At 38.7% G+C, this 274,013-nt stretch overlaps 3 protein-coding genes, 3 long non-coding RNA genes and 1 pseudogene across 8 annotated transcripts in view; 3 read left to right on the forward strand and 4 right to left on the reverse strand.

The window, feature by feature from the left end:
• Window positions 1-21,065: 21,065 nt before the first annotated feature.
• On the reverse strand, window positions 21,066-49,912 carry LOC128534665 (scavenger receptor cysteine-rich type 1 protein M130-like; annotated as a pseudogene).
• A 5,025-nt stretch (window positions 49,913-54,937) lies between these two features.
• Window positions 54,938-58,502, forward strand: LOC128533958 (uncharacterized). The gene is made up of 3 exons (XR_008361436.1): window positions 54,938-55,001; window positions 55,098-55,160; window positions 58,443-58,502. It is a non-coding gene; the product is annotated as an uncharacterized LOC128533958 (long non-coding RNA).
• Window positions 58,503-61,900: 3,398 nt separating this feature from the next.
• Window positions 61,901-64,688, reverse strand: LOC128533957 (uncharacterized). The gene is made up of 3 exons (XR_008361435.1): window positions 64,576-64,688; window positions 63,669-63,763; window positions 61,901-61,979 (listed from the first exon to the last, which is right to left on the reverse strand). It is a non-coding gene; the product is annotated as an uncharacterized LOC128533957 (long non-coding RNA).
• A 34,665-nt stretch (window positions 64,689-99,353) lies between these two features.
• On the forward strand, window positions 99,354-225,178 carry LOC128534666 (deleted in malignant brain tumors 1 protein-like). Its single transcript, XM_053509112.1, is given in 26 exon segments — window positions 99,354-99,446; window positions 104,177-104,482; window positions 119,345-119,653; window positions 120,671-120,987; window positions 133,474-133,747; window positions 133,873-134,190; window positions 134,724-135,030; window positions 135,982-136,271; window positions 207,909-208,220; window positions 209,427-209,741; window positions 209,857-210,165; window positions 210,250-210,570; window positions 210,681-211,010; window positions 211,088-211,402; window positions 211,570-211,635; window positions 211,990-212,295; window positions 212,485-212,523; window positions 212,643-212,765; window positions 212,851-212,949; window positions 219,527-219,589; window positions 219,891-219,956; window positions 220,067-220,144; window positions 220,345-220,407; window positions 220,507-220,569; window positions 223,835-223,894; window positions 224,589-225,178. Coding segments are annotated over 26 exon segments (5,223 nt in total). The 5' UTR covers window positions 99,354-99,388; the 3' UTR covers window positions 224,705-225,178.
• On the reverse strand, window positions 160,514-191,459 carry LOC128533924 (NACHT, LRR and PYD domains-containing protein 3-like). 3 transcript variants are annotated; one of them, XM_053508159.1, is made up of 11 exons: window positions 191,300-191,459; window positions 182,267-182,334; window positions 181,862-181,978; window positions 181,643-181,700; window positions 181,087-181,291; window positions 179,107-180,874; window positions 178,395-178,568; window positions 170,841-171,014; window positions 163,958-164,131; window positions 162,633-162,809; window positions 160,514-160,707 (listed from the first exon to the last, which is right to left on the reverse strand). In XM_053508159.1, the coding sequence occupies exons 2-11, from the start codon at window positions 182,305-182,307 to the stop codon at window positions 160,695-160,697; spliced, it is 2,901 nt and encodes a 966-aa protein (XP_053364134.1). In that variant the 5' UTR covers window positions 182,308-182,334; window positions 191,300-191,459; the 3' UTR covers window positions 160,514-160,694. The 3 variants fall into 3 exon arrangements, with proteins under 3 accessions (XP_053364134.1, XP_053364135.1, XP_053364136.1); XM_053508160.1 differs by lacking the exons at window positions 160,514-160,707; window positions 162,633-162,809 and adding an exon at window positions 169,617-169,746 and having other exon boundaries at window positions 164,057-164,131; XM_053508161.1 differs by lacking the exons at window positions 160,514-160,707; window positions 162,633-162,809; window positions 163,958-164,131 and adding exons at window positions 169,310-169,320; window positions 169,617-169,746.
• Window positions 225,179-253,589: 28,411 nt separating the features above from the next.
• LOC128533929 (scavenger receptor cysteine-rich type 1 protein M130-like) overlaps window positions 253,590-274,013 on the reverse strand; it is a 27,381-nt gene continuing 6,957 nt past the window's right edge. Inside the window, exons 2-18 of the mRNA XM_053508165.1 lie at window positions 270,011-270,331; window positions 269,608-269,919; window positions 269,203-269,523; window positions 268,366-268,680; window positions 267,978-268,283; window positions 266,124-266,189; window positions 265,459-265,773; window positions 265,226-265,288; window positions 265,017-265,139; window positions 264,836-264,934; window positions 257,219-257,281; window positions 256,853-256,918; window positions 256,665-256,742; window positions 256,490-256,552; window positions 256,328-256,390; window positions 254,608-254,667; window positions 253,590-254,025 (exon numbers count right to left, since the gene is read on the reverse strand). Coding sequence (XP_053364140.1) covers window positions 253,910-254,025; window positions 254,608-254,667; window positions 256,328-256,390; window positions 256,490-256,552; window positions 256,665-256,742; window positions 256,853-256,918; window positions 257,219-257,281; window positions 264,836-264,934; window positions 265,017-265,139; window positions 265,226-265,288; window positions 265,459-265,773; window positions 266,124-266,189; window positions 267,978-268,283; window positions 268,366-268,680; window positions 269,203-269,523; window positions 269,608-269,919; window positions 270,011-270,331 — 2,750 coding nt within the window. The 3' untranslated portion in view covers window positions 253,590-253,909. The remainder of the gene's footprint in view (window positions 254,026-254,607; window positions 254,668-256,327; window positions 256,391-256,489; window positions 256,553-256,664; window positions 256,743-256,852; window positions 256,919-257,218; window positions 257,282-264,835; window positions 264,935-265,016; window positions 265,140-265,225; window positions 265,289-265,458; window positions 265,774-266,123; window positions 266,190-267,977; window positions 268,284-268,365; window positions 268,681-269,202; window positions 269,524-269,607; window positions 269,920-270,010; window positions 270,332-274,013) is intronic.
• LOC128533956 (uncharacterized) lies at window positions 261,620-263,719 on the forward strand. The gene is made up of 3 exons (XR_008361434.1): window positions 261,620-262,606; window positions 262,938-262,984; window positions 263,168-263,719. It is a non-coding gene; the product is annotated as an uncharacterized LOC128533956 (long non-coding RNA).

A 274,013-nucleotide genomic window follows, 5' to 3' on the forward strand; every position in this document is an offset into this window, starting at 1 on the left:
AGAGATTCTTTCCTTTTTGTAAGACAGTATCCATGCCACATTTTACTCCAATCACTATTGTTCTTGTGCCTCCTCCTTGTTTTACTTTCACTTGCTTTAATTGTCCATTCTCACTGTGCAGCCACCCTATTTCAATTTTGCGATGAGTAGCTTTCCCTTTCTTTATTGGAGGACAATTGGGCAATTTTTAATTGCAAACAGCTGCAATTCATTACAGGTAACATCCACATGGTCAGGAATTTATGTTGAGTTTGTCAATAACTTTTGTTTATTTTTTATACATTTCAGGTAATAAATAAATATTAGCAAACATCCTCTTAATAAGATAGTTTGTCAAATGATTTTCTGTTAGCCTAGATAAATAGGTTTGATTATGAAATTGGATTTAATAGTTATATATTGCAGTTTAAATTGCAATTTTAATGTGTGTCAAATAATTGCAATGTGATTTTTCTTTTAATCATAGAGTCCTAAAACTGACAGTACGTTTCTGACATGCACTAACGTCTCTAAGCTACACTAATCTCAGAGTTAATCTTTGTAATGTTATTTATACTGCAAAGTGCTATATGATGAGTCCATCCTGATAAACCAAACATTTATTTCACATATCAGTACCTTTTCCTCCTCCAGACAGCTGATTACATCTTCAGTGACATTGTGTTAACGTAAATAATCAGAGACCGTGATGACTCTATACATTGGCAGTGCTGTGAAGAACAAATACAGTAATCAATATCCAACATCTGAAAGAGTTGCTTTTGTAAAGTTAGCACAATATAATATATGCCAATGATTAAATATGGCTTGGTTTGTTCTTATAAAATTATTCACTATTACTGGTCCTATGTAAACATTATCTGGCAGGATATGGAGAGCTACTAGAGGCCATGGCTTTTATTATTGAGAAGCTTTGCACTGCGTTACAGTGATGATGAATGTCCTTTTAGAAAAGAAAAAAAAGCTTGGAGTAAATTGTATAAAACTGATCTGCTTTCATCCTCTTGTATGAAGAAATCTTTACAAAGCCTTCATCATATCATAGGTTTAAATTAGTTTCATAAACCAGTTCTGCTTGCATTAAAATAACACAAATCTATAAATCTCCTTGATATTTAATACATGTACAGTTTGAAACGACATCCTCACTAGTACATATGAATATACATGATTATACAGTGAGATTCCTGATTTGGAAAATAACTTGAGGTGCACTTTTGGCATGTCACATTAAGTGCAAGAAAGATCCCAGAGCACAGAATGGGTGCTGATCAAGTGGGTCAGTCTGAGAGGAAAAAATTAGGGATCAAACAGTACCTGAAGCACGATGGACAATGTTTAAACAATGTAAGAAACAAAGATAATCAGACCAATCAAAATAATCGATTCATCACTCCAAATCAATAGAGAACACAAACAGGCCACATAAAACTTAAACAAGGGTTACAAACACACAAGCATGGCCACTACCAGGCAGAATACATGCACAACACATGCACAAATACACACTTTAGCTATGAAAGAAGTGAACCCAAAAGTCACCTGTTCTTTAGCCTGGGTTACAGAACCAATATACCACTGTATCAGTCATACTGACTGAGACTGAAAGCTACTGACAACCGAACAAGTTTACAGGGTTGTTAACATTCAGGCGTTTCACTAACTTTACCTTGCAGGTGATCAATATACTTTACCATGAGGTTATATATCTAACTAGTGCTGCACTTCCGAGGTTACCTACCAATTTCATTTATTTTACTGTGTAAACTTACCTGATGCAGCCATGGTTCCCCTGCACTCTGGTGTGTGTGTGTGTGTGTGTGTGTGTGTGAGGGGTATCCTTCAGATAGAAAAGGCTCCAGTTTAGTGTTTGTTTTTCTCACGAAATTCTTTTGTTATTTTTCTCAAAACTTTCAAAGTTTTAAACTCGGACATTCCCTGCTCCTCCCCTTCCAAGTCTATTATTATTATTATTATTATTATTGTTATTATTATTAATATTATTATTTTTATCCCATCTTGGCTCTAACACTCCGTCGTACCTCCCACTGTCTAGAACATTCTGTAGAGCTCCAGAACCCCGTACAGCGCGTGACATCTTACACACGCGCAGGACACTCACTGAATCTGTGTGTGTGTGTGTGTGTGATGGTCGTTCATGAACGATTCGTTTTTTTTTTTTATGAATCTTTAACGTGACTCAGATGAATGAATAGACTCGGAGAGTGATTCGTTCACTTTCTACTGGGCGCGCATGCGCAAATTAATTAATTATATTATAATTAAATGTAGACGTATTGGGAGTCTGTTTATTGAAAATGCAACATTTTAGTTTATTTCTGATCAAAAGAACGAAATGAACTAAATAAGCCAAAAAAAGATTCGTTCATTTTGATGAACGAGATTCAAAGAACCGAGTCACTAAAATGATTCATACTTCCCTTCACTAGTGTGTGTGTGTGTGTGTGTGTGTGTGTGTGTGTAGGGGGCGTGGCCTTGTATGTAGATGACCCAGACTGTTTGGACACAGAGTTAGTTTGAGATGTACAGAGTTAACATGTGCTCGATGCAACCTAACTCACATCTCTTGTAGACGCTTTGTTTTGTTTCTTAAACGCTCCGATTGGATGAAATGAAGATGAGTGACATCAATCCATCTAATGGTGTAAAAGGGGGCGGGACCCTAATATGTGTTGACAGTGAAGTCCGTCACGGAGAGACAGACGCTGTTGGAGTCTTAACGAAGCACAAGCTGAGGTTCATTGTTGAGTAACGCAGCCGCTTTACCACTGAAAGTCTTTAAAAGCTGCTTAAGGTCAATATGTTTCATCATCTGAGTGGATTTGTGGAATTAGTTACACATCTTTTGTTCAAGCTGAAGTTATAACTCGTTTCAGTTAGCATTTCTTAGCATTGTGCCACACAGTGATCACGTGGTGTCATGACTAGACATGTTCCAGTAATTAGAATAAATGTCCTGTGTCTTTATCTCTCAGCTGACCGAGTTGTACATGTGATTTAAAAGCGCTCGGACAGTAATGTTACAGTAGGTAGTCAATGAGAATGTCTATTACCGCCGGACTCACCGCCACGGCAAAACCACAGCGGACTAAAGAAATCAGTCGCATTTCAAAGTCATTCGTCAAATAACTGCCAGGTGGCACAAAGTGACATTTTAAAATAAAATGAAGTCATAAAAAAGTCATAACAATATGTTGTATTGAAGAAACACTACAGTGATGGTAATTTCCACATCTGAGTACTTTATACAACAAACAGGAAAAATCCAAACCAGAGCTGTTGATATTTACTGAACAATAATGAGTCAATAATAATAATAATAATAAACATTGGTTAAATGTTGTTTAGACAGACGATCAAGTTCACTAGCTGATAATTTTATTAGTCCAAAGAATGAACTGATATAGAGCCGATCTCTGTTTGTATCTGTTTATTTTTATTTAAAAATAAAATCATTCAAAGAAATCGAACTTAAAATATAGAAATAACTGGAAAAATAGACTTTCAGAATAAAACATTAGAAAAACTCAAAAAAGACTCTAAAAATGCTGTTGTTTCTGTGAACACATTGTTGTGTTGTTTATTCTGGTCAAAATTCTGGGTTATTTCGGGGACTTTAAACACATTGTTGTGTTGCTCATGTTGGGTCAACTGAGATGTAGTGAGTCATTTACAAATGAACACCTGGTTGGGTTATTTTGACCCAACAACTGGTTTATTCTTTATTCTCTGGTTTCTCCAAACGGCAGCCTGCAAAATGTTGGAAATATTACTGTTATTGTGTCACAAGTGTAGTTTTAAGAGTTGTTCAGGTGAGAATGTGTGTGTGTACAGCTCAAAACCTCCATCGGTTATTAAAGATAGCATTTATTCAGAAAAAATGATTTTAGAGATTTGAGCTTTAGGAAATCTCCCGGCGCTCTGCACATAACACCGGCCCAACGCAGCCTCGTCTCGGAAAGAGTTTATAAACGTTTTCTAAATGTGGGCTATTGTTGTTTACTTATAATATTTATTAATTTAATTTAAATAAAGTTTGAGATGTTGATCATCGTGATTCTCCTCTTTAATTTCCTACGTAGTCTAATCAGCGCTCAGCCGCACACATAAAGATCTCTCTCACATGTGTGTGTGAGAGAGACAGCGGGGGCTCAAATTATTAATACAGTGGGAGCCACGTCAAACAGCCGCTTGGAGCATGATAGGTCCATGACAGGACCGTGACAGGACCATGATCGATCCGTGCACGGAATGTGATCCCCCGCGATGACGTAGTTACCGATGCCCCGCCCCATAAACGCCCCCATGCGCTTTCTAAAAAGATGGTTGCAATGCTGTATAATTCCGCCAGATGGAGCATTGACTGCTTCAGTTAACTGCAGTGTCCAAGCAGCCGGTTACTATATTTGATATATATAACATAACTTACGTCAACATAGTTTCATAAATAGATGATGTGGTAAAAAAGAGGGATAAAAAACGATTCATAAAACAGATTTAAATCACGCAATACACAATCAATGATGCTTATGCTATTTTTAATTAATGATTAAATTAATTAATTAATTATTTAATAAAATACTTATTGCAATATTTTTCACGACATCCTTAATAATACTTAAAGACACGGTAACATCTGTAATTTATCTATACCAGTCGTTGTAGGTACGGAATACAATGCAGGCTATGTACAGTATTTTACATTACGGTGTATTTTATCTATTTCCGTTTAATACACTGGTAGATAATATTTTGCTGCAAAGTAAAGCTTAAAATTTAACTTCTGCTTGAGTTTGTTTTCGTTATATATTTTTTTATGTTTTCGCTGAAGTTTTTTTTTTGCTGATAGTCAAAAATTGGCAAAACAAATCGATTAATAACGCATAATATCTGGAACAAATATCTGTTCATACGGATCAGTATGTCTTGGGACATTATGACATTATGTGATGGAACATTAATCACTTATCACTACGGTGAATAGATGCGGCGGCAGGGACCGATTAAATCCCCATAAACATTCACACTTAAACACAATACTAACAAACTAAACAGTTCCAGAGGGTCAGCGCCTGTTATCGCAGGATCACCTACAGGATACTACTGTAATTTTTACTGCTTATATTTTTTGCCATTTTAACAACCCACCCCCGCCGAACTGACGCTGCCAAACTGCACTAGGGATGAAAATGGCGGCTTAATGGACTATTCGCGGTAAGTGGTGTTTTAATTTATAAAATTTGTTTGGGATTAGTTTACAGTTTATTTCCCAGTTTAGTTTTTTATCTGCTGTTTTGAAAATCACTGGCAGCACCAGCAGCGGTCAGATGTAACTTTAGATAACTTAATGATCTGTTTACCACGTCTGGAGGTAACATTACAGCTTACTGTCAGTGTCACAAACTCACAATGTCACTCCTTTAGCCGCATCTATTCACCGTAGTGATAAGTTTTATTTGGTTTTACGCGATTTCATGTTTTATTTGTTTGTGTGTGTACGTGTGTGTGTGTGTGAGTGTGTGTAAGAGAGAGAGAGAGAGAATGAGAGAGAGCGCGTGAGAGGGCTTATATTGTGATTTGTCCAAGGTTACTAAAGACTGGCTTACTACTACTAATAAAAATATTTTAATGTAACCCATGGGTCTCAATCACAAAATCAGCCAACGCTGTAAACAGATGACAAGACAAATTATATAGGCTACTCTGAAACGTTAATTTGAACATAAAAAAAACAATATATATATATATATATAGTGTATATATATAACATAAATATAAAAACAATCGACTATTATTGTCAGGGTCAAGTTTACGGGGCTTCTTAGTCTTTCGTTAATTTTACTTCTAACCCGAAACCAATGTGGCTTATTAAAGATGCACTGTTTTATTGGACATGGCTGTTTTGTAATGTTCTGCAAAATAAACACTGTCTACGGTTCGAATATACTGTGAACGTCTCTAGATACTTCTGCAGTAATGTTATCGTGGTGTCAATTATTAACGTATAGATGTATTTCACTTGCAGACAAAATAGTCTAGTAACGAAAGTAATGAATTTGTCACTACTCTTCTCTTACGCAGCACGGCTAAAAAGATAATAAATATGACACCAATCCTGCCATGATGCTACCCTGTCCATACACAACACTGGCTGGGGAGATGAACTCAGACTTTCCAAAACTTCCTATTATTTCATGAGATGAAATTAAGCTAGGATGAAGAGAACAGGAATTAACTGCCCTCTGTGCAATATCTAAGTAGAGTGTAACTGGAGCAGCCACAAAATGCCCCCCGTCTAACTCTGATTAGGAAAAGCTCACGGACACCAAACCTGCAGCACTTTGGTGTAATTTTTATTATCTTATTTTATTATTTTTTATTGTATTATGCCGTGCTGCATAAGAGAAGAGTAGTGACAAATTCTTTACTTTTAATAACGTGATGTTTGATCGGATGTTATATCATTTCCAAGTTGAATAGTGTCGATTTTAGAGTGCATTACGTGTGATACGAAAAGAAAGTAAATAAACACGTAGCAATGCAAAGAGGACAGAGCTGCGAAATATTTAAGCAATATAAATTCAACAAAGTGTGATCATAATGGTTGTTGTTGCTGCTGTTTAGGTAATTGGTTCCATCGTGTTATTAAACGCAACTGTGTTCACAAAACCGAGCAGAGGGAAAGAAAAACACTCGCTAACGCGTTCGGAAGAAAAGGGGCGGCGGCTTTTCTTTGAAGATAGCGATTGTGTAATGGGGAGCAATCCGTGGCAGGGGGGAGGGGGGGGCGCGTTTTGGGGCATAACACACCTTTGAAAGTCTTTTGTCTTGTAAATGATTTTCTTCGTTCACCTTCCAATCCCCCACAGCGCACACACTCTCTACACTGTTGCTATGTCTGTTGGGGCACTTGGTTATACACAACACTTTAATGTATGAAACACTTACTTCCTGGTTTGTTTTATTTTAAATATTGCTTATTACCTTTTCCCGCAAAATAAACATTAAACATAAACAACATGTTATCATTGTGTAAATTATTAACATATTGAGGTCTTTTAATTAAGGACAAAAACATACCCTGCGCTTGTGTTTAGGACTGATGCTGAACAGCTGTGTTCATAGGTTTAATCAACGATTTACAAGACAACAGTTAAAGCGTTTGTGGATGAGAGGTGTGTGTGCATTTCTCCGTTGGTTTAACACAAACTATTGAGCACAGACAAGTAAGTCTGAAGTACCCCTCCCCCCGCCAAAACACACACACACAGAGCAATTAGCACCATGTCATAGTCAGTATTCTCCACTGAGGTTTCTTACCTTCCACTCCTTCTAAGATTGTCTTTGCTCTTTTGATGGAGTTCTTAAAACCCCCCCAAAATTTTATACTGAGAAAAATGATTATGGGTTACATAATCACAAACACAAACTAGCACAGATACATATGATCAAGTGTTTAACTGTTGTTTTCGTTTTTTTAATATAACCAGTAATAATAATAATAATAATCATAATAATTATTATTATTATCATTATTATTAGCCCAACTCTTTGACTATTTAAAACGTCGGGTCACATTTTTTGCACATTGAAGTTGTTGGTTTAAGTAAATGTATTTTTAAATACACAAACAATCCCCCAACAATTAAAACACGCACACATGACTTTAAAAATAAAATTTATTCTTCCAAAACTAGTCAAAGGTAAAACAATAATTTGTATAAAACAGGTAAAAACATGTTTAATTTTTGCTTAAAAGTCATTAAAATATCCGGATAACACCAGCTGCTTATCAGTCTCTATCTGGTTCTTTTATATTAAAATATAATTTTTTAAAAATATTAAAGAGGGAACTGTTTAATTCTTTGTTTCCCCCCTAAAGTATGACGTTTTGCAATTCTATGTTCAGAACATACAGTAGACCTGACCAAACATCATTCTAAAGCTGTTGCACTGTGACGTCATCCCTCCTACAGCTCCCTTAACAGCTTGTTCAGGCTCCTCCAGTAGCTCCAAAAGACCAACCGTCATCCGTCTGACCCCCCAATCCTCCACAGCGGAGCTCTGATTAAAGACAACAGGAGAATTTAGTGAAGACAAAGATAAATAAACTTTACAGAATATCTAGTTGTAATAAATATAAAAGATATTAGTAAACCTACACCATAGAGTGTGTTAAATACTGTTTTGGGGAATTCTGGAATGTAAATAAACTGGGATAACTTTAACCAGTGAACTTTGTTAGTGTTAACCCCGGTCTGTCTGTATTATCGTCTGCATTAAATTAACCGAGAATTTACTTATTATATAATGCGCTTTTCATACAAATAAGTTAAGCGATATAACACTCGTATATATTAGTTCATCTCTGAAGCCAAACTATAACTTCCCGAGTACTGAAGCCCCCCACACCTCCCCCCACACACACACCTCCCCCTCCCCCTTAACTGATAAACACTTCAGGGTTTTTATCCAGCTCGGTAACTGAGCGCTCGCGCTACCGCGCAAAGTCACGGCCGAATTGAGAAAAATATAAACCCGGTTATGAGCGTTTAGCTCGCGAGCTCCTGTACATCTATCCTCAGCTTGTGTCCTTCATGAACTGCATCACATTATATTCACAGATATAACCTGCAGATTAACTCTTATCCAAAGAATAAATAAATGCTGAATTTATCCAGACAACACGCGGTCAGACTCTAAAGGCATTTTTATAAAACACAAACACTCTTCATCAGCTAGTGCAGCTTTTGTAATAGAGACATAAATAGTATTTTCGAAGCTTTAGTGTCTTTTTTAGTTAAAAAGGTGTGACATTGTGAGTTTGTGACACTGACAGTAAGCTGTAATGTTACCTCCAGACGTGGTAAACAGATCATTAAGTTATCTAAAGTTACATCTGACCGCTGCTGGTGCTGCCAGTGATTTTCAAAACGGCAGATAAAAAACTAAACTGGGAAATAAACTGTAAACTAATCCCAAACAAATTTTATAAATTAAAACACCACTTACCGCGAATAGTCCATTAAGCCGCCATTTTCATCCCTAGTGCAGTTTGGCAGCATCAGTTCGGCGGGGGTGGGTTGTTAAAATCACGTGATTGCAACTCAGCGCAGCTAAATTGCTGGCTTGTGTTAACGTGTCCTTGAGAACGAAGCGCCATCTAGTCGTGGAACCAGGTAAATGCATAAATAGGGCTTGAATGGGCGTGTTTACTGTAAAATCTTGACACGCCTTTCTCGAAGGAAAAGGAGGGGGGATTACGGCGTGCATAGGGCAGCCGTACGCCATTCGTACGCAATTCACACGGCCGCGGCTATTTGGCGTGGCTCCATCTGTAAGTAAGACATCATGTGCTATGTATTAATACAAAACATGTGACGTCACTAATTAGTTCGGAACTAACTGGGTGAAGAGTTGTGTTAATTAAAATCAGCTGCTTTATTTACTTGATGGAGCAAATATGTGGCAGAACTTTTACTTTTTTGAGACGTGGTGTCCACCTCTCCACAAAAAGGCCTAAAACTAGAGAATTCTCAAGTGAAATGTGAACTTCTGTGGCAAATTCCTGTAGATGATCTTCAGGAAGTAATCAGGCAGACATGGACTGAGAGAATGAGGACTGAGACTTGATTTAGAATCCAGATACAGCAGGTCTAGAAGAATAAAGGACTTTATCCCAAATACTGATTATCACTTTAATAAAATAACCAGTCATTCCTATTTTCTTTATCATTATTTAAAAGAGAATGTCAGGAAAACACTGAATTTCAGTTTTGTCTAAATACTTTTTGCCACCACTGTATATATTTATTATGAAGGTAGATAACCTCCCCGAGCTACTTAGATCAGATTCGACTTTATTGTCAGTGTACAGTACAGAGTACATGTACAGAGCCAATGAAATGCAGTTAGTATCTAACCAGAAGTGCATAAGTGGCCTATTTACAATAAATAAATACAATGTGTTATACAAACAGAAGATGAATTTGGTAATACAGTTATGGTATATATAGTGATATACGTAGTAATGTACAAGAGTGGGACATTGTGAAGTGAACAGGAGAAAACCTATTTTTCAGTCTGTTATTGCAGACTTTGATGCACCTGTAGTGCCGCCTGTTGTTAGCAGAGTGAACAGTCCTTGATTTGGGTGAGAGGATTCCTTGATAATGCCTCTCGTCCTTTTGAGACAGCGTCTCTTGTAAATGCTTTCCAGGTTGGGTAGCTGGGTGCCAATGATTTGTTGGACGGTTTTCGTCCCTCTGAAGAGCTTTACGGTCCTGAGCAGTGCAACTGCTGTACCACACTGAGATGCAGTTTGTAAGAATGCTCTCAATGGCACAGCGGTAAAAGTTCTCCAGTGTTTTGGATCACAGATGGGACTTTAAAGATGCTATTGTGTCTTGCTGATCAGGAAAGAAGAGTTCAGAGATCAGGTGAGGTCCTCAGAGGTATAGACTCCAAGGAACTTGAAGCTGGTTACACACTCGACAGCAGCTCCTTGATGTCAGTGGGAGCAGAATGTGATTGCCAGCTTTTTGGAAATCCACAATAATCTTTTTCGTCTTCTTAGTGTTTAGTTCCAGATTGTTGTCTTCACACCATGATACCAGATGCCTGATCTTCTCCCAGTAAGCCGTCTCGTCATTATCTCTGATCAGGCCCTCCACTGTGGAGTCATCTGTGAACTTGATAATGCTGTTGAACGCAGGGGCAGTCATAGGTGAAAAGGGAGTATAGGGAAGGGGACAATACACATCCCTGAGTGCTGAGGGTGAGACTGGAGGAGGTAAGGTTATTTAGACTGTGGTCTGTTTGTAATATCCAGTGGAGTGCTGATGCCAAGCTGTTTCAGCTTCAGGTCTAGCTTGGAAGGACTCACTCTCACTCACTCACTTACTCATCTTCTACATCGCTTTATCCTGTATTCAGGGTCGCGGGGACCTGAAGCCTATCCCAGGAGACTTAAGGTACGAGGCAGGATACACCCTGGACAGGGCACCAATCCATCACAGGGCACACACACATACACACACACACACACACACACTATGAGTGTGAGTCACATTCACAGACTAAAGATTGAAGCATATAATCTATATTGAAATAGAACAAATATGAATTTGTGAAATACAAGATCAATCATTTGATATAATTTTAGCTATTTATTTAAATTTTTTTACTTTTTTTCATCTTACATCGTACAATCAGAGCTGCTCCCAGTAAACCAGTCTTCATATATCACACTGTTGTATCCTGTTATATATTGTTACAATATCTACATTTTTAAAAATATAGTTACAGTATGTTAAGTATAGTAATAATATCTTACAATGTTTCTGTTCCTCCAGTCATCTTAGATTCCCCTTACTGAGCTACAGAGGCTAATTCAGTTAGAAAAAGAAAAAATCTGGAGTTTAAAACCCTGCAATGTGAGGTGTTATTAAGCAAAAGAGCCAGTTAGGGTTTGGTGTTCATCTTACCTATTCAGTACCTGGCCCGCGGTCATTGATCCACATAGACACCAATCATAAACTAATCCGGAAAGTTCTTCTGCTTCACTTCAGTCTTATGTTTTAAAATAAGACCAGCATCAAACCTTCAGGCGTCAATCACTTTGACCTTCTTTCAACAGTCTGTCGAAAGATTGGGTTTTCCACCCCAGTGTGTGTGTGTGTGTATCCTGTGTGTTGTGATAGCGGTCTTAAAGCTGGCACTCTATTACCTCATTTCCACTACACTGGTGCTGGTGCCAGGGGCCAGTTTTGGTGCTCGGCCGGTGCTGGACTGTGAACCACCCACATTTACACTAGACAGGAGCTCAGCGGGAGCTGCATGATAATACGTCACAGGCCACGCCCACGAAACAGAGACGAACATGGCTGAAGTCAGTTTACTGGCTATTCTCTAAATTATGAAAATGTATTTCAGTATCCAAAGGTAGCTAAATCTTTTGCACCTCCACCGCTGCCACTTTTACACAGCCCCTTCTTTTTGTCCCTGTAGTCTTTCTTCAGTTTTTTTAGCTTATTCACTATTTGGTCGGTTGTTCTGTCTCTCCGTGACAGACTTCACTGTCAACACATATTAGGGTCCCGCCCCCTTTTGCACCATTAGTTGGATTGATGTCACTCATCTTCATTTCATCCAATCGGAGCGTTTAAGAAACAAAACAAAGCGTCTACAAGAGATGTGAGTTAGGTTGCATCGAGCACATGTTAACTCTGTACATCTCAAACTAACTTTGTGTCCAAACAGTCTGGGTAATCTACATACAAGGCCACGCCCCTTACACACACACACACACACACACAGATTCAGTGAGTTTCCAGCGTGTGAGGAAGATGTCAAGTGCTGTACTGGTTTTTGAAACTCTACAGAATGTTCTGGACAGTGGGCGGAGTTTATCTGTGACCTTGGGGGACAGGAATGTTCTCACTGCTGGTCACAGTGTGTGTGTGTTCCACAGATCGCCAGACAGCTTCTTGTTCACAAAATCCATTCACCTCAGAAATAGGAGTCTTTCCAGGCGTTAACTGTAAGTGATTATACACACACACACTTATAAAAGTTACACATTGTGTACTACCGTTTATATTTACCAATCAGCCATAACATTACCACATTAACATTAATTATCAGTTATATACCAGTGAACTGCTAACAGGATCACACACACCCAAGACTCTCTCACACACACACACACACACACCGACCCAAAGAGGGAATCAATTACATTGCGGCATTTGGCCAACGCCATTATTCAGAGTGACTTACATTTTTATATTATTATACATCTGAGCAGGTGAGGGTTAAGGGCCTCGCTCAAGGGACCAACAGGGACGACTTCAGTCGTGGGATTTGAACCTGAGACCTTTTAAACCGTAGTCCAATAATTTAACCACTGAGCTTTATTTTAAATGAAAATTGTATTTTAATTTAATTGTACTTTCTAGTAATTTATTTTTCATTATTTAATTCAATTCAGTTTCAACAATTGGCATTGTCCCAAAGCAGCTTTACACAATCAAAAGAATTATTTACGTTTGTATGGAATTTGAATGTGTATGAATCAAAATGGTCAGATAGTCGCTGGTGAGCAAGTTATGACATCATAACTAAAAGGGAGGAGCCTGAAGGAAACACAGACATGAGGGGGAACTGAGATGTAAAGCAACCAATCACCTCACCGTCAACAAACCTGAGTGATCAATGAGAGTGGGGAGGACAGCATCTAAACATACCAGTTCACCATAATACTCTACGTCCATGATTTTTATAGTGAAATAATTTTATTTTCTGTCTCAGACAGTCGTATAATCCTTTCACTGCGTATCATACTGTGTATAGTTGTGTACATGACTAATAAAATAATAATTAGATTAGATTTGGAGCAGCAGGTTATAGAGGACGTGATGGACAGATAAACCTGTTGGACAGAACAGCTTTCTCCAGAGTCCTCACAAAGTACGGTGGATCAGCATTAGCTTAACATTAGTGTGACACCCATAAATGTGTGGTAACATTATGTGATGTAATGATGAATAATCTTTTATAGTGTGAATGTCTGTATTCTTCGTCTTATTATTATTATTCTCGTTTTTTATTGGCGGCTCGCTTTTTAGATAGAGCATTACCGCCATCTACTGTAAGCATTGAATCAGAGACTTGTAATTTCCCTCATCCCAGACTTTTCAGGACCCGGCCTTTCGATGTTGCTGCATGTTCAGCTCCTCCATCTACAGCCCAGGTCCTTTCCAGACTAGGGACGAGGGCTGATAATAATAATAATAATAATAATAATAATAGTACTATTACTACTCGAACTAATAATAACCCCCTTAATAATAATAATCTTTATATTCTATAAATTAACTGAGTCCTTTTTAGAAATATTACTAATAGATTATCACTTCCTACTGGATTTAAAAATTCTTTTAATGTTAAATGCTGCACACCCTTTTGCCGAAGTTCTTCAATTAATTTCCTTCTATCCTCAGCATATTTATTGCACTGAATGAGAACATATTCAATGTTGCATTAAGTCCCGTATGCCCCAGCCTTAGTCTTGAAAGAACCCAGTCTTCCTTTCTACTTCCTCTTGAATTCCTTCCTTTGCTTACCGATGATTGTATTGAGAACATATGCCTACCTTTTTGTTCATTATCCCAATAGGATTGCCATTTTTCTGTTATCTTTTTTTAAATTATTGACTTAAGTTAGGATTTACTATACAAAATTTGCATGTCTATACCTTCTTTTGCCGCTGCCTGTTTTGCTAGCTGATCTGCTTCCTCATTTCCCGCCACTCCTGTATGTGCTGGAACCAACAAGAACTGAAATACCTTTTTTTCCTGATGTATTATGTACAATAACTGAAGGAGAATGTGTGTATTGCTGTAGGAGAGCCTTATTCACTTAATGTATTTCACTGCATATCGTACTGTGTATGAATGTGTATGTGACAAATAAAATTTTAATTTTATTGTGTGTTTGCTCTGGGGACTGTATCCTCATTTCACCACAAGGGGGCATTGCCTCGTCTTCAGGATGATGGAAGCGCGGGAAGGAGATGCAACACATTTCCCCTCTCATCATTTCTCTGTTCTTTACAGGTTAGTAACTGGTAAAAAGTTCATCAAGTGAGGTGAAAAGCTTGTGGCTATGATGGAGATGTAAGTGGGATGTTGTTTTGATGGGAGCTTTTATGGAAGCTTCAGCTAGTTTAGCTCATTGTGCACGTGACATGTTTACTGAACCTACGATACGCTCATGTAGCCTCATATTTACAGCCTCTTCTATTGTGTTTACTTGGTGAGTCTCCTTGGGTCCATTCTTTGTACGTCGCTAACCCAGTTTTGCGAACCATTAACCTATGAATTTATGTTCTGGGTCAATATATAATTGTGGGAGATTTTGAGTTTGAATAATTCTGGGAAAAAATATATTTATTTACAAAATATTATTATCTTCCCTGATAAATCATCCCTGAAATATTTTGTTTTTAGTCATTGCCAAGCTCAGGCATAATTGATTTCAGATATTTAGTTTTAAAAACAAGAAGTTTACTCATTATTTGGTCAACTATGTTACGGACAAAACCTATAAGTTTTAACTTTAAGTAAATGTCAGACATTTAAAAAAATCATTACTCTTGGAACAATATGTGTCTATTTACCTACCTTTTCAATTAAAATACCCAATTAATTAAGAAAATACACATTTTGTTCAATTGAAACCCCAAATTTCAAGTACTGAAGTAACCGGTCTGTATATTTTGTTTCCAAACTGCTTGATTCATGACAATTCTCTTGATGAAATTATGCTGAGGTATATATTTGACAGCTACTCAGTTTCTAAATATTTACTTGGAGATTAGGGAACCATTGAAATACATATATTTTTTAAAAAACATAATGGTAACTTAATTGACAGCCCAGTATCATAGTTGACAAAAGTAACATAGTTGACTGGACATGACAAAGATGTATTTAACAAAAACAATCCTAAACTATATCAATTATTATATGTTAGCTAATCTTTTACTGCATTTAATCAAGACCTGTTGCATATTTCATGACATAAAGGAGAAATACAGACACACATCAGTTTACAAGGATCAATCACAACTTTATTAACAAGCACATATATCATAAGCAAGAGATCCTAACATAGAAAACAACAACAACAAAAGTATCAAAAACAGCACTTACACAAAAATTCCACCATGTAAACATTTTGAAAATCTTGTTTGTGGAATGAAATACAGTAGTGCATTGTATTGAACAAAAAATTATAGTGCACTGCAATAAGTAACAATAACCAATTAGTGTTTTATTCTGTTGGTTAACAGAATAAGTGTGCTGCATTGGATCAAAATTTTAATTGTGCAAACTGTTGTATCTCAAAAACATTCATATGTTAGAACCCAAGTAAAACATTGGCATACCCTCCAACTTCCAGGCACCCATGAAACCGGTGGAGACAGAACACACTCCCCATTTTCTAACCCAAGAACATGGCCAATTATGGTTTGTTTTTCAATGACTTTGTCAAGCTCAATCAAGTAATCTTTAAGTGTGTGTGTGTGTGTTTGTTTGTGTGCATGTGTGTGTGTGTGCGCGCGCATGTCCTTAGCCATGAAGATATGATTTGGCTTACGGTATTTGTCTGATGTTTTTGTTTGAGCTTTAAGCTTTTCCTTGAGTTTGTGATTCTCAATGTATATTTTCTGGTACCGTCTTCTTCTAGTCCTTCTTCCTTGTATTCTCTGTCTGAAATTACATGAAGACATTTTTAAATTATTTTTCAACATTGCAGGTGTCACTTAAAGCATTTGAAATTAATTGTCACCATGCCACCATGTAATTTTGCATTTTAATCTAACATAATAATCTAACAAGTACTTTTTCATGAGACATTGTTCTGTTTAAGGTACTTTCTACATAGCCTGCCTACATAGTACTGTTTGAGGTTCTTTCTACATAACCTTCTAACCTTCCTGGTTGTGGAACTGGTTGTTCCTCACTGTCAGGACTCAGTGGTGGGGTAACAATAGCAGAAGCCTGTTTCTTTCTGCGTCTGCTCTGTTCCGGAGCTCTTCTCCAGGCCTTTCTCTTTGCACGTTTTTCCCTCTCACTTTGTTCAGATATGGGCTTATAATATGCACCTTGCTCCCTCTTTTCTCTCCATTTCTGCCGGCCTTTTGCCAAGTATGCCTCCCTTTTTGCAGGATCAGCATCTCGCCGTGCACGGTAACGGCGCTGCTTTTCTGCAGCAGATAATCGTGGCATTTGCCTGAAAACAAGTTTACTTTTATAATATTTATTGCAAAGTATTTTATAGTTACTGTACAATTGGAATATTAAATGAACTCCTGAAAACTATAAGAACATGTAATGAATGTCAACTATGTTACTCTTAGTCAACTAAGTTACCTTTGCAGAGTAACATAGGTGACTGGTAACCTAGTTGACATTTTTGCTGTTTTTAGGGATAAAATCAAAATGGTTGCCTAGCACCAGACACCACATGGCATTTTACAGAGAGGTTCTTCTAAATATTATATGTACAACTGAGTAAAATTGAAATTCAAAGTTATTTATGAATTCATTGTAGTAACATTGTTGACATATGATAAGTACACATTTGCCCCAAGCACTACTTTAGGTGAAATAACTGAAAATGTGGAGGGAGAACATACCTTGGAGTCTTGCTAGTTTTCTCTTCAGGAGGAAATGACATCATGTGGAGCAGGTCATGTGATTTGGAAAACACACTCTTCCTTGAGGGGTGTATTTGCTATGGGTAACTTAGATGACAGCGACTTCTCGGACACATATTCAATTTGTCAATTTCTATTGAAAATGTGACATATTGCCCAAAAAGACACATTGTTCAAAATTACCTCAACTTAATGTAAATAATATAATTAAAACTGTTTTTGAAAAAGTTTTTAAAATGTTTTTTTAGGTAATGAGATTGTGGTTGCAATTCATTTCGGACGGTTATTTAGTTGACATTTTAGGGATATCTAGTAAATTTTTATAAATAAATGATTATTTCCATAATAATTAACTATGGAATTTGTAAAGACAAGATCATGAAGAACACTGAAGACTTTTAAAATTTTATTTTAATAAGCATGTTTGCGAGATAATTCTCATGGACATGAAATCTCCCTCAATTATATATTGACCCTTCTAATATAATATTTGATAGCGATTATGTAGGGGGGGGCAATCCATGGCAGGGGGGCATTTCAGCGCATAACACGTGTTACAAAAAACTATTTAGCTCGCTCTTTTTCTATTTCATCAACCAATCGAAGGGCTTGTGATCAGTGTTTCTACTGTCGATGCATATCGCCTTTTAAACCAACGCACGAGCGCAATAATCCTAGACAACTCAGTCCAGCTACACTAATCTTCAACAACAGGTGTGCCGAAGAACCGACTTAGCCAGATCGTAATTAGCACGATGATCTCATCTTAGATGTGTCAGTTCATCTCGGATGTGTCAAGCGACGTATGAAGAACGGACCCCTTGACCATCCAGTCAGTGTTTTGTTAGGAATATGTTGAGTAAAGTGCTTTAGTGTTTATAGAATGTTTAATGGAGTTTGTTATGTAATGCTAACTCTCGCTAGCTTCCTCATGTGTCTATGGGACTCTCCGTTATTAGCTGGAGCTCTGTGTTAGCACGGAATGCTAATCTGTAAAGCAGCAGATCTGCACATGGATTTGCTGCTACCAGTGGAGTTAAATGAGCTTTAAATAGCAGAACAAAAACAGTTTTGATAATACTGTAGGTTCTTTCATCTGTATGTTGGAATAAGAGAAGCACATGGACTGTGTAAAACTGCTCTTATTGTGAAACTGTCAATATGTGAACTGTAGAAGGTTATGGAGAGACACAATGTTGAGAATGTAGTCAGAGTTCATACTGTACACAATCTAAGTGGAATAGAGCGTGTGGAGTGACGTCACGCCGCACGTCATTTCCGTCTCTGCGCCATTGTTGGTGGATGAGGCGCCTGTATGTGTAGGGAAAGTTGTTGAGCAGCACGATTTCAGGAAACCAAAATGATTTTGAATGATAAATTCAACATTTACATTGTTATTTCATAATGTATTTACAATCTCACTTTGGCTGGAGCCTGGTCATTCTGGTTGCACACACACACACACACTATGTAACTGTTGATAATAATCATTTCTTAAAATAATGATGTGGATTTTAGTAGCATATTTCATCCACTAGATGGCAGGAAATTACCTCAGTTTAGGGAAACTTTTTGTTGCAGCTGATTAATAATAAGAAGCAGAATTATTGTTATTATTAATAATAAAATAGCAAATACTATAATGTTAGAGTTATCACTAATTATGAAAGAAAAAATGCCATGATATATGAACCCATGAATAATAGTGTTTATATCTGGAGTTATGATGTGTGTAATGTTGGTGTTAATGTAAGTCCTCATCATGTGTTTAATTCTGATTTATTTTAAAATAATGTAAATGTTTTTATTATGTGAGTTTGTGTATTTATCTGTGTGTTTCTGAGAATAGAATAGAATCTTTATTGTTATTGTACAAGAACAGTGACATTTGATTTGTAATTCCAAAAAAGTCCTAAAATAAACACAATAAAAACATAAACATGGTGCAGTAGAGCAGGGGTCCGTTCTTCGTACGTCGCTGACTCAGTTAGCTGGATTTGATTGTTGTGGATTTGTCCTGATCTTGGATTGTTTCGTTCTTCGATGCGCTTCTCGCATTTGTTGTCATAGCAACATATCCGTAAGCTTGAACCTGCTCGGGAGCAGCTTTATTTCATGTAAACAGGATTTAGCCTGCGCTCCTGGCGGGTTATGATTGGTTGAAATGGCGAGGTCACATCTGATTGGTTAAAGAGCACGACTGACTCACGTGGAAAAAGAAAAGTATATGCCCCCTGCCATGGACTCTCCGTTCTTCGTACAACGCTTGACACATTTGAGATGAACTGACACATCTAAGATGAGATCATCGTGCTAATTACGTTCTGGCTAAGTCGGTTCTTCGGCACACCTGTTGTTGATGATTAGTATATCTGGATTGAGTTGTCTAGGATTATTGCGCGCTCGTGCGTTGGTTTAAGAGGCGATATGCATCGACAGTAGAAGCACTGATCACAAGCCCTTCGATTGGTTGATGAAATAGAAAAAGAGCGAGCTAAATAGTTTTTTGTAACGTGTTATGCGCTGAAATGCCCCCCTGCCATGGATCCCCCCCCCCACAAAATCGCTATCAAATATGATATTAGAACATAAATTCATAGGTTAATGGTTTACAAATTACATGAGACAATAAAATAAAATGAGCAATATGAAAATAAATACGTTGTATATGAAAATAGAAATATTAATATTTTTTTCAAATACAACATGTATACTTTTATATTGTTTATTTTATAATAAAATTAGTTTCGTCCAATTTATCATTATAAAATATTTATTTTTAATATATTTAAATATTTATTTGCATATTTTTATGACAAACCCCTGAAAAATAAATGTGTTACAAAATAAACATTATACAAGAATTTCTATTAATGGTCTTGATGACTGTCTCGTGCCTAGGGTTTATTATAATAGTAATATCATATTTGATAATAATAAACCTATGAATTTATGGTCATATATAATATTTGATAGCGATTATGTGTGTGGGGCGGGGGGGTATGGGTAGTCCATAACAGGGGGGCATATACTTTTCTTTTCCCACAGTCCATGTCAGTCGTGGTCTTTAACCAATCAGATGTGATCTCGCCATTTCAACCAATCATAACCCGCCAGGAGCGCAGGCTAAATCCTGTTTACATGAAATAAACCTGCAGGTTCAAGCTTACGGACATGTTGCTATGACAACAAACGCGGGAAGCACATCGAAGAACGAAACAATCCAAGATCAGGACAAAATCCACAACAATCAAATCCAGCTAACTGAGTTAGCGACTTACGAAGAACGGACCCCAGTATACACTTGTGTGATATTAATTTTTCCCTGCATGTGATTTACTCAACTCAAACACAGATCATCACAATATACAAAAATAATAAACATTAAAACACTTTCATTTCATTAATTGTATAAAAACAGATGATTGTTACACAATAGGAGAAAAAGCGAATAAAACTCTGCATAATGCAAAATATTGAATTGTTCTCATTCTGCGAGGCTAAAAAGTCACCTTTACTTGTATATTGTTTATTAAGATTAACATTAAAATTAATGAGCTGTCACTCATTAAAAAGTGAGAATATAGAATAAAACCTGAGATCACAAAACAAACATCTGAGAATATTAAAGAAATATTAGATTATTAAACAAAATCCTGAGAATAAGGAAAGAAATTGGAGAGTTTGAAGGAAACCTGAGAATTTCACATGAAAATCTGAGAATCCGTAATGAAACTTCCAACATACACAGCTCCCTAATAGAGACTGCAACAAAACATTCATTTCAATGATATGTTTTATAGTAAAACACACAGCATGAAACCTAGACGTATATATTGCTTGCATATTGTTTACAAAGACAAGATATTCAGATGAATTGTCAGAAATGTGTTGTAAAAGGAAAGCTGGAAACATTTGGTTCAGTAATAATGGAGCTGATTTAACTCTCCCTAATCTATTTGCTAATAACAAGGTGAGAAAATGAACATGGTTCAGAATGCATGAAATTATTGGAAGTAGAATCAAATCATTGTTTGTGTTTATAAAAGTTGAAATGTAATTTCCTGAGAAAAGGCCTTTGGGGGCGTGTCTCAGTCACATGGTCCCTGTCTTTCTGAGATTTCTCCTCCACCTCATCATATTCTGTAAAATAAACACATTTACCTCTTTAATATCTCCTTTGTATTGGATTAATAGTCATTGTTTTGTAAAACCTTCAAATACAGTAAATGATGCACTATGTAGAATTTCTTTGATCTTTAAACAATAAATGAAGAGAATAGAGGACATTTATCAGATGAGTTTTCTTAATATTAACACAGGCCATGTGTATAAGATGTGATAGAGATGTCCATCAAATTTCACATCATTTTACAAACTGATTCAACTGTAGAAATGCTACAAAACAATAATACATTTTATATAGTATTACATTTCTATTTTCCTGTTAAATGTTTGGAATAAATAGTTTCCAGTCCTTACAAGATTGTGTTTATAAAAATGTGGAAGTAAAAGAGCCATAAATATACAGGTCTTATCTAAAGTGTGTAATAAATCTGGCTGCACTTGTTAAATGACAGAACAGAGATTTGTTCTAAAAACAGTCAGCTGATGTTTATATTATATATCACAGGTAATATTTACAGTAGGTCTTATCTAAACTCTTTAATAAATGCACTTGTTAAATGACAGAACAGAGAGAACATTTGTTCTAAAAACTCTTCTGAAAGTTGATATTTATTATATACCATATATAATCTAATCATATATAATCTAATCTTTGACTTTGCTGCCTGTGCACTTATGTACATTACAGAATAAACAAGAAGTCACTCACCTTCTGTCTCTCCTCCATCCTGTTCCTCAGTGATGACATCATCATAATCTTCTGGATTGTCTAATCAACAAATAAATGAAGAAGTAATAAACCAGTGTGTGTGTTGATCTTATAGTAAAATACTGAGTTACTGAGTAGAACACGACGTTTATATAAAAAATAAAAATAACAGAAATAACTTGAATATATAAACTATTACATATTAACTTGATTATACTGATTTTATATTAACACTAAGTTGTGAAATTAAAATAGGATTCCATGCAAGTGAGGAGCGAAAAGTAACTATTTAAATATATACACTATTAAATTATAAGAGTTTAATGATGTTTTATTGTCTACCAGCTGCTGTAGTGAGAAAAAGGATTAACCAATAGGAACGGTGCATTTTCCCATTAGTGTGTGAAAGCTACTAGCCAGAGACTCCACTATAACCACTGAGATATGGAGGTGAGAGCTGATGAAGTCGCCTGCTGGAGCTTTACTGCAGTAAGAGGAGAAGAAATTATATCACTCTTTATAAGATGGAATTTTAGCCCTTATCTACATGATTATTTATTAATTATTTAATTCATGTATGTATTTTTTTAGTACAAATATTATAATTAGTATAAATGCATTTTAAGGCAACATTCTTAATTTGTTTAGAAAAACAAATTAAAAACAGCCGAGATAAATGTATTGATTATTTAATGAAGTACATTTTACATAAAATTGTTTTATTATATTACACATTTTTAAATAACATTTATTTTTTCATATTTAAATACTTTTCACTTAATAATGAAAATATTTACTATTAATATTTTTATTACTATTAATACTTAATATTAATATTACATGAGTGTAAGTGCTATATGTACATATATGGAGCTCATGTGTATTTCCCTTCCTCTGTTGCAGTACCACTCTGGGCCAGTAGGTGGTACTGCCACGCTTTTCATGTCAATCTCATTTAAGGGCTTAAAATTATAACTTGTTGCTTCTTTTCATCAGCATTTTTAAATTTAGTTTGGATTTGCTCAAGTGATATTTTTGTAGAAATTAATAATTATATGTTACAGAGAATAGATTAAATAAAAAGCCATTAAATATTATTTAATTAATTATTGTTCAGTGATATTAATGTAGATTTTTAAGATTAAAAATATTGTTAAATTGCTTAATTCATTATGTAAAATACATTTTGCTGAATTGTTTTAGATGTGGGTGTGGCTTATATTAAATGCAGCTGTAACCCAGTGTTCATAATTAGCCATAAGAAAATTATAGACTGGTTACTAAAATGATGGAAAATAATAATGATATTAAAGTAATATTAAAGAATCCAAACTAATAAAGGTTTTGATTATGACAGTGAAAGATGGAAGTAGACAAATAGACAGACTCTGAAATCCCCCCGTGCAAGCATGTGGTTTGTCCTGAAATCAGTTGTTTCTAAAGATCCCCCCTGTGGTTATTTACTAAATGGTTTGTCCCAGCTGGTTGTCTGTCCCTATTGGGTGAAAGGTCAAAAGAACGCGCGCGCAGCGCTGGAACTTTCTAGACTTGAAGAAGCGAATGGATTTGTGTTTTTTCCCTCACGATTAGGAGCAAATCATAGCAAATTGTTCCTGGAGTTAAATGTGATGACATTTATCTGATGAGTGCAACAGTGAGGGTCTAACATGTTAACAGTCTACTGGTTTGTATTGCTCTAGCGTGGACAGCAGCCTGGAGACTTGCTAGTTGCTAAGCTAATTGTCCGATGCTAAGCCACGTGTTTAATGTCACCGGTGTTAATGATAACATGTGGCATCTATTTTTCTGAGTGATGTACATCTACGTCACATTGTATTACTGTTGTGAATGATTTATATTATTATTATTTAACCTAAGCTTTATGATATTTTATGTTTTTTTATTGCATTTTACTTTGTTGTCAGTAGTTCAACCAGTGCCATAAGCCATTGTAATATTTAATTGGTGAATTGATTTTGGGGATTCTGACCATATCTATAGGTCAGGTTTTTAGTCGAGACTGGACCCAGAACCTTTTCGAATTGATTCCTTGGATTACTTTTCCCTGTCATGGATGACGAGCCCATAAGATTCTATCAAGTTGATTGATCTTCAAGTGCGGTAGGAAGGATTGTGTCCACACACAATAACGAACCGAATGGAAATTCGTGTGATGATCCAAAGTGGAGCACTAAGACTCTAGTAGACCCGGGCCGGTTTTATTTTCTTTATGTGCGCACTCTTTTATTTATTTATTTATTTATTTTAGTTTCATATTGAATGCATCACTAGAGTTCTCTTTAAAAACATTGTGATGTAAATTGCATTCCCTTTGTGATGTTTGTTAACCATACACACCCTTAATTAGTAAATATAAATAGTTAAATTTTACTACTGTGTCCTGGGTTTCTGACTCAGTGCATCACTTAACTCTTGGCTCTTGCCAAACCTAGAACCTTCTGAAGCTGGTCTACTCTATAGAACGTGATGGTGCCACTTTTGGGCTACACAGCAGATGGGGCACTAATTCTAATAATTCATTAATGGAAAATGGTATTAAACTATTAGTATTTAAACAAATACATTTAAGGACTGTAAGATATAATGATAGACAGAAGTAATTTTATTAATTACAATTACATTATTTACTTCTGAATTGTTTTAGATGTGGGTGTGACTTGTATTACAGCAGCATTATGAAAACAAATAAATGTACATCTTTGTCTTTGGGCTGTTCCCTTTCAGAGGTCGCCACAGCGAATCATCTGCCTCCATCTAACCCTGTCCTCTGCATCCTTTTCTCTCACACCAACCAACTAAATGTTCTCTCTCACTGCATCCATAAATCTCATCTTTGGTCTTCCTCTAGACCTCCTGCCTGGCAGTTTCAACCTCAGCATCCTTCTACCAATATATTCACAATCTCTCCTCTGAACATGTCCAAACCACCTCAATCTGGCCTCTCTGACTTTATCTCCAAAACATCTAACGTGGGTTGTCCCTCTGATGAACTCATTCTTGATCCTATCCATTCTTGTCACTCCCAAAGAGAACCTCAACATCTTCAGCTCTGCTACCTCCAACTCTGCCTCCTGTCTTTTCTAAATAAATGTACATCATAAGAAAGTTAAAAAAAAAAAAAGATTAATTAAACATTACATTAAAAAGAAAGTTGTGTGTGATTATTTAAAATGAAATGCATGAATGAATTCCCCACATTATGAATTGTTGAGTTCTTTTAGATGTGAGTTTGATTTCTGTCAAATGCAGCAGACGAGATGTTGATGTTAATCAGCATTTAGCGTCTCAGCACTGTGAGGTCTTGGAGCTACACTTTACTACACTTATAGCAGACTTTTTTGTTGTTTGTTTTTCATCAGTTAATGTGGAGTGTCTGCTGTACACGTCCCTGTGGATGAGCTGTTACTATAGAAACCATAATGTAGTGGAACGAGTGCAATAATATAAACCTGTGATTTACAGCTGCAGTATGTCAGAGCTGCTGTTATAGAAAATTAATCAACATCAATCAGAATGCAGAATTCAGCAGCACATTGTTTAAAGTTTATTATAAAATTGTTTAAGGGGATTTTTTTAATAACAGAGAAACTCCCTGACCTGTGGTGATGTTTGTGTTTGTTTCAGCCGTAACTGCATCATCATAGTTCTCGGACACGTCCTCTGTCAGAATGTAGAGATAAAAGCTATTAAATCCACATGAATATCATTAATGATCATTTGGATGCTTGTGGATGCAACACTGTCACATTATTATCATACCTGTCAGTATAACTGACTTCTGATCAGCTGTAATGGCCTCATCATAATTCTCAGCTTCATCCTCTACACCAAAACACAGAGATTTAAAGTTTACTAAAGTGGCAGTTTGTACACTGTGGATTTGTGTGTGTGTGTGTGTGTGCTCTCTAAAACAAATCCCAAAACAGAAGCTCACCCTCCATGTTATCAGCGATGGGTCCAGCAGTGACGGCATCATCGTAGTCCTCTGGTGGCTCAACTCTTCCTGTATCACCTAAATGAAATAAAAGCAGAGGCTCTGTACAAACAGCTCCATCACATTCTGACCTCATGGTTTAATGTCAAGTCACTCAATTTATCTGATCAGTTAACAACTGCACCCACTTATGAAGTCACTGGTGTCGATGACATCATCATAATACTCAGTCTTTTCTCCAATCCCAGACTTTACTGGAAAAAGAAGAGTTTGTGTGTTTGGGCTTTTAAACACATTTATACTCAATAAAATCCTCATCCAAAGAAGCTTTGATAAATGTGATAAGAGGGATTTCAGAAGCTTAAAGTAAGATAAGGTTGATTGTGAGATCTCATGTGTCAGCATTAAAACACTGGAGTTACTGTAATTCTTCTATACAATACATCATAATCACGTCTCAGAAAGGACACTTTTAGTCATTTCTCATCTTTAATTGCAATTCGAATATCTTTCAGTTAATGGAGTCAGACAAACTCACACTCTGGCCTTTTTTACCTGAGAGAAGCTCATCATCCACATGCTCATACCCAGAATGCTGTTCTTCAGAGAGGAGACTTCCTGTTAGAGGAGAGCAGGACAGGCATCAGACACGCACACACACACACACACTCATGAACTCTGATTTATGAAAACACACATTATAAAGTGTTTGAACATATGTCAAATAAGGTACATGTTACACACACACACACACACACACACACACCGGGTGTAAGGCAGGGGGAGCGGGAGGGGGGGGGGGGGGGGGGGGTCGATGCACCTGCACAGGAAAGCTTGCACTCTTGCATGCACGCTCACACGCTCACACACACACACACACACACACACACACACACACAGAGGCCTTTTTCAGACGTATGATATTTAACATTTTGAGTTTTATCAGTTCATAACAGACAGTCTTTCTGTCCAGTGGCCACATTGGCAAATATTTATCTGTCTATTTATCTCTCTATTTATCTCTTTCTTTCTTTCTTTCTGGCGGTGCTGAAGGTGAGTTCCCCCAGGACACCATACACACTAGAACCTCCACTGTTTCTGTAATTCAGACACACCTCACCTTTATGTAAATGTTCCTCACGGTTTCATTCAGACATGCCTCGAGACCGCGCGGTAAAACACACAGTACCAGCGTGATCTTTGCCATTCTCGTGAGATTCTATTGTACAAGTGAGGTCTAACAAAATTCATCAAAAACTACCCATACAACCAGCCGGGGTCGGAAATATTCTAAAGCAAAAATCCAACAATCAAAACGGCACTATGGGGGAACTAGAGTGTGTTTCTCTGGGATTTTACATTTATACTGTAACTGGAGAGGGAGAGAGAGAGTTTGTGCGTGCGTGTGTGTGTAAAAGAGAGACTTTACAATGTCCTGAGTAAAAATTTGTAAATCAGTAAAAATTTCTCCCAAACTGCCACACTGCTGATCACATTTACACCCTACACACATTCACCCAAAAATATGATATTTAAAATAACTCTAAAATATTGGCCTGTTTTATTGATTTCCGAGTCTTTTGACTTCATTAGACACCGAGGCCTGTTCTATAGAGCGGTAGAGAGTGGTGTAGGGGGGAAATCATATGATCTCATTAAGTCCATGTCCACAGGAGACGAGTGTGGAATAAGAATTAGCAACAAACAAACACGTGTCATCTCTCAGGAGCGCGGAGTGCCACAGGGCTGCAGTTTAAGCCCAACATTATTTAATATATATATAAACAAATTGTCCTCTGTCCTAGAGCGGTCTGCGGCGCCTGGTCTCACTCTACACGACTCAGAAATTAAACTCCTGCTGTACACAGATGACCTGGTCCTGCTGTCGCCCGGCGCTCAGGGACCACACGACAACCTGGACCCTGACGCTCAACCTCAGCAAGACTGAAACTGTCATCTTCCAAAAAGATCCAGCTCTCAGGGAACAAAACACTCATTTAAACTACACACACGAGACTGAACTTTATAATAAATAAACATTTACATATAATTCTATAGCATTAAAAGACAAACATTTGTAGAAATTCCAATTAGAATTTGGCTCAAAATATTTGAATCAGTGATTGAACCCATCTCCCTGTGTGTCAGTGAAGTGTGGGTCTCGCTCACACACCAGCAAGTCCACACATGGGACAAAAACACAATCGAGACACTGCATGCAGAATGATTTTAATAGAAACACCAGGAATAACACGTGCAGGGCAGAATAAGGCCGAGATCAGTTACCGATAAAAATACACTACAGGGACATTAAATTCTGGAAACCTCTAAAAGAGAGAGAGCCACGCCCACTCCATTATAAAACTCTGCAGTACCAAGAGTCGAGCAAAGATACCATTATCAGTCCCCTCGTCCAACTGGACCACTGCACCACAACACAACACACACTAATACACATTAACACAAACGGAGTAAGGCAGAGACAAGGGGGATGCACCTGCACAGGAAAGCCTGCACTCTTGAATGCACTTACACACACACACACACACACACACACACACACACACACAGGGTGGATTAAGTGACAGCTACCCGGGGTGACATCCTGCCAGCGGCGGCACTGATCTGAATGCTCAGGATGGTGATAACATTTGCATGATCAGTTTTCTATCACTCTTTTGCGTGCCACATATTTTCATGTCACCGTGTGGGACATTAATCTCCAGCCCTGATTCTAGTTTGTGAACGAGGCAGGGGACTGACTGAAGCTCTCCCACTCAGTTGTACGAGATGGGGAGGGAGCGGATGAGATGGACATCACCTCAGGTCTCCTGCAGGAACCCCGGGGCACGTGCCCCAGTACTGATCTGCTGAGCCCCAGTAACATCTCACATTCAACTTTTAACAAGATCCTAGATTTGGATTCAGTGGATTCATTTAGACTGATAATAATGTGAAGGATCTTTTTATCCACAATGTCAAAGCAACACGGTTTAACTCACAATACAAGCTGAGACACACCATGTGATCAGGTTGTTACACCACAGTGTGTGTGTGTGTTTGTGTGTGTGTGTGTTTGTATGTGTGTGTGTGTGTGTGGGTCTTGACCATGTCCAAAAGAAAAATAAGGACTGTTGCATGTTACTATGATGGGACCAAACTATGTTTTATTAATAATAATACAGCTATGTCATCAGTTTATGAGTGTCAAATCATGTATGAAATAGTTTTAGACTTAAAAATATTGTCCTCATAGCTTTTCAGCGGTCTTTCACATTAAATTTCACAGTTGGTCCCCTGCCACACTCACAAACTAGAACGAGGTTAATTGACCCACACGGTGACATGAAATCATGAGACGTGCAAACAAGCGATAGAAAGCTGATCATTTTAAACTTTTATTTCCTTTTTTCCCCTCGACAAGATGCCTCCCTGGAAGAACACAATTTATTTATTTTTATAGATGTAATAATAAAAAAAGTGCTACAAATTAATTCGATCAATAAGATTAAAAGCATCAACAGTCTGTGGCGTACTCAGATACTTAAGGAGAGCATTCTAAAATAGCTTCAGTCTGGGAGCTGTTCAGCTGCAGGAAATTTTTCTTCATCCATGACCTTATCTCCTCCAAACAGATGGTCAAAGTGGATGATGGCAGAGTAGAAGAGGAGGTTGAATTTATACTGAGGTAGAGCTGAGTATCATCAGTATATCAATAAAATAATATACCATGTTGGCTGATAAGACAGCCCAGGGCAAGCATACAATATAAACAAAATGGGAGTACAGAGTACAGAGCCCTGAGGAACACCACAGGTGATATTGTGTGTAGCGGATTTAGCCTCTCCCAGGGCAACATGCTCCGTTCTTTCAGTAAGATAAGATGAGAACCAGTTGTAAACACAGGCAGAGAGTCCAACAGTGTGAGGTAATCTGTAAAGAAGAATGTTGTAATCAACAGTATCAAAGCACGAAGACAAGTCCAACAGGATGAGAAGTGATGGAAAACCAGCATCAGCCGACATCAGCAGGTCATTCGTGACTCTAACCAGAGCTGTTTACATGCTGTGGCAGGGGCGGAAACAAGACTGGAATTTCTCAAACAAATTATTTGGTTTTGGATGAGACTGAAGCTGTGCAGCAATTACTTTTTTTCAGCACTTTTGAAAGGAACAAGAGGTTAGAAATGGGCCTGTAGTTTGCAAGTACTTCTGGATCTAAGGTGGGTTTTATAAAAGTGGTCTGATGACAGCAGATTTCAATGTAGCGGGAACATATCCAGTCTGGAGAGAGTGATTTATTATCCTGGTAATCAGGGGACTTACTGTATAGCACAATTCAGTTCACATATCACTCACCTCTTTGAGTGGAGCTTGTGATTCTTCTAGTGATGTAACTGTGGTTGATCTCCTCATAGACTGCCTCAGGTTGAGTCTTACGCTTCTTAGAGACAACTGGAAATGCATAATAATAATAATAATAATAATAATTACTGTTATGGAGAAAATAAACTGTGTGAATGTGTGGTACCTCTCCTGAGGCTTCTGTTTTGGTAAAACAGTACAACCAGAAGCACTAAGGCCAGGAAAAGCAGCATTCCCAACACAAGGAGAACCAGTGGAGGGGTGGATGGAGGTCCAGGTGATGGAGAATTTGGAGTGGCTCTTCCTGAAGTCAAAAACACAGAAGAGGAACTTAATATGAGACTGTAATCACAAATATTTAGAAAAATGTTGAACAGTAACAAATATTGTATTGTAACAAATATACATACCTAATGTGGTGGTGGTGGTGGTGGTGGTGGGTGTAGGGCTGGACATGGGGAATATTTCTGTACTTACATAAAGAAAAAAATAATAATATAGCAATAACTATATTAGACACTATATTAGTTTAGTGTCTGAGCTTTTAGGCTAACATCTAAGATCATAAAAAAGTTATTAAGTCTTAACACTGTGAGAAAAGTGTAGTGAGTGGAGAGAGAAAGCTAAAAAGTTAGCACACCCCTCTGACCTGCACAGGTGACTCCAGCATGAGAGCAGTCAGTGTGTTTCTTCAGGGAATGATGACAGTCCCACAGGTGGATCTCATCCCCTCGACACTTCACTCTGTTCAGCCAGATAGTCCCTTCACCAGGACCAAAGCTAACATTCCTATCAGCACTCAGCGCCGAGCCACAGCCCAGCTGTCTGCACACCACCTGAGCGTTCCTGATGTTCCACTGATCATCACAAACGGAGCCCCACGTAGCGTTATGATACACCTCCAACCTCCCAGAGCAGCTTCCCTTTCCTCCACTCAGCCTGAGAGACCAGTGCTCTACATCACATGAGGAAACACACCAACACTGAAGAACAGCTCCACTCACACACTGAACTACAACACTATGGTTATAGAACCTCATATTACACTCAACGTGGTTGGGTTTAACAAGAATGTTACATTTCTGTAATTTCTTTGATGAGTAATAATTAAAAACTATGTAACATGGTAATTTAAAGTGAATAATAGTAAGTAAAGTAAAATAATTTGTAAGTAAAATCATTTGTTTTAATGTAGTTCATTTAAGTCCAACTGGACTTATATAAATGCAACATGTTGTTAAATTAACCCAGACTGTGTCTAGGGAATTCTACTGTGAGGATTACTGTGTGTGAATTCTACATTAAGGAATGCATTAAAATGTAGACGTATAGCTTTGCCCTATATTTCCTTACTTGAGCAGTGTTTCTGAGAGGAATTTGGAGAACACTTTTCTTGTGTATGTAGAGACTTTTCATCATCTGCAGTAATAAAATACACACATTAATGAAATGTTACACATGCAGGATTTCATTTACCTCATTATAGATCTGATCTGTTCAACAGCAGTGTTGGGTGTAACTTGGAGTACTTTTTTGATGTAACGAGAAATCTAACGTGTTACGTCCGCCATTTAAGTTCTCAGTTATTTATTTATTTTCATCCATGTTTTCAAACATTTAATCCATTATTCAGACAATTTATGCAATCCATGAGCCAGACAGCAGTCACTCCCAATCCGTTAGTGTGTATGTGTGAAAGTTGTCCTACAAGCCCCGCCCCTGATAACCTGCCCCCCTCTGTTATTCCTGCTGTTATACCCCTATATATTATGCATTTAACTATGTGAGGACCGACGATGAAAACTGAATCATTAAAGTTATTCCTGCCTTTATACCCCTATCCCACCTATGCGGTTTAACTATGCGAGGACCGATGCGTTTAACTTACGGCCACCGCACGAAACCACATAGGTGAGATAGGGTCATTAGTAGTTAACAGATTATAATTTAATAATAATAGTAATAATAATAGTAATAATAATAATAATAATAATAAAAATAAAGGTCTTGACTAAAACAACATTCATAAGGAATCACACAGTAGTTTTTATTTTTTGCAATGGAAAAGTACTCGAACTAGTTACTTTTATCAGAATGTAACGCTGTAATGTAACTGATTACTTTTTAATGGCAGTAATTTTGTAATGTAATTAGATACTTTAAAATGTAACGTCCTCCAACGTCCTCTGTGTTCAACAGTTGCAGACTGTTGAGGTGGGCCTGGGGTTTAAATATGTGTCCTGCCAATCAATACTGTAGTCCAATGTCTTACCCACTGATCTAACCCAGTCCCTGACAAGTCCAGAGCAGACTTTGATCAGACTTTTTCCACATTATTATTATTATTATTATTATTATTATTATTTAAAACACGATTCACAATGAAACAGCAGTTTATGGAACTGAACCAGAAAGTCTGACTTCACCCACCTGTACAGATAATATGAGCCACATCCTCATGATCATCACATGTGTTCCTTTCCCAGGGTGAAGATGGACACTGCCACAGATTAGAGTCGTGTTTCCTACACATCAGATCATCCAGCCAGTTAGGAGCAGATTTGACTCTTGCTTTAGTGTTTGACAGACTGCCACGTCTTCCACAGTTTAGCTCTCGACACACCATGTTTACTGTCTCATCATCCATCTGATTGTGACACACATTACCCCAGGTTCCATTGTAGAACACTTCCAGATTCCCCTGACAGCCGTCTGTGAGTCGTATCTCTTTAAACTCTGGGAGAAGAGCATTTCAACACTTATACATACAGTATAGTATACTCTTCATAATTCTCTGGTCTAATCTCAATTATCACACTGTGCCTGATCACACAAATGTATTTCAACCTCCTAACAATTAGGGACGGTGATATTCATCTGCAGGCCTTGTACTCATTTTGTTTGTCAATTGTTCAACAATCTGTGTGTCAGCTTACCATGTCCTATCTACAAACCTAAGCCCCTAATCCCCTCAATTTACCAGTTGTTATTTAGATAGAAACAGACCCTTCTAGGCTACCCAAGCTGCTGCACTCGTTTGATGCCCCAAACTTTATACTCCAGCACTGCATCACTGCAGCTGCAGCACTGGACCTACTGGTGGCTGGAATGCAGTTGTAATTTTTAGAAGATTGTTCAATACAGAATAGCACTATTAAAAAAAAAAGTTAGTTAAATGGCATAGTCTCTTCCGACTGGGAACCAGAAATTTTTTAGAACTCTGTAAGAAGAAATCTAATTGAATCACACTGTACTTGGAGGTGATCAGACAACCACAGTTCTATGAATAACAACCTTTTACATTTACCTTTTTTGAAGGAAATTGGATGATTGTTCCCCAAATTAAGAATACAGACACATGGAGATAATGTTGTAAAATAAAGCACACTGTACCCGAGCACACGACTCCTACGTCCTCCTGGTGTCCACATTCCCCCTCTTCACACAGCTGAGATCTGCAGTTCCACAGGGACGTCTCGTTCCCCTCACACTCCACCTCATTCAGCCATATGGACCCAGTTCCAGGACCAAACCAGGCTGGCATATGGGTACTGAGGGCCACTCCACACTGCAGCTGTTTGCATACCACCTGCGCATCCTTGATATCCCACGAGTCATCACACACTGTCCCCCACCAGCCGCCGTGGAAAACCTCCAGCCTTCCTGCACAGTCTCCCCCAGAACTAACCAGCCTAATGGACCTAGGGTCTGAAATATGAAATAAACATAACTTTCTAATACATTTGATGAGTCTGTATATTTAATAAGGATATTTTAAAAGAGCATATTACTGTTGTTAATTGCTCATTTGTCGGTGTTGTGCTGCGTACCTGAGCAAGTGATGTACAGCTGTTCCCCAGAGCTGCAGTTGACAGGTTGCGCACTGCTGCAGTTCCCCAGATGAGCTTCACTCCCAGAGCAGCTGAAACCCGTTACACACATGTGTTTGTGTTCAGTGGTGGATGGAGAGGAGCGGTAGTTCAGCACAGAGCCACAGCCCAGCTGTCTGCAGAGCACAGACACCTCAGACAGACTCCACGAGTCCAGGAGAACTCTTCTCCAGTCGTGCCTGAAATAAATATCCACCTCCCCCTGACACTCGCTCCCTCCAGACAACCGCACTCGTCCCTCATGAAACGCCATGGATGATCCTGAAGCAGAAGAACATCATTTAAATATTCTAATGAACACTGAGTTTATACACTAACGTGGTGTAGGTTAATGGAGGTTAATATCTTACCATTACAGATGACTCCAGCATTGTGTTCATGAGAGCATGCAGCTCGGCTCCATGATGAGATGCCACATTGTGATAGGTGTGTCTCATTCCCCTGACAATCAAACACATCAGCCCAGATGTGGCCACTCCCCTCCCCAAACCAGTCCACCTCCACCACAGCCACAGCACTCCCACAACCCAGCTGTGCACAGAGAACATCTGCAGCTCTCATATCCCAGCTAACAGCACAAACTGTGCCCCAGTCACTGAGGTACTGGAGCTCCACTCGACCAGCACAGGAGTCTGGTCCGTTGACCAGCCGAGCCTTTGTGTGACCTGAACAAACAGCCGAGAGCTCAGTGAAAGAGGAACATTAACAAAGACATCATAATGTTTGACAGCTATGTGGTCTTTAACAAGATTTTATGTCATGATACTTAACCAGAACATATTAATCCCACATCGTTGTCATGGGAGCACTGTGAGTGATTGAGTGAAGATGATGTTGGACAAAAGGCAATCTCAGATTCAGTTCCTCTACACTGAAGCTCTTCTGTCCACACCTGACCCTCCCCTCGGCCAAAAGCAGCTGATCCCAGCACCTTCACAGGAATTCCACAGCCCAGTTGTTGACAAACAACCTCTGCATCCTGTTGGTCAAAGCCAGCATCACACACTGGGGCCCAGGAACGTCCATGATACACCTCCACTCTCCCAGAACACCGGTGAGGACCAGCAGACAGTCTTGGTTTTTTCTCTGTGTTTTATTTAATTTTGTAAACATTGTGCACATTTTCAACAATACTGAATATAAAAAAAATTAGTTGCAATGTTCTTTAAACAGATCTAAAGTGCACTTAAAATTAATGCAAAAATAAAAATAACTTTTTGTCAAATCAAGAATGTAACAAATGGCATTTTGTTTTTCTAAATACAGTCATTTGTTGCATAAGTTCCATTTGAACAACACCTGACTGCCCAAGTATGTGCTCCTAAAAGTTATTATTATTTTTTTTTTATTCATTCATTCTGTTATTCTCTACCTCTTGAGCTTTACAGGGTCACTTGTGGTAGTTTCATTACAATATTATATATAGTTTTGTAAAGCATGATTTTGGAAAATTAAAACTAATCCAATAATATTTTATTTCACAGAACATACATATCATGGACTTTAAATGACACAATCCTGACGTTTACAGACATTTACCTGAGCAGATGACTCCAGCATCAATAATATGATCACAGGCATGTCCCCCTTGTGAGCTACAGTTGTTCAGTGTTGACTCAGATCCCCTACAGTACAAATCATATATCCAGATTTTTCCTGATCCTTGTCCATACTCAGCCCAGTACCGCAGACCTACAGGCTCCCCACAGTGCAGCTCTCTACACACCACTGCAGCATCTTTCATATCCCAGGCAGAACCACACACTGTTCCCCACTGTCCATCATGAAAAACCTCCACTCTCCCAGCACAGCGACTTTCACCATTCACCAACCTCACGCCATCTTAGAGAGTGAGAGAATAAAGTTAGTTGGAAAAAAGGATCAGGTTCGCTGAATCACTGTGTAAAATAATGAACATAAATATACTTATTTTTCCAGACAAAAAAAAGATATAACAGTTTAATATTTTCTCTTTCTTTCTTCTGCTTTCTCCCTAATATTTGTGACATATTGCTTAGAACTGCAGCACTCTGGTATGTTGTCTGTAACAATTTAATCAATGACTGGAAATCAATTTTGATGTAATTTATGACTATGTTTATGATTGACAGCACAAAATTGTCACATTATCATCTTACCTGTCAGTATAACTGTCTTCTGATCAGCTGTAATGGTGTCACCATAAATTGTAGGTTCCTTTTCTATTTTAAAACACAAATACTTGTATTGGTAAATTCATAATTACCATTCAAAGTTACAAAAATATTGTTTTGAATGTCACAATAATTGGGCCCCAATTGTCAGAGTGCTAAAGTGTTTGCCCTATCATTTGGAAATTTCGGATGATGCTGTAGCCTCCCACAACCAGGGGCCTGGAGAGACCTGATTGGCTGAGCTCTCTCACAGGGGAGGGATGGGTAGTACTCTGTGCTGTCACAACAATCGCGTCTCTCAGTCAATCTCGAGCGTCTGTGAGCTCACGCAAGCAGAATAAGCAGATAGTGTTGTCCTCTGTGTTAATTATGCTGCTTCCAACAGTATATACTGTAGTATAGTGAGCAATTCGAAAAGATGAGGTTGGCTGGCATCACATGGCTTGGAGGAGACGTGAAATTCTTTGGCCCTCCCTGACTGGTCGTAGTAGCCTCGATTGAGGAGTACCCTAATGATGGGTGGGAGTTGGACATGTCTAAATTAGGGAGAAAAATCTGGAAAATCACGGATCACAACAATTAAAGCTGGCTGAATTATGAGTCAGTGACTTCAGTCCAAAAGTAATGCTTGTATGAGTGCAGGGACAGTTCTTGTTATTTTGATTCAGGTTATACAGGTACTCAAGTGGATTTTTTTTAACTCCTGATTATTATAATTCATAATGGTGGATTCATGGTTGAATTTGCCCTTTTTCCCAATGCTTTCAGAAGGGGAGTTAATAATAATACTAATAATATAGTATACTAATACTATCTAATATTCAATTTTAAATATAGCACACAATGTGGTGGTCAGTTTATGTGTAAAAAAAATTTCTTATGAGACTTGGAATATGACCAGAAAGTAAAAATTCATAAAGTGATAACCTGATCACTCAGAAACCGGAGTAACTGGAGAAAACCCACCAAGCACGAGAAGAACATGCAAACTCCATGCACACAGAGACTGGAATCGAGCCTGGCCAGGAATTGAACTCAGAGCCTAGAGGTGCAAGGCGACAATGCTAACTACAACACCACCGTGCCGCCCACTTTCAATTAAATTCAATTAATTCAATTCAATTAAATTCAATTTTATTTATATAGCGCTTTTAACAATGGTCATTGTCTCAAAGCAGCTTCACAAAAAAAACAATTAAAGATTTTTTTTTTTCTAGAAAAGAAAAGAAAAGAAAAGAAAAGAAAAGAAAAGAAAAGAAAAGAAAAGAAAAGAAAAGAAAAGAAAATATTTGGAAGTGTGTATGTGTGAGAAAAATGTGTCTAGATAATAATGAAATGAATGAATGATGAATGAAATGTCTCTGATGAGCAAGCCAAGGGTGACGGCGACAGTGGCAAGGAAAAACTCCCTGAGATGGCAATAGGAAGAAACCTTGAGAGGAACCAGACTCAACAGGGAACCCATCCTCATCTGGGTGATAACAGATATAAAATTACATTTTATTTGCATAGCACTTTTAACAATTGTCATTGTTGCAAAGCAGCTTTACACAATCAACAGAGAATTATGGAAGTTTGCATAAAATGTGAATGTGTATGACTCAAAATGATTAGATATTAGTAGTAATGTAGACTTCATTTTATTGCCATATCATTTGCTGAGCCTATACCTGGCCAATTGAAGCAACCGCCGATCATAACACTGCCAGAGTGTTGTACAGAGGCCAGTGTGCATGATGGGTGCATCGCTTCATGCAGTTCTCTTCTTACCCTCACTCACTCTACAATAAGATCAATTTGGACTCATTAGACTACGTGACCTTTTTTTTAGCCCTCCAAAGTACATCTTTGAAGCCTTTTTTTCTAATAAGCATTATCAGAAAAGGATGATTCAGCATTATCCTTAAAGGTTATAATGCGCCTCCGAGTGACGCAGTGGTAAAGTGCTCGCCCTATCACCCGGAGATCGCTGGTTCGGTTTCTGGGTGATGCTGTAACCTCTCACAGCCGGAGCCCTCGAGAGAGCTAAATTGGCCGAGCTCTTTCAGCAGGGAGGGATGAGAGATACTTAGTGCTCCCACATTAATCACGGGTCTACACCATTCTGTGATCTGTGTCTGTGAGCTTGTGCACGTGGAGGGAGAGGATAGCGCTGTCCTCCGAGTGTGTTACGCAGCCCCTAACGGTGCGCGAGCAATTCGAAAAAAAGAGGTTGGCTGGTGTCACGTGGTTCGGAGGAAACACGTGACAAACCTCCTGGCTAAATGGTAGTAAGTAGCCTTAATGTGGGGGGAACGAATTGGACACGACTAAATTATGGGGAAAATCAGGGGAAAAGCCTTATAATGCACACTGAATGGTTACACTGAACATCACACTGAATGGTTACAAAATTCAAGTAATTTCAGCAAAATCTTATTGCCAAATTATTTTCTGCACCTAAAACAGGTCCATCAATTAATTTATTTATTTTGGGCTGGTGGTGTATGATGATTAAACCTTTACCTGAGCAGGTGATTCCAACATCATGTTCGTGTTTACAGAAATCTTCATACCATCCCAGTGTGCTACAGTTCTTCAATGTTGACTCTGATCCACTACAGTTCAAACCCTTTATCCAGATCGGTCCTGATCCATGTCCAAAATGAGCAAGGTAGCGCACATTAACAGGCTCCTCACAGCCTAGTTCTCTGCACATCACTGCAGCATCATTCATGTCCCATCCAGCACTACACACTGTTCCCCACTGTCCCTCCTTAAAAACCTCCACTCTCCCAACACACCGACTGCCATTCACCACTCTCACATTGCCTAAGAGAAAGAGAGACAGAGAGAGAGAGAAGATTGCAAATGTATCACAACCTCAGGGAGAAATAAGTAAACTGAAAACGCTCATAAAAAACTTTTTTTAAACTGTATTACCAATAAAATAAAATAAAATATAAAATTATGCAGTCACATGCACACAGGCAACTAATCAAGGAGTCCATGCACATCAATAGCTTCCAGAAGCATTCATGAAAAATAAACATCAGAAATAATTGGTCATTAAAAATATAACAACATGTCTTAAACATTATTAATAAATTCATGAACAAATAATCACTATAAATCCTAAAGAAAAATAGATTTGAGTGAAGTGAGAATAAGATCCTTACAGGACAGGCTGAGCACACATAATCTGTCCATTAAGACCCGACAGTATAATAAACCATGTCTACATCAGAACATTTCAGGATGTTCACCTTCAAGTCTACACCAAATATCCTGTTAGAGAATGAACACACACACACACACGCACACACACACACACACACACAGACACACACACACACACAAACACACACACACACACACACACACACACACACTTACTTTGCATCCCAAATGAACAAAGCCATGGTGGTCCATGTTACCCCTCTATTTGTCCCTGCGACATGTGTGGAAATCTCAATCTTGCCCGCGTTCATTAAAGATGAGGTGATAATGAAGAAGCTGGCCTTCTTCAGCTGGCCCCATAAAAGCAATCCCACTCGTGTGCAAAAGCTCCAATATCCTTACGTAGACACATTTTAAATACAGTGAAACCTCGGATTACGAGCATAATTCGTTCCGGAAGTGGGCTCGTATTCCAAAACACTTGTAAACCATATTTTTCCCATAGGAAATAATGGAAACTCAAGTTATTCGTTCCGCAGCCCCAAAAATTAAATACATAAAAATATTTAACACAAAATATAAAGTAAAAATAAAACACATTAACCTGCACTTTACCTTTAAAAAAAACTTAAAAATAAATAAAAAAATAAAATAATAAATAAAGTGTTTCCGTTTGTGCACATAGGCGCTGTGTGTGTGTTAGAAGTGGGCGTGAGTGCACTAACGGAATCACTGCTGTAAGGTAAAACAACAACAACAGCAACAAAAAAACTAATTAATCAGGGGTCCGTTCTTCGTACGTCGCTTGACACATCCGAGATGAACTGACACATTTAAGATCAGATCATCGTACTAATTACGATTACTGTTGTTGATGATTAGTATGGCTGGATTGAGTTGTCTAGAATTATTGCGCGTTCGTGCGTTGGTTTAAAAGGCGATATGCATCGACAGTAGAAACACTGATCACAAGCCCTCCAATTGGTTGACGAAATGGAAAAATAATCGGCTCTTTATAATATTCGGCTGTTTTTCATATATAACTTTTTTTTATATGAAAAAAATTTAAATATTAATATATTTTTCAAATACAACATGTATACTTTTATTGTTTATTTTATAATAAAATTAGTTTCATCCAATGTATTATTATAAAAAATATTTATTTGTATTATATATAAATATTTATTTGCATATTCATGACAAACCCCTGAAAAATAAATGTTACAAAATAAACATTATTCAAGAATTTGAATTAATGGTCTTGAAGGCTGTTTCGTGCCTAGGGTTTATTATAATAGTAATATCATATTTGATAATAATAAACCTATGAATTTATTTTCTAATATGATATTTGATTATATTGAATTCATACAAATTCTTGTATAATGTTTATTTTGTAACACATTTTTTTTCAGGAGTTTGTCATAAAAATATGCAAATAAATATTTATATACAGTGGAACCTTGGATTACGAGTAACGTGGTTTACGAGTGTTTTGCAAGACGAGCAACAATTTTTTATTATTTTTTACTTGAAAAACGAGCATTGTCTTAGTTAACGAGCACCGAGTATCATGTTTCACGCATGCGCTTCTTGTTTTAACAGCGAGCGTTATGTCATCACAAGTGAGCCAAAGTTTTTTCCCCCTTTTGCAGGTGAATTGTAGGTAATCGTCTCTCCTGCTGGGTGAATACACACACGTGCTGTGTGTGTGAGATGTGCATGCGCGCGCGCACACACACACACACACACACACACATTAACGGAGAGACCGTTTTTAAAACCGTTTAAAAATTAGCAAGGAACATCGCTAGTCACACTCGCGTGAGTGCATACTAACGGGATCACTACTGTAAGTAAAACAACAACAACAAAAATTAAACAGCTCCTCACCTTTGAAAAGAGTCGCGACAGAGAAGAGTTTGTGTGTTTATTTGGCAACCTGAGAGAAGGGGAGCTGTAAAGCCGAGACCTATCGTCTCCCCTGCTGGGTCTTAGTGCCTGCAGGGTTTTTGAGTGCGCGTGTTTGTGTCTGTGTAAGGCAGGGAGTTTGTGTGTTTGTTTGGCAACTTGAGAGAAGGGGGCTGTAAACGCGAGCGAGCCCCCCTTCAGCCCCCCTCCTCTCAGGTTGCCAAATAAACACACAAACTTCTCTCTGTCGCGATTGTTTTCAAAGGTGAGGAGCTGTTTAATTTGTTTTTTGTTGTTGTTGTTTTACTTACAGCAGTGATCCTGTTAGTTTGCGCTTACGTGAGTGTGACTACAGTAGGAATGTTCCTTGCTAATTTTTAAATGGTTTTAAAAACGGTCTATCCGTTAATGTGTGTGTGTGTGTGTGTGTGTGTGGGCGCGCACATTTTACACACATACACTCTGCGTGCACAAACGAAAACCCTTATCTGTCGGGGTTTATTTTTACATTTTTTTAAGGTAAAGTACAGGTTAATTTGTTTTATTTTTACTTTATATTTTGTATTAATTATATTTATGTATTTATTTTTGGGGGCTGTAGAATGAATAATTTAAGTTTCCGTTATTTCCTATGGGAAAATTAAATTTGGTTTACGAGTGTTTTGGAATACAAGCCCACTTCTGGAACGAATTAAGCTCGTAATCCGAGGTTCCACTGTATATCAAAAATAAATATTTTATAATGATAAATTGGACGAAACTAATTGTATTATAAAATAAACATTATAAAAGTATACATAATATTTCTATTTTTTCATATACAACATATTTATTTTTATATTGCTTATTTTATTTTATTGTCTCATGTAATTTGTAATTTGTAAACCATTAACCTATGAATTTATGTTCTAATATAATATTTGATAGCGATTAGGTGGGGGGATCCATGGCAGGGGGGCATTTCAGCGCATAACACGTGTTACAGAAAAAATGGCCGCTCTTTTTCCATTTCATCAACCAACCAACCGAAGGGCTTGTGATCAGTGTTTCTACTGTGGATGCATATCGCCTTTACGAACGCGCAATAATCCTAGACAATTCAATCCAGTTATACTCATACATCAACACAGGTGAGCTCGAAGAACCGAATTAGCTGGATCGTAATTAGCATGATGATCTCATCTTGGATGTGTTAATTTATCTCGGGTGTGTCAAGCGACGTACGAAGAACGGACCCCTGATTAATTTTTTTTTTGTTGTTGTTGTTTTACTTTACAGCAGTGATTCCGTTAGTATGCGCTCATGCGAGTGTGACTGGCAATGTTCCTTGTGAATTTTTAAACGGTCTCTCCGTTAATGTCTGTGTGTGTGTGTGCATTCACCCATCAGGGGAGATGGTTACCTACAATTCCACAGCGCGAGAGAGAGAAAAACCGTTGGCTCAGTTGTGATGACGCGACGCTCGGTGTCAAAACAAGAAGCGCATGCGTGATACATGATACCCAGTGCTCATAAACCACGACAACGCTCGTTTTTTTAAGTAAAAATTTATTAAAAATCTTTGCTCGTCTTGCGGAACACTCATAAACCGCGTTACTTGTAATCCGAGGTTCCACTGTAATCAAGTATAGACATTTAATGTGAACTCTTTGCCACTACAGCGCGGCTAAGGTGTTTTGCACGCAGGGATGTTGGGCATGAAAGGCTAAGCTGTCTGTACGCAAACAGTGGGATCCGGACCTCCAAAGCAGTGACACACCAGAGTCAGCAATCAAAAAGTTCAGTGATGAACAAAACAACACCACAGAAACAGATACTGCAACAGGTGCTAATATGAACATTAGCCAAATTGTGCAAGTATTAAACCCGACACTGTACAGGAGATCAACCATGTCCCTAGTGTCTTCACCGAAGAGGTACAGTACCCATAAAGAATACACAATCACAAACGACTAAAGAAATGCTGAGAAGTCAAGGAGAGGATAAAATAGAAACTACAGAAGAGTTTACTAAACAGAAAAACTCACAGTCAATCAGTAAGTGCAACAGTGCACAAGAGTGAAAGAGCAGGGTACAGCACAGCACACACAAGGGGAGATACACTTAAACTGTGAACAGGGCTGTAAACTTTAATAGGGACTAATGAACTAAAACCAAACAAAGGAGTTGGGGTTGTTGGTGTGGGGTGGAGTGGGGAGCCTGGTGGGATTTTCTTTGTGGGGAAAAAAAAACAAAAAGGAAAAAATAGAAAATTGTGACAGTTTTATTTTTTTTCTGTTAAATACTGTTTTTATGATAAAGTGAATATAAAAGTCAGGTTTATCCCTCACACTCACAAAAACTCACTTTTTTACTCTAAAAAAAATGTAAACTGTAAACACTAATCAGACCTGATTTTATGATTTTATACTGGATGCTATAGCGTGCATGTAGTAAACACCAGAGGAGAAAGCATGCGTACAGGAAACATTTACATGATTTATAAAGCTACATTTATTGATAAAATTGATGTTTACTATTTAGAATTGAGAAGTGTGATGTGATCGTCTGAATAATGAGTGTGTACTTACCAGCTGCTGTGAGAGTGAGTGTGGATGAGAGAAGAATAAAAGTCAGACAGATTTCCATCTCCCTCCTCACTGTACACGATGTGTTCACCTCCACTCACCCAGAGAGACAGAGAGAAGTGTGTCCCCTCACTCAGCCCCCTACAGAGAGAGAGAGAGAGAGAGAGAGACCAATCACACTCAACATTACCTTATTAGAAAGTTGAGAGGAAATCATTGCAAAGCTTCAAAGACAAATCAGACAAGGCATTTTTCATTTTCCCCATATATATCAAAATAACGTCAGTGCTGATGAACAAAGCTCCGCCTCCTATCTTTCAGGTGTGCGTGTAAAGCAAAAGCAAGTGTCATGCATAACGGGTCAATACAGTACAGATCTGTTCTACACATCTGATGAAAATCTGTGCCACAGCTGGGCTAGCTCACCCTGTAATTTTTTTTACATTGGTCCAAATCAAGCATAGTAGCAAAACTACACTGGCCAAGATCTGACCCCGACGTTTCCTAAGATTTGGCCTGGCTTATTTTTGCACAACGAGGCAGATATGCCACAGATCTGTCCTGCACATGTGATGTGAGTCTCTGCACATATGAAGTGAATTTAATGTATGTGGTATATGGGTTCACAATGTCTATGCAAAATGTACAGCGTAGATCAGCTAAGTGTCACATCAACTGTATCCCTAGCTGTATCAAGTATCCCTAGCTGTGTTCAAATTAAAATTTTATTTGTCACATACACAGTCATACACACTACGATATGCAGTGAAATGCCTAAACGACTGCCTGTATTATATTATATATTTATTTACTAAGATTATTCATAGTAAATAAATATGTAATATGTTATATGCCAGTGTGTGTGTGGCATGTAGGCGTAGAGGCGCGAACGCTGGTGGCGGCGTGCATGCGCGCTCTTTTTCTCTCTCTCTCTCGCTTTCCCTTTCCTGCAGGTGGCCTCGCCCTGATTGGACGTGCATGACGTGCGCCAGGATTGGCCGTCGTTGGACCTGCGCGTCTTTTTAAGGTCGCGGAAGAAAGCCGGAAGCGCGCGCTGTGTTGGGAGATGTTGCTAGTGCTTGTTTGTTTATGTTCCAAAATAGAGCTGTTGGATCGCGCCTGTGTTTGTGAGCTTGTGTGGTGTGTGTTTTGGTCTCTTTGTGTTTATGTTAATTGTTTGTAAATATTGTAAATAGTTATTTTTGTTTGTTTATACATTTTCGTTGATGGAAGCAGTAGGGGTTGGGTGCCATTTTAGTTAGACCTGTTTTCTCCTGTTTTGAATGTTTAGTTAGGGAGTCAGTTTAGCCCTGTGTTTTTGGTTTAGTTTTCTTTGTAGTGTAGTTAGTTTTTGGGAGGAGATAGGGCAGGGTTTTTGTTTATTGTTTTGGCCGAGGCCCAACCCTGAAGCCAAGAGCTTCCGGTGTGTGTGTGTAAAAAAATAAAGAGAAACAGACAAAAGTTTGGTTGTTTAAGATTTTATTATTTGTTACGCCCTGGGACCCTAGACCTGGGGACGTAACAAATATAATATATCTATAGAAGACAAAATATACTAAATAAGAAAAAAGTAGCTATACAAATATAGAGAAAAGATGATTTCTGTACAATATATAGAAAAATATAGAAAATTTAGTGTGAAGATGAAGTGAGAATTTAAATAGGAATGGTCGGGGGGGGGGCAAATATGCAAAAAGTGTCTTATTTGCAATGAACAAAGAGATGAATTAGAATTATGTAAATGTGCATGAATGTACAGGTGTGCAGTGTCCATAAGTGTTCTTGAATGTCCGAAATGAGTGCAAAAAATACAAATGTTTATAAGTGTGTATGTGTAAAATGGTTTAGTACTGTGTGGTGTACTAATTTAGAGATCATATTACCTGCGGGAAGAAGTTCCTTCTCAGTCTTCTGTATTGGCCCTCAGGAAACAGAATCTCTTTCCCAACCGCAACAGAGAGAACAGTCCATTGTTGGGGTGGCTGATGTCCGTCACGATCTTCCTGGATCCTTGGTCCAGCACAGCACCATCCTTTGTAGAGCTTGTCAGTTCTGCATGGTGCTGTTCCCGAACCAGGTGATGTTTCTCGACAGAATTTTTTCTATGGTGCAGGAGTAGAAATTCCTAAGCACCCTGGAGGGAAGTCTGAAGTCTCTCAAGCGTCTTCCAGGCCTTTTTCACCATGGTGTTGATAGGACAGGACCATGACAGGGCCTGTGTGATGTGAACACAGAGGTATCGGAAACTGTCCACTCTCTCCATTGAGTTCCTGTTGATGACGGGGGTCTGTTAGTTCCTCTCCTGCATTGTACTGAAGTCCACTATCAACTCCTTTCTCTTGCTGATCTTTAGAAGGATATTGTTTCCCTGGCACCAGTTCTTCAGTTTTCAAATCTCCTCCGGGTAGGCCTGGCAGTGTCCTCCCGTCTGCAGCCGATGGGGCCGCTAGCATTAACGTCGCTAGTGTCTTTAGCTGCAGCCTCGAAGTGAGCATAGAAGGTGTTCAGCTAATTTGCCGGAGACACGTCCACGTTCATCATACCGGATGCTGGTGCTTTGTCGTCCGTTACTGTCCTTAGTCCGTGCCACAGGCTCCTCGGGTCACTACTGTATGTGTATGACTCACCACTTTCCGGACATTATATGATGCAGCCTTGTACGAGTCCATGTCACCCTACGAAAGTCCTGCGTTATAGGCAGCGGTGCGAGATTTCAAAGCGTCACAAACAGTTTTATCCACCCACAGCTTCGGCAGCTTCATGCAGCTCGCATAAGGCAGTGACTGTGTCCGCTTGTGGTGGAATATAAACAGTGCTGATTATGACCGATGTAAATTGCTGAGGAAGGTAAAAAGGAGCGTTTGAGAGGAACAACACTCACTCTGTTGCACCAGCTGTTGTTCAACATTAAATACACGCTGCCTCCACTTGACTTCCCCGAGTCCTTTCGGTGTCCTTTCGGTGAAAGGAGAACAGCATAGCCGGCTGGATGTCGTGGTCCAGCACCGCTGGGTTCAGCCATGTTTCGATGAAGCAGAGCAGTTTGCTATCCCGAATGTCTCTCTGAAACTTTACCCTGGCCCTGAGGTCATCAAGTTTGTTCTCTAGTGACTGGACGTTGGCGAGCAGGATGCGCAGCCTGTTTCTGACACCGACTTGTTTCCTTCGGGGCTGGCGCTTCGGGTCGCGTCCTGTGTTCTCCCTCAGGATCTCACGACGTCAGAAACGTCGAATTGCCAGTACATTGTATAGCAATAGAAATAAGAGTATGTCTATCATACCTAATGTACTCAATTGTTACGAATTTGCCAGTTTTAGATTACTGAAAACAAACTTAAAGAAAGAGTCGTGATAGCAGCCGACGTCACTGGCGCCATTTTGTATTTATCATTGTACTTTTATTTATCATAGTACATCTTATGCTGAAGCATTAAAATGTTCATGGGTAGAATGCCATGTTCTGTTTTATAAATGTTTGCTTTGCACTAGTGATGGTGAGATAAAGCCTCATTTAGTGACTTTCCAGCCGAAAGTTTCACCATAAGGTTAATTTCATGAAGCTTTATTTAAGGGCTCATTGTGCTGCCATCTAGTGGAAAAATGTTATGTACCTGCAGCTCACTCTGCAAAGCAGCACAACTAGAGAATCATGGACAGTTATTTAAACATATATATATTGTGGTGTGGGTGGGGTTTGAGTGACAACCATCATGCTTTGTGGGAGGGGTTGTTATGTGTTCACCGTGTTGGGGAAAGGTGTTTGGGGCAGTGGCTTCGGCCAAGTTGTGTGTGTGTGTAGGTAGATGTCTGTTTTATTTAGTGTGGGTGTGTATTTATGGAGGTTGGATGTGCTGTTTTGTGCTGGTTCCTTCTTAGGGGGAAAAATGCTACAATATATACACACACACACACACAAACACTATAATGTGTGTAATTAATGAGTTCAGGCGGTTTCTCCTTATAAAAAAAAGTTTTACCTAATAACTATTCAATTACTGTACATTTATTTTAAATCCTGCCTTACTGCAACTGCAATTGTATTAGTTTATTTCGTTTAAATTTCCATTTTTGTGCCTATCTACAGTATCATCTCTGAACTTTTAAATGAAAAATAAGCAAAGAACAAAATACACATTCACTCTCTAAAAATAGAGAAAAATGACTCTAAATTCTAGCAGTTAATTAAAGTAACTCCCTTATTTGGAGACATAAAATAAAAATTCTTCCCAAATAGGGGAAATCTCTTAATCTACAAGTTTTCTGCTTACTCAGGTGCACAGTGTGCTGATTTTAGTAGTGAAATTCCATGTGGATGAGCCTTTATTCAAATCAGTCATGTGACTCCAGCAAGACAAGGTTTCATTTGTCATGGTCACGTGACACACGCCTCTAAATCTAGCCTGGCCGGGAATCGAACCCAGACCCAGGAGATGGTCACCTACCTGGCCAAATTCATTCCACAGCTATCCACACTCTGCTTATCTCAAATGTCTACTGAAGCAAAAGCCTCAGTGTGTGTGGTCTCATGAGCAGGAGGCACATTTTCAAGATCTAAAGCCCATTATCACAGAGGAGCCTGAGGTCAAATTTTATGTCATTTTTTATATCATTAAAGAATCATCTTCCTGACATATAATGTAATAAAGTGCATTTATTGTGTGTGCTGCAGCAATGCAAGTCCAGTTCACAATTATTGTAAGAGTGATGTACGATATGTAGGAGTAGGTGGGGGCAAAGACAGAAAGGGAGCTGGAAAGAGGCTGTAGGACAGTCTTGTAGTTCTGGCGTGTACTGTATGGACCTATACCTTCTGCCTGAGTGCAGTAACTGGAACAGGTGATGTGCAGGGTGATGTTGATCATGTAGAATGATGTGCACTCTTTGAAGGCAGCATGTTGTGTAAATGGTGCTAACCTCACTGGAAACTAGTCCCGGTAATTTTCCCAGCTGCTTTCACCACCTGCTGCAAGGACCTGCTGTTCTTAGTGAAAAGTAACATCCCCCAACACTGGTGGTATGACATTAATGTGCTTGATCACCAACCTCTCCATATATTTTGCAGATATAGATGCAAGTGCAACCAATCTGTAATCGTTTAGTCAGCTGATATGTGATCTTTTGGGGATTGGCACTGGATTTTTTTAAGCATGCTGGCACCCATGATGTGACAAAGACAGATTAAATAGTGGCAAAGACCACAGTCCTTGAGCACCCAGCCAGGCATTCCACCAGGTCCGGCAGCCTTCCTGGGATTAATGTTGCGGTGGCACTGCCTTACTTCATGGCTGCTCAGTACTGGGGCAGTATCACAAGAGGGAGGATGGGGCAGTGGTGTCTTTCTGCTATCCCTAGCAAAGCGGGCATAAAAGTTTTTTAGCTCCTCCACTAAGGTGTCACAACTGTTAAGAGATAAAGATGTTGTTCTTTTATAGTCTGTTATGAACCTGATTCCCTCCTTTGCAAAGCAACTTTACACAATTGTAACGGGTTCGACCCTAAGTGCACGGGCGACACCATAAAACACGACGAGGTCTTACAGGCAAAATGGTAATTTATTTGGAAAAATGGGAAAGGAAAGGGTTAAAGGAGGGAGGACGGAAAGAAGGGGAAGGGAAGGTGAAGATGCACTTGCTGGTCTGGTTGGCAGTGCCCCACTGGCATGCGGGCACAGGCTGGCAGCTTTGGAGCACGCGGAGGTGGCGCTCCTGCACGCTCCCAATGATGGCGATCTCTCCCGCTGAACGCGAGCCAAGATCAGCCCCTCCCTGCTCTCTCTGGGCACGGCCACAGGCGGGAGTCTCTCCTGGACGTCCGTCGGTGGCCATTTCCCCTTTCAGCGGCGGGGATGCGAAGGCGGGCTCTAAGCGGGAGCCAAGGTGCCACGAGAGCTCGCGCAGCTCGTTCACACGCTGTCCTCTCGCGGAGATCAAATAGCGGCATTCCGCTTTTAAAGTCTCACGGGCGCGTCACATTGCCCTGCTCCTGTGCCACTGTCTTTTATAAAAAATCCACCGTGTAGCAAAAGTCCCAGCTGTGTTTTTAGAGAGAAGTGTTTTAGGAGAAGCCCGGGATCATTAATGGTGATAGCTCACCAGTAGAATCAGAGCTACCTACCTAGTGAACTTCGGAATGAGCGAGGAGCGATATTAATTTGGGTGCACGCCCATCACCGGCACATGCTGTGACAACAATCAAAAGAATTATTTAAGGTTGTATAGAATGTGAATGTGTATAAATAAAAATAGTCAAATCGTCCCTGATGAGCAGGCAATAGGAAGAAACCTTGAGAGGAACCAGACTCAACAGGGAACCCATCCTCATTTGGGTGTAACAGAAAGCAGTAAATGATCTGCATTTATACAGTGTGTAGGGTTTGAGGCAGTTCAGCTATAATAGCTGATGTTAATTGATAATAATAAATAATCATAACCTTCATGACTAATAGCAAGAGAAGTTAAAAATGTTTTTAATATACGTTTTATAAAAGCCTGTTTCATACATGATATTACACTCATAAATTGATGGCATAGTTGCATTATTATAACTTTCATTGTCTTAAACGCTTTATCCTGTATTCATGGTCCTTGGGGCCTGGAACCTATCTCAGAATCCTTAGTGCACAAGGCAGGGTACACCCTGGACAGGGAACACATATAAACTCACACATTAACTACGGGAACTTTCTGAATGCCATTTAGCCTAACCTGCATGTCTTTGGACTCTGGGAGGAAACCCACCAAGCACAGGAAGAACATGCAAACACACACACACACACACATTTTTCAATCATTTTAAAGAAAAAAAAAATTACTATAACCTTTATATGAGAAAATGCAATTTTTTGTAGTCAAGCAGAATAATAGGTTAATAAAGTGTGATAAAAGTCTATTTTATTACATACATGAAATTACACTCATGAAGTGATGACAGGTGCATTATTATTATTATTATTATTATTATTATAAAACTTACTTTTTCTTCCTGTCATGGTGTGATGAATCAACTTGTTTAATACTTGTCAATACTTGTTTAAAGCGCAGATATATGATTAAGTGAACACACGCACACACACACACACACACACACACACACACACAATGTGGTGTAACGACCTGATCACATTGTGCGTCTCAGCTTGTATTGTGAGTTAAACCGTGTTGCTTTGACATTGTGGATAAAAAGATCCTTTACATTATTATCAGTCTAAATGAATCCACTGAATCCAAATCTTGTTCAGATCTTGTTAAAAGTTTAATGTGAGATGTTACTGGGGCTCAGCAGATCAGTCGACACTGTTGTGGTGGGCCTGATCACAAACAACGATGAGACGGCCTACCTGGAGGAGGTTGGAAATCTGGAGAACTGGTGCCAGAGAAACAATTTCCTCCTGAACGTCAGTAAGACAAAGGAGCTGTTAGTGGACTTCGGTACAAAGCAGGTGAGGAACTAACAGACCCCTGTCATCAACAGGAGCCCAGTGGAGAGAGTGGACAGCTTCAGATACCTCGGTGTTCACATCACGCAGGACCTGGCATGGTCCTGTCACATCAACACCGTGGTAAAAAAGGCCTGGCAGCGTCTCTACCACCTCAGACGCTTAAGAGACTTTAGACTGCCCTCCAAGGTGCTCAGGAATTTCTACTCCTGCACCATAGAGAGCATCCTGATGGGAAATATCACGACCTGGTTCGGTAACAGCACCATGCAGGACAGACGAGCTCTACAGAGGGTGGTGCGATCAGCTGAGCGCATCATCCGCATCGAGCTCCCTGACCTGCATTCTATCTACAGCAAGCGGTGCTTGACCAAGGCCAGGAAGATCATGAAGGACCTCAGCCACCCCAATAACGGACTGTTTACTCTGTTGCGGTCTGGGAAGTGATTCCGCTCCCTGAAGGCCAACACAGAGAGACTGAGGAGGAGCTTCTTCCCGCAGGCGATAAGGTCTCTCAACCACAACCACACCACTATGCAGAACTAACACAATCTTTTCATAATTGATCAAATCAATCAATCTTTTTACATCCATGGACACTATGGACAATTACACGCACACCTTCCTTCATATCTACACTACATGTTGTACGTTTACATCCTGGACCATTGCACAAAGACACTTTAATAACTTTGCACACCTACCTTCACAACTACACTACATGTTTACGTTTACATCCTGGACCAGTGCACAAAGACACTTTGTTCTATGCATATTTGCACACCCAGTACAGTATATTTCAATTTGTACAGTATATTTCTATGTTTATGTACATTATATTTCTATTTTTATTTTTAGTTCTATTTTTCCTAGCACATTTCTATTTTTATTTTTAGTTCTATTTTTCCTAGGTTAATAAAATTTTTCTATTTAATTATCTATCATATTTCTTTTATTCATATTTATTTCTTATTTGTAAACCTAAATTCTCTTTTAGGGTCAATGGCAGTCGTATAACCATTTCACTACATTTCGTACTGTGTATGACTGTGTATGTGACAAATAAAATTTCAATTTGAATCCTGGGGCACGTGCCCCGGGGTTCCTGCAGGAGACCTGAGGTGATGTCCATCTCATCCGCTCCCTCCCCATCTCGTACAACTTTGTGGGAGAGCTTCAGTCAGTCCCCTGCCTCGTTCACAAACTAGAATCAGGGCTGGAGATTAATGTCCTACACGGTGACATGAAAATATGTGGCACGCAAAAGAGTAATAGAAAACTGATCATGCAAATGTTATCACCATCCTGAGCATTCAGATCAGTGCCGCCGCTGGCAGGATGTCACCCCGGGTAGCTGTCAGTCATCTCCCTTCTCTCTGCCTTACTCCGTGTGTATTAGTGTGTATTAGTGTGTGTTGTGTTGTGGTGCAGTGACCCAGGACCAGTTGGACGAGGGGACTGATGATATTGTCTTTGCTTGACTCTTGGTACCGCAAAGTTTTATAATGTCCCTTTAGTGTATTTTTATCAGTAACTGATCTCGGCCTAATTCTGCCCTGCACGTGTTATTCCTGGTGTTTCTGTTAAAATCATTCTGCATGCAGTGTCTCGATTGTGTGTTTGTCCCATGTGTGGACTTGCTGGTGTGTGAGCGAGACCCACACTTCACTGACACACAGGGTGATCACTTGTTCAATCACAGGTTCAATCACTGATTCTAATATTTTGAGCCAAATTTTTATTGAAATTTCTACAAATGTTTGTCTTTTAATGCTATAGAATTATATGTAAATGTTTAGTTATTATAAAGTTCAGTCTCGTGTGTGTAGTTTAAATTAGTGTTTTGTTCTCTGAGAGCTGGATTTTTTTGGAAGATGACAGTTTCAGTCTTGCTGAGGTTGAGTGTCAGTGTCCAGGTCTGACAGGACTGCTGCAGCAGGTCCAAGTTGTCCTGTAGTCCCTGAGGGCTGGGGGACAGCAGGACCAGGTCGTCTGTGTACAGCAGGAGTTTAATCTCTGAGTCGTGTAGGATGAGACCAGCCGCAGGACAGAGGACAATTCATTTATATATATATTAAATAATGTTGGACTTAAACTGCAGCCCTGTGGCACTCCGCGCTCCTGAAAGATGAAACGTGTTTGTTTGTTGCTAATTCTTATTCCACACTCGTCTCCTGTGTACATGGACTTAATGAGATCATATGATTTCCCCCCTACACCTCTCTCTACCACTCTATAGAACAGGCCTCGGTGTCTAATGAAGTCAAAAGACTCTGAAATCAATAAAACAGGGCAACATTTTAGACTTATTTTAAATAACATATTTTTGGGTGAGTGTGTGTAGGGTGTAAATGTGTTCAGCTGTGTGGCAATTTGGGAGAAACCTGATCTGACTTTTACTCAGGACATTGTAAAGTCTCAGTCTCCCACACACACACACACAAACTTACTCTCTCTCTCCTTCTCTCTTTTCACCGTACGTGTGTGAGCATGCATGCAAGAGTGCAGGCTTTCCTGTGCAGGTGCATACCCCCCCCCCCCCCTCTCCTTGCCTTACAACCGGTGTGTGTGTGTTTATGTGACATGTACCTTATTTGACAGATCATAAAAAATGTGTTTTCCTGAAATAGAGTTCATGAGTCTGTGTGTGTGTGTCTCATTCCTGTCCTGCTCTCCTCTAACAGGAAGTCTCCTCTCTGAAGAACAGCATTCTGGGTATGAGCATGTGGATGATGAGCTTCTCTCAGGTAAAAAAGGCCAGAGTGTGAGTTTGTCTGACTCCATTAACTGAAAGATATTCGAATTGCAATTAAAGATGAGAAATGACTAAATGTGTCCTTTCTGAGACGTGATTATGATGTATTGTATAGAAGAATTACAGTAACTCCAGTGTTTTAATGCTGACACATGAGATCTCACAATCAACCTTATCTTACTTTAAGCTTCTGAAATCCCTCTTATCACATTTATCAAAGCTTCTTTGGATGAGGATTTTATTGAGTATAAATGTGTTTAAAAGCCCAAACACACAAACTCTTCTTTTTCCAGTAAAGTCTGGGATTGGAGAAAAGGCTGAGTATTATGATGATGTCATCGACACCAGTGACTTCATAAGTGGGTGCAGTTGTTAACTGATCAGATAAATTGAGTGACTTGACATTAAACCATGAGGTCAGAATGTGATGGAGCTGTTTGTACAGAGCCTCTGCTTTTATTTCATTTAGGTGATACAGGAAGAGTTGAGCCACCAGAGGAGTACGATGATGCCGTCACTGCTGGACCCATCGCTGATAACGTGGAGGGTGTGCTTCTGTTTTGGGATTTGTTTTAGAGAGCACACACACACAAATCCACAGTCTACAAACTGCCACTTCAGTAAACTTTAAATCTCTTTAAATCTCTGTGTTTTGGTGTAGAGGATGAAGCTGAGAATTATGATGAGGCCATTACAGCTGATCAGAAGTCAGTTATACTGACAGGTATGATCATTTGGATGCTTGTGGATGCAACACTGTCACATTATCATTAATTACATTCATGTGGATTTAATAGCTTTTATCTCTACATTCTGACAGAGGACGTGTCCGAGAACTATGATGATGCAGTTACGGCTGAAACAAACACAAACATCACCACAGGTCAGGGAGTTTCTCTGTTATTAAAAAAAATCCCCTTAAACATTTCTATAATAAACTTTAAACAATGTGCTGCTGAATTCTGCATTCTGATTGATGTTGATTCATTTTCTATAACAGCAGCTCTGACATACTGCAGCTGTAAATCACAGGTTTATATTAATGCACTCGTTCCACTACATTATGGTTTCTATAGTAACAGCTCATCCACAGGGACGTGTACAGCAGACGCTCCACATTAACCGATGAAAAACAAACACACAACAAAAAAGTCCTGCTATAAGTGTAGTAAAGTGTAGCTCCAAGAGCTCACAGTGCTGAGACGCTAAATGCTGATTAAGATCAACATCTCGTCTGCTGCATTTGACAGAAGTCACACTCACATCTAAAAGAACTCAATAATCCATAATATGGGGAATTAATTCATGCATTTCATTTTTAATCACACACGACTTTCGTTTTAACGTCAAGTTTAATTGAGCTTTATTTTTTATACCTTCTTATGATATATATTTATTTTCATAATGCTGCTGCGATACAAGTCACACCCACATCTAAAACAATTCAGAAGTAAATAATGTAATTAATGTCATTAATAAAATTACTTTTGTCTATCATTTTATCTTACAGCCCGAAAATGTATTTTATTTAAATACTAATAGTTTAATACCATTTTCCATTAATTAATTATTAGAATTAGTGCCCCATCTGCTGTGTAGCCCACAAGTGGCACCATCACGTTCTATAGAGTAGACCAGCTTCAGAAGGTTCTAGGTTTGGCAAGAGCCAAGAGTTAAGTGATGCACTGAGTTAGAAACCCAGGACACAGTGGTAAAATTTAACTATTTATATTTACTAATTAAGGGTGTGTATGGTTAACAAACATCACAAAGGGAATGCAATTTACATCACAATGTTTTTAAAGAGAACTCTAGTGATGCATTCAATATGTAACTAAAATAAATCAAAGTGCGCGCACATAAAGAAAATAAAACCGACCCGGGTCTACTAGAGTCTTAGTGCTCCACTTTGGATCATCACACGAATTTCCATTCGGTTCGTTATTGTGTGTGGACACAATCCTTCCTACCGCACTTGAAGATCAATCAACTTGATAGTATCTTATGGGCTCGTCATCCATGACAGGGAAAAGTAATCCAAGGAATCAATTCGAAAAGGTTCTGGGTCCAGTCTCGACTAAAAACCTGACCTATAGATATGGTCAGAATCCCCAAAATCAATTCACCAATTAAATATTACAATGGCTTATGGCACTGGTTGAACTACTGACAACAAAGTAAAATGCAATAAAAAACATAAAATATCATAAAGCTTAGGTTAAATAATAATAATATAAATCATTCACAACAGTAATACAATGTGACGTAGATGTACATCACTCAGAAAAATAGATGCCACATGTTATCATTAACACCGGTGACATTAAACACGTGGCTTAGCATCGGACAATTAGCTTAGCAACTAGCAAGTCTCCAGGCTGCTGTCCACGCTAGAGCAATACAAACCAGTAGACTGTTAACATGTTAGACCCTCACTGTTGCACTCATCAGATAAATGTCATCACATTTAACTCCAGGAACAATTTGCTATGATTTGCTCCTAATCGTGAGGGAAAAAACACAAATCCATTCGCTTCTTCAAGTCTAGAAAGTTCCAGCGCTGCGCGCGCGTTCTTTTGACCTTTCACCCAATAGGGACAGACAACCAGCTGGGACAAACCATTTAGTAAATAACCACAGGGGGGATCTTTAGAAACAACTGATTTCAGGACAAACCACATGCTTGCACGGGGGGATTTCAGAGTCTGTCTATTTGTCTACTTCCATCTTTCACTGTCATAATCAAAACCTTTATTAGTTTGGATTCTTTAATATTACTTTAATATAATTATTATTTTACATCATTTTAGTAACCAGTCTATAATTTTCTTATGGCTAATTATAAACACTGGGTTACAGCTGCATTTAATATAAGCCACACCCACATCTAAAACAATTCAGCAAAATGTATTTTACATAATGAATTAAGCAATTTAACAATATTTTAAAATCTACATTAATATCACTGAACAATAATTAATTAAATAATATTTAATGGCTTTTTATTTAATCTATTCTCTGTAACATATAATTATTTATTTCTACAAAAGTATCACTTGAGCAAATCCAAACTAAATTTAAAAATGCTGATGAAAAGAAGCAACAAGTTATAATTTTAAGCCCTTAAATGAGATTGACATGAAAAGCGTGGCAGTACCACCTACTGGCCCAGAGTGGTACTGCAACAGAGGAAGGGAAATACACATGAGCTCCATATATGTACATATAGCACTTACACTCATGTAATATTAATATTAAGTATTAAAAGTAATAAAAATGTTAATAGTAAATATTTCAATTATTAATTGAAAAGTATTTAAATATAAAAATAATGTAATTTAAAAAGGTGTAATATAGTAAAACAATTTTATATAAAATGTACTTTTTTAATTTATGCATTTATTAATTTAATGTGAATAGCACCTAGTGGTCACACTGAATAGAGAGTTGTAATTTATATATAAATCTTAAATTAATTGAAATCATTAATGCATTAGTTTTCCAATTAATCTGAATGTGATGAGGACATAAAAATTCAATCTTGGCTGTTTGATTTTAACATCACAATCTACAACTAAACAAATTAAGAATGTTGCCTTAAAATACATTTATAATATTTTTACAAAAAAATAAATACAAACATGAATTTATCAATTAATAAATAAGCATGTAGATAAGGGCTAAAATTCCATCTTATAAAGAGTGATATAATTTCTTCTCCTCTTACTGCAGTAAAGCTCCAGCAGGCGACTTCATCAGCTCTCACCTCCATATCTCAGTGGTTATAGTGGAGTCTCTGGCTAGTAGCTTTCACACACTAATGGGAAAATGCACCGTTCCTATTGGTTAATTCTTTTTCTCACTACAGCAGCTGGTAGACAATAAAACATCATTAAACTCTTATAATTTAATAGTGATAATTTAATATATTTAAATAGTTACTTTTCGCTCCTCACTTGCATGGAATCCTATTTTAATTTCACAACTTAGTGTTAATATTAAATCAGTATAATCAAGTTAATATGTAATAGTTTATATATTTAAATTATTTCTGTTATCTTTATTTTTCATATAAACGTCGTGTTCTAGTCAGTAACTCAGTATTTTACTATAATATCAACACACACACACTGGTTTATTACTTCTTCATTTATTTGTTGATTAGACAATCCAGAAGATTATGATGATGTCATCACTGAGGAACAGGATGGAGGAGAGACAGAAGGTGAGTGACTTCTTGTTTATTCTGTAATGTACATATGTGCACAGGCAGCAAAGTCAAAGATTAGATTATATATGATTAGATTATATATGGTATATAATAAATATCAACTTTTAGAAAAGTTTTTAGAACAAATCTCTGTTCTGTCATTTAACAAGTACAGCCAGATTTATTACACACTTTAGATAAGACCTGTATATTTATGGCTCTTTTACTTCCACATTTTTATAAACACAATCTTGTTAGGACTGAAATCTATTTATTCCAAACATTTAACAAGAACATAGAAATGTAATACTATATAAGACACTGTAAAAAAAAAACTTGCTACTCCAACTAAAAAATTTCTAGTGACCTGTTGCACCTAAAATTTTTAGTTGGCTCAATTTAAGTTGTGTAAACTATTTTGTTTTTGTTGTGCTGATAACCTCTATATGTACACACAAATTAAAATAAAACATTCTGTCAATTAAATGTTCTATGCTGAATAAACATGCCTAGTTAGGCCAACAAGCAGTCTCAAATTGAAATATAATGTTGTGTCAATTAAATGTTCCAAGTTGACTGAAAGGTAAATTTTTAATTGGAAATTATGCTTGCATAATTATAAAATTAACATCTTAAAGTGTACTTGTGTACGTTTTTCACTGTAGCCACATTTCAAATAACATAACACATTCCTCTAAATTTGAATACATTTTTTTTAATGTATACTTTAAACACCTGTTAAAGACTATCAACATTGATAAAGTGCAATCCAGCTACTCTCTTTCAACAAATATACAATTGCTGCATTGTTATAACAAAATAACATTTCAAAATGCAAGAATGAAACAGTGCTCTTAACATTCATGTTACAAAGCTTACTAATATCACAATCGGTCAAAACAGTATACTGGAAAAATAGACTTCTGCTTTGTAAAACAAAATATACTGATATTTCTCAGTCAAAAAGTCCAGTGGCTTATTCGAAAATAAAATATTTGCTTTAACAGAAATGATTTAAAATAAAAAGAAAAATGTTGTAAAATAATTTTGCAAAGCTCCAAGATTGTTTGCATCCAAGAATGATTCATTTTTATTAGACTCTTGTTTCAGACCAGAAAAGTGCACAATGAAAATAATATCTCAATTAAATAAACTTGTAATAATCATTACACCTGTAACAACTTGTTCTTGAAAGACTGTACCCTTGCCGTGCACTCCTTTCCCAGGTTCAAAAAAATCTTCTGTACTGCCTCAAATGTGTACTTTAAGTCATCGGGGTACTCCATATTTAGGGCATAAAGCAGACCAAAGAGGATCATAAAGGCATTTGTGAAGTCTCCCAGATTGTCCATGACTACTTCCTCTTCTAGAACTACAGCCACACTGACCACCTTGGGATCCGATCCTGAGTTGGTAGTGCTGTCCTTCACTTCTATTATTCCCATTTTCATGCCCTTTGTTTGTGGTCCCAGTGCCTCGGTATCCTGTGAAACAAGATGAATGTTACACTTGGTGACAGAATGAAAGCACAAATAGGATCTCAAATAGTAGTGGCTTTAGTTATTAAAATAAATTACCAAAATTGTCTTTGAAATCAAGGCTGGCTCTCTTAGGTACAGCGGAAGACCACGAAGAACAGCAGACCTTCTACGTGCAGACAAATCTGTGATCTGCCAAAAGGACAGGTCAATAAGTGATCTAATTCACAGAGAGTTTATGTACATTTATATAGGAAATGGTCAGAGTTACATAATAAAGGGGAAAAAGTCTGTACAACAGCTCAATATTCTAAATATATGAATTGCAAAAACAATGTTTCAATCACAAGGTCTTGGTCAGGTGAGCTGATTACCTTGACCTGTGACATTTGTCACCTGTACCATCTCATGTGAACAACAGAATAGCGTCAAAGTCTCACAAGGTTTCCATGTACTCCCCATGTAAACTACAATGCCTGTGATGAATATAAAAAAACATAGAAATAGGCAATCATCTCTACATACCCTTTGTGAGATTCTTGTATACAAATTTTTCTGTCATTTGTAAAACCTGTTTGTGTTTTTTGGGGGGGGATTTGTTATATGTATTGTAGCTCATCTACATCGGGTGTACATGAAACCTTTGTGACACATTCCGTTTTTTATTATACGGTGGAGCAGTAAGCTATTGCACAAACCCTTTCCTTTAACAGGTATTAATAACCATCAAGATAGATGACAACAGAATTATATACAGAGAGAAATGATAGACCTGTTCATCCAGGTTTTCCAGAAGTTTCTCCAAGTCATTACCCCTTCCTTGTCTTACTTTGGCTCTGTACATTTTCAGCAAACCCCTGGTGTGATTGTCCAGTGACGTGAGGAATGTGGACTTCAGGTTAATACGGTTGATACGGAAGAATTCAGCATAAACCTGTGGGTAATCATGAGAGATCCACAATAACTAAACAAACAAAAGCAGAGCGAACAATTGCAAGACATTTAATTCCAATGGAAAATTATTTACCTCCTCCTCAAAAAACAGGCCTGGCCATCTTTGCTTGATTGCTGACACTAGTGGCTGGTCCTGCACAATTTCCTTTCTCCTCAAGGAGAATGTCATCTCCATCTTTGTATTCAAAAGGGTCAAGCTCAAATTTCTCTTTTTGACTTCTTCCTCCATCAATGCCCTTGCTTTCTCCAATTCTTCTTCATTTAAACCAACAGGATGATCAGGAAGAAAGTTAAGTTCAGCTCTTCTGGGCCTCTTCAGAGATCCTCTAGATGAACCTTGTCTTAAATGAGTATTTACAACCATCTCGGTGCATCCAGCATTGCGGAGTTTTTGTCGATAATTTGCCATTTTAAACTTTAAGCTAATTTTCCATGCCCCCCATCCCATTTCAGACCCTGGATCTTTGAGACAAGGGTGTTTTTCTACTAAAGCAGATGCAACCTTCTCTATTTCAGAGTCACTGGGGTAGGCTTTGTAGGAGTACACTGTTTCAGCCAATTTTTCTAATATATTTATTTTAATGTCTCTTGGAACAATCAGCGTTGTTCCATTTTCTTGAAGATCCTCATTGGCTCTCTTCAGCCTTAACTCTACATCATATGAAAATAAAGGCACTGGAAACTTGCTTGGCCATTGATCTGATCTAGATCGGGCTGGAGGAGGAAAATCTGAATGGGATGATGAAGATGATGACTGAGTGGATGTCATGCTTGCTGTATCCAGAGTGAAATCAGATAGGTGACCATCCTCTGCCATTGAACTTAAAACTAGTTCCCAGTGGAGCTTCAAAGTAGCCTTGTCTTTTGGAAGTTCTGTGATGTCATGTAAAAGACAAAGTTCATTGTTGAAATCAGGATCCTCATATTGGATCACGAAACCTCTCTGAATCTGCAATTTTTCACAAAGAACGGCAGCGAGATCATCAGTAGACGATGGTGTGGGTATAGTTAGCTTCCTGATGTTGTCAGGTGAGAGAATAACTCGAAGCAACATTGTTTCCTGGGAATGAGAAATGAGAAATAATTAAATTTAATTAAAGTAAAAATCTCTTTGCGGACACCATGACCTTTCTACCTACATTGTATGATGACGGAGGATAGAAATCAATTAGATCTTGTGGTTTGACAATGGCTACATCACAGTAAGCACTTCCAACAATTTCATATCCTCGAAAATGTTCAAAGTACCATGAAGAGACTTTCTCCACTATGAATGAAACCTCAGTACCAACAACCAAAATACTATGAACACGACCAAACTCTGGAAACCCATCAAGGACTCCAACAGGCAGAATCATTCCTTTTCTATACAATGTTCCATGTAATGTTGCATTTGAAGCCAGGGACAAGGAACTCAGATTTTAATATTTGTTCTCAATGGCTATCCTCAGTTTTGATTCAACAGCTGACATTTTGACCACTTTCAATTTTTCTATGTGCAATGGTGCTTTGAATAAATTTTGTGAGTCCAGTGCATAAGCAACCATGAGCTGATGTCTACTTGCCAATGTTTTAAGAGGATTTTTGAAATTGTGGGTGTCATGCACCACCTTCTTGAAGAAGCTGTGTTTTGCCTCATAATGCATTGTCCACAGATTAACCAGAGGACCAAAACACCGGATCAAGTTTGGATAGTGCTCAAGGTAGTGATGCTTAGGTAGAAACCTCTCATTGGGAAATACATTGGTGAACAACTGCCGATGATCAGAAATCTTACTCTCCAGATAACAGATAGATTCCTCTGATAGTTTTGAACTAACAACTAATTCCACAATGTCTTTCAAGTCCATTAACAGTTCCCATACTTTTTCATCCTCAGGCACCATACCGCCTACCATGAAAGGGAGCAGCCTCAGTAGGGCCCAATTTTCGTGTGCATTGCCTCCCACTGTTTTTTTTTTTTTTGTAAAAGTTTTGTGGAATTCTTTGGGGTCTGTTTACCTTATCTGAAAAGGAGTATGGAAATGAGCAGATAATGGTGTTGAGCTGCTCAAAGGTAAAGTACTTGGCATCAATCAATTTCTGTAAACAAAGAGCCAACTCCCTAGGTATTACCCCTTCAAACAGATCATGTACAGCATCTGGAGGAAAACCAGTAATAACATGAAAGAAGGATAGGTGTTTCTGAAGAACACACTCGTCTTTAACACCATTCACATTTGTTAGAAACTCACTGCTCTTCAACTCAGCAATGCAATGGTCATGCTGCTCTGGACTTCTAAGCGGAAAGACTCCTTGTCTTACCTCTACTGTCTGAATGTCTTCCAAAGATGCTAAGCAAAATCTGCAGAATTTTTCCACACGAAAACTTTCCTGAAATCCTCCAAGCCCATGAGCTCCAAGATTGTCTGCAGACACAGTAAGCACTGTTCCCCTGATATTCTCATTTATCTGTTCAACATATACACCATTGTCCTCCAAGTTCTTTAAGTCACATAAAAGTGGTTCAAAAAATGATTCATAGCCATACGCTCTCACTTCTGAAGTTTTCCCAAGCAGTGCCAACTAGAGTGGAGATTTGATCGGTACTGTGAATCCCAATTCAAAATGACCCAGTAGACTGCAGTAATTTTATGCTTTTTTCTAGAGGTTCCTAGAGGATTAGCTATTTCAAAATCATCAATATAAAACCCAAGTGAAAGTCTGAAATCTTGGCCACCAACAAGCTTGTTGTTTTTGAAATACTGACCATCAAATGGTGAGGTGTAATATCCTGGTGTCCTCTCCTTGATAGGAAACGTCTTCTCAAGTACGTCAGGTCGATCCAGCAACAACTTTAAAGCCCTCAAAAGAGGAACATAAACAAATGTGTGATTTTGCACCCTATTAAACACATATTCAACTGGTTCAATTACGCCAAAATTGTTTTTAAAGTAAATATTTTGCTTATAATTGGTTGAAAGTGGACCTTTGCCACTGGTAGCACTCAGAAATGGGTTTGTTTTTCGTAATATGTCTGCAATGTCAGCAACAATAGACTCATTGACATTACAGTTGTGTTTTAGCAGACTTAATTGCAAACAGCATGTTTGAGTTTGTGACTGACAGAATGTCATTTATATTGTCAATAATTTGTTGAGAGGCACTTTGGGACACATGCAACTGTGACTGCATAAACAACAACAAGGCAGCAATTTTGTGTTCAATTACTGACTCATAGTCCTCAAGATCAAAGTCTGACATATGATCTTCTCCCTGTATTTCTTCACCTTGATTTGATACACTTTGTGAAACTGAAGCTGTGTCAAATTCATTGTCTGTACTACTTATGATACAAACAGATGTACAGAGGTCTTTCAGTGTTTGTTTTCTGTGTTTCTTGGACTTGTGAGCTCTGAAAGTAATATTGCTGTTGCTGGTAAAATCACAGTTTGCAAAAGGACAATGAACCAGCTCATGGTTTTTTAAATGTCTTCCCAAATGTTGTAGAAATAGTGGCAGCGAGCAAATGTCTGAGAATTCACATAATTCACACTGAAAAGTGCCAAGTTCAGTGCATGTATCTGTTTTAGGATGTGCTCTCCATAAATGGGTTTTTAGGGCCCCTGTTGTTTTGAAAACACAAGCACACGCTGGATGAATGCAGGGATAAGCACCTTTACCGGCTTTCCAGTGATGAAGCCTGTAATGCTTGAGCAGCACGTCTTGCTGCTGTGCAGAAAATTTACAGTAGCGGCACTGCATTTACTTTTATACCTGAAAAAAAATCTGAAATACAAAAAGAAACATATATTAATAACTGATTAAGTAACCGTTTGTAGTTCACAACCATAAAACAACCATAGTAAATTGTGCCAATAATTTAAAAATGCTAGACAAAAAATGTCCGTTTAGGCATTATAACCGTTTTCATACAATATAAGGTTAATGAACGATGAAGGAGTGAGAACATTAAGCTCCCTCAGTGGCGCACTAACGTGCCGTGTTTTTCTAATAGCTTTTGAAATTATCAGTCAAATCATTTAAATGATTAAAATTCATGTAAATTAATTAAACGTTAGCCGTTCCATAGATTAACATGAATGTTAATCTACATAACATCGGGGAAAAAATGCGTTAGAAGCTGAAACGCGTGCATTGCCAAATAACTAATAAACAGTCCAAATTATATAATTAGATAAATAAACACTCGAAAATATAATGTTCTAAAGCTTGCTGATCAATAATATATATGTTATAAAGCTAAAATTGCTGATTACTTTGCAGGCCGAGGACAGTTAGTTTCCATGAAGTACTCACCGTTTCGGAAGAAATAGCGGGTAGTTCGAAAATTCTGGAAGAACGCTTTTGCGCATGCGTAGAGGTCCCTCTTGTTCGTCCAACATAAAATAGTTTGTGCGCAGTTAAATGTTTCATGAACACAGTTATACGTGTTGCCTTGATGAAACTTTTATAGTTAAGTAATGAAATTCATACAATCATTGAGAAAGCATGTTTTTCTTTTTTGACACCAGCATTACATTAGCCCAACATATATTTCTTTTTTTCAACAACTTTTTTCAGTATTCATTTTTTACAGTGGATGTATTATTGTTTTGTAGCATTTCTACAGTTGTATACAAATCAGTTTGTAAAATGATGTGAAATTGGATGGACATCTCTATCACATCTTATACACATGGCCTGTGTTAATATTAAGAAAACGTCTCGGGTTACTTTGCTGTAACCCTGTTCCCTGAAAAGGCGGGAACGAGATGCTGCGTGAAAACGCTATGGGGACATCTTGTCATGTTGCCAGTTGTGAAGCATGTGTGTACCAAACACGGCAAATTTTTGGCTTTTATAACCTCGGTCAGGTGACGTCATCTGATAGGACGCACCTGCAGGTTATAAATAGGAGTGAACCAGAAACATTCCTCAGATTGATTTGTCTGAACGGACGTCCGGTCACATAGGCAGTGCGGCATTGGGACGCAGCATCTCGTCCCCGCCTTTTCAGGGAGCAGGGTTACAGCAAAGTAACCCGAGACGTTCCCTTTCAAAGGCTACACTCGATGCTGCGTGAAAACGCTATGGGAACAAGAGTACCAACGCCGCCGCACTGCAAGTGTCTGGACTCCAAGGTTGTGTAGCGTGTGCGCACAAGGCCGAGAAGGTCTCAGAACTATGTCTGGGTAGCTGACTCGAGGACCTGTGGGCCTGGAGTAGCATGAACATCCAGACTATAAATGTAATAAATGTGTGCGGAGAGGACAACCCTCCGTGTCACACACTTGCTGCAGGGGAATACCTCTTGCTAGTGCAATAGATGAGGCGATCCCCCTGGTTGAATGAGCCCTGATTCCTAGAGGCGAAGTGAGCCCACGCGCCTCATAGGAGAGGGCAATAGCCCAGTGTAGTGGGGGCCAACCGCCGTTGCGGCCCCAGACCATGTAAAAGCTGCTTTGACTTACGCCACTAGCTGATGCGGTGGACGTAAATCTTAAGAGCACGTACTGGACAAAGTAAGTGAAGTCTTTCCTGCTCCGAAGCTGTAAAGGCGGAGGACAGAAGGCTTCAAAACAATAGGATGCATATTGGAAAATGTGTGCGGAGAGGACCAAACCTCCGCATCACAGACTTGCTGCAAAGGAATACCTCTTGCTAGTGCAATTGATGAGGCGATTCCCCTGGTTGAATGAACCCTGATTCCTAGAGGCGAAGTGAACCCACGCGCCTCATAGGAGAGGGCAATAGCATCTCTCACGCAGCTTGCGGCTTCAAAACATGTAAAAGCTGCTCTGACTTACGCCACTGGCTAATGCGGTGGACGTAAATCTGAAGAGCACGTACTGGACACAGTAAGTGAAGTCTCTCCTGCTCCGAAGCTGTAAAGGCGGAGGACAGAAGGCTTCAAAACAATAGTATGCATGTTGGCAAATGTGTGCAGAGAGGACCAACCCTCCGCATCACAGACTTGCTGCAAAGGAATACCTCTTGCTAGTGCAATTGATGAGGCGATTCCCCTGGTTGAATGAGCCCTGATTCCTAGAGGCAAAGTGAGCCCACGCGCCACTGGCTAATGCGGTGGACGTAAATCTGAAGAGCACGCACTGGACACAGTGAGTGTCCAAAGTGAAGTCTCTCCTGCTCCGAAGCTGTAAAGGCGGAGGACAGAAGGCTTCAAAAACAATAGGGATGTCCGATCCTCTTAGAGAGGTAACACCATTTAGAAAAACCATCTTAGAAAACCTGAGGCGCTGACTCTAGTGGTTCAACAAGGGGCACAAGCCAGGGGACAAATTTTTTCTGCAGAAACTCCAGCACCGAAACAACACGGCAGTGGACTGGGTTTACCTGCTTCGTCATGCACCAACTTTCAAATACATTCTATTTGAGGGGAGGCAGTCCTAGTACTTAGAATAGTCTTAATTACGCTGACTGGAAGACCAGCTTGACTTAGAGTCAGAGAGTAGTAAAGGGGACATTTGCTGATCTTGCGAGGGAAAGAGGTCCACCTCCGCTACATGAAATTTTCCCAGAATGTAAATCGCCCTGAGGGACAGGAATCTGGTGCGCTAGCTATTTAGCGGCGCTAGCACAGTCCGCCCTGGTGATTAATATATGAGACTGCCATAGTGTTGTCCACCCGCACTGGAGGAAGTGCTTTAGGGCCTGAAATAGAGCCATGATTTTGAGGCAATTGATGTGCCGCGCAAAAAGATGGCCTCTCCAGCTCCCTTGGGCCCCTCACACTCTCCTTGTGTGTTTAACGCCTCGCAACAGTCAGACCCGGTAGAGACTGGGTGGCCGACAGTCCCGACTCTTGAGCAAGGCGGGGAAGGAATTTCCCGAAGGCTTGTTATATAACTTCGCCTCATGAACCTAGTGGCGACCGAGTTAACGACAACGCCAAGTAGGCCCGGGAGCGAGATGGGGCATCGAGGAGGAATACTCGATCCTTCTCCTTAATGCCCCTGAGATTCAACCACAAGAGCCTCTCCGCGGAGACCATAGCAGCCATAAAACGGCCGATAGCACGAGCCGTCTACTTTGTTGCACGAAGAGACAAGTCTGTGGCCCGGCGTAAATCCAATACGACTTACCTTGCAGAGCCCCGCCAGTACTCAAGACTCTCAGCAGGTCAGCCTGGTAGGCGTGCAAAACCACCATGGTGTGCAATGCGCCAACCTGAAATGCTGCCTGAAAAGCTTTTCCCTCCAGGGAAGATAAAAAGTCTACACAGCTTAAAAGGAAGTAATAGCTTTTTAGGAAGGATGTTGTCCCAGAAGAGAGATAGCCTGGAAGCGTGGTGTCATCATATAACTCTGCGTTTCTACCTCAATTATATTTAAATAAATAAATAAGTAGATGGCAGGAAAACACGGGATGAATACAGCTTACTCCATGAAAGGGTTAACTCATATGGAGATTGCTAAGAAAAGGGGAGAGAGCGTCGTTAAGGCTCCGCCCCCGGCCACCCGACAGAACCTGCCGTCTATGTTTTTATTCATTTATTTTTAAGTGCTTAGAGGCTATTACCATCTCCGCGGAAGCAAGAGAGGATGCTTATCCTTGCCCATTCACAAGAAGCGCGGCGCGCGCTTGCGAGCGGACAGAGGGATTTCCCGATCCGATGAGAACGTGAAAGAAAGGAGTTTTAAATCCGTCTCTCACTGCTCTGCCGGATGCACGAGTTTAAGCCCCAGGAATGCGCGGCGGCTCGGAATGCGAGGCGCGCGCGTAGCACTTAATCGAAGCAGTAAAGTTTAGAGATCGCCCTCCGATATGGATATACACACGGAGGGACATCTCGCTTAAACTCTGCCATTATCGGTGAGTTAAACACTTATTTTAGCTGGTTAGACACGACACGCTCACAACTAGGTGAAGACAAGAATCTGAGGAATGTTTCCGGTTCACTCCTATTTATGACCTGCAGGTGTATTTGCCGTGTTTGGTACACACATGCTTCACAACCGGCAACATGACAAGATGTTCCCATAGCGTTTTCACGCAGCATCGAGTGTAGCCTTTGAAAGGGAACTCATCTGATAAATGTCCTCTATTCTCTTCATTTATTGTTTAAAGATCAAAGAAATCCTACATAGTGCATCATTTACTGTATTTGAAGGTTTTACAAAACAATGACTATTAATCCAATACAAAGGAGATATTAAAGAGGTAAATGTGTTTATTTTACAGAATATGATGAGGTGGAGGAGAAATCTCAGAAAGACAGGGACCATGTGACTGAGACACGCCCCCAAAGGCCTTTTCTCAGGAAATTACATTTCAACTTTTATAAACACAAACAATGATTTGATTCTACTTCCAATAATTTCATGCATTCTGAACCATGTTCATTTTCTCACCTTGTTATTAGCAAATAGATTAGGGAGAGTTAAATCAGCTCCATTATTACTGAACCAAATGTTTCCAGCTTTCCTTTTACAACACATTTCTGACAATTCATCTGAATATCTTGTCTTTGTAAACAATATGCAAGCAATATATACGTCTAGGTTTCATGCTGTGTGTTTAACTATAAAACATATCATTGAAATGAATGTTTTGTTGAAGTCTCTATTAGGGAGCTGTGTATGTTGGAAGTTTCATTACGGATTCTCAGATTTTCAGGTGAAATTCTCAGGTTTCCTTTAAACTCTCCATTTTTTTCCCTTATTCTCAGGATTTTGTTTAATAATCTAATATTTCTTTAATATTCTCAGATGTTTGTTTTGTGATCTCAGGGTATATTCAATATTCTCACTTTTTAATGAGTGACGGCTCGTTAATGTTAATGTTACATCTTAATAAACAATATACAAGTAAAGGTGACTTTTTAGCCTCGCAGAATGAGAACAATTCAATATTTTGCATTATGCAGAGTTTTATTCGCTTTTTCTCCTATTGTGTAACATTCATCTATTTTTATACAATTAATGAAGTGAAAGTGTTTTAATGTTTATTATTTTTGTATATTGTGATGATCTGTGTTTGAGTTGAGTAAATCACTTGCAGGGAAAAAATAATATCACACAAGTGTATACTGCTCTACTGCACCATGTTTATGTTTTTATTGTGTTTATTTTAGGACTTTTTTTGAATTGCAAATCAAATGTCACTTTTCTTGTACAATAACAATAAAGATTCTATTCTTTTCTCAGAAACACACAGATAAATACACAAACTCACATAATAAAAACATATAGATGTAGGGAAGATGTAATATTGGCTTCCACACACTAGAGAGAGCTGTGTTTATTTTTTGTAAGTAAATGTGTGATGAGGCCCCTTCTCTAAATTGTTGAGCTTGTTGTTTAGCCTCAGTTGTTTTGTTTTTATGAGAAGGCAGTTCTTTTTGTGCTCATAATAATCTGTATCTTTGTGCTATCTAGGTTAACCATCCACATTATTTAAAGTAATTATTTTGATGATGGAATGTTTATTGAAAGAGATGTGGCATTATTTTCTTATCATTTTGAGAGATCTGTGTGGTTTAATTTGAATTAGTATAGTTGTGGCTGTATTTTTTGTGGTATTTTGTTTTACTATTTTGTTGTACTTGCATTCTATGTTTAATTGAAAGAAAATTGCCTCAGTTGTTTTGTTCTTATGAGAAGATTGCCTGTTTGTCAACCGAGGCCTGGTGTGCGGAAGAGCAACTAAATAAAGAGAGAGAGCTGCCCTGCTGTTGATCCAGCCACAAATGGTGTCCTCCCCTCTTCTTAATACACCTAACACAACGCAGAGACTCATTTGGGAGCACATAAAGAGGGTTACATATATATTATTTTAAAATAAATCAGAATTAAACACATGATGAGGACTTACATTAACACCAACATAACACACATCATAACTCCAGATATAAACACTATTATTCATGGGTTCATATATCATGGAATTTTTTCTTTCATAATTAGTGATAACTCTAACATTATAGTATTTGCTATTTTATTATTAACAACAATAATTCTGCTTCTTATTAATCAGCTGCCTAATCTAAAAAGTTTCCCTAAACTGAAGTGATTTACTGCCATCTAGTGGATGAAATATGCTATTAAAATCCACATCATTATTTTAAGAAATGATTATATAAAGTGAACATCACATACCTGACATTTCCAGGGTGTTTTTGCTGCTTACCATACTCTGATTTACAACACACACACACACACACACTTGTATGTAGATTACCCAGACTGTTTGGACACAGAGTTAGTTTGAGATGTACAGAGTTAACATGTGCTCGATGCAACCTAACTCACATGTCTTGTAGACGCTTTGTTTTGTTTTTTAAACGCTCCGATTGGATGAAATGAAGATGAGTGACATCAATTCATCTAATGGTGTAAAAGAGGGCAGGACCCTAATATGTGTTGACAGTGAAGTCCGTCACGGAGAGACAGACGCTGTTGGAGTCTTAACGAAGCACAAGCTGAGGTTCATTGTTGAGTAACGCAGCCGCTTTACCACTGAAAGTCTTTAAAAGCTGCTTAAGGTCAATATGTTTCATCATCTGAGTGGATTTGTTGGAATTAGTTACACATCTTTTGTACAAGCTGACGGTATAACTCATTTCAGTTAGCATTTCTTAGCATTGTGTCACACAGACATGCATTGTGTCACACAGTGATCACGTGGTGTCATGACTAGACATGTTCCAGTGATTAGAATAAATGTCCTGTGTCTTTATCTCTCAGCTGACCGAGTTGTAGATGTGATTTAAAAGCGCTCGGACAGTAATGTTACAGTAGGTAGTCAATGAGAATGTCTATGACCGCCGGGCTCACCGCTGCAGCAAAACCACAGCGGACAAAAGAAATTAGTCGCATTTCAAAGTCATTTGTCAAATGACCACCAGGTGGCACAAAGTGACATTTTAAAATAACATAATATGTTGTATCGAAGAAATACAACAGTGATGGTAATTTCCACATCTGAGTACTTTATACAGCTAACAGGAAAAATCTGAACTAGAGCTGTTGATATTGACTGAACAATAATAAGTCAATAATAATAATAATAAACATTGGTTAAATGTTGTTTAGACAGACGATCAAGTTCACTAGCTGATAATTTTATTTGTACAGAGAATGAACTGATATAGAGCCGATCTCTGTTTAGATCTGTTTGTTATTTAAATATAAATACATTTAAAGACATCAAACTTTAAATATAGAAATAACTGGAAAAATAAACTTTCAGAATAAAATATTAGACAAACTCAAAAAAGACTCTAAAAATGCTGTTGTTTCTGTAAACACGTTGTTGTGTTGTTTATTCTGGTCAAAATTCTGGGTTATTTCGGGGACTTTAAACACATTGTTGTGTCGCTCATGTTGGGTCAAATGAGATGTAGTGAGTCATTTACAAATGAACACCTGGTTGGGTTATTTTGACCCAACAACTGGTTTATTCTTTATTCTCTGGTTTCTCCAAACGACAGCCTGCAAAATGTTGGAAATATTACTGTTATTGTGTCACAAGTGTAGTTTTAAGAGTTGTTTAGGTGAGAATGTGTGTGTGTACAGCTCAAAACTTCCATCGGTTATTAAAGATAGCGTCTATTTAAAAAAAAAAGGGCCCAACGATTTCAGAGATTTGAGCTTCAGGAAATCTCCCGGCGCTCTGCACATAACACTGGCCCAACGCAGCCTCGTCTCGGAAAGAGTTTATAAACGTTTTCTAAACGTGGGCTATTGTTGTTTCCTTATAATATTTATTAATTTAATTTAAATGAGATTTGGGATGTTGATCATCGTGATCCTCCTCTTTAATTTCCTACGTAGTCTAATCAGTGCTCAGCCACACACATAAAGATCTCTCTCTCTCACACGTGTGTGTGTGATTATACCACAGTGAACATGGACAAAAAAGCTGACGAGGCCGCTTTGGTTGGCCCTGTGGATGGGAAATTTTGTTTAAAAAAATGAATGGATGGAAGCGTCGATAAGAGCATGGTTTTGTGCAAGCTATGCAACAAGGAATTCGCATATCACCGCAGCACATCGAGCCTCAAGTATCACCTCAATGCTAAACATATAGCAGCTAGCGTGGACATTAGCCCGACTCCGACTACAAGGACCCACACCCTACCCACATGACTGGTTTAAGTCCACGTCTGAAAAAATAACCAACGGCCTGGCTTACTGGATTGCACTCGACTGTAGACCACTTGGAGTGATAGAAGATAAGGGCCTGCAAAATGTTTTACAGAATGCGTCGTCTGACACAACATACGAGCTGCCATGCAGAAAGACAGTGACAAAAAGAGTCCAGCAGCTTTATGACAATGAAAAGGAAGATAAAGAGAATTTATTGGGGAAAGCCGAGTGTGTTGCCCTGACTGGGGATCACTGGACCTCAGTAAGCAATTCAAATTACCTCGGTGTGACGGCACACTTTATTGATGTCAAGTGGCGTCTTCACTCATTTGCCTTAAGCATGCAGAAGACCACCACTTTGCTAAAAAACGTGGCAGAATAATTTGAGTCTGTGTCAGATGCCTGGGAAATCACACAAAAAGTCATCACAATCAGAACAGACAGTGCCTGAACCATGGTCACTGCAATGAGACAGTTCACATTCCAGCACATGCCGTGTGTTGCTCACGTGTTGCAGAGGACCATCACAGTTTGCCTTGCTGACAGTGGGTTCACAGCCACACTGGCAAAATGTTGTAAAATTGTGGGGCATTTTAAACATAGCCCCTCAAACACAGAGGAACTGCACAAGGCGCAAACACAACTAGAACAAGACAAAGAGTCACTGATACAGGATGTTTCCACAAGGTGGAATTCAACACTGTTTACGATCTCTCGTCTGCTGAAAAACAAAGAGGCTGTGAATGTTACTCTAGCCAAACAGAAGCACAAGCTCACCATGTTAACAACAGCAGAGTGGGACAGATTGCAGAGGCTTGAGACCCTCGTTAAACCATGCAGGTAAATACCCACCGACTGTTTTTAAATTTATTGTACTAAATATCAATATCACTATGAGTAGAGTATAAAGTTGCTACTGTTTTTAATCTACTATTAATTAGCACAATAATTAATCAATTTCCCAAACTATCCTCTGCAGATATGTGACTGAGCTCCTTGGGAGTGAGACTTATGTCTCGTGCTCTGTTGTGTTACCTGCTCTCCGCCACCTGACCCACACCTGGAGGTCTCAGATGACGACCCAGCCTATGTGGTGAGGTTCAAGGGTGACTTTTAAAAGGACCTGTCTCAACGCCAAGATACACTCAACCATGGATGGCTCAGCGTAGCTACAGCACTCGACCCACGCTTTAAGGTAACATGTGTAATGGTCTTCTTTGTTTTTCTTTTCTCTTTCTTTTTGACCCCCTTTACCCTTGAGCTCTGAAAATGTGAACAGGCTTTGTCTCAGCAACTGGCTGAAAAAGAAGTGGAGGAATAGTTATACAGGTATCCTGAAACCAATGGGGTTGTTGTTCCTGAAATGTTGATCAAACAGTGGCCCAGTGTGAGGTCAATCACTGGCATTTTTTTAACTTTATTTTAAATAAACACTTTACACTTTATGTTGAACTATGTATTATGTTGTTGGTGCAACTGAAACTTTATGTATTATGTTGTTGGTGCAACTGGCACTTTATGTTGAACTCTTTATTGTTTTGGCCAAAGTCATTGAGAGTTGGACTGAAATTGATTTTATTTTTTTAAACCAGCTGTTGGTAAATCAACAAAGTCTGTTATGGCCTCTGAAGCAACAGAGATGTTGTCTACAGTAATAGTCAGGGTTTCCAATGTTCTTAATGCACTTGAAAGTATTGTGTTTTACTTTAAAAAAAAAAAAAACAGTTTACAGAAGGTCTACCTACCTATAGGATACCTGAATTTCTGAAATGTAGGCTACTATATTTCTAAATATTCTATTGCTACACTTAATGGCAATATTGCACTGGTCTGTTGGACTTGGTTGAACAAAAATAAACAATATTTTGTTGCTTAAGCTTATTTATTCAGTCATTATTTAATGGTATACTAAAAATCCATATGAAAAAAACTTACTTCTGACTGTTCTCAGGTTAAATATTTATATGTGATTAAAATGCGATTAATTTCGATTAATTAATTACAAAGCCTTTAATTAATTAGATTTTTTTTTTATCGAGTCCCGGCCCTAGTAATAATATCTTACAATGTTTCTGTTCCTCCAGTCATCTTAGAGACCCCTTACTGAGCTACAGAGGCTAATTCAGTTAGAAAAAGAAAAAAGTGATCTGGAGATTAAAACCCTGCAATTTGAGGTATTATTGAGCAAAAGAACCAGTTAGGGTTTGGTCTTCGATGTGCCTATTCAGTCATTGATCCACATAGACATCAACCCTAAACTAATCCAGATAGTTCTTCTCTTTGACTTCATGTAAGTTAAATGTGTTTTGCAGTCTATGTAAAGTTCTGTCAGTAGCGTGTTTTCTTTTTGTGAGTATTTATAAAACTACAACATTGTAATCTTCCGCATATTAGATGGTTTTTCATGCAGGGTAAGTGTGTATTCCATAATTTAGTTTAATGTGTGTAATATCAGATTTTTATTTATTACAAGCTTATAGTTCACTTATGCTGCAGATAATGTGTCTTGGTGCAGCATCAATCCTTCAGGCATCAATTACTTTGACCTTCTTCCAACAGTCTGTCGAAAGATTGGGTTTTCCATCCCAGTTTCCAGTGTGTGTGTGTGTGTGTGTGTGTGTGTGTATCCTGTGTGTTGTGATAGCGGTCTTAAAGCAAGCACTTTATTACCGTATTTCCACTACAGATGTGGCCATTAAGACTGCGCGTGTTTTCCCGCGAGATGCCGCAATTTAGCGCGCGGCGTGCCGCGACTTGCCGTAAGCAACATTCGGGAATTTAAATAAATGTGTTGTGCTTCACTGAATATCCGCCAGATGGCGCATGGAAGGACTTTATCTAAAAGCCGGACCAAGTACTGTACAACGAAGAACTGTGTATAATTACTTAGTCTAAAACAATATTGTTTCCAATGCTGAAGCAAACATGAATTTTATTTTGTTTTACAACAGATCTGTCATGATGAATGTGTGTATATGTGCTTCATATTATTTTCACAATGATGAAATGAGATGCCCAAATTCGTGCTTTAAAATTCTTAATAAGTTTCTTATATATTTTTTTTTTATGTTTTAACAGGGACAAAACAGTAAAAGACATGGCAATGTCTCGGTTTACATGGTGTTGAAATTAATTTAATTTCCTGATAGTAGGCTACAGTATCTGATAGTCATAACTATGCGAATGTCCTGATTCGTGAATATGCCAACATATCTTATTTAAAACGTAAAAATGTGTCGACATCATCAGAAGACATGAATGAACTATATATATTATATTATTAAGTAAATATTATTTTATGACCACGAGCTTCTTCTGGCATTTTATAATAATCATCATATTTGCTGTTTGTGTCCAGCATTTAATAATTATTTCATCCATTATTTAACCACGGCTGGAAATAATAGCTGGAATGTGATGTGATTGTGAATTCATGACTGAAATAAAGCTGTTTGTCTTTTGTAAAGTACTTTCACTTTACAAAAGGCAGCGTTTTTATCAAAAGGTTGATAAACGCGTGTTGTACAGTATATACACCGCGACAGCGCGCTCAGTTACTCACTTCTCACCTTTCATGTAGGTCTACTCGGACTTATTAATTCGTTTTAAACCCCTCAAAAATGCGTGTGTATACAGCTCAAAACCTCCATCAGTTATTAAAGATAGCATCTATTTAGAAAAAACGCCCCAGTGCTCCGCGCATAACACCGGGCCAACTCATGTCGGAAAGAATTTATAAACGTTTTCTAACCGTGGGCTATTGTTTTTTTTTACTTATAGTATTTGTTAATTTAATTTAAATGAGGTTTGGGCTCAGGACTTCGATTCGGCATCGTGATTCTCCTCTTTAATTTACTACATAGTTTTAATCAGCACTCAGCCGCATAAAGTTTTCAGAGCGCACCGGCAGAAGTAGACTAATGATTATGAACGCGTCGGGAAAAACAGCAAGCAGACTGACTCTGACCATTTAAAAAAACGTTTGCGTTTATTTTCTGACGCGCTCAAGTTCACCAAAAACAATACAGAACAGCGCACCTTATTTGCTTTCAAACATTTACAAAATCACAACGTTTTTTCGTTATTGTGAGTGCGCTTAAATAAAAGTTTTATAAAGGCCATGTAGTCTTATATAGTTTTATTATATAGTTTTGCACATTAATCTGAGTCCTCATCTGTTACATGTTTGAAGACAATAGATTTTTCAGCCTGTCACGGGGTGCGCCCAAATCAATATCGCTCCTTGCTCATTAGTTAGGCGGCCTCCCTTCAGATATGCGAAGCAGCGGGGCCGCGGAATTAGGCACGGAAGGTAATAGTTAAAATATTAACAAGGGGGATGTTTGATGTCATGTGGGCATTATAAGATTTGTACTGAAAACTTCTAACTAAAAAGTGGCAGCTGGCACGCCTAAAAATAGACGCAGGTTAATTTTTTTTATAGTCTAAATAAAAATCCTCCTCTTTAGTGCCTCCTATTCCTATTAATCCTAGGTTGTTGTTCTTTTAGTGTGTGTGCTTACAATGCCAGACAACATTCAAATGCAAATTATTCACTCTCCTTAAGTGTGAATCAGCTGTTCTCACCTATACATTCAGAGGAACTGTAATGGACCTCTCCACACTTTAAAAACTTCTTGAATCTGAGGCTCTTCTGAAGACTTTCAGTGATTAAGGCCTTTTTTAAAATTTGTGTAAATTTTATCTTCTGGATTCTAGATTCTAAAGTTGATATTGTTACCGTTTTTAATCCTTGGAATGGAAGAAATTGATATTTTCCTTATGAAAGCATAAATTGCATTGTTTTCAATCAAAAAGGCCAAATTGTCTTTTCCTCATAAAGTGTTTAGGTGAAATTCCACCTATACAAGTGTGACAAATATGCAAAGGAAAAAATAAGGAAGGGGCAAATACTTTTTCATGGCACTGCACATGTAGTCAGATTGTTCCACTGGGATCCGCAGTAACATAAACACGCGCTCTTTTTCGGCGGCGCACTTGCACATCCATATGCGTAGAAAAGAGATGCATGGTATTATGGTTTCCGTCATTTTTTTAAATATACATATATTTGCGTACTGACTGGGCTGCCCCACATTGGCCAGCGCCCCACCGGGAAAACTCCCGGTGCTCCAGATGGCCAGTCTGCCACTGCTCCTCTTTACTTTTCTACTGTATGTAGAAGCAGCGCTTAACCGCACGCATAAAGTTTTGTAAATTCATTTAACTTCTATTTCATAAGGGTTTTGCCAGCGGTGGTACAGCCTCGTTCCCGTCATCGCCACTTCTATCCCCCCTGCGCGATGTGTGTAAATCAATGTGTGTGTGAATAATATGAAATTTTATTTGATATAGGTATATATTAACTCATGCTAGGGTACTTTTACTATGCTACATTTATGAATTACACTTAAAGTATCAAATCCAACTATAAAGTCTGATTTAATTGTTACCATTAAACATTTCATATCTATGTGTTTATTTTTCTATTTATGTTTATGTTTAGCTGGCGAAATACATTTTAGGCAGAGACGTCTGCTCGGTCTTGTTAATTTGTTTTAAAACCCCCAATTCTGTGAATTCCCCCAGCAACTAAACCGGTTTGATGACTTCACACCTGTTGTAAAGGTGAGATGGGGGATTACAGTAACTGTGGGTGCGCTTCACCTCGGAGTGCGCTGTCACGTTGTATTCAAAGAATAGACTAAAACAAAATCATGTTTGCTTCAGCATTGGAAACAACATTGTATTAGGCTAACTTTATTATACACTTTATTATACACTTTTTTATACACTTTTGTATTCTTCGTTTACACACGTGGGCATCTTTAAATTTTTAGATATTGATCCTTTCTTGATGCAGCGAATTTTCTGAGCAAATTAATAATAATTTCCATGAATAAAAAGGAGGAAGAAGAAAAGGTTACGCGAAAATAAGAAAAAAGCTTTAGAGGTAAATGCTGTGAAATGCTTCAAATGAACAGATTCTGCCTATAACAGGTCAGGGACAGCGAGTCTGGATCCAGCAGCGCACCACATCCCACATCATAATACACTGGATCATTAAAGTGGAGATTTATTTTTAAAACTACTTACTATAAAAATATAACACAATACAAAAACGTAAAACAAAGTTTCACTGAACATATATTGGGTCATATTTGTAAAACAAAGGAAACAATAATAAGACAAACAACATATAAAAATACAATATTTTCAGTGTCCTGTAGCACCAGTCTCACAGAGACCCAGGAGGCTTATAAACAGTTTGACAGCAAAATGAGACATTTTGTCAGTATTGTGATTTTTTACATTTATTTATGTATTTCAAAAGATGCAAGACAATACTGCCAAAATGTATCATTTACATGCTGTTAAAAATATTCTTTGCATTGTCTCTTATTGAGTCACAAGGGTGGTAAAAAGCTATTCATATCATTCAAAGTTATTCATATCAGTGTAGTTAGTATGATTTTGAAAGTGCTATAACTCCACCTGGCACAGTTTAATCCCAGTGGAACAATCTGACTACATGTGCAGTACCATAAAAAAAGTATTTGCCCCTTCCTGATTTATTTTTTTTTTGCATATTTGTCACCCTTGTAGTGGAAGTCCAGGGCCACTTTTTGGTCCCAGTCCGCCCCTGTAATAATAATTCTGAATGAAAATGAAGAATAAATACATATCAGTTTAAGCTTGACACGTTTATGAGCTCTGTCGCTTGCTGTCTATGGGCGCCTAAGAGACATAACATTTTTCGGCTTCAGTAGACACACAATACTTTAGACTGAACCACGACTGCCCCCTACAGGTAATGAAGGGCATTTTCACAGCTTGCCGCGAGCAGCCGCGGCAAGTCGTGGGATCCCTTTTCCGAAAACGTGCGTTTTTAAAGGCCAGATCTGTACACTGGTGCTGGTGCCAGGTGTCGTTTCTGGTGCTCGGCCGTTGTTGGACTGGGTACCACCCGCATTTACACTAGACAGGAGCTCAGCGGGAGATGCATGATAATACGTCACAGGCCACGCCCACTAAACAGAAACGAACATGGCTGAAGTCAGTTTACTGGCTATTCTCCAAACTATGAAAATGTATTTTGGTATTCAAAGGCAGCTAAATCTTTTGCACCTCCACTGCTGCCACTTTTACACAGCCCCTTTTTTTTGTCCCTGTAGTCTTTCTTCAGTTTTTTTAGCTTATTCACTATTTGGTTGGTTGTTCGTGTGAAGCTTGAGACTATTATTTCTTCTCTTATTTCCTCATACACTTTTTTTTTCTTAAAGCACTTTAAAATTTCTGCTGAATCTTGGCAGATGTCCAAATTACTAAAAGCACTTATGTTTCGTCCGCGCTCCACATTAACAGGCCCTATAACTCTGCCCACCGCTCGTGACATCACGGGTTCTCGCGACTAGACCAGCAGAGTTTAGGGGCCGGTTCGGTGCTTTTTTTAGGGCACTGGCACCATTTTTTTTTCTGTGGAAAAGCGCGGCACTGATTCCAAAATTGGGAACCAGCAGGAAACTGGCATGGGAACCAGAGCAGTGGAAAAGGGGTATATACGACACTATCGTTTTTTGCTACAAAGGGAGACAGCACCATGGACAGCTACTCAGGGGCGGGGCGACAAGAGTCACAACGGCTGGTCATTCATAATTATCTCTTTTCCCACAGTCGGCGGCTCACTATAAAAGGCTCGCGGCCGAAGCACATGGTGAGTAGGATGCAGCTGACGTCTCTGTTGTTAACCCTTAGGAGTCGGCGAACCCACCGGCGGCAAAACTTGACGAACTTTTTTTTGGTAACCGTGAAAAGAGTTTAAAATGCTCTGTCATGTTTAGTCATACACATAAGTTTAGTACATCATTTGAATCTGTAAAGGGTCTAATTTTATTTATGTATACTCACAATATCCACAAAACAATGTGCTTTTGTAAAATAAAGAAAATAAACAGGGTGTGCTTCAGCCGTCTCAGTCTCCGCGAAAATTTTTGAAACACGTCACTAAAATGAACTGAAACTCCGCGAATACACACAAACACCATCATAAGAAATATATCTATAGAAAGATTGAAGTGTCTACTTTAAAATAGAGCAATTTAAATAAAGACAGCGCACGCTACAGAATGTTCTGGACAGTGGGCGGAGTTTACCTTTGCCTCAGAAGAAGACTGTGTGACTCTGATGATAAACAGGAGGATTTTAAAGCTGCTATGACAGTGGGTAAGTTATTAAGTCTTATATAACTTTTATTCTAATAATATTAAACTAATATTAGTAAATATTTTCCTCACTTCAGCTAGCTCTTGTCAGCTTATGTGACACATTGGCTTTCAATTTAATTTGCATTGTTTAGGTAAATCATGCTAACATGCTGCCTTATGTAGCTTAGCACAAACATGTTATTTCCTGGTGGCTAAGCTTATGACTTATGGAGTTTACAGATGTTTATGTCACTGAACTAACCTGTGTTGACCAGAAGACGTAGCTTAGTGGTTAGCCCTTTGTAGCATGGATGGTAAATCCAAATGCGGAAGCAAGCGAGTAGGCAGGATAACCACGCGATTTTGTCTAAGGACTCTCACAAAGGGGAGCAAGGGAAAAACACAAATTTAACCCGCGTCCTATATACACACACTCAAATCAGAAAGATAACCAAAGAAAGTAAGTACTCACGAAATGGTAGACGGACAATCCGAACCGACATGGGCGAACTCAATGACTAAGTGATGTGAATCGCCATCTTGATTCCTTTTAATGCTTCCTGGTTCGCGACCGTACTACTTCCGGGTCCTAGTGCCGGTCGCGCTGCGAGTTTGTATGACATTTTATAAATGTTCTAATGTATTTCACCTTGTTTTAGATAGCTTTAGATTATGGTTACTAATATATATTTGGCTCAGTTTTGGTTAGCTTATAACACTGCTATCCGTAATGTTATTTAGCACAAACAAGCTAGCTTCAGTTGGCTAAAATACTGCCTTATGTAGCTAAGAGATGTTTATGGATTTATGTGGTGTAAATGTTCATGATTCAAATTATCATGTAAATGTTCAAATGTTTGTTTAGCTTGTATTTACAAATACCTGCTTAGGTGTAAGTGTTTGGAATGTGTTAAATATGTACACATATGTATGTTGACATACATACAGTATGTGTACATACAGTATACAACTGCTTTTTTTAAGGAGAAAAAAAAAATTTTGTTCAATAAAAATGTATTCTTGAGTCATCCACCACAATTTTGTGGTTTTTGTAAAGTATCGGTTCAGACACCGTTTTTGTACCGGTACCATTTTAAAAGTATCGATTTGGCACCGTTATCCACCGTAAAAAAAAAAACGATACCCAACCCTATCCATACCTATTAATTGCACATCAATTTACTCTGAACAGTATAGGCTAACATTTTTTATTTATTTATTTATTTTTTAAAATGTGTCTGCATCTACCTAGCCTTCACCAGCACCTCACATCGGGACATGCGAACACCATTCAGTTTTTTACAGCGTTATTCATGATCATTCACATACGGCCTTTCTAAACAAAAAGTGTCTTAGAACATTTAAATGAATGTATTGTTTTCTGTAAATGAGTGAGCGAGATGATTGTCACATCATTTTGAAGTAAAACCTCTACACTACAAGATCCAGGTCACAAAAGTCTTGTACACAAATGTCATGTGTTTTCTGCTCTTATTTTAATGACTTATTTTTTTTGTTGTTGTTTCCAAAAATCACGCATAACTGTTTTTTTTTCTTTCAATATACAAACTTGTACATACATGCTGCTCATATATTATTGTAGCCCAGTTTATGTTGAATACAATATTATTAGACTTTAGATTAGACACATTGCTTTTACTCTATTCAATTTTAATCCTTGAAATTTTCTATATGAATTTCAGAATATTAAATTAAATGTGGATTGAAATCAAGACTTTTACGGGTTGAAATGGACTAATGAGAATTTCATGTAATTTTCGGAGGACATAAATTTAAAGATGAAGCTTTTTAAAGTCAAATATTTTAGTTTAATAAATTTAGTAATACTTACATTGCAAAACTAACGATTCAACAGTGATTAAATTTCAAAATGTTTTTTTTTCAAAGGCTGATTTATTTCCAATAATTATGATGCTAATTTGCTTCTATATTCCTTGTTGATGTAGATGGACCATATGAATTTTGTGGTATTTTAAAGTATTTCATTCCAAATTTTACATCCACGAACTCATTGGATTCATTTATTATTATTATTATTATTATTATTATAATTATTATTATTGTTGTTGTTGTTGTATCTTGTTTATTGTACTATTAAGTTTTTTTAATAATATATTTTAAAAAATCATCAGAAGAACATATTTTACCCAACAGAAGTGTCAGGTTAGAAGTAGTTTACTGCCATCTTGTGGACTGTTATAAACAATACACTAATAATTTATTATTGTTAATAACAATTTTAAGGTTTATGTGTTTACTATATATTGTATAAATCATTTTATGGTCAAATGTATCAAATACTTATATACTTAATAATGTTTATGAAATAATAGTGTGAGAGAGACTGTGTGCGTGCTTGTGCTCTGTCATGGACTGGGACCATGTCCAGGGTGTCCAGGATCCTTTACTTTATGTTGTCTTTTTTCTATAAAACTTAGATAGTTTCTGTTAATTTATAATGTTAATCTTTTTTGCCTTAGCTAGTCAGATAATTAGAGCCCAATCCCAATTCTATTTTCTACCCCTTCCCCTAGCCCTCGCCCCTTCCCCTTGTCCCTTGAAACGAAGTGGAAAGGGAAAGGGTTAAAATATTTCCCCTAAGAAATAGGACACCACTACAACACTGTTATACGTCATCATACGTATACGTTCATTTACATGTACACATATGGCCGTAGCAAAACAAACAATGCGTTATCAAATGCTCGGCAAACTGCCGTGCTACTGAACTTTCATATTTGTTTGTAGCATGCAGTAAAGTGTATATGACATAAAAATATATATTTTTGTAATATTGTGCAATCGGTGCTATCTGCTAGCAAACTTTAGCGTTTTTTTTGTAAACGTATTTTTACACAACATCACCATAAACACAAACACAAGACTAAAGGTAATATACATTTAATGAAAACTTGTCAAAAAAATCCTTATTAATGGCAAAAATTAGTTACATTTATGGGCCTGCTTGCTCGAGTGAGCAGCCATGTTGAAAATTTCGCTTAGCCCTTCGTTTGAAGTGAGGTCCCGAAAAATCTTTGTTTGGAGGGCTATCTAGCCCTTCCCCTTCCCCCTACCCCTCCAACCAAAAGAGAAATGAGACACCCCTACCCCTTCACGTGAATGCGCCAAATGGAGGGGTAGGGCTAAGTGTAGGGGTAAGGGGTAGAATTGGGATTGGGCTTAGGTTTCTTATTAAGGTAGCTAGTTAGTCTTTATTAATTAATGTTGTATGTAGCACCTTGGACCTGGAGGAATGTTGTTTTGTTTAATCGTGTTCTGGGGGTATTCCAGAAAGCAGGTTATGTGACATACCCGGGTAAGTTTAAGGGTAAATTAGTGGATAACCTCACCTTTCGGTTCCAAAAATAGAGGTAACTTTCTGGGTATGTATGTAACCATAGCAACTTACTCTCTGAAGATGACCTGCTCGGTAGCAGGTTATGTTCCAGGGTAAGTTAGTTTCAAAAAGTTATTGAGAATAGCGCGCCTTTTGATGATGATCACATGGACATGGAGGCACAAATTATACAAGGTTTTTTTTTTGCAGGGAGACAGTTATAAGACTGCATATTGATGTTTTTTTATTTCCTAATGATTATTTGAAAAAGCGTTATTGGTTTTCAGTGGAATCGTTAAGTTACTTAACATATCTCTTGAAACTGCATATTGTAAATGTCACAAACGGCGGGTCTGTGCTTAGAAAACATTCTGTACATACAGTGGGAGCCACGTCAAACAGCCGCTTGGAGCATGATAGGTCCATGACAGGACCGTGACAGGACCATGATCGATCCCGGCACGGAATGTGATCCCCCGTGATGACGTAGTTAACGATGCCCTGCCCCATAAATGCCCCCATGCGCTTTCTAAAAAGATGGTTGCAATGCTGTATAATTCCGCCAGATGGAGCATTGACTGCTTCAGTTAACTGCAGTGTCCAAGCAGCCGGTTACTATATTTATTATATATAACATAACTTACGTCAACATAGTTTCATAAATAGATGATGTGGTAAAAAAGAGGGATAAAAAACGATTCATAAAACAGATGTAAATACCTCAATACACAACCCATGATGCTTATGCTATTTTTAATTAATGATTAAATTAATTAATTAATAAAACTACTTATTGCAATATTTTTCACGACATCCTAAATAATCCTTAAAGACACGGTAACATCTGTAATTTATCTATACCAGTCGTTGTAGGTACGGAATACAAATACGTGCTATGTACAGTATTTTACATTATGGTGTATTTTATCTATTTCCGTTTAATACACTGGTAGATAATATTTTGCTGCAAAGTAAAGTTTAACATTTAACTTCTGCTTGAGTTTGTTTTCGTTATATTTTTGATGTTTTCGCTGATGTTTAACTAGCAAAACGTTACCCCATCAAAGATCTGATGGGACATTAATCACTTATCATTACGGTGAATAGATGCGGCAGCAAACACAGATTAAATCCCCATAAACATTCACACTTGAACACAATACTAACAGAACTAAACAGTTCCAGAGTGTCAGCGCCTGTTATCAGGACAGGATTCACCTACAGGATACTACTTTAATTTTTACTGCTTATATATTTTTGCCATAGTTTCATTTGGTTTTACGCGATTTCATGTTTTATTCGTTTGTGTGAGCGAGAGAGAGAGTGAGAGAGAGAGCGTGCGCGAGAGAGGGCTTATATTGTGATTTGTCCAAGGTTACTAAAGCCTGGCTTACTACTAATAATAAAAATATTTCAATGTAACCCATGGGTCTCAATCACAAAATCAGCCAACGCTGTAAACAGATGACAAGACAAATTATATAGGCTACTCTGAAACGTTAATTCGAACATTTAAATATATATATATATATAAACAAATATAAAAACAATCGACTATTATTGTCAGGGTCAAGTTACGGGGCTTCTCAGTCTTTGGTTAATTTTACTACTGACTCGAAACCAATGTGGCTTATTAAAGATGCACTGTTTTATTGGACATGGCTGTTTTGTAATGTTCTGCAAAATAAACCCTGCCTACGGTTTGAATATACTGTAAACGTCTCAAAGTCACGTCTCTTCAGCTCCTTCTGCACCAATGTTATCGTGGTGTAAATTATTAAGGGCATAACACACCACCGAACGTCTTTTGTCTTGTAAATGATTATCTTCGTTCACCTTCCAATCCCCCACAGCACACACTCTACACTGTTGCTATGTCTGTTGGGGCACTTGGTTATACACAGCACTTTAACGTATGAAACACTTACTTCCTGTTTTTTTTTTTTTTTAAATATTGCTTATTTGCTTTTCCCGCAAAATAAACATTAAACATAAACAACATGTTATCATTGTGTAAATTATTAACATATTGGTGTCTTTTAATTAAGGACAAAAACAGACCCTGCGCTTGTGTTTAGGACTGATGCTGAACAGCTGTGTTCATAGGTTTAATCAACGATTTACAAGACAACAGTTAAAGCGTTTATGGATGAGAGGTGTGTGTGTGCGCGCTCCTGCATTTCTCCGTTGGTTTAACACAAATATTTGCGCACAGACAAGTAAGTCTGAAGTACCCCTCCCCTCGCCAAAGACACACACACACACACACAGAGCAATTAGCACCATGTCATAGTCAGTATTCTCCACTGTGGTTTCTTACCTTCCACTCCTTCTAAGTTTGTCTTTGCTCTTTTGATGGAGTTCTTAAAACCCCCAAAAAAAATTATACTGAGAAAAAAATGATTATGGGTCACATAATCACAAACACAAACTAGCACAGATACATATGATCAAGTGTTTAACTGATGTTTTCATTTGTTACTATAACCAGTAATAATAATAATAATAATTATTATTATTATTATTATTATTATTATTATTATCATTAGCCCAACTCTTTGACTATTTAAAACAACGTCGGGTGCCATTTTTTGCACATTGAAGTTGTTGGTTTAAGTAAATGTATTTTTAAATACACAAACAATCCCCCAACAATTAAAACACGCACACATGACTTTAAAAATAAAATTTATTTTTCCAAAACTAGTCAAAGGTAAAACAATAATTTGTATAAAACAGGTGAAAACATGTTTAATTTTTGCTTAAAGGTCATTAAAATACCAGGATAACACCAGCTGCTTATCAGTCTCTATCTGGTTCTTTTATATTAAAATATCATTTTTAAAAAATATTAAAGATGGAACTGTTTAATTCTTTGTTTCCCCCCTAAAGTATCAGACGTTTTGCAATTCTATGTTTAGAACATACAGTAGACCTGACCAAACATTATTCTAAAGCTGTTGCACTGTGACGTCATCCCTCCTACAGCTCCCTCAACAGCTTGTTCAGTAGCTCCAAAAGGCCAACCGTCATCCGTCTGATCCCCCAATCCTCCACGCCGGAGCTCTGCTTTAAGACAACAAGAGAATTTAGTAAAGACAAAGATAAATAAACTTTACAGAATATCTGGTTGTAATAAATATAAAATATATTAGTAAACCCACACCACAGAGTGTGTAAAATACTGTTTTGGGGAATTCTGGAATGTAAATAAACTGGGACAACTTTAACCATTGAACATTGTTAGTGTTAACCACTGTCTGTAGTATAGTCTACATTAAATTAACAGAGAATTTACTTAATGCGCTTTTCATACAAATAAGTTAGGCGATATAACACTCGTATACATTAGTTCATCTCTGAAGCCAAACTATAACTTCCAGAGTACTGAAGCCCCCCACACACGCACACCTCCCCACACACGCCCACCTCCCCACACACGCACACCTCCCCACACACGCACACCTCCCCACACACACACACCTCCCCACACACACACCTCCCCCTCCCCCCACTCTTGAACTGATAAACACTTCAGAGTTTTTATCCAGCTCGGTAACTAAGCGCTCGCGCTACAGCGCAAAGTCACGGCCAAATTGAGAAAAATATAAACCCGGTTATGAGCGTTTAGCTCGCGAGCTCCTGTACATCTATCCTCAGCTTGTGTCCTTTATGAACTGCATCACATTATATTCACAGAAATACCTGCAGATTAACTCTTACCCAAATAATAAATAAATGCTGAATTTATCCAGACACGCGGTCAGACTCTAAAGGCATTTTTATAAAGCACAAACACTTCATCGGGTAGTGCAGCTTTTGTAATAGGGACATTAATAGTATTTTCTAAGCTTCAGTGTCTTTTTTAGTTAAGGATGAGACAGTAAGCTGTGATGTTAACTCCAGACCTGGTAAACAGATCATTAAGTTATCTAAAGTTACATCTGACCGCTGCTGGTGCTGCCAGTGATTTTCAAAATGGCCGATAAAAAAACTAAACTGGGAAATAAACTGTAAACTAATCCCAAACAAATTTTATAAATTAAAACACTTACCGTGAATAGTCCATTAATCCGCCATCTTCATCTCTAGTGCAGTTTGGCAGCGTCAGTTCGGCGGGGGTGGGTTGTTAAAATCACGTGATTGCAACTCAGCGCAGCTAAATTGCTGGCTTGTTGTTAACGTGTCCTTGAGAACGAAGCGCCATCTAGTGGTCGAACCAGGTAAATGCATAAATAGGGCTTGAATGGGCGTGTTTACTGTGAAATCTTGACACGCCTTTCTCGAAGGAAAAGGAGGGGGGATTACGGCGTGCATAGGGCAGCCATACGCCATTCGTACGCCATTCACACGGCCGCGGCTATTTGGCGTGGCTCCATCTGTATGTGTATGACCTCGTCTGTTTATCTACTCCGAGTTTGGATCACGTTTTGGATCTTGTAACTTCTCTCGCGGCTGGATTACTGGTCACCAATTTCGCCTGCCTCTCCGACCTCGACTTGCACTATTCCTCTTAAGCTGTGTGTGTGCTTGCGTGCACTTCCACGTTCGCGGAGATCGGACGAAGGAGTTTTATCAACACGAGCGGGGATTCACTTTCTGCCAGACACAAACTCCCAAAACACCAAACACTGCATTTACACACACAAATTCTCATCCTCCACCCACGCATCACAGGAGACTCCCGCTTCACCTTCGACTTCCGGACCCCCCTACGTCATCGTCCCGCCTCCTTTTGCGTCACAGGAGATTCCCCATTCATCCCGTTCTCTCACAAGCACCTTACTCTCCCCTTCTCCCATCTCTTCTACATGTTGAAACTCCCTTGTGCTTTTCAATAAAGAAAGAAACACTATTAGTCTGCTATTGGGTTCACCCTTCTTCAGTCCCGTGCCTGACAATTTCTGAGGTGAAAGAATGCTATCCTGGTAATATTATCTACATGTGCTTCAAATGAAAGGCTTGAATCTATAATCACACCGAGGTCTTGCACTTGATGGAACAGAAAGGCCATTTAAAATCAGTGTGATCAGAAAGCTTACTTCTAGCTGCTTGTGGTCCTATGACTAGAACTTCTGTCTTATCAGGATTAAGCAAAAGGAAATTAATTAACATCCAATCTCTTATGTCCTGCACACATTGCTAAACTTTAGTAAGCTGGTTTTTCTTATCTGGTTTTGCTGAAACGTATACTTGTGTGTCATCAGCATAACAATTAAAACTAACACCATGTTTACGAATTATGTTGCCTAGAGGAAGCATGTAAAGGGAAAAAAGCAGTGGGCCTAAAACAGAACCCTGTGGAACACCAAACTTAACTTGAGAACATGAGGAATGGTCACCATCTAAATCTACAAACTGATAACGATCAGTCAAATAGGATCTGAGCCATAAGAGGGCCGTTCCCTTAATTCCTACTACATTTTCTAATCTGTGAAGGAGAATACCATGATCAATAGTGTCAAAAGCTGCACTGAGGTTGAGTAGCACAAGTATAGTGACACAACCCTGATCAGAGGCAACTAGGAGGTCATTTACTACTTTAACGAGTGCTGTCTCTGTGCTGTGATGAGGCCTAAATCCTGACTGATACAGTTCATGTATGCTATTCCTATGTAGATATGAACATAGCTGCTGTGATACTACCTTTTCCAGAATTTTAGAGATAAACGGGAGGTTTGATATCGGCCTGTAATTGGAAAGCTGACAGGGGTCAAGGTCAGGTTTTTTGATTAGTGGTTTAATAACTGCTAATTTAAGGGATTTAGGAACATACTCACTGCTGAGTGAACAGTTAATTACTTTTAACAGGGGTTCTGTTATTGCTGGAACTATCTGCTTGAGAAAATGTGTCGGTATAGGATCTAATTCACAGGTTGACGATTTTGAAGAGGAGATGAGTGAAATTAGTTCACTCGCTTCAAGGGTAGTAAAGTATTCTAGGTTCTGATGGGATGTGATTAATTTATCATCTGTATCACTTAAATTGTCTGGTTTTAAAGCCTGAATTTTTTGCCTAATATTTATGATTTTGTTATTGAAAAAGTTCATGAAATCCTCACTACGGTATGTTGTTGTTGTGGAGATTTCTGCAGTGGTCTTGTTTTTAGTTAATTTAGCTATGGTATTAAATAAAAATCTAGGATTATTTTTGTTATTTTCTATAAGAGTGGAGAGATACATTGACCTAGCAGCACTGAGAGCTCTTCTATAGTTCAGGATGCTCTCCTTCCATGCTATTTGGAAAACTAACAATTTAGTTTGACGCCATTTGCGTTCTAATTTCCGAGCGGTTTGTTTTAAAGTGCGTGTGTGATCATTATACCAAGGAGCAAGTTTCTTATCTCTAATCATTTTTCTTTTAACTGGAGCTACATTATCTAAGCTATGACGAAGTGTTGACTCTAGATATTCAGTCGCTTGATCGAGTTCTGTGGAATCAGATGGCGATCCAATCAAAGTTGATAACTCTGGAAGATTATCGATAAAGCTCTGTGTGGTATTTGATGTGAATGTACGTTTAAGGCGGTAGCGCGGTGCTGTGCGTACATTATTACTATGAGACACTTTAATCGAGACAAGACAGTGATCTGATATAACTTCAGACTGTGGAATTGTAATTATGTTTCTTATACTCAATCCGAAGGATAATATTAAGTCCAAAGTGTGACCTGCTTTATGAGTGGGTCCTACTACACACTGATTTACTCCTACTGAGTCCAGTATGGACATAAATGCTGTTCACAGAGGGTCTTCTGGATTCTCAAAATGAATATTAAAACCTCCAGCAATTAACGCTTTGTCTACGGAAACGACAAGGTTTGAAAGGAAATCTGCAAATTCACAGAGAAATTCAGAGTACAGCCCTGGAGGTCTATAAATGATGATTAGCGGAATCGTCTGAGCTGACTTTATGTTACTATAGAGAATTTCAAATGCATTAAATTTAAATCTGTGTTTTTGTACGATAGCCAGATTATCATTGTAAATAACTGCGACGCCTCCTCCTCTACCAGTTAACCGAGGCTGGTGTATGTAGCTGTATCCAGGAGGACTAGCTTCATTTAGAGCTACATACTCGTCCTGTTTAATCCAGGTTTCAGTTAAACATAATATATCAAACTCCTGGTCTGTGATAGTTTCGTTAATAATAACTGCTTTAGATGCGAGAGATCTAATATTAAATCATACACAAGATAAAATATTAACACACCAACTTTTTCTTTATACTTTTACACACGAAAACTAAACTAGTAAGATAAGAGATAAGATATCCCTTTGTTCATCCCACAGCAGAGACATTTCTTACAGGTAAGGGAAATTAAAGGTTTAGATAAAGTTTTGATCTATGCCACACATAATATTTTCTATTTTTACAGTTACAAAGTGATAATGACACAGATGAAACAGAAGACAATGATGAGGTAAAAAAGTTAAACAATGATGATGATTAAGATAATCTGCAGCTGGATGCTGATGATATGGAGAAAGAGGATTATGTTGGCCAACAGAGAGGTGATGATTTTCAGGAACAGCATAACCTCTTGCTTTACTGTATGAGCAAAATGATGAATCCTCAAATATTGTCATGAAAGGTGGGAAACTAGATAGCCCCTTATTATTAGTCACTGAATCTCAAGATATCACAGGTCCTCAATACATCACTGATCACTTCTACAGTGTAACAGATAAAATGCAACTCATTATTCCAAACATTGACCTCATATCTGATCTGTCTGACCAGGAACTTACATTCGGTCCAGGTGATACTGGAAATACAAGTGACAACAATAACACAGAACCATATGATTTTGATGTCATGCTGCAACAACAGCCACCCTCCATGTCACGTGTGTCTGGTGAAGGACTTCCACAACAGCCACCCCCCTCTATTTCACATGTTTCCAGTGAAGCACTTCCACAACAGTCACTCTCCACATTTAGACTGCCGAAGATAGTAACCATACTGTACATCATGGCAACTGCCTAAATGAAATGATAAAGGAATTCTTTGATCCATCAGTGCTTAAACAACCCTTGATTATAAAAAGATTACTTCCTGATAATACAGAGGAAAATGGTGCTGGTTCAGGTGCTGTTAGAGATGTGTATTGTTCTTTTTGGCAGAAATTTTATGATCGCTGTACAGTAGGAACAACAGTGAAAATCCCTTTCATTAGGCATGACTTCAGTTATGAAACCTGAAAGGCCATTGGCAGAATTCTGGTGAAAGGTTACCAAATATGTCAATACCTACCAATCAAGCTAGCTTTCCCCCTTATGGAAGCAATCTTGTATGGATCAGTGTGCAGTAACTTATTTGAAACCTTCATGCATTTTATAAGTTGCCTAGATCATGACATCCTTCAGAGGGCTCTCAAAGATCTTTCCACTGTTGATACTGATGAGCTACTAGAGGTCTTAGACAACTATGAATGCTGAAAAAGAGTTGCAGCTAAGACACTCAAAGACATCCTGATGGAGATTGCACACAAAGAGCTTGTGCAAAAGCCAATATATGTGATAGACTGCTGGAAGGAGGTGATGCAGCCAAATATCACCTTTAACCATGATGAGCTTTTGAAAATGTATGACAACCTGAAACCATCTCCTAAAAAAAGTACTGCACCCTAAATAATGCTGGGTTAAAAACAACCCAATCTGGGTTGTTTTTAACCCAGCTGCTGGGTAACTATTGGACTAACTAAATGCTGGGTTAATTTAAACTTAATTTAAAATTTAGCAATTTTGTGCTAAATAATGTTTATGCCGTATAAGAAGTCCTATTAATCCTGGGTTGTTTTTTTAGTGTCACTATAGTGCTTTACATTTACATTTACATTTACATTTAGGCATATGGCAGACGCTCTTATCCAGAGCGACTTACAAAAAGTGCTTTAATGTTTACAACATTGGATACATACTTACACTGGGTTAACTAGGTTAATAACTAAGTACCATTAGTCCAACACATCTGAAGTTTTTTCTGTTTTTTTTTTTTTGGGGGGGGGGTTTAGTCCAAGTACTGGAGAAACAGATGAGTCTTGAGTCGTCGTTTAAAGATAGTCAAAGTATCTGATGTACGGACATCTAGAGGAAGTTCATTCCACCACCTAGGTGCCAGAACAGAAAAGAGCCTGGATGAATGCCGCCCTTGATCCCTGAGAGATGGTGGGATGAGGCGAGCAGTGCTGGAGGATCGGAGGGAACGTGGTGCAGTGCGTGGTGTAATTAGCGCAGAGAGGTAAGTGGGTGCTGGGCCATTTTTAGCTTTGTAGGCAAGCATCAGTGTTTTGAATTTGATGCGGGCAGCTACAGGAAGCCAGTGCAGGGAGCGGAGGAGTGGGGTGGTGTGGGAGAACTTGGGAAGGTTAAAAACGAGTCGTGCTGCTGCATTCTGGATCAGTTGCAGAGGACGAATCGTGGACAAAGGCAGGCCTGCCAGGAGTGCGTTGCAGTAGTCCAGTCTTGAAATAACAAGGGACCACATGCCAGAAAACATTCAAATACAAATTATTCACCCTCCCCAGGTGTGAATCGGCTGTTCTCACCTATACATTCAGAGGAACTGAAATGCACTTCTCCCCACTTTAAAAACCTCTTGAATCTGAGGCTCTTCTGGAGACTTTCAGTGATTTCAATTTGTGTAATTTTAATCTCCTGGATTCTAGATTCTAAAGTTGACATTGTTACCTTTTTTAATCATTGGAATGGAAGAACTTGTTATTTTCCTTGTGATAGCATAAATTGCATTGTTTTTAATCAGTCTATACACAAAAATATTCTTTGGGTTTTTTTTTTTTTTTTAAACGGGTATGGGGGCTATCTTGGTTTATTCATCTCCGTGCCTGGTTTAGGTTTAGTATTCAGTGCGCATCTGTTATATTACAACTATCATAACACTCAAATACCTTTTATTGGGGGTTAAGTGACTGATGTGCCTAACATTTTTCAGCTGAGCCTTTGTTTCACTGAAAACGACCGCGACACCCCTCTCTCTCTCACACACACACACACACAGAGCCGACCAAATCATTAGCACCTCCCTCCCCCAGCACAGCCATTTACTTTCTATCCATTTACTTACACCTGAACTGAGTTGTTTGAGTAACATGGGTCGAACCCGTTACAAATCATAACAGTCTACTGCATTTCATTCTTATAATAACGCAAAAACACAAGCGGGGCTGAAAGACCGACATCTGCTGACGCAGTACAGCGTCCTAACACTGTTTTAATTTTATGGTCATTTATTTCAGTTAATAAATCTACTATAAATTTAAAGAACACAAGAAATAAGATGACACAAATCCCTACACGCTTTTTTTCTAATTACAAGTGATAAAATCAAAAGGCTCACTGTGTTAACATTTATTGTGCTAAAATTTGATCCTAATAAGATTTGATTTAATTTGAATTCTAGAACAGTGGCAGCTGGAACACCTAAAACAGATGCAGGATTATTTTTTTATAATCTAAATAAAAATGCTTTTTTAAACGTGGGCTATTGTTATTTACATGCAATATTTGTTAATTTAATTTAAATGGGGTTTGGTCTCCGGAATGTTGAGCATCAGGATCCTCTTCTTTACTTTCCTACGTAGAATCAGCGCTTAATCGCACGCATTAAGTTTTGTAAATTCGTTTAATGTTTAATAGTAAATAATGACCCCCGTTGCGCTGTACCACCGCTCGGAAAAACTTATGAAATACAAGTTTAGGACAATTATGATGATCTGCCACGGCGTGCACGTGTGATGGGTGTACGCCCAAATCTACTATAACTACTCCCTCACTCCGTAGGCTCCCTGAATAGGCGGCAAAGGGACGGGGCCGCCTATTTGTGCCGGCTGGCGATAATTAACGTTAATATGATCTCGGGCTTGCTCCGCATTATAAAAGCAAGGCGCGGAGGTTTGTCTTAGGTCTGGGAAGTACGTGATGTAATGGAGAATATAAAAAAAAGCATGTCAGTGGGGAGATGTGACGCGGCCCAGGGACTTTAAACAAGGACACTAGAATTCCGCCCTTTGATCTCCGCGCTGAGAACAGCGCGAGAAAGAGCTGCGCGAGCTCCCGCGGCATCTACACTCCCGCACCGTGCCCGCCCTCGCAGCCCCGCTGCCGAAGAGGAAAAGTGTGGTTAGGTTTTTGCGTCAGCGAGAACTCGCGCTGGCCATCGACAGCGGAAGAAGCGCCGTCACGAGGGAGCGTGCAGGAGCGCTGCCTCCGCGTGCTCAGTTCTGCCACTCGCACCAACGCTTAGTGTCAGCTGTGTGCCCGCATGCCAGTGTGGCACAGCCCCCGGAACTGCACATGCACAACCTTTATCCCTTTCTTTCCATTCTCCCTCCTTCAACACTTTCCTTCCCCATTTTACCTAAATAAATTACCCTTTTCCCGTAAGACCTCGCCTCGTGTCCGTGCTTCATGGTGCCGCCCGTGCAACATGGGTCGAATCCGTTACAGATCATAACAGTCTACTGCATTTTATTCTTATAATAACGCACAAACACAAGCGGGGCTGAATGACCAACATCAGCTGACGCAGTAGAACGTCCTGACAATGTTATAATTTTTATGGTCATTTATTTTAGTTAATAAATCTACTATAAATTTAAAGAACACAAGATATAAGACGACACAAAACCCTACACGCGTCTTTTCTAATTACACGTGATAAAATTTAAAGGCTCACTGTGTTAACATTTATTTTGTTTAAATTTGATCCTAATAAGATTTAATTTAATTTAAATTCTACATTTGTATCGTCATTTTAGTTCTGTGATTATAAATTTGTTTAACTACAATGTTTTACTTGATTTTATCCGCTACCACGTGCAGTTCTAAAACTCTGTGTCTCATTAATCCAGCAGAGAATGAACTAAGGCATGAGGCGTCAGCCTGTAGTTATATAGCGCCACTCAACGGTAAAAGCCAGCAAACGCACAAGGCCAAACGGTACCGCCGAGCGCGGCGACGGTAGGACCTACATTCCGATTGATTAACCACTGTAGGTAACATGAAACAAAAACATGGAGACAGCTACTACCAAAAATAAAATAAGCAAAATAAGCATGGCTTTTGGGATAAAGCTCATATATATATATATGAGCTTTATCAGACTAGTTGGTTTTGTGGTCTGCGTTGATTTTAAGCTAATTACCGAGGAGATGCATTGTCATAGCTGGGGTCATACTGGCACATTATAATCACCCAAATATTAATACTTCCATCTAGTAGTTATCTGTACAGCTGACTGATAGTTAATTAAATCTGAGTCACAAGCAACTTTGGTTAAAGAGGGCTACCTGGTTAGCTTACATGCAGCAGTCATATTTGCATACTACTTGCCAAAGGGGGAAAGGTGTAAAAAAGGTGAAAAACGGGAGGTTAGCAGGTGTGTATATTTGTGAGAGGGTCAGTGATTTGTAACACTCCAGCATTTTATTGTCTCAAACAGTGAGATTAATAAAGTTCTAATGTTAACTAAATGCTAGCGTCATGCTAATACTACAGTTACAGTATCGTCACCCTGCAAACATTCTACAGAGAAAGATAAAAAGCTCAGACATCTTATCCGTTTCCTTCACACACAGGTGGGGTTCTTTGGCTAACTATAGCAGCTATTCTCAGCTAAATTATCTTACCTCAGACCAGCCTGAACGTTTAAGTGTAACCTTAACACGGTAACAGTAATAAATGTTATATATAGTAATAATATTTCAGTCATATGTGACTTAGGTGAGTGAACATGTGTATACAGACCTTGTATTTAACGTCATTTTCCCTTAAATGAACCGTCATCAGCGGTGTGGGAGCTCAAGAGAGACACGAAGCTCTGACTGACAGCCGCTGAATATACCTGTAAACTTTGGGGGAGGAGCCAATCAAACTTCAACCCAGCAGCTGGGTTACACAAAAACTACCCAACTCTCTGTAAATAACCCAGAAAAATGACCCAACAGAGGCAACACAGCGTTTGGGAAGAAAAAGCAACCCAGCGTTTTTTAGAGTGAAGTGATCACATTGAGTTGGGGAACGATGATCAACTAGTTTAACTTACTTTACTGAGTCAAATTTTAATAATTTTGTTTGCACACAAAGTACTTGTGTTGGTTAATAATAAATAAATTGTTTGTGTTGATTTAACACATTTTAGTAAATTGCACATTTTATGTGCAACCAATGTCCATTATTGAATTGAGTGCAGGTGCACTGACCGGGCCGCTGCCCTCACATTGCTTTTACTCTATTCAATTTTACTGCTTGAAATTTTCTATCTGAATTTCAGAATATTAAATTAAATGTGGATTGAAATCAGGACTTTTACAGGTTGAAATGGACTAATGAGAATTTCATGTAAATTTCGGAGGACATAAATTTACAGATGAAGCTTTTTAAAGTCAAATATTTCAGTTTGATAAATTCAGTAATATTTACATTTTAAAACTAATGATTTAACAGTGATTAAATTTCAAAATGTGTTTTTTAAAGGCTGATTTAATTCCAATAATTATGATTCTAATTTGCTTCCATATTCCTTGTTGATGTAGATGGACCATATGAATTTTGTGGCATTTTAAAGTATTTCTTGCAAATTTTACATTCACGAACTCATAGGATTTATTTATTATTATTATTATTATTATTATTATTATTGTATCTTGTTTATTGTACTATTAAGTTTTTTTTAATAATAAGTTTTAAAAAATCATCAGAAAAACATATTTTACCCAACAGAAGTGTCAGGTTAGAAGTACTTTACTGCCATCTTGTGGACTGTTATAAACATTACACTAATAATTTATTATTGTTAATAACAATTTTAATGTCAATACTATATATTTTATAAATTATTTTATAGTCAAATGTATCAAATACTTTTAATAATGTTTATGAAATAATAGTGTGAGAGAGACTGTGTGTGTGCTTGTGTCCTGTGATGGACTGGGACCGTGTCCAGGGTGTCCAGGGTGTCCAGGGTCCTTTACTTTATGTTGTCTTTTCTCTATAGAACTTAGATAGTTTCTGTTCATTTATAATGTTAATCTGTTTTGCCTCAGCTAGTCAGATAATTAGGTTTCTTAGTTAGTTAGTTAGTTAGTTAGTTAGTTAGTTAGTTAGTTAGTGTTAGTTTATGTTGTATGTAGCACCTTGGACCTGGAGGAACGTTGTTTCATTTAATCGTCTACTGAACTGTATATGGATGAAATGACAATAAAAGCCGACTTGACTTGATTTGACTTGAAATGACCCTGTGTGTGTGTGTGTGTGTGTGTGTGTGTGTGTGTGTGTGTGTGTGTAGAAGGTATATTTAGCTGATGTAGTTGCAGTGTGTGTGTGTGTGTGTGCTGCAGTGGTGTATCAGTGTGTGTATCTGCTCTGTGCAGGTGTCAGGCATTAATGCTGTATGACAGCCGAGTGCTTCCTCTCTCTGAAATCAGTGTGTGATGTGGTCGACTCTCATCACTCACACACCTCAGAGACAGGAGGCGGAGCTCTGTTCATCAGTCACACCCCTCAGAGACAGGAGGCGGAGCTCTGTTCATCAGTCACACCCCTCAGAGACAGGAGGCGGAGCTCTGTTCATCAGCGCTGATGTTATATTGATATATATGGAGAAAGTGAAAGATGCCGCCTCTGATTTGTTATTTAGTCTGTATGATGTTTTTTCTAATAAGGTAATGTTGAGTGTGATTGGTCTCTCTCTCTCTCTCTCTCTCTCTCTGTAGGGGGCTGAGTGAGGGGACACACTTCTCTCTGTCTCTCTGGGTGAGTGGAGGTGAACACATCGTGTACAGTGAGGAGGGAGATGGAAATCTGTCTGACTTTTATTCTTCTCTCATCCACACTCACACTCACAGCAGCTGGTAAGTACACACTCATTATTCACACTAACACATCACACACTTCTCACTACATCAACTGGGATGAGGAAAATTTCCTGGAGTGGTCTTACATTTATAAACGTGTGTATATGAACCCTCTTCCTATTCCTTAGTGTTTTGCATATTTGATTACTCGGATGATTTTAACTGGAGAAAATACAAAATGCAGTTTTTTATATAATGAATTAATGTATTAAGAAAAAAACTGTCTAAACTTCCTGGTACTTTGTGAAAAATCATGAATGATCTGGGATTAACCACACAAAGCTGAGTTAAATTCCACTTGACCCAACCAGACATGATTACTGAGACCTGCTGAATCAGGAAATCACTTAAATAGAGCAAAAGAGAAGCACTTGAAAAGATCTCAGAAAACACAGTCTGAAGAAATTTTAGAACAGATGAGAAATAAAGTAATTGACGTGTATCAGAGTTACAAAGACATTTCTAAAGCGTCGTGACTCCAGTGAACCATCACTTACAAATGGAGAAAACCTGGAACAGGAGTGACCGACCTACCAACATTACTCCAAGAGCACAACGACACCTCATCCAGGAGCTTATAAAACAACCCAGAAGAACATCTAAAGACCTGCAGGCCTCACTCACCTCAGTTAAGGTCAGTGTTCATGATTCAACAATAAGAAAGAGACTAAGAAAATAAGAAAAATTGTGTCCATGTGAGAGTTCCAAGGTGGAAGACACTGCTGAGCAAAAAGAACACAAAGAAAAAACATCTTGATTAATTAAGAGTTTTGGGTTAATATTCTTTGGACTGATGAGGAGAAAGTTAAACATCTGGTGTAAAACTAAACCAGTGTTTTATAAAAAGAACATCATACCAACAGTCACACATGGTGGTGGTAGTGTGATCGTCTGGGGCTTTGCAGCTTCAGGACCTGGACGACTCGCCATAATTGATGGAACCATGAATTCTGGGCTCTACCAGACTAGATAATTAAGTTCACTAACTACTGATTTTATTTGTACAAAGAATAAACTGTTATATAGCTTCTGTTTGTATCGGTTTATTGTTATTATAAAAAAAATACATTTAAACACATCAAAATTGTAATATAGAAATAACTGGGAAAATAGACCTTCAGAATAGAACATTAAAATAACTAAAATATACACTTCTATCATTTGTATAATATGGTTATAGTATAGTATATTGCGGCTGTGTGACGCACCCTGTACTCCGCGTTTCAGACTTTTTAGTGGAAGTTGTTAATGTTTATTTTATTTATTTATTTTTGTCTTTGATGTTAACTACCCAAAGCCGTGCCTTTCCACCTGAAAGTTTCTCCAGCATACTGTATATCAGATTGATGCACATGAGTCCTCATCGGTTACATTTTGGGGGAAGTTTTTTCACCACACACTTAACCGATAATATTTTTAAAAAGTTTGATCAGGCATCATAATTCTTTTTTTGTAATTTTCCACGTAGTCTAATCAGCGCTCAACCGCACGCATAAAGTTTTCGAGAGCGCGGAGGAATTTTGTTGTACTAAATAATATTTATGCAGTATAATCAGGGCCTTTTATTCTTATTTTACTTTAGGTCGTTGTTCTTGCAGTGTGCGCTTTGCAATGTCAGACACATTCAAATGCAAATAATACACCCTCCCCAGGTGTAAATCAGCTGTTCTCACCTATAAACTCAAAGAAACTAAAATGCACCCCTCCTCACTGTGCATAGTTTCAGCAAACTGGAGGATCTTGGATCTTGCTTCTGGCCTCTTCTTGAATTTGTGTAAATTTGTGTAAATTTAAAATCTTCTGGATTCTACATTCTAAAACTGACATTGTTACCGTTTTTAATCCCTGGAAAGAGATTTTTCTTATCATAACATGCATGTTATTACTACATTGTTTTTAATTACTCTACAATGTTTTAATTTGAGATTTTATTTAAAAATAAATAAACCAAATAAAATGATTCCATTTGTATTTTCCCTTTGTAAAATAGCATAAAAAATGATGGGTTGTGTATCGAGCGATTAAAAACAATACAAGGCCTGTTATGATAAGGAAACTTTCTATCTCTTCCATTTCAGTAATTCAAAAACGGTAAAAATGTCAGTTTTGGAATCCACAGACGCTTAGTGGTCTGAGCACAACGAAATAATCTTTGTATGAAAAAATGACTCATGGCATAAATCAACACAAAGGGCTGCACACACAAAGTCAAATAATATTGCTCTTTTAGCTGTTTATGTCCACCATTTAATAATTATTTAATTATCAATAATTAAAGCTGCTCACATCGCGCGCGCTTTCACTTTTTAAAAAACTGCAGTGTTTAATTAGCAAGTATATGTCGCCTCTCTTTATTATTGATAAATATTATGACTGAAAAAAAGCTGCTCATGTCGGCTCATATCGGGAGCATTTTGATTAAAGGGGAGATTAGAAGGGGAAAAGTAAAAGTGTCTACAAACAACATAGCACAATGCATGTGTGTGAATGGCCAAATTGTGGCTGTGAATAAGCCTTTTAGTGAATGTAAAATGTTCACGTGAACTCGCGGCGATATGAGAGATTTAGAAGAGATTTCTCTTTCCCAGAAATACATATAAATAAGCGCTGTCCTTGCGGCACTGTGCGAAACGCACGCCGATGTTCAGTCATAACCTTTATTTCAGTCATAATATACAAATATGTTTTAGCTGTGTAGTGATCCGCGCGCGCACAACCTTTCGCGGGGGAGCCTTTCTCTGAATACACCGTTTTAACGACGGTGGGGGTAAGAAACACCGCACCGGCAGAACTAGACTAATGATTATGAATGTGTCGGGGAAAACAGCAAGGAAACTGACTGGCCATTTTAATAATTCATTGATATGTTGATGTCGGTTCGTTTCGGCTGTGAGTGGATGCGCTGTAGTAATCCTCGTTTCATACGAATTACATAAGCAGATTTTTTTCCATTAGTTTATATAAAAGCAGACATTTTGCTTTCTGTAAGTATATATTTTTCACGTCTGTGAGGCGAGTATACACGGAGTTAACGTTTTTTTTCTGATGCGCTCAAGTTCACAGAAACCGATAGAGAATAGCGCTGTATTCCTGTTTGCTTTCATTATTTTACAACATCATAACGTTTTGTCGTCATTGTGCGTGCACTTAAATAAAAGTAAAGTCTTATAAAGGCTATGTAGCTTATATAGGTTTATTATATAGTTTTTGCCCATTAATCTGACAACACCTGTGACTCACCCACGTTTTCTGATACACACTCAGAGTTTTCTGGCTACGCGAATGTGTTACACATAATAAAATATAAAGGCTCACTGTGTTAACATTTACTTTGCTTAAATTCGATGGAACTAAGTAACCCCTATGTTTAAGTGCTAAATTTGTACTGTAATTTTAGTACCGTGATGATAAATTCGTTTAATGTTTCACTTGTATTTTATAAGGTTTTTGCCGGCGGTGATACAGCGCAACGGGGGTGCTGGGATGTGAAAATGTGATTTGTTAAAATGTTTTTATTATTTATTTTTAGAACATTATGATGATCATAACAGCCTACTGTATTTAATTCTTAGAATAACGCAAAAACACATCGACATCTCCTGACGCAATAGCGCGTCCTAACAATTTTTTTCATTTTTATGGTCATTTATTTTTGTTTATTTCAGTTAATAAATCTAATACACATTAAAAGAACACAAAATATAAGATGACAAAAAACATACATGCGTAGCTTTTCTTATTACACATGCTAAAATCTAAAGGCTCACTGTGTTAACATTTACTTTGCTTAAATTCGATCCTAATAGGATTTAATTTAATTTAAATTCTACATTTGTACTGTAATTTTAATACCGTGCTTATGAATTCGTTTAACTACAATGTTTCACTTGATTTTATCCGCTACTACGTGCAGCTCTAACGAAACGCGCGGCTCATTAATCCTGCGGAGAATGAACTGATGCCCGAGGCGTCAGTCTATAGTTATATATCGCCAGTCAGCGGTAGAAGCCAGTAAACGCACAAACCCAAATGCCGCCACCGTGAGGCGTGGCGGTAAAACCAGAATACCGCATGAGTAACATCTGTATATGCAAAAATTATTAAAAAAAAAAAATAATAATAAGAGGCAAATTATTTTCAGTGGCTATATACACACACACACACACACACACACACACACACACACTCCTCCTTTAAACTAATGACATTTTGTTGTTTTACAGCCTGAAATAACGACCGACACAGTTGTAGTTTTATCCAGCTATATTTACTCAGTGCAACTTTAATATCAGAGTGAAAGATATAACACCAACATGTCAGAAAAAAATAGAAGAAAAATAATAATAATGTGTGTGTGTGTGTGTGTGTGTGTGTGTGTGTGTGTGTATAATTAGTGAATTTGAAAAGGATCACTCCCCCTAAAAATAATTTGTAAACTCAATCAGGTGATTATACGACTGTCCATGAACTAAATAGAAAGATTCCACTACGATGAAATAAGCTGCACTAGAGAGGAGAATTAAATTATAAATAGATTATTACAATAAAAGTCATAGAAGAATAAGAATATATAAAATATACGGAAAAAGGTTTTGACTGTGTGAAGGAGAAGTGTGTGTGTGTGTCTTTATGTGAGTCTGTTAGAGAAAAACTACAAGTTTGTGTGTGTGTGTGTGTGTGTGTGTGTAAGATAATAACCTCTCTCTCTCTCTCTCTCTCTCTCTCAGACAGTGTGAGGTTGGTGAATGGTGGAAGTCGCTGTGCTGGGAGAGTGGAGGTTCTTCAGGAGAAACAGTGGGGAACAGTGTGTGGTCTTAACTGGGATATGGACGATGCTGCAGTGGTGTGTAGAGAGCTGCGCTGTGGGGAGGCTATAGATGCACCTCAGTTCGGTCACTTTGGACCAGGATCAGGACCAATCTGGATGGTTGGTGTGCGCTGTAGTGGATCAGAGTCGACACTGAAGAGCTGTGAGTCAAATGGTAGAGGGGATGGCTGTGGTCATGATTTTGATGCTGGAGTCACCTGCTCAGGTAAACTACTGAATTTCGGGAATAAAAACAATGAGTTAGATTATCATCAGTATGGTAAAGTGTCATGTGGGGCATAAAAACTGAGGCCCCCGCATTCATACAATGTATAATATTACATTAAACTAAATGTATTTCTTACATTTAAATTAAAATTTTTCCTGGAATTATACAGTCATGAGAGACTTTTATTGAACATTAGAGAAACAGCATGTCTGTCCATCACATCGTCTGCCATGGGCACTGTTGGGTTCTCCCCCTTTAAGAATGCGATGCTTTAAAGCGTTGATGATTCTGAATCATTTAGACGGAAGAGAGTCGATTCACAACACGGAATTTATGTTGCTAATAAGACTTTAAACGTTATCTAATTTAGACTTTAAACTATCTAATTAACAAGAAATCGCTTAACATTTTGATTCTTTCCTGATCCCAGCATGGTGAGCATATTTTGTTGTTGTTTACAATTCATTTGTGTTTTATGTTAAGGTTAATTGAGTTTGTTGTGGAAAATTAGCGTCTTAGTGCCAAATGTGACGCAGTTGTTATTTAACTATGATTATAGGCTGAGTGGGTTTTATTGAAAGGCAAAAATGTTCTAAAGATTTTATGTATTTCGAGATATTGAAGCTAAACCCAGATAGCAGGACAACAATTAATTATTATTTAATCAACATTAAAGCATCAACCAACTTGTCATTGAATCAATGTTAAAATTTAGCATTGATTTTTTCATCAGGTTTGCACCTTGAAATAATGTTATTTCAATGATGAAAAATAGATCAATATGGTCATAAAATCAATGTTTGTTCAACTTAAATTAAATCACTTATTTTACATTGAATCAACATTGAAGCAATTATAGTTTAGTCTTGCTTTATGTACAGCAAGATTCTATGACAGTAAATCATGTCCGTTTTGATTTATTTCTTTAAATCAGAGTCCATGTAGGGCTGAAAAGCTTTATTTTTTTTTAAACAAAAAGTCAGTAACTCAACATCCTTGAGGTGCCCGGGTGTCCAGAGAGTGGAGATGAACGTCCCCACTGAAGAACCTTCACTCTCCTGGAGTGTGGTACGTACAGTCGTCCAGGCGGCACACCTGCCGGTGTGGTCTCTTCGGCCTGTGCCTGGCGGACTCTCGTTTCCAAATCCCAGTGGAGCGGAGCGATGATTTTGGATGCTGGGAGGACAGGCGCGGGATCCGCCCGGGGGACGTCTTCCTCGTGTTGTCGGGAGAGGGCGTCGGCCTTGGTGTTCTTGGACCCCGAAGGTGGAAATTAAATTGTTCAAAAAATAAGGCCCACCGCGCCTGTCTGGGGTTGAGTTGTTTCATGTTTCGGATGGTGATAAGGTTCTGGTGATCGGTCCAGACAATGAACGGCTCCCTGGCGCCCTGGAGCCAGTGACGCCATTCCTCCAAAGCCCACTTTATGGCCAACAGCTCGCGGTCCCCTACCCCGTATAGGTGGTGGGGATGGCGTTGGTGTCGACGTCGGGGGCCTCGGACTTCCTAGAACATGTCCCAGCCGATGCCTGTAGGCACAGTTCGGTGCAGGTCGGCCCTCATTGTAAGATCCGGTTCTGTGTCCAGGAGATGAGGGGGTCGTGTTGCAGTAGCCAAGGGTGTCCGAGAATGAGAGGAGGTGACGAGATGGAGGTGAGATGAAACTGGACTTGCTCTTGGTGCCGGTCGATGATTAGGGTGATAGGTTGAGTCTGAGTGGTGATGGGGCTGGAGGAAAGGGGGCGACCGTCTACAGAGGTAATCCGAACGGGCTGGGATAACGCCTCGGTCTTTACCCCCATTTCTTTGGCATAGGTAGAGTCAATGAAGTTACCTGCGGCACCAGAATCGATGAACGCGGTACTTCTGACCCGTTTGTGGCCAAATTGGAGGGTTACCTGAACCGTGAGACGAGGGATGGTGTCGGTGGTCGTGGAGGAGAGTTGGAGGGGGCCCGGTGAGTCTTTCTCCCTCCTCACTGGGCCTGCGCGTTTCCCGGACGAAGGGGACAGATTGCTCGGTGGTGCGCTGCCGACCCACAATAGGCGCACAGTACCTCCCGAAAACGGCGTTCACGCTCGGCCACGGTTAGGGAGGCGCGTCCTACTTGCATGGGTTCCCCGGCTCCGGTGTCAACCACGGCAGGAGGTGGAGATCCGACATCCCCGTGGGTGGTGTAAGTGAAGGTGGTCGGTGGTCGTGCAGTGGCGTGGGCGAAGGTGGGTGCTGGCGGCAGGGTTCTGGGGGCTGGCTTCGGGCGAGAGAGTAGGCGCTGGTCGATCCGGAGGGCGAGCTGAATCAATCCCTCCAGTGTGGCGGGGAGCTCTCGTCCGGCTAGCTCGTCTTTAATCCTAGGAGCCAGTCCCTCGTAGTATGATGTCCGGAGCGCGGCGTCTCCCCAGGAGGTTTGCACTGCCAGAGTACGGAAATCCGCGGTGTAACGGCTCACGGACGATCCACCCTGCCGCAGATGGTACAGCTTCGTGTCGGTCTCCACCTCGCCCGCAGGATGTTCAAAAGTAAGCTTTAACTGGCGAGTGAACTCATTGTATGAATGGGCAGTATCTGAATCGGAACGAAGAACTGCCGTGGCCCACTCAGCTGCCTGCCCTGATAGCAGTGAGACGAGGAGAGCAATGCGCAATCGATCCGTGGAGTATTTGGTGGCATTAAACTCAAACACGAAATCGAGGGCAGTTAGAAACACACTGCATCTCCCATCTGTGCCATCCCATTTGTCCGGTAAAGCAAGGAAAACATCAGAGGTTGGAGAAGGGGGGGGGGGGCGGAGCTGCAACCGCCGCGACGGGAGGCCGGTTAGAACCGCGTTCTCCTGTCGAAGCTCCGCCACCTCGCGGCGCAAGGCCGCGACGTCTTGGACGCTCTGGCGCAGAATAGCGAGCTCTCCGTTCAGCTGATTGATTAGCGTGGCGTGCTGATCTACCACGTCCCAGAGGCGCGCATAATCCGCTGGGTTTACCACTTGTGGCTCAGTCATTCTGTCACGAACTAACCTGGATGATCGGAAGACTTTAGCACTAGCGGTTAGCCCTTTGTAGCGTGGATGGTAAACCCAAACGCGGAAGTAAGCGAATAGGCAGGATAACCACGCGATTTTATCTAAGGACTCTCACACAAGGGGAGCAAGGGAAAAACACAAATTTAACCCGCGTCCTATAAACACACACTCGGATCAGAAAGCAAACCCAAGAAAATGAGTACTCACGATTTGGCTGACGGACAATCTGGACCAACATGGGCGAAACTCAATGACTGAGCGGGTGTGAGGCGCCATCTTGGCTCCTTTTATGCTTCCTGTTTCGCGACCGTACTACTTCCGGGTCCTAGTGCCGGTCGCGGAACGGGTGTGTGTGACAATCCTTCAGTAAACATATTTATTTATTTATGCTCCATACCCATTTAAACAGGAAGTAACATCACAATTAGAATAAAACAACTATATAATAAAACACACTACAACTTGCATACTAATTATTATAAACTGGATGACAAAATGACTTTAAATATTAGAAGAGACTGTTTATTCTGAATTTATAAAACAGAATCTAACTGCCAAGAGAAGAGACTGGAAAACTATAACAGCATATAAAAATTGCAACCTGCCTCAGCAAAATTCAGTCAAATGCAAATAGAAACAACCAAGACAGAAACACAAGAGATGACTGAAAGTATTAGTACAGTTGAAATGTATTTACTCAGCAAAACAGATAAGACATACAGTAAGTCTGAACTTATGGATTTTCACCACAAGCAATTCCCCCCAGCCGTTCTGGGGCATAACGAAGCCATTTCCAAACTGTTGAAGCAAAGACAAACTCTGAGGCCTCCTTTTTTTCAGCTATCAGCTGTTGTTGTAGGGCATCTAAATAATAATAATAAAAAAAAGTTAAAACTGTACAATGCTCTAAAAACATGGAGTGGTAGTTGTTTATGAATGACAGAAGGTGGGTCCTAAATTTTTGGAAATGTGACTTTAACAAATGTACAGATATACAACATATGTTTTGAAATTTTTTATATACGTGTTATATCACAATCTGCAAATGTTGTCCTACAATGTACATATTCAATGCTATGAAAACGAATATACTTAATGTAACAATGTAGTCTGTTATATCATGTACCTGTAGGACCAAAAAAAAAATAAATCAATCCGTGGCGGCGGTTTTGCAATTTTTCCCCTTAGTTTATAAACCGTACTCACAAATACTTAAACTGTTCCCTCAGTTTAACAAATCGTGGCCACGGATTAACAAAATTCATGGCTACGAATTTTCAATCCGTACGCTCAGATACCGTACTGTTTGCGTATTTATTCTTAACATAAAGACTTATTTTGGTGATTTTATTATAAGCTTTTTACCCAGAGATAGATGCATGCTGCAGTGTTAATGTTATTATTAAATAAGACCTATTTTTACATTGCATTTAGTTTGAGAGCAAAGGAATGACAACATAAACTGTACATTATTTGTTTTGTAATGCTTTTTACCTTTTCCTCCCCAAACTCACACTTCATGATTTTCAAAGTCATTGTATTACCATAGTTTTCACACTGCACTATTTGTGGTATCATTTAGTTGCGGCTGTGTTCACACTGCACAATGAATTGGCAACAGGAGGTTACACACTGCATGACTTTACAATAGGAAGAATCGCCAACAACTCCGTCTGGTGTGCAGGCTACTGCCGAACGCACACAAGATGTGAAAAGGAAACAACGCAAGATCATGCTGACATTGTGGTCTATAATTCCTCCCCGAACAAACAATAATTAAAACAGATGACGTCCTTGTTTAAGGTCCCATATGGTCAAAACTGAAATTTCAAAGTGAGAAATTTCAAGGTTTCATGGTAACTGAGATCTAGAGGCTATGAAACCACTATATACATTTCAAAACATTCAATCCACAGTAAAACGCACACAGCCTGCATACAGATGTGCAATTTAGCGCGCGGCGTGCCGCGACTTGCCATAGGCAACATTCGGGAATTTAAATAAATGTGTTGTGCTTCACTGAATATCCGCCAGATGGCGCATGGGGGGACTTTATCTAAAAGCCGGACCAAGTACTGTACAATGAAGAACTGTGTATAATTACTTAGCCTAAAACAATATTATTTCCAATGCTGAAGCAAACATGAATTTTATTTTGCTTTACAACAGATCTTTCATGATGAATGTGTGTGTATGTGCTTTATATTATTTTCATAATGCTGAAATGAGATGCCCAAATTCGTGCTTTAAAATTCCTAATAAGTTTCTTATATAGTTTTTGTAATGTTTTAACAGGGACAAAACAGTGAAAGACATGGCAATGTCTCGGTTTAAATGGTATTAAAATTAATTTAATTTCCTGATAGTAGGCTATCTGATAGTCTTAACTATGCGAATGTCCTGATTCCTGAATATGCCAACATATCTTATTTAAAATGTAAAAATGTGTCGACATCATCAGAAAACATGAATGAACTATATATATTATATTATTAAGTAAATATTATTTTATGAACACGAACTTCTTCGGGCTTTTTATAATAATCATCATATTTGCTGTTTGTGTCCAGCATTGAATAATTATTTCATCCAATATTTAACCACGGCTGGAAATAATAGCTGGAATGTGATGTGATTGTGAATTTATGACTGAAATAAAGCTGTTCGTCTTTTGTAAAGTACTTTCACTTTACAAAAGGCAGCGTTTTTATCAAAAGGTGTTTTTATCACTTCTCACCTTTCATGTAGGTCTACTCGGACTTATTAATTCGTTTTAAACCCCTCAAAAATGTGTGTGTATACAGCTCAAAACCTCCATCAGTTATTAAAGATAGCATCTATTTAGAAAAAATACCCCAGCGATTTCGGAGCTTCAGGTAATCTCCCGGCGCTCTGCGCATAACACCGGGCCAACTCATGTCGGAAAGAAGTTATAAACGGTTTTTAAACGTGGGCTATTGTTTTTTTACTTATAATATTTGTTAATTTAATTTAAATGAGGTTTGGGCTCAGGACTTCGATTCGGCATTGTGATTCTCCTCTTTAATTTACTACATAGTTTTAGACTAAAAGTAGACTAATGATTATGAATGCGTCGGGAAAACAGCAAACAGACTGGCTCTGACCATTTAAAAAACGTTTGCGTTCATTTTCTGACGCGCTTAAGTTCACCAAAAACAATACAGAACTGTGCACCGTATTTGCTTTCAAACATTTACAAAATCACAACGTTTTTTCGTTATTGTGAGTGCGCTTAAATAAAAGTTGAGTCTTATAAAGGCATGTAGTCTTATATAGTTTTATTATATAGTTTTTGCACATTAATCTGAGTCCTCATCTGTTACATTTTTGAGGACAATAGTTTTTTTTCAGCCTGTCACGGCGTGCGCCCAAATCAATATCGCTTCTCGCTTACTAGTTAGGCCGCCTCCCCTTCAGATATGCGAATAAGCGGAGCTGCGGAATTAGGCACGAATGGTGAAGAAGAGCGCTTCTTGTTAATGATCCCGGGCTTGCAACCCGCCCTATAAAATACTCGGGGTTTCGTGGGGAAACTTCCCGAAGAAAAGGTGGCTTACTGTTAATTAGGAGATAATCAAGTCTGGTCGTTTGCCAAAGTTGGACGACGTAGTCAGTCTTGTTGAATCAGAAGCTGCTAAGTGAGCAGATCCTATCTTTGGGAATTTTCTTAGTTCAATCATTCGAAACTTTCCAGTGAGTTTCAAATTAAATACAAAGTCAAGTCTCAATAAGAAAAGGCAGACCTTTGCAACAGAGTCAGCAGCTAAAGAGTTGACAATATCATCTGCATCAAAGCCAGCATTTATATTTAAATGACCGAAGTGCACTTCTAAATCAGTGTCAAGCTTTCAGGGCTCTGTCTGTCCCAGAGCGTCTGATCTTCGTTCAACGGAAGCAACTCTGACTGAACTGTTTTATGAGAGGTCATAGCAGCGCTGTCTGTACTCGCAGCTGTGTATGTAAGGTGCCTGGATGTGGCAAAAAACAAAAAACAGTTGGTTACATTACTGTCTGTAAAACTAAGAAACTCCATAAGGCCAGATGCTTTGAAGTAGACACAGAAACCAAGGGTGCAAACCGGCGATCCGGGAAACAAAGCAGAGAGTTTTACAGCTTCACCCCGAGCTGGGGGGAGAATCTATCACACCTGGACACTCTCTTGACCTCTGGAAGACATGCCTTTTAATGAATAAAGGCATATGGCATGAACACTATTTTAAACAACTTTAAAGTGTGCCAGTAGGGCAAAACGTGATCACATATATTTACTCAGTACCTTTTATTCCTGTGTACATGTTTGATTATTCTGCGTAACTTTAAAGGTGTAATTAGCATTTACAAAACCTTTTATTAGATAAAGGAAGGAATGGGTGGGTAAAATATTGTGGCATTTTACCGCCGGAAAGGATGTTGGAGAGACGAGTGAGCTTACTTGCTGCCCAATGCAATGGCTGGGAGTACTTTATTTCACGTACACAGTCAAACAAACGCATGAGCAGCACATTCACACGAAGCCTACCTCCAATTCAGCCTAAGCATGAACCGGAGCACATTCCACACGTCATACACACACACACACACCACACACAAACAGGGCCGAAACCACTAACCCAAACACCTTTCCCCAACATGGTGAACACACCGACATCCCCTCAAGGCATGCTGGTCGTCAGCTGCCGCCCCACCCACGCCACACTGCCCCCACCCGAGCTGTGACCGTCCCGGGTCACCTTGACGAAGTTCGTTTCGGAGGCGTTGTCGGCGCTGGCGTTGGGAACGCCGGAGTCTTTTGGCGGGTGAGGGATGAGCGAACATTGTCCTGAGGCGGTCCGGCCCCCACAGAGTTTGATGTTTCGTCGCCGTGCGGCTGGTAAGGCACAAGACGGTCCCGGTGGAGCACAACTCGTGCCCGCCCCGCCAACTGCACCCGGTAGATGACATCGGAGAGCCAAGAAATTACCGTACAGGGGCCCACCCAGACATTAGCTTGGCCGAGAGCCCCCTCTTCCTTCCGGAGGAACACACCCATACATGCTCTCCAGCAGCAAAATCTCGCCCCTGGCTGTGAGCGTCCACGGCCATCCGCCCCATAGGTGCCCCCACCCGAAAGTCTTGCAGCGGTGGCCGCGAGCGCTGGGTGGGGCCCTTCTGCTTGGCGATGAGCGGACCACGGTTCAGCTGTGACACCGGCGAAACGACTGCGGGTGACGCTCTTGGCTGCCACTGGCTCGGACGGCTGATCACCGCCGGAGAGCCTGGAGGCGGTCGGCGCTGGCGTTGGGAATGCCGGAGTCTTTTGGCGGGTGAGGGATGAGCGAACATTGTCCTGAGGCGGTCCGGCCCCCACAGAGTTCGAGTCTTGCAGCGGTGCCCACGAGCGCTGGGTGGGGCCCTTCTGTTTGGCGATGAGCGGACCACGGTTCAGCTGTGACACCAGCGAAGCGACTGAGGGTGACGCTCTGCGTGATGCAGTAACTTGGCTGCCACTGGCTCGGACGGCTAATCACCGCCGGAGAGCCTGGAGGACTGCACAGGGAGAATGTTTGGCGTCAGTTCTACGTCGCCACGGCGCTCCACTCAGCTGCCGCCCCGATGTGCCACCATTATGGGCTTAGCGCGCTTTGCCTCGCTCAGCGCCTCAGAAAGGGAAGCTGAGCTACCCGGATTGCTGTTTCCGCCTGGGACCAGCCCGCGAAATTGGCGGCTAGCTCGACTTGGGCGAGGAATGCGTTGGGTTCAACGGCGCCGTTGTAGGAGGGAAGGCGCAGCTGCAGGTCGCCTTGCCGGCTGACGGCGCACTGAGCTGTATCTTACTCCAGCGCTTGCGCAGCGTTGGCCTCCGCCCCGAAATCCAGTGCCGGGATTTTATATATTTTTATATTTATATAAACTGCATAAATGGAATAAAACCAGAGATAGTTACATATACGCACTGAATGACGCATAGATAGTATGCGCGATCCCTTGCACCATCTGCTGAGAGAAATGAGAATCGCAGGTTGGAAAAGGCAGGAAACGGCATGACCGGCGCGCAGCTGTCAGCGATTTCACGTAAATAGGAGCAAAATAGCTTTATCCTGGCTTTTACTGGTGCGATTTTGAAAATGTAAGCATACAGGGTGATTAAGCTCACAGAACTAGGAAAAGTCATGAAAGGAGGGTCCTGGAATTTGATCGAGTGTGAAGTATATATATATATTTTTTACCCCCTTGCGGTCAAATGACCGCTGCCCGGCGCTTCTAGTGTTAAAAAGTATTAAAAACTCCAACCGGATGGGTATCACGTGACAGCCGAAACATCTGGGTAATTTATGCACAACAGGAGGAACAACATGAGGCGTGGCTAAGCCCCGCAACCACATCCAATTGGACCAATCACCCGTGGGGCGGACTGACCCCAAGGGGACAAAAACCCTAAGGAGTAAGAGTTCAAAAGAGGAGTCGAGAAATTAACATCACAACTGCAACCTACAACATCTTCCAAGCAGCTCGGGCTCCCGTCCTTGCGGCAGTACGCCGCCGCTGCTGGCATCATCCGCTCTTCAAGAACTCTCAACGAGACTTCGTGCCAGAACTCCAAAGTCCCGCAAAGAAGGAAACCTCAGGAGTAGTTCTAGAGCGCAGCCATCAGTAACCAGGCAACCAACGCCTCACCGAAGGGCTTTCCCGACAGACGTCATCTCTACAACAGCGCACCAACCAATCAGCAACGCCGTGATTCCCTTCGCTGGAGGTGAACCAACGGATGAGAACGAAAAATAACACAAGTAAACAAACAAAGCTGCATACCTTGCTGAAGTTGGTGCTCGTTTCATAACTACACCGTAAGATTAAATCCAAGACTCTGCTCTTGTGACTTTCGTTGATCTAGTAAACAGTACTAGAATAACTTAATTCATTTTCACCTTCCAAACTGTTTGTATGTGTGTCTGTTTGTTTGTATGTATGTGTGTGTGTGTGTGTGTGTGCGTGCGTTCAAGTAGTGTAGTTTCATGTATCGTAGATTAATCAAATAAATTCTCGTTTTTTTATAAAGAACTGTTGTCTTGGTCATGTATTTTAAAGTCTAAACATTGGCTTAGATCTTTTTACCTTGCTCATAATTATTAAATTCTAGATTTTGTGTTATCGTTGTTGGCCATGTGATAACCAGAACTGGTAAGATACATTAAATTGTGCTAAACGCTGGATGGTTAGTCGATAAAGTGTACATTATAAATTTTGATTCAGTTAATCAAATTAACCCGAATTGTTAAAGATTCGATACAACTCTGACACAGAGCTAAACGTTACTTATTAATGGTAAAGGCTGCGTTGATATTGTGTCCACATTAAAATGTCTACATTTATTGGTGGACAATGCAACCGTTATTTGTTGTCTTCATTATGTAAATCCTACATACTTACATTTAGGCATTTGGCAGACGCTCTTATTCAGAGCGACTTACTTTTTTTTTTCTATCTATCTATCTCATTACACATCTGAGCGGTTGAGGGTTAGGGGCCTTGCTCAAGGGCCCAACAGCGGCAACTTGGGGGTTGTGGGGTTTGAACCTGGGATCTTCGGAACCGTAGTCCAATGTCTTAACCACTGAGCTACAGTACCCCTGGCCCACATTGCATATAATGATGAAGAATGCTGGCAGCCATTTATTGTCATTATTATGTTAAAACCCTACAGTGGTCACACCTGCAAAAAGTTGCTGGTGAAATCAGCTTAGCAGACGTGGATCTAGCTGATGAGGTTCATGTGTTGATTGGTCTAGATCAACCTGACATACTTGCTCTTAGAGACACATGTTGTGGTGAACCTTGCGAACCCTACGCAATTCTTACTGGCCTTGGGTGGACACTCCATGGACCAGTAGGCGATGGTTCTACAGCTGTTTCAGCTAATTTTATTTAGGCTGATCATTCTCTACAACAAGCAGTTAAAAGATTTTGGAAATTGGATGATCAGATGCATGCGAATGACGATCTGTTGTCTAAAATCGATCAGCAAGTTTTGGATCCATGGAATAAGCAAGCAGTCAAAAGGGATGTTCACTACACATTGCCGATTCCATTCAAAGAACATCCACCACAAATACCCGGTAACTACACAATGGCTTAACACCGATTAGACCTTCTAGGAAAAAGATTAAAGAAAGATCCGATGTTGCTTCAGAAGTATACAGAAGGTATCAGAGACTCTTTGCAGAGAGGATATGCAGAAGTGGTTTTTGATATTAATCGAGATGATGGGCACATGTGGTATCTGCCACATCATCCAGTGATACATCCACGTAAGCCTAAAAAGGTTCGTATTGTCTTTGATTGTGCAGCACGATACCAAGGTACTTCATTGAATAATCACATACACCAAGGCCCATATCTTACCAATAAGCTACTAGGAGTTCTTCTTAAGTTTAGGCAAGAACCTATTGCTCTAAATGCAGACGTTCAGAGTATGTTTCATCAGGTCTGAGTGCCATCAGATGAAAGAGACATGCTTCACTTCCTGTGGTGGGAAGATGACGATCCTGACAAACCACCCAAGCATTATCGCATGACAGCTCAACTTTTTGGAGGTGTCTGGAGTCCTAGTGCTGCCAATTTCTCTTTGCAATGAGTTTCTGAGGACAACCAAAGAAAATTTTCAGATGATACTGTAAAAACAGTAAAGCATAATTTCTATGTAGATGATTATCTCAAGTCGGTATTAAACGAGAAGGTTGCGATCGAACTTGCTTATGGGCTTTGAGATCTGCTCAGCAGAGGGGGCTTTAGATTAACTAAATGGTTGAGCAATTCTAAAGAAGTGATGAGGTCAATACCAGTGGAAGACTGGGCAAAGTCGCTACGTGAGGTTAATCTTGATAAAGAGGATTTACCATTTGAATCACCATTAGGAGTCCTCTGGGATGTGAAAAAAGATTGCTTCACATTTGAAGTTAAGTCGATAGACAAACCAGCAACAAAGAAAGGAGTGTTGAGTACTACAAGTTCCATCTATGATCCTTTAGGATTTGCTAGTCCATTCGTGCTTAAAGCAAAGATAATTTTTCAAGAGTTGTCCCGCTTGGGAGTTGACTGGGATGAAGAAGTTCCATCAGAAATAGCAGCGCAGTGGCGCAGGTGGCTAGATGATTTGCCTCTACTATCTGCAATGACAATCCCAAGATGTCTCAGACCAACACCCATAAATCAGTTGTTGGAGACCCAAGTCCATCACTTTTCTGATGCCTCAGAGATGGCATATGGAGTAGTTCCGTACATCAAAATGGGAAACACCTGTAGGTTAGTGATGTCAAAAGCCAGACTCGCACTTATCAAGTCGGTTAGCATACCACGTCTTGAGTTACTAGCAGCAGTAGTAGCTACGGAGTTGGTCCAACAAATCAAGCGCAACCTGGAAATCCTAATTGACAAGACCCACTTCCGACCTACGACAGATAGTACCATCGTTCTTCAGTATATTAAAGTGTTATAAAATCAAGTGTTGTTGCTTCCAGACTTTCATCACTAATCGGGTTTCAAAGATACATGAACGTTCAGAAGCATGTCAGTGGAGATATGTTGACTATGCTTAAGTATCTCGTGGAATGACTATGGGAGAGATTTTGTCAAGTGATCGATGGATTTCTGGCCCACATTTTCTTCAGCTTGAAGAGGAGCATTGGCCTGTTCAACCTGTTTTAAATAGCTTATCAGAGGGAGCAGAGATCAAACGAACAAAAGAGGTCTATGCAACTAACATCAGTGCAAGTGAAGTGTCAAAGAATGCAGTGGACAGACTACTGGAGAAGTACTCTAGTTCGCACCGCTTAAAAAGAGCTGCAGCTATCCTGTTACGTGTGAAGGGATTGTTATGCAAGAAATTGAGTACACTTGCCTGTTTCTTGAGTGACACCAGGGGAAAATCCTTTCACTCGTGTGGGCATAGACTACTTTGGCCCATTCTTGATTAAGAAAGGACGTACTGAGCTAAAGAAATACGGGTGCTTGTTCACGTGTCTCACTACGAGAGCTATCCATTTAGAAGTAGCGCACACTATCGACACAGACTCTTTTATCAACACTTTACACAGATTTATCGCCAGGAGAGGCCCACTGTCTGAGATAAGGTCAGATAACAGGACTTCTTTCGTCGGAGGACTTCGAGAGTTGCAGAAGGCCTTAAATGATTAGAATCAATGAAAGATTTCAGATTACTTACTACAAAACAATGTGAATTGGATCTTCAACCTACCTGCTGCTTCATATGTGGAAGGCGTTTGGGAGCGTCAAATTTGCACCGTTCGTTCTGTTTTGAATGCAGTCTTGTCGCAGCAGACACCTGACGATGAAGGATTAGTGACATTGTTTTGTTGTGTTGAGTCAACGGCAGACCAATCACTAAGCTCTCAGACGATCCATCAGACCCGTTACCACTTACACCAAACCATTTGTGGTTGCTTCGTTCTGGTCCATCCCAACCTCCAGGAGCTTTCATGAAGCAAAATCTGTATCGATGCAGATGGTGTCAGGTCCAATACCTGGCGGATGTCTTCTGGTCACGATGGCTCAAAGTGTACCTCCCTGCTTTGCAACAATGACAAAAATGGTTACATCTAAAACGGAATCTTCAAGTAGGAGATCCAATTAAATAAAAAAAATTTATAGCGCTTTTAACAATTGGCATTGTCCCAAAGCAGCGAAAGAGAGTCGATTCACTACACGGAATTCATGTTGCTAATAAGACTTTAAACTTTATCTAATTTAGACTTTAAACTATCTAATTAACAACCAATCGTTTTTATTAAAAGGCAAACATGTTATAAAGATGTCTGATTTTATGTATTTCAAGATATTGAAGCTAAAGCCTAATGTTTAAGAGTTTATATAGAAGGATTGTGATTTCCAGAATTTATAATATGATACAGTATTCTAAATGAAATTTATGTTATTTGTTACAGTTTGACCACACACATACAATATACAGATACCAAACATGCCTACAACGATGTATAAAAGGACAACTTCAATACAAAGTCTGTAAATTGTGAGTTCTGCACAAAGGAATTAAAAGAAAAGAAACAACAACTATTCTAATGTTAACTTTGTCGGTAACAGGCACTGTCTCCAGACCCGCACATGTATACCTTCACAACTTTCCTTCCCTTTTTTACTTCTACTCTCTATAAAATCCTTTTCTTTCCCATTTTCCTTAATAAGACCTTGCCTTTTTCTTTCCTTTTATCTTGTAACACCTCGTCTGTTTGACTGTGGTGCCACCCATGCAATAGGACTTTCACTGGTGTAGAATGCAAGCATGGGGCACCCAGCATGGCCCTTGGGTTGAATCCCTAAAGAGGCTGAATTACAAACAGGCAGTGCCAGTGGAGACCAGGAGCTAAGTCCTACGGTAGTTCAAGTGTAAACGTCCATTTTCCTGACAAGAGCAACAGACTAATAATCCAGCTTTAATCCTCTATAAATCATACAGGTCTGTAACTATGCACTGATCGGACACCATTTGTTAAATCTTTCAGTAATATCAGTTCTGACATTAGCACTGCTTCTGGCTTCTACTGTACCTTCTGTCTGCACAAACCTCTACATACTTCTTTCATATAGTAAAAACAAATAGCTTTATTGTTTTAAGAATGGAGTTTTGGTAACTTGCTGTCTTTTTTAAATACATTTTGTAATTCCTTAATGCAGCTTAGGCATATATTAAATGACAAATGTAACAATGTAACAGTTTTATCCATGTGTGAAATGAATAGAAAAACTTGACTGCTTAATCAATACATTAAACAACAAACATTATCTCTCTCTCTCTCTCTCTCTCTCAGACACTCTGAGGTTGGTGAATGGAGGAAGTCGCTGTGCTGGGAGAGTGGAGGTTCTTCATGGTGGCCAATGGGGAACAGTGTGTAATAATAGCTGGGATATGAGAGAAGCTGCAGTGGTGTGTAGAGAGCTGCAGTGTGGGGACCCTGTAGACAAGCAGTATTTCACACATTTTGGACCAGGTTCAGGACCAATCTGGATGGATGATGTAAGCTGTAATGGATCAGAGTCGACATTGAAGAACTGTAGCTCAGCAGACTGGGGGAGAAATGACTGTGATCATAGTGGTGATGCTGGAGTCACCTGCTCAGGTAAAATAGTTTTAATCGAAACATTTATAAAAAATAAATAGCATGTTGGACACAGAAATCAGACACACGTGGGCGGAGTTTATCTGTAACAGAGGCATGTCTTTGCTGCACTTTATTCAGATATAGAACTTAAGAATGTATTTTTTTTGTGTGATGTTGGCGTAACTGAAGAGCAGCCTTAAGTTCAGTTGAGTTCAGTGTTGTTAGTATAGTGCAGGGATCTTCAGCTCCAGTCCTGGAGGACCAGAGTCCAACACACTTTGGTCATTCTTCTGCTCAAACACACCTAATTTAATTTTAAACTAATAATTTAAAACTGATCATTTTCAGTTTCAATAAGTGTGTTTAAGTATTAGTGAACCATTCAGGTTGTTGAAAAAGCATCTTGAACGTGCATGTGCATCAGTTGACAGGGCGGAGCTCCAGCTCTCTCCATGCTGCAGGAAACCTTACCAGGATAAATAATTCCATATTTCTGACTTCACACACTCCTCCCATTCCCCCGATCTTACACCTCCTGGTGCCGGCTTGTGAGGAATGTTAAAGGAGAGTGTGTTAAAGTGTAAAGATCAAGAACTGTTTGAGATCAGGTTGAGAATCTGCGTGAACGATATGAACACTGTCTACAGCAAGGCGGTACACACACACTTCCAACACTAATATTATGCACACGGTGGTAAATCAACAGTGATGAACTCACTGGTGACATCAAGGAAATATTGTTCATCTTTTCATTTCATACCCACCATCTGCACAAACCTCCACATACGTCTTTTATATAGTAACATTTCACCTTTATTTACCAAATTGCCTTATTGTTTTAAAAATGGAGTTTGGGTAACTTGCTGTCTTTTTTAAATACATTTTGTAATTCCTTAATGCAGCTTAGGCCTATATTAAATGACAGATGTAACAATGTAACAGTTTTATCCATGTGTGAAATAAACAGAAAAAAACTGACTGCTTAATCAATGAACTAAAAGACAAACATTATATAACTCTCTCTTCCTCTCTTAGACACTCTGAGGTTGGTGAATGGAGGAAGTCGCTGTGCTGGGAGAGTAGAGGTTCTTCATGGTGGACAGTGGGGAACAGTGTGTAATAATAGCTGGGATATGAGAGAAGCTGCAGTGGTGTGTAGAGAGCTGCAGTGTGGGGAGCCTGTAGACGTGCAGTATTTAACACACTTTGGACCAGGTTCAGGACCAATCTGGATGGATGATGTGGGCTGTAATGGATCAGAGTCGACATTGAAGAACTGTAGCTCAGCAGACTGGGGGAGAAATGACTGTGATCATAGTGGTGATGCTGGAGTCACCTGCGCAGGTAAAATAGTTTTAATCTAAACATTTATCAAAAATTAATAAACTTTCTGATTTAATATTGTAATTACCCCATAGGTTTAAGCTTTATGTAATAAATATGTATTGTAATAGACTGCACTGCCTGGGTCCAGTGTAACGTTCACATTGATTATGATGGACACAGAAATCAGACACACGTGGGCGGAGTTTATCTTTAACAGAGGCGTGTCTTTGCTGCACTTTGATTCAAATGTGATTATTTGTGTGATGTTGGTTGTAAGGACTTCTTGAATTTTGGTAGACCTCCTTTTGTCTACTCAGTGCTCAGCCTGTATTCTGCTTGTCCCGCCTGGTACCAGGGAACCCCTCAATGATACACACAAGTCAGTGCTCAGTGAGACGTTCAAAGTTTATTGTGGGAGACAGGAGTATATATACGCACACACACAAAGAACCAAAGAAAAGGTGGATGCAGAAGTGTTTACATCCAGTCTGGAATGCTTTTAACAGATAAGGTAAGGAAGAACATAAATTTAGGAGTAGCTCTCAATTTACGAGCGTTTAACAGTTTTACGACCTTTAACATAAACTTCCATAGGATGTGTTTTTTGAAAGCACAGCTTATGTCGTGAGAACAGGACGAAAATCACTCTGTTCTCATGCACACAGAATACAATGAAACATACTAAAAATCAAATATTCCCTACAATTCCCCCCTTTTATTCATAAGAAATATCGTTGAATAAAACTCAGAGCTTTCAAGAAGTCGCTGGCGGATAATAGGTCATCGGACGCGGCGCAGGAACATAACCTGAAACATACTTGTACAAAAGATTTTGCACACAGCGAAAAATACATGGACCTAAAAGACATAACAACAATAAAATAAACAAAACCGGTACGACAAGGGAGAGATAAGGAGCCCATTGACCAAACAAAGTATACCAAACTCCCCAACCTACTTGACCCTTTTCATCATCCTTTAACTGAGAAGCAACCTCGCGCATCTTTTCCAAAGCAGTAGAAATTTTTCCATGTTCATCATCATTAGCTGGAATGTATGTACAACAACTATCACCTACCATAGCACAAACACCCCCCTTCTCTGCGAGGATTAAATCAAGGGCCATTCTATTCTGTACCGTGGTCAGTCGAAGAGCAGTTAATTCCCCTTTAATACCTTCTACAGCAATATTAGTGGCATTAACAAAAGTAGCTAACCTGTAATGTGTTACCTCAATCTGATTCCATAACTGAGTCACACCATATTGAGGAAAAAAAGCATGCCAAAATTTAACTGCCCTTATCTGTAACTGATGATCAGGGGGAGGGAATGGATCACTATGATGTTGGGTTCCACGTGGGTTTCGTGTGACCGGTGTAAAAGAGCCTCTAAATTGAGAAGGGGCACAAATTCCAGCCCAGTTAGCAGGGAGGAAAATGTAAACAGCCTTATCACAAACCCAATACCAATCTGAATAGTGATTAATGGTCCCACGGGGGCCAGGGTGGATTACTGAGCAATTACCTTCAGGACAAGAACGATCTGGAGAATAGGGAAAATATGCTTCACTACACATATCTAGATGCATGTTTCCAAGAAATACAGAGCCATTTCCTATAAAGCAGTAAGGATATTTAAAATTGGGCAAAGTGAAGACCTGGAAAGCAGTGACGAGAGCTCTTTTCCTCGTGCTGAAGCGGAGGAGGCTAATATCTAAAGCAGTAAGTGAATAGTCACAAGGGTTTGAGAAATTATGATCGTAGTGCATCAGTCTGCACCACCAGTCAGACCCTGTTTGATTCAAAAATAAGCTATGTGTCAGGTTAGAGTTAATATACTGAGTACCATTTCGACAGTAGGAACTAATACAAACTCGTGCAGCTACTAAGAGAGCTGATTCATTACCAGGTAGGGGTCTCAGTGACGTCTGTCCTACAGCGGAAGGGAAATGTTGGCACACATAACAAGACTCATTGGTATATTGCTTAGCAGTCCAATTAGCGAATCTCCAAAAAACATTATCATGTGGATGAGGTTGCACTATGTACAACAATCCCTTGTTCAAGATTAGGAGGACAAAAAGAAACTTCATCCTAAGGCAGGAGAGGTTTCCACTCCTAGTGCTGTTCTACAAACTCTACAGGATGGAGTGTGACCAAAAGAATACACAGAAATATAACAAGTTGAGTGCAAACTCATAAATAACTACTAGTGGTGAACTATTGCCTTTCTTGACGATACAGTGCTCAGAGTGCGGGCACGCCCAATCTGCACTCGTCCCACCTTACGAGGCGCTAAGACACCACCAGAAATGCTACACTAATAGCAAAAGTAAAGTCATTCAGTGGCAACCCCAGGCGATCCCTCTGTGTCACGTCACTCTCTCTATGTCACATCACGGGTTGGACATCACTGCAGCACGTCTTTAGTCTAGGAAACAAAAATCACAGAGACAGAAAGATAATAATGCACACGCATTTATTCATCCTTTGGTCTCACGCCGACAGGACATCTCTTCAGCCTAGTAGCATGGATCCACTGTGGAAAAAGATCAGTTAAGACAGCAGTACGAGTAATTGCGATTATTTCTGCTGGTCCATCATATTTACAATCTCCCAGTTTTCTGGGGGTCAAAGATTTTACCAGAACAGTATCTCCCACATTAAAAGGATGTGTGGGTTTTGTTGAGGGTATTGGAGTCACATTAGCAATTTGTTCATAATGTTTAGTTAGAGTATCTATCAGAGCAGCAGAATATTCAGCAATATGTACATCAAGATCAGTTGTTCCTATCGCGGGTTTACCTTTCCTCCATGGCACGGGAAAGGGTCTGCCAAATATAATTTCATGTGGGGACATGTGCACGTCTTTTCTTGGTGTCATTCTCATTTCAGCTAGAACAGCAGGTAACAGATCAACCCAGTTTTTACTTCCCATGGTTTGCATTGCTTTAGTCAATTTTTCTTTCAGTGTCCTATTTGTTCTTTCTACTATACCTGATGACTGTGGATGATAAGGAATGTGAAAATACCAGGACAGTGAAAGATATTTACACAAATTCTGTGTTACCTGAGATGTAAAAGGTGTTCCTTTATCTGAGTCAATAGCATGAGGCACGCCATAACGAGGTATTATTTCTTTCGCTAAAACTCGGGTCACCACCTTTGCATTCTCATGAGCACACGGGAAAGCTTCCACCCACCTAGAAAACTTGTCTACCAAAACCAGAAGATATTTGAATGTGCCACATGCAGGCATATGCGTAAAATCAATTTGCCACTCTGCAAACGGGGCAGTAGGTAATAGAAGACTTTCGTGTTTACCTAAACCCTTTGTCACATTATTCTGAGCACACACCAAACATCTAGATATTAATGAATCAATTGTTCCAAGCATGTTGGCTATGCAAAAGAGTTTTTTCATATCTTCCTTAACCCCCCTTCGCGCGCGATGTGTAACACCGTGGAACTCGCGCACGAGGAACGGAAGACAATGAGATGGCAGGCACAAACGACCATTAGCACAATACCATAAACCATCAGAAGCAACATAGGCACCTTGAGCTTGCCAAAAAGAGGAATCATTCGGCGTGGCTGAAGCTTGCAAAGACCATAAATCTACATCAGGAATCAAAGAGCTAGCAAGAAAGGATGTATTGATCAAATCAGAACCAGAGTCAGGAAAGAAAATCTGTTTTTGAGCTGCTTTTTTAGCAATACAATCAGCTAGAGAATTACCTCGCACTTCCATAGAGTCCCCAGAAGAATGACCCTTAGTTTTTACAATAGCGAGAGTACTAGGTAGATGACATGCGTCTATCAAATCCTGAACTAGAGAAGAATGAGAAATTGGCTTACCCTCAGCAGAACGAAAACTCCTGGATTGCCAGATGCGGCCAAAGTCATGAGCGATACCAAAAGCGTAACGAGAATCAGTGTATATAGTGACATCTTTTCCCTCAGAAAGAACACACGCACGAGTTAGAGCAAAAAGTTCAGCTGCCTGAGCAGATGAGAAAGGGAGAGAGTAAGCTTCAATGGTTATATCTGGCAATGCACACACAGCATAACCACAAAGAAATTTCCCATCATACGGTTTTGAACAAGAACCATCTACAAACAGAGTGTCACCAGTTGCTAATGGAGTAGAAGACAGATCAGGGCGTATACTAGTGGAGTGAATGATCTCTGAACAGCAGTCATGATCTGTATCTACTAACGTGTCGTCCTGTGCATTGATCAAGCGTGCCAGAGCATATCCAAGGGTGTCAAAAGAAGAGGTGGATTTTATCTCTAAGTTACTTGTAGAACAAAGGATAATCTCATACCCAGACCTTCTCTGAGCCGTCATATGTTGTGTTTGAAGGTTCTGTAGCACTTGTTTAACCTGATGTGGAGAATACAAAATTAAAGGATGAGAGAGAACAATCTTCTCAGCATCTTGTACCATCACCGCACAGGCGGCCACAGCCCTGAGACAGGCAGGCAAACCTTGTGCCACAGCATCTAAAGTTTTAGATAAGAAAGCACATCAGGCACAACAGGTGCTACAGGGATAATTATGTCATTTATTTTTCTTAGATCTTGTGTAAATCTCCACGTACCATCAGGTTTCAAGACTGGGTTAACAGGTGTGTTATAAGAACTTACACATGGTTTAACAACACCCTGCTTGAGCAGTGAGCCTAAAATCTCATCTATTCCTGAAGCCTTGGCCTCAGAGAGTGGATATTGTTTGATGTACACAGGTTGCAAGTGTTTTAATTTAGCTTTATAAGGCACACAGTGAACTAACCCCACCTCATCCTTATGTTCAGCCCACAGACTGCTTGGCACACATTCAAGGGCAGCAGGAAGAGAGCTGTTCTGTGAAGAAAGGAAACAATTATTTACACGCATATTTGTAAGGTGGGAGAAAGAAACTGAATCAGGCACTTCAACAGTGAGTTTCGCTCCAGAAAAAGTCAGGGACATGTGTAGCCTACTCATTAAATCACGACCTAACAGATTAAAAGGACAATCAGGCATGCAAACAAAACGATGAGAAAGATGAATTCCCTTATCTAAAGGACATGTTACAGTTAACTGGGGAGTAAAATAATTCCGTTGAGAAACCCCTTCAATTCCCACAGAGCTGATACTTTTATTCGAGAGCGGCCCCTCGTAATCACGACCCAAAGACGACATTGTGGCTCCCGTATCAACCAAGAAAGAGAATACGGAACCATCTATACATAATTCTATAAAGGGCAACTCATTAACCTGAGGTGACTCGAAAGTACAAAGTAACATTGCGGGGCTGGAACTCTGCGGGCATCCCTATGCATCATATGCTCCTACCTGCATCCCTGAGAAGGGATTGGGTCTATATTGCTGTTGTTGTTGTTGTACTCGCTGTGGTGGCTGCTGGGAAGGATTAGGAGAAAACACCTCATTAGCATCATTCAATTGATTATACACATTTTGTCCACTACGTCCCTCATCTCGGGCCTTCGTGTGACATTCACGAGCCCAATGACCTTCTTTATAACAATAATAACAATAACCAGATCTACGAGGTACACTCTGACCCTGCAGACCTCCTCTACCTCTTCCACGGCCTCTTCGGCCTCCTCTACCTCCCTTTTTTCCACCTCTGTATCCTTCACTTTCCACAAACAAACATGCCACTTGTTTATTTTCTAAAATACCATCTCCTTCTAGTGTTCTCACACGCTCACCTAATTTTTTAATAGTCATTGTAGAACGATCTGACAATTGAAACTTTAAAATTTTCACAATTTCTGGTCGACAATTATTCAAGAAGGTTGTAAGGAAAAGTGGGTTAGGATTTTCTTCAGGGAGGGGCATACCACCCAAAAGGGTCCAGGTCTCTCGAAACCGCTCCAGAAACCTGGATGTAGTCTCACTCTTTTCTTGTCTACAATTAGTTACCTGTGACAGATCTTGACTAGCTTGTTGACGTGCAAGAAGATAAGTAGTTAGCTCATCTTTTAAAAGTTTCATAGCCTCATTAGAATTACCCCAATGAAAGTCATATTCCTTCTTTTTCCGTCTTCCCCCACCCTCTACATCTTCCTGTTTCACCACTACAGTCCATGTGTCTTTTTCAGGGTCTAAGCATTTTACTGTTTTTATCAAATCAGCCTCATCGTACCCATCTCCCAAAACCGATTGCAAAATAAAGCGGTAATCTGCACCCACGAGCTGACAGTGCCTAGAAGCCTTTATCAGCATATCAACAAAATGCAAAGGTTTGTTGGGAGAAGGGAGCATCTTAATAATGTCCTTCAGCGTGCTTACGGATGGTGGAAGGATTTTTGGACCCTTTGGTCCCATAGAGAAAACAAACGCAGTATTTTCTTGTCGAGGTTTGGGGCGAGACCTCTCATCCGGACCTTCATCGTCCGAATTATCATCATCCTCACCATCAGTATCCTCGGGATCATCCGATAGAGGGCTGTCAGAAGTTCGTCCTGACACCTTCTTGGGAGTCTTTCCCTTTCCTGAGGCACACACTTCCGACGAAGGTGAGCACGGTTTTGTGGGTACAGGGGAGACAGGAACAGATGGGCAGCTCACAAAAGGATTAGTGGGATTCAAATTAGGATAGATTTTCTCAATAATTAGTTGGTTAGATGCTGACGTTACTATGTCAGCATGATATGGAGGAGGGATCGGAAAGGTTGAGTGAACAGGCGGCTTGAATTTAGTTTCAGATGTAACCTTTGGAATCTTTTTCTTCTGTATTTTAGTTTCTTTTATGTCTAAATATTTATCCCAAAGAGCTTTCATTTCTACCCATTTTTGATAACATGAACCCATATAAGGATAATCCCAACCTGGATCACCCATACCCTCATATATCTGAGAGTAAGCAGAGGCTAGATATTCAGGCTTAAAAGTACCTCCTCGTGGATAGGTTAAAAATTGAGATTGTGGTTCAGTCCACCCTGATAAATTATCAAGCCAAGGTGTGGTAAAGTAAGTAAGTCCACACCTATTCATCCAGTCACGCGGAACCTCTTCTGGGTCCGGCTTTGGATAAGTAGTTGTGTTCTTATTACCCATTTTATAAATGTGAATAAACCCGCGACAGAAAAAACCAATATCTTCAACAAACAACACACAATACTTCAACAAAGACAACAACAAAGAGCTCAACAAAGACAATAACAAAGAGCGGGCAACAGAATACAGCTTCCACACTATGCTTCAGTTCAAGGAACCTTTCAGAAGCGAGCGCGCGCTAAACAGGCGTAAAAGCCCCAAGACAATCCTCCCCCGTACTGTATATGGTCCAGATACCAAAAACCAGTGAGCGTGCTTGCTCTATCCTTATAGAGAAAAAAAATTTAAAAGCAACACTCACCTGATTAGAGGTATCCCGGACAGAGCCCCCAAATTGTAAGGATTTCTTGAATTTTGGTAGACCTCCTTTTGTCTACTCAGTGCTCAGCCTGTATTCTGCTTGTCCCGCCTGGTACCAGGGAACCCCTCAATGATACACACAAGTCAGTGCTCAGTGAGACGTTCAAAGTTTATTGTGGGAGACAGGAGTATATATACGCACACACACAAAGAACCAAAGAAAAGGTGGATGCAGAAGTGTTTACATCCAGTCTGGAATGCTTTTAACAGATAAGGTAAGGAAGAACATAAATTTAGGAGTAGCTCTCAATTTACGAGCGTTTAACAGTTTTACGACCTTTAACATAAACTTCCATAGGATGTGTTTTTTGAAAGCACAGCTTATGTCGTGAGAACAGGACGAAAATCACTCTGTTCTCATGCACACAGAATACAATGAAACATACTAAAAATCAAATATTCCCTACATTGGTTTTAAGCAATTTCCCTCTGGGATTAATAAAGTTATTTGAATCTTGAATCTTGAATCTTGAACTGAAGAGCAGCATTAAGTTCAGTTGAGTTCAGTGTTGTTTGTATAGTGCAGGGATCTTCAGCTTCAGTCCTAGAGGACCAGAGTCCATCACACTTTGGTCAGTGAGTGTGTTTAAGTGTTAGTGAACCATCCAGGTTGTTGCCTCTGAGCTACAAAGTTAACTAACGTCTAACACAAAACTGGATCCCAAATCCCTCTCTAACCCCTGAACATGTATACAATAAGTTTCAGAGTTTAGAGGTGACACACAATTTATTGGAATTTAAAACCATGTAGCTAGCATGAGACAAAGTGTTGTTGTGTGTGTTTATATGTGTGTATTTATGTGTGTGTGTAATTAAATTAAAAATAGATTTTTTTTTATAAACTTAATAGAAGAATTTCAAAAAAACATTGTAAAAACATATGTAAAAAATCACCTGAAAAATTGTATAAGAACCCACGCATCTTGAACGTGCATGTGCATCAGTCGACAGGGTGGAGCTCCAGCTCTCTCCATACTGCAGGAAACCTTTCCAGGATAAATAATTCCATATGGGTAAATCAACACGCTAATAGTGTGTATATTAGTTTCTTTCAGTAGAGATGAACTCACTGGTGACATCAAGGAAATATTGTTCTTCTTTTCATTTCAGTACTGTATATTTTGGTGCATACAGTGTTTACAAACTTTATCAAAATAAAACAGAATTAAAGCAGAAGTGTATAATAATTCAGGATGTATAAACTTTAAACTTTGAGGTATCAAAATGTAAGAATATAGAAATGTAAAAGTATGTTGTGTGTGTATGACAGCAGCAGTGTAAAACATGAAGTATGATATGGATGGTACTGATGTTAGCAGCGGTGTGGTTCTCCATGTTCCAAAGTGCAGTTAGTCAACATTTATGTGTAAACAAGAAGTAATGAGCAGCGTAGTGAGTAATGTGTTACATCCTGAGGTAGGGTGTGTGTTTAATTTCAATTTCAATTTATTTTTGTATAGCTCTTTTAACAATTGACATTGTCGCAAAGCAGCTTTACATAATCAAAATAATTAAGTTTGTATGAAATGTGAATGTGTATGAATCAAAATATTAAGATTGTCCCTGATTAGCAAGCCGAGGAAAACGGCAACAGTGGCAAGGAAAAACTCCCTGAGATGGTAATGGGAAGAAACCTTGAGAGGAACCAGACTCAACAGGGAATAATGTTGGGTGATAACAGATAGCAGGGAATGATCTGAATAAAACTATGTGAGACTGGAAGTTCAGTATAACACAGGAACCTAAACCATCGAAGTCCTCAGAGAACAGCTGTCTGCATCAGTCGAGGACAGGGCCGTCTTCGTGGAAAAGTGGAACCATCCCGAGTCACCACATGCATCCCAGGCAGACCACACGGGGGCATCCATGTGACGAGACCTCCAACCAGAAGCAGGACTCCAGGACAAGTTAGACAGGTCCAGAGGGCAGAGGGGGTCTGAATCACTGGCAGCTCAGGAGTGACATGTATAGCTCGACAGAGGGATAGGTAGAGGGAAGGAGAGAGGGAGAGAGGAAAAGAGAGCAAAATAGATGGAGAGATGGCAGTTAGGTATGGTCACAGTCGAACAATGTATAAGGTAAATGTATATTTAGTGCAGAGTGCAAGGACTAACTATGATATCATAACTAAAAGGCAGAGCCAGAAAAAAACACAAACATGAGGGCTTCCTGAGATGTAAAGCAACCAATCAGCTCACCGTCAGCAAACCTGAGTGATCAATGAGAGTGGGGAAGACAGCATCTAAACATACCAGTTCACCTAATACTCTACGTCCATGGGTCCCCCAGATCTGCTCCTTTACCTAAGGCTAATCTATTTATAAAAATGCTTGATTAAATAAATAGGTTTTTAGCCTGGACTTAAACACTGAGACTGTGTCTGAGACCCGAACACTATTTGAAAGACTATTCCATAACTTTGGGGCTTTGTAAGAAAAAGCTCTGCCCCCTGCTGTAGTTTTAATAATATGCGGTTCTAATAATCAGCCTGCATCCTTTTGCTCGAAGTAGGCGTGGCGGATCGTAAGACACTAGCAGTTCACTCAAATACTGCGGTGCGAGACCATTTAATTCTCTATATAAAACTGTTACTGTCTGGATTTACAAAAAAGAAATATTAAAAACTTTGTGGTGTTTTGGTTGAGGGCCTGGGTGTGTGTGTGTGTGTGTGTGTGTGTGTGTGTGTGTGTGTGTGTGTGTGTGTGTGTGTGGTTATTTGTGTGTGAGAGAAAAAGAGCATGAGAGAGAAATATCTTTGTATGTGTGTCTATAAAAAGATAAGTGTGTGTATGTTTGTGTCTGTGTGTGTAATAATAAAACCTCTCTCTCTCTCTCTCTCTCTCTCAGGCAGTGTGAGGTTGGTGAATGGTGGAAGTCGCTGTGCTGGGAGAGTGGAGGTTTTTCTTGAGGGACAGTGGGGAACAGTGTGTAGTATAGGCTCTAATGAGAAAGATGCTGTAGTGGCGTGTAGAGAGCTGCACTGTGGGGAGCCTGTAAATGTGCAGGGTGAGGCTGACTTTGGACCAGGATCAGGACCAATCTGGATGGTTGGTGGCTGTAATGGATTGACACTGAAGAGCTGTAGGTCATATGGTAGAGGGGAACCTTATGGCTGTCATCATGGTCTTGACGCTGGAGTCACCTGCTCAGGTAAACTACTGACTTTAGGGAATAAAAACAATGAGTTAGATTATCAGCATGATTTAACTGTAATTCTATCCAGACATTATTTGAATTCCATTTTGTCTTTATTTAAATGTAAAGCCTGGTGCGACTCTACCAAAGAGCTGACTGAGCCTGAGTAAGGGTCCATTTGCAGGAGGTTCATTATGACAGTCAGACTTTTTTCATAGGGGTGGCCAGGCTGGGCCCAGCACTCACTTTGGGGTGGCACAGAGACTGAGGCCTAGGTTCAGGTTTTTATCTGTATGGTAAAGTGGAGGAGGACAAATACTCACTAATTTGGGTCTAAATTATCATTTGCATATGCAGGTAACTGTGACTGTTAAATATGTTTACAAATATACAGTGAGGAACCGTTTATAATAAACATTAATATTTTTGATAGAACCCTCAATAAAACCTATTTATATGAAAATGACCTTTTTTTTTACTTATTATTTTTTTGGTAATAAGGATTTTTTTTAAAGATCAATTTAAAGTGACTACAAGTAAAACCAAAAACTGCACTTGAATTGCACAGAATTTCACTAATAACAGTTATGAAATTAACTGATTGGCACAAAGTCATTAATCTAAAGTCATTTTTACATTATTGTTCAGGACACATTTGAAACACTTATCTGACTAAATGTAACAAAAATAGCTAATTTTCCTTTTTTATATTGTTTTAACTCATGTTAATTTAAAATTTGATTAAATCATAATATAAATAATTTATTTGCCTCCTAAACTTCACTAATAACTAGTGAAAAAAACAAAGACAAAAACACATGGGGCCTCATGCAGGAACATTTTCTTGTTCTTGTATTAAATTTCTTTGACTTTTCTCTGTTAATGGTGTTTATATGAGTGTTTCACATCAGATTCATTAAACTACACACACTTGTGGTAAATCCCTGGTTTCAGACTGATTAGTGCCACCATGAAGAGCAGCGCGTACATGAGATTTGATCATTCACATAATCAACAGCCCTAAAATCCTAATCTAAGGCTCCTGGTCCACTCTGATTGTGGGAAAGTTTCATTCACAAAAACACCACAGGAGAGTAAAAAGAGTCATTTCACACTGCGGAGCTTCAAGTCTGTGGCCAGGAATCACCAAAACCCTAAACACGGCAGATTTAGCCGAGTCAGCTGCAGTGAGACGAGGGGGAAAATGTTCCCGTTTTACTAAACTACAGAAATGTAAAAGCTGCTGTTATGAGCTCTGACCATAAAATCCCTAAAATAGAAAATACATCTCAGTCATTTTATGATGGTGAACAGCTTTAAATTTATTTTATCAGGCTACAGAATTTTTTTTTTCACCCGAAGGTTAGGTTCTTTTTTTTGTTTGTTTTTTTTACAATATCATAAGAACAGCTGTTCTTTCCGCCCTTTTGACTAAAACTTTAAAACCTTGCAGTTTAATTAACTTTTACAGATGAGGGGCATAAAATGTAAAACCACCAAGTCATAATATATATATATATATATATATATATATATATATATATATATATATATATATAAACTACATTTAACTAAATATATTTGTTACTTACTTAACTTAAGGCCTCCCGCACCGATTGGTAGGGCAACGCCATTGCCGGTTCCCAATGGCCGAATGAGAAAGGAGGAGGGTTGGGTGCTAGGCCAGCAACCCGTCCCGTAAAAAACCTAACCGCTACAGAAACAACGAAAAATTCTCTTCAAGTTCAAATATATTTGTTACATAATTTAATTTTACCTGTAATTATACGACCATGACTGCAATTAAACTCAGCTATCAGAGTTGGATGTCACTGCAAATATTATGTTTTTTTTTATATTCTGTTCTTCTGAAACATGCACAATATTTACACAATAAAATGAAACACAGGTCATAGAAAGCCGAGACTCAGTGCTGGTCCTCATCAGTGCTCTGGGAGAGTGGAGGTGCTTCATGGAGGTTCCTGGTCCACAGTGTGTGATGCTGACTTTGACCAGCAGGATGCAGAGATTGTGTGTCGAGAGCTGGGCTGTGGGATTCCTGTGAAGGTGCTGGGATCAGCTGCTTTTGGCCGAGGGGAGGGTCTGGTTTGGACAGAGGAGCTTCTGTGTAGAGGAAATGAATCTCAGATTTACTTCTGTCCAACATCATCTTCACTTAAACAATCTCACTGCTCCCATGACAACGATGTGGGATTGATATGTTCTGGTTAAGTATTATGATTTAACTTCTGTTTAAATAGAGACAATATACCTGTCAATCAAACTTTAAGGTGTCTTTGTTAATGTTCCTCTTTCACTGAGGCTGACTGTTGGCTGTTTGTTCAGGTCAGACAGAGGCGCAGCTGGTGAATGGACCGGACTCCTGTTCTGGTCGAGTGGAGCTCCAGTACCTCAGTGACTGGGGCACAGTTTGTGCTGTAAGCTGGAATATGAGAGCTGCAGATGTTCTCTGTGCACAGCTGGATTGTGGGAGTGCTGTGGCTGTGGTGCGGGTGGACTGGTTTGGGGAGGGGAGTGGCCACATCTGGGCTGATGTTTTTGATTGTCAGGGGAATGAGACACACCTATCACAATGTGGCATCTCATCATGGAGTCGAGCTGCATGCTCTCATAAACACGATGCTGGAGTCATCTGTAATGGTGAGATATTAACCTCACCTACACCAAGTTAATGAATAAACTCAGTGTTCATTAGAATATTTAAATGATGTTCTTCTGCTTCAGGATCATCCATGGCGTTTCATGAGGGGCGAGTGCGGTTGTCTGGAGGGAGCGAATGTCAGGGGGAGGTGGAGATTTATTTCAGACAGGACTGGAGGAGAGTTCTCCTGGACTCGTGGAGTCTGTCTGAGGCGTCTGTGCTCTGCAGACAGCTGGGCTGTGGCTCTGTGCTGAACTACCGCTCCTCTCCATCCACCACTGAACACAAACACATGTGTGTAACGGGTTTCAGCTGCTCTGGAAGTGAAGCTTATCTGGGGAACTGCAGCAGTGCACAACCTGTCAACTGCAGCTCTGGGAAACAGCTGTATGTCACCTGCTCAGGTATGCAGCACAACACTAAGAAATGAGCAACTATTAACAATACTAATATGGTCTTTTAAAACATACTGAATAAATATACAGGCTCATCAAATGTATAGAAGCTTCATTTAAAATTTTAGACCCCAGGTCCATCAGGCTGGCTGGTTCTGGGGGAGACTGTGCAGGAAGACTGGAGGTTTTCCACAGTGGCTCGTGGGGGACAGTGTGCGATGACTCGTGGGATATTGAGGATGCGCAGGTGGTGTGCAGACAGCTGCAGTGTGGAGTGGCCCTCAGTACCCACATACCAGCCTGGTTTGGTCCTGGAACTGGGTCCATATGGCTGAATGAGGTGGAGTGTGAGGGGAACGAGATGTCCCTGTGGAACTGCAGATCTCAGCTGTGTGAAGGGGAATGTGGACACCAGGAGGACGTAGGAGTTGTGTGTTCAGGTACAATGTAATGACCGAGATTCAATCTGTTAAATATTTATATGTCTATATTACAAAACAGGTTCACCAATACTAAAATTCTACATAATAGTAATTGCAATGCTAATATTTATCTGATTCAATAGAAACTGATTTTTTCCTAATTAAGTGTAAGTTGTTCTTCTCTCCCCAGAGTTTAAAGAGATACGACTCACTGAGGGCTGTAAGGGGAATCTGGAAGTGTTTTACAATGGAACCTGGGGTAATGTGTGTCACAATCAGATGGATGATGAGACAGTAAACATGGTGTGTCGAGAGCTGAACTGTGGAAAACTCGATCGTTTGGACTCAGGCAGAGCAAGAGTGGAATCTGCTCCTAACTGGCTGGATCATGTGAAATGTAGGAAACACGACTCTAATCTGCTGAAGTGTCCATCCTTACCCTGGGGACACAACAGGTGTAATAATGATGAGGTGGTTCATATTACCTGCACAGGTAGGTGGATTCTCTCTCTCTCTCTCTGTAAAAATTGCATAAATATTGCAACTATAAAATAAGAGTGTGTGAAAAATTCGGTTCCATGTATGTTATACAGCAGAAGATAAAACATCTCTACAGACTCATGGGACATGCTCTTCATTTCCTCCTCAGAAATATTGCTCAAGTAAGGACACTTACATTTGTTACATCAGTCAGGTGTTAAGGAAAAAGTTACTGATTCCACCCAGGAGTTAATGAAGAAGTGCTGGAGTGTTTTACTTCTCTAACAGCACAGAGATATAATGACATTTTATTTTAAATTAATTGATGATATAACAATCATTTTACCTATTTGGATTTTTTTATTTCTATCCATAAATCAGCAATAAGATGGTTTTAATAGATGATGTTCAGTTCTTGTAGTTCAGTGTGTGAGTGGAGCTGTTCTTCAGCATTGGTGTGTTTCCTCATGTGTAATGTAGAGCACTGGTCTCTCAGGCTGAGTGGAGGAAAGGGAAGCTGCTCTGGGAGGTTGGAGGTATATCATAACGCTACGTGGGGCTCCGTTTGTGATGATCAGTGGAACATCAGGAACGCTCAGGTGGTGTGCAGACAGCTGGGCTGTGGCTCGGCGCTGAGTGCTGATAGGAATGTTACCTTTGGTCCTGGTGAAGGGACTATCTGGCTGAACAGAGTGAAGTGTCGAGGGGATGAGATTCACCTGTGGGACTGTCATCATTCCCTGAAGAAACACACTGACTGCTCTCATGCTCGAGTCACCTGTGCAGGTCAGAGGGGTGCGCTAACTTTTCAGCTTTCTCTCTTCACTCACTACACTTTTCTCACAGTGTTAAGACGTGATAACTTTTATACATAATCTTAGATGTTAGCTTGAAAGCTCAGCAAGTCAGAAATCAGATCTAGTGAGAGTTTATTTTTAATGTGTTAGTTTTTTTTTTCCTGCAAATACAGACATATCCACAGTGTCCACTACTACACCCACCACCACCACCACCACATCAGGTATGTGTATTTGTTACAATACAATATTTGTTACTCTTCATCATTTTTCTTATATTAAGTTCCTTATTTGTGTTTCTGACTTCAGGAAGAGCCGCTCCAAATCCTCCATCAACTGTAGCTCCACCCACCCCTCTACTGGTGTTGGGAATGCTGCTCTTCTTGGCCTTAGTGCTTCTGGTGGTACTGATTTACCAGAACAGAGTGCTCAGGAGAGGTACCACACATTTACACAGTTTATTTTCTCTACAACACCAGTTATTATTATTATTATTATTATTATTATTATTCTGCACTCCCAGTTGTCTCTAAGACGAGGCGTAAGACTCAGCCTGAGGCAGTCTATGAGGAGATCAACCACAGATCCATCACTAGAAGAATCACGAGCTCCACTCAAAGAGGTGAGTGATATGTGGACTGTTCTACATCACACTTATTGTATTCCATTTAAACTTGGAGCTGAAATTCACTGCATGCAAATGATCAAATCACTCAATACTAAATACACCCCTCAATGCAAACTCAGTGATTAGAGCAAGATTTTACCCCAAATCCAGTCCGATTCATTTTGTGGCGAGTGCTAGGGGGCGCTGGCTCACGCTCCGCCACTCCCCTACTGTTAATTACTGTAGGCCACCTTGGGAATTGCACCCAAGGAAATAAACAACCCTAATTATAAAATTAACTAAGGCACCCAGGTACGTTTGCTAAAGCGTGGATTTCGTACATAAACGTTTATTTTCTCACAACAATCATACACAGATTCACCGTTCAACAGTTAGGTATAACAATACTAAAAATAGTTTTAATGTGACATCAAGGATATGCTATGCTAAGAATTATAAACATTAAAATGTACCATCAGACTAGAGCTGGAGCTTACCAGTTGATGGCAGATTATGAAAGACAAGGAGGGGATGGATATCCAAGCCAGAATTCCCCCAAAACACGTAAATCACATCCACACACAATTCACTGTGACAATTGACACAGAGGAGTGACCAACACGCACACGAAGAGGGGAAACAAACCCCTACACGTCGCACTGCCACCACCTTTAGCTCACAGCTCTACAAAATTGAGACATATATTTCAAATCAAAGTAAGAGAGAAAGACAAACAGTTTACAAATTAAAAATAAACTCAAAGAATGCATGCACCGCCGTAAAATAGCAAAGCAGCCCGCCAATAAAGCAGCAGTCATGCAACACAGCAGTGAAGCAAGTATATAGTGTATATTTATCCAGTAACAGCAAAGCAAACAAAATAAAACAAAAATCAATGATCAGGCAAAAGCTGCATTCAGGCAAAAGCAGCAGCGTTCATGCATTTGTCCACATGTTCCCGGATGCTGAATGAACAACCCCTAGCAATCACTGTACAACCAGGAAGTACAGGGAATGAGCCACTTACCAACTCCAGTTGGGCAATGTTAACCAAGAAACCCAACCGTCTAGGTGAAGACTGAGACGGAAGCCGGACGCGCAACGAAACATGCACGCTACGCACAGGAAAGTCTACCGAATACAATATCACTTATATGAAAGCGAAAGTCAGATGCAGTTTCTATTGAATCAGATAAATATTAGCATTGCAATTACTATTATGTAGAATTTTAGTATTGGTGAACCTGTTTTGTAATATAGACATATAAATATTTAACAGATTGAATCTCGGTCATTACATTGTACCTGAACACACAACTCCTACGTCCTCCTGGTGTCCACATTCCCCTTCACACAGCTGAGATCTGCAGTTCCACAGGGACATCTCGTTCCCCTCACACTCCACCTCATTCAGCCATATGGACCCAGTTCCAGGACCAAACCAGGCTGGTATGTGGGTACTGAGGGCCACTCCACACTGCAGCTGTCTGCACACCACCTGCGCATCCTCAATATCCCACGAGTCATCGCACACTGTCCCCCACGAGCCACTGTGGAAAACCTCCAGTCTTCCTGCACAGTCTCCCCCAGAACCAGCCAGCCTGATGGACCTGGGGTCTAAAATTTTAAATGAAGCTTCTATACATTTGATGAGCCTGTATATTTATTCAGTATGTTTTAAAAGACCATATTAGTATTGTTAATAGTTGCTCATTTCTTAGTGTTGTGCTGCATACCTGAGCAGGTGACATACAGCTGTTTCCCAGAGCTGCAGTTGACAGGTTGTGCACTGCTGCAGTTCCCCAGATAAGCTTCACTTCCAGAGCAGCTGAAACCCGTTACACACATGTGTTTGTGTTCAGTGGTGGATGGAGAGGAGCGGTAGTTCAGCACAGAGCCACAGCCCAGCTGTCTGCAGAGCACAGACGCCTCAGACAGACTCCACGAGTCCAGGAGAACTCTCCTCCAGTCCTGTCTGAAATAAATCTCCACCTCCCCCTGACATTCGCTCCCTCCAGACAACCGCACTCGCCCCTCATGAAACGCCATGGATGATCCTGAAGCAGAAGAACATCATTTAAATATTCTAATGAACACTGAGTTTATTCATTAACTTGGTGTAGGTGAGGTTAATATCTCACCATTACAGATGACTCCAGCATCGTGTTTATGAGAGCATGCAGCTCGACTCCATGATGAGATGCCACATTGTGATAGGTGTGTCTCATTCCCAGTGGAACATCAGGAACGCTCAGGTGGTGTGCAGACAGCTGGGCTGTGGCTCGGCGCTGAGTGCTGATAGGAATGTTACCTTTGGTCCTGGTGAAGGGACTATCTGGCTGAACAGAGTGAAGTGTCGAGGGGATGAGATTCACCTGTGGGACTGTCATCATTCCCTGAAGAAACACACTGACTGCTCTCATGCTCGAGTCACCTGTGCAGGTCAGAGGGGTGCGCTAACTTTTCAGCTTTCTCTCTTCACTCACTACACTTTTCTCACAGTGTTAAGACGTGATAACTTTTATACATAATCTTAGATGTTAGCTTGAAAGCTCAGCAAGTCAGAAATCAGATCTAGTGAGAGTTTATTTTTAATGTGTTAGTTTTTTTTTTCCTGCAAATACAGACATATCCACAGTGTCCACTACTACACCCACCACCACCACCACCACATCAGGTATGTGTATTTGTTACAATACAATATTTGTTACTCTTCATCATTTTTCTTATATTAAGTTCCTTATTTGTGTTTCTGACTTCAGGAAGAGCCGCTCCAAATCCTCCATCAACTGTAGCTCCACCCACCCCTCTACTGGTGTTGGGAATGCTGCTCTTCTTGGCCTTAGTGCTTCTGGTGGTACTGATTTACCAGAACAGAGTGCTCAGGAGAGGTACCACACATTTACACAGTTTATTTTCTCTACAACACCAGTTATTATTATTATTATTATTATTATTATTATTCTGCACTCCCAGTTGTCTCTAAGACGAGGCGTAAGACTCAGCCTGAGGCAGTCTATGAGGAGATCAACCACAGATACATCACTAGAAGAATCACGAGCTCCACTCAAAGAGGTGAGTGATATGTGGACTGTTCTACATCACACTTATTGTATTCCATTTAAACTTGGAGCTGAAATTCACTGCATGCAAATGATCAAATCACTCAATACTAAATACACCCCTCAATGCAAACTCAGTGATTAGAGCAAGATTTTACCCCAAATCCAGTCCGATTCATTTTGTGGCGAGTGCTAGGGGGCGCTGGCTCACGCTCCGCCACTCCCCTACTGTTAATTACTGTAGGCCACCTTGGGAATTGCACCCAAGGAAATAAACAACCCTAATTATAAAATTAACTAAGGCACCCAGGTACGTTTGCTAAAGCGTGGATTTCGTACATAAACGTTTATTTTCTCACAACAATCATACACAGATTCACCGTTCAACAGTTAGGTATAACAATACTAAAAATAGTTTTAATGTGACATCAAGGATATGCTATGCTAAGAATTATAAACATTAAAATGTACCATCAGACTAGAGCTGGAGCTTACCAGTTGATGGCAGATTATGAAAGACAAGGAGGGGATGGATATCCAAGCCAGAATTCCCCCAAAACACGTAAATCACATCCACACACAATTCACTGTGACAATTGACACAGAGGAGTGACCAACACGCACACGAAGAGGGGAAACAAACCCCTACACGTCGCACTGCCACCACCTTTAGCTCACAGCTCTACAAAATTGAGACATATATTTCAAATCAAAGTAAGAGAGAAAGACAAACAGTTTACAAATTAAAAATAAACTCAAAGAATGCATGCACCGCCGTAAAATAGCAAAGCAGCCCGCCAATAAAGCAGCAGTCATGCAACACAGCAGTGAAGCAAGTATATAGTGTATATTTATCCAGTAACAGCAAAGCAAACAAAATAAAACAAAAATCAATGATCAGGCAAAAGCTGCATTCAGGCAAAAGCAGCAGCGTTCATGCATTTGTCCACATGTTCCCGGATGCTGAATGAACAACCCCTAGCAATCACTGTACAACCAGGAAGTACAGGGAATGAGCCACTTACCAACTCCAGTTGGGCAATGTTAACCAAGAAACCCAACCGTCTAGGTGAAGACTGAGACGGAAGCCGGACGCGCAACGAAACATGCACGCTACGCACAGGAAAGTCTACCGAATACAATATCACTTATATGAAAGCGAAAGTCAGATGCACCATAACAGCGCACGCACTCTACAAACAGGGTGGATAGGAAAATACCTCACTGTTAATGAGTCCAGAGGAAACCTGTGGCAAGGCCGGAAGTCAGGTACATGACTAAAAGGAGGCGGGCGCTCTACATAAAAGGCTCTTCCGCTAACTTTATAACAGCCCACAGGCAAGCGGAGTGGCTAGCGTCTGGAATAACGAACCAGGTAACCCGAAAGTCCTCCAACCAGGAGTATGGCAGTATAGCCGGTTGTAAATAAGGTGCCCAGATAAATATAATCAACATAATGAGACAGCTCATCCTGCTACAATCAATTTACAAAAATATTAATAAAAATAAGTAAATTGTGTGTGATAGGAAACGTGCAGTTAGAGTACATGTGGTGTAGAGACAGAATTCTGCTGATAAACATTTACAGTATTAATGCTTCTGATTTAGTCCAAGTGTGTGTGTGTGTCTGTGTGTGTGTGTGTATCACAAGCTCTGCCATGTTCATTCAGTTATTCAGTTTCATCCTCTTGAAGTACTTTACTGTTGTGTTTGTTACATTTTCTCCTCACTGTGTCTTTTGTGAAAGTAATTAATGTCTTCAAACTGACAGAAGTTTGGTAAAGTAATTAAACGGTCCTTATATGAGGATCACATGAGGATCTATATCTATATATAGTAGGAAAAGTCTCATCCCAAGAGGAATGAAAAGCAAAGAAGGAAAGAGATAGAGAGATAAATATCTGCCAATGGACAGAAAGACTGTCTGTTATGTACTGATAAAACTCCAAATGTTAAATATCATACGTCTGAAAAAAGGCCTCTGTGTGTGTGTGTGTGTGTGTGAGCGTGCATGCAAGAGTGCAGGCTTTCCTGTGCAGGTGCACTTCCTGCCTTACACCCGGTGTGTGTGTGTGTCTGATGCCTGTCCTGCTCTCCTCTAACAGGAAGTCTCCTCTCTGAAGAACAGCATTCTGGGTATGAGCATGTGGATGATGAGCTTCTCTCAGGTAAAAAAGGCCAGAGTGTGAGTTTGTCTGACTCCATTAACTGAAAGATATTCGAATTGCAATTAAAGATGAGAAATGACTAAATGTGTCCTTTCTGAGACGTGATTATGATGTATTGTATAGAAGAATTACAGTAACTCCAGTGTTTTAATGCTGACACATGAGATCTCACAATCAACCTTATCTTACTTTAAGCTTCTGAAATCCCTCTTATCACATTTATCAAAGCTTCTTTGGATGAGGATTTTATTGAGTATAAATGTGTTTAAAAGCCCAAACACACAAACTCTTCTTTTTCCAGTAAAGTCTGGGATTGGAGAAAAGGCTGAGTATTATGATGATGTCATCGACACCAGTGACTTCATAAGTGGGTGCAGTTGTTAACTGATCAGATAAATTGAGTGACTTGACATTAAACCATGAGGTCAGAATGTGATGGAGCTGTTTGTACAGAGCCTCTGCTTTTATTTCATTTAGGTGATACAGGAAGAGTTGAGCCACCAGAGGACTACGATGATGCCGTCACTGCTGGACCCATCGCTGATAACGTGGAGGGTGTGCTTCTGTTTTGGGATTTGTTTTAGAGAGCACACACAAACACAAATCTACAGTGTACAAACTGCCACTTCAGTAAACTTTAAATCTCTTTAAATCTCTGTGTTTTGGTGTAGAGGATGAAGCTGAGAATTATGATGAGGCCATTACAGCTGATCAGAAGTCAGTTATACTGACAGGTATGATAATAATGTGACAGTGTTGCATCCACAAGCATCCAAATGATCATTAATGACATTCATGTGGATTTAATAGCTTTTATCTCTACATTCTGACAGAGGACGTGTCCGAGAACTATGATGATGCAGTTACGGCTGAAACAAACACAAACATCACCACAGGTCAGGGAGTTTCTCTGTTATTAAAAAAATCCCCTCAAACATTTCTATAATAAACTTTAAACAATGTGCTGCTAAATTCTGCATTCTGATTGATGTTGATTAATTTTCTATAACAGCAGCTCTGACATACTGCAGCTGTAAATCACAGGTTTATATTAATGCACTCGTTCCACTACATTATGGTTTCTATAGTAACAGCTCATCCACAGGGACGTGTACAGCAGACGCTCCACATTAACTGATGAAAAACAAACACACAACAAAAAAGTCTTGCTATAAGTGTAGTAAAGTGTAGCTCCAAGAGCTCACAGTGCTGAGATGCTAAATGCTGATTAACATCAACATCTCGTCTGCTGCATTTGACAGAAGTCACACTCACATCTAAAAGAATTCAACAATTCTGAATGTGGGGAATTAATTCATGCATTTCATTTTAAATAATCACACAACTTTCTTTTTAACGTGAAGTTTAATTAAGCTTCATTTTTTTTCACTTTCTTATTATATATATTTATTTTCATAATGCTGCTGCGATACAAGTCACACATCTAAAACAATTCCGAAATAAATAATGTAATTATTGTTATTAATAAAATTACTTCTGTATCATTTTATCTTAGTCCAAAAATTTATTTTATTTAAATACTAATAGTTTAATACCATTTTCCACTAATTAATTATTAGAATTAGTGCCCCATCTGCTGTGTAGCCCACAAGTGGCACCATCACGTTCTATAGAGTAGACCAGCTTCAGAAGGTTCTAGATTTGGCAAGAGCCAAGAGTTAAGTGATGCACTGAGTCAGAAACCCAGGACACAGTAGTAAAATTTAACTATTTATATTTACTGATTAAGGGTGTGTATGGTTAACAAACATCACAAAGGGAATGCAATTTACATCACAATGTTTTTAAAGAGAACTCTAGTGATGCATTCAATATGTAACTAAAATAAATAAAAAAATAAATAAAAGAGTGCGCACACAAAGAAAATAAAACCGGCCCGGGTCAACTAGAGTCTTAGTGCTCCACTTTGGATCATCACACGAATTTCCATTCGGTTCGTTATTGTGTGTGGACACAATCCTTCCTACCGCACTTGAAGATCAATCAACTTGATAGTATCTTATGGGCTCGTCATCCATGACAGGGAAAAGTAATCCAAGGAATCAATTCGAAAAGGTTCTGGGTCCAGTCTCGACTAAAAACCTGACCTATAGATATGGTCAGAATCCCCAAAATCAATTCACCAATTAAATATTACAATGGCTTATGGCACTGGTTGAACTACTGACAACAAAGTAAAATGCAATAAAAAACATAAAATATCATAAAGCTTAGGTTAAATAATAATAATATAAATCATTCACAACAGTAATACAATGTGACGTAGATGTACATCACTCAGAAAAATAGATGCCACATGTTATCATTAACACCGGTGACATTAAACACGTGGCTTAGCATCGGACAATTAGCTTAGCAACTAGCAAGTCTCCAGGCTGCTGTCCACGCTAGAGCAATACAAACCAGTAGACTGTTAACATGTTAGACCCTCACTGTTGCACTCATCAGATAAATGTCATCACATTTAACTCCAGGAACAATTTGCTATGATTTGCTCCTAATCGTGAGGGAAAAAACACAAATCCATTCGCTTCTTCAAGTCTAGAAAGTTCCAGCGCTGCGCGCGCGTTCTTTTGACCTTTCACCCAATAGGGACAGACAACCAGCTGGGACAAACCATTTAGTAAATAACCACAGGGGGGATCTTTAGAAACAACTGATTTCAGGACAAACCACATGCTTGCACGGGGGGATTTCAGAGTCTGTCTATTTGTCTACTTCCATCTTTCACTGTCATAATCAAAACCTTTATTAGTTTGGATTCTTTAATATTACTTTAATATAATTATTATTTTCCATCATTTTAGTAACCAGTCTATAATTTTCTTATGGCTAATTATGAACACTGGGTTACAGCTGCATTTAATATAAGCCACACCCACATCTAAAACAATTCAGCAAAATGTATTTTACATAATGAATTAAGCAATTTAACAATATTTTGGAACTTAAAAATCTACATTAATATCACTGAACAATAAATAATTAAATAATATTTAATGGCTTTTTATTTAATCTATTCTCTGTAACATATAATTATTCCAAACTGAAAATAAATAAAAATAAAATCCAAACTAAATTTTAAAATGCTGATGAAAAGAAGCAACAAGTTATAATTTTAAGCCCTTAAATGAGATTGACATGAAAAGCGTGGCAGTACCACCTACTGGCCCAGAGTGGTACTGCAACAGAGGAAGGGAAATACACATGAGCTCCATATATGTACATATAACACTTACACTCATGTAATATTAATATTAAGTATTAATAGTAATAAAATATTAATAGTGAATATTTTAATTATTAATTAAAAAGTATTTAAATATAAAAAATAATGTAATTTAAAAAGGTGTAATATAGTAAAACAATTTTATATAAAATGTACTTCATTAAACCTAAATAATTAATGCATTTATGCATTTATTAATTTAATGTGAATAGCACCTAGTGGTCACACGAAAGATTTAACATTTTAAATTAATTGAAATTATTAATGCATTAGTTTTCCAAATTAATCTGAATGTGATGAGGACATAAAAAATAAATATTGGCTGTTTTTAACATCACAATCTACAAATAAACAAATTAAGAATGTTGCCTTAAAATACATTTACAATATTTATAATATTTATACTAAAAAAATAAATACAAACATGAATTTATGAATTAATAAATAATCATGTAGATAAGGGCTAAAATTCCATCTTATAAAGAGTGATATAATTTCTTCTCCTCTTACTGCAGTAAAGCTCCAGCAGGCGACTTCATCAGCTCTCACCTCCATATCTCAGTGGTTATAGTGGAGTCTCTGGCTAGTAGCTTTCACACACTAATGGGAAAATGCACCGTTCCTATTGGTTAATCCTTTTTCTCACTACAGCAGCTGGTAGACAATAAATATATATAATTTAATAATAATTTAATTAATTAATAAAAATTTTAATAATTTAATAGTGCATATATTTAAATAGTTACTTTTCGCTCCTCACATGCATGGAATCCTATAATAATTTATAGTTAATATGTAACTTAAAATATATAAGTTAATATGTAATAGTTTATATATTTAAATTATTTCTGTTATCTTTATTTTTCATATAAACGTCGTGTTCTACTCAGTAACTCAGTATTTTACTATAAGATCAACACACACACTGGTTTATTACTTCTTCATTTATTTGTTGATTAGACAATCCAGAAGATTATGATGATGTCATCACTGAGGAACAGGATGGAGGAGAGACAGAAGGTGAGTGACTTCTTGTTTATTCTGTAATGTACATAAGTGCACAGGCAGCAAAGTCAAAGATTAGATTATATATGATTAGATTATATATGATTAGATTATATATGGTATATAATAAATATCAACTTTCAGAAGAGTTTTTAGAACAAATGTTCTCTCTGTTCTGTCATTTAACAAGTGCATTTATTAAAGAGTTTAGATAAGACCTACTGTAAATATTACCTGTGATATATAATATAAACATCAGCTGACTGTTTTTAGAACAAATCTCTGTTCTGTCATTTAACAAGTGCAGCCAGATTTATTACACACTTTAGATAAGACCTGTATATTTATGGCTCTTTTACTTCCACATTTTTATAAACACAATCTTGTAAGGACTGGAATCTATTTATTCCAAACATTTAACAGGAAAATAGAAATGTAATACTATATAAAATGTATTATTGTTTTGTAGCATTTCTACAGTTGAATCAGTTTGTAAAATGATGTGAAATTTGATGGACATCTCTATCACATCTTATACACATGGCCTGTGTTAATATTAAGAAAACTCATCTGATAAATGTCCTCTATTCTCTTCATTTATTGTTTAAAGATCAAAGAAATCCTACATAGTGCATCATTTACTGTATTTGAAGGTTTTACAAAACAATGACTATTAATCCAATACAAAGGAGATATTAAAGAGGTAAATGTGTTTATTTTACAGAATATGATGAGGTGGAGGAGAAATCTCAGAAAGACAGGGACCATGTGACTGAGACACGCCCCCAAAGGCCTTTTCTCAGGAAATTACATTTCAACTTTTATAAACACAAACAATGATTTGATTCTACTTCCAATAATTTCATGCATTCTGAACCATGTTCATTTTCTCACCTTGTTATTAGCAAATAGATTAGGGAGAGTTAAATCAGCTCCATTATTACTGAACCAAATGTTTCCAGCTTTCCTTTTACAACACATTTCTGACAATTCATCTGAATATCTTGTCTTTGTAAACAATATGCAAGCAATATATACGTCTAGGTTTCATGCTGTGTGTTTAACTATAAAACATATCATTGAAATGAATGTTTTGTTGCAGTCTCTATTAGGGAGCTGTGTATGTTGGAAGTTTCATTACGGATTCTCAGATTTTCATGTGAAATTCTCAGGTTTCCTTCAAACCCTCCAATTTCTTTCCTTATTCTCAGGATTTTGTTTAATAATCGAATATTTCTTTAATATTCTCAGATGTTTGTTTTGTGATCTCAGGTTTTATTCAATATTCTCACTTTTTAATGAGTGACAGCTCGTTAATTTTAATGTTAATCTTAATAAACAATATACAAGTAAAGGTGACTTTTAGCCTCGCAGAATGAGAACAATTCAATATTTTGCATTATGCAGAGTTTTATTTGCTTTTTCTCCTATTGTGTAACAATCATCTATTTTTATACAATTAATGAAATGAAAGTGTTTTAATGTTTATTATTTTTGTATATTGTGATGATCTGTGTTTGAGTTGAGTAAATCACATGCAGGGTAAAATTAATATCACACAAGTGTATACTGCTCTACTGCACCATGTTTATGTTTTTATTGTCTTTATTTTAGGACTTTTTGGAATTACAAATCAAATGTCACTGTTCTTGTACAATAACAATAAAGATTCTATTCTATTCTCAGAAACACAGATAAATACACAAACTCACATAATAAAAACATTTACATTATTTTAAAATAAATCAGAATTAAACACATGATGAGGACTTACATTAACACCAACATTACACACATCATAACTCCAGATATAAACACTATTATTCATGGGTTCATATATCATGGCATTTTTTCTTTCATAATCAGTAATAACTCTAACATTATAGTATTTGCTATTTTATTATTAATAATAACAATAATTCTGCTTCTTATTATTAATCAGCTGCCTAATTACAGCGCCCTCAGCAGGTCAACTGCAACAAAAAGTTTCCCTAAACTGAAGTGATTTACTGCCATCTAGTGGATGAAATATGCTATTAAAATCCACATCATTATTTTAAGAAATGATTATTAATTTATAAACTAAGTATTGATGATTATTATGTTATAATCCAGACTAAATGTATTCGAAAAGTAAAAATAAAAACAGCAGTTATGTGTGTGTGTGTGTGTGTGTGTGTTACATAACCTACTCACTCACATAGTGCAGAGAAAACATCCAGGACTGAGTGAAGAGAGACACAGATGATCTTATACACAGAATGTACATTTATGGAATAAATATGAAGTGAACATCACATACCTGACATTTCCATGACACACACACACACACACACACACACACACACACACACACACCCTGTGACCAGCAGTGAGAACATTCCTGTCCCCCGAGGTCAGTCCATGTGCTGGTTGTCCCCAGTCACAGGTGCAGACAGAGACTTATCGTGTGTCAGAACAGTGGACCTTGAGGAGGTGGATGTGTGTAAGGGAGAGTGCACACCCAAGACTGTAAAAACATCCGTATATTTAACAGTGATAAACAGTATAATTGTGAGAGGAAAAATCCGTAAACTATAAAATATTTTTTAACTGTAGATTTAATGTAAATTGCCCGTAAATAAATGAATCTGTGAAAAACAGTTATTTCTATATTGTTTCTCAGAAAAAAAATACTTAACAATACCGTAATGAACTATTGCAGTGTTTTTTTAAATGGAAAATTTTCATAAAGTTTATAATGGTCAAACACTATGATTTTTACATTTATTTGTTGAAAATAAATGCGGGTTTTAATTGTTGAATGAAAGTATGATTGTGTTGGTAATGAATGTATGTTATAATATGACATTGTGATTTTTAAAAATATTTTCATATAATAATGAATTAAATAGCACTATTAAGAAATCAAAATCACTCTAGACTGAATTAATTCTTGATTCACTCCACCTTTACACATTCGTCGTGTTAATAAGCAGTGTACAATGTATAAGAATATTTTTCCTCAAGTGTCATAGTTGAGTAAAATTAAACCTTTACATGTCTTTATCAGTTCCCTTTTGTTTTGTGTTTTTTAAACATTATTCTTCTTTATACTTGAAACAATCTTTTTTTTATTATCCCAAAAACATTAAAATAATAATCTCTTGCTTGTTCTATTTATTTATTTATACTTTAATACTATATCTCTATTTTTTATGGAAACAGAACTGTATGATTTGAAAAGTATCTCATCCAAAATCGTTTCCCTCCTGAAGTCTGGAGGAGCCAAACACATCATTTTCACATCAAGGCGCCTGAATTCAAACGGGCCAATCAGCGCCCTGCATCAGGCTTCAGAGCCTTTAACGTCTTTACACCTGCGCTCACTCTGGACTACGGCATCAGCGGCTTCACCAAGTTTCTCTTTTTTTTTTCTATTTTCTTGGATTTAATCTCAACCACAGGTCGTCTTCAGTTACTTCGGGAAGAAAATGATCTAAATTGGTTTATTTATGAACAGTATTGTGTTGCAGACTGCGAAGGCGTAAAGTTATGTTAGCTTTAGCTTTAGCTTCAGCACGAACGTTATCCACCTCAGACTAAAAACAGCCTTCTGACGCTAGTAGGCTTTAGGTAAAGGCAGCCTGGATTTGTTTGTTAGCTGTGAGTTAGTTAACCTTCACTCCTGTGTTCTGTGGAACATCTATTCCTGCTGCATATGTGGAGAATCGCTTCAGTCCGTCAAAGCTTCTGTTTTTTATTGTGTTCTCTGTAAAATCTTCATTTACCTCCCATATGACTAGAAAACACAAACGTTTAGGAAATGATTTTGGGGTTGAAAGAAAGATACTCGGTCAGAGAGTCCACCTACAAGTGCCACAATTCAGGAAGCTGCCAGTGTGTCAGATACAGAAAATCCTTGCATGTATGGGCCTAATTTCAGTGACCAGTATCTCAGAAATGTGTGAATGTTTTACATTAAACTACAGGGACAGCATATACTGCCAGCATCTACCATTCAAACAATTGTTGAAGAAATACAAAATATACATGAATTGGGACAGATGTATACACTGAATAGACTATGTTCACTTCTAAAAGATATGTCAGTCTCAGATGAGGATGTTATAAAAATCTGTGACACAGTAAAACAATCTGACTTGTTCTCTGCTTGTCACACAGGACCTATGAGAACTGCTTACTCGAGAGTTCAATGCTTTAAAGACGTGTTTAAGTATGTTGAACCAAAAAAAGTATTCCTGGGCAGAGACGAGAACAGAACTGAGAGATTTGCTTATTATGTTCCTGTGCTAAATACTTTGAAGAATATACTGGAATCTAGTTTTTGGCAAGGTCTCATATCAGTGGATCCTGATGTTTCAAGATCAGATGTTCTCAAGGACTGTTGTGATGGAGATGTGTTTGTGTCAAGCACATTTTTTAAAGGAAATCCAAATTGTCTCAAGCTGGTTCTATAGAAGGATGCATTTGAAGTAGTGAACCCACTTGGTTTTTTCAAAAAAAAAGCACAAGGTTTGGGCTGTGTACTTCTCTCTACTTAACATTCCTCCCCATGCCCGGTCGAATGCTGATCATATGCAGCTAGTTTTACTGTGTAGGGAGAAGGATTTTAAGGAATTTGGCCATGACAACGTTTTTTCAGAACTCCTGAACGATTTGAAAGTACTAGAGGAGAATGGCATAATGATGGCAAACAAAACTTTTGTGAAGGATTGAGTTGTCTAGGATTATTGTGCGCTCGTGCATTGGTTTAAAAGGTGATATGCATCGACAGTAGAAACACTGATCACAAGCCCTTCGATTGGTTGACGAAATGGCAAAAGAGCGGCTCAATTTTTTTTTTAACAATTATGCACATATAGATAGATTGTGTGTATACTGTATATATATATATATACAGTGGTGTGAAAAACTATTTGCCCCCTTCCTGATTTCTTATTCTTTTGCATGTTTGTCACACAAAATGTTTCTGATCATCAAACACATTTAACTATTAGTCAAAGATAACACAAGTAAACACAAAATGCAGTTTTTAAATGATGGTTTTTATTATTTAGGGAGAAAAAAAATCCAAACCTACATGGCCCTGTGTGAAAAAGTAATTGCCCCCTGAACCTAATAACTGATTGGGCCACCCTTAGCAGCAATAACTGCAATCAAGTGTTTGCGATAACTTGCAACGAGTCTTTTACAGAGCTCTGGAGGAATTTTGGCCCACTCATCTTTGCAGAATTGTTGTAATTCAGCTTTATTTGAGAGTTTTCTAGCATGAACCGCCTTTTTAAGGTCATGCCACAACATCTCAATAGGATTCAGGTCAGGACTTTGACTGGGCCACTCCAAAGTCTTCATTTTGTTTTTCTTCAGCCATTCAGAGGTGGATTTGCTGGTGTGTTTTGGGTCATTGTCCTGCTGCAGCACCCAAGATCGCTTCAGCTTGAGTTGACGAACAGATGGCCGGACATTCTCCTTCAGGATTTTTTGGTAGACAGTAGAATTCATGGTTCCATCTATCACAGCAAGCCTTCCAGGTCCTGAAGCAGCAAAACAACCCCAGACCATCACACTACCACCACCATATTTTACTGTTGGTATGGTGTTCTTTTTCTGAAATGCTGTGTTACTTTTACGCCAGATGTAACGGGACACGCACCTTCCAAAAAGTTAAACTTTTGTCTCGTCGGTCCACAAGGTATTTTCCCAAAAGTCTTGGCAATCATTGAGATGTTTTTTAGCAAAATTGAGACGAGCCTTGATGTTCTTTTTGCTTAAGTGGTTTGCGCCTTGGAAATCTGCCATGCAGGCCGTTTTTGCCCAGTCTCTTTCTTATGGTGGAGTCGTGAACACTGACCTTAATTGAGGCAAGTGAGGCCTGCAGTTCTTTAGTTGTTGTCCTGGGGTCTTTTGTGGCCTCTCGGATGAGTTGTCTCTGCGCTCTTGGGGTAATTTTGGTCGGCTGGCCACTCCTGGGGAGGTTCACCACTGTTCCATGTTTTTGCCATTTGTGGATGATGGCTCTTACTGTGGTTCGCTGGAGTCCCAAAGCTTTGGAAATGGCTTTATAACCTTTACCAGACTGATAGATCTCAATTACTTTTGTTCTCATTTTTTTCTGAATTTCTTTGGATCTTGGCATAATGTCTAGCTTTTGAGGTGCTTTTGGTCTACTTCTCTGTGTCAGGTAGCTCCTATTTAAGTGATTTTTTGATTGAAACAGGTGTGGCAGTAATCAGGCCTGGGGGTGACTACAGAAATTGAACTTTTAACTGTGATAAACCACAGTTAAGTTATTTTTTAACAAGGGGGGGCAATTACTTTTTCACACAGGGCCATGTAGATTTGGAGTTTTTTTTCTCCCTTAATAACATAATCTTCATTTAAAAACTGCATTTTGTGTTCAATTATGTTATCTTTGACTAATAGTTAACGGTTTTTGATGAGCAGAAACATTTAAGTGTGACAAACATGCAAAAGAATAAGAAATCAGGAAGGGGGCAAATAGTTTTTCACACCACTGTATATATATATATATATATATATATATATATATATATATATATATAATCATCCACAACAATCAAATCCAGCTAACTGGGTTAGCGATGTATGAAGAACGGACCCCTGCCCTGCAGTTTGGTTGTAACTATTTGTCTGAGGACAGTGTTTGTGTGAAGTGATTTCAATTGAATACATTTTAAAAATTTGCACTTATGCTAGTTTATTTATATAAAAGTTTTGTGCTGTGTTTTGTGACAACCTAGCAGATATTTAATAATTTTTAAATAATGCATTTACATGTTTTTAGAAAATTGATCATTTCTATCTCTTGTATGTAAATATAAACATTTAAAGATAACACTACACAGTCCATGTATTTACAACACACTCTATTTTCAGTACTAATTATTTTGAAAAATATGAGATAATAAATGGTAACCAGTTTTACCCAGCGAAACATTACTGGTGGCCCAGAAACAGTAGCTATACCTCGTTGGTGAACTTATCAGCACAGTTATGCTGGTTCACCAGCTAAAGCAGACCGTCACTACCCAGTATTAACCAGCACAGACCAGCATCTAAATCATGCTGGATTTTCAGCAGGGGTACAAAAATCAAATTAAATTACTACGGACCCACTGAGGGCACATGGGACGTGATGGAAAAAAAAAATCTGAGGAAGTAAAAAAAAAACCTAAGTTAAAAGACTTAACCCTCTGAGGTCCGCGCACGCTCGGAACATTCAATTCAATTCAATTTTTTCAATTCAATTTTATTTGTATAGCGCTTTTAGCAATTTTCATTGCCGCAAAGCAGCTTTACATAGTCAAAAGAATTATTTAGGTTTGTATGAAATGTGAATTTGTATGAATCAAAATGGTCAGTTTGTCCCTGGTGAGCAAGCCGAGGGCGACAGTGGCAAGGAAAAACTCCCTGAGATGGTAAGAGGAAGAAACCTTGAGAGGAACCAGACTCAACAGGGAACCCATCCTCATTTGGGTGAAACAAAAAGCAGTAAATGATCTGCATTTATACAGTGTGTAGGGTGGGAGGCAGTTCAGCTATAATAGCTGATGTTAATTGATGTTAATATGGAGTCCAGGTAGTTATTGAAGACCCAGGTAGACTTGTAAGAAGTTCCAGTCATGAACTATCGAACTGTCAAGTCCCCAGAGAAACAGTTGCCAACACCAGTCAAGGCCAGAACCATTTTCTAGGTAGAGAGAATCATTCCCAGACACCAGACGCATCCCAGAGAGACACACGGGGCATCCATGTGACGAGATCTTCAGCCAGAAGCGGGGCACCAGGATGGGTCAGACAGGTCCGGAGGGCAGAGGGAGTCTGGATCACTGGCAGCTCAGGAACGACATGTGTAGCTCGACAGAGAGAGAGAGAAAGAGTGAAAGGGGGGGACAGGAGGAGAGAGGAAAAAGAAAGAGGGGGGGAAAGAGAAGAAGAGGAGAGATGGCAGTTAGGTATGGTCACAGTCACACAATGTATAATGTGAATGTATATTAACTGTAGCGTGCAAGCAGAGACTCCGGCAGGACTAACTATGACATCATAACTAAAAGGGAGAGCCAGAAGGAAACACAAACATGAGGGCTTCCTGACATGTAAAGCAAACAATCACCTCACCGTCAGCAAACCTGAGTGATCAATGAGAGTGAGGAGGACAGCATCCAAACATACCAGTTCACCATAATACTCTACGTCCATGAGTCGCCCAGATCTGCTCCTTTACCTATGGCAAATCTATTTATAAAAATGCTCGGCTAAATAAATAGGTTTTTAGCCTGGACTTAAACACTGAGACTGTGTCTGAGTCCCGAACACTATTTGGAAGACTATTCCATAACTTTGGGGCTTTGTAAGAAAAAGCTCTGCCCCCAGCTGTATTTTTCATAATACGCGGTACTGACAAGCAGCCTGCATCCTTTGATCGAAGTAGGCGTGGCGGATCGTAAGACACTAGCAGTTCGCTCAGGTACTGCGGCGCGAGACCATTTAATGCTTTATATGTCAAGAGTAGTATTTTAAAATCAATGCGAAATTTCACAGGGAGCCAATGGAGTGAAGATAAGATAGGGGTGATGTGCTCATATCTTCTGGTTCTGGTGAGGACTCTCGCTGCTGCATTCTGGACTAGCTGAAGCTTATTTATGCATCTAGCTGAACAACCAGACAGTAAGGCATTACAATAGTCCAACCTAGAAGTGATAAAAGCATGAACTAGTTTTTCTGCGTCGTTTAGCGACAATAAATTTCTTATTCTGGCAATATTTCTGAGGTGAAAGAATGCTATCCTGGTAATATTATCTACATGTGCTTCAAATGAAAGGCTGGAATCAATAATCACACCAAGGTCTTTCACTGTTGCATTTGATGGAACAGAAAGGCCATCTAAAGTTACGGTATGATCTAAAATTTTACTCCTAGCTGTATGCGGTCCTATGACTAGAACTTCTGTCTTATCCGGATTTAGCAGAAGGAAGTTAGTTAGCATCCAATTTCTTATGTCCTGCACACATTGCTCAATTTTAGTAAGCTGTTTTTTCTCATCAGGTTTTGCTGAGACATATAACTGTGTATCATCAGCATAACAATGAAAACTAATACCATGCTTACGGATTATGTTGCCCAGAGGAAGCATGTAAAGGGAAAAAAGCAGTGGACCTAAAACTGAACCCTGCGGAACGCCAAACTCCACTAGAGAACATGCAGAATAATCACCATTTAAGTCTACATACTGATAACGATGGGTCAGATAGGATCTGAGCCAGGAGAGGGCTGTACCCTTAATTCCCACTACATTTTCTAATCTGTGAAGAAGAATAGCGTGATCAACAGTGTCAAAAGCTGCACTGAGGTCAAGTAATACAAGCATAGTTACACAACCCTGATCAGAGGCCAATAGAATGTCATTTACTACTTTAACGAGCGCTGTCTCTGTACTGTGATGAGGCCTAAATCCTGACTGATACAGTTCATGTATGCCATTCCTATGTATATATGAGCATAGCTGCTCCGCTACTATCTTTTCCAGGATCTTAGAGATAAAGGGGAGGTTTGATATTGGTCTGTAACTGGACAGCTGACAGGGGTCGAGGTCAGGTTTCTTAATTATTGGTTTGATAACTGCTAATTTAAAAGATTTTGGAACATTCAACTCGGAAACAAATAATCTGTTTTTATGTAATCAGTATGAAAGTAAGGAGTGGTACAGATTCTCCTGTATCGGCTCATTACAGCTAATGTGATTCCGCCTCCCCGTGCGCGCGCTGTTCATATGGAAATGAACCTTTCATCAACAGCGCGCGCACAGGGAGGCGGGATCACATCAGCTGTAATAGGAAAAAAACAGCATAAAAACAGATTATTTATTTTCAAGTTGAATTGGTAAATGTAAAAGGAGACAATTTAAGCTTTCTATAGATATGTATTTTGTGTCTCTCTGTGGAGTATTTGCTGAGTTTCAGTTCATTTTAATGACGTGTTTCTCCCTGCAGTTCACACAGACCAAGCGACAGACAGCGCACCCGGTTTATTTTCTTTATTTTATTAATGTACAAAGTTTTATTTTTAACATGTGTGCATGCAAATAAAAGTAGACACTTTACAGATTTGATTAATATATAGATCTTGTCTGTACGATTAAAACTGAAAGTGTAATTTAAGTTCTTATTGGCGTCATCAGGGTTTTTTTGCACTGTTCTTACACTTTTATATTTTAACATGTAATTTATGTGTAATTTGTGATAACAGCTATATTTTCTGTTATAGTGACTGCAGTAATGCAGCTAAAAAGTCAACTTTAATTGTTTAGGCCTAATAAACTGTTTAACTGAACTCACAAGTAAATCTTAAGTTTTCTTGTGTCAAATACATTCTCAAATAACCTAAACACTGAAAATATATACTTTGTCCTCAGATTCTTTCTTGTAACTCTCCTCTCTCTGTCACATACCTGTCTGATGGCTCATTATGCAGATCAGTATGCAGGCCTTTTTGTTCTCAGGTGTGAATCACTGCATTAGTAATGATAGTTCACGCCTTCTCACATAGACCCTTTACACTCAAAAAGTGACTTAAAAAAATGTTAATCACTATATTGTTTTCTGTGAGCAAGTAAAAAAGATCAATTTCACATCATTTTGAAGCAAAAACACTAGTCCACCAGCCCAGTTCTCAAAAAGTCTTGTGAACAAATGTTCTGTATGAGTTTCATGGCCTTATTTAAGCTACTTTTATTTTCACAAAACTTACTAACCACGCATAATATTTTTTTCCTAAAAAATGCAAACACATACATTCATTTTGGTCACGTATTATTGTAAAACAGTTTGTGCTGATTACAAGAAAAATACAGGTTGGTCAATAATATATTATAAGTAGCTGAAAAAAGCACAAATATCAGAGCATGTCCAAACATCTCAAGGACCCCAAAATCACCCCGGACCTCAGAGGGTTAATAATGTGGAACAACCTTCTTCAGTACTTTTTCTTTAAATGGGCTTATCTGGCAAACTAGTTATTACACGTGTCTGAGATTCATTTCAGTGATGGTGTTAGGGTACTTAGTGATATTAGTTTCAGCCAAATCATTACAACTAACAATGGACTATATGGCACTCTCTTGAGAGGGGGTTGGAAGGTGTTACAAGGGCACTAACTGCACAGACCAAACTGTTACCAAATTGTTCCCGCCGATTAGGCGCGTGGTCCGTTGCCTAGCAACACTGAACGAAGCGAGGCATAATCGTGGTGTTTGCTTCTGTTATAACATAGCATAGTTTATTATCTGCTGTGGTAGATATGATTTATTCAAACACAATAATAAAGCTTTATATCCTCAGGAGGGGTCATTACATTGTTTTAGCGATAATTTCACTGTCATTGCACTGTCACACTAAACAAACATCCGAGAAGTTCGGAAGCTTCAAATAGAATGAACGAACTAATGAATTTTCTCCAAACGTTATAAAATTAAGTAGAGCTAAATCCCTGAATCTCCTTATAAAATATCGCTGATTATCAATGCGGGAATGAACGGCGAATTGTCAATATTTCACGGAAGCATATATATGCATATATGGAATTAAACCTGAGATAGTTACATATACACACTGAATGACGCATAGCTAGTATTCGCGATCCCTTGCGCCATCTGCTGAGAGAAATGAGAATCGCAGGTTGGAAAAGGCAGGGAACGGCATGACCGGCGCGCAGCTGTCAGGAATTTCATTTAAATAAGAACAAAATAACTTTATACTGGCTTTTACTGGTGCGATTTTGAAAATGTAAGCATGCTGGGTGATTAAGCTCACAGATCTAGGAAAAGTCATGAAAGGAGGGTCCTGGTATTTTTTTTTCCCCATTGCGGTCAAATGACTGGTGCTCGGCGCTTCTAGTGTAAACAGAACAACACTGCGTGGACTTTTTCATATCAAACCACTGTTGTTTCAATATAGGGTAAATAAATAGACATAATGACAGCTGGGATAGGCTCCACCCCCTGAGACCCTCAACAGGATAAGCTGTTCAGATAATGGATAGATGGATGAATAACCAAAGTACTAGATTAACAAGAAAAAGTCACATTTGTTTAAGATTTTGTAATATACTTAGCTTAAAGCTTTTTATTTATATTAACATGAAAAATCATAGATGTTTTTGTCAATAAAAAGTACATTTATCAAACATTCACCATCATTTATCAATGTTGACCTGCCGCCTTTTCCTTTCATTTTATGTCTCACTGCTGCCATCTATCGTTCACTACATGTTACATAACATCCATTTTTCTTCATGTAATAATAAATAAAAATTTTAACTTCATAAAAACAGTTATGTAAACCCTTGTTTGGACTTCATGTTCTTTTTACTCAGCCAGTGTTCACAGGTCTGATGGACCCACCATGTTATTGTGTTTTTAAATCCCATTTACCTCCGTTAGATCACATTTATCAATAAAAGTGCTGATCATTTCATAATAACATGAAGTAAACAGAACACTCAACACATTAATTTCGATCTAAGTGTAGATGAGTCAATTTTATGATGTTTATTTTGGGTGAACATTCTCAAAACTGCCTGTTTTTGTTATGGAAATTTTTTATCTTGTTTATTTTAATTTAAGATGAATGTAATATACCTATTATTGTACAATAGTTCCAGACTACCTGTTGTATCAGGGGGCCATTAATTACAGTAATACACGTTAAACACACATGTGGTGTAATAGTGAACTCCTGGCAGAAGCAGGAAGGCGCTGTTACAGGTGAGACGTGTCCTGATGCTCTCTGTCCTTATTGTAAGTTATTAAGTTTAAAGTCATGTATTTCATATCAAACTGCATGGAAGCTAAACGCCATGTTGATACTGACGTGTCTCTAGCACGTGACGGAGATTAAGCCTCATTAGCATGTTGTCTGGCCTGCTACAGGACACTGGGAGGAAGCATGGTACCGTGTGCATGTACTGATTGTGGCTCTTTGCTGATTTTTTAAAATAAAATAAATGAGAGAAATCAGAGATTGGTGAATCCAGCTTTCATCACAGAGATCAACAACCATTTTAAAATCCTTATGGGTCTGCGGTACCGCCAAAGGAATGAATTGCATTTATTTTTTTCTGTTAATCGTGAAAAGAACTTAAAATGCTCCATCACTTTTGATCAGACACATAAGTGTAGTACATTATTTAAATCTGTAAAGGATTGACTTTTATTTATGTATACTCACAATATTAAGAAAACATTGTGTTTTTATAAAATAAAGAAAAATAAACAGGGTGCACTTTCAGCCGTCTCAGACAATATCTTTCTGAAACGCGTCACTAAAATGAACTGAAACTCAGTGAATACCCCCCACACACACACCCACCCACAAGAAATATATCCATAGAAAGATTAAAGTGTTTACTTTAAAACGAATCAATTTAAATCAAAAATAAATATTCTGAGTTTATGTAATCCAAAGAATCCAAGGAGAGGTACAGTCTTTCTGTCTCACTTTATTATCTGATAATGACCTGAGACAGGACACGCCCACTTTATTATCTGATAATGACCTGAGACAGGACACGCCCACTTTATTATCTGATAATGACCTGAGACAGGACACGCCCACTTTATTATCTGATAATGACCTGAGACAGGACACGCCCACTTTATTATCTGATAATGACCTGAGACAGGACACGCCCACTTTATTATCTGATAATGACCTGAGACAGGACACGCCCACTTTATTATCTGATAATGACCTGAGACAGGACACGCCCACACACTATTCACAGGTAAACAGTCTGTGTAATCTACATACAGAGGGTTTATTGCTCAATCTAAACACACTTCCAGTAAACTCTGTAGCTTTCACTCTGTTCTTAGAGCTGTGTAATTATCTGATTAATTATCTGATACTTTAAGTGTCAACAATCACCTACACCAACAAACATAAAATCAGAATGGAAAAAAGTTTTAGGCATGAAGATAACAGCGTACGACCCCAACTCAATTAATGGTGCAGCTCCACTGGACATAATGTTTTGTATTATAATGTTCCGGCTGATTGGTGCACACTGCTCAAGAAATGATATAAGCTGTGCATTTTGATATAAGCCGCTCTTAGCTGGTGCATTTTTACAAACAGCTAGAGAAGTAGGGAAGTCCTGACATGTTGTAGACCATCTGATTATCACTGAATGAGAAAAGGAAGACATCAGTTTCAGCTCTCACAGCTGTTCTTCAAAAGCTTTTGACTGTAAGAGTTTATCCTCATCATCCTCTGTGTGTGAGACTCAGATCAGATCAGAACTAAAACCTGAATCTGTAAAGAAAGAGAAAAGGACAAGGTGATCGAATTTAATCAGAATCAGTCATCAGATTCCTCACAAGAAACATCAGTGTCACACACACACACACACACACACACACACACACACACACACTAACAGATTCAAGTATACCAATTACACAAACATAAATATTATGGACAATAAGTTGATATCAATATATATCGCGATAGAATTTTTTTCAATAACGGTGATATGATTTTTAAACACATTTCCGAAATACATTTGAATATATATACACAGTGGCGGACTGGCCATCTGGAGTACCGGGAGTTATCCCGGTGGTCCGGCCCAGTCAATACGCAAATATATAAAAAATGACAGAAACCATAATATTGCATCTCTTTCCTACTCGTATGGATGAGTGCGTCGATCGCACGGGCGCCGCCGACAGAGAGCGTGTTGTTGCGGGAGAGAGAGGTTAATTTACAATAGCTGTTTATGGAAGTGTAGTCCAGTGCAGGAGATGCACTGTGGGTAATGAGGTCCGGTGTGTGTGAACGCGAGTGCGAGATGTAAGCTGGGATATAAAGCCTGAGTTTTGTTTAATCCACCCGAAAGTTTGTACTATAACCCGACAATGCAGCAAATAAAAGAACGGGCATCGAGCAGTTTGTCCATCTCATCATTACATGAATTAACGGGCTGTTATGCTGCCGCGAGCAACAATACAAATAAAGCGGAGAAGCTAACAGTGTGTTTGTTACCGCGCATGCGGATGTTTTGCCCTTCCTCAATATAAATTAGACACCTTCACTTTTAATTCACGGAGGGAGAGATATTGATCTTTTCTCGATGCAGCGAATTTCTTTGAGCAAATTAATAATAATTTCAATGAATGAAAAGGAGGAAGAAGAAAAGGTGGAGATAAAGTTTACACGAAAATAAGAAAAATCTTTGAAGGTAAATGCTCTGAAATGCTTGAAATGAACAGATTCTGCCTTTGGTGTGAAGGAAAGTTCCAGTTCCGCTCTGACGGCTTTAACATTACGGTCAGGGACAGCGAGTCTGGATCCAGCAGCTCACCACATCCCACATCATAATACACTGGATCATTAAAGTGGAGATTCATTTTTAAAACCACATACTAGTATAAAAATATAACACAAACAAAAACGTAATTATAAAAAAGTATCACTGAACATATATTGGGTCGTATTTGTAAAACAAAGAAACAGAAGGAAAGAACAATAAGTTCATTATTCAAAGTTATTCAGATCAGTGTAAAGTTAGTATGATTGTGAAAGTGCTGTAACTCCACCTGGCACAGTTTCACCCCAGTGGAACAATCTGACTACATGTGCAGTGCCATGGAAAAGTATTTGCCCCTTTCTAGAAACCTCTAGAGCCTGTCATAGGGTGTCATCAACACTCAACAATGTTCCGGCCAGAGCAATGTGTTTGTGTTGTTGCTCACTCTTTATTTATTTTATTATTTTTGTTTCTTTATCCTGGCTGAAGCAGTTTGTTTGTTGTTTCAATTTATATGAATAATCAGCCTGTTCTAGTTTAAATGGAAATATTATATTATATTATATATAAAAATATATACATCATTTTAATAGGAGGAGCCTGGAGGTATTCTAGACTTTGCAAATTCAGTTTGCAGACATCCATTGTGTTTGTCCTCGGCAGTTTTTTCCTGAGGCTTTTTAATATTGTCCATATCGATATCGAAATTATAAATTAAATGTCAAATCTGGGTAAAGCAGGGGGTCATTATTTATGGGTGAAACACACTGTGGCCTGATACAGTCACCGGGTTTATTACTGTACAAACATATTAAGATACAGAATCTCCTCTGAAGTGTAAGAGATATTAAACCCCCAAATCACTGTTACTGTGTGTGTGTGTGTGTGTGTGTGTGTGTGTGTGTGTGTGTGTGTGTCAGTAACTCACTCTAGTTTCTCCAGTGTACAGTGTGGATCCTTCAGTAGATCAGAGAGCAGCTTCACTCCTGATTCTCCTGGTTGATTGTCGTTCAGATTCAGTTCTCTCAGGTGTGATGAGGGGTTTGACCTCAGAGCTGAAACCAGAGCAGCACAACCTTCACCTGTAATACTGCAGCGTTCCAGCCTGTAGAGAGATCAACAATTATAGACACACACACACACACGGTGGCTGTTTCTCATATCCTGTGTTAGTTTGGTGTGTAGCTCGTGAACGTCCTCTGTCTAATTGAATTCTCCATTTCCACCATTAGAAGTTCTCCAAGTTGTACAAGTGTATAAATTAATTTAAAAACAACCCACAATGCACCTGTAGGGGGCATAAACATGCTCTAATTGATCTGTTGTACCCAGAATGCATTCGAGAGTAAAATAAATGAAACATTTTAGTTATTTTGTTAAGTTTATCCTATTTATTAAGGGTCCCCACATTAGTATAGAGCAGGAGTCGGCAGCCCTCGGCTCTGGAGCCGCATGTGTCTCTTTCATCCCTCTGCTGCGGCTCCCTGTGGCTTTGGAACATAAATAATGAGTATTTAATTTAAATTAAGTTAATTTTAGTTTGTTAGTTTTTTTTATGTAATTCTAAATTTAAAGATTATGGTGATATTGTAACATTAAAATAAAATATGTTTAATTTTTTTGTCACTCAAAATACGCGTCACAACCACCGATGTGTGACTCCGCCGGTAAACGATTAATTAATCTTTTTGAGTCCCGGTTTTATATTCGGCGTATTCAGAGAGATCTACGGTTCATTAATCCACACACTCAGTTTAGTATTCAGTGTTATTAGTGTTATTTATTGTACCACATGACCCCTGGGGGGCTTCATACAAAAGGGTTCTGTGTCTTCCAGTGTTTTCTTTTCATTTAAGGTTGCCGACCCCTGGTATAGAGTGAAATGTATCACTGATAATTATTATTAATTTATTAGTTTTCCATAGTGTTTATCCTGTACAGGGTCATGAGAAGCCTGGAGTCTATCACAGGAGACTTAGGACAGGAGGTGGAGTCACACTGGACAGGGTGTCAATCCACCACATGGCACACACACACACACACACTATGGGAAATTTGGGAATGCTAATTATCCTAATCTGTATGTCTTTAGGGAGGAAACCGGAGTACTTAAAAGGTTTAAATAATAAAGTGTTTAATATTCTCTCAGTCTCTTGTTATACATCAGACTTGTTGCTCTACATTTGACTATTATTAGGTTTATACTATAATAATGACAATCAGATAAACAGAATGTGAAAGTGATGATCTGACCTGAGTGTCTCCAGTGTACAGTGTGGATTCTCCAGTCCAGCAGAGAGCAGCTTCACTCCTGAATCCTGCAGGTTATTGTGACTCAGGTCCAGTTCTCTCAGACTGGAGGAGTTTGAGCTGAGAACTGAGGACAGAAACCTACAGCTTTCATCTGTGAGATCACACCGACACAGCCTGGGAGAGAAATCATGATACATCAGAACACTGACATCTCTCAGATGGGACAGAAGTGCAAGTGGCTTTAATTAAATACAAATAGGGAACTAAACGTTCATGAACGACCATCACTATTAGAAATACACAGACTCTTGTGGTGAAGCAGCAGCTCCGTGTGTTGTCTTCAATAATATCTCCCCTCATCAGGCGGTGAAGGTGCTACACATACACACACACTCACTCACACATAACACGTGCACACACACAAAATGCTGAATGAAGAAACTAAGTAGTGTGTATATAACAGTGTAAAATGATAAATAACACAGCAGAGGTCTAAGTACTAAGTTATTTCACAATAATAAAAAGGTTATGTTCCCTTAATAAGATCTCTGAAAATCACATACACTGAAAAAAATATAACACTGGCTCAACTTAAAAAAATTGAAGTAATCTGTCACACGTAATTTTTTAGCATTGATGTAAAGTAAATAAACCATTTACATGTAACTTAAAAATTTTAAGTTCATGTAAACTAATTTCTGAAGGTATATCAAACTAAAATTTTTAAGTTGTTCTAAATTAAAATAAATAAGTTGGCTATATTACTTAATCTAAATATTCTGCTAAATCTAACCTGAAATTATAAACTTGATATAAACCACTTTTTGAATGTTTGAGAACTTTTTTAAGTTGCATCAAATAAAGATTTAAGGCATTCATAATTTAAATATATATAAAAAAAGATACTTTGGATCAACTTAAAAAAATTGCAGTTGTAGAGAAGTTACATTTATAAATGAAGACAATGAACAAACAAGTTCTCCTCCAAAAACATTTATTACCATCCTTGAAACCATACCATGTTGTACTATTAAATTATTTCTCCAATAAAAGACAGAAAACAAAAATAAAATCAATAAAACAATGCATTTTTAATAACTTAAGCTTAAAAACTGTATAATCCTATTTGCTAACCATGTGAAAATCTGACAATTGTTTGACAAATAGTGTGACCAAAATTTAATACGATTAAATTTAGAATACGTTCAATATAGAATACGTTCCCTAAATATTTTCTGCCGGGCCACAAATGTGTGTTTGAGCTCACCAGGATAGCTCAAGTTTAACGCATAAATAAGGCCAAACATGGAACATTCATGTGCGACTGACTTCCTGTGGTGGCTGAAGACAGTCCTCTTCCTCCCTAAGGGCCATCGTGCACCTCTCAAGTTCAGCCTGAGCTTCACCTTTCTGAACAACCTAATAAAAGAAAGCACATTTGTTAGACAAGTTGCTCTATTTGGCAAAACAGTGTCTGATGTATGAATGTAAAAATCACTTAATGCTCCCTATGAGTGCAAAAAAACACCTAGGATTATGGTGCATCAAGTTAAATTTAATTATGTCAATGAATAGGCCAAAACAACAAACATACATATACACACACATTATATATTACATTATATTGCCAAAAGTATTGGCTTTCCTGCCTTCACATGCATATGAACTTGAGTAACATCCACTTCTTAATCCATAGGGTTTGATATGATGTTGGACATTTGCAGCTATAACAGCTTCAGCTCTTCTGTAAAGTCTTTTCACAAGTTCAAGGAGCATGTATGTAACTAATGTTAATACATACTATGATTTAAAAAAAATAATAATAATGCCCCGGTGTAAAGGTTGTGCTGCAGCTGATAATGCCACTGACCTCGTAACATTTTTCAATCCTAAGGTTGAAATGCTTCATGAACAAATGCTTACCAGTGTTTAAACAGTTGGTCCACTTCTTCCACTAAATACACCATAAGACATTTCAGGAGATACTCTCTTCATACATTCACCTCCAGGCTCTAGGCATGTAAAAACAAACATAGTATTATGTTAGGCTTTTAAAGCGTAATAAAATGAACATGGCAAACGTTGAAACCTGTATTCAGACAGCATTCACTAACCTGTGAACAAGTTAAACTAAAATGTTTTATTCTGCTAGTTTTGTTTTAATTTAGTGCGTCACAGCCAACTTGATTTGAATGCCTTGCTCAGCTCCTGTGACTTCCATTCACAATATTACATTTAACACCAAGCTAATTTCTGTTATTTTTGAGTGAGTACATACCAGATCAAAAACTTGAAGATGAAGATTATATCTCTGGTCTTCTCTCAATGAATTTGTAGTGTTGCTTGTCCAAGGAAACCAGCAATCTTGCTTGAAGTGGAGCAGTTGTAATTCTCAGAAGCTCATTATTGATCTTAAAAAAAAAAAAAAAGGAAAAACAAAAATTGGACTGGCTCAAGTTCTTAGCAAATCTTAATTACAGTATGTATAGAAAGAATCACCCCCCCACACACACCTTTAAAATAACTGCATTCTGTTGCTTTGTAAGTGCTCACTACTGATAATACAATAAACCAATAAACATAATTCAGTTTTGCAGGATAACTAAAATTATTCTCTGATATTATCAGATAATTCAACTACTAATTTTCAGTGCTCTGTCATTTCGAGAGAGTTTATTTTAGGATATTTAGATTTAGACTGACATTTAATAAATTCACGGCAATTCTATTGTATCATTTCCATTTCAAAAGTTATCCACATAGCGTTTTAATTTGTGGATTCTGGGACTTATCAATGTCTGCAGTATGGGTAAAATAATGCCCTTTCAGAAAAGCTAACAGACCTTTAAACACAAAAGTGAATAAAGATTTCATGTTTACTTTTAAACAGTAATGGCTAACCTCAGCTTGTTGGTCTAAGTGACCACTAGCTCGAAGTGGGACAGTGCTCCGCCCATTAATCCATGATACTAATACCAAGCAAATTGGAATATATATACACACACATACATACACTGTTTTTGTGTTTTATTTCACATTTTATTTAATTTACATGGTTAATTTAATCGGTCGACTTGTGGACTTTTGTACTTTTACTTGTAGTAACGTTTAATCAACGTGTAAAATTGCTGCTGGTATTAGGGATTATATACTGATAACGTTAAAAACGTGTGATAAAGTGTTACCAGTATGTCGGGAACATGTGCTAATGCCCCGTTTCATACGAGGGAATATAGTTTCAGCGATATTACATTACTTACACGTTAGCAAGTCCAGAAGGTTTTAATCATAACTATAAGTACAGTACAAACATCACTCACTCCGAACTGGCTGTTCTATGTTTAGGTCACTTTCCTATTAATTTTTACATCGTTAACCAACGGTACTTAAATATAATTAATTTCATTTTATTCGGCACAGCGTAGAAACTCCGGTGTTTTTGAAAATAACCGCGTTAGTTTGCTAATGCTAAGTAATACTGTATAGGTGTTTTTAGCCAGCAAACACGGACGCAAAATTTAATCTACAAAGTAGTTGTTCCTGACATAAATCAATCTTTTGCTCACGGAAGAGATACATTTAACATAGAAATGACATGAGTTTGCTTTCTTACCTGTTATTTTCTTTGAAAAACGATGGCCGCCAGCAGAACGGGATTCAGTCCTCGATAATACTACGTCACGAGGTCACGTGACACGGCGAACTTTTGGTTTAAAGTAGAAATTGTCCTTTGAATGAACTAATTAAATTTAGGTTTAACCAGGAGCTGAAATGTTTGCTTTTAAGCAACATAAAAATATCAGTTTCGTATAGGAAATTTATTTTTTCCCATCAGATCAATGTAGCAAACTTACTTTGTATCAATGACACAGCAGTTTACTTTTTTCAGTGTACCTGATTGTTTGAGTGTGACATATCTAAATGCCAAAAAAACTATTAATTTTGTCTTAAATTTTAGTAGTAATTAAAAAAACTACAATCATCACACATTCCAACTCAATATTCTTTAGGTTTAACAACAAAAACTTAAAACATTTAGTAAATTGCCCCATGCAAAAAGCAAGTGCTCATGGGAAGTATGTAACATCAGGGACAAGTAGCGAGGACACACTGCTGTGAGAACGGACAAGAATCACCTAGAACATTCCTTATAAATCCTGGTAAGTAAGCAGCTAGCACAAGTTAGTGAAATAATGACTGCATACACAACTTTATAGTAGTGATGGGTCGTTCATGAACAATTCGTTCTTTATGAATGAAGTAGAAGAACGGAACAGATCAAAACAATCAGAAGTCTCAGAGAGTGATTCATTCATTTTCTATGGGTGCACAAAGCATCGCGAAACCTCCGTAGGTGAACAGAAAACAGAAATGAGAAAGTCTTTTGGTCCGAATCATGCGTTCTTTTGTCGTGTGACTGTCATAGACGCTATGCAGTGCAATAGATTCAAAAGAACAAACGACTGAGACTAGAAGACTCATGAGAAGAACCGCTCAATTCTGTCTCCTGTGTAATGCACTACATAGCATCAATGGGAATCACATGACAAAAGAACGAACAATTCGGACCAGAAGATATGAGAGGTGAGCTGCTCATTCTGTTTATAATAATATGTCCTTAGCTGCATTGAAATATTTTCATTACTGGAACTGGAGCCAAAATTTGTGTATGTAGACGTGTTGGGGGTCTGTTTATTAAAAATGTAAAATTTTATTATATATACACTACCGTTTAAAAGTTTGGGGTTACTTGCAAATTTCTTAGTTTTTGTTTAGTGATTTATTTTCTACATTCTACAACAATGCTGGGGATTTCAAAACTATAAAATAACACATATGGAATTAGGTAATTACTTAACAAGAAAAACAACAGTTAGTTGTTATTTTAAGACACAGAGGTCAGCCTTTCTGTAATAGTTCTTGCAAGAACAGTATTGTCAAGTGCATTTGCAAAATCCGTCAAGCACCATAATGAAACTGGCTCTCGTGAAGGCCGTCCCAGGAGGGCGAGACCAAAACCTACCTCTGCCTCAGACGAGAAGTTCATTTAGAGTTATCAGCCTGAAAAATGACCAATTAACAGCACCTCAGATTAGAGGCGTTATGAAGTCTTTACAGAGCAGAAGTAGCAGAAACATCTCACCATTAACTGTTCAAAGGAGATTAATGCATTTTTGGACGCCTTCAGCATTCCTTTACAATGTAGAAAGAAATAAAAATCAGGAACCATCATGGAGTTAGAAAGTGACCTCAAACTTTTGAACGGTATATAAAGAAATAAATAAATTTATAAATTTAGTTTGCACCATTCAAATGTCTTACTGTGTATAAGAGTCTCATCACCGTAATTTGCTTGAAGTCTTCTGTAAATGTCAAAATCTAATTGGTTTTAGGACGTTCCAGAGAATTTATCATCACAAGTCCCATTTTGAATTGAACGGCAATCGTATTATGATGTATATTAGTCCAGAAAGTATGTATTTGAATGGAAATACTACTTTACCAGTCTGCTAGACTTTACACTAACAGTCACACTTGTACTTACTTGTACACTATTGTTCCTCTTTTAGGTTACAGCTTATGGGACGACAGTGTAAGCTCTGTGCATTTGTCACAACATCAAAAGGAATTTCGATCATTACGGAGTGAAACATGGTACCTTTGGTGATGGATATTCAGTGTCCTGTCTTCATTTAGACTGTCATTGCTCCTTTAAGACCTGAGAAGGCCTGGACACACACTTGTATGGATCCCACAGTTTGCAACTGAAGAGTGTGAAGGTGTGCAATCTTTCAGATGTAAAATGTGACTCATTAGATTCTAATACTAAAGTCTACATTCCACATATTAACTGTATAATGTCTGTGGGAGATGTATTGATTAGGTATTGATTGAGACTGTTTATTAATAAGATCAATTCAGCTCACTTTTTTATGATCTTGTTACGTGTCATTTGTAAAGTAAACCAGGTTGAGTTTAGACTTCATGTCTTGTTAAATTTTGCAAATAAATGTTTAATTTAAATGGTAAGGTGTGTATAGATGCTTTGTTTATATTTTGATGTGATATAGATATATTGACTCCTCGAGTAAAGGGTAAATATAGTTTAAAAATAAACTAAGTGTAACATGTTAATTATGTGATAGAGGAGTATGAATTAGTAAACCACAGTTTTATGTATTCGAGTGTCGAGTCCAGTTCTGTTAATTGAGGTTCAGGTAGAATGTAGGAAATTCTAGTCCTGAACTATTAAGCGACTGCAGTCACAAATCCTCAAGAACAGATAACCAACTACACAACCTAACCAGATACACAACCAACAAAGAGCACACACACACACACACACACACACACACTCACACACACTCACACACACACTCACACACACACACACACTTTAAATAAATAAAACTTTGCCTCCTCCAGTGTGTTTCCTGAGATCTGTGATTCTCTTGACGAGACATTACACATGTGGTCCTGACCGCTGGTTTATTATTTTAAGTATTTATTTGAGGATTTAGTATTTTTCGCCAGAGTGTATGAATTAATCTACAGACATCCCACAATGCACCTGTAGGGGGCGTACATACACTCTCCTTCTGTAGAGTGATCTTCTGTACCCAGAATGCATTTTCAGATAAAAATTAGTAAAAAATGTGAGTTAATTGTGTAGTTTAACCTGATTATTAACCATTAGAACATTAGAACAGAGTTAAATCTATCACTGATCATTAAAATTTATATTTAAAGGGTTAATAAAGTGTTTAATATTCTCTCAGTCTCTTGTTATAAATCAGACTTGTTGCTCTACATTTGACTATTATTAGGTTTATACTATAATAATGACAATCAGATAAACAGAATGTGAAAGTGATGATCTGACCTGAGTGTCTCCAGTGTACAGTGTGGATTCTCCAGTCCAGCAGAGAGCAGCTTCACTCCTGAATCCTGCAGGTTATTGTGACTCAGGTCCAGTTCTCTCAGACTGGAGGAGTTTGAGATCAGAACTGAGGACAGAAACCTACAGCTTTCATCTGTGAGATCACACCCACACAGCCTGGGAGAGAAATGACGATACATCAGAACACTGACATCTCTCTCTCACACACACACACAGTTTTACACCATACAGTTAAAATAAAAATAAAAATAGACAAATTATCATAAGATTTAGGTTATTTTGGACCGGCTCAAAGAAATCATTAAAAGGAAAAATTTTGCCGCAGTGTTCATGGTCATGATGTGAACCTCTGACTTTGTGTGTGTGTGTGTGTGTGTGTGTAACGTTTTAAAGTTTTGTAATTAAATATACGAGTTTCTCGGTCTGTCCGCTGTGCTCAATAATCTTACTGACTCCAGGAGAGACACAGTCACACACACACACGCACGCACACACACACACACGTTGTATGTCAGAAAGGTCTCTGTTTCTTAACAGTAAAAGACTTTGAGTATTTATATGTTTAGCCGAATGCCTGGTGTCAGGAACAACTGATCCCAAAAAGGACATGAACCATTTTAACACGTCCTGGTGAAATCCTGAAGAACAAAGAGTGGAACTTGTACAGATGTTCATCCAGAGACGAACCAGGTGGTGTTAGAGGGAGAGAGACAGAGAGAGAGACTTTTATACACTCTTTATTGTCGATTATAGAAGAAAAAAAATTATAAATGACTGTCTCTGTTCTCCTAAGTGACAGTGGACTTTTGTTTGTTTTTTCTTGCTGCTTTGGCACTTTGTAGTAGTGTTTTTACTAAACGCCTTTTTTAACGTCCGGCATCTGCAAGTGATTTAGTTGCTCCGGAAAAAAAGGGTTTGCTTGTTCCTCAATGTCCATAGGGGTGTCTCTATGTGTGTGTGTGTGTGTGTGTGTGTGTGTGTGCTGCACCCTGCTCCCTCACTATACTGTGCTGCTGCACTTAAAGTCTGACTTCGTGTTTTCCTCTTGGTGATGGGTATTATAGTGGGTTATGTAGTGGGCTCTGTAGTGGGCTCTGTAGTTCAATTCAATTCAATTTTATTTGTATAGCGCTTTTAGCGATTTACATCATCACAAAGCAGCTTTACACAATCAAAAGAATTAAGTTTGTATGAAATGTGAATGTGTATGAATCAAAATTATATGATTGTTCCTGATGAGCAAGCCTAGGACGACAGTGGCAAGGAAAAAACTCCCTGAGATGGTAATAGGAAGAAACCTTGAGAGGAACCAGACTCAACAGGGAACCCATCCTCATCTGGGTGAAAACAGATAGCAGGGATTGATGTGCATAGTAATATGCGAGACTGGAAGTTCAGTATAAGAAGAGATGTGTAAGATTAAAGTCCAGTTTGTTCCTGGAGGCTCAGGTAGACTGTGAGAAATTCCAGTCCTGAACTATTGAGCGACTGAAGTCACAGGTCCTCAGAGAACAGCTGTCTGCATCAGTCGAGGACAGGACCACCTTCATGGAAAAGTGGAACCAACCCCAGTCACCACACGCATTCCAGGCAGACCACACGGGGGCATCCATGTGATGAGATCTCCAACCAGAAGCAGGACTCCAGGATGAGTTAGAGAGGTCCAGCGGGCAGAGGGGGTCTGGATCACTGGCAGCTCAGGAGCGACATGTATAGCTCGACAGAGAGATAGGTAGAGAAAAAGGGAGAGAGGGAGAGAGAGAGAGAGGAGAGAGCAGAAAAGGAGAGAGCAAAGAGACGGAGAAATAACAGTTAGGTATGGTCACAGTCAAACAATGTAAAAAGTGAATGTATATTTAGTGCAGAGTGCAAGCAGAGACTCCGGCAGGACTAACTATGACAGCATAACTAAAAAGGGAGAGCCAGAAGGAAACACAAACATGAGGGGGAACTGAGATGTAAAGCAAACAATCACCTCATTGTCAACAAACCTGAGTGATCAATGAGAGTGGGGAAGACAGCATCCAAACATTCCAGTTCACCTAATACTCTACGTCCATGAGTCCCTCAGATCTGCTCCTTTACCTAAGGCAAATCTATTTATAAAAATGCTTGGCTAAATAAATAGGTTTTTAGCCTGGACTTAAACACTGAGACTGTGTCTGAGTCCCGAACACATTTGGAAGACTATTCCATAACTTTGGGGCTTTGTAAGAAAAAGCTCTGCCCCCTGCTGTAGTTTTAATAATACGCGGTACTGACAAGCAGTCTGCATCCTTTGATCGAAGTAGGTGTGGCGGATCGTAAGACACTAGCAGTTCACTCAGATACTGCGGCGCGAGACCATTTAATGCTTTATATGTCAAGAGTAGTATTTTAAAATCGATGCGAAATTTCACAGGAAGCCAATGCAATGTGGATAAGATAGGGGTGATGTGCTCATATCTTCTGGTTCGAGTGAGGACTCTCGCTGCTGCATTCTGGACTAATTGAAGCTTGTTTAAGCACCTAGTTGAACAACCAGACAGTAAGGCGTTACAATAATCCAACCTAGACGTGATGAAAGCATGAACTAGTTTTTCTGCATCATTTGGTGACAATATATTTCTTATCTTGGCAATATTTCTGAGGTGAAAGAATGCTATCCTGGTAATATTATCTACATGTGCTTCAAATGAAAGGCTTGAATCTATAATCACACCGAGGTCTTTTACTGTTGCACTTGATGGAACAGAAACCATTTAACATCACAGTGTGATCAGAAAGCTTACTTCCAGCTGCTTGTGGTCCTATGACTAGAACTTCTGTCTTATCAGGATTAAACAGAAGGAAATTAATTAACATCCAATCTCTTATGTCCTGCACACATTGCTCAACTTTAGTAAGATGGTTTTTCTCATCTGGTTTTGCTGAAACGTATACTTGTGTGTCATCAGCATAACAATGAAAACTAATACCATGTTTATGAATTATGTTGCCTAGAGGAAGCATGTAAAGGGAAAAAAGCAGTGGGCTTAAAACAGAACCCTGTGGAACACCAAACTCAACTTGAGAACATGAGAAATGGTCACCATCTAAATCTACAAACTGATAACGATCAGTCAAATAGGATCTGAGCCATAAGAGGGCCGTTCCCTTAATTCCTACTACATTTTCTAATCTGTGAAGGAGAATACTATGATCAATAGTGTCAAAAGCTGCACTGAGGTCGAGTAACACAAGAATAGTGACACAACCCTGATCAGAGGCCACTAGGAGGTCATTTACTACTTTAACGAGTGCTGTCTCTGTGCTGTGATGAGGCCTAAATCCTGACTGATACAGTTCATGTATGCTATTCCTATGTAGATATGAACATAGCTGTTGTGATACTACCTTTTCCAGAATTTTAGAGATAAACGGGAGGTTTGATATCGGCCTGTAATTGGAAAGCTGACAGGGGTCAAGGTCAGGTTTTTTGATTAGTGGTTTAACAACTGCTAATTTAAGGGATTTAGGAACATACCCACTGCTGACTGAACAGTTAATTACTTTTAACAGGGGTTCTGTTATTGCTGGAACTATCTGCTTGAGAAAATGTGTCGGTATAGGATCTAATTCACAGGTTGACGATTTTAAAGAGGGGATGAGTGAAATTAGTTCACTCGCTTCAAGGGGAGTAAAGTATTCTAGGTTCTGATGTGATGTGATTAATTTATCATCTGTATCACTTAAATTGTCTGGTTTAAAAGCCTGAATTTTTTGCCTAATATTTATGATTTTGTTATTGAAAAAGTTCATGAAATCCTCACTACTGTATGTTGTTGTTGTGGAGATTTCTGCAGTGGTCTTGTTTTTAGTTAATTTAGCTATGGTATTAAATAAAAATCTAGGATTATTTTTGTTATTTTCTATAAGAGTGGAGAGATACATTGACCTAGCAGCACTGAGAGCTCTTCTATAGTTCAGGATGCTCTCCTTCCATGCTATTTGGAAAACTAACAATTTAGTTTGACGCCATTTGCGTTCTAATTTCCGAGCGGTTTGTTTTAGAGTGCGTGTGTGATCGTTATACCAAGAAGCGAGTTTCTTATCTCTAATCATTTTTCTTTTAACTGGAGCTACATTATCTAAGCTATGACGAAGTGTTGACTCCAGATATTCAGTCGCTTGATCGAGTTCTGTGGAATCGAATGGCGATCCAATTAAAGTTGATAACTCTGGAAGATTATCGATAAAGGTCTGTGTGGTATTTGATGTGAATGTACGTTTAAGTACATAATTAAATAGTAAATAGTACATTATTACTATGAGACACTTTAATCGAGACAAGACAGTGATCTGATATAACTTCAGACTGTGGAATTGTAATTATGTTTCTTATACTTAATCCGAAGGATAATATTAAGTCCAAAGTGTGGCCTGCTTTATGAGTGGGTCCTACTACACACTGATTTACTCCTACTGAGTCCAGTATGGACATAAATGCTGTTCTCAGAGGGTCTTCTGGATTCTCAAAATGAATATTAAAATCTCCAGCAATTAACGCTTTGTCTACGAAAACGACAAGGTTTGAAAGGAAATCTGCAAATTCACAGAGAATTTCAGAGTACGGCCCTGGGGGTCTGTAAATCATGATTAGCGGGATCGTCTGAGCTGACTTTATGTTACTATAGAGAATTTTAAATGCATTAAATTTAAATCTGTGTTTTTGTCATTAGCCAGATTATCGTTGTAAATAACTGCGATGCCTCCTCCTCTACCAGTTAACCGAGGCTGGTGTATGTAGCTGTATCCAGGAGGACTAGCTTCATTTAGAGCTACATACTTGTCCTGTTTAATCCAGGTTTCAGTTAAACATAATATATTAAACTCCTAGTCTGTGATAGTTTCGTTAATAATAACTGCTTTAGATGCGAGAGATCTAATATTTAACAGTCCTAGCTTCAGATCAGAGGTGCCGGCTGTGCATTCAGTGTGATCTGAGTTTGAAATATCTATGTTAATTAAATGATTACAACAGACTTTGAGTCTTTCTCAATTTGCTTTTGTTTTTAGCTCGGGGAACAGACACAGTCTCAATACAGTGAACCCTGGGTGACGACTTTATGCAGCTAGCAGACGGTTGGTTTAGCCTGTCTGTCTGCTCCCTGGCCTGGGCTCTGGATCGTCACAGATTAACTACTCCTCTTCTGAGACTATGAGCTATACTACAGGAAATGAGAGCAGCACCTTCCCGAGTGGGATGGACACCGTCCCGTCCTAACAGGCCAGTTTTGCCCTCAAAGGTCTTTCAATTATCTACTTATTATGAACCCCACGTTGTTTTCGGAGCACCACCTGGACATCCAGCAGTTCAGCGACCATAACCTGCTGTAAGTTATGTCACCATGTCTCATCGGGATGGGACCAGAGCATACTACTCCATCAGACATCGCCTTCGCTAATTTAAACACCTCTATAAAGTTATTCTTACTAATCTCTGACTGAGGAAGGAGTATATCATTAGCTCCAGCATGTACCACTATCTTGGAGAACCTGTGCTGTCCTAGAGCCCTAAGATTACCTGCTATGTCCAGTGCCCGGGATACACCTAACCACTGACACTGGCACCCCTAAAGGCCTAGCTAATTTCACGTGCCTCATTATAGAGTCTCCTATAACCAGAGCTCTTTCAGGTTTCTCAGCGGGTGCATCACTGAGAAGAGCAAACCTGTTGGACACGTGAAGCGCAGAATTCACAGAGCTTTGGCTGAACGAGTATGCCGCCGAGTCGTCACCCACTCGCCCCGCTGTGAGGGCTCTAATGCCGGAGTCGGGGGCTGGTTATCTCCGCCTGTGGCACCCAGACTGTCCGCTACGGGAATAACACTGCTCTTACACTCTCTAACCCTCTCTAAAGTCTGGATGCGCTCTTCTAACGCTGATATCTTCTCCGTCAGAGTGCTCACTAACACAAACCTATCACAAATAAAATTACCACTAACGACGGAGGAAGAATGTCTTAACATCCTGCACTCTACACACTGAACGAGCTGAATATTAGACATGATATCGTACCTGAGTAGTTATTTGGTGATGGATTCCGCTTGTTGTTCTCCGATGATGCGCGCGTTAAACGAGGAACTTTCGCAGGAACAATACGAAAAACAGGAAGCTACGTGTAGTGGGTTCTGTAGTGGGCATCTCCTCACTTTTTTTTCCTGGGTTTAGCTGCAGTGTTTTCTGTCTGTGTTTCTTTGGGTGTCAGTGGTGGTGTGCTGGTCTGTTGCTCCTGTATCTCTCCATTGCAGACATTGTGGGTGGGGTCAGTATTAGGGGCAGGGTCACTGTCAGTGGTGGATACTGTACTCGCACTATTTACAGTGGTGTCGGCGCCGGGTGCAGTGTGTGTCTCTGTGGTGATGGTGTGTTCAGGGTGACGTGTTCGAGTCGTGTCTGCGGTGTGTCTTTGCGTCCCGCTGTGGACTCGGCCTCCTCGGTGATCTCCGGCTGACTGTCCCCGCGCTGCTGCCACCATATCCAGGCCGAGTCGTCCCCTGAGCTCTCAGGCTGCACGGCTCCGTGTGGACAGCTTAGCCTTATATGTCCTACATCCCCACACTCGAAACACCTCAGCCGCTCCTTGGTGGCAAAAACTGTGTAACTGCTGTTTCCCTCTTTACACGTAAAATCTACATTTCATGTCTGTTATTGATTATTTAAAACAATTAAACTTTGCAGGATAGCTCTCATAGGACTGACGAACTTCCCAAAGCGGGTCAGCTCCTTCATTATTGCCTCGTCCTTAATAAACGGGGTCACGTTAGAGATCACCACTCACAACGCAGGGGCAGACAGCGGGGTAACTGTGTACCGTGGATCCTCTCACACAAATTCCAGTCTTTATTATCGTGTTCATGAGATTCATATTTGTGAGAAACACCATCATCGCCTTGTTTATCTGGGAGGCAAAGTAGATACTCACACCCGACCTGCTCTCCCACCGCTAACAGCACCTTCTCTACCTGTACACCGTCCTCCAGCACACACCTAACGCCAGGTCAGAGAGACAAAGTCTCCACACCGGACTCACAGGCCATGGTGTCCCGCCCACTCTCTCTCACGCTAATAGATTAGCTCCATTTTGCTAACAACAATAAGAAGTGGTGAAAAATCGGACAGTCTGTCTAAACTTGGCAAGACGCCAAACAGTCTTATACACGTCTCCTTACACCCAGCGCATGTGAAGAGAGAGAGACAGAGAGGGACAGAAAGACAGAGACAGAGTGAGAGAGTGAGAGAGAGAGAGTGTTTTACACACACACACACACACACACACACACACACAATGGGAAATTTGGGAATGCTAATTATCCTAATCTGTATGTCTTTAGGGAGGAAACCGGGGTACTTGAAAGGTTTAAATAATATTTAAAAGGTTTAAATAATAAAGTGTTTAATATTCTCTCAGTCTCTTGTTATACATCAGACTTGTTGCTCTACATTTGACTATTATTAGGTTTATACTATAATAATGACAATCAGATAAACAGAATGTGAAAGTGATGATCTGACCTGAGTGTCTCCAGTGTACAGTGTGGATTCTCCAGTCCAGCAGAGAGCAGCTTCACTCCTGAATCCTGCAGGTTATTGACACTCAGGTCCAGTTCTCTCAGACTGGAGGAGTTTGAGCTGAGAACTGAGGACAGAAACCTACAGCTTTCATCTGTGAGATCACACCGACACAGCCTGGGAGAGAAATGATGATACATCAGAACACTGACATCTCTCTCTCACACACACACACACACACACATATGCAGTCCGAATCTGCAGTTAAACATCTGAATATTTGTGTTTGTATTAATTACATCAACTGTAAATATTGACTAATTATGTATTAACATGTTTAATGGCTGAATAATACAACCTGAAATCTGACTTGTCTCATATATTTTCATATACATTTATGCTTTTTTTATTTTGTGTGTGTGTGTGTGTGTGTGTGTCTTAAAATTAATATCAATGAGTGTGGAATAATTTGCAAGTTACAGAAACTTAATTTTGCCACAAAATCTGAAATTTAAATGTAAAAACGTGGGAAAAAACACTAAAACAGAAAAAAGTTATTTAATAAATAATGCTCTCTATTAAGTAAACACTCTCATTACTCCTTGTTAGATAAATACATTAATAAATAAATAAATAAATAAATAAAGTTTATGTAGTTAGTAATACAGTTATTAAATCATTTTAAAATGTGATCTTTGATTATAAAATGACTCACTCAGCTTTTCTGGATGCTTTGACGACTGGAAGCAGCCTCAGAAGACATTCATCTGATGGGTAATATTTACTCAAATGAAACACATCCAGATTCTCTTCTGAGATCAGCAACACAAACACCAGAGCTGACCACTGAGCAGGAGAGAGTCTGACTCCCCTGAGACACCCATGATCTCCTCTGTTCAGGTAATGTTGTACTTCCTGCACTAGAGAATGATCATTCAGTTCATTCAGACAGTGGAACAGATTGATGAATTTCTCTGGAGATGTATTCTCTCTGATCTTCGTCTTGATGTACTCGACTGTTTCCTGTTTGCTGTGAGACCTGCTTTCTGTCTGGGGCAGTAGGTCTCGTAAAAGAGTCTGATTGGACTCCAGTGAGAGACCCAGGAGGAAGCGAAGGAAAAGGTCCAGGTGTCCATTCTCACTCTGTAAGGCCTTGTCCACTGCACCCTTCAGGAAATCTGACATGTTTGATTTGGAGAAAAGATCAGACAGATCAGTGGTTTGTTGTCTTGTAGCCTTTTTGTTGATAAAGGAGAGAAATGTGTATAAAGCAGCCAGAAACTCTTGAACACTCAGATGTACAAAGCTGAAGACCTTCCCCAGGTGAAGCCCAAACTCCTCTCTGAAGATTTGGGTACACACTCCTGAGTACACTGACACTTCTCTGACATCGATGCCACACTCTTCCAGGTCTTCCTCATAGAAGATCAGGTTTCCTTTCCCCAGCTGTTGGAAAGCCAGTTTTCCCAGAGCCAGGATACTCTCTCTAGTCTGCTGAGGATCAGGGTCACATTTCTGATGGTACTTTTGGTCCTTGTGTTTGACCTGAAAGATCAAGAAGTGTGTAAACATTTGAGTCAGAGTCTTGGGGATCTCTCCACTCCGTGTTTTACCCAACATTCTTTCTAGAACAGTGGCTGACATCCAGCAGAAGACTGGGATGTGGCACATGATGTAGAGGCTTCTTGAAGACTTCATATGTATGATGATTTTATTGGCCAGGTTCTCACTGATCCTATTCCTGAAGTACTCCTCTTTCTGAAGATCACTGAACCCTCGTACCTCTGTTACCTGGTCTACACACTCAGGAGGGATCTGATTGGCTGCTCCTGGTCGAGAGGTGATCCAGAGGAAAGCAGAGGGAAGCAAGTTCCCCTTGATGAGGTTTGTCAGCAGCACATCCACTGAGGCTGACTCTCTCACATCACACAACATCTCATTCTTCTGAAAATTTAGAGGAAGTCGACACTCATCCAGACCATCAAAGATGAACAGAACTTTGTTGATCTCACAGTCTATTAATTTTAATCCTTTGATTTCTGGGAAAAAGTCATGAAGAAGGTCCATCAGACTGAGAGGTTTCTGCTTCATCAGATTCAGCTCTCTAAAGGGAAGTGGAAACATGAAGGTGAAGTCCTGATTTGCTTTTCCTTCAGCCCAATCCAAAATCAACTTCTGCACAGAGACTGTTTTTCCAATTCCAGCAACTCCTTTAGTCAGCACACTTCTGATGGACTCGTCTTCAAAGAGATCATTACATTTGATGGATGTCTCCTGTGTCGTTGGTCTCCTGGACGCTGTCTCAATCTGTCTCACCTCATGTTCATTATTGACGTCTCCACTCCGACCCTCTGTGATGTAGAGATCTGTGTAGATCTCATTCAGAAGTGCTGAACTTCCATGCTGTGAGATTCCTTCATTAATTCTTTTACATTTCTCACTCAGTTTGGATTTGAGGTTTCGCCGGTACACAGAGACGAGTTCTGATAAAAAGAAGAATAAAATGTAAACTCTATGATCATCTCTGTTGACTATTGATATTTTCATATCTGTATATCATATGTAATGTCAGTACTGATCTGTTATTATATTCTATTGATAAAAGCATATCATTATGATGAGGTGTGTTTAATAAATTCACAGCAGTTTCCTTCCTCTAAAGTTAAAGTGATGTTATAAGTCCATGAGCTCTTACTGTTCTGCAGTGTGTTAGCGAGATCTGTGTGGTTGATGTTCTTCAGGACGTGCAGTGTGATCTTCAGCGCTGACACTCTGACACTGCTCTGATCCTCCTCATCCTCCACCTCCCTCTCAGTGCATGCTGGGTAATCTGGACTCAGGAGCTTCTTAAATCTCTTCAGCTCATTCTTTAACAGAGTGATGACTTTGTGCTCCAGCTCCTGATTAGAAACAAAAAGAAAAAAATTCAAAAACATTATGATGTCATAAGAGTGTGTGTTTATTCCTGAATGTAAAACTTTCTTTGTTGTCCGATTAAGCGCTTGAATTTTAAAATGCTGTATTTTATTCTAATCCTATACAGAAGGTGTCCAGCTCCAGATTAGGGCGTAAATAAACAAACAAAAACATGCAGGTGAGTCAGTGAACATTTCTGTGTGTTTGAACCCAATGAATACACTCGTGATCTCTCTTAGTGTTCTGTCACATTACAGTGAGAGTGGAATAGATGTAATGATTACTCACATCACAGGCAGCTGACAGGTAGCAATATTACACACACACACACACACCTTAAATATCTCCTCTAACTGACTCTTCTCAGTGATTTTTGTTTTTTTCTTCTGTGGTCTATGAAGAAACAAAACACAAGTTAAAAGTTTAACAAGGACTATAAATCATATTCATAACTACAAACACACACCCGTTAATACACAGATATCTGAGAGATGTTTGATTATGTGAGAGTGTGAGTGATAAAACACTGCACTCATACATTAAACTGTTCTCACCTCAGATCAGTAACACAGTCTGTGTCTCTAAAGTTTATTATCTGACCCATTGACGTGTCACTCTTCATGGACACACAGCTGGGTTCAGGTGAGTGTGATCTCTTACCCTGAATCAGACTAAACACACACACACACCCACTGCATTATTACTACTGTTCTAAAGCAACACTGAATAATTAAACTAAGAAGAATATTTAGTCCGTTTTTTTTTTTCACACAGCGAGAAAACAGAATTCTGTGGACTAAACTGTCAACACTTTTCCTTTCTATTGTCACAAATTATGATCATAACGTACAAACACACACAAACATGATTCACACACACATGAGAAACTGTTCACAAGTGACTTTTCACAGATACACACCCGAGTCTGATCTGTTTAGTTTTTTACACCCTTCACTCACCTCTCGTCTTTCTTTGTGTCCTGTTCCCCACACACACTCATTTTGAGGTCGTATCCCCCAGAATTACACTGTAAGTTACACACACAGAGAAAGTCAGACCAAGAGAGGGAACAACAACTGGGTTCATCAGATATCATTTAGAAAGTTTATACAGTGGGAGCCACGTCAAACAGCCGCCTGGAGCACGACAGGACCATAAGAGAACCATGACAGGACCATGACAGGATCCATGACAGGACCATGCTCAATCCGTGCACGGAATGTGATCCCCCGCGATGACGTAGTTAACGATGCCCCGCCCCATAAACGCCCCCATGCGCTTTCTAAAAAGATGGTTGCAATGCTGTATAATTCCGCCAGATGGAGCATTGACTGCTTCAGTTAACTGCAGTGTCCAAGCAGCCGGTTACTATATTTAATATATAACATAATGTAGCGACAACCTATAGCCGCTGAGAGGCTAAGTAGAAGGAGTTCCTCTGTGACGCGTTCCCGTTCATTTGTATTCACCTTTTTATTAACAACACAGTGTAACATATACAAGAACAATACAGCATACGGCTTACGACGGTCAACAGAAAGTGAGCGCTCCCACTACTCACCCCCTCTCTCACCTTTAGACAACAAACACAATTAGATAAATATCCACCTGCGCCACCCATGTGACCGAACATCCCGGAAATACAAATCACAATTCAAAATAAAAGACAAACATTTTCAGCACTTACATTCCAGCCCCTGATTATTACACACTAACCTGTAATAATCAACACAAGCAATTGCAAGCAATGACATTCACATAATAATTCACTCATAATACATTTTAAAGAATTAAACATATGTGTGCATGTATAAATGTCCTGAAAGTTCAAATTTTCGTATGTTCTATCCTTGTAGCTGTGTAAAGGTAATGTCTAAGTCTAGTCTAAGTCAGTTAAGTTGATCGATCATTAGTGTACAATAAAGTCCAAGTCTAAGTCAAACGGTCAAAATCAAAATAAGTCGGTTGAGAGCTCTCAAAGGTAACTGTCAAAATTAGTCTGTAGATTCTTCAGCTTCAAGAAGACGACAAATTTTTGTAATTGGTCTGGTCAGGCAAGTACCTCTAGCTTTGATTTTAACTTGTCGTACAAGACCTTTCTTGTCTTGTGTCGTCTCAATGATCTTGCCCATGATCCAAGAATTTCTAGGTGCATTATCATCCACCACCAGTACAACATCTCCCAACTGAAAATTACGTGTCTTAACCTTCCACTTTTGCCGTTCCTGTAGTAGAGGTAAATATTCACCTATCCATCTTTTCCAAAATATATTAGACAAGTATTGAATTTGTCGCCATCTTCGACGGGTATACAAATCTTCTTTCACGAACAACCCAGGTGGCAATGCAAGTTCCGTCTTAAGTAGGAGGAGATGATTAGGTGTTAAGGCCTCCAAATCATTGGGATCCAAAGAAGTTCTGGTTATGGGTCGATTATTAAGTATAGATTCTACTTCACACAAGAATGTACAAAGGCCCTCTTCATCCAAGTTTTGTCCTCGCAAAATAGAATTCAGAATTTTCTTTATTGACCTGAAGAGCCTTTCCCAGATCCCTCCATGGTGAGAACCGGTTGGAGGATTGTAGATCCATTTTATCTTCTTTTGAAGAAGAACATCATTGATCAGCCTATGATTCCAAGTTTGATCTCAAAGGGGCCAAAACAATCAACACCAACGCATGTAAAGGGTGGTTTGTCTGGTGAAATTGATCTTGAGGTAAATCAGCCATTTGTTGATGGCCAGGAATTCCATGGAATCTTCTGCACACTACACATTTTGCAAGAATTCTCCTTATGGCTCCACTAGCTCCAGGGATCCAATATCGTTGTCGAAGGGCAGCCAGCATGTAATTTCGTCCATTATGTCCCACCTCTTCATGAATTTGACGCAAAATCAAATTAGAAATATGCCACTCTTTAGCCAATATAATCGGGTGTTTTGATTCTTCAAATATCAATGCTTTAGCAAGACGTCCACCAACATTGACGATATCGGATTGTAATATAGGATTGAGGCTATAGAGCGGACTGTTTCGCTTAACTACTCCCACCCTTCCAAGACTTGTTAGCTCCTCAGCGAATTCTTTCTTATGACAGAATCGAATGATTTCTATTATAGCCTTTTCCAGTTCTTCCACTGAAAGCAAGTCTTTACACACAGAAGATTTAAACATCTGCATTTCCTTATCAATAGTCATCTTCTGTAGATATGGATCTATGCAATAAGCAAAAGCAGCCTGCAGCCTCTTCCTTTCCTTGCTAAGGTCCATCAAAATTTTTCTCAAACGTAGTATCCATGCTACGGCTTTCTTTAATCGGATCCAAGTGGAGCAATAATTGATAAATTGTGATATCGGATCAAGTTTTTCCTTAAGATGAACCCTATTTACCAGAGCGATCCTTTTGATCTCGGGATCGTGAGACAACGTTAAGTCTCTGTCTGTTGGATCCTTTGGCCATTCTTCTGCTGGTTGAACAAGGAACTTGGGACCAGAAATCCACAACTCGTTCTTCAAGAATGTATCCACATTCATTCCTCTAGAAGCCAAATCTGCAGGATTTTCTGAAGAACTTACATATCTCCACTGTTTTACATCTGAAACACCTAAAATTTCAGACACTCTGTTAGCCACATAGCACTTAAATCTTGAGGTCTTATTTCGAATATATTTAAGTACTGAAGTACTGTCCGTCCAAAAAACTGAATCCTGAAAAGGCATCTTAAGTTCTTTCATCCAGATTTTGTCAATGCGGCTAGCCAGTGTAGCGGCTGTAAGTTCCAGACGAGGGATTGTGATGGGCTTTAAAGGTGTAACTCTTGCCTTGCTTACCAGAAGAGTAGAGTGTGCTAGTAATTGCTCATTATAAAGCAACAAATAGGATACCACACCATATCCTTGCTCGCTAGCATCTGAGAAATGATGCATTTGAGCAGACATTACTTCTCCAAACCCATGAGGCTTCACACATCTTTTGACCTCAAAACTCTCCAAACGATGGAGATTATCCAGCCAGTTCCTCCAACGTTGAACATATACAGGAGGAATAACATTGTCCCATCCTATTCCTTCTCTACAGAGATCTTGTAATATCCTTTTGGCAGACAATATCACAGGTGACAGAAATCCTAGAGAATCATAAATGGAACTAACCACTGAGAGAATCCCTCTTCTAGTAAGAGGTCTGTCTTTAACTACAACTTTAAACTGAAAGGCATCGGATTCAGCACACCATTGCACTCCCAAAGCTCTTTCCAGAGGTAGAGCATCATAATCAAAATCCAAATCCCTTACCTTTGTCTCTCTGTCCTTTTCGGGTATAGCAGTCAATACAACACGGTTGTTACTCATCCATTTGGTCAATTTAAACCCTCCATTGGCACACATAATAGTTAAATCTTTGTACAACTGCACAGCATCTGATTCTGAAGGAACTGAAACAAGACAATCATCCACATAGAAATTATCAAAGACAACATCCAGTGTCTTGGAGTCAAATAGATTCCTTTGATCTGTCGCACATTTCCTCAAGGCAAAACTTGAACAACTTGGTGAGGATGTCGCACCAAACAGATGGACCAGCATTCTGTATTCTTCCAGACTGTGATTTATGTTACCTTCTGGCCACCACAAAAATCTCAAGACATCAGAGTCTTCTGGATGAACTCTGACTTGATAGAACATGGCTTCAATGTCAGCCATCATGGCAACAGGCTCAAGTCTAAATCGTACAAGGACACTTGAGAGTGAGTTGGTTAAGTCGGGACCTGGTAGGAGCATACTATTCAAGGTTACACCCTGAAAAGAAGCTCCACAATCGAACACAACTCGAATTTTCTGTTTTTTGGGATGATATACCCCATGATGGGGTATATACCACAGACGTCCATCACATCTCTCCAATTCTGCCATGGGTACCCTTTCTGCATAACCCTTTTGAATAACATCCTCCATGAAGGCTGTATAATTTGCATGGAAGGAACTATTCAACTTAAACCTCCTTTGAAGATTTAAGGCACTTTGTTCCGCAACTCTCCTATTCATTGGCATGACCACTTCAGCATTTCTAAATGGTAGACCAATGCTATAATGACCATTGATCAGTTTTGCTGAATGAGACATGAAGTCCATAAATTGATGGTCTTCCTTTGACATTGCTATCTGTTCCTCATGTACAGTCTCGGGAAAATCAGCCTTAAACTGCTGTTTCCATAATTCCTCCAACTTCAGTACAGCAGTCCTATTCACAGTCACAGAAAGCCTTTCAGCATTATCATCAGTATCTTCATTTATACTCACTCCCTTGAGAGGTCCGTTAACTGTCCAGCCAAGCATTGTCCGTATGGCGTATGGGCCATTATCTTGACTACGTACGACCTGCCAAGGCTCCAATGCTTCTGGAACATTAGTTCCAATTAAAAGCTCAATGTTGGCATTTATTGTTGGCAAGCATATGTGACTCAAATGTGGCCAACGTTCAAGATCTTTCTGGGAAGCAATGTTTGCTGTGGTCACTGGCATGTTCCTTTGAGTGTACACCTCTGGCAAGGCACAGTAATAATCTTGCTTCAGCCCAGAAACTTCCAGATCCTTCAGAACATAGCTACCAACCGATTTATCCTGACTCATAGTCCTGAGCAGAATATTCACTTTCTTTCCAGTAAGATTAAGCTTGTTCATCAAGCTCTCCGTACAAAATGAAGCAGAACTCCCAGAGTCAAGAAATGCATACGTCTTTACAACATTGGTACCCCTTTTTGATTTAACACAAACTGGAACAATAGACAATGCACAGACGTCTTTACCAGCCCCAGTAACACCACTAGATTGAAGAGAGACTGCTGGTTTTAATTCAGACCTTTTCTTGTCCAAAGAGTCTTCCTTCACATAAGGATGAATGTGCAAAAGACTTGGGTGTTTAAGATTACAAATACTTCTCCTCTTGCAGTCCCTACTAATATGTCCTGTGTTCAAACAGCTAAAGCAAATTCCTTTTGTTTTCAAGAATTTCATCTTTTCTCTATGATTCCTCTTGACGAGTTTATGACATTCGTCCAACAAGTGTTCTCCATCACAAAAGAGACAAATTCTATTTGTAGATCTCCTACCATGATCCTTTACCTCTGGTGTAGCAGTAATAGTGGTTGCAAAACTGCTTCTGGGTTTTGACAAGATCGTTCTAGTATTCGCCTTTCTACCTCCAGCAGGTGAAGTTTCCTGAATGTTGCCAAACACCGGATCTGTGAGAATTTTTACTTGTCTCTCGACAAAATCCACAATATCAGAGAAGGTGATTTGATTGTGGCCTTGCTCCTTAAGATCATATGCAACAGCTCTCCATTTATCTTTTAATTTATAAGAAAGCTTTGAAAGGATAACTTGCATATTAGAAGTGAGATTCAACTCATTCATATAGTGAACATCAACCATAGCATTACAGCAACTCCTTAAGAAAAGACCATAATCTTGTAGAGCCCTAGCGTCTTCAGATTTTATAACCTTCCAAGAAAGAGCCTTTTCCATATATGATGAAGCTATTTTCACCTCATTGCCGAAGTTTTCCTTAAGCAAGTCTTAGCCCTTAAATAACCTTGCGAAGGGATCATGTGCTGGCAACTAGTTCCTTTGGTTGTCCACGTATATATTGCTCCAAGAAGTGGAGACAATCTCTTGGACTACCTGCTCTCCTTTCAACAACTTCTTCAAATGAGCGCATGAACTCATGAAAACGCAATGGGTCTCCTTCGAAATAGGGGATTTCTCTGGGTGGAAGCGAAGACAGATTATGTTGTTTTACCAGCAAGGTAGCTATTTCATTTTGCTTATCAATAAGCTTAAGTATGTTCTGGCTACTCACATCATTTTGAACACTGGGTCCAATGCTCTGGTTAACCAATGATGGTACGTTAAGTGTTGCAGACTGTGAAACCTTTGTTTTAGATCCTGTTGACTGTTGCTGTTGTACTGACTGGGATTGAGAATGATTTGGAATCCTTAGTGTAGGCACGGACGGTGTTGCTGCTTGCATACTAGTTGAAAGGGCACATGGTTCCACATCGGAATGGCGAGGGTTTGAAACAATATTGTTAACAGAAGCATGCGATTCTGTATCCACATCTTGATAAACCTTTACCCTGGCCATTGACTTTGCCAATTTCATTTCCAACTCCAATCTTTCCTTCCTTCTCCTCAACTGTTCCCCTTGCTCTTCCAAGGCGTGTTTCATCTGCAGCATTTGGTGAGAGGCCCTTAATGCAGCCAGGTCTGCCTCAGCCTTAAGACGAGTAGACAAAATGGAAGATCGACTGAATCGAGATCCATGAGATGACAACGACGTTTTGGTAGATCCTTTGCTACTTATATTTGAAACACTGTCCGTTGGTTAAACCTCATCTCCAAGTTCCATTTCATTCTGTAGAATTACATCAGCAGGCTGAGAACCTTGTGTTGTGGACACAGCTTCAACAAAGGGTGCAATATCAGCGTCACAAATATTCTGAGAGGTTACATTTGATTCCACAGTCCTAGAATTTTGAGAATCCGAAGGTGCAGCACCAAGATTTTCATTCTCATTTCCTTGAGCAGAATGTGCATCCATTATTTCAGCATTTAAAGCACTTTCATCACGCCTTTTCCCAGTTTCAGTCAACCAGTCTTCAACATCTTTCACAAAGCCATTGTAATGTTTGGAAACTGAATCAAACCATTCATTCTGTTTAGTTTGTTCCTCAGAAGGAAGCAAAGGTAATACATCTCTGTGTAACACACGTGCACCATCCATCAACAGTTGTATTGTTTTCAACATGGAAGACACTTGAGACTCCTTATAATCGCATTTCATCAACTCTTTCATGGACACAATCATATTTTTTACTTTATTCACCTTACTCTTGCGATCCTTTTGTAAGGCTTCAATTTTAGCTGCCATGGCTTTTGCCGTGGGCTTATGCTCTCGTTTGTTGCTATCAGCAGCGTGCTCCATCTCCTCAGAGTTCATTCTTAAAACCACAATCCGCTGAACTCAATCCCACATAACGGCACAATCAGCGCACACAGCACCAACAATGAATGAATGAACTTAGTAGGGCAGCACACGTGAGCTCGTAACACGCAAGAGCAAGTCACACTGCATTTCAATCCAATGCCTATTAAATATAGCGGCTATCACCGCATCTTCCTTAACAGCAATGCAGATAGAATCCATTTAAACCGCAGACATACCTCATTCTCCTTCTCTGCGTGTCGTCGTGTGTCGGCTGTTCCACTTTACAGCTCACTGCGATGAACATACGTTGTGCCAGTAAAAGCCGTTCCAAGTTGCGTCCATAATCCAAATATCCGAAGCAAATTTCTGTTGACTAATATGTAGCGACAACCTATAGCCGCTGAGAGGCTAAGTAGAAGGAATTCCTCTGTGACGCGTTCCCGTTCATTTGTATATACCTTTTTATTAACAACACAGTGTAACATATACAAGAACAATACAGCATACGGCTTACGACGGTCAACAGAAAGTGAGCGCTCCCACTACTCACCCCCTCTCTCACCTTTAGACAACAAACACAATTAGATAAATATCCACCTGCGCCACCCATGTGACCGAACATCCCGGAAATACAAATCACAATTCAAAATAAAAGACAAACATTTTCAGCACTTACACATACAGTAACTTACGTCTTTATTAAAAAACGATTAATAAAACAGATTTAAATCACTCAATACACAACCCATAATGTTTATGCTATTTTTAATTATTTAATTAAATTATTTATTGCAATATTTTTCACGACATCCTTAATAACCCTTTAAGACACGGTAACATCTGTAATTTATCTATAACGGTCGTTGTAGGTACGGAATATAAATGCGGGCTATGTACAGTATTTTACATTACGGTGTATTTTATCTATTTCCGTTTAATACACTGGTAGATAATATTTTAAAGCTTAAAATTTAACTTCTGCTTGAGTTTGTTTTTGTTATATTTTTGATGTTTTCGCTGATGTTTTTTTCGCTGATAGTCTAAAATTGGCATAACAAATCGATTAATAACGCATAATATCTGGAACAAATATCTGTCCATACGGATCAGTATGTCTTTATTCATTTAACCAGCATAACGTCTCCCATCAAAGATCTGATGGGGCATTAATCACTTATCACTACGGTGAATAGATGCGGCAGCAGAGACAGATTAAATCCCCATAAACATTCACACTTGAACACAATACTAACAGAACTAAACAGTTCCAGAGGGTCAGCGCCTGTAATCGCAGGATCACCTACAGGATACTACTGTCAATTACTGCTTATATATTTTTGCCATAGTTTTATTTGGTTTTACGCGATTTCATGTGTTATTTGTGTGTGTGTGTGCGTGTGTGTGTGTGTGTGAGAGAGAGAGAAAGAGAGAGAGGGTTTATACTGTGATTTATCCAAGGTTACTAAAGCCTGGCTTACTACTACTAAACAAAATTATTTTAATGTAAAAGGAAATGTATTTAATGTAAGGATCTCAATCACAAATATATAATTAAATAAAGGTTTAATGTGTGTGATATCGACTCACAAGGTTATAAAATCACATCTATCTGAATAAACCCAAACTGAGTATAAAGGAATCAGCACTGGTACTGGTCCATTTTAATAAATAAAATATGACATTAAAATATTCTATCAAAATGTACCAAAGAAAATGATTGAGTTTATAAAATATAATAAATAAATCATGGGTTGTGTATAAAGTGATTAAAATAAAACAACGCATGTTATGAGTTTCGTTTTCCAGGCGCGTGAAAGTCTCCCTCTCTTCCATTCCAGAGATTAAAAACAGGAACAAAGTCACTTTTACACTCTGTAGAGTCTCAGTGGTGCGCGCGCAACCTCTCGGGGGCGAGCCTTTCTCTGAATGCGCGCTCACTGTGTAACAGGTATAGAAATTAACCTGTTAAATTGTTAGAATTTACACAAAAACTGTTAATTTCATATACCTGATATAAGTTCCTGATTGAGATGAGTCCTTTCCCCTTTAAATCCTGTGTCACCTAAAGCCACATCTTCCCTTTTCCTGATGAAACTGTATGGAAGAGAAAACAAGGGCGATTCTCACTCAGAGGCTGTTTGTTCCTTTATGAGAGAGAAGAGATTAAATGCTCCCAGTGAACCGCCACCTGTGTCCCGTGTCTGATTCACACAACACAGAGTAAAGTCTAACTGGAGTGACCGGTTACACCTGCGCCGTTTACACAGGGGGCGGGGCTAAGAGGAACACATCTCGATGGGGGAACCGCATTCCTCACACACACACAGCACTACTGCGCACTTACACACACACACACACACACACACACACACCATGTCCAACAACCCCCCCCCCCCCATGTCCACTGTCCCTCCCTGTCAGACACTAGAGGAGACATGGAGATGATTTCTCCTGTAGTCCATGATGTAGTTTAGTGACGGTGTTACAGCTCAGTCATACCGTTTTACACCCATTAGAATCAGTGGCGGCCGGCCCATAGGGGGCGCTGGGGCACCGCCCTCCCTGATAAGAAGGGCTAAAAATTTAAAATATATTTTTACAAATTAAGTTTTTAAATTCGGTTTACCCACCAGTATGTGCCTACATGCGATATGAATAACATATACAACATTTCCCACCTAGTGACATTCATTCAACAGTGAATTTCCACAGACAGACCTGTATCGTTTCTGTCATGGGGCGCTGAGAAAAAGGGCCCCTGAGTGCAGCCAAATAGCCAGTCATGTAGCTGTTGCTAGGGTAAATTAATAAATATGCGGCCAATCAGGTTCTCAGAATTTTATGGTCTTGGGGCGCTGGAAATTCAGCCCCAAGCCGCAGAAAATACCGCGAGATTTAAGTTTTTTTTCTTTTGAGGCGCGGTCAATCAGAGAGAGGCGCGGTCAATCAGAGTAATGATGGCGAACTTAACGAGCGAAGAGCAGTTTCCACCTAATTCGGTGAGATCCTTATTAATATACCCGTTTTAGACTGTTGTGTTAAATTGCATTTTTAAACTGTTTTTCTTTGTGTGAACCACTTTGAGATGCAACTTTGCTTGAAAGGTGATCCAGCTGATCATACCCTTTGATGTTGATTATTGTATTTGATACTCTCTTAAGAATGCATGGCGTATTATACAATGGAAATTTGTTCATTTACTTTATCTGTGAAACTGGTGATTTTGAGGAGGAGATTAAATCATTATTGTTAGTTGTAATCATCGTCTGATTTTAATTCTTATATTGGACTAAGCAAAGAAATATTTTGTCACATCAGCCCCACCAGGAAAAATTTTCACCAGCCGCCACTGATTAGAATTGTAAGGGTTCACACTGGCGCTTCATTTAATAAACATGTAGACAGTCTGAAATAACTCTCCTTACAGAAGGAACAAACAGCTAAGAAACATTTATTATCGTCTTATTGATCACAATTCCACTTACTAACAGCTGATTAACGAGGTTTAGCTTTAGATCCTCACTGTGTCTCTCTCCTGTGCACGCGCTGCTCCCTGTCTTTATAAAAATAGACCCAAGTTTCAGTTACTTAGTTTTAAGGTAGTCGAGCGCCACCTGTGGGCAGAGAGGGGCAGCTCAAACCAGCTGTTAACTTTACACCTGGGGGTATTCCAGAAAGCTTGGTTAACTTACCATTTGGTTAATCTTAACCTCTGAGTTGATTAACCCCAAACCCGCATACCGCGAGTATGTCGGTTCCAAACCCCCTGAGCAGAGTAAATCCCAATCCCAATTCTATTTTCTACCCCTTCCCCTACCCCTCGCCCCTTCCCCTTGTCCCTTGAAACGAAGTGGAAAGGGGAAGGGTTAAAATATTTCCCCTAAGAAATGGGACACCACTACAACACTGTTATACGTTATCATACGTATCCGTTCATTTACATGTACACGTACAGTATGGCCGTAAGCAAAACAAACAATGCGTTATCAAAAGCTCGGCAAACTGCCGTGCTACTGAACTTTCATATTTGTTTGTAGCATGCAGTTAAGTGTATATGACATAAAAATATATTTTTGTAATATTGCGCAATCAGCGCTATCCGCTAGCAAATTTTAGCGTTTTTTTTGCAAACGTTTTTTTACAAAACATCACCATAAACACAAACACAAGACTAAAATTAATATACATATAATGAAAACTTGTCATAAAAATCCTTATTAGTGGCAAAAATTCGTTAAATTTATGGGTCTGCTTGCTCGAGTGAGCGGCCATCTTGAAAATTTCGTTAGCCCTTCGTTTGAAGTGAGGTCCCGAAAAATCTTCGTTTGGCGGGCTATCTGGCCCTTCCCCTTACCCCTACCCCTCCAACCAAAAGAGAAATGAGACACCCCTACCCCTTCACGTGAACGCGCCAAACGGAGGGGTAGGGCTAAGTGTAGGGGTAAGGGGTAGAATTGGGATTGGGCTTAAGTTTAATCACCTCCTACTGGTTACCCAGAGTTAGTGCGCGTGCACGGTGCATTTATAAAGACATTTCAATGGATCGACGATTTTACGAGTCAAAATGGAAAATCAAAGTGAAATAAAGAGAGCGGCACAGAGTCTATTATACTTTACAGAGGTTTTAATGAACACATATGAGGGATTTAAGCCAATAATAATGAAATAAAGCAATACGGCTGCACCGGCTAAAGAAAGAGAGCCGGCATGGCAAAAAATAAAAGACAGAGTAAATGCGTGTATTTTAGTATATTCTTTCTGTCATGGAGCTAATAGAAAGAAGGCTGAAGCCCGTCTAACCTTTTTACATTAGAGTAACAAACTGTCATTGTTCTTTCACAGTACATACCTGGGGATTTACGGATGAAGGTCCTTTAATCTCAATGCACAATCTAATCAATGTAAGAATTTATGTGCAGTTGTCCATATTTTAATTTTATTGTCTGACAGAATTTTATTTATTTAATTATTTTAATTTTCCTTCCCAGTTGCCAACAAAGGATCTGTATAAGGTCCATCTTCAAAAACAAATAAGAAAAAGTGACATGGAGATGGACCTTAAATGGAATAGAAAAGGCTATCCATTAAAAAAAGCAAAACTAGAAATTGAATTACTGGAGCGTCACCTTAAGGTGAGAACTTGTGCGTATATTAATCTGTTGTATGTTAAAAGTGTTGTGTATATAAAGCAATGTCATAAAAAAAAACACATTTTATTTCATTTTACTTTCATTGTTTTTTTAGGAAATAAAGAAATGAACTGTGCAGCAGACCAGTGCAAACTTTTTAATAAAAGTAATTTTGACAAATTCTGTCTTCCATCACTTCCATGTTGTGTGCAAAAATCTGTAGTGGTTCCTCTGGGCCTCTTTTTTAATACAAGGAAGGTGGCTCTCTTCTCTTATAGTGGCAATGTTGTGAACAACACAAGCCACTATGATGTTGCATGCCCTCTCTGGACTGCCCCGGAGCCCACGCAGACACTGAAACCTAGACTTGAGGATCCCTATGGTCATCCCCACCTTGGCCCGTGTTCGGCTGTGAGCCAGGTTAAAGCATGTCTGTGGTCCAGGATCAGGTTCAGGGTAGGGGGTCATTAAATAGGGCAGACAAGGGTATCCTCTGTTCCTCAGCAAGTAACCATTGTACTGTCCTGTAATGATTCAAGTGTACAATACTAATATATATTTAAAAAAAAAATTGTGGAGAATTCTGGCATCATGCACAGATCCTGGCCATTTTGCATCATCATTAGTAATGATGTGAGTTGCCTCACATATAAAAAAAAGTAATGAGTTTAATAATTTTAACAAGGCAAAAAATAAAGCACACAAAATTAAGTTGTTACCTGAACATTGCTACTATTTAATAAATTTCCTATTAACATCGTCTCCCTCATTTATTAAAGGAGCTTTAATAGGAATGTGTTTGCCACCAATGCACCCAATTACATTTGGAAACCCTGAAATAGAAAGTCATATATGGAAGGATTAAGTGTGTGTGTGTGCAGGATGAATACATGTATACAGTAGATATAAATAATATGACTACATATTAAATATGCGTCATCGATTTTACTATAAAGGACAAACCTGTCACTCTGTTGAATTCCTCTAATAACATGCACACTGTACACGTGTGTGTAAGAAGTGTTTAAGTGCCAGACATACAGTTGCCTTTCCCATATGCTCTGCATCGCCCATGTTGTACAAAAAATGTATCAAGAGATGTGTTAAGTAAATTAACGATTCCATTGAAAACCAATAACGCTCTTTCAAATAATCTCTAGGAAATAAAAAAAAAACATCAATACGCGGTCTTATAACTCTCTCCCGGCGAAAAAAAACCCTCGTATAATTTGTGCCTCCACGTCCACAGGATCATCATTAAAAGTGCGCGCCATGCTGAATAACCTTCTGAAACAAACTTACCCTGGAACATAACCTGCTAGCGCGCAGGTTATCTTCAGAGAGTAAGTTGCTATGGTTACATACATACCCAGAAAGTTACCTCCGTTTTTGGAACCGAAAGTTGAGGTTATCCACTAACTTACCCTCAAACTTATCCGGGTCTGTCACATAACCTGCTTTCTGGAATACCCCCCTGTTCTCTCTTCAAAATGCGTCAGAGTCACACAGTCTTCTTCTGAGGTAAAGGTAAACTCCGCCCACTGTCCAGAACATTCTGTAGCGCGCGCCATCTTCCAAACGTGCAGAAAAACTTACTGAATCTGTGTGTAAACTCTGTGTTTCAAGCCTGTCTGTGTGTGTGTGTGTGTGTGTGTTTTCATGCCGTTGATCGGGGGGGCGTGGCCTTGTATGTAAAGTACCCGGACTGTGTTCCGTGTGATTGACGTGTGGGCGTGTCCTGCCTCGGGTCATTAGCAGATAACGAAGTGCGACAGAAAGTCTGTGTCTCTCCTTGGTTTCACATGGATTACATAAACTGAGAATATTTATTATTATTTAAACTGCTTTATTTAAAAGTAGACACTTTAATCGTTCTATAGATATATTTATCATGTCAGTGTGTGTGTATTCGTGGAGTTTCAGTTCAGTTTATTGACGTGTTTCAAAAAGATTTTCTTTATTTTACAAAAGCACAATGTTTTGTGGATATTGTGAGTATAATAAATAAAAGTAGACCCTTTACAGATTTAAATGATGTACTACACTTATGTGTATGATCAAACATGTCGGAGTATTTTAAACTCTTTTCACGGTTACCATAAAAAAACACACGTGTACCCGCCGGCGGCAAGTCAGACTTCTAAGGGTTAACCTACTGTAGCTTCCACTGCTCTCTCTCAAAACTTCATGGTGGGGCTCATCAGCTTTATGCCTCTGTAGTTGCTGCAGCTCTGCATCTCCCTTGTTCTTTAATACTTTCCCACTCATCATGCATCCTCTCACTTTCTAATCTTGTTAACGTCCTCTTGTGTTAAGGTCAGCACGACCCATTTTACTTTTTAAATGCTAATCTAATTTTGTTTATTGCATCAAGGCTTTTTGACTTTGTCATTTCTGTATTTAAGTTAAAATTTTTTTTACTAAATTATAAAATGCTCTGGTGAAAATTATTACCTTTGTGTTGGTAGGGTCAGTTTTGACCCAGTTATAATTTAAGGTTATAAAACAATAGTTAGGGTAAAAAAAAAAATCATAAACACACTTTAAGGGGCTTCTCTTTTTGCCTGTGTGTCTCCTTACCTGAACAAACAAAACAAACAAACAAACAAACAAAGACAGACATGTTCAGACATGTGAGGCTTGCATGAGAGAAATTTAGTTTAGCGTTGGTGACTTGCAGAGTCACATCTCCTGTTTGCAGCAGTCAAAAATGAGAAGAAGATTTACAGTAAGCCAGGCTCTGGATCATATCTTTTCTGAAAATGAGGCAGAGGACACAGAACAGCATAGTGATACAGATGAGCAGGTTTCCGAGGAGGAAGACATTGTAGAGTATCTACCAGAAGGCACAGACACATCTAATGAGTCTGATAAGGAGGTCACCGATCCTGAAGCTGCACTCACTCCTGCTGAAACGTTCAAATACAAAAGTGGTAACATCTGTTGGAGCTCAGTATCTCCTGACTAACATGGCAGGGCAGCTGCTGCAAATGTCATCAAAATGACCCCTGGAATCACAAGGTTTGCTGTGCTGAGAGTAAGTGACATCAAGACGTGTTTTGATCCGTTTATGCCATTGTCACTAAAGAAAGTCATGATTGCTATGACAAACCTTGAAGGAAAAAAAAGTTCATGGCGACATGTGGAATGACATTGATGAGGAATACCTGGATGCTTATATTGATGTTCTTTATCTTGCTGGTGTTTACAAATCCAGCAATGAGGCCACTGATAGTCTCTGGGATGCGTCGACAGGCAGAAATATTTTCCGAGCAACAATGTCACTTCAGTCATTTCAAATGATATCAAGAGTCCTAATATTTCACAACAGAAAAACTAGAGAAAAATCTGACAAGCTTGCTCCCATCAGGGATGTCTGGGAAAGGTGGGTGCAGCTCCTTCTACTGATGTTCAACCCAGGGCTCAAGGTAACAGTAGATGAACGTTTTGTCCCTTTCCGTGGAAAATGACGTTTCCTGCAATACATGTCTGTGGCCTTGTAAATTTCATAGTAATAAAAAGGTTATGTAACCTTAATAAAATCTCTAAAAATCACATACATGATTGTTCGAGTATAAATGCCTAAAAAAAACTATTAATTTTGTCTTAAATGCCCATTATATTTTAAGTTTACTTCACTAGTAGAAATTAGCATTTGACTAACTGAGTTATATTTTTAACATGCACTTAATATTTTTGATACATTTCAATCAAAATATTTGGTAATGGAGTAATTAATGCTGATTAGTTTTAAGAACTACAATTATAAATTATTTTAACTCAATATTCTTTATGTTTAACAACAAAAACTTAAATAATTGAGTAAATTTCCCTGTGGAAGTGCTCATGGGAAGTCTGGTGTAACATCAGAGACAAGAAGGCTGTGAGGATGTGAGAATGGACATGAAGCACCTGGAACATTCTGGAACATTCCTTACAAATCCTGGTGAGTAAACAGCTAACACAAGTTACTGTAATAATGACTCTGTCTGCCTGCACACACAACTTTATAGGGTGTGAGTTACTGTTCTGAATCCTGTCACAGCCGAGCTCCAGAGCTAACGATAGCTAGCAACAGGCCAGTCCTGGGGTTCAGTGTGATTTAGCTTGTTTGTTCCAACCACCAAACTGCTCAGCTAAAGCGCGGTTAATACAGACACTTAAAATCTGGTGTAAAAGGAGAGATTTAACACCGAGCAGCAGCGCGTGCATGTCCGGGTTTCTTGGTGTAAACGGCGGCGGTTGTACGTTTACATTACATTTCCATTTGGGCAGACGCTCTTATCCAGAGCGACTTACATTTTTATCTCATTATACATCTGAGCAGTTGAGGGTTAAGGGCCTTACTCAAGGGCCCAACAGTGGCAACTTGGTGGTTGTGGGGTTTGAACCTGGGATCTTCCGAACCGTAATTCAATGCCTTAACCACTGAGCTACCCCTGGCCACAATATTTGAATTTCTCCCGCCAAATGTGGTGATTTTGCGCAGCCAACCGCCACTGTGGAGAGGATATAAAACTAGTGTGTTTAAATAATTACCGCATGTGTACTGGTCCACCTCACACACTAAACCGCGAGTCTGCTCGGTCACTACGACACTTTAAGGAGGAAACGCAGAACAAAGCAGGTTTAAACAGCAGCTCTGAGTCCAGTATAACTTTAGTCATGATTTACAGCACTAGAGGAGGCAGTTTGATTACAAGAAACAGCTTAAACCAAAATCACGTGACTACACATCGCTAAACAGCAGGTGACATTTATGTTCAATATTTCGTTTCTATTTAGAAAGAAGGGAATTAATTCCTGCTTACCTTTTCCACACGCCCGCCAAACGTTTGTCTTCTCAACACGCTGTGTTCTCTTCTCGCGATGTTTGAGTTGATATTTCCGACAAGATATCTTTGGTTTATCTCAACATGATTAAATCTAATACATGTTAAGTTGTTGAATTTCATGTAAATACAACATAATTTATCCATGTTCATATTGGAAACATGAAATTATTATGTCCAAAACACATACTACATTTTAGTACATGTAACTGGTAGCCAGGTTAATTTTTTTGAGTGTGCCTTAAATTTAAATTATATCTACAATGTAAAAAACTACCTATAGAATCTACCCAAAAAATGTGAGGTAACAATTTGCATTAAGTTTGTTTGGGTACATTTCACCCCATATTTTTCACAAAAAGTACCTAAATAAATTAGCTATAACATGCCAATAGAAATTTGCATCACATAATGAATGACGCAGTGCATCACATAATGAATTACTTATTAAAATTAAGTAACATTATGTTTATGCAATGAGTAGGCTTTACCTATTTTAATTAGATGATTTTATTAATTGCAATCTTAACATCCTCCCTTTAGAGTGCAATTAAGAAACATAAAATATACCAATGACCAAATAAATCATGAACTACTGTAAACAATAGAACTTATAAGGTAAAACTACAGTGCTGATAAGGTAATATGTTTAAACAATCAAATTTACTACACAATATAACTACCGAAAACTGTAGCTTGTGCCCTTTATCAGTCAGGAGCTGAGAGGGAGGAGAAAGGCTTTAATCATACAAGTTAATATCTGCTCCTTTGTGCCACCAGCCAGACGCTCATAAAGTGGAAAGTACGTATAAAGTGCACAAACATTCACAAACAGCGCCACTACACTTCCTTTAATGAACTTCAAGAGAAAAGTCTGTAATATAAACCGCAAACACAAATGTAAAACAAATAAGAATGAAGTGTCCATATTAGAATTAACATCAAGGAAGAAACAAAACATAAACATTAAAGAGTTTTCCCTTATACATTTTCTTAAATAAAGTTCTTCCTTGTAAAACTTTTATAAGCCATCTATGGCAACACTGCCCTCTACTGCTGGAGGTAAAGACGACGTCCCACTTCTGTTCTTGGGGGGTTTAATGGTCATTTACAGTCCACAACTTTCAACAATTATAATAATCTGGTATTAAGAAAATTCAACAATGGACCACTTAATAATATACTGTAGACTGTATTATGAGGTCAAATTTAAGTGCAAAAATAAGATAATTGTTACCTGGTACAGTATATGCAATTTAAAGTATATAAAACCAACGATATTTAGTGCGACATCCTTCATTCTTCAAAACCTCCTGGATCCGGCTGGACACAGAGTCAGAATTACACGTTGCCGGTCCACACGCTGTTCAAAGACCCTTTCACCCTTTGACATTTCCTTTCCCACGCTGTCAGATTCTCCACCACGTGGTCTTGTTTTTCTTAGACAGTCATGTGTTTTTCCCCCACACCCCTTATCCACCCGTCTGCACACCAGTCTCACATCTCACTCTGATTACTCCAGGATTTAATCTACTCATGCAGCTACACACAGTCAGATCACACTGACAAACTCTGAAGTGTCATTTCATCCCCAATTACAGACAATTAGTATTTATATTTAAATCACCACAAGTGCTATAGTTTCCCAGTGACTTTAGTGTTACTGAACATAGTTTAACTGTCCCTTAAATACTTGCCTTATCCATATTTATTTAAAAGTGACTCATTTCAGAATTATCACTTTGATAAATTATTATCCTGGACATTTTCAGTGTAATAATGCTGGTACGTCGCACCCTAGACTAATAATTACCTCAGTGCTGAAGTTCAGTTTAAAACACAGAAGGATAAAAAGGTTTTTAGACACTTTAGTAGCAGATTCTCCATTTTTGCCAGACTACATTTATGACCTTCTCACCTGCTGTTTCCATCACTTTAGGAATTAAAAGTTAGGAATGATTTGGCAGGATGTGTAGGATGTGTAATTCCTGAGTTTTAGGCATTTTGTACAGAAACTAAAAGTCCTGACACTTATTGTTTCCATCAATTAACTAAAGCAGCTGATTATAATTAACACAACTCTTCACCCAGACCTGAACTAACTGGTGACGTCACCTGTTCTGTGCACAGAGAGAACTAATACATGGAGTATGCTGTCCCAATACTTTTGGACACCACTGTGTAACTCTATCTGTGTGTGTGTGTGTAACAAAACATAAGTCTGGGTCTCATGCTCACTAACCCAACTGTATGAGGTGCACACACATATGAAACACTTGCATACACACATATGAAACACTCACACATACATATATACTACTAACTGCTCAAACAACTACATATGAAATGCGCGCACATACATACATACTTTTCCGCGCACATACATACAAACTCTTCTCGCACATTCACCTATGAGATTCTCAGTGTAACCGGAAGGCATTTCAGTGTAGACGGACTTGTCGCTTCATTCTCCCTGAATGGTAGTACTGGTTTGTATCATCACTGCTCAATCACATGGCGTATTCAGAACTATCCACATACAGTAATGTCTGAATATTTCAGCGGCAGAAAACGCAGGTGATGATTTGCAAAAAGAAAATTAAAGCACGGAATCTGTGGCTAATATGTCGGATCCTACAACAGAAACAAATACTGTTTTGTGAAATGTGTTTCCTCGCCTTCGCTAATATGAACAATAACTAACTCATCGGAATCAAATGGGACAAACATTGTTCCGACCCTCCATATCACCCACTTTTGTGGTGATAAATAAATCACTCGTTGTCTTCTAAACTGTCTATTAACGGTCTATTTAAGAAACGCTACTAATCAGGGAGAATGAAGTTCATATACATTGAAATTACTACTCCCTACTCCCTACACCCTACTCCCTGCGCAGGAAATGTCTGATAAGGGAACTTCACTCTACAAAATTCCACCATTCAGAACACCATGCAACGTCACTTCCTCCTTGCGTTACCATGGTAACACAAGCACCTCGGATACCTGTCGCTGCTGCTGTGGAAATTTCACGCTACAGACATTAAATATAGATTATTTATTGAAACAAAAACTGATACCATAAAAAAATATTTAATGTATTATTTATTTATTTATTTTTACAGATTACTAGCCTATATAATACGAATGGTTTCTTAATTTAAATTAAAATGTAAATTATTGTGTCCTATTTATATGATGTCCTCGATAATAATTATAAAAAATATATAAATTATTTTTCGAGTAAAATTTTTCACACTTCAGTGATATGTAATGACTTATAGGAAATTATCCATTCCCTTTTCCGCTAAACTGAAGATCCGTTGTTCACTTGTTCCCTACACCGCTACAGTTGGCTTTGTGCACGTGCACAGAAAGTATGTATGTATGTGTGTGTGTGTGTGCGTGCGTGTGCGGAAAGTATGTATGTATGTGCGCGGAAAGTATGTATGTATGTGCGCGCGCATTTCATATGTAGTTGTTTGAGCAGTTAGTAGTATACAGTGGTGTGAAAAAACTATTTGCCCCCTTCCTGATTTCTTATTCTTTTGCATGTTTGTCACACAAAATGTTTCTGATCATCAAACACATTTAACTATTAGTCAAAGATAACACAAGTAAACACAAAATGCAGTTTTTAAATGATGGTTTTTATTATTTAGGGAGAAAAAAAAAATCCAAACCTACATGGCCCTGTGTGAAAAAGTAATTGCCCCCTGAACCTAATAACTGGTTGGGCCACCCTTAGCAGCAATAACTGCAATCAAGCGTTTGCGATAACTTGCAGGAGTCTTTTACAGCGCTCTGGAGGAATTTTGGCCCACTCATCTTTGCAGAATTGTTGTATTGCAGCTTTATTTGAGGGTTTTCTAGCATGAACCGCCTTTTTAAGGTCATGCCACAACATCTCAATAGGATTCAGGTCAGGACTTTGACTAGGCCACTCCAAAGTCTTCATTTTGTTTTTCTTCAGCCATTCAGAGGTGGATTTGCTGGTGTGTTTTGGGTCATTGTCCTGCTGCAGCACCCAAGATCGCTTCAGCTTGAGTTGACAAACAGGTGGCCGGACATTCTCCTTCAGGATTTTTTGGTAGACAGTAGAATTCATGGTTCCATCTATCACAGCAAGCCTTCCAGGTCCTGAAGCAGGAAAACAACCCCAGACCATCACACTACCACCACCATATTTTACTGTTGGTATGATGTTCTTTTTCTGAAATGCTGTGTTCCTTTTACGCCAGATGTAACGGGACACGCACCTTCCAAAAGGTTCAACTTTTGTCTCGTCGGTCCACAAGGTATTTTCACAAAAGTCTTGGCAATCATTGAGATGTTTTTTAGCAAAATTAAGATGAGCCTTAATGATCTTTTTGCTTAAAAGTGGTTTGCGCCTTGGAAATCTGCCATGCAGGCCGTTTTTGCCCAGTCTCTTTCTTATGGTGAAGTCGTGAACACTGACCTTAATTGAGGCAAGTGAGGCCTGCAGTTCTTTAGATGTTGTCCTGGGGTCTTTTGTGGCCTCTCGGATGAGTTGTCTCTGCGCTCTTGGGGTAATTTTGGTCGGCTGGCCACTCCTGGGAAGGTTCACCACTGTTCCATGTTTTTGCCATTTGTGGATAATGGCTCTCACTGTGGTTCGCTGGAGTCCCAAAGCTTTAGAAATGGCTTTATAACCTTTACCAGACCGATAGATCTTAATTACTTTTGTTCTCATTTGTTCCTGAATTTCTTCGGATCTTGGCATGATGTCTAGCTTTTGGGGGGCTTTTGGTCTACTTCTCTGTGTCAGGTAGCTCCTATTTAAGTGATTTCCTGATTGAAACAGGTGTGGCAGTAATCAGGCCTGGGGGTGACTACAGAAATTGAACTCAGGTGTGATAAACCACAGTTAAGTTATTTTTTAACAAGGGGGGCAATCACTTTTTCACACAGGGCCATGTAGATTTGGAGTTTTTTTTCTCCCTTAATAACGTAAACCTTCATTTAAAAACTGCATTTTGTGTTCAATTATGTTATCTTTGACTAATAGTTAATGGATTTGAGCAGAAACATTTAAGTGTGACAAACATGCAAAAGAATAAGAAATCAGGAAATAGTTTTTCACACCACTATATGTATGTGTGAGTGTTTCATATATGTGTATGCAAGTGTTTCATATGTGTGTGCATGAGTGAAGTTTGATTTAAGCCCTATACGGCGCCTCATAGGACTGTAAGTAAACTTTGACTAAATTCCTTTATCACAGTAAAATGACTAGAATATCTGACAGTATATAATTAGTGTAACACACTGCAGGTGCACTGACCGGGCCGCTGCCCTCACATTGCTTTTACTCTATTCAATTTTACTGCTTGAAATTTTCTATCTGAATTTCAGAATATTAAATTAAATGTGGATTGAAATCAAGACTTTTACAGGTTGAAATGGACTAATGAGAATTTCATGTAAATTTCGGAGGACATAAATTTACAGATGAAGCTTTTTAAAGTCAAATATTTCAGTTTGATAAATTCAGTAGTATTTACATTTTAAAACTAATGATTTAACAGTGATTAAATTTCAAAATGTGTTTGTCAAAGGCTGATTTAATTAAAATAATTATGATTCTAATTTGCTTCCATATTCCTTGTTGATGTAGATGGACCATATGAATTTTGTGGCATTTTAAAGTATTTCTTGCAAATTGTACATTCACAACCACATAGGATTTATTATGTATTTAAAATATATATATATATATATATATATATATATATATATATATATATATATATATATATATATATATATTAGTTTATTTTATACGTTTTTTAATAATAAGTTTTAAAAAATCATCAGAAAAACATATTTTACCCAACAGAAGTGTCAGGTTAGAAGTACTTTACTGCCATCTTGTGGACTGTTATAAACAATACACTAATAATTTATTATTGTTAATAACAATTTTAAGGTTTATGTGTTTACTATATATTTTATAAATCATTTTATAGTCAAATGTATCAAATACTTTTAATAATGTTTATGAAATAATAGTGTGAGAGAGACTGTGTGTGTGCTTGTGTCCTGTGATGGACTGGGACCATGTCCAGGGTGTCCAGGGTGTCCAGGGTCCTTTACTTTATGTTGTCTTTTCTCTATAGAACTTAGATAGTTTCTGTTCATTTAAAAGGTTAATCTGTTTTGCCTCAGTTAGTCAGATAATTAGGTTTCTTAGTTAGTTAGTTAGTTAGTTAGTTAGTTAGTTAGTTAGTTAGTGTTAGTTTATGTTGTATGTAGCACCTTGGACCTGGAGGAACGTTGTTTCATTTAATCGTCTACTGAACTGTATATGGATGAAATGACAATAAAAGCAGACTTGACTTGAAATGACCCTTTCGAGGTAACCCAGTGTGTGTGTGTGTGTGTGTGTGTGTGTGTGTGTGTGTGTGCTGCAGTGGTGTATCAGTGTGTGTATCTGCTCTGTGCAGGTGTCAGGCATTAATGCTGTATGACAGCCGAGTGCTTCCTCTCTCTGAAATCAGTGTGTGATGTGGTCGACTCTCATCACTCACACCCCTCAGAGACAGGAGGCGGAGCTCTGTTCATCAGTCACACCCCTCAGAGACAGGAGGCGGAGCTCTGTTCATCAGTCACACCCCTCAGAGACAGGAGGCGGAGCTCTGTTCATCAGTCACACCCCTCAGAGACAGGAGGCGGAGCTCTGTTCATCAGCGCTGATGTTATATTGATATATATGGAGAAAGTGAAAGATGCCGCCTCTGATTTGTTATTTAGTCTGTATGATGTTTTTTCTAATAAGGTAATGTTGAGTGTGATTGGTCTCTCTCTCTCTCTCTCTCTCTCTCTCTCTCTCTGTAGGGGGCTGAGTGAGGGGACACACTTCTCTCTGTCTCTCTGGGTGAGTGGAGGTGAACACATCGTGTACAGTGAGGAGGGAGATGGAAATCTGTCTGACTTTTATTCTTCTCTCATCCACACTCACACTCACAGCAGCTGGTAAGTACACACTCATTATTCACACTAACACATCACACACTTCTCACTACATCAACTGGGATTATAATGTATATATATCAGAAAAAAATATTTCCCCTTCTTTTTTTCACATTTTTTCATATTTATCACACAAATGATTGAAATCATCAACACAAAGATAACCCGAGTAAAGACAAAATGCAGTTTTTAAATGATGAATTCATCAGATGAGAAATAACGTAATTGACGTGTATGAGGGTTACAAAGACATTTCTAAGGCGTTGGGACTCCAGTGAACCATCACTCACAAATGGAGAAAACCTGGTAGTAAATATTCTGTGGACTGATGAGACAAAAGTTAAACTTTTTGGAAGGTGTGTGTCCCGTTACATCTGGTGTAAAACTAACCCAGTGTTTTATAAAAAGAACATCATACCAACAGTCACACATGGTGGTGGTAGTGTGATGGTCTGGGGCTTTGCAGCTTCAGGACCTGGACGACTCGCCATAATTGATGGAACCATGAATTCTGGGCTCTACCAGAAAATCCTGAAGGAGAACGTCTGATCATCAGGTCGTGACCTCAAGCTCAAGTGTACTTGTGTTCTGCAGCAGGACAATAAACTGAAACACACCAGCAAGTCCACCTCTGAATGGATCTAAAATAAATGACATGAATGTTTTTGGTTTTAAATCCTGTGACGTGACCTTAAACAGGACGTTCATGCTCGTAAACCCTCCAGTGTGGCTGAAATAAAACAATTCTGCATAAAAGAGCGGCTCAGAATTCCTCCACAGTGATGTGAAAGACTCATTGCTAGTTATCACAAACACTTGGTTGCAGTTGTTGTTGGCAAGAGTGGAGCAACCAGTTATTAGGATTAGGGGCCATTACTTTTTCACACAGGGCCAGGAAGGTTAGGACGGCTTTTTCCCTTAATAAATAAAATCATCTATTGAAAACTACATTTTGTATTTACTGGGTTATTTTTATATACAGTAATGTTAAAAACTTTTTGATGATCAGAATCATTTAAGTGTGACAAATATATACAAAATAATAATAATAATAATAATAATAATAATAATAATAATAAAAGCAAATGCTTTACACACACACACACACACACACACTCTCTCACTCTCTCTCACACAAACACACACACACACACAAACACACACAACCTCTCATTTACACACACACACACACACACACACACACACACACACACACACTCCTCCTTTAATCTAATGACATGTTGTTGTTCAGCCTGAAATGACGACCGACACAGTTGTAGTTTTATCCAGCTGTATTTACTCAGTGCAACTTTAACATCAGAGTGAAAGATATAACACCAACATGTCAGAAACACATAGACACTAATAATAATAATAATAATGTGTGTGTGTGTGTGTGTGTGTGTGTGTGTGTGTGAGAGAGAGAGAGAGAGAGAGAGAGAGAGAGAGAGAGAGAATGGGAAACAAATATCTGTGTGAGGGTGTGTGTGTAAATGAGAGGTTGTGTGTGTTTGTATGTGTGTGTGTGTGTGTGTGTTTTGGTGTTTATGTGTGTACAATTATAAAAGTAATTGTCTAAGAAAGTGACGGAGCAAACCTGTGTGTGTGTGTGAGTATGTGTGTGTGTGTAAGATAATAACCTCTCTCTCTCTCTCTCTCTCAGACAGTGTGAGGTTGGTGAATGGTGGAAGTCGCTGTGCTGGGAGAGTGGAGGTTCTTCAGGGGGAACAGTGGGGAACAGTGTGTGATTATGGATGGGATATGAACGATGCTGCAGTGGTGTGTAGAGAGCTGCACTGTGGGGAGGCTGTAAATGCACCTGTCAGTGCTCACTTTGGACAAGGATCAGGACCAATCTGGATGTATTATGTGAGCTGTAGAGGATCAGAGTCGACACTGAAGAGCTGTAGCTCAGCAGGTAGAGGGGAACGTTATGGCTGTGATCATGGTCGTGATGCTGGAGTCACCTGCTCAGGTAAACTACTGAATTTCGGGAATAAAAACAATGAGTTAGATTATCAGCATGATTTAACTGTAATTCTATCCAGACATTATTTGAATTCCATTTTGTCTTTATTTAAATGTAAAGCCTGGTGCGACTCTACCAAAGAGCTGACTGAGCCTGAGTAAGGGTCCATTTGCAGGAGGTTCATTATGACAGGCAGTGGCAGAGCCAGACTTTTTTCATAGGGGTGGCCAGGCTGGGCCCAGCACTCACTTTGGGGTGGCACAGAGACTGAGGCCTAGGTTCAGGTTTTTATCTGTATGGTAAAGTGGAGGAGGACAAATACTCACTAATTTGGGTCTAAATGATCATTTACATATGCAGGTAACTGTGACTGTTAAATATGTTTACAAATATACAGTGAGGACTCGTTTATAATAAACATTTTATATTTAATAGACCCTACAATAAAACCTCTGATATTTTATATTTAATATTTTATTAGTAATAAAGAAATATTATTAGTAATGAAGAAAGTTGACTAGAATTACAGTAATAACAGTTTTTTTTTTACAGAAATGAATCTAAAATACATCTCAGTCACTTGGCAAGTCATGATGATGGTGATGTAGTGAACAGAGAAATGGGTTTAAATCAAGATGCTTAGAAGAGTCTCTTAGATTTCTTAAAATATCATTTAAACAACTGTGTTCAGGGGAAAAAAAAAAAAATTGCCAGTTTTATTGAACATGATGGTTACGTTCTCACTGAACCACAAAAAAACTGAGGCCACCGATCAATAAGATACATAACATTACACTAAACTAAAGATATTTGTTCCATATTTAAAGTTCACCTGTAATTATACTGAAGCAGGAGTCAGTGAGTGCTGAATGCAGAGTGGTGGAGAAGAAACACTACACCACTAATACACTGATAAAATTAGTCTCCATGGGAACAGGGTCAAAGCAATCAAGTCTAGTCCAAGTCTAGGCATCCAAAACCCAGCTCACATTGAAGTTAAAAAGTAGGAGTGGGGCAACGTAACTATAATAATTATTAGAAGTAAAATAAAAATAAAAAAAATAAGATACTTAAGAAAGATTATGTCAGTTAGTAAAGGCTCACAAGTTCTGTCCAGGTTAAAGATCAAAGCTACTGTAGATGGTACAGCAAACAGATGGTACTGTTATGGTGAAAACATGCACAATATTTACACAATTAAATAAATTCCAGGTAAAAATGTGAGACTCAGTGCTGGTCCTCATCAGTGCTCTGGGAGAGTGGAGGTGCTTCATGGAGGTTCCTGGTCCACAGTGTGTGATGCTGACTTTGACCAGCAGGATGCAGAGGTTGTGTGTCGAGAGCTGGGCTGTGGGATTCCTGTGAAGGTGCTGGGATCAGCTGCTTTTGGCCGAGGGGAGGGTCAGGTGTGGACAGAGAAGCTTCGGTGTATAGGAAATGAATCTGACATTACCTTCTGTCCAACAATATCTTCACCAAAACCCTCACCCTGCTCCCATGACAACGATGTGGGATTAATATGTTCTGGTTAAGTACCATGATTTACCTTCTGTTTAAATAGAGACCACATACCTGTCAATCAAACTTTATGGTGTTTTGTGTTAATGTTCCTCTTTCACTGAGCTCTCGGCTGCTTGTTTAGGTCACACAGAGGCGCGGTTGGTGAACGGTTCTGACTACTGTTCTGGTCGAGTGGAGCTCCAGTACCTCAGTGACTGGGGCACAGTTTGTGCTGTAAGCTGGGATATGAGAGCTGCAGATGTTCTCTGTGCACAGCTGCATTGTGGGAGTGCTGTGGCTGTGGTAGACTGGTATGGGGAGGGGAGTGGCCACATCTGGGCTGATGTGTTTGATTGTCAGGGGAATGAGACACACCTTTCACAATGTGACATCTCATCATGGAGTCGAGCTGTATGTTCTCATAAACACGATGCTGGAGTCATCTGTAATGGTGAGATATTAACCTCACCTACACCACGTTAGTGAATAAACTCAGTGTTCATTAGAATATTTAAATGATGTTCTTCTGCTTCAGGATCATCCATGGCGTTTCATGAGGGGCGAGTGCGGTTGTCTGGAGGGAGCGAGTGTCAGGGGGAGGTGGAGATTTATTTCAGGCAGGACTGGAGGAGAGTTCTCCTGGACTTGTGGAGTCTGTCTGAGGCGTCTGTGCTCTGCAGACAGCTGGGCTGTGGCTCTGTGCTGAACTACCGCTCCTCTCCATCCACCACTGAACACAAACACATGTGTGTAACGGGTTTCAGCTGCTCTGGGAGTGAAGCTCATCTGGGGAACTGCAGCAGTGCACAACCTGTCAACTGCAGCTCTGGGGAACAGCTGTACATCACCTGCTCAGGTAAGCAGGTATTTTTCATTTTCTATTAAATATGGAGTAATTATATAAAATTGGTGAAATAGCAAAATTATTTAGACTTTTTATTTTGAATATTTTGGGTCATACCACAGGTATCTTGAACCGTGCCATCAGCTCCATCAGGCTGGTTGGTTCTGGGGGAGACTGTGCAGGAAGGCTGGAGGTTTTCCACAGCGGCTCGTGGGGGACAGTGTGTGATGACTCGTGGGATATTGAGGATGCGCAGGTGGTGTGCAGACAGCTGCAGTGTGGAGTGGCCCTCAGTACCCACATACCAGCCTGGTTTGGTCCTGGAACTGGGTCCATATGGCTGAATGAGGTGGAGTGTGAGGGGAACGAGATGTCCCTGTGGAACTGCAGGTCTCAGCTGTGTGAAGAGGGGGAATGTGGACACCAGGAGGACGTAGGAGTCGTGTGCTCAGGTACAGTGTGATGACTGAGATTCAACCTGTTACATGTTAAATATGGACAAGTTAATAAGTTGTTTTGTTTCTCCCAGAGTTTAAAGAGATACGACTCACAGAGGGCTGTAAGGGGAATCTGGAAGTGTTCTACAATGGAACCTGGGGTAATGTGTGTCACAATCAGATGGATGATGAGACAGTAAACATGGTGTGTCGAGAGCTGAACTGTGGAAGACATGGCAGTGTGTCAAACACTGAAGCAAGAGTCAAATCTGCTCCTAACTGGCTGGATTATCTGAAGTGTAGGAAACACGACTCTAATCTGTGGCAGTGTCCATCTTCACCCTGGGGACAGAACACATGTGATAATAGTGATGAAGTGGCTCATATTACCTGCACAGGTGGGTGGAGTCAGACTTCTCTGGTTCTGTACATTGATATAAACTGCAGTGTTTCATTGTGAATAGTGTTTAACTAATGTTACTGAGATATGAAGTTAAAAGTCTGATAAAAGTCTGCTCTGAGAGATAAACCTGCTGTGTAACATTTCATTAATGTGTGTATTTTATTACTGCAGATGATAAAAAGTCTCTACATACACAAGAAAAGTGCTCTTCACTTCCCTCTCAGAAACACTGCTCAAGTAAGGAAACATAAGGAAAAGCTTTTAGTGCTGTTCTTCATTTACATTCAATTTAATTACTCATTGTAAGAATGGATTTCCTCCTGTATCCATAAAATCATTTGCTGAGAACTTTATTGAATCATCCTGAGGTCATTACTCTTCATCACAGTTCATGAAAATCAAAGCAACAGAGATAAAAGCAGTAAACAGAACCCAAAGCTCATCTTCCTGATTTAAATCATTTTATTCAGTGACCAATTAATGAATTTTTAACAGTTTATATTTTCAGGATGTTTGTAATTTGGTGGTATAAAAATCTTTATACAACCAGTTTTTGTTAAACTTGCCCCATGTGTGATGTGTGTGATGTAGAGCACTGGTCTCTCAGGCTGAGTGGAGGAAAGGGAAGCTGCTCTGGGAGGTAGGAGGTGTATCATAACGCTACGTGGGGCTCCGTTTGTGATGATCAGTGGAACATCAGGAACGCTCAGGTGGTGTGCAGACAGCTGGGCTGTGGCTCGGCGCTGAGTGCTGATAGGAATGTTAGCTTTGGTCCTGGTGAAGGGACTATCTGGCTGAACAGAGTGAAGTGTCGAGGGGATGAGATTCACCTGTGGGACTGTCATCATTCCCTGAAGAAACACACTGACTGCTCTCATGCTGAAGTCACCTGTGCAGGTCAGAGGGGTGTGCTAACTTTTCAGCTTTCTCTCTCCACTCACTACACTTTTCTCACAGGGTTCAGACTTGATAACTTTTATTCATAATCTAAGATGTTAGCTTGATGTTAGCTCAGCATGTCAGGAATCTGATCTAGTGAGTTTATTTTTAATGCATTAGTTTTTTTTTTTTTTTTTGCAAATACAGACATATCCACAGTGTCCACTACTACACCCACCACCACCAGCACCACCACTACAACCACCACCACCACATCAGGTATGTATATTTGTTACAATACAATATTTGATACTGTTCACCATTTTTTTTCTTATCAAGATCCTCTTCTGTGTTTTTGACTTCAGGAAGAGGCGCTCCAAATACCCCACCCACCCCTCCACTGGTTCTCTTTGTGTTAGGAACGCTGCTCTTCCTGGCCTTAGTGCTTCTGGTGGTACTGTTTTACCAGAACAGAGTGCTCAGGAGAGGTACCACACATTCACACAGTTTATTTTCTCTACAACACCAGTTATTATTATTATTATTATTATTATTATTATTCTGCACTCCCAGTTGTCTCTAAGACGAGGCGTAAGACTCAGCCTGAGGCAGTCTATGAGGAGATCAACCACAGATACATCACTAGAAGAATCACGAGCTCCACTCAAAGAGGTGAGTGATATGTGGACTGTTCTACATCACACTTATTGTATTCCATTTAAACTTGGAGCTGAAATTCACTGCATGCAAATGATCAAATCACTCAATACTAAATACACCCCTCAATGCAAACTCAGTGATTAAAGCAGGATTTTACCCCAAATCCAGTCTGATTCATTTATTTACAAAAATATTAATAAAAATAAGTGAAATGAGTGTGAGAGGAAATGTGCAGTTAGAGTACATGTGGTCAGTGGAGGATTTAGATATTGGTGACATGGGCAGTCATGGGCAGGGGGGCATCTTACAGGGTGGCAGGACAGAGTGTGTGGCGAAAAGAATAATAAAAATGTAGAGGGATGATAACATTTACACAAACAGTTTTCTGTCACTCATTTGCACATCAGACTTTTTATGTCACATTGTAGGTCAATTAATCTCATTAATCTCAGATCATTCACAATACTGTGAGTATTTACTGTTGTATTATTATATTATGTACACACACACGCACACGCACACACTCATAGAACGGGCGTAAGGCAGATAGAGGGGGATGCACCTGCACAGGAAAGCTTACACACTCACACACACACACACACACACACACACACACACACTTGCACTAAATCAGAACTGTTAATAGATGTTTATCAGCAGAATTCTGTCTCAGTGCCAGATCTAGTGTGTGTGGCAAATCTCCCCTTCAGAACGCTGACAAAAAATTATTAATAAATAAAAACACTCTTGCTTTAAAACTTTTCTAACTTTTTCAATCATTTGAAAGAAAACAAAATAATTATCATAACCTTTATATAAAAAATGCAATTTTATGTAGTCAAGCAGAATAATAACACAAGTTAATAAACACAAGTGTGATTAAAGTCTATTTTATTACATACATGATATTACACTCATAAAGTGATGACAGCTGCATTATTATTATTATTATTATTATTATTATTATCATTATTTATTAAACTTACTTTAGTCCTGTCGTGTGATGAATCAATACTTGTTTTAAGCACAGATATATGATTAAGTGAACACACACACACACACACACGCTGTGGTGTAACGACCTGATCACATGGTGCGTCTCAGCTTGTATTGTGAGTTAAACCGTGTTGCTTTGACATTGTGGATAAAAAGATCCTTCACATTATTATCAGTCTAAATGAATCCACTGAATCCAAATCTAGGATCTTGTTAAAAGTTGAATGTGAGATGTTACTGGGGCACGTGCCCCGGGGTTCCTGCAGGAGACCTGAGGTGATGTCCATCTCATCCGCTCCCTCCCCATCTCGTACAACTGAGTGGGAGAGCTTCAGTCAGTCCCCTGCCTCGTTCACAAACTAGAATCAGGGCTGGAGATTAATGTCCCACACGGTGACATGAAAATATGTGGCACGCAAAAGAGTGATAGAAAACTGATCATGCAAATGTTATCACCATCCTGAGCATTCAGATCAGTGCCGCCGCTGACAGGATGTCACCCCGGGTAGCTGTCACTCATCCCCCTTCTCTCTGCCTTACTCCGTGTGTGTTAGTGTGTATTAGTGTGTGTTGTGTTGTGGTGCAGGGACTCAGGACCAGTTGGACGAGGGGACTGATGATGGTATCTTTGCTCGACTCTTGGTACGGCAGAGCTTTATAATGGAGTGGGCGTGGCTCGCTCTCTTTTAGATGTTTCCAGAATTTAATGTCCCTTTAGTGTATTTTTATCAGTAACTGATCTCGGCCTAATTCTGCCCTGCACGTGTTATTCCTGGTGTTTCTATTAAAATCATTCTGCATGCAGTGTCTCGATTGTGTGTTTGTCCCATGTGTGGACTTGGTGCTGTGTGAGTGAGACCCACACTTCATGGGTTCAATCACTGATTCAAATATTTTGAGCCAAATTCTAATTGGAATTTCTACAAATGTTTGTCTTTTAATGTTACAGAATTATATGTAAATGTTTTGTTACTATAAAGTTCAGTCTCGTGTGTGTGTGTGTAGTTTAAATGAGTGTTTTGTTCCCTGAGAGCTGGATCTTTTTGGAAGATGACAGTTTCAGTCTTGCTGAGGTTGAGCGTCAGGGTCCAGGTCTGACAGGACTGCTGCAGCAGGTCCAGGTTGTCCTGTAGTCCCTGAGCGCCGGGGGACAGCAGGACCAGGTCGTCTTTGTACAGCAGGAGTTTAATCTCTGAGACGTGTAGAGTGAGACCGGGCGCCGCAGACCGCTCTAGGACAGAGGACAATTCGTTTATATATATTTTGAATAATGTTGGACTTAAACTACAGCCCTGTGGCACTCCGCGCTCCTGAGAGATGAAATGTGTTTGTTTGTTGCTAATTCTTATTCCACACTCGTCTCCTGTGTACATGGACTTAATGAGATCATATGATTTCCCCCCTACTCCACTCTCTACCCCTTTATAGAACAGGCCTCGTTGTCTAATGATGTCAAAAGACTCGGAAATCAATAAAACAGGCCAATATTTTAGAGTTATTTTAAATAACATATTTTTGGGTGAGTGTGTTAAGGGTGTAAATGTGATCAGCTGTGTGGCAGTTTGGGAGAAATCTGATCTGACTTTTACTCAGGACATTGTAAAGTCTCACTCACACACACACACACTCTCTCTCTCTCTCTCTCCGCGCATGCGCTGGGTGTGAGTGAGCGTGCGGAAGGCTGTCTGGCGTCCTGCCAAGTTTTTTGCAATATACTGTCGAGTTTATTTATTTATGTATTAATTTTTTGTTCATGTTATTAGTTAAAAAAACAAAAAAAAAGTTAAAAGATTATAGTGAGAGAGAGTGACTGAGGCACCATGGCTTCTGAGGCCGGAGGCGAGACTTTGTCTCTCCAGAATGGCATCAGGTGTGTTGTGGAAGACGGTGTACTGCTGGAGGAAGTTCTGCTAGTGATGAGGGAGCAGATCGGGTGCCAGAATATCTAGTCTGCCTCCCGAATAAATAAAGCAGTGGTGGTCTTCCTGACCAAAAAAACACTCGTAACCACGGCAACAAAAAACGGGATACGAGTTAGAGATGTCATGGTCCAGGTCACCCCTCTGTCTGTGCCAGCAACCTGAGTGGTGATCTCCAACGTCCCTTCGTTCATCAAGAACGAGCAGATCCTGAGGGAGCGGGCGCGCTTTGGGAAGTTGACCGGCCCCATGAAGCCCATCCCGCTCGGGTGTAAAAGCTCGAGTGTGAACCCTGTCTTTGCGTAGGCAAGTCCTAATGGTTTTAAACGATCACGAGGGTCCGCTGAACGTTAATTTTAAAGTTAAAGACAGGAACAACAGTTACACCGTCTTCGCCACCATAGAGCGGCTGAGGTGTTTCGAGTGCGGGGACATCGGTCACAAAAGGCTGAGCTGCCCGCACGGAGCCGTGCAGCTGGGGAGCTCACGGGGCGACACCGCCGGGAAACAGCGGCAGCAGCGTGAGGACAGCCGGCGGGGGAGCACCGAGGAGTCCGTGCCTGAGGTGGGCCTCGTCGACACACCTGAACAGGTCAGTCCCGAACACACCGGCAGCACTGAGACACACCCCGTGCTCGGCGCTGAACTTAACACCGGTACCACTGAACACAGCGCAAGCACAGAACCTGGTGCCAGTACAGTGTTCAGTGCTGACAGTGACCACGCCCCCAACATCCGCAAGGAAACACAGCAGCCGCAGACCAACACACCACCACAGACACCCAAAGACACAAAACCGAGGAGAAAACGGGAGGAGACGTCCGGCACAGAACCGACGAATGAGCGAAAAACCCACAGTCAGACTCAGAGCACCGCGGTACAGGAGAGTGAGGAGGCCGGCTGCAGCACCGCACACACACCTGTAGACAAAGAAGAGCAGGTGAACCTGTTCTTACAGCTGTCCAAAACTGAGAGGAAACGGGTAGTAAAAATGTTAAAAGAACTGAAAAAAAATGAACACAACAGGTAACAACAAACAAACCGTCACTTAAAAAGAAGAAAAAATAGACAACAGCTGAAACCAAACCACAAACTGTAAATAAAACAGTAAATTAATGGACAAAGAAAAAAAACTGAAAAAAAAAAATGTTAATAGTAGGGAAGTGGGAAGGGGGGTTTAGTGGGTGTTTCTATATAAAAAAATAAAAAATTGTAAATATGTAAATAGTGTATGTGTGAGTCAGTGTGTACGTAATGTATGCATGTTGACTTTGTGTGTGTATAGTATATACACACACGTACACGTGAGAAGTGGAACGAAAATCATACATGATTCCAAACATTTTTTACAAATAAATAACTGCAAAGTGGGGTGTGCGTAATTATTCAGCCTCCTTTGGTCTGAGTGCAGTCATTTGCCCATAGACATTGCACCTGTGTGTAATCTAATGTCAGTACAAATACAGCTGCTCTGTGACGGCCTCAGAGGTTGTCTTAGAGAATATTGGGAGCAACAACACCATGAAGTCCAAAGGAAACACCAGACAGGTCAGGGATAAAGTTATTGAGAAATTTAAAGCAGGCTTAGACTACAAAAAGATTTCCAAAGCCTTGAACATCCTACGGAGCACTGTTCAAGCGATCATTCAGAAATGGAAGGAGTATGGCACAACTGTAAACCTACCAAGACAAGGCCGTCCACCTAAACTCACAGGTCAAACAAGGAGAGCGCTGATCAGAAATGCAGCCAAGAGGCCCATGGTGACTCTGGACGAGCTGCAGAGGTCTACAGCTCAGGTGGGGGACTCTGTCTATAGGACAACTATTAGTCGTGCACTGCACAATGGCAGAGTGGCAAGAAGAAAGCCATTGTTAACAGAAAACCATAAGAAGTCCCGTTTGCAGTTTGCCACAAGCCATGTGGGGGACACAGCAAACATGTGGAAGAAGGTGCTCTGGTCAGATGAGACCAAAATGGAACTTTTTGGCCAAAAAAACTAACACTGGCGTAAAACTAACACTGCACATCACTCTGAACTGTCAAATATGGTGGTGGCAGCATCATGCTCTGGGGTGCTTCTCTTCAGCAGGGACAGCTGGTCAGAGTTGATGGGAAGATGGATGGAGCCAAATACAGGGCAATCTTGAAAGAAAACCTCTCGGAGTCTGCAAAAGACTTGAGACTGGGGCGGAGGTTCACCTTCCAGCAGGACAACGACCCTAAAGATAAAGCCAGGGCAACAATGGAATGGTTTAAAACAAAACATATCCATGTGTTAGAATGGCCCAGTCAAAGTCCTGATCTAAATCCAATCGAGAATCTGTGGCTAGATCTGAAAACTGCTGTTCACAAACATTGTCAATCTAATCTGACTGAGCTGGAGCTGTTTTGCAAAGAAGAATGGGCAAGGATTTCAGTCCCTAGATGTGCAAAGCTGGTAGAGACATACCCTAAAAGACTGGCAGCTGTAATTGCAGCAAAAGGTGGTTCTACAAAGTATTGACTCAGGGGGCTGAATAATAAGGCACACTCCACTTTTCAGTTATTTATTTGTAAAAAATGTTTGGAATCATGTATGATTTTCGTTCCACTTCTCATGTGTACACCACTTTGTATTGGTCTTTCACGTGGAATTCCAATAAAATTAATTCATGTTTGTGGCTGTAATGTGACAAAATGTGGAAAAGTTCAAGGGGGCCGAATACTTTTGCAAGCCCCTGTGTGTATATATATATATATATATATATATATATGTGTGTGTGTGTGTGTGTGTGTGTGTATATGTGTGTATATATGTATATATAAGAAAAAACGTAAAGTAAGTTTATCTTTATTGTTTCACACTAAAGTGTGTTTAAAACCTCAAACCTCTCTCTCTTTCTTACACACACACACACACACACACACACACACAATCAATCTCTCTCTCTCTCTCTCTCTCTCTCTCAGACACACACACACACACACTCTCTCTCTCTCTCACACACTCTCTCTCTCTCTCTCTCTCCAGTTACAGTATAAATGTAAAATCCCAGATAAACACACTCTAGTTCCCCCATAGTGCCGTTTTGATTGTTGGATTTTTGCTTTAGAATATTTCCGACCCAGGCTGGTTGTATGGATAGTTTTTGATGAATTTTGTTAGACCTCACTTGTACAATAGAATCTCACGAGAATGGCAAAGATCACGCTGGTACTGTGTGTTTTACCGCGCGGTCTCGAGGCATGTCCGAATGAAACCGTGAGGAACATTTACATAAAGGTGAGGTGTGTCTGAATTACAGAAACAGTGGAGGTTCTAGTGTGTATGGTGTCCTGGGGGAACTCACCTTCAGCACCGCCAGAAAGAAAGAAAGAGATAAATAGAGAGATAATTATCTGCCAATGTGGCCACTGGACAGAAAGACTGTCTGTTATGAACTGATAAAACTCCAAATGTTAAATATCATACGTCTGAAAAAGGCCTCTGTGTGCGAGTGTGTGTGAGTGTGCATGCAGTCGTGCAGGCTTTCCTGTGCAGGTGCATCCACCCCCCGCCCGACTTGTGTGTGTGTGTGTGTGTTTATGTGACGTATACCTCATTTGACAGATCATACGAAATGTGTGTTTCCTGAAATAGAGTTTATGAGTCTGTGTGTGTGTGTCTGATGCCTGTCCTGCTCTCCTCTAACAGGAAGTCTCCTCTCTGAAGAACAGCATTCTGGGTATGAGCATGTGGATGATGAGCTTCTCTCAGGTAAAAAAGGCCAGAGTGTGAGTTTGTCTGACTCCATTAACTGAAAGATATTCGAATTGCAATTAAAGATGAGAAATGACTAAATGTGTCCTTTCTGAGACGTGATTATGATGTATTGTATAGAAGAATTACAGTAGCTCCAGTGTTTTAATGCTGACACATGAGATCTCACAATCAACCTTATCTTACTTTAAGCTTCTGAAATCCCTCTCATCACATTTATCAAAGCTTCTTTGGATGAGGATTTTATTGAGTATAAATGTGTTTAAAAGCCCAAACACACAAACTCTTCTTTTTCCAGTAAAGTCTGGGATTGGAGAAAAGGCTGAGTATTATGATGATGTCATCGACACCAGTGACTTCATAAGTGGGTGCAGTTGTTAACTGATCAGATAAATTGAGTGACTTGACATTAAACCATGAGGTCAGAATGTGATGGAGCTGTTTGTACAGAGCCTCTGCTTTTATTTCATTTAGGTGATACAGGAAGAGTTGAGCCACCAGAGGACTACGATGATGCCGTCACTGCTGGACCCATCGCTGATAACGTGGAGGGTGTGCTTCTGTTTTGGGATTTGTTTTAGAGAGCACACACACACACACAGACTGCAGATCAGTGTGTTTATTGGTTTGTGTGTAGTGAAATTTTTGACATGTATACGATGTCATTTCACATTGTGTCATCAAATCCACAGTGTACAAACTGCCACTTCAGTAAACTTTAAATCTCTTTAAATCTCTGTGTTTTGGTGTAGAGGATGAAGCTGAGAATTATGATGAGGCCATTACAGCTGATCAGAAGTCAGTTATACTGACAGGTATGATAATAATGTGACAGTGTTGCATCCACAAGCATCCAAACGATCATTAATGACATTCATGTGGATTTAATAGCTTTTATCTCTACATTCTGACAGAGGACGTGTCCGAGAACTATGATGATGCAGTTACGGCTGAAACAAACACAAACATCACCACAGGTCAGGGAGTTTCTCTGTTATTAAAAAAATCCCCTTAAACATTTCTATAATAAACTTTAAACAATGTGCTGCTGAATTCTGCATTCTGATTGATGTTGATTAATTTTCTATAACAGCAGCTCTGACATACTGCAGCTGTAAATCACAGGTTTATATTAATGCACTCGTTCCACTACATTATGGTTTCTATAGTAACAGCTCATTCACAGGGACGTGTACAGCAGACGCTCCACATTAACTGATGAAAAACAAACACAACAAAAAAGTCTTGCTATAAGTGTAGTAAAGTAAAGCTCCAAGAGCTCACAGTGCTGAGACGCTAAATGCTGATTAACATCAACATCTCATCTGCTGCATTTGACAGAAGTCACACTCACATCTAAAAGAACTCAACAATTCTGAATGTGGGGAAATAATTCATGCATTTCATTTTAAATAATTACACACAACTTTCTTTTTAACGTAAAGTTTAATTAAGCTTTATTTTTTTTCACTTTCTTATAATATATATTTATTTTCATAATGCTGCTGCGATACAAGTCACACCCACATCTAAAACAATTCAGAAGTACATAATGTAATTGTCATTAATAAAATTACTTCTGTCTATCATTTTATCTTACAGCCCGAAAATGTATTTTATTTAAATACTAATAGTTTAATATCATTTTTCTTTAATTAATTATTAGAATTAGTGCCCCACCTGCTGTGTAGCCCACAAGTGGCACCATCACGTTCTTTAGAGTAGACCAGCTTCAGAAGGTTCTAGATTTGGCAAGAGCCAAGAGTTAAGTGATGCACTGAGTCAGAAACCCAGGACACAGTAGTAAAATTTAACTATTTATATTTACTAATTAAGGGTGTGTATGGTTAACAAACATCACAAAGGGAATGCAATTTACATCACAATGTTTTTAAAGAGAACTCTAGTGATGCATTCAATATGTAACTAAAATAAATAAATAAATAAATAAAAGAGTGCGCACATAAAGAAAATAAAACCGGCCCGGGTCTACTAGAGTCTTAGTGCTTCACTTTGGATCATCACACGAATTTCCATTCGGTTCGTTATTGTGTGTGGACACAATCCTTCCTACCGCACTTGAAGATCAATCAACTTGATAGTATCTTATGGGCTCGTCATCCATGACAGGGAAAAGTAATCCAAGGAATCAATTCGAAAAGGTTCTGGGTCCAGTCTCGACTAAAAACCTGACCTATAGATATGGTCAGAATCCCCAAAATCAATTCACCAATTAAATATTACAATGGCTTATGGCACTGGTTGAACTACTGACAACAAAGTAAAATGCAATAAAAAACATAAAATATCATAAAGCTTAGGTTAAATAATAATAATATAAATCATTCACAACAGTAATACAATGTGACGTAGATGTACATCACTCAGAAAAATAGATGCCACATGTTATCATTAACACCGGTGACATTAAACACGTGGCTTAGCATCGGACAATTAGCTTAGCAACTAGCAAGTCTCCAGGCTGCTGTCCACGCTAGAGCAATACAAACCAGTAGACTGTTAACATGTTAGACCCTCACTGTTGCACTCATCAGATAAATGTCATCACATTTAACTCCAGGAACAATTTGCTATGATTTGCTCCTAATCGTGAGGGAAAAAACACAAATCCATTCGCTTCTTCAAGTCTAGAAAGTTCCAGCGCTGCGCGCGCGTTCTTTTGACCTTTCACCCAATAGGGACAGACAACCAGCTGGGACAAACCATTTAGTAAATAACCACAGGGGGGATCTTTAGAAACAACTGATTTCAGGACAAACCACATGCTTGCACGGGGGGATTTCAGAGTCTGTCTATTTGTCTACTTCCATCTTTCACTGTCATAATCAAAACCTTTATTAGTTTGGATTCTTTAATATTACTTTAATATAATTATTATTTTCCATCATTTTAGTAACCAGTCTATCATTTTCTTATGGCTAATTATGAACACTGGGTTACAGCTGCATTTAATATAAGCCACACCCACATCTAAAACAATTCAGCAAAATGTATTTTACATAATGAATTAAGCAATTTAACAATATTTTGGAACTTAAAAATCTACATTAATATCACTGAACAATAATTAATTAAATAATATTTAATGGCTTTTTATTTAATCTATTCTCTGTATCATATAATTATTAATTTCTACAAAAGTATCACTTGAGCAAATCCAAACTAAATTTAAAAATGCTGATGAAAAGAAGCAACAAGTTATAATTTTAAATCCTTAAATAAGATTGACATGAAAAGCGTGGCAGTACCACCTACTGGCCCAGAGTGGTACTGCAACAGAGGAAGGGAAATACACATGAGCTCCATATATGTACATATAGCACTGACACTCATGTAATATTAATATTAAGTATTAATAGTTATAAAAATATTAATAGTAAATATTTTAATTATTATTTGAAAAGTATTTAAATATAAAAAATAATGTAAATTAAAAAGGTGTAATATAATAAAACAAGTTTATATAAAATGTACTTCATTAAATAATTAATGCATTTATGCATTTATTAATTCAATGTGAACAGCACCTAGTGGTCACACGAAATAAAAAGTTTTAATTCATGAATAAATTTTAAATTAATTGAAATTATTAATGCATTAGTTTTCCAATTAACCTGAATGTGATGAGGACATAAAAAATAAATATTGGCTGTTTTTAACATCACAATCTACAACTAAACAAATTAAGAATGTTGCCTTAAAATAGATTTATAATACAAACATGAATCAATTAATAAATAATCATGTAGATAAGGGCTAAAATTCCATCTTATAAAGAGTGATATAATTTCTTCTCCTCTTACTGCAGTAAAGCTCCAGCAGGCGACTTCATCAGCTCTCACCTCCATATCTCAGTGGTTATAGTGGAGTCTCTGGCTAGTAGCTTTCACACACTAATGGGAAAATGCACCGTTCCTATTGGTTAATCCTTTTTCTCACTACAGCAGCTGGTAGACAATAAAACATCATTAAACTCTTATAATTTAATAGTGTATATATTTAAATAGTTACTTTTCGCTCCTCACTTGCATGGAATCCTATTTTAATTTAGTGTTAATATAAAATCAGTATAAAGTTAATATGAAATAGTTTATACATTTAAATTATTTCTGTTATCTTTATTTTTCATATAAACATCGTGTTCTACTTAGTAACTCAGTATTTTACTATAAGATCAACACACACACTGGTTTATTACTTCTTCATTTATTTGTTGATTAGACAATCCAGAAGATTATGATGATGTCATCACTGAGGAACAGGATGGAGGAGAGACAGAAGGTGAGTGACTTCTTGTTTATTCTGTAATGTACATAAGTGCACAGGCAGCAAAGTCAAAGATTAGATTATATATGATTAGATTATATATGGTATATAATAAATATCAACTTTCAGAAGAGTTTTTAGAACAAATGTTCTCTCTGTTCTGTCATTTAACAAGTGCATTTATTAAAGAGTTTAGATAAGACCTACTGTAAATATTACCTGTGATATATAATATAAACATCAGCTGACTGTTTTTAGAACAAATCTCTGTTCTGTCATTTAACAAGTGCAGCCAGATTTATTACACACTTTAGATAAGACCTGTATATTTATGGCTCTTTTACTTCCACATTTTTATAAACACAATCTTGTAAGGACTGGAATCTATTTATTCCAAACATTTAACAGGAAAATAGAAATGTAATACTATATAAAATGTATTATTGTTTTGTAGCATTTCTACAGTTGAATCAGTTTGTAAAATGATGTGAAATTTGATGGACATCTCTATCACATCTTATACACATGGCCTGTGTTAATATTAAGAAAACTCATCTGATAAATGTCCTCTATTCTCTTCATTTATTGTTTAAAGATCAAAGAAATCCTACATAGTGCATCATTTACTGTATTTGAAGGTTTTACAAAACAATGACTATTAATCCAATACAAAGGAGATATTAAAGAGGTAAATGTGTTTATTTTACAGAATATGATGAGGTGGAGGAGAAATCTCAGAAAGACAGGGACCATGTGACTGAGACACGCCCCCAAAGGCCTTTTCTCAGGAAATTACATTTCAACTTTTATAAACACAAACAATGATTTGATTCTACTTCCAATAATTTCATGCATTCTGAACCATGTTCATTTTCTCACCTTGTTATTAGCAAATAGATTAGGGAGAGTTAAATCAGCTCCATTATTACTGAACCAAATGTTTCCAGCTTTCCTTTTACAACACATTTCTGACAATTCATCTGAATATCTTGTCTTTGTAAACAATATGCAAGCAATATATACGTCTAGGTTTCATGCTGTGTGTTTAACTATAAAACATATCATTGAAATGAATGTTTTGTTGCAGTCTCTATTAGGGAGCTGTGTATGTTGGAAGTTTCATTACGGATTCTCAGATTTTCATGTGAAATTCTCAGGTTTCCTTCAAACTCTCCAATTTCTTTCCTTATTCTCAGGATTTTGTTTAATAATCTAATATTTCTTTAATATTCTCAGATGTTTGTTTTGTGATCTCAGGTTTTATTCAATATTCTCACTTTTTAATGAGTGACGACTCGTTAATTTTAATGTTACATCTTAATAAACAATATACAAGTAAAGGTGACTTTTTAGCCTCGCAGAATGAGAACAATTCAATATTTTGCATTATGCAGAGTTTTATTAGCTTTTTCTCCTATTGTGTAACAATCATCTATTTTTATACAATTAATGAAATGAAAGTGTTTTAATGTTTATTATTTTTGTATATTGTGATGATCTGTGTTTGAGTTGAGTAAATCACATGCAGGGAAAAATTAATATCACACAAGTGTATACTGCTCTACTGCACCATGTTTATGTTTTTATTGTGTTTATTTTAGGACTTTTTTGGAATTACAAATCAAATGTCACTGTTCTTGTACAATAACAATAAAGATTCTATTCTATTCTCAGAAACACACAAATAAATACACAAACTCACATAATAAAAACATTTACATTATTTTAAAATGAATCAGAATTAAACACATGATTAGGACTTACATTACACCAACATTACACACATCATAACTCCAGATATAAACACTATTATTCATGGGTTCATATATCATGGCATTTTTTCTTTCATAGTTAATGATAACTCTAACATTATAGTATTTGCTATTTTATTATTAATAATAACAATAATTCTGCTTTTTATTATTAATCAGCTGCCTAATTACAGCGCCCTCAGCAGGTCAACTGCAACAGTTTCCCTAAACTGAAGTGATTTACTGCCATCTAGTGGATGAAATATGCTATTAAAATCCACATCATTATTTTAAGAAATGATTATTAATTTGTAAACTAAATATTGATGATTATTATGATAAAATCCAGACTAAATGTATTTGCAAAGTTAAAAAAAATAGTCAGTCCATGTGCTGGTTGTCCCCAGTCACAGGTGCAGACAGAGACTTATCGTGTGTCAGAACAGTGGACCTTGAGGAGGTGGATGTGTGTAAGGGAGAGTGCACACCCAAGAGTCAGCTCCCTTGTGATGAGACAGTTTTCGATGTCTGTGTCTTACTAATGCAGGAGAATGGATGCGATGATCCGACAGATGCTTTTGAAGCTGCAGAGCTATACACCTCACTAAGAACACTGATACTTGAAAATATCTAAAGATAGGCTGTAGTTGTCCCCATTTATCAGTTGCTCTGCTGTGTACTCATTATTACATGGTGTTACTGGTGTCTTAATGTATAATAATAATTCAAACTGGAATATCATTTTTTTTTCTCCTGATACATTTATAAATAATAAAGTAGACCTAACAATGGTTATAAAATTATTGCAAAATTCTGATTATATAGCAGAGACATTATTCAAATCTCATGTAGTGTAGTCTAATTCAACCTCAAAGACTGTTATTAAAACACATCCGCAAGTATTAGTGAGGTATTGCCCAGCCTTGTCTCAAAATTTAACACACCTGCCCTTCACTCTTCGTCAGATCAGGTATAACTATGAGTTTATGTATATTGTTGTTTTAAGTGACCTGCATTATACAAAATAGTTTTCATTTAACAAAACATATTTTCCTGCAGCTTCTTTCCAATAAACATTTATTGAACGTAATTGTGCCTCTTTTATCCTAATAAAAGCATATATACAGCAGTCTGTGTACGTGAGAATTGTTCAGGCTGAATTGCACATGTACTGTAAACAATACATAAACCTATTTACATGAATACCTAACAGTTCTGCAAGAGAAAACAGTGCAGTACATAAGTACATTAAGAAACTACAAAAACTAAATATTTCAAGAAGTAAAACTTAGAAATAAGTTGGTCAATTATTTTCACAGTATAACAAAACTTTTTGTGGCAGTTTTAACTTTTAGTTTGTTTGAAAGAAAAATATGTGCTGTATATAAACACCACCAAAATAATAACACAGATAAAAAGGTCAAACTAAATGTAATTGCCTGTAAAATTATCTCTAAAACAAACGAGGGCAAATGAGAGCGCACAAGAGCTGAACGTGAGCTACACAATGTCCATAATCCATATGTTGCTTTCCAACACTGAATTGAATTCAGACCGGAAGGCTGGGAAGCTGTCATAGCAGTCAGCCATCTCTAGAACCCCTCCACATGTGTGTCCAACAGGCCTTCTTGTGAATTCGGACATGTTTGTAAACATGAGCTCAATTCTGTCAGAAGTGACCATCACTTCCTGTGGTGAACCTTAGAAACTTGCCAAGTTTCTCCTCATCTTACTCCCTGATGTACCTTTTAAGGTGGTTCTGAACCTCTCTTTGCTTTGGCGCCATCACAGGGAACTGAAGGAGTCCCTGTACTTTCTTAGGAGATGGTTTAAAGTTGTCATACTGTACATCTTCTAAAGCTCATTGTGGTTAAAGGTGATATTTGGCTGCATCACCTCCTTCCAGCAGTCTATCGCATACATTGGCTTTTGCACAAGCTCTTTGTGTGCAATCTCCATCAGGATGTCTTTGAGTGTCTCAGCTGCAACTCTTTTTCGGCATTTATAGTTGTCCAAGCCCTCTAGTAGCTCATCAGTATCAACAGTGGAAAAATCTTTGAGAGCCCTCTGAAGGATGTCATGATCTTGACAACGTACAAAATGCATGAAGGTTTCAAGTAAGTTACTGCACACTGATCCATACAAGATTGCTTCCATAAGGGGGAGAGCTAGCTTGATTGGTAGGTATTGACATGTTTGGTAACCTTTCACCAGAATTCTGCCAATGGCCTTCCAGGTTTCATAACTGAAGTCATGCCTAATGAAAGGGACTTTCACTGTTGTTCCTACTGTACAGCGATCATAAAATTCCTGCCAAAAAGAACAATACACATCTCTAACAGCACCTGAACCAGCACCATTTTCCTCTGTATTATCAGGAAGTAATCTTTTTATAATCAAGGGTTGTTTAAGCACTGCTGGATCAAAGAATTCCTTTATCATTTCATTTAGGCAGTTGCCATGATGTACAGTATGGTTACTATCTTCAGCAGTCTAGATGTGGAGAGTGGCTGTTGTGGAAGTGCTTTACTAGAAACATGTGACATGGGGGGAGGGGGTGGCTGTTGTGGAAGTCCTTCACCAGACACATGTGACATGGAGGGTGGCTGTTGTCATATACCTATAATAAGGGGCTGTGACTAATAATAAGGGGCTGTCCAGTTTCCCACCTTCCATGACAATATTTGAGGATTCATCATTTTGCTCATATAGCAGGAAGTTATGCTGTTCCTGAAAATCATCACCACTCTGTTGACCAACATCATCCTCTTTCTCCATATCATCAGCATCCAGCTGCAGATTATCTTGATCGTCATCATCGTTTAACTTTTCTACCTCATCATTGTCTTCTGTTTCATCTGTGTCACTATCACTTTGTAACTGCTCCTTGGGAAAAGTAGCAATATAGACACATAGCCTGGCTATGCAGAGAGTATCATAAATTAATCCAATGGTTACATCCTCATTGACTTGATTTTGTTTATAATCCCACACTTCAAAGTTGAAATCTGTTTCATGCCCTTTGGTTGACATTCCATTTGGGAAGAAGAGATTCTTTCCTTTTTGTAAGACAGTATCCATGCCACATTTTACTCCAATCACTATTGTTCTTGTGCCTCCTCCTTGTTTTACTTTCACTTGCTTTAATTGTCCATTCTCACTGTGCAGCCACCCTATTTCAATTTTGCGATGAGTAGCTTTCCCTTTCTTTATTGGAGGACAATTGGGCAATTTTTAATTGCAAACAGCTGCAATTCATTACAGGTAACATCCACATGGTCAGGAATTTATGTTGAGTTTGTCAATAACTTTTGTTTATTTTTTATACATTTCAGGTAATAAATAAATATTAGCAAACATTCTCTTAATGAGATAGTTTGTCAAATGATTTTCTGTTAGCCTAGATAAATAGGTTTGATTATGAAATTGAATTTAATAGTTATATATTGCAGTTTAAATTGCAATTTTAATGTGTGTCAAATAATTGCAATGTGATTTTTCTTTTAATCATAGAGTCCTAAAACTGACGGTACATTCCTGACATGCACTAACGTCTCTAAGCTACACTAATCTCAGAGTTAATCTTTGTAATGTTATTTATACTGCAAAGTGCTATATAATGAGTCCATCCTGATAAACCAAACATTTATTTCACATATTAGTACCTTTTCCTCCTCCAGACAGCTGATTACATCTTCAGTGACATTGTGTTGATGTAAAAAATCAGAGACCGTGATGACTCTATACATTGGCAGTGCTGTGAAGAACAAATACAGTAATCAATATCCAACATCTGAAAGAGTTGCTTTTGTAAAGTTAGCACAATATAATATATGCCAATGATTAAATATGGCTTGGTTTGTTCTTATAAAATCATTCACTATTACTGGTCCTATGTAAACATTATCTGGCAGGATATGGAGAGCTACTAGAGGCCATGGCTTTTATTATTGAGAAGCTTTGCACTGCGTTACAGTGATGATGAATGTCCTTTTAGAAAAGAAAAAAAAGCTTGGAGTAAATTGTATAAAACAGATCTGCTTTCATCCTCTCCTATGAAGAAATCTTTACAAAGCCTTCATCATATCATAGGTTTAAATTAGTTTCATAAACCAGTTCTGCTTGCATTAAAATAACACAAATCTATAAATCTCCTTGATATTTAATACATGTACAGTTTGCAACGACATCCTCATTAGTACATATGAATATACATGATTATACAGTGAGAATCCTGATTTGGAAAATAACTTGAGGTGCACTTTTGGCATGTCACATTAAGTCCAAGGAAGAAGATCCCAGAGCACAGAATGGGTGCTGATCAAGTGGGTCAGTCTGAGAGGAAAAAATTAGGGATCAAACAGTACCTGAAGCACGATGGACAATGTTTAAACAATGTAAGAAACAAAGATAATCAGACCAATCAAAATAATCGATTCATCACTCCAAATCAATAGAGAACACAAACAGTCCACATAAAACTTAAACAAGGGTTACAAACACACAAGCATGGCCACTACCAGGCAGAATACATGCACAACACATGCACAAATACACACTTTAGCTATGAAAGAAGTGAACCCAAAAGTCACCTGTTCTTTAGCCTGGGTTACAGAACCAATATACCACTGTATCAGTCATACTGACTGAGACTGAAAGCTACTGACAACCGAACAAGTTTACAGGGTTGTTAACATTCAGGCGTTTCACTAACTTTACCTTGCAGGTGATCAATATACTTTACCATGAGGTTATATATCTAACTAGTGCTGCACTTCCGAGGTTACCTACCAATTTCATTTATTTTACTGTGTAAACTTACCTGATGCAGCCATGGTTCCCCTGCACTCTGGTGTGTGTGTGTGTGTGTGTGTGTGTGAGGGGTATCCTTCAGATAGAAAAGGCTTCAGTTTAGTGTTTTTTTTTCTCACGAAATTCTTTTGTTATTTTTCTCGTAATTTCGAAGGTTTAAACTCGGACATTCCCTGCTCCTCCCCTTCCAAGTCTCTTATTATTATTATTATTATTATTATTATTTTTATCCCATCTTGGCTCTAACACTCCGTCGTACCTCCCACTGTCTAGAACATTCTGTAGAGCTCCAGAACCCCGTACAGCGCGTGACATCTTACACACGCGCAGGACACTCACTGAATCTGTGTGTGTGTGTGTGTGTAGGGGGCGTGGCCTTGTATGTAGATGACCCAGACTGTTTGGACACAGAGTTAGTTTGAGATGTACAGAGTTAACATGTGCTCGATGCAACCTAACTCACATCTCTTGTAGACGCTTTGTTTTGTTTCTTAAACGCTCCGATTGGATGAAATGAAGATGAGTGACATCAATCCATCTAATGGTGTAAAAGGGGGCGGGACCCTAATATGTGTTGACAGTGAAGTCCGTCACGGAGAGACAGACGCTGTTGGAGTCTTAACGAAGCACAAGCTGAGGTTCATTGTTGAGTAACGCAGCCGCTTTACCACTGAAAGTCTTTAAAAGCTGCTTAAGGTCAATATGTTTCATCATCTGAGTGGATTTGTGGAATTAGTTACACATCTTTTGTACAAGCTGAAGTTATAACTCGTTTCAGTTAGCATTTCTTAGCATTGTGTCACACAGTGATCACATGGTGTCATGACTAGACATGTTCCAGTGATTAAAATAAATGTCCTGTGTCTTCATCTTTCAGCTGACCGAGTTGTAGATGTGATTTAAAAACGCTCAGACAGTAATGTTACAGTAGGTAGTCAGTGAGAATGTCTATTACCGCCGGGCTCACCGCCGCGGCGAAACCACAGCGGACAAAAGTAATCAGTCGCATTTCAAAGTCATTCGTCAAATGACTGCCAGGTGGCACAAAGTGACATTTTAAAATAAAATGAAGTCATAAAAAAGTCATAACAATATGTTGTATTGAAGAAACACTACAGTGATGGTAATTTCCACATCTGAGTACTTTATACAACAAACAGGAAAAATCCAAACCAGAGCTGTTGATGTTTACTGAACAATAATGAGTCAATAATAATAATAATAATAATAATAATAATAATAATAATAAACATTGGTTAAATGTTGTTTAGACAGACGATCAAGTTCACTAGCTGATAATTTTATTAGTCCAAAGAATGAACTGATATAGAGCCGATCTCTGTTTGTATCTGTTTATTTTTATTTAAAAATAAAATCATTCAAAGAAATCGAACTTAAAATATAGAAATAACTGGAAAAATAGACTTTCAGAATAAAACATTAGAAAAACTCAAAAAAGACTCTAAAAATGCTGTTGTTTCTGTGAACACATTGTTGTGTTGTTTATTCTGGTCAAAATTCTGGGTTATTTCGGGGACTTTAAACACATTGTTGTGTTGCTCATGTTGGGTCAAATGAGATGTAGTGAGTCATTTACAAATGAACACCTGGTTGGGTTATTTTGACCCAACAACTGGTTTATTCTTTATTCTCTGGTTTCTCCAAACGGCAGCCTGCAAAATGTTGGAAATATTACTGTTATTGTGTCACAAGTGTAGTTTTAAGAGTTGTTCAGGTGAGAATGTGTGTGTGTACAGCTCAAAACCTCCATCGGTTATTAAAGATAGCATTTATTCAGAAAAAATGATTTTAGAGATTTGAGCTTTAGGAAATCTCCCGGCGCTCTGCACATAACACCGGCCCAACGCAGCCTCGTCTCGGAAAGAGTTTATAAACGTTTTCTAAATGTGGGCTATTGTTGTTTACTTATAATATTTATTAATTTAATTTAAATAAAGTTTGAGATGTTGATCATCGTGATTCTCCTCTTTAATTTCCTACGTAGTCTAATCAGCGCTCAGCCGCACACATAAAGATCTCTCTCACATGTGTGTGTGAGAGAGACAGCGGGGGCTCAAATTATTAATACAGTGGGAGCCACGTCAAACAGCCGCTTGGAGCATGATAGGTCCATGACAGGACCGTGACAGGACCATGATCGATCCGTGCACGGAATGTGATCCCCCGCGATGACGTAGTTACCGATGCCCCGCCCCATAAACGCCCCCATGCGCTTTCTAAAAAGATGGTTGCAATGCTGTATAATTCCGCCAGATGGAGCATTGACTGCTTCAGTTAACTGCAGTGTCCAAGCAGCCGGTTACTATATTTGATATATATAACATAACTTACGTCAACATAGTTTCATGGGTCAATATATAATTGAGGGAGATTTCATGTCCATGAGATTTATCTCGCAAACATGCTTATTAAAATAAAATTTTAAAAGTCTTCAGTGTTCTTCATGATCTTGTCTTTACAAATTCCATAGTTAATTATTATGGAAATAATCATTTATTTATAAAAATTTACTAGATATCCCTAAAATGTCAACTAAATAACCGTCCGAAATGAATTGCAACCACAATCTCATTACCTAAAAAAACATTTTAAAAACTTATTCAAAAACAGTTTTAATTATATTATTTACATTAAGTTGAGGTAATTTTGAACAATGTGTCTTTTTGGGCAATATGTCACATTTTCAATAGAAATTGACAAATTGAATATGTGTCCGAGAAGTCGCTGTCATCTAAGTTACCCATAGCAAATACACCCCTCAAGGAAGAGTGTGTTTTCCAAATCACATGACCTGCTCCACATGATGTCATTTCCTCCTGAAGAGAAAACTAGCAAGACTCCAAGGTATGTTCTCCCTCCACATTTTCAGTTATTTCACCTAAAGTAGTGCTTGGGGCAAATGTGTACTTATCATATGTCAACAATGTTACTACAATGAATTCATAAATAACTTTGAATTTCAATTTTACTCAGTTGTACATATAATATTTAGAAGAACCTCTCTGTAAAATGCCATGTGGTGTCTGGTGCTAGGCAACCATTTTGATTTTATCCCTAAAAACAGCAAAAATGTCAACTAGGTTACCAGTCACCTATGTTACTCTGCAAAGGTAACTTAGTTGACTAAGAGTAACATAGTTGACATTCATTACATGTTCTTATAGTTTTCAGGAGTTCATTTAATATTCCAATTGTACAGTAACTATAAAATACTTTGCAATAAATATTATAAAAGTAAACTTGTTTTCAGGCAAATGCCACGATTATCTGCTGCAGAAAAGCAGCGCCGTTACCGTGCACGGCGAGATGCTGATCCTGCAAAAAGGGAGGCATACTTGGCAAAAGGCCGGCAGAAATGGAGAGAAAAGAGGGAGCAAGGTGCATATTATAAGCCCATATCTGAACAGAGTGAGAGGGAAAAACGTGCAAAGAGAAAGGCCTGGAGAAGAGCCCAGGAACAGAGCAGACGCAGAAAGAAACAGGCTTCTGCTATTGTTACCCCACCACTGAGTCCTGACAGTGAGGAACAACCAGTTCCACAACCAGGAAGGTTAGAAGGTTATGTAGAAAGAACCTCAAACAGTACTATGTAGGCAGGCTATGTAGAAAGTACCTTAAACAGAACAATGTCTCATGAAAAAGTACTTGTTAGATTATTATGTTAGATTAAAATGCAAAATTACATGGTGGCATGGTGACAATTAATTTCAAATGCTTTAAGTGACACCTGCAATGTTGAAAAATAATTTAAAAATGTCTTCATGTAATTTCAGACAGAGAATACAAGGAAGAAGGACTAGAAGAAGACGGTACCAGAAAATATACATTGAGAATCACAAACTCAAGGAAAAGCTTAAAGCTCAAACAAAAACATCAGACAAATACCGTAAGCCAAATCATATCTTCATGGCTAAGGACATGCGCACACACACACACACACACATGCACACAAACAAACACACACACACACACTTAAAGATTACTTGATTGAGCTTGACAAAGTCATTGAAAAACAAACCATAATTGGCCATGTTCTTGGGTTAGAAAATGGGGAGTGTGTTCTGTCTCCACCGGTTTCATGGGTGCCTGGAAGTTGGAGGGTATGCCAATGTTTTACTTGGGTTCTAACATATGAATGTTTTTGAGATACAACAGTTTGCACAATTAAAATTTTGATCCAATGCAGCACACTTATTCTGTTAACCAACAGAATAAAACACTAATTGGTTATTGTTACTTATTGCAGTGCACTATAATTTTTTGTTCAATACAATGCACTACTGTATTTCATTCCACAAACAAGATTTTCAAAATGTTTACATGGTGGAATTTTTGTGTAAGTGCTGTTTTTGATACTTTTGTTGTTGTTGTTTTCTATGTTAGGATCTCTTGCTTATGATATATGTGCTTGTTAATAAAGTTGTGATTGATCCTTGTAAACTGATGTGTGTCTGTATTTCTCCTTTATGTCATGAAATATGCAACAGGTCTTGATTAAATGCAGTAAAAGATTAGCTAACATATAATAATTGATATAGTTTAGGATTGTTTTTGTTAAATACATCTTTGTCATGTCCAGTCAACTATGTTACTTTTGTCAACTATGATACTGGGCTGTCAATTAAGTTACCATTATGTTTTTTAAAAAATATATGTATTTCAATGGTTCCCTAATCTCCAAGTAAATATTTAGAAACTGAGTAGCTGTCAAATATATACCTCAGCATAATTTCATCAAGAGAATTATCATGAATCAAGCAGTTTGGAAACAAAATATACAGACCGGTTACTTCAGTACTTGAAATTTGGGGTTTCAATTGAACAAAATGTGTATTTTCTTAATTAATTGGGTATTTTAATTGAAAAGGTAGGTAAATAGACACATATTGTTCCAAGAGTAATGATTTTTTTAAATGTCTGACATTTACTTAAAGTTAAAACTTATAGGTTTTGTCCGTAACATAGTTGACCAAATAATGAGTAAACTTCTTGTTTTTAAAACTAAATATCTGAAATCAATTATGCCTGAGCTTGGCAATGACTAAAAACAAAATATTTCAGGGATGATTTATCAGGGAAGATAATAATATTTTGTAAATAAATATATTTTTTCCCAGAATTATTCAAACTCAAAATCTCCCACAATTATATATTGACCCTCATAAATAGATGATGTGGTAAAAAAGAGGGATAAAAAACGATTCATAAAACAGATTTAAATCACGCAATACACAATCCATGATGCTTATGCTATTTTTAATTAATGATTAAATTAATTAATTAATTATTTAATAAAATACTTATTGCAATATTTTTCACGACATCCTTAATAATACTTAAAGACACGGTAACATCTGTAATTTATCTATACCAGTCGTTGTAGGTACGGAATACAATGCAGGCTATGTACAGTATTTTACATTACGGTGTATTTTATTTATTTCCGTTTAATACACTGGTAGATAATATTTTGCTGCAAAGTAAAGCTTAAAATTTAACTTCTGCTTGAGTTTGTTTTCGTTATATATTTTTTTATGTTTTCGCTGAAGTTTTTTTTTTGCTGATAGTCAAAAATTGGCAAAACAAATCGATTAATAACGCATAATATCTGGAACAAATATCTGTTCATACGGATCAGTATGTCTTGGGACATTATGACATTATGTGATGGAACATTAATCACTTATCACTACGGTGAATAGATGCGGCGGCAGGGACCGATTAAATCCCCATAAACATTCACACTTAAACACAATACTAACAAACTAAACAGTTCCAGAGGGTCAGCGCCTGTTATCGCAGGATCACCTACAGGATACTACTGTAATTTTTACTGCTTATATTTTTTGCCATTTTAACAACCCACCCCCGCCGAACTGACGCTGCCAAACTGCACTAGGGATGAAAATGGCGGCTTAATGGACTATTCGCGGTAAGTGGTGTTTTAATTTATAAAATTTGTTTGGGATTAGTTTACAGTTTATTTCCCAGTTTAGTTTTTTATCTGCCGTTTTGAAAATCACTGGCAGCACCAGCAGCGGTCAGATGTAACTTTAGATACCTTAATGATCTGTTTACCACGTCTGGAGGTAACATTACAGCTTACTGTCAGTGTCACAAACTCACAATGTCACTCCTTTAGCCGCATCTATTCACCGTAGTGATAAGTTTTATTTGGTTTTACGCGATTTCATGTTTTATTTGTTTGTGTGTGTACGTGTGTGTGTGTGTGAGTGTGTGTAAGAGAGAGAGAGAGAGAGAATGAGAGAGAGCGCGTGAGAGGGCTTATATTGTGATTTGTCCAAGGTTACTAAAGACTGGCTTACTACTACTAATAAAAATATTTTAATGTAACCCATGGGTCTCAATCACAAAATCAGCCAACGCTGTAAACAGATGACAAGACAAATTATATAGGCTACTCTGAAACGTTAATTTGAACATAAAAAAAAACAATATATATATATAGTGTATATATATAACATAAATATAAAAACGATCGACTATTATTGTCAGGGTCAAGTTTACGGGGCTTCTTAGTCTTTCGTTAATTTTACTTCTAACCCGAAACCAATGTGGCTTATTAAAGATGCACTGTTTTATTGGACATGGCTGTTTTGTAATGTTCTGCAAAATAAACACTGTCTACGGTTCGAATATACTGTGAACGTCTCTAGATACTTCTGCAGTAATGTTATCGTGGTGTCAATTATTAACGTATAGATGTATTTCACTTGCAGACAAAATAGTCTAGTAACGAAAGTAATGAATTTGTCACTACTCTTCTCTTACGCAGCACGGCTAAAAAGATAATAAATATGACACCAATCCTGCCATGATGCTACCCTGTCCATACACAACACTGGCTGGGGAGATGAACTCAGACTTTCCAAAACTTCCTATTATTTCATGAGATGAAATTAAGCTAGGATGAAGAGAACAGGAATTAACTGCCCTCTGTGCAATATCTAAGTAGAGTGTAACTGGAGCAGCCACAAAATGCCCCCCGTCTAACTCTGATTAGGAAAAGCTCACGGACACCAAACCTGCAGCACTTTGGTGTAATTTTTATTATCTTATTTTATTGTTTTTTATTGTATTATGCCGTGCTGCATAAAAGAAGAGTAGTGACAAATTCGTTACTTTTAATAACGTGATGTTTGATTGGATGTTATATAATTTCCAAGTTTGATAGTGTCGATTTTAGAGTGCATTATACGTGCGATACGAAAAGGAAGTAAATAAACACGTAGCAATGCAAAGAGGACAGAGCTGCGAAATATTTAAGCAATATAAATTCAACAAAGTGTGATCATAATGGTTGTTGTTGCTGCTGTTTAGGTAATTGGTTCCATCGTGTTATTAAACGCAACTGTGTTCACAAAACCGAGCAGAGGGAAAGAAAAACACTCGCTAACGCGTTCGGAAGAAAAGGGGCGGCGGCTTTTCTTTGAAGATAGCGATTGTGTAATGGGGAGCAATCCGTGGCCGGGGGGAGGGGGGGCGCGTTTTAGGGCATAACACACCTTTGAACGTCTTTTGTCTTGTAAATGATTATCTTCGTTCACCTTCCAATCCCCCACAGCGCACACACTCTCTACACTGTTGCTATGTCTGTTGGGGCACTTGGTTATACACAGCACCTTAATGTATGAAACACTTACTTCCTGGTTTGTTTTATTTTAAATATTGCTTATTACCTTTTCCCGCAAAATAAACATTAAACATAAACAACATGTTATCATTGTGTAAATTATTAACATATTGAGGTCTTTTAATTAAGGACAAAAACATACCCTGCGCTTGTGTTTAGGACTGATGCTGAACAGCTGTGTTCATAGGTTTAATCAACGATTTACAAGACAACAGTTAAAGCGTTTGTGGATGAGAGGTGTGTGTGCATTTCTCCGTTGGTTTAACACAAACTATTGAGCACAGACAAGTAAGTCTGAAGTACCCCTCCCCCCGCCAAAACACACACACACAGAGCAATTAGCACCATGTCACAGTCAGTATTCTCCACTGAGGTTTCTTACCTTCCACTCCTTCTAAGATTGTCTTTGCTCTTTTGATGGAGTTCTTAAAACCCCCCCAAAATTTTATACTGAGAAAAATGATTATGGGTCACATAATCACAAACACAAACTAGCACAGATACATATGATCAAGTGTTTAACTGTTGTTTTCGTTTTTTTAATATAACCAGTAATAATAATAATAATAATCATAATAATTATTATTATTATCATTATTATTAGCCCAACTCTTTGACTATTTAAAACGTCGGGTCACATTTTTTGCACATTGAAGTTGTTGGTTTAAGTAAATGTATTTTTAAATACACAAACAATCCCCCAACAATTAAAACACGCACACATGACTTTAAAAATAAAATTTATTCTTCCAAAACTAGTCAAAGGTAAAACAATAATTTGTATAAAACAGGTAAAAACATGTTTAATTTTTGCTTAAAGGTCATTAAAATATCCGGATAACACCAGCTGCTTATCAGTCTCTATCTGGTTCTTTTATATTAAAATATCATTTTTTAAAAATATTAAAGAGGGAACTGTTTAATTCTTTGTTTCCCCCCTAAAGTATCAGACGTTTTGCAATTCTATGTTCAGAACATACAGTAGACCTGACCAAACATCATTCTAAAGCTGTTGCACTGTGACGTCATCCCTCCTACAGCTCCCTTAACAGCTTGTTCAGGCTCCTCCAGTAGCTCCAAAAGGCCAACCGTCATCCGTCTGACCCCCCAATCCTCCACAGCGGAGCTCTGATTAAAGACAACAGGAGAATTTAGTGAAGACAAAGATAAATAAACTTTACAGAATATCTAGTTGTAATAAATATAAAAGATATTAGTAAACCTACACCATAGAGTGTGTTAAATACTGTTTTGGGGAATTCTGGAATGTAAATAAACTGGGATAACTTTAACCAGTGAACTTTGTTAGTGTTAACCCCGGTCTGTCTGTATTATCGTCTGCATTAAATTAACCGAGAATTTACTTATTATATAATGCGCTTTTCATACAAATAAGTTAAGCGATATAACACTCGTATATATTAGTTCATCTCTGAAGCCAAACTATAACTTCCCGAGTACTGAAGCCCCCCACACCTCCCCCCACACACACACCTCCCCCTCCCCCTTAACTGATAAACACTTCAGGGTTTTTATCCAGCTCGGTAACTGAGCGCTCGCGCTACCGCGCAAAGTCACGGCCGAATTGAGAAAAATATAAACCCGGTTATGAGCGTTTAGCTCGCGAGCTCCTGTACATCTATCCTCAGCTTGTGTCCTTCATGAACTGCATCACATTATATTCACAGATATAACCTGCAGATTAACTCTTACCCAAAGAATAAATAAATGCTGAATTTATCCAGACAACACGCGGTCAGACTCTAAAGGCATTTTTATAAAACACAAACACTCTTCATCAGCTAGTGCAGCTTTTGTAATAGGGACATAAATAGTATTTTCGAAGCTTTAGTGTCTTTTTTAGTTAAAAAGGAGTGACATTGTGAGTTTGTGACACTGACAGTAAGCTGTAATGTTACCTCCAGACGTGGTAAACAGATCATTAAGTTATCTAAAGTTACATCTGACCGCTGCTGGTGCTGCCAGTGATTTTCAAAACGGCAGATAAAAAACTAAACTGGGAAATAAACTGTAAACTAATCCCAAACAAATTTTATAAATTAAAACACCACTTACCGCGAATAGTCCATTAAGCCGCCATTTTCATCCCTAGTGCAGTTTGGCAGCGTCAGTTCGGCGGGGGTGGGTTGTTAAAATCACGTGATTGCAACTCAGCGCAGCTAAATTGCTGGCTTGTGTTAACGTGTCCTTGAGAACGAAGCGCCATCTAGTCGTGGAACCAGGTAAATGCATAAATAGGGCTTGAATGGGCGTGTTTACTGTAAAATCTTGACACGCCTTTCTCGAAGGAAAAGGAGGGGGGATTACGGCGTGCATAGGGCAGCCGTACGCCATTCGTACGCAATTCACACGGCCGCGGCTATTTGGCGTGGCTCCATCTGTAAGTAAGACATCATGTGCTATGTATTAATACAAAACATGTGACGTCACTAATTAGTTCGGAACTAACTGGGTGAAGAGTTGTGTTAATTAAAATCAGCTGCTTTATTTACTTGATGGAGCAAATATGTGGCAGAACTTTTACTTTTTTGAGACGTGGTGTCCACCTCTCCACAAAAAGGCCTAAAACTAGAGAATTCTCAAGTGAAATGTGAACTTCTGTGGCAAATTCCTGTAGATGATCTTCAGGAAGTAATCAGGCAGACATGGACTGAGAGAATGAGGACTGAGACTTGATTTAGAATCCAGATACAGCAGGTCTAGAAGAATAAAGGACTTTATCCCAAATACTGATTATCACTTTAATAAAATAACCAGTCATTCCTATTTTCTTTATCATTATTTAAAAGAGAATGTCAGGAAAACACTGAATTTCAGTTTTGTCTAAATACTTTTTGCCACCACTGTATATATTTATTATGAAGGTAGATAACCTCCCCGAGCTACTTAGATCAGATTCGACTTTATTGTCAGTGTACAGAGTACATGTACAGAGCCAATGAAATGCAGTTAGTATCTAACCAGAAGTGCATAAGTGGCCTATTTACAATAAATAAATACAATGTGTTATACAAACAGAAGATGAATTTGGTAATACAGTTATGGTATATATAGTGATATACGTAGTAATGTACAAGAGTGGGACATTGTGAAGTGAACAGGAGAAAACCTATTTTTCAGTCTGTTATTGCAGACTCTGATGCACCTGTAGTGCCGCCTGTTGTTAGCAGAGTGAACAGTCCTTGATTTGGGTGAGAGGATTCCTTGATAATGCCTCTCGTCCTTTTGAGACAGCGTCTCTTGTAAATGCTTTCCAGGTTGGGTAGCTGGGTGCCAATGATTTGTTGGACGGTTTTCGTCCCTCTGAAGAGCTTTACGGTCCTGAGCAGTGCAACTGCTGTACCACACTGAGATGCAGTTTGTAAGAATGCTCTCAATGGCACAGCGGTAAAAGTTCTCCAGTGTTTTGGATCACAGATGGGACTTTAAAGATGCTATTGTGTCTTGCTGATCAGGAAAGAAGAGTTCAGAGATCAGGTGAGGTCCTCAGAGATATAGACTCCAAGGAACTTGAAGCTGGTTACACACTCGACAGCAGCTCCTTGATGTCAGTGGGAGCAGAATGTGATTGCCAGCTTTTTGGAAATCCACAATAATCTTTTTCATCTTCTTAGTGTTTAGTTCCAGATTGTTGTCTTCACACCATGATACCAGATGCCTGATCTTCTCCCAGTATGCCGTCTCGTCATTATCTCTGATCAGGCCCTCCACTGTGGAGTCATCTGTGAACTTGATAATGCTGTTGAACGCAGGGGCAGTCATAGGTGAAAAGGGAGTATAGGGAAGGGGACAATACACATCCCTGAGTGCTGAGGGTGAGACTGGAGGAGGTAAGGTTATTTAGACTGTGATCTGTTTGTAATATCCAGTGGAGTGCTGATGCCAAGCTGTTTCAGCTTCAGGTCTAGCTTGGAAGGACTCACTCTCACTCACTCAATCACTCATCTTCTACATCGCTTTATCCTGTATTCAGGGTCGCGGGGACCTGAAGCCTATCCCAGGAGACTTAAGGTACGAGGCAGGATACACCCTGGACAGGGCACCAATCCATCACAGGGCACACACACATACACACACACACACACACACTATGAGTGTGAGTCACATTCACAGACTAAAGATTGAAGCATATAATCTATATTGAAATAGAACAAATATGAATTTGTGAAATACAAGATCAATCATTTGATATAATTTTAGCTATTTATTTAAATTTTTTTACTTTTTTTCATCTTACATCGTACAATCAGAGCTGCTCCCAGTAAACCAGTCTTCATATATCACACTGTTGTATCCTGTTATATATTGTTACAATATCTACATTTTTAAAAATATAGTTACAGTATGTTAAGTATAGTAATAATATCTTACAATGTTTCTGTTCCTCCAGTCATCTTAGATTCCCCTTACTGAGCTACAGAGGCTAATTCAGTTAGAAAAAGAAAAAATCTGGAGTTTAAAACCCTGCAATGTGAGGTGTTATTAAGCAAAAGAGCCAGTTAGGGTTTGGTGTTCATCTTACCTATTCAGTACCTGGCCCGCGGTCATTGATCCACATAGACACCAATCATAAACTAATCCGGAAAGTTCTTCTGCTTCACTTCAGTCTTATGTTTTAAAATAAGACCAGCATCAAACCTTCAGGCGTCAATCACTTTGACCTTCTTTCAACAGTCTGTCGAAAGATTGGGTTTTCCACCCCAGTGTGTGTGTGTGTGTGTGTGTGTGTATCCTGTGTGTTGTGATAGCGGTCTTAAAGCTGGCACTCTATTACCTCATTTCCACTACACTGGTGCTGGTGCCAGGTGCCAGTTTTGGTGCTCGGCCGGTGCTGGACTGTGAACCACCCACATTTACACTAGACAGGAGCTCAGCGGGAGCTGCATGATAATACGTCACAGGCCACGCCCACGAAACAGAGACGAACATGGCTGAAGTCAGTTTACTGGCTATTCTCCAAATTATGAAAATGTATTTCAGTATCCAAAGGTAGCTAAATCTTTTGCACCTCCACCGCTGCCACTTTTACACAGCCCCTTCTTCTTGTCCCTGTAGTCTTTCTTCAGTTTTTTTAGCTTATTCACTATTTGGTCGGTTGTTCTGTCTCTCCGTGACAGACTTCACTGTCAACACATATTAGGGTCCCGCCCCCTTTTGCACCATTAGTTGGATTGATGTCACTCATCTTCATTTCATCCAATCGGAGCGTTTAAGAAACAAAACAAAGCGTCTACAAGAGATGTGAGTTAGGTTGCATCGAGCACATGTTAACTCTGTACATCTCAAACTAACTTTGTGTCCAAACAGTCTGGGTAATCTACATACAAGGCCACGCCCCCTACACACACACACACACACACACACACACAGATTCAGTGAGTTTCCAGCGTGTGAGGAAGATGTCAAGTGCTGTACTGGTTTTTGAAACTCTACAGAATGTTCTGGACAGTGGGCGGAGTTTATCTGTGACCTTGGGGGACAGGAATGTTCTCACTGCTGGTCACAGTGTGTGTGTGTTCCACAGATCGCCAGACAGCTTCTTGTTCACAAAATCCATTCACCTCAGGAATAGGAGTCTTTCCAGGCGTTAACTGTAAGTGATTATACACACACACACTTATAAAAGTTACACATTGTGTACTACCGTTTATATTTACCAATCAGCCATAACATTACCACATTAACATTAATTATCAGTTATATACCAGTGAACTGCTGACAGGATCACACAAACCCAAGACTCTCTCACACACACACACACACACACCGACCCAAAGAGGGAATCAATTACATTGCGGCATTTGGCCAACGCCATTATTCAGAGTGACTTACATTTTTATATTATTATACATCTGAGCAGGTGAGGGTTAAGGGCCTCGCTCAAGGGACCAACAGGGACGACTTAGTGGTCGTGGGATTTGAACCTGAGACCTTTTAAACCGTAGTCCAATAATTTAACCACTGAGCTTTATTTTAAATGAAAATTGTATTTTAATTTAATTGTACTTTCTAGTAATTTATTTTTCATTATTTAATTCAATTCAGTTTCAACAATTGGCATTGTCCCAAAGCAGCTTTACACAATCAAAAGAATTATTTACGTTTGTATGGAATTTGAATGTGTATGAATCAAAATGGTCAGATAGTCGCTGGTGAGCAAGCCGAGGGCGACAGTGGCAAGGAAAAACTTCCTGAGATGTTAATAGGAGAAACCTTGAGAGGAACCAGGCTCAACAGGGAACCCATCCTCATTTGGGTGAAGCAGAGAGCAGGAATTGATCTGCATTCATACTGTGTGTTAGTTGGCAGGCAGTTCAGCATAACAGTTGATGTTAACTGATGTTAATATGAAGTCCAGTTAGTTATTGAAAACTCAGGTAGAAAACTCAAGCTCGACAGAAAGAGGGAAGGAGAGAAAGAGGGGGAGAGAGGGAAGAGAAAGAGCGGGAGAGAGAGCAGAAGAGGAGAGAACAGTCAGGTCTGGTCACAGTCACATAATGTATAATGTAAATGTATATTTACTGTAGAGTGCAAGCAAAGACTCCGGTAGGACTAACTATGACATCATAACTAAAAGGGAGGAGCCTGAAGGAAACACAGACATGAGGGGGAACTGAGATGTAAAGCAACCAATCACCTCACCGTCAACAAACCTGAGTGATCAATGAGAGTGGGGAGGACAGCATCTAAACATACCAGTTCACCATAATACTCTACGTCCATGATTTTTATAGTGAAATAATTTTATTTTCTGTCTCAGACAGTCGTATAATCCTTTCACTGCGTATCATACTGTGTATAGTTGTGTACATGACTAATAAAATAATAATTAGATTAGATTTGGAGCAGCAGGTTATAGAGGACGTGATGGACAGATGAAACCTGTTGGACAGAACAGCTTTCTCCAGAGTCCTCACAAAGTACGGTGGATCAGCATTAGCTTAACATTAGTGTGACACCCATGAATGTGTGGTAACATTATGTGATGTAATGATGAATAATCTTTTATAGTGTGAATGTGTGTATTCTTCTTCTTATTATTATTATTCTCGTTTTTTATTGGCGGCTCGCTTTTTAGATAGAGCATTACCGCCATCTACTGTAAGCATTGAATCAGAGACTTGTAATTTCCCTCATCCCAGACTATTCAGGACCCGGCCTTTCGATGTTGCTGCATGTTCAGCTCCTCCATCTACAGCCCAGGTCCTTTCCAGATTAGGGACGAGGACTGATAATACTAATAATAATAATAACAATAACAATAATAATAGTACTGTTACTACTAGAACTAATAATAACCCCCTTAATAATAATATCTTTATATTCTATAAATTAACTGAGTCGTTTTTAGAAATATTACTAATAGATTATCACTTCCTATTGGATTTAAAAGTTCTTTTAATGTTAAATGCTACACACCCTTTTTCCGAAGTTCTTCAATTAATTTCCTTCTATCCTCAGCATATTTATTGCACTGAATGAGAACATATTCAATGTTGCATTAAGTCCCGTATGCCCCAGCCTTAGTCTTGAAAGAACACAGTCTTCCTTTCTACTTCCTCTTGAATTCCTTCCTTTGCTTACCGATGATTGTATTGAGAACATATGCCTACCTTTTTGTTCATTATCCCAATAGGATTGCCATTTTTCTGTTATCTTTTTTTAAATTATTGACTTAAGTTCGGATTTACTATACAAAATTTGCATGTCTATACCTTCTTTTGCCGCTGCCTGTTTTGCTAGCTGATCTGCTTCCTCATTTCCCGCCACTCCTGTATGTGCTGGAACCAACAAGAACTGAAATACCTTTTTTTCCTGATGTATTATGTACAATAACTGAAGGAGAATGTGTGTATTGCTGTAGGAGAGCCTTATTCACTTAATGTATTTCACTGCATATCGTACTGTGTATGAATGTGTATGTGACAAATAAAATTTTTATTTTATTGTGTGTTTGCTCTGGGGACTGTATCCTCATTTCACCACAAGGGGGCATTGCCTCGTCTTCAGGATGATGGAAGCGCGGGAAGGAGATGCAACACATTTCCCCTCTCATCATTTCTCTGTTCTTTACAGGTTAGTAACTGGTAAAAAGTTCATCAAGTGAGGTGAAAAGCTTGTGGCTATGATGGAGATGTAAGTGGGATGTTGTTTTGATGCCGGTTGGCAGGTTTAATTTGTTATGGAAGGCTTGTAAAGTATCGTAGTGTGCCACCATTATGGAAGCTTCAGCTAGTTTAGCTCATTGTGCACGTGACATGTTTACTGAACCTGATACGCTCATGTAGCCTCATATTTACAGCCTCTTCTATTGTGTTTACTTGGTGAGTCTCCTTGGGTCCATTCTTTGTACGTCGCTAACCCAGTTTTGCGAACCATTAATCTATGAAATTATGTTCTGGGTCAATATATAATTGTGGGAGATTTTGAGTTTGAATAATTCTGGGAAAAAATATATTTATTTACAAAATATTATCTTCCCTGATAAATCATCCCTGAAATATTTTGTTTTTAGTCATTGCCAAGCTCAGGCATAATTGATTTCAGATATTTAGTTTTAAAAACAAGAAGTTTACTCATTATTTGGTCAACTATGTTACGGACAAAACCTATAAGTTTTAACTTTAAGTAAATGTCAGACATTTAAAAAAATCATTACTCTTGGAACAATATGTGTCTATTTACCTACCTTTTCAATTAAAATACCCAATTAATTAAGAAAATACACATTTTGTTCAATTGAAACCCCAAATTTCAAGTACTGAAGTAACCGGTCTGTATATTTTGTTTCCAAACTGCTTGATTCATGACAATTCTCTTGATGAAATTATGCTGAGGTATATATTTGACAGCTACTCAGTTTCTAAATATTTACTTGGAGATTAGGGAACCATTGAAATACATATATTTTTTAAAAAACATAATGGTAACTTAATTGACAGCCCAGTATCATAGTTGACAAAAGTAACATAGTTGACTGGACATGACAAAGTAGGGTGATGTATTTAACAAAAACAATCCTAAACTATATCAATTATTATATGTTAGCTAATCTTTTACTGCATTTAATCAAGACCTGTTGCATATTTCATGACATAAAGGAGAAATACAGACACACATCAGTTTACAAGGATCAATCACAACTTTATTAACAAGCACATATATCATAAGCAAGAGATCCTAACATAGAAAACAACAACAAAAGTATCAAAAACAGCACTTACACAAAAATTCCACCATGTAAACATTTTGAAAATCTTGTTTGTGGAATGAAATACAGTAGTGCATTGTATTGAACAAAAAATTATAGTGCACTGCAATAAGTAACAATAACCAATTAGTGTTTTATTCTGTTGGTTAACAGAATAAGTGTGCTGCATTGGATCAAAATTTTAATTGTGCAAACTGTTGTATCTCAAAAACATTCATATGTTAGAACCCAAGTAAAACATTGGCATACCCTCCAACTTCCAGGCACCCATGAAACCGGTGGAGACAGAACACATATGGCGTTATATTCCTGCCACAATTCTGAGCGCGTGGTTTGACATTTTGAGAACAGACAAAGCACTCTATGCGCGTGCAATGTCTCCACTGCGCGCTCAACAGCTCGATTCTGCGCGTGCAATGTCTCCCCTGCTCGCTCAACATATTCTCCGCGCACGCGCGACTTCTCGATTCTGTGCGCGCTCGACTCTGCCCGTACGCTCGCTCAACTTTGTCCAGTGTTACAAAACTGCCACAAAACCAGCCAATCACAGACTTCCACACGCTACTTCTGATTGGCTGTTCCTCCTCTATCAGCTGGCAATATCGACCGCATAACGCATACTATAATTTATATAGTGCTTTTAAAATGGCCATTGTCTCAAAGCAGCCTTACAAAATCAAAATAAAATGATAAGAAATTTAAATTATATATAATTATATAAAAATAAATTATATAAGGGAAGCAATGTAAAAAAAGTTTTTATTCATAAATATTATAAACAAATATTATAGTATTTATTTTTTATTTAATGAAGTATTAGTATATACCAGTTTCGTTTGCCCATTGTGTGTTTTTATTTACGTACCTAATTACGTTACCATATAGCTCATTGTTAGACTACATCGACTAAAATTCAAATCGGATAACTTTACTTATAAACCTTTATTTACAACGCTTCCGTTAAGCGGTCGATAGTAGTGCCACTTGATTGGAGGAGAAACAGCCAATCAGAAGTAGCGTGTGGAAGTCTGTGATTGGCTGGTTTTGTGGCAGTTTTGTAACACTGGACAAAGTTGTGCGAGCGTACAGGCAGAGTCGAGCGCGCACAGAATCGAGGAGTCGCGCGTGCGCGGAGAATATGTTGAGCGAGCAGGGGAGACATTGCACGCGCAGAATCAAGCTGTTGAGCGCGCAGTGGAGACATTGCACGCGCATAGAGTGCTTTGTCTGCTCTCAAAATGTCAAACCACGCGCTCAGAATTGTGGCAGGAATATAACGCCATAAACACACTCCATTTTCTAACCCAAGAACATGGCCAATTATGGTTTGTTTTTCAATGACTTTGTCAAGCTCAATCAAGTAATCTTTAAGTGTGTGTGTGTGTGTTTGTTTATGTGCATGTGTGTGTGTGTGTGTGTGCGCATGTCCTTAGCCATGAAGATATGATTTGGCTTACGGTATTTGTCTGATGTTTTTGTTTGAGCTTTAAGCTTTTCCTTGAGTTTGTGATTCTCAATGTATATTTTCTGGTACCGTCTTCTTCTAGTCCTTCTTCCTTGTATTCTCTGTCTGAAATTACATGAAGACATTTTTAAATTATTTTTCAACATTGCAGGTGTCACTTAAAGCATTTGAAATTAATTGTCACCATGCCACCATGTAATTTTGCATTTTAATCTAACATAATAATCTAACAAGTACTTTTTCATGAGACATTGTTCTGTTTAAGGTACTTTCTACATAGCCTGCCTACATAGTACTGTTTGAGGTTCTTTCTACATAACCTTCTAACCTTCCTGGTTGTGGAACTGGTTGTTCCTCACTGTCAGGACTCAGTGGTGGGGTAACAATAGCAGAAGCCTGTTTCTTTCTGCGTCTGCTCTGTTCCTGGGCTCTTCTCCAGGCCTTTCTCTTTGCACGTTTTTCCCTCTCACTCTGTTCAGATATGGGCTTATAATATGCACCTTGCTCCCTCTTTTCTCTCCATTTCTGCCGGCCTTTTGCCAAGTATGCCTCCCTTTTTGCAGGATCAGCATCTCGCCGTGCACGGTAACGGCGCTGCTTTTCTGCAGCAGATAATCGTGGCATTTGCCTGAAAACAAGTTTACTTTTATAATATTTATTGCAAAGTATTTTATAGTTACTGTACAATTGGAATATTAAATGAACTCCTGAAAACTATAAGAACATGTAATGAATGTCAACTATGTTACTCTTAGTCAACTAAGTTACCTTTGCAGAGTAACATAGGTGACTGGTAACCTAGTTGACATTTTTGCTGTTTTTAGGGATAAAATCAAAATGGTTGCCTAGCACCAGACAGCACATGGCATTTTACAGAGAGGTTCTTCTAAATATTATATGTACAACTGAGTAAAATTGAAATTCAAAGTTATTTATGAATTCATTGTAGTAACATTGTTGACATATGATAAGTACACATTTGCCCCAAGCACTACTTTAGGTGAAATAACTGAAAATGTGGAGGGAGAACATACCTTGGAGTCTTGCTAGTTTTCTCTTCAGGAGGAAATGACATCATGTGGAGCAGGTCATGTGATTTGGAAAACACACTCTTCCTTGAGGGGTGTATTTGCTATGGGTAACTTAGATGACAGCGACTTCTCGGACACATATTCAATTTGTCAATTTCTATTGAAAATGTGACATATTGCCCAAAAAGACACATTGTTCAAAATTACCTCAACTTAATGTAAATAATATAATTAAAACTGTTTTTGAATAAGTTTTTAAAATGTTTTTTTAGGTAATGAGATTGTGGTTGCAATTCATTTCGGACGGTTATTTAGTTGACATTTTAGGGATATCTAGTAAATTTTTATAAATAAATGATTATTTCCATAATAATTAACTATGGAATTTGTAAAGACAAGATCATGAAGAACACTGAAGACTTTTAAAATTTTATTTTAATAAGCATGTTTGCGAGATAAATCTCATGGACATGAAATCTCCCTCAATTATATATTGACCCTTCTAATATAATATTTGATAGCGATTTTGTGGGGGGGGGGATCCATGGCAGGGGGGCATTTCAGCGCATAACACGTGTTACAAAAAACTATTTAGCTCGCTCTTTTTCTATTTCATCAACCAATCGAAGGGCTTGTGATCAGTGTTTCTACTGTCGATGCATATCGCCTTTTAAACCAACGCACGAGCGCGCAATAATCCTAGACAACTCAATCCAGATATACTAATCATCAACAACAGGTTTGCCGAAGAACCGACTTAGCCAGATCGTAATTAGCACGATGATCTCATCTTAGATGTGTCAATTCATCTCGGATGTGTCAAGCGACGTATGAAGAACAGACCCCTTGACTATCCAGTCAGTGTTTTGTTAGGAATATGTTGAGTAAAGTGCTCTAGTGTTTATAGAATGTTTAATGGAGTCTGTTATGTAATGCTAACTCTCGCTAGCTTCCTCATGTGTCTATGGGACTCTCTGTTATTAGCTGGAGCTCTGTGTTAGCACGGAATGCTAATCTGTGAAGCAGCAGATCTGCACATGGATTTGCTGCTACCAGTGGAGTTAAATGAGCTTTAAATAGCAGAACAAAGACAGTTTGGATAATACTGTATGTTCTTTCATCTGTATGTTGGAATAAGAGAAGCACATGGACTGTGTAAAACTGCTCTTATTGTGAAACTGTCAATATGTGAACTGTAGAAGGTTATGGAGAGACACAATGTTGAGAATGTAGTCAGAGTTCATACTGTACACAATCTATGTGGAATAGAGCGTGTGGAGTGACGTCACGCCGCACGTCATTTCCGTCTCTGCGCCATTGTTGGTGGATGAGGCGCCTGTATGTGTAGGGGAAGTTGTTGAGGAGCTCGATTTCAGGAAACCAAAATGATTTTGAATGATAAATTCAACATTTACATTATTTCATAATGTATTTACAATCTCACTTTGGCTGGAGCCTGGTCATTCTGGTTGCACACACACACACACACACACACACACACACTATGTAACTGTTGATAATAATCATTTCTTAAAATAATGATGTGGATTTTAGTAGCATATTTCATCCACTAGATGGCAGAAAATTACCTCAGTTTAGGGAAACTTTTTGTTGCAGCTGATTAATAATAAGAAGCAGAATTATTGTTATTATTAATAATAAAATAGCAAATACTATAATTTTAGAGTTATCACTAACTATGAAAGAAAAAATGCCATGATATATGAACCCATGAATAATAGTGTTTATATCTGGAGTTATGATGTGTGTAATGTTGGTGTTAATGTAAGTCCTCATCATGTGTTTAATTCTGATTTATTTTAAAATAATGTAAATGTTTTTATTATGTGAGTTTGTGTATTTATCTGTGTTTTTCTGAGAATAGAATAGAATCTTTATTGTTATTGTACAAGAACAGTGACATTTGATTTGCAATTCCAAAAAAGTCCTAAAATAAAGAAAATAAAAACATAAACATGGTGCAGTAGAGCAGGGGTCCGTTCTTCGTACGTCGCTAACTCAGTTAGCTGGATTTGATTGTTGTGGATTTGTCCTGATCTTGGATTGTTTCGTTCTTCGATGCGCTTCTCGCATTTGTTGTCATAGCAACATATCCGTAAGCTTGAACCTGCTCGGGAGCAGGTTTATTTCATGTAAACAGGATGTAGCCTGCGCTCCTGGCGGGTTATGATTGGTTGAAATGGCGAGATCACATCTGATTGGTTAAAGAGCACGACTGACTCACGTGGAAAAAGAAAAGTATATGCCCCCTGCCATGGACTCTCCGTTCTTCGTACAACGCTTGACACATTTGAGATGAACTGACACATCTAAGATGAGATCATCGTGCTAATTACGTTCTGGCTAAGTCGGTTCTTCGGCACACCTGTTGTTGATGATTAGTATATCTGGATTGAGTTGTCTAGGATTATTGCGCGCTCGTGCGTTGGTTTAAGAGGCGATATGCATCGACAGTAGAAGCACTGATCACAAGCCCTTCGATTGGTTGATGAAATAGAAAAAGAGCGAGCTAAATAGTTTTTTGTAACGTGTTATGCGCTGAAATGCCCCCCTGCCATGGATCCCCCCCCCACATAATCGCTATCAAATATGATATTAGAACATAAATTCATAGGTTAATGGTTTACAAATTACATGAGACAATAAAATAAAATGAGCAATATGAAAATAAATACGTTGTATATGAAAATAGAAATATTAATATTTTTTTCAAATACAACATGTATACTTTTATATTGTTTATTTTATAATAAAATTAGTTTCGTCCAATTTATCATTATAAAATATTTATTTTTAATATATTTAAATATTTATTTGCATATTTTTATGACAAACCCCTGAAAAATAAATGTGTTACAAAATAAACATTATACAAGAATTTCTATTAATGGTCTTGATGACTGTCTCGTGCCTAGGGTTTATTATAATAGTAATATCATATTTGATAATAATAAACCTATGAATTTATGGTCATATATAATATTTGATAGCGATTATGTGTGTGGGGCGGGGGGGTATGGGTAGTCCATAACAGGGGGGCATATACTTTTCTTTTCCCACAGTCCATGTCAGTCGTGGTCTTTAACCAATCAGATGTGATCTCGCCATTTCAACCAATCATAACCCGCCAGGAGCGCAGGCTAAATCCTGTTTACATGAAATAAACCTGCAGGTTCAAGCTTACGGACATGTTGCTATGACAACAAACGCGGGAAGCGCATCGAAGAACGAAACAATCCAAGATCAGGACAAAATCCACAACAATCAAATCCAGCTAACTGAGTTAGCGACTTACGAAGAACGGACCCCAGTATACACTTGTGTGATATTAATTTTTTCCCTGCATGTGATTTACTCAACTCAAACACAGATCATCACAATATACAAAAATAATAAACATTAAAACACTTTCATTTCATTAATTGTATAAAAATAGATGATTGTTACACAATAGGAGAAAAAGCGAATAAAACTCTGCATAATGCAAAATATTGAATTGTTCTCATTCTGCGAGGCTAAAAATTCACCTTTACTTGTATATTGTTTATTAAGTTGTAACATTAAAATTAACGAGCCGTCACTCATTAAAAAGTGAGAATATTGAATAAAACCTGAGATCACGAAACAAACATCTGAGAATATTAAAGAAATATTAGATTATTAAACAAAATCCTGAGAATAAGGAAAGAAATTGGTGAGTTTGAAGGAAACCTGAGAATTTCACATGAAAATCTGAGAATCCGTAATGAAACTTCCAACATACACAGCTCCCTAATAGAGACTGCAACAAAACATTCATTTCAATGATATGTTTTATAGTTAAACACACAGCATGAAACCTAGACGTATATATTGCTTGCATATTGTTTACAAAGACAAGATATTCAGATGAATTGTCAGAAATGTGTTGTAAAAGGAAAGCTGGAAACATTTGGTTCAGTAATAATGGAGCTGATTTAACTCTCCCTAATCTATTTGCTAATAACAAGGTGAGAAAATGAACATGGTTCAGAATGCATGAAATTATTGGAAGTAGAATCAAATCATTGTTTGTGTTTATAAAAGTTAAAATGTAATTTCCTGAGAAAAGGCCTTTGGGGGCGTGTCTCAGTCACATGGTCCCTGTCTTTCTGAGATTTCTCCTCCACCTCATCATATTCTGTAAAATAAACACATTTACCTCTTTAATATCTCCTTTGTATTGGATTAATAGTCATTGTTTTGTAAAACCTTCAAATACAGTAAATGATGCACTATGTAGGATTTCTTTGATCTTTAAACAATAAATGAAGAGAATAGAGGACATTTATCAGATGAGTTTTCTTAATATTAACACAGGCCATGTGTATAAGATGTGATAGAGATGTCCATCAAATTTCACATCATTTTACAAACTGATTCAACTGTAGAAATGCTACAAAACAATAATACATTTTATATAGTATTACATTTCTATTTTCCTGTTAAATGTTTGGAATAAATAGATTCCAGTCCTTACAAGATTGTGTTTATAAAAATGTGGAAGTAAAAGAGCCATAAATATACAGGTCTTATCTAAAGTGTGTAATAAATCTGGCTGCACTTGTTAAATGACAGAACAGAGAGAACATTTGTTCTAAAAACTCTTCTGAAAGTTGATATTTATTATATACCATATATAATCTAATCATATATAATCTAATCTTTGACTTTGCTGCCTGTGCACTTATGTACATTACAGAATAAACAAGAAGTCACTCACCTTCTGTCTCTCCTCCATCCTGTTCCTCAGTGATGACATCATCATAATCTTCTGGATTGTCTAATCAACAAATAAATGAAGAAGTAATAAACCAGTGTGTGTGTTGATCTTATAGTAAAATACTGAGTTACTGAGTAGAACACGATGTTTATATGAAAAATAAAGATAACAGAAATAATTTAATTTTTACTGCAGTAAGAGGAGAAGAAATTATATCACTCTTTATAAGATGGAATTTTAGCTTTTATCTACATGCTTATTTATTAATTAATAAATTCATGTTTGTATTTATTTTTTGTACAAATAATATAAATAGTATAAATGCATTTTAAGGCAACATTCTTAATTTGTTTAGTTGTAGATTGTGATGTTAAAATCAAACAGCCAAGATTTAATTTTTATGTCCTCATCACTTTCAGATTAATTGGAAAACTAATGCAATAATGCTTTCAATTAATTTAAGATTTATATATAAATTAAAACTTTCTCTTCCATGTGACCACTAGGTCCTGTTCACATTAAATTAATAAATGCATAAATTTATTAATTATTTAATGAAGTACATTTTATATAATTATTTTTGTTATATTACACACAAATTATTTTATATAGAACATTAAATTATTTTTTTATATTTAAATACTTTTCAATTGATAAGTAAAATATTTACTATTAATATTTTATTACTATTATTACTAAATACTTAATACTAATATTACATGAGTGTAAGTGCTATATGTACATATATGGAGCTCATGTGTACTTCCCTTCCTCTGTTGCAGTACCACTCTGGGCCAGTAGGGGCGCTTTTCATATGAATCTAATCTAAGAGCCTGAAATCTTAACAATTTATAACTTGTTGCTTCTTTTGATCAGCATTTTTTAAAATCAGTTTGGATTTGCTTAAGTGGTACTTTTGTAGAAATAATGATTATATGTTACAGGAAACAGATTAAATAAAGAAAAACATTAAAGATTTAATTGAATTCATTATTGTTTACCAATATTAATATACATTTTTTTATATTTTTGCTGCATTGTTAGCTGAATTTTTAGATGAGGGACACTAATTTCAATAATTAAATGATAGAAAATCCTATTTTAAGAATTATAAGATAAAATAATAGAGAGATGTAATTTTTGTTTAATTACATAAACTTCCATTACTTGGGATTGTTTTAGATGTGGGTGTGACTTGTATATGAAAATAAATAAATATATCATGGGTAAGTTAAAAAGCTTAATTAAACTTTACATTAAAAAGAAAGTCGTGTGTGATTATTTAAACTGAAATGCATGAATTAATTCCCCACATTATGAATTGTTGAGTTCTTTTAGATGTGAGTGTGACTTCTGTCAAATGCAGCAGACGAGATGTTGATGTTAATCAGCATTTAGCGTCTCAGCACTGTGAGCTCTTGGAGCTACACTTTACTACACTTATAGCAAGACTTTTTTGTTGTGTGTTTGTTTTTCATCAGTTAATGTGGAGCGTCTGCTGTACACGTCCCTGTGGATGAGCTGTTACTATAGAAACCATAATGTAGTGGAACGAGTGCATTAATATAAACCTGTGATTTACAGCTGCAGTATGTCAGAGCTGCTGTTATAGAAAATTAATCAACATCAATCAGAATACAGAATTCAGCAGCACATTGTTTAAAGTTTATTAGAGAAATGTTTAAGGGGATTTTTTTTAATAACAGAGAAACTCCCTGACCTGTGGTGATGTTTGTGTTTGTTTCAGCCGTAACTGCATCATCATAGTTCTCGGACACGTCCTCTGTCAGAATGTAGAGATAAAAGCTATTAAATCCACATGAATGTCATTAATGATCATTTGGATGCTTGTGGATGCAACACTGTCCCATTATTATCATACCTGTCAGTATAACTGACTTCTGATCAGCTGTAATGGCCTCATCATAATTCTCCACTTCATCCTCTACACCAAAACACACAGAGATTTAAAGAGATTTAAAGTTTACTGAAGTGACAGTTTGTACACTGTGTGTGTGTGTGTGCTCTCTAAAACAAATCCCAAAACAGAAGCACACCCTCCACGTTATCAGCGATGGGTCCAGCAGTGACGGCATCATCGTAGTCCTCTGGTGGCTCAACTCTTCCTGTATCACCTAAATGAAATAAAAGCAGAGGCTCTGTACAAACAGCTCCATCACATTCTGACCTCATGGTTTAATGTCAAGTCACTCAATTTATCTGATCAGTTAACAACTGCACCCACTTATGAAGTCACTGGTGTCGATGACATCATCATAATACTCAGCCTTTTCTCCAATCCCAGACTTTACTGGAAAAAGAAGAGTTTGTGTGTTTGGGCTTTAAACACATTTATACTCAATAAAATCCTCATCCAAAGAAGCTTTGATAAATGTGATGAGAGGGATTTCAGAAGCTTAAAGTAAGATAAGGTTGATTGTGAGATCTCATGTGTCAGCATTAAAACACTGGAGTTACTGTAATTCTTCTATACAATACATCATAATCACGTCTCAGAAAGGACACATTTAGTCATTTCTCATCTTTAATTGCAATTCGAATATCTTTCAGTTAATGGAGTCAGACAAACTCACACTCTGGCCTTTTTTACCTGAGAGAAGCTCATCATCCACATGCTCATACCCAGAATGCTGTTCTTCAGAGAGGAGACTTCCTGTTAGAGGAGAGCAGGACAGGCATCAGACACACACACACACACACACACACACTCATGAACTCTGATTCAGGAAAACACACATTATAAAGTGTTTGAACATATGTCAAATAAGGTACATGTCACATAAACACACACACACACACACACACACACACACACACACACACACCGGGTGTAAGGCAGGGGGGGCGGTGGAGGGGGGATGCACCTGCACAGGAAAGCCTGCACTCTTGCATGCACGCTCACACACACACACACACACACACACACACACACACACACACACACACACAGAGAGAGGCCTTTTTCAGACGTATGATATTTAACATTTGGAGTTTTATCAGTTCATAACAGTCTTTCTGTCCAGTGGCCACATTGGCAGATATTTATCTCTCTATTTATCTCTCTATTTATCTCTCTATTTATCTCTCTATGCGCTACTTGCACACCTACTTCCGCGTTCTTTTTAATAGGACTCAGTCAGTTCCGGTTTAGCAATAGCTACGTTCTACACCCGCCGTCTCCAGGATCTCCCACGGATTAACGTTACTGATGTGCATCGTATTTGCAAAACAACCATATTATATAAAAACTTATTAAAGTCAAAGTCAACTTTATTGTCAATTCTGCCACATGTACAGAACATACAGAGAACTGAAATTGCGTTACTCTCAGACCCTTGGTGGATAACAGATAACATTAAATACATAAAGTAGAATTTTAAAAATACAAAGAAAAATATGAATAAATACAATTATACATATAATATTAAAAAAACAAATACAATATACAAGTAAGGGCAGATGGCAGAGAGTGCAAACCAGACAGAGTAGTGCAAATGCAGACATACTGTATAGTGCAAATAGCGCTTGTAATTATGATAAAGTGATGGAGAGCAGCCCTGTAACAGACAAGAGTCTTATGAGGTAGACTAAGAGTAGTATATATAGATAACACATTGTAAATACCACCCTGTACTGTGTTCTGTAAATGTACAGTCACGCTGAACGTGTAGCTCTTGTAGCTGTTTTTTCCACTTTATTAGAAAGTTCTTCTATTTTAACACATACCAGGTCTAATAATGAAGGCTCAGGAATGCTTCAGTAATTATGATCCATCGTTACATCCATGGGTATGGGTTCGACGGATACCACTCACTGGACAGTGACGCTTTAACGGCGTGATCAGTCCAGGCAAAAAGCACTGGTACAGCGCCAGTTACTCACTTTTTTTATGCCTCTGGTGTTTACGGTTCAATAATCTGATCACTGCTAAAATGTTTACTGCAAACCGTAGAATTACTGGTAGGACAAAAATCGTCTCTGCGTATGTTCACAAGCCACCGTTTTCTAAGGTCCACATCTGAAGGAAAACTGTGAAAACTTGAAGTTCCGTTGAACTTTGCAGAAGATGTACACAGCGGAACACAACAGTGTACCTTGTATACCTTCTGCTGTCTCTGAAATCTATAAACACACTTTTTTCTAAACATTTCCTCCAAACTCCAAAACAATGGCCGACAAACCGGAACTCAGCGAGCCCTATCACTTCAAAGCAGAACTACGTAACAAGTCTGCGTGTAAGTAGTGTATTTATCTTTTTCTTTCTTTCTGGCGGTGCTGAAGGTGAGTTCCCCCAGGACACCATACACACTAGAACCTCCTCTGTTTGAGTATCTATACTTTACTGGAGTAATTATTTTTCAGCCGACTTTTTACTTCTACTCCTTACATTTTCACACAATTATCTGTACTTTCTACTCCTTATATTTAAAAAATAGTCCCCTATTTTATTTCAGCTTGTCATTCAAAAAACAAACAAAAAAAAAAACATCCGGATAAATCGCGCCATCCGGATGGAGCGAATTTGATTGTGGTTGGATGAGAAGTATAAACATACCATTCCGACACCCTACTGGTTGGTACGCAATCCATCGCACCTGCACCTGCACATGACGTCACGTCACACACTCCACCAGGGACGTTAGAATAAAATAGCATTTTCGGTTGATAAGGTTGTGATAAGTAGACAAAGATGGCCATGATAGAGACTCAAGATTCGAGCGAAATGTCACAACCAAGCACCAACGAGGAAGGGAACAGCACCAGGAAGGGAACAGAATTGATTATATATAAAAAAGTTTTTTTTGATTAATCACTTGGATTAATCCTTCATTCTGACAGCACTAATGTTTATTGTAGACAACCATACAAGGGTAATTGTTACTAAGCCTGCCCTGGGTGCACTAATTTTCCTGTATGTTGCCCTCACAGATTCCTGCAGCTAAGCTTGGATGTACATTTACATTCCAATAAAGGTTACTGATGACACGCCTCTGAAGTTTGACTTTTTGCACCATTAAAATACTTATAGGCAACTAGTTATCATATCTTCTTCTCCATGAAACATGTTAATGCTCAGTAGTACACATATATGGTTCTTTAATGGATTTGCATTGTACTAAAATGCATTCTTTTTCAATTGCCATATACAGAATCCCAAATCACTATGGCCGTTAAAAAATACAACAACAAAACAACAACACATTTTTCTTTTTTTTTTATGAGGTGTTAGTGCAGTATATAGGCCCGTGGCACAGCCTAAGCTTTTATCCTTAATGCTTTTCCCCCCTCACGTTACTTTTACTTTTATATTTTAAGTAGTTTTAAAACCAGTACTTTTACACTTTTACTCGAGTAAAAAGCTTGAGTTGATACTTCAACTTCTAAAGAAGTCTTTTTAAACCCTAGTATATATAAGAGAGAGAGAGAGAGATAGAGTGTGTGTGTGTGTGTGTGTGAGAGAGAGAGAGAGAGACTAAGACTTTACAATGTCCTGAGTAAAATCAGATCAGATTTCTCCCAAACTGCCACACAGCTGGTCACATTTACACCCTACACACACTCACCCAAAAACATATTATTTAAAATAACTCTAAAAAATTGGCCTGTTTTATTGATTTCAGAGTCTTTTGACTTCATTAGACACCGAGGCCTGTTCTATAGAGTGGTAGAGAGAGGTGTAGGGGGGAAATCATATGATCTCATTAAGTCCATGTCTACAGGAGACGAGTGTGGAATAAGAATTATCAACAAACAAACACGTTTCATCTCTCAGGAGCGCGGAGTGCCACAGGGCTGTAGTATAGTGCTTATATATATATATATATATATATATATATAAAATAATGTTGGACTTAAACTACAGCCCTGTGGCACTCCGCCCTAACCCTAAAATATCTGGCCTTAAACACACAGTACAGACACTACAGATTATCTGAGCACGGTGACTGACCCGAAGCTAAGAACGAGGCAGGGGACTGACTGAAGCTCTCCCACTCAGTTGTACGAGATGGGGAGAGAGCGGATGAGATGGACATCACCTCAGGTCTCCTGCAGGAACCCCGGGGCACGTGCCCCAGTACTGATCTGCTGAGCCCCAGTAACATCTCACATTCAACTTTTAACAAGATCCTAGATTTGGATTCAGTGGATTCATTTAGACTGATAATAATGTGAAGGATCTTTTTATCCACAATGTCAAAGCAACACGGTTTAACTCACAATACAAGCTGAGACGGACCATGTGATCAGGTCGTTACACCACGGTGTGTGTGTGTGTGTGTGTGTTCACTTAATCATATATCTGTGCTTAAAACAAGTATTGATTCATCACACGACAACGGGAGTAAGTTTAATAAATAATAATAATAGTAATAATAATAATAATAATAATAATAATAATGCAGCTGTCATCACTTTATAAGTGTAATATCATGTATGTAATAAAATAGACTTTAATCACACTTGTGTTTATTAACTTGTGTTATTATTCTGCTTGACTACATAAAATTGCATTTTATATATGAAGGTTATGAGAATTATTTTGTTTTGTTCCAATTGATTGGAAAAGTTAGAAAAGTTTTAAAGCAAGAGAGTTTTTATTTATTAATTATTTTTTGTCAGCGTTCTGAAGGGGAGATTTGCCACACACACTAGATCCGGCACTGAGACAGAATTCTGCTGATAAACATCTATTAACAGTTCTGATTTAGTGCAAGTGTGTGTGTGTGTGTGTGTGAGAGAGAGCTTTCCTGTGCAGGTGCATCCCCCTCTATCTGCCTTACGCCGTTTTTTGAGTGTGTGTGTGTGTGTGTGTGTGTGTGAGTGTCCATCTGTGTTCATGCAACATATATTTTACTGGACGGATGTTCAGAAAGGTGAGTCCTCATAAACCATGGTGATTATTAAATGTCCCCATAAACACTTTATACTGAATGTGTGTATTAAGGACAGCTGTGTGTGTAACAGGCCACATATTATTACACTCTAAAAAATGATTCTGTGGCCTTGTAAATTTCACAGTTATAAAAAAGTTATGTTACCTTAATAAAATCTCTAAAAGTCACATACATGATTGTTTGAGTTAGACAAATCAAAATAAATGCCTAAAAAAACAATTATTCATTTTGTCTTAAATTTACACTATAATTTAAGTTTACTTCACTAGTAAAAATCAGTATTTGACTAACTGAATTATATTTTTAACATGCACTTAATATTTTTTGATACATTTCAATCAAAATATCTGTTAATGGAGTAATTGTACTGATTAGTTTCAAGAACTACAATTATAAATTATTCCAACTCAATATTCTTTATTTTTAACAACAAAAACTTAAATAATTGAGTAAATTGCCCTGTGCAAGTGCTCATGGGAAGTCTGGTGTAACATCAGAGACAAGAAGGCTGTGAGGATGTGAGAATGGACATGAAGCACCTGGAACATTCTGGAACATTCCTTACAAATCCTGGTGAGTAAACAGCTAACACAAGTTACTGTAATAATGACTCTGTCTGCCTGCACACACAACTTTATAGGGTGTGAGTTACTGTTCTGAATCCTGTCACAGCCGAGCTCCAGAGCTAACGATAGCTAGCAACAGGCCAGTCCTGGGGTTCATAGTGATTTAGCTTGTTTGTTCCAACCACCAAACTGCTCAGCTAAAGCGCGTTTAATACAGACACTTAAACTCTGGTGTAAAAGGAGAGATTTAACACCGAGCAGCAGCGCGTGCATGTCCGGGTTTTTTCCGGGTTTCTCTGTGTAACCGGCGGCGGTTGTGCCGCAATATTTGAATTTCTCCCGCCAAATGCGGTGATTTTGCGCAGCCAACCGCCACTGTGGCGAGGATATAAAACTAGCATGTTCAAATAATTACCGCATGTGTAACATTACACACTGAACCGCGAGTCTGCTCGGTCACTCCGACACTTTAAGGAAGAAACTCAGAACAAATCCGGTTTAAACAGCAGAAATGAGGTGCAGTGTCCGGACACTGGTACTGTTTTATCCGTTACTGTATATGAGTATTTTTATCATGATTTAACACTGAGCACGCAGCGGCAGATGTTATAAAATAAATGTGCTAAGTACTGTACTAATAACTAAAGCTATGAAATATAAAGATTTAGTGAAAATACAACATTTCTCTCAGAATTAGAATTGGGAGAAAGTAATATGAAATTAAAATATTGAAGTGAAACATTATGTATGTTCTGATATGTAAGTAAAATAACCTAAAACTGATTGATTTTGTGTGAGTGTGTGTTTGTGTGAAACATGTTATATATTTTCTATATCTCTTTCACAGCACCAACACCACTAATGAAGAGAAGTTGAATAGAGATAAAACAGGAGGTAAATGTCAACTTTTTTAAATGTTACAGAAGTATTAAATGTGTAACCATTGAATCAAAGATAGAAATATACTATTAGTCCAAAAAGTTTGTATTTGAACGGAAGTACTATTTTACCAGTCTGGTAGACTTTATATTAACAGTCACACTTGTACTTACTTGTATACTATTGTTCCTTTTTCAGGTGCCAGTTTATGGGATGGCGGTGTAAACTGTGTGCATTTGTCGTATCATCAAAAGGAATTTCGATCATTACCGAGTGAAGCATGGTACTGTTGGTCATGGATATTTAGTGTCCTGTCTTCATTTAGACTGTCATTGCTTCTTTAAGACCTGAGAAGGTCTGCACACACATTTGTATGGATCCCACAGTTTGCAGGAAACTGAAGTGTGAAGGTGTACAATCTTTCAGATGTAAAATGTGACTTATTAGATTCTAATACAAAAGTCTACTTTCCATGTGTTAACTGTATAATACTTGTGGCAGGAGTATTGTTTCTGAAACTGTTTACTAATAACATAAATTCAGCTCTTTGTTTATGATCTTGTTACATGTCATTTGCAAAGTAAACCAGGTTGAGTTTAGACTTCATGTCTTGTCAAATTTGGCAAATAAATGTTTAATTAAAATGAAAATGTGTGTATTGTTTCTTTCATTCAGTTAAAATATTTAGTAAATGTAGCACATTTGTTTATTAAATAATAGTATAATTTTCAGTATCTTCTACCTTCCATTTCAATTATATCTACTCAATTATTTTACTCATTTTCACTTTACATTAACTTCTAATTTTCATTACATTTACTCAATTTTGTACATCATTGTACTAAATATAGTTATTCAGGTCTGCTTAATTTTTTTACTGACTTGTACTCAATTAATGAAGTATATTTTACATGATTTTTATATTTTTTTATATTTACTCAATATTTTTAAGTGTAAAAATGTTTCACCAAAAAAATTGAGTACAGCACAGTTTTATTTTTTAGAGTGTAATGCTGTGGAAGAATATTGTCAGACATTGTGCAGGATGAGATGTGCGTGTTTAAAATCCACAGAACAAGAGGAGCTTCATTCACTCTGAGCTTTTCAGTACACTTTCACATTAAACTAAACTAAAGCATCTTAACTCGGGTAGAGAGAATTTGTGTGTGTGTGTGTGTGTAAGAGTATGAAACTATACACTACAGTAAATACTCACAGTATTATAAATGACCTGAGGTTTATTCCGTAGTGTGAGTGATTTTATTAATTACAATGTTGTAAAAAGTTAGATGTGTGTTTATGTTCTCGCTATTGCCTGCAGTGGGGCTTCCTGTGGGGAGACCTGAGGTGATGTCCAATAGCCCCGCCCCTCCCCACCTTGTCCTTCTGAGTGACATTCAGTCCCCTCCCCCAGAATATTGAATCAGGGCACCAATGATATTAATTGACCCACAATGTGACATGAAAAGTCTGATGTGCAAATGAGTGACAGAAAACTGTTTGTGTAAATGTTATCATCCCTCTACATTTTTATTTGCTTTTTTCACCACACACTCTGTCCTGCCCCCCTGTAAGACGCCCCCCTGCCCATGACTGCCCATGTCACCAATATCTAAATCCTCCACTGACCACATGTACTCTAACTGCACATTTCCTCTCACACACATTTCACTTATTTTTATTAATATTTTTGTAAATAAATGAATCAGACTGGATTTGGGGTAAAATCTTGCTTTAATCACTGAGTTTGCATTGAGGGGTGTATTTAGTATTGAGTGATTTGATCATTTGCATGCAGTGAATTTCAGCTCCAAGTTTAAATGGAATACAATAAGTGTGATGTAGAACAGTCCACATATCACTCACCTCTTTGAGTGGAGCTCGTGATTCTTCTAGTGATGTATCTGTGGTTGATCTCCTCATAGACTGCCTCAGGCTGAGTCTTACGCCTCGTCTTAGAGACAACTGGGAGTGCAGAATAATAATAATAATAATAATAATAATAACTGGTGTTGTAGAGAAAATAAACTGTGTGAATGTGTGGTACCTCTCCTGAGCACTCTGTTCTGGTAAAACAGTACCACCAGAAGCACTAAGGCCAGGAAGAGCAGCGTTCCTAACACAAAGAGAACCAGTGGAGGGGTGGGTGGGGTATTTGGAGCGCCTCTTCCTGAAGTCAAAAACACAGAAGAGGATCTTGATAAGAAAAAAAATGGTGAACAGTATCAAATATTGTATTGTAACAAATATACATACCTGATGTGGTGGTGGTGGTTGTAGTGCTGGTGGTGGGTGTAGTAGTGGACACTGTGGATATGTCTGTATTTGCAGAAAAAACTAATGCATTAAAAATAAACTCTCACTATATCAGGTTTCTGACATGCTGAGCTTTCAGGCTAATATCTGAGATTATGAATAAAAGTTATCAAGTCTTAACCCTATGAGAAAAGTGTAGTGAGTGAAGAGAGAAAGCTGAAAAGTTAGCACACCTCTCTGATCTGCACAGGTGACTCGAGCATGAGAGCAGTCAGTGTGTTTCTTCAGGGAATGATGACAGTCCCACAGGTGAATCTCATCCCCTCGACACTTCACTCTGTTCAGCCAGATAGTCCCTTCACCAGGACCAAAGCTAACATTCCTATCAGCACTCAGCGCCGAGCCACAGCCCAGCTGTCTGCACACCACCTGAGCGTTCCTGATGTTCCACTGATCATCACAAACGGAGCCCCACGTAGCGTTATGATACACCTCCAACCTCCCAGAGCAGCTTCCCTTTCCTCCACTCAGCCTGAGAGACCAGTGTTCTACATCACACACATCACACATGGGTCGAGTTTAACAAAAGTATTTTATATAAAGATTTTCATACCAACAATTTATAAACATTCTGAAAATATAACCGGTTAGAAATTATTTAATTTCCCTTCTGATGAAATGATTTAAAGCAGAAAGATGAGCTTTGGGTTCAATTTACTGTCTTTACATCTGTTGCTTTGATTTTCATAAAATGTGATGGAGAGTAATGACCTCAGGATGATTCAATATAGTTCTCTGTATTAAATAAACAAATATAGGAGAAAAAATATCCCCCCTCTGTCAGTAACAAATTTCAAATGAAGAACAGCACTAAAAGCTTTTCCTTATGTTTCCTTACTTGAGCAGTGTTTCTGAGAGGGAAGTGAAGAGCACTTTTCTTGTGTACGTAGAGACTCTTCATCATCTGCAGTAATAAAATACACACATTAATTTAATGTTACACAGCAGGTTTATCTCTCAGAGCAGACTTTTATCAGACTTTTAACGTCATATCTCAGTAACATTAGTTAAACACTATTCACAATGAAACACTGCAGTTTACAGTGGTGTGAAAAACTATTTGCCCCCTTCCTGATTTCTTATTCTTTTGCATGTTTGTCACACAAAATGTTTCTGATCATCAAACACATTTAACTATTAGTCAAAGATAACACAAGTAAACACAAAATGCAGTTTTTAAATGATGGTTTTTATTATTTAGGGAGAAAAAAAATCCAAACCTACATGGCCCTGTGTGAAAAAGTAATTGCCCCCTGAACCTAATAACTGGTTGGGCCACCCTTAGCAGCAATAACTGCAATTAAGCGTTTGCGATAATTTGCAACGAGTCTTTTACAGCGCTCTGGAGGAATTTTGGCCCACTCATCTTTGCAGAATTGTTGTAATTCAGCTTTATTTGAGGGTTTTCTAGCATGAACTGCCTTTTTAAGGTCATGCCACAACATCTCAATAGGATTCAGGTCAGGACTTTGACTAGGCCACTCCAAAGTCTTCATTTTGTTTTTCTTCAGCCATTCAGAGGTGGATTTGCTGGTGTGTTTTGGGTCATTGTCGTGCTGCAGATCGCTTCAGCTTGAGTTGACGAACAGATGGCCGGACATTCTTCTACAGGATTTCACGGATTTCCACAGAATTCATGGTTCCATCTATCACAGCAAGCCTTCCAGGTCCTGAAGCAGCAAAACAACCCCAGACCATCACACTACCACCAGCATATTTTACTGTTGGTATGATGTTCTTTTTCTGAAATGCTGTGTTACTTTCACGCCAGATGTAACGGGACACGCACCTTCCAAAAAGTTCAACTTTTGTCTCGTCGGTCCACAAGATATTTTCCCAAAAGTCTTGGCAATCATTGAGATGTTTTTTAGCAAAATTAAGATGAGCCTTAATGTTCTTTTTGCTTAAAAGTGGTTTGCGCCTTGGAAATCTGCCATGCAGGCCGTTTTTGCCCAGTCTCTTTCTTATGGTGGAGTTGTGAACACTGACCTTAATTGAGGCAAGTGAGGCCTGCAGTTCTTTAGATGTTGTCCTGGGGACTTTTGTGGCCTCTCAGATGAGTTGTCTCTGCGCTCTTGGGGTAATTTTGGTCGGCCGGCCACTCCTGGGAAGGTTCACCACTGTTCCATGTTTTTGCCATTTGTGGATAATGGCTCTCACTGTGGTTTGCTGGAGTCCCAAAGCTTTAGAAATGGCTTTATAACCTTTACCAGACTGATAGATCTCAATTACTTTTGTTCTCATTTGTTCCTGAATTTCTTTGGATCTTGGCATGATGTCTAGCTTTTGAGGTGCTTTTGGTCTACTTCTCTGTGTCAGGTAGCTCCTATTTAAGTGATTTCTTGATTGAAACAGGTGTGGCAGTAATCAGGCCTGGAGGTGACTACAGAAATTGAACTCAGGTGTGATAAACCACAGTTAAGTTATTTTTTAACAAGGGGGGCAATCACTTTTTCACACAGGGCCATGTAGGTTTGGATTTTTTTTCTCCCTAAATAATAAAAACCATCATTTAAAAACTGCATTTTGTGTTCAATTATGTTATCTTTGACTAATAGTTAACGGTTTTCGATGAGCAGAAACATTTAAGTGTGACAAACATGCAAAAGAATAAGAAATCAGGAAGGGGCAAATAGTTTTTTACACCACTGTATATCAATGTACAGAACCAGAGAAGTTTGACTCCACCCACCTGTGCAGGTAATATGAGCCACTTCATTACTATTATCACATCTGTTCTGTCCCCAGGGTGAAGATGGACACTGCCACAGATTAGAGTCGTGTTTCCTACACATCAGATAATACAGCCAGTTAGGAGCAGATTTGACTCTTGCTTCAGTGGGTGACACACTGCCATGTCTTCCACAGTTCAGCTCTCGACACACCATGTTTACTGTTTCATCAGCCATCTGATTGTGACACACATTACCCCAGGTTCCATTGTAGAACACTTCCAGATTCCCCTTACAGCCCTCAGTAAGTCGCATCTCTTTAAACTCTGGGGGGAGAAGAACAACTTACAGTATTAACTTGTCCATATTTAACATGTAACAGGTTGAATCTCAGTCATCACACTGTACCTGAGCACACGACTCCTACGTCCTCCTGGTGTCCACATTCCCCCTCTTCACACAGCTGAGATCTGCAGTTCCACAGGGACGTCTCGTTCCCCTCACACTCCACCTCATTCAGCCATATGGACCCAGTTCCAGGACCAAACCAGGCTGGTATGTGGGTACTGAGGGCCACTCCACACTGCAGCTGTCTGCACACCACCTGCGCATCCTTAATATCCCACGAGTCATCACACACTGTCCCCCACGAGCCGCTGTGGAAAACCTCCAGCCTTCCTGCACAGTCTCCCCCAGAACCAACCAGCCTGATGGACCTAGGGTCTAGGATTTACACACACAAGTATAAATGCTTTATTTCATCAATTATTAAAAATTCTGTGTCAAAAGAATTTTATATCTAAAAATTCAAAACACAATAAAGACCACACTATTCTCTACTTGCTTTGGCACATAAGCATGTTCAGTGACTGGAACATGTATCGGTAGGATGATGTATGGATAACACAAAGAAAAGTGATGGCAGCTGTGCTCAATGTTAAAGCCCCCATTGCCACCTGGGAAAGCCTCCCAGCCACTCGATGTCACTTTGGACTCCTGTCTGCAGGTGCCCAAAAGGAGAGCTGTGACGGGCCGGTTGGCAGAGACAAAGAGGGGAGCCACTTTAAAGAGCTTGTACGAGTTGTTTCCCACACAAGTGCACTCCATTACAAGTTCCATTGAGGGGAAATTAAAACAGTAAGACATTCACAACATTTGTGGCATTAATTTCCAGCTTTGATCATAGTGTATTTTAAGAGCTGATGATGTACATGCCTGCTCATTTCTAGGTGTTGTGCTGCGTACCTGAGCAGGTGATGTACAGCTGTTCCCCAGAGCTGCAGTTGACAGGTTGTGCACTGCTGCAGTTCCCCAGATGAGCTTCACTCCCAGAGCAGCTGAAACCCGTTACACACATTTGTTTGTGTTCAGTGGTGGATGGAGAGGAGCGGTAGTTCAGCACAGAGCCACAGCCCAGCTGTCTGCAGAGCACAGACGCCTCAGACAGACTCCACGAGTCCAGGAGAACTCTCCTCCAGTCCTGCCTGAAATAAATCTCCACCTCCCCCTGACACTCGCTCCCTCCAGACAACCGCACTCGCCCCTCATGAAACGCCATGGATGATCCTGAAGCAGAAAAACATCATTTAAATATTCTAATGAACACTGAGTTTATTTACTAACGTGGTGTAGGTGAGGTTAATATCTCACCATTACAGATGACTCCAGCATCATGTTTATGAAAGCATGCAGCTCGACTCCATGATGAGTTCCCACATTGTGATAGGTGTGTCTCATTACCTTGACAATCAAACACATCAGCCCAGATGTGGCCACTCCCCTCCCCAAACCAGTCCACCTCTACCATGGCCACAGCACTCCCACAATCTAGTTGTGCACAAAGAACATCTGCTGCTCTCATATCCAAGGCTACAGCACAAACAGTGCCCCAGTGACTGAGGTACTGGAGCTCCACTCGACCAGAACAGGAGTCCGGTCCGTTCACCAGCCGGGCCTCTGTGTGACAAACAGTTATGAGTTCAATAAGAGAAACATTAAGAAAAACAACTTAAAACTGATTGACAGGCATGAGGGAAGTTAAATCATGATACTTAACCAGAACATATTAATCCCACATCGTTGTCATGGGAGCAGTTTGAGTGTTTGAGTGAAGATGATGTTTGACAAAAGGCAATCTCAGATTCATTTCTTTTACACTGAAGCTCCTCTGTCCACACCTGCCCCTTCCCTCGGCCAAAAGCAGCTGATCCCAGCACCTTCACAGGAATCCCACAGCCCAGCTCTCGACACACAACCTCTGAATCCTGCTGGTCAAAGTCAGCATCACACACTGTGGACCAGGAACCTCCATGATACACCTCCACTCTCCCAGAGCACTGATGAGGACCATCAGTGAGTCTCGGCATTCTGTGACCTGTGTTTTATTCCATTGTGTAAATATTGTGCATGTTTTAGCAGAAGAGAATATCAAGGAATTATACCAGAATATTTGCTGTAACATCCAACTCTGAAATTTCCTTCTGCTTGAGGAAAAAGGCAGACATGTTGTGGCTGAGTTTCTCTAAAGTGGAATAAAAGGCTTAAAGACTTACTTGGCAGTATAATTGCAGATAAACTTTAAATATATAAGAAATATATTATGTTATATATCCTGTGGATAGATGGACTCAGTTTTTATGCTCCTTATGTTATGGTATTTCAGTGAGGAGGTAACCATCATGTTCCATAAAAATTAAGTAACAGCTGTGTATTAATGTTTTGAGTAAAAAATACTGTTGTTTTGATAATATTGTAAAAAATCAAAGAGACTTGTCTAATCATCAGACATAAAAAAAATATTTTCTGCGGCCTGATAAAATAAATTTAAAGCTGTTCCTCTATTCACTATATCACCATCATCATGACTTGCCAATTGAGTCAGATTTCATCACAGCAGCTTCTACATTTCTGTAGTTTAGTAAAATTTTCCCCCTCGTCTCACTGCAGCTGACTCGGCTAAATCTGCTGTGTTTAGGGTTTTGGTGATTCCTGGCCACATACTTGAAGCTCCACAGTGTGAAATGACTCTTTTTACTCTTTTTTGTGAATGAAACATTTCCACAAATACCCCTTTTCCACTGCTCTGGTTCCCGTGCCGGTTCCCAATTTTGGAACCAGTGCCGCGCTTTTCCGCAGAAAAAAAATTGGTGCCGGTGCCCTAAAATATGCACCGAACCGGTCCCTAAACTCTTTTTTTTTTTTTTTTTTTATTGAAAATTTGCTCAGAAATACAAATGTAACAAAACATATATTAAGGCGAAGAACCAGGGGTTCAAGGATAGCCAAACAGTACACAGCAATAAATAAATCATATAACTAACATAATTTTTCCTCACAACATAAATAATCAGATACAAATTATACAAAAACATCAAAAAGCGAGCATACATTTAAGGTTTTAATTGCCTTTTTGTTATTGGAGGTAGATAAAGATTTAATATAGATTTTAATATCTTATTTGAAAATAAGAAAAATTCGGGGTAACTTTCATAACTTTGCATTTGTGGATAAAAAATTTTGCAAGCAAAATAATTAAATTGCAGAGAAAGTAAATATCTCCATATTTCTTCCGGCCCCTAAACTCTTCTGGTCTAGTTGAGAGAACCCGTGACGTCAAGAGCGGTGGGCGGAGTTATAGGGAGCGTTAGGGGGCAGCGGTGGAAATGTTTTTTTAACATTTACCGGTTCGTTGGCTTATTTTTATCCACAAATAATCGATATCTAATGCTAGATCACTTTCTTACGAGAGTTGCTGATCACGTGCGGTACAAACACGATTTTAACCAGTTTCACTGCCTTTAGACTTTCACCTGGCCGGCTGCAAGCGGCGTTTTTTCCAAGAAGATAATTCTTGGAACACATGCGGCTTTACCACGCGGTTTACCACGGCCTATTGTAACTGTTAAGTTCCTTTAAGACAACATAAGCGATTATGTATCTTAAGATGTGTATGTGACTTAAAATGCCCTATATTAAAGCTAATTCACCGTAAACTAGCAAAATAATAAATGTGACGTCGGTGTTCAGACTTTTCCAGTCTGTTAGGTTTCATAAGGTAAATGTTGTTAATGTTTGCTCATTTGCAGGGAAAATAAAGAGAAATTCTTAGAGTTAAGTCTAAAGACACCGATTAAATAATGGTTTGGAAGTGCAAGTATTGTCCTTTTAGCTGTGAAAAAACATTACAGGCTAAAACACGGAGGTTGTACCAGAACCGAGCCTTTTCCTTGTTTACATCAGGAATGTCTGTGCACCTTTAAATCATTAAATGCACTAAAAGTTCACCTGTCCCGCATTCACACAAAAACTCCAGATCAGCAACAAAGTGCAGATATACCAACTAAGTTTAGTTGTTTGTCGTGTGGATTTACAGAGTCTTGTTCAGAGAGTGACTTTTTCACTCACCTGCATCGTGCACATCTAAAAGTAAATCAAGTCAGGTGCCCTTATGAAGACTGTAATTTTGAAAGCAGTGTTTACTCCACCTTCAAAGTACACAAACAACAGATCTCAAAGAGGTTTAAATCAGAAATTGTTGGTGACAATATTATAAGCCATGACAGTAATGCTTCACAAGAGCAGATGTCGGATGCTGATGATATTGAGGACACAGAAGAGTTGAATGAGGTAACTGAATGTGATCTGCACGATTTAGAAAAACAGCTTAAGCACAACTTGGCATCTTTATTACTAAAGATGCACACTGTTCTGCACATACCAGAGAGTGCAGTGCAAGATGTGATAGAGCAGCTCTGTCAAATCAATAAGCTCTCACAACCACTTGTACAACACAGAGTCAGGGGCATATTTAACAGATATTGTGCTGACATGGATGAGACTGTTATTAAAGAGATTAGTGGTGTGTCAGAAAGTAACATAATGACACATTGTTCCAAAGATGGACCTTTAGGAACTGCCAAAAAAAGAGCAGCCTATGTGCATAGAGAGTTTCCACTGGTAAATCCAATTGAATATGTTGTGGAGAAAGGCAAAAAAAAAAAAACTCTTGCATATGTTCCCATTGTTCCTATGCTACAGAAGTTGCTTAACAAAACTGATGTTTTAGACAAAGCTATGTCAGAAAAAGTGCATGTCCCTCAGGAATTCAGATCATATGCTGATGGGCAATACTTTACTGAAAATCCATTTCTTGCAAAAGATGAGTTCACAATTGCTCTTGTACTTTACATTGATGACTTTGAAGTCGCCAATCCTCTTGGAACATCAAAGCTTAAACACAAGATGTGTGCAGTATATTGGGTTATTGCAAACATACTTTCAAAATATCGGTCAATCCTCAGCTCTATCCAAGGGATATCTATTGTATGTTGCAGCTGACAATCTTGCTGCCCACTCTCTTGCAGGTTTCCTGGAGAGTTTTACTGTCGACAAGTTCTGCAGATTCTGTTTGGCAAGCAGTAGAGACACTCAACAACAAGAGGTATGTTCTGGTTTCTTTCAACTTCGAGACAAAGAGTCCCAAAGAGTGACGTGGGACAAAGAGTCCCACGTCATGACAGGCAGGTGCAGGATATCAGAGAGGACCCTGGAATGACTCGAGCTTATGGTGTAAAAGGAGCATGTCCTTTAACTGAGAATCTTGAGCACTTTCATGTGGTCAGTGGGTACCCTCCTGACATCTTGCATGATATTTTGGAAGGTATTGTTCCAGTTGAATTGTCCCTGTGCCTTACAGACCTGATAGGCAAGACTTATTTCACCCTAGATATGCTGAATCAGGCCATCAGGTGTTTTAAGTACTCATTTAGTGACAAAACAGATCGACCTCAGGTTATTGGAAAGGGATTTTCCAGTAAAGGGACCATTGGTGGAAATGGCCATGAGAACTGGTGTCTCATAAGGCTCCTTTCATTTCTCATTGGTCACTGTGTCCCTGAGGGTGACAACACTTGGGAAATTCTCATGCTGCTCAAAGATATTACTGAGCTAGCTGTAGCACCAAAGCATACAGAAGAGACACTTAACTTTCTGGACTGTAAGATAGCAGAGCACAGGCGCTTACTGCAGTCAACATTTCCGGAGTTTCGTTTAAGGCC

The sequence above is a fragment of the Clarias gariepinus genome, chromosome 12 (assembly GCF_024256425.1).
Source record: "Clarias gariepinus isolate MV-2021 ecotype Netherlands chromosome 12, CGAR_prim_01v2, whole genome shotgun sequence".
NCBI classification, from domain to species: domain Eukaryota; kingdom Metazoa; phylum Chordata; class Actinopteri; order Siluriformes; family Clariidae; genus Clarias; species Clarias gariepinus.

Excerpts from the sequence above, each read along its gene's own strand:
- LOC128533924 (XM_053508159.1), bottom strand. The coding sequence starts at position 182,307 with ATGAGTGTGTGTGGGGAACAGGACACAAAGAAAGACGAGAG. Across the intron at positions 181,979-182,266 it reads GACACAAAGAAAGACGAGAG|TCTGATTCAGGGTAAGAGAT; the intron begins GTGAGTGAAGGG and ends GTGTGTGTTTAG. Across the intron at positions 164,132-170,840 it reads TGTACACTGGAGACACTCAG|GCTGTGTCGGTGTGATCTCA; the intron begins GTCAGATCATCA and ends TTTCTCTCCCAG.